Source organism: Rhinopithecus roxellana, chromosome 11, assembly GCF_007565055.1.
Source record: "Rhinopithecus roxellana isolate Shanxi Qingling chromosome 11, ASM756505v1, whole genome shotgun sequence".
Taxonomy (NCBI): domain Eukaryota; kingdom Metazoa; phylum Chordata; class Mammalia; order Primates; family Cercopithecidae; genus Rhinopithecus; species Rhinopithecus roxellana.
The window spans coordinates 108,830,925-109,086,963 of NC_044559.1; the positions used below are offsets into that span (position 1 = coordinate 108,830,925).

The 256,039-nt window shown below is 40.4% G+C and overlaps 2 protein-coding genes and 1 pseudogene across 10 annotated transcripts; 2 read left to right on the plus strand and 1 right to left on the minus strand.

Annotated features, from left to right (window-relative positions):
* Positions 1-85,242: 85,242 nt before the first annotated feature.
* On the minus strand, positions 85,243-85,502 carry LOC115900321 (protein GVQW1-like; the record flags this gene model as incomplete). The annotated part of the gene is given in 2 exon segments (XM_030940170.1): positions 85,243-85,380; positions 85,383-85,502. Coding segments are annotated over 2 exon segments (258 nt in total), but the record flags the coding sequence as incomplete, so codon positions are not given.
* Positions 85,503-90,465: 4,963 nt separating this feature from the next.
* Positions 90,466-229,684, plus strand: ARHGAP21 (Rho GTPase activating protein 21). 9 transcript variants are annotated; one of them, XM_030940868.1, is made up of 27 exons: positions 90,466-90,786; positions 92,088-92,530; positions 145,978-146,157; positions 149,350-149,374; positions 177,786-177,878; positions 179,411-179,489; positions 182,853-182,907; positions 189,905-189,934; positions 191,295-193,191; positions 203,535-203,693; positions 203,837-203,939; positions 209,106-209,142; positions 211,360-211,485; positions 212,433-212,717; positions 215,348-215,412; positions 215,774-215,910; positions 216,471-216,613; positions 217,297-217,452; positions 217,543-217,621; positions 218,142-218,215; positions 218,293-218,382; positions 221,356-221,481; positions 221,662-221,703; positions 222,020-222,125; positions 222,425-222,448; positions 224,145-224,176; positions 227,196-227,230. In XM_030940868.1, the coding sequence occupies exons 2-25, from the start codon at positions 92,468-92,470 to the stop codon at positions 222,433-222,435; spliced, it is 4,161 nt and encodes a 1,386-aa protein (XP_030796728.1). In that variant the 5' UTR covers positions 90,466-90,786; positions 92,088-92,467; the 3' UTR covers positions 222,436-222,448; positions 224,145-224,176; positions 227,196-227,230. The 9 variants fall into 9 exon arrangements, with proteins under 9 accessions (XP_030796728.1, XP_030796727.1, XP_030796724.1 ...); XM_030940864.1 differs by lacking the exon at positions 222,425-222,448 and having other exon boundaries at positions 90,476-90,786; positions 91,997-92,530; positions 227,196-229,684; XM_030940863.1 differs by lacking the exon at positions 222,425-222,448 and having other exon boundaries at positions 90,476-90,786; positions 227,196-229,684.
* On the plus strand, positions 154,390-155,880 carry LOC115900412 (annotated as a pseudogene).
* Positions 229,685-256,039: the final 26,355 nt, after the last annotated feature.

The following is a 256,039-nucleotide window of genomic DNA, read 5'->3' on the forward strand; positions in this document are numbered from 1 at the left end:
TGACTCACTGTAATCTCCACTTCCAGGGTTCGAGCAATTCTCCCACCTCAGCCTCTCAAGTAGCTGGGACAACAGGCATGCGCCACAGTCCCCAGCTCATTGTTTTTTAGTAGAGACGGGGTCTCACTGTGTTGCCCAGGCTGGTCTCAAACTCCTAGGCTCAAGCAATCCTACCTTGGCCTCCCAAAGAGGACAAGATTTTGGGTGTGAGCCACGAAACCCAGCCAGAAGTTCCAGTTTTTAATCTGGAAGCCAGAATAACTTGGTAAATCATTTCTACACTGAAGGAAGAAACCATCAAAGATGTATTTGTTTAGTGTCCCAAGTTCATGAACACTTTATATAGTATCTTTCAAGTCAGGCACCAGTAAAGAAAGTGTGCCCACAGACAGGGGAACAGAGAGAGTTTTAATCTCATCATAATGTCAACAATTAAGGCCTACCATGTTCCACCTTATTTTCCAATTAGAGACAAAGAAGTAAAAGATTGAAGCCAATACTGAGAACTCAAGTAATTCTGATGGCTACAACATTGAGCTATAATTCCAGGCTCAGTGGATCCTTTCCAGGCCTGGCTCTATTCATCTAAGAAACTAAGAGAGACAAACAGGCCTCCTCCTCAGCATAACTATGATGAATAATTAATTAGCTAATACTACAAAGATAAATGTATCATCAATAGCAAATGAGATGCTTATAATTAACTTGGGACAAAGAAGTAGAAATCAAGAAATAGCCTGAATCTGGCCATGGTGGCTCATGCCTATAATCCCAGTGCTTTTGGAGACCAAGACAGGAGGATTAGCCGTTGTCTCTACTCACAGGGTGTTCAGAGTATAGTGGGAAAAAAAAAAAAAAAAAAAAAAAGACAGGAGGATTGCTTGAAGCCAGGGGTTCGAGACCAGCCTGGGCAACATAGTGAGAATCTGTCTCTACAAAAAAATTAAAAAATAAATTTAAAAAATTAGCTGGGCATGGTGGTACACACCTGTAATCCCAGCTGCTCAGGAAGCTGAGATGGGAGGATCACTTGAGCCCAGGAGTTCAAGGCTGCAGTGAGCTATGATCACGCCACTGCGCTCCAGCCTGGGTGACAGAGCAGATTCTGTCTCTTAAAAAAAAAAAAAAAAAAAAATAGCCTGAGATGGTTATTTTCATCACAAACTGCCTTTTTCTCTGAGGCAAGGCTGTTAAAATGCTAGCATTTAGAAAGGCCTATTGCCAAGTCAAATGTCCTTGGAATTTACATAAGGTCCAGGGCAGACTTGTTCAGCATGAGACAAACTGGACAAGGTCAGGTGGTGAACAGAGGCTCTGGAAGGCCATGCTTGTGTGCAGCACATCATTCATTCACTCCTTCTGTGGTGATGATATTGTGGCTCCCCAAAGGCTTCCACATCCTCATCCTTAGAATCTGTGACTATGTTGCCTAACCTGGCAAAATGAACTTTCCAGATGTACAATTAAGTTAAGGATCTTGAGATGGAGAGATTATCCTTGATTAGCTGGGTGACTCCAGTGTAACCTCCTTATAAGAGAAGGAGGAAGCTGGGTGTGGTGGCACATTCCTGTAATCCCAGCTACACAGGAGGCTGAGGCAGGAGAATCGCTTCAACCCAGGAAGGCAGAGGTTGCAGTGAGCCGAGATCGTGCCATTGCACTCCAGCCTGGGCAACAAGAATGAAACTCCATCTCAAATAAATAAATAAATAAATAAATAAATAGAGAGAAGGAGGAGAGTTAGACTCAGAGAAGGAGATGGGATGGCAGAAGTGAGGTCAGAGTCACAGACAGAAATTTGAAGATGCTTCACTGCTGGCTGTGAAGACGGAGGAAGAGGACACGAGCCAACAAGTGCAAGAAGTCTCTGGAACCTGGAAAAAGCAGGGAAAGGGTCTCCCCTGCAACCTCTAAAAGGAAAGCAGTTCTGCTGACACTTCGACTTTAGCCTAATGAAGGCTGTTTTGGATTTCTGACTTACAGAGCTATCATAATAAATTTGTGTTGTTTTCAGTGACTAAATGTGTGCTATTTTGTTACACTGGCAATAAGAAATCAATACTTCTAAGTGGCAGAGAGTCAAAGATGAAAAGACACGTTTCTCCTGTGGGCATTTGTTTAACAAATATTTATCGGGTTGCTCCAAGTCGCATGATAGCTAATGCTTATCAGCCACCCATTGTGTGTCAGGCAGGATGTTAAGTGCTTTGCATCCATTTCTCCAATCCTCAGACCCATCCTAGTATACACATTGCTGACATTCATTAAACACTGTGAACCAGACACAGTCTTAAACACTTAACATGTATTATCATATTTCATTCTTGTAGCTCTGAGATAGATCATAATCACTCTCATTTTATACAAGTGGAAACAGGTGAAGGGAAGCTGAAAGTAGTTTCTCAGGGTCAAATTGCTAAAGGTGATGAAAATTTTAGCTTGTCTGCCTCCAGAGCCTGCTCTGTATTTTCCCCATATTCCAGATAAGTAAACTGAGGCTCAGAAAGGTTAAATAACTCGGCAAAACCAAAATTGATTAATCATCCACTGACCAGAACCAAACCGACTTTCTCCTGACTCTCCCTGTACACCCTCTCCACTTGCCCAGAGCCCTCTGATTCTAGTCTGAACCTTGTTCGGAAAACCTTGTGTTCAGCCTGTACAATGTAGCAAGGCCCCATATCTAAACAACAACAACAACAGCAAAAATCCTGGTATGGTGGCATGCATCTGTAGTCTCAGCTACTTGGGAAGCTGAGGCAGGAGGGTCACATGAGCTCAGGAGTTTGTGGCCACAATGAACCATGATTGCACCACTGTACTCCAGCCTGGGCTATAAAACAAGACCCTGTCTCAAAAAAAGAAAAAAGAAAGAAAGAAGGAAAGAAAGAAAGAGAGAGAGAGAGAGAAAGAAAGAAAGAAAGAAAGAAAGAAAGAAAGAAAGAAAGAAAGAAAGAAAGAAAGAAAGAAAGAAAGAAAGAGAGAGAGAGAGAGAGAGAAAGAAAGAAAGAAAGAGAGAGAGAAAGAAAAGAAAGAGAGAGAAAGAAAGAAAGACGGAGGAAGGGAGGGAGGGAGGGTGGGAGGGAGGGAGAGAAGGAAGGAAATCTTGTGTGTTGTAATGACTAGGTCTCTCACAGACTGATTCTCAAGTTGACCAGCTCTTGGTACAGAAATGTGGAGGCAGAGTATCCCAGGCTGGATGGCCTGAGTCCTCCCTGCTGTCTTCAGCTCCCTCTAAGCTGTGGTTAAGATGCCCATTTCACTGCATGAGTCAGTGACGGAACAGAACGGAACAGAACGAGGGCAGCAATTTTATTCACTCATTTAAACAGCCATGAAACACGTATTGATTATTTACTGCTCCTGAGAACTGCTACACTTCCCTACTTTTCAATGACATAAAGAGAGCTGATTTCTTGCTGGAACTGTTATGATAAAATGCACCTATAAAGAACACACACTCAGGGCAGGACTGGGTCCATCTTTTTCATCCTATACCGGAGCCCAGCACCGCACCTGGACTACAGTACAAAGCTCCATCACTGTTCTTGACTGATTTATGTAGCTCCGTTAACACTGTTGAGATCACTAATGGTTGCTAATGTGGCCTGCTGGGAAACCACGCAGGTAATTTCACTGTTTTGCCTATAACTGGGTTTGTCCTTTAGCCATCAAACTATGGCAGTCTTCAGTGTCTCAAATGTCGATGGTTTTTGTTGTTGTTGTTTTGAGAGCATCTCACTCTGTCACCCAGGCTGGAGTGCAATGGCGCAATCTCTGCTCACTGCAATCTCCGCCTCCCAGGTTCAAGTGATTCTCCTGCCTCAGCCTCCCAAGTAGCTGGAACTACAGGTGTGTGCCACCACACCCAGCTAATTTTTGTATTTTTAGTAGAGACGCGGTTTCACCAAGTTGACCAGGCTGATCTTGAACTCCTGTGATCCTTGACTCCTTGAACTTGACCTCAAGTGATCCACCTGTCTCTGCCTCCCAAAGTGCTGAGATTACAGGTGTGATCCACACCCAGGCTTTTTGTTTTTCTGTGACACGGTCTCACTCTGCCACCCAAACTGGAGTGCAGTGGCATAATCATAGCTAATTACAGCCTTGACTTCCTAGGTTCAGGCAATCCTCCCACCTCAGCCCCCCAAGTAGCTGGGACTACAGGTGTATGCCACCACGCCTGGCTAATTTGGTTTATTTTTAGTAAAGATGGGGTCTCGCTATGTTGTTCAGGCTGTTTGCAAACTCCTGGACTCAGGACACTCCCACCTCAGCCTCCCAAAAAGCTGAGATCACAGGCGCGAGCCAGCGTGCCCTGCCTCTGTGTCTCAAATGTCAAACAGCTAGCTACCTCAAGGTATGACAGGAATATTTTTAAAGTTGGTTGCTGTTTATGGAGTCCTTTCTCATGACTTGATACGTCGTCTCTGTGCCAGCCAAACAAACCTGTTTGCTACTGTGCTCCTGGCTTTCACCCATGGCTTCTTTGTCCTTCTACACAAATGGTATTTCCACATTGAATGTGTGGACAAAAAAAAAAAAAAAAAACAAGTTTTTAATGAATTAAAGTTAGTTTAATTCGGAAGTCTTACTGAGGACTATAGTCTGAGGCCTATAGCTCGGGAGGAGTCTTTCAGAGAGGAGATTTTGTCAGAAATCTCCCAGCCAGTGTTTTTATATACAGGTGGGGGAGGTTTATGATGACAGATCATATCCAACATACTCAAAAGTTATTATATTGGTGCAAAAATCATTGCGGTTTTTGCTAATAGAAGTAGTTACTTTGAAGCAGAATCACATCAAGGTTGCGGCATGAGTCCATCTAGTTATAGATTACAAAATATGCATGGTCACTAACCTCATCAGAAGTCATCTTATGTTGGCTGGTCACAGTGGCCTGTAATCCCAGCACTTTGGGAGGCTGAGGTGGGTGGAACACTTGAGGTCAGGAGTTCGAGACCAGGCTGGCCAACATGGTGACACCCCTGTCTCTATTAAAATACCAAAAAAATTAGCTGGGTGTGGTGACATGTGCCTATAATCCCAGGTACTCAGGAGGCTGAGGCAGAAGAATCGCTTGAACCCAGGAGGCAGAGGTTGCAGTGAGCCGAGATCACACTACTGTACTCCAGCCTGGGCGACAGAGCAAGACTCTGTCTCAAAATGAAAAAAAAAAAAAAAAAAAGAAAGTTATCTTATGTTTAAGGGAAGACAAGAACAAGGGTCATTTATCTTTTAAGGAATATGGTGACTCAAGTAAGAGACACAGAGCGCCACATGCTCTGTCCTGTTTCGTCTTCAAAGCATCCCTCCAGAGATCTGCACGTCACCACAGAGCCAGGTGCTTGGTGAAATTATGCTGGCAAGCAGAAATGAGCAGATATGGCTTCCGTTTGCTACTTCGTCTCACAAATGCTTTTTACTTTCTCTGCACCAACTCATACCCCTCCCGTTTATCTCCTCCTGAGTTATCACCATCCTAACCAGGTGATCCCGGAAGTCACATTCCCTCTGTTTTTGCATATGTGCTGGATTGCCGAGGTAAGATTCTGTCCATCAAGGCTTGTATTTATGCATCTTGTGTGTCCTCAGAAAAATCACAAGTCTTGGGATGGTAGAAATCATAAAATCATATCTTCTATTTCTTTCCTATCAAATCCCTGCCAGGATACTTATTAGTACAGATATTAATTCAGTTTTCAGTAAGTATGTAATACGTGGCTCTAACTGTGTTTGTTCTTTTATACAGGTAGAAAGAGCAGATTTTCATTTTAGTCCTGGCTCTGTCTTGAACTACCTGAGTGGTATTAGCTGGAACACTTCACTCCTGCCCACGTGCCTCTCAATTCTAAAATGAGGAGAAAGACCAAGCACAGAAACTCATGCCTATAATCCCAGCACTTCGGGAGGCCAAGACAAGAAGATCACTTGAGTAAGGAGTTCGAGACCAGCCTGAGCAACATAGCAAGACCCACATCTCTACAAAAAATTTAAAAATTAGCTGGGCATGGTGGTACACAATTGTGGTCCAGTTGAATACTAAGTAGATGTTAGCTATCATCATCGTCTGTACTATTATTAGGCCTTTATTAATTATTATTACTATTGGCTCTTAAACCAACATGATTTTTGCCACATTGCCCAGGCTGGTCTCAAACTCCTGACCTCAGGCAATCCACCCACCTTGGCCCCGCAAAGTGCTGAGACTACACGTGTGAGTCATTGCGCCCGCCCCCTGGGTATATATTGAAAAGGATGAATAGCTGTGAGCTTGGGCAAGTTGCTTAATCTCTCAGTGCCTTGGTTTCTCACCTGAGATGAATAATGGTCCACATCTCATACGGTTCTTGTGAGGATTCAGGCAATTAGACCCAGACTGGCTACTTAGTAAGCACTCAGTAGATGTTAGCTATCATCATCATCTTGATTATTATTAGGGCTTTATTAATTATTATTTTTTATGAGAAAGTCTTGCTCTGTTGCCCAGGCTGGAGTGCAATGGCGCAAACTTGGCTCACTGCAACCTCCGCCTCCCAGGTTCAGTTAATTCTCCTGGCTTAGCCTCCCAAGTAGCTGGGATTACAAGCGCCCACCACAATGCCGGGTGAATTTTTTGTATTTTTAATTGAGACAGGGTTTCACCATGTTGGCCAAGCTGGTCTCGAACACCTGACCTCAGGTGATCTGCCCACCTTGGCCTCCCAAAATGCTGGGATTACAGGCATGAGCCACCGCATCTGGCCAATTATTATTACTATTATAGGCTCTCAAGCCAATTCCCAGTAGGACTTTTACCCACATGAGGATGGAAGCTCTGGCAGGACAGGAAGCCAGTCTACCTGCTGGCAAGCAGAGAAGCCCAGGGTGCCGCCTGCCAGTATTTTTAGCAGCAATGGTGAATCACGAGCAGTTAGTGTCAGAAAGACTTAAAATTGAAATAGCTTCTAACACTTCGACAGTATTTTTACCACACTGTTTTATCTGGGCATTAAAAATATATATGGTTTTAATTATATCTTGCTTTGCAGGAGGGGGGAAAAAAAAACCCTCAACCGCTTGCCATCTCTCTCCTTTTTATATGTGTCTTTCTCCATGAACAGCAGGCCTCTAAAAATGATGGCATGAAGCGGAGTGTCTCTCGGTCAGGTGGAACTGGCCTCCCAGGCCGCATTTAGCCCAATGTTATTACAGGAAATGAATGCATTGTATTGAAGGCCGTTTGTCGCTCATTGTTCCTCAGGCTCAGGCCTGTGTGGGACTGTTTGTCCTCCTGCACACACAGCAGCCATTGTGTCCCCTGCAACATCCTACATGCAGCTGTGAACAGTTGTGCCTGAGCCAGTTTATCGGCCGTGGAATTCACTCAGAAAGGAATTGGGAGAAACATATCAAGTCAGAGCCCTCATTTTCTCTGGGAATGTTCTGAGCTCTCCGGCATTCCTCCTCCCACTTGGCCAAGAAAAACAAACAAACAGTGGCCTCCTTTGATGTACGCGCCTCTGGGCTATTCAGAGGTGGGATTTTTGGGTAATAATTTCCAATTTCTACAGGGAATCTCCATTCACAACTTTCTGCACCCAGAGACCGAAGGTAACAGAATCTAATAGCTACAAAGGCTATCCCTGCCACCGACCTCTGCGGCCAAATGGTGTCCCCTATAGTAAACGAAGTCAAGGGGGTGTCCTACCCCGTCATTTCACACCATGACAGCTGTGAGGCTAATTTGCAGAATGACTCTATGAACACTGTGTGGTCCTTTCGGGTTTCATATGGCCCACCTCCCATAGGACACATCAGAACATGATGTGTCCTATAATGATCAGAACATGAAACACTTGGCTGGGCACAGTGGCTCACCCCTGTAATTCCACACTTTTGGAGGCCGAGATGAGAGCATTGCTTGAGGCCAGGAGTTCGAGACTAGCCTAGGCAATATGGAAAGACCCTATCTTTATTAAAAAAAGAATGAAAAATAAAAAACAGGAGGCCGGGCATGATGGCCCATGCCTGTAATCCCAACACTTTGGGAGGCCAAGGCGGGTGGATCACCTGGGGTCAAGAGTTCGAGACCAACCTGGCTAACATGGCAAAACACTGTCTCTACTAAAAATGCAAAAATTAGCCAGGCATGGTGCTGGGCACCTGTAGTCCCAGCTACTTGGGAAGCGGAGGCAGGAGGATCACTTGAACCCAGGAGGCGAAGGTTTCAGTGAGCCGAGATCATGCACTCGAGTCAGACTGCACTGCAGCCTGGGAAACAGAGTGAGACTCTGTCTTAAAAAATGATAATTATGAAAAAAAAAAAATACAAGAAATATCCGCTCCCAGGCTAGAAAGGGGAGTCAAGGAAGACTGAGGCAGGGTTCATAGGTGTACAATCATATCAAGTCTTGGCAACTGTTTAGGTGGGACAGTTGAGGCTTGGGTTGACTTAGAAACATTGATCACTCTTTCTTAAGCACAGTGCCTACAATTTTGGTTGGTAAATGGTAGGGTTTTAGGCTTGGTTGTGTAAAGTGAACCAACCATCTGTTTTTTTCCTTGGACTGCAGTGGTGCTCAACAGAACATTTTGCATGAGGAGCCATAAGCTAAACATTTGCTCTAAAACATGTACGTGTATCTATATGTCTATGTACGTGTAATTATAAAACCATGTGTATACACTTATCAGAATAAATCTCTAATGCTGGGTATGGTGGCTGACGCCTGTAATCCCAACACTTTGGGAGGTCAAGGCAGGTGGATCACTTAAGCCCAGGAGTTCGAGCAACACAGTGAAACCCTGTTTCTACAAAAAAATACACAAATTATCTGGGTGTGGTGGTGCATGCCTGTAGTCCCAGTTACTAGGGAGGCTGAGGTAGAAGGATTGCTTGAGTCTGGGAGGTCAAGGCTGCAGTAAGCCATGAGCATGCCATTGCTTGGGTAACAGAGCAAGACACTGTCTCAAAAGAAAAAAAAAAGAATAAATCTCTAACAAACACAATACATCAATAGTTGCCAATAAAGTTTAGATTAAATAGAATTTAGAAGAACATGACTTCACTAAGTCCAAATAAATACATAGATGTAACTTTTCCTGACTGGCCAAATTTCCAGTTTTCACTATTAAGTGTGACTCTGATGTTCATAAACAGGGCAAAGGAGGAAACAAAGTTAATTCACTCAACTTGTTCTTCAGAGTCTAAAAGTCTTCTGGGGCTTATGCTCAACTTTTACACAATGGCTTTGGCATTAAAAGTCTTTGCACAGGCTGCCTATAATCCCTGCACTTTGGAGGCCAAAGAAGGAGGATTGCCCTGAGCCCAAGAGTTTGAGACCAGTGTGGGCAGCATGACGAGATCCTGTCTCTACAGAAAATTTTAAAAACTAGCTGGGCATGGTGGTGCACGCCTGTAATCCCAGCTACTGGAGAGGCTGAGGCAGGAGCGTCGCTTGAGCCCAGCAGGTCGAGGCTGCAGTGAGCTGTGAGTATGCCACTGCACCCAAGCCTGGGTGACCCTGTCTCAAAAAAAAATAAAAATAAAAAAATTTTAAAGCCATTGCACAGTTTTCTCGGCTGCTGGAATAAATGCATCTTCTGCTAGCTCTAATTGCCCTAGTAAAAGAATATTATCTTTGACCACTGATCCTGAGAACCCAAATTCCCTGCAATTCCTTTACTAAAGGAAATCCCTGTCTTCTCTCCATTTCCAGCCCCTGAACGCTGTTTTTCTTACAACCAACAAAGAAGAGTATAAAGGTGTTTACAGAAAGAGCATCCCTGGGAGCCCCCTTTTCCTGGGACAGTTATTCTTCTTCCAAACAGAGAAGGGTTCTTTTAATAATCAAGTTACCAATTTATTCTAAACTCTCCCCTCCCAACCGATAGTTGAAGCTTGGAATGGCCATAAAAATAATATCACATCAAAAGCTAATTATGTTCCCCTTCCCACCCATCCTTCTTGCCAAGTAATCTTGGGTTTTGGCACCTTGTTTTATTGTTTTTTGAACATTAAAAAACAGCAGAAGGCAAGGGAGGCAGCAGAGAATGGGAACAGATTAAGCTTTAAAATAGAGGTGTCAAGGTGGTTCCCCGCAGGCTCTGTTCTGATCTAGCAATTGGTAATTTCAGATCCACTTGCTTTCATAAGCATCTGGATAGCAGTAGATTGAGCAGCAATTCAGGGATAGAGCCTTAAGCTGAATGAACTTACTTCTCTAGCATAACTATTGTTTTTCATGGTTTCCAGTGCAAAATAAATTTAAACAAACTTATAAAATATTTAAGTGAATAAACAACATGTGAAAAAAACAAATTCATAGAAATTGGCCAGTTGTTCAGAGCACATTTGCAAAACACTCTAAATTGGAGATCCTCAAACATTTTACTCACAACTCCCCACCTCCACTCAAAAAAAAAAGAAGTTTGAAAAACTGTGCAGCACTTTCTCACCTGTTTGAAGGATAACATCTAAAATTTTTCAACATAAGTTTAAATAGTTGCCAGGGATGCAATTTCCAGTGGATTGTAAATGTTAATATTGTAAACTAAACCCACAGATCACTTTTAAATGTGTCTGATGGAATCTAAATATCTGGGCAATTTAATACTCATTTTCATTCACTAAACAGATTACGAGGCCAGACATGGTGGCTCATGCCTGTAATCCCAGCACTTTGGGAGGCCAAAGTGGGTGGATCACCTGAGGTTAGGAGTTTGAGACCAGCCTGGCCAACATGGTGAAACCCCGTCTCTACTAAAACTACAAAAAAATCACTGGATGTGGTGGCACACTCCGAAATCCCAGCTACTCGGGAGGCTGAGGCAAGAGAAACTCTTGACCCTGGGAGGCGAAAGTTGCAGTGAGATGAGATTGTGCCACTGCACTCCAGTCTGGGCACAACAGAGCGAGACTGTCTGAAAAAAAAGAAAGAATATGAAAGTCGTTGTTTAATATTTGAAAATAAAACATCTTTTTTTCTTTTTATATCCATTCTACTTCTCCATATAATTTTATCCTAATGAAATTGATTCTTATCTCTGATTTTTTCTTTTTTTTTTAGACAAGGTCTTACCCTGCCACCCAGGCTGGAGTGCAGTGGCATGATCATGGCTCACTGCAACCTCAATCTTCTGGGCTCAAGGGATCCTCGTGCCTCAGCCTCCCTAGTAGGGGTGACTACAGGCACCCACTACTATGCCCAGAGACTTTTATTCTTTTTGTAGACATGGAGTCTTGCTATGTTGCCTGGACTGTCTCAAACTCCTGGCTTCAAGCAATCCTCCCACCTTGGCTTCTCAAAGCGCTGTGATTGCAGGCATAAGCCACAGCACCAGGAATTGTTTTGCTTTGTTTTTGAGATAGGGTCTCACTTTGTTGTCCAGGCTGGAGTGCAGTAAGGAGATCACAGCTCACCGTAGCCTTGAACTCTGGGCTCAAGGTATCCTCCTATCTCAGCCTCCCAAGTAGCAAGGACTTCAGATGCATACCGTCACACTCAGCTAATTTTTAAATTTTTAAAAATGTTTTGTAGACATAGAGTTTTGCTACGGCTGGGGTCACCCAGAATGGTCTTAAACTCCTGGGCCTAAGTGATCCCCCCACCTCAGCCTCCCAAAATGCTGGGATTACAGGTGTGAGCTACTGCACCCAGAAAAAAATTGTTTTATTAATCATACTGTCATACTTCTCTGTCACAAAATAGATTTAAAAGCTGCATCTATGACTGGAATTTGGAAGGAGAGTTGGAGGTAGGTTTATGATTTGAGGGACTGGAGCAAGCCTGAGAAACACTCAACAGTTTGCTTCAACATCATGCTCAGTGTGCTAGGAGCAAACAGCATGGCGTCTGGAACATAGATGTTTCCACCAGTTTCTCCCAGCAAACAAGCATCAGAATCTTGATGCGAGAAAGAGGGAGGCAAGTGTGAAAGTACTTTCTTAGCTAGGCATGGTGGCTCATACCTGTAATACCATCACTTTGGGAGGCCAAGGTGGGCGGATCACTTGAGGTCAGGAGTTCGAGGCCAGCCTGGCCAACATGGTAAAACCCTATCTCTGCTAAAAATAGAAGCCGGGCATGGTGGTGTGTGCCTACAATTCTAGCTTGGGAGGCTGAAGCAGGAGAATCACTTGAAACCGGGAGGTGAAGGTTGCAATGAGCCAAGATCACGCCACTGCTCTCCAACCTAGGTGATGGAGACTTCATCTCAAAAAAAAAAAAAAAAAAAAAAAAAAAGCGCTTTCTGTTTTTGTTTTTGTTTGTTTGTTTGTTTGTTTTTTTTTTTTTGAGACGGAGTCTTGCTCTGTCGCCCAGGCTGGAGTGCAGTGGCGCAATCTCGGCTCACTGCAACCTCCACCTCCTGGGTTCATGCCATTCTCCTGCCTCAGCCTCCCGAGTAGCTGGGACTATAGGCGCTTGCCACTACACCCGGCTAATTTTTTTGTATTCTTTAGTAGAGACTGGGTTTCCCTGTGTTAGCCAGGATGGCCTCGATCTCCTAACCTCGTAATCCGCCCGCCTCGGCCTCCTAAAGTGCTGGGATTACAGGCGTGAGCCACCGTGCCCGGTCAAAAAGTGCTTTCTCATGCAAAACTCTGTGAGACTTTGGGAGCATACAACAGGACTGCTTTGGTCTGAGGTAGAAGAACATGCCCGAAAAGTGATGGGGAAGGTTCATCTCTACTTCTGTAGGGCCACCTCTGCATAGGGAGCCATGGATGCTCTAAGGCTGCAGCCCTGGGAAGCAGCACACAGTATCACTATTTGCAGCCCCCAGGCCAGCACCTGCTCTGGTGGTGCCTGCCCCACAAGCGGTTGCAGACCCCAGCCCAGAACAAGAACTAGGGCTGTATCTGTGGGCAAGTCCATCATAATGGCACCAGCAGTCTCAGCACAGTGTTGCCAGAGACACCCCAACATCAGCCCCAGCATCCCTAGAGCAACATGTCTTCAGTGGTTGTGGTGACATCAGCCACAGCTGATGAGAGCAAAGTATCAGAACTGTGTTGTTCAGATGAGGGGCTGAGCAGCAACTTCAGGGGTGGCATTTCCTACATGAGCCAAAGAAAATGGCCAACACTCAAAAGACATATTTGCAAACCCACGTAAAACATTAACTAGGACCCCTCAAAAAGATTGGTATGGACTTGGGTGGGTTCCAGAGATACTGCAGTAGCAGAGGAAAGCCAGAACCAAGAAAGCATTGCTATTCTGCATGGATCTGCCTTTACTTATTTGCAGGACAAAAACTAGGAATTTTCCAGTCCTGCAGAGCACACAATTGAATTAAGAGAAAAGAATATTACTGTCGATCAAATCAGAATGAAGGGTAGAAGTAGCAAAGAAAAGAAGAAAAGCAGAAGTTAGCATGGCAAGACCGACCTTCCAATTCTTCTACAAGAGGAGAGAGAGGAAAAAACAGAGGCATTTGCCGATAATCAATATCTAGTTCCAATAAATAGAACCTTAACTGAAGGTCACTAAGTGGCTGATTTTAGTTGTGGTTTTTGTTTTGTTTTGTTTTTTTGAGACGGAGTCTCACTCTGTCACCCAGGCTGGAGTGCAGTAGCGCAATCTTGGCTCACTGCAACCTCTGCCTCCTAGGTTCAAGCCATTCTCCTGCCTCAGCCTCTGAGTAGCTGGGATTACAGGCGCCCGCCACCACACCTGCCTAATTTTTCTATTTTTTGTAGAGACAGGCTTTCACCTTGTTGACCAGGCTGGTCTCGATCTCCCAACCTCAAGTGATCTGCCAGCCTCGGCCTCCCAAAGTGCTGGGATTACAGGTGTGAGCCACCACACCTGGCCCATTTTTAGTTGTCTTTTCAGAGGGTTTGAAGATCTATAAATGAGAAGTAATGTAGATATATGCCAAGTATATCGTGGATGCCTGAAACAGAGAAAAATGGAGGGATGCAGGCAGGAGAAGAATCTGTACTCTAGAGAAGACAGCAATTTTTAAAAATGAGGCCCTACATCTGGCAAATCACCAAAAAATTAAAAATCGGTAGGCAGCTGAGCCTGGCACAGAACATGTTCTGAAAAGAACTCGCTGTATCCACTAGCATTCTCCCTTTGGGTTTTTTCTTTTTCCCAGAAAGATGAGAAAACAACCCTGTACTAAAACAGCTCTGAGCAGAGAAAGCATTTTGGCTCCTGAAGACAAGTCAGCATGTGCACACATTCCCAGAATCCCCCAGACCCCACCCCACATTAGCATGAAACTCCCTAAATCCCAGTTAGCTCTGCAGAGGTGAAGATGGACGCTAGGCTCTATTGCACAGCTGGGTGAAGAAAGCCATCAAGGTCTCTCCCACTTTGAAATGCAACAAGTCTCCAGGCTTTTGCCCATAGTCCACTACTTGATTTAGTTCTAGATGGCTTATCTAGTTGTTTGGTTTCTTTCACAAAATTGTAAGCTCTTTTCTTCTTCCTCTATATCCTCCATATTACCCAGGACATTGGACTGGGCTTAATAAATGCTGTTTAAGTGATTAAATACAACATTATTTAATTGCTGAGCAAAACAAGTCATTATCAGAGAGAATTTCGGATAGTCCCGAAAAATTCAGCCTCTGCAGATCCTTTAAAAGTGAATGTCCTATAGTAATACAGTAATTGCAGTGGAGCGGTGTAATTGCATTCCGCTGTTGCCTGGGCCGGATCCTGTCTTGCTGTGGGAATCTAGGAGTTGTATTTTGGACTGATAATTATGTACAGTGGGAAAAGGAGCAAAAAATGGGAGCAAAGGGAGTTCTAGGATATGCCAGACAACTTTTACATATGCAAACTCATCCATTTACGTGACAACACTGAGAAGTATTCATTTTACAGATGAAAAAAGCAAAGTTCATAAAGCTGTGAGAAATTGAATCAGGGATAAAACTGGAACTCAGATCAAACGGACTCTGAATTCGGGCTCTTTCCGGCACACCAGAGGTCCTCCTTTGGGATGGAAGAAGTCAGGGTTAGGGCATCCGGATGTCTGCTTGAGCTTGCTGACCTCCGGCTCCTGTGTGAGTCCCAGTCCCTGCCAGCCCCTTTCTTTTCCCATAACAGGCAAGGGTTTAAAATTACAGATCCACCAGAGCAAAGTGTCCCACTTCCCACAAAAAATTCTCATCCAAATCCTGAGTTCATCGTACCCTTCGAGGAACACGGCAGCTATTTACTGAAAGGAATCAAGTAAGAAAGGGGCTTTCCCAAGCCGGGCGTGGTGGCTCACGCCTGTAATCCCAGCACTTTGGCAGGCCAAGGTGGGCGGATCACTTGAGGTAGGAGTTCGAGACCAGCCTGCCAACACGGTGAAACCCCGTCTCTACCAAAAATACAAAAATTAGCCAGGCATGGTGGTAGGTGTCTGTAATTCCAGGTACTCAGGAGGCTGAGACAGGAAATTTGCTTGAACCCAGGAGGCAGAGTGTGCAGTGATCTGAGATCATGCCACTGCACTCCAGCCTGGGTGAAAAGGGCAAGACTTCATCTCAAAAAATAAAAATAATAAATAATAAATAAAGGGGCTTTCCTGAAGAGAAGGGAAGAAGACATCTAGGGATGCCACATGAGCCCACACGGAGTATCCCCGACCCCCTCCGCGCACATGTGGCTTTATTAGGCAAACTTTAACATTCACCTTGGAAATACCAACAACTCATACGGCAAAGGAATCCAGTGGGTCTTCCTAAAGCAGTCCTTTGCATGTCATTTGAGGCTTAGTTCCTACAGAATGAGCTCCACATCTTGTATTTGATCAACAGCTGCAGACTATTCTGTTCTGGTTTTCTTCTAATGATTTTCTTAAAAAAACAAAGCAACACCTGTCATTTGAAATAACAGCAATAATCATAGCAAACACATATAAAATACTTATAAGGTGTGAGGCATTATTATTATTATTTTCTCTCTCTTTTTTTTTTTTTTTTTTTTTTTTTTTGAGACAGAGTCTTGCTCTGTCGCCCAGCCTGGAGTACAGCGGTGTGATCTCCACTCACTGCAACCTCCACCTCCCGGGTTCAAGCGATGCTCCTGCCTCAGCCTCCCGAGTAGCTGGGATTACAGGTACCCATCACCATGCTCAGTTAATTTTTGTATTTTTAGTAGAGATGAAGTTTCACCATGTTGGCCAGGCTGGTTTCGAACCCCTGACCTCAAGTGATCCACCCGCCTCGGCCTCTCAAAGTGCTAGGATTACAGGTGTGAGCAATTGCACCCAGCCCCCACAGTTTCCTCTTACAATCTCTGTATTTACATCAGATTTGCAGACTGCCACTCAAAATGACTCCTAGCTCCATATTCATTGGTCAGCCCAGGAAAGAGAAACAATAAATCCTTGAATTGTTAGCAACCAAGGAGACTAGCTGGCAAGAGGGAAAGGCTAGAGTCACCTGATGCCATTTGTATCATTTGCTACCAGGAGGCAAGAAGTTAGGTTTGCCAAATAAAACAGAGGGCCGGGCAAGGTGGCTCAAGCCTGTAATCCCAGCACTTTGGCAGGCCGACGTGGGCAGATCATGTGAGATCAGGAGTTCGAGACCAGCCTGGTCAAAATGGTGAAACCCTGTCTCTACTAAAAATACAAAAACTAGCTGGGTGTGGTGGTGTGCACCTGTAATCCCAGCTACTTGGGAGGCTGAGGCAGGAGAATCGCTTGAACCCAGGAGGCGGAGGTTGCAATGAGCCAAAATCAGGCCACTGCACTCCAGCCTGGGTGACAGAGTGAGACTCTGTTTCAAAAAAAAAAAAACAAGAACAAAACAAAACAAGACACCGAGACACAGTATATCCCTATTTATTCATTTATTTAGGGACAGAGTCTCACTCTGTCACCAGGTTGGAGTGCAGTGGCGCGATCTTGGCTCGCTGCAACCTCTGCCTCCTGGGTTCAAGCGATTTTCCTGCCTCAGCCTCCTGAGTAGCTGGGACTACAGGTGTGTGCCATGGTGCCCAGTTAAATTTTGTATTTTTAGTAGAGGTGGGGTTTTACCATGTTGACCAGGATGGTCTCAATCTCTTGACCTCATGATCCACCTGCCTTGGCCTCCCAAAGTGCTGGAATTACAGACGTGAGCCACTGCGTCCGGCCATCCCTATTCTTTGTCCTGTTCAGAAACATATCCCCAGTTATTCCATGGACAGCAAACTATGGTCATTTCTGGCTTCAAAGACTCACTCTAACAACTCCTTAGACTTTTGATTAAATATGGCGGGTTTAACAAACACCTAATAAATCTATCAAAATGTTAATAACAAAGTGTCAGGGATAGAAAGGTAAAATGTTGGAAAGACCAATGAATGATATGTTAATATCTCTTTAGAAGAATTTAAAAAATGGATGGATGAGATATTATGCAGAATTGAGAACCCAACCATCTAAATGCCTGCAGAAAAAAAACGTTATTTTCCCCACTTACCCCCACCAGAGCCCCAGAGAGCATCATGTTTTGGAATCACCAACTAATATGGAAGATTGTATTAGGCACAGAACTGAAAAGATGGATATTGGATGAAAAGACTACATACACAGGCCAGGCATGGTGACTCATGCCTGTAATCCCAGCACTTTGAGAGGGCGAGGTAGGAAAATCATTTAAGTCCAGGAGTTCGAGACCAGCCTGGGCAATATTACAAGACCCCATCTTTACAAAAAAAATTTTAAACATTAGCCAGGCCTGGTGGCACACACTTGTAGTCCCAGCTATTTGGGAAGCTAAGGTGGGAGGGTTACATGAGACTGGGAGGTCCCCATTGCAGTGAGTGATGATCACATCACTGCACTCCAGCCTGGGCAACAGAGCAAGATCCTATCTCAAAAAAAAAAAAAAAAGACTACATACACAATATAGGTTGTCTCCTTTTCCTTATATATCCAGACATGCTACCTACCCACCCACCCACCCTAACTCCATCCCACACACATAGGAAACAAAAAATTATTGTCAATCTGAGTCTCTAGATTTAAAAGGGCCTGTTGTATACCTACCACAGAGGACCCAAACCACAAACATTACTGGGAAATTTCAGAACCTAAAAAAATAAAGAGAAGATCCTAAAATTTTCTAGAGAGGAAAAAAATACACAACAGTTTACATAAAAAGTATCAAAAATCAAAATGGCTTTGAATCTCTTCATAACAATAGCAGAAGCTATAGATCAATGGTTTAGTTTTTGATCTTCAAAAAACCCAAGGCGACTTTGTTTTTTGACTTCAAATTCTATATCCAGCCAAATTATGAACAAAGTATAAAGATAGAAAAAAAAAAAGATCTTTTCATGTGCTGGGCGTGGTGGCTCACACTTGTAATCCCAGCAGTTTGGGAGGCTGAGGCGGGTGGATCACTTGAGGTCAGGAGTTTGAGACCAGTCTGGCCAACATGGTGAAACCCTGTCTCTACCAAAAGTACAAAATTTAGCCGGGTGTGGTGGCACGTGCCTGTAGTCCCAGCTACTCCGGAGGCTGAGGTAGGAGGATCACTTGAACCCAGGAGATGACGGAGGTTGCAGTGAGTCGAGATTGCACCACTGCATGCCAGCCTGGGTGACAGAGTAAGACTCTGTCTCAAAAAAAAAAAAAAAAAAGATATTTTCACATATTTAAACCCACAAGTATTTTACCTTTCATACACAAGTGTGTATGACATACAGAATGATGTTCTTTGGAAAAATAAGAGAGAAAGCAAGAAACAGAAATTATAGAAACCGGAGAACGCAACACAGGATGACGGCTATATGGGAGCCATAGTGAACAACCAATTCAGGTTAGACTATGAGGAGAGGAGTCTCCAAGAAGACGATCTCCTGGATAAAACAAAACAAAACAAAACCGATGTACTTGTGTGAAAAATAGAATCAAGAGGCATATTACAGAGCTATTGGAGTATTTAGAATTAATGATTGCACAAATTTAAAAAAAAATATTGAGTCAATAACTCTAGGAATATTTAGGGACTTTGCATGATGATATCTTGTAATACAAAAAGCCAAGTTAAAAAAAATAAAATTCCAGGAACATTTTAAAATTTTAAATAAGAAAAGGAACATATGCTCTTCTACTTACCTCAGCCAAAAAATAAAAAACATTTACATAGTCATAATAATGTGAATTCCAAATATTGATTTACCCAAAACTTATGATATAAGTTAGGAAGAATGAGAAGTCGGGACAACAGTGGGGTAAGAAAGCCAAATCCTCATCTACGATAACAGATGATTACATTTCAAAATGGATTCAGTGAAACATGGTGCTATAAACACATTACTAAGAATGACGGAGGAAAATGCCATAGGGGATAGTTTTGAAGTAGATATCATTAGAAAGCAGGATTCCAGCTGGGAAGGCCTGGGAGACGGGTCTTAAAGGTTTTTTTTTATTTGTTTGTTTCTTTTTCTTTGAGATGAAGCCTCACTCTGTGGCCTAGGCTGAAATGCAATGGTGCAATCTCGGTTCACTGCAACCTCCACCTCCTGGGTTCAAGCAATTCTCCTGCCTCAGCCTCCCAAGTAGCTGGGATTACAAGTGTGAGCCACCACGCTTGGCTAATTTTTGTATTTTTAGTAGAGACGGGGCTTTGTCGTGTTGTCCAGGCTGGTCTCAAACTCCTGATCTCAAGTGATCTGCCCTCCTCAACTTCCCAAAGTGATTGGATTACAGGCATGAGCCACCGCGCCTGGCCAAGGGACTTAAAGCTCTAAACTACATTGATGAGTTACTTTGATACAAATTTAAATTAATTCACTTTAAATCATAGCTAGACTTTCCAGGTGTCTAGGGTGGCAGATGACATGTTTTTGCGTTTGCTAAGACTTGCAGAGGTCACTACCCGTAGTAATGGGTAGTAGATCACTACCTATCTAATTGTTGATGTAATTAGGAAAAAAAAAACCACAGCTTTAAAATGAGCTATTTTTGTAGTAACTGTATTTTTTGTTTACTTTCCCCTTTGCATTTATAAAATTATAACATTTAGAATTGGAAGAGACGGGAGATTGAATTAAGATGGTTAACTGAGCACAGATGCCTAAAAATGACAGAAAAGAGATTACAAGTTTAAAATAATAAACCCATAATAGGGCTGGAGAACAGGAAGGGGTATTCTTGGAGGACCAGAAATAAGAAGGAATATCTAAATAAGGGAAGGCAAGCAGGGTTGTTTCATAGAGGAGGCTGTTTTTCTGAAAGCAAACGACTGTTATAGAAGGAGAAAGTCATTCTGGAATGCTCCAAGCCTCCAACCCCAAGCTGGAAGTACAGATTGTGAGAAGTAAGAGGGGAGCCTGGAGGCAAACCTGGAGTTAACTGGCTTGGGACATGCATTAGGAGCAGCCAGATGAGATAAGCTCTGACCTCTCCTTGCCAAGTAGAGGTGTCTGCCCTTGGGTAGGAACAATGAATGTGAGCTTTGGAAGAAGACTTGCAAACACTCAGAAATAATAGGGAGTCCTCATATCCAGGAGACTGACTATGGGTATAGCTCACTTGACAGTAGGTATAGCTCACCCCTTCTTGAGAATGCTGGGAAGCAGAGAAAGCACTCTAGACAGGCTATAAGGACATGCCAGCCATCATATGAGTTCACACCTAAGAATGGGCAATCATTTTTTACAAAACCAATATCCTGAAGAGTGATATCAAACTCAATAAGCAGAAGCTCATTTTTTCTGAGGACACATAATTAATATCCTCAGAGAGATAAAAGAGGATATTGCATCCCTGAAACTGAACAGGAATTTTTTTTTTTTTTTTTAAATAGAGTCTCACTCCATCATCCAGGCTGGAGTACAGTATCATGATCATAGCTCACTGCAGCCTTGAACTCTTGGACTCAACCGCCCACCTCAGCCTCTCAAGTAGCTGGAAGGACTGAAGACAAGTGCCACTATGCCCAGCTAATTTTTTTTATTTTTTATTTTGTAGAGAGAAGATCTTACTATTTTACCCAGGCTGGTCTCAAACTTCTGGTCTCAAGTGATCCTCTCACCTTGGCCTCCCAAAGTACTGGGATTGCAGGCATAAGCCACCATGCCTTGGCCATTTTTTTTTTTCCTAAGGAAATGATTAGAGACATAGAAATCAAAACCACGGCCGGGCGCAATGATTGATGCCTGTAATCCCAGCACTTTGGGAGGCCGAGTGGGTGGATTATTTGAGGTCAGGAGTTCAAGACCAGCCTGGCCAACATGGTGAAATCCTCTTTCTACTAAAAATACAAAAATTAGCCAGGTGTGGTGGCACATGCCTGCAGTCCCAGCTACTCTGGAGACTGAGGCAGGAGCATCGCTTGAACCCGGGATGCAGCAGTGAGCTGAGATTGTGCCAACTGCGCTCCAGCCTGGGCAACAATGGTCAGAACGAGGATCTTTCAGATCCCATTTGTATTTTCCTTCCTACTGCATTATTGACCATCTCTGTGTTGACAGGGAGCTCACAATCTTATCAGTCTACTCTATTGTTGGAGAGCTCTAATTTAAAAGTTTAACAGTTCTCTTGTATTTTGAATTTTGTCTCCTTGCTCTTAAACCCACTGGTCCTGGCTCTACCTCTACAGCAAAACTAAGTCTGCTTCCTCTTCTATAGGAAAGCTTTTCAGATATTTGCAAACACTTTTGATGTCTGTCTCCTTAGTCTTCTTGTCTCTGACCCAAATAGTCAATTCATTGAACTGTTTTTCACCTGACAGCTTCCAGATGCTTTATTCTTCTGACAACCTTTCCCCTGAGTTCTTTTTAGATTATCCCCAGTACCTGGGATAGAAACAACTTGTGGCAGATCTGGAAGTGCACATATTTTGGGTGTGGCCTAAATTTTCCACAGTGGTATTATTATTATATAATTATAATTATTATTATATTATTATTACTGAACCACTGTTAATAATAACTTCTAAGCAGACATGAGTGGTGGTGCTTTCCTTGAAGAAACCCAGGGAATGAGTAGACTGTTTCTTCAATGTTTAATGTTAGGTTCATCTATTTAGTAAATAGTTATTACCCACGAGCTACAATCCAGAGATGGTGCTGGGTGCTATTGGAGCTTCCAAAATGAATGAGGTATAATTGCTGCCCTGAGGAAGTTTATAGTTTAGCAGGAAACTTAACAGACACATATAAATAAACCTCCAATGTAGAAAGTAGTACAGATGGTAGAAGAGTACAGATATAGAGCTATGGGATCCAAAGGAGATGCGTCATCTAAAAGCAGAAATGCTTCCTGATAAACAATATCTCAAAGGCCGGAGACAGGCTGGGCACAGTGGCTCATGCCTGTAATCCCAGCACTTTGGGAGGCTGAGGCGGGCAGATTGCTTGAGATCAGGAGTTTGAGACCAGCGTGGCCAACATGGTGAAACCCCGTCTCTAATAAAAATACAAAAATTAACAGGGTGTGGTGGTGCACACCTGTAGTCCCAGCTACTTGGGAGGCTGAGGTGGTTGGATCGCTTGAACCCGGGACATGGAGGTTGCAGCGAGCTAAGATCATGCCACTGCACTCCAGCCTAGGTGACAGAGCAAGACCCTCTCTCAAAAAAAAGGAAGGCTGGGGATGGAGTTCCTGCTGCCCAGACTCCTTGCTTGGACTTGGGTTATCTCTTTGCCCAGCTTTCTCTTCCCATCTTCTCCTCGGTTCGAGAGCTCTGTGCATGTCTCTGTTTGGTCTTATTGTTCCCTTCTGAGCTTAAAGATGGGCTGAGATGCCTAGCTGGAAGAACCAGCTTAGGGCTGGGCACAATCGCTTATGCCTGTAATCCCAGTACCGAGGCAGGAAGATCTCTTGGACCCAGGAGTTCAAGATCAGCCTGAGTAACACAGCAAGACCCCATCTCTACAGAAAGTTTTACAAAAGTACTTGAGTGGGTGGTGCTTCCTTATAGTCCTAGCTGCTTTGGAGGCTAGGGTAGGAAGATTGCTTCAGCTCAGAAGTTTGATTCCAGCCTGGACAACATAGCAAGACCCTGTTTCAAATTAAATAAATAAATAAAAGGTTAAATGGTAAATTTTATATTATGTATATTTCACCTCAATTAAAAAAAAAAAGAATCAGCCCATTCTTGGCCCTTAGATATTACAGAATTCAATTTCTCACCTCTTTTCCTGGCTTTGACCCACAGCTTCACTCCTCCTTCTAAGGACTGGGTTGAATTGGAGCTACTCCTGACGTGGGCCTGTCTCATGGCTGCAGTGATGATGATGAAAGAAAACTATGTTCCCAGAGCTGGGACTTGTCTTCAGCAGACACAGTCAACAGACTAAAGCTAGAACCCTCCAGGGCGAGGCTCACATTCTAGTCAGGGCTCATCTTCCCATAAACTTGTATGTAGCAGGCTCATTAATTAACCAGGAGGTTTGTTTGGTTCTAGTCTGGACTGGGGCTGACATGAAAAATCCTTATCCCCATCCCTGCCAATCTCGCCACTGTCACAAAAGCACTTTTTTTTAGACGGGGTCCCACTATGTTCCCCAGGCTGGTCTTGAACTTCTGGGCTCAAGGGATCCTCCTGCCTCAGCCTCCCAAAGTTCTGGGATTATAGGAGTGAGCCATTGCACCTGGCCAGAAGCACTTCTTATTTTTTATTTATTTTTTTTAACTCTAGAGACAAGGTCTCACTCTGTCACCCAGGCTGGAGAGCAGTGGTGTGATCATACCTCATTGTAGCCACTAACTCCTGGGCTGAAGCCATCCTTCACCTCAGCCTCCTGAGTATATAGAACTATAGGCACACATCACCATGCCCAGCTCATTTCTTATTGTTTGTAGAGACAGGGTCTTACTATGTTGCCCAGGCCAATCTCGAACCCCAAGAACTCAGGTGATCCTCCTGCCTGGGCCTTCCAAAGTGTTGGGATTACAGGTGTGAACCACTGTGCCCCAATCTGGAAGCTCATTTAGAAGGAGGCTCTTTCCTGGGTATTTCTTCCTCCATTGCCAGGACAGGACCTCATACTTAGGGTGGGCAGCCTCAGGACCTGGTGCTAGAGTTTTCAAATTGGTGACCAAGCCAACAGACTGAAATATTGTGTCATAAAGAGTGCTCTGGCCAGGCGCGGTGGCTCAAGCCTGTAATCCCAGCACTTTGGGAGGCCGAGACGGGTGGATCACGAGGTCAAGAGATCGAGACCATCCTGGCTAACACGGTGAAACCCCGTCTCTACTAAAAAATACAAAAAAACTAGCCGGGCGAGGTGGTGGGCGCCTGTAGTCCCAGCTACTCCGGAGGCTGAGGCAGGAGAATAGCGTGAACCTGGGAGGCGGAGCTTGCAGTGAGCTGAGATCCGGCCACTGCACTCCAGCCTGGGCGACAGAGCGAGACTCCGTCTCAAAAAAAAAAAAAAAAAAAAAAAAAAAAAAAGTACTCTATTCATTGATTTTGACAAGCGTTGTTTAATTTTAATTATTCATGATGCTTTATAGTCCACTAGAGACTGCCCACAAGTCCTTCAATAGGAAGCAATCCAGAAGAGTAACCGGAGACCACCTTGGTCTGCCTCTCAACTATCAGATCCTTTTTTGTTTGACTTTGTAGAGACAGGGTCTTATTCTGTCCCCCAAGCTGCAGTGCAGTGGCACAGTTATAGTTCACTGCAGCCTCAAATTCCTGGACTCAAAGGATCCTCCCACTTCAGCCTCCTGAGTAGCTGGGACTTCAGTCTTGTGCCACTATATCCTGCTAACTTTTAAATTCTTTTGTAAAGATGGGGTCTTGCTATGTTGTCCAGGCTGGTCTTGAACCCCTGACCTCAAGCAATCTTCCCACCTTGGCCTCCCAAAATGCTGGGATTACAGATGTGAGCCATGGCACCCAGCATCAAATCCCTCTTACAAAGAAAGAAGAGTCTTTCTGAGAAAGAAGAGTTATTTGTTCACTCATAAACATTTATTGATATTGACATGATAATTATATGTGTCTGATAACAGGTTTATGACAATAAATGGATCTGTGATTGATTAAATGAAAATTCACTCCTTACAGGTCCATAAGTATTCTGTTTTTATATGAAGACTCTTCCACCACAGTCTTGTAGAATCTAAAACAGCTGTATCTCTGGGTATTCATGGGGGCCAGTAGTGGCACATGTGTAATTGGTTGAATTATGTCCTGTTCCCTCCCAAATTCATTTGTTGAAGTCCTCAGTACCTCAGAATATGACAGTATTTTTGGAGATAGACTCTTCAAAGAGATAAGAAAGTGTCCTACTCTGTTTGGACAGCAATAACCAAATACTATAGACCAGGTGGCTTATAAACAACAGAACGCTATTTCTCATGGTTCTGGAGGCTGGGAAGTCAAGGTGCTGGCAGATTTGGTGTCTGGCGAGACACCTGCTTCCTGGTTCATGAGGACCACTGTGTTCTCACACGGTGGAAGGAAGAAGTGTGCTCTCTGGGCTTTCTTTCCTAAGGGCACTAATCCCAATCATGAAGGCTCCACCCTTATGGCCTAATTACCTCCTAAAGTCTCCACTCCCTATAGCATCACACTGGAGACTAGGATGCCAACATATACATTCTGGGGATGGGTTGCACACAAACATTCAGTCTCTAGCATTAAGTTTAAATGAGGTCATTAGGGTGGGCCCTGATCCAACATGAATGGTGTCCTTATAAGAAGAAAAGATTAGGACACAGACACAGAGAGAAAGAAGAGTACGTGAAGGAAGACACAAAGAGAAGATGATCGTCTACAAGCCAAGAAGAGATGCATCAGAAGAAATCTACCCTAGCCAGGCGCCGTGGCTCATGCCTGTAATCCCAGCACTTTGGGAGGGTGAATCACTTGAGGTCAGGAGTTCGAGACCAGCCTGGCCAACGTGATGAAATCCCGTCTCTATTAGAAACACAAAAATTAGCCAGGCGTGGTGGCACACACCTGTAATCTCAGCTACTCTGGAGCCTGAGGCAGGAGGATTGCTTGAACCTGGGAGGCAGAGGTCACAGTGAGCCAAGAGTATGCCACTGCACTCCAGCCTGGGCAACAGAGCAAGACTCCATCTCAAAAAAAAAAAAAAAAAGGAGAAGGAGAAACCAACCCTGCTGACACATTCATCTTGGGTTTCTAGCCTCCAGAATTGTGAGACAATCAATTTCTGTTGTTTAAGCCCCCCAGCATGTGGTACTTCGTTATGACAACCCTAGCAAACGAACACACTCTATCATTGCCCAGGCTACTTCTCTTGCAATTTAATAATCCCATTCCCTTCAGGGACATTTTGAGACAGAAATCATATCCAAGGCATTAGGACAGAACCGTTTCGATTCATGAAAGAATTGAAGAAATACACAGCTAATAAGTATTCCTAGCAACACAGTGTGCTTTAGGAAAAGAAAAAAATATGGTGGGGAAGGGGTTGGAATGTACCATGTCCCAGCTCAGCAAGCTGTTGATCTGCTAAAAAAGCATATTTGTTATTACTCATATTTCCTTCCAGTGTGGGAAGGCTCCTGGGAGCTGGCATTGCTGCATCAATGCTCAACACCCAGGCATGTGTTTACCACAGTCACCAGCACTTCAGTCAAATTGTGCAGTCTTTTAACAAGGACCCAGATTATAATTTATATGAATATGAAAACTCTCCAACTTTAATCTCCAAAGAAGGAAGCCATTTCCAACAGTCAGTGAATATAGGTGATTAGTGCCTTAGCTTTGTGCTCCTAAATGTCTGCCTTGTACTTCCCCTCCCTTTGAACCCTCTCCCCGCCACGCCCAACACACTCCACTGGAGCCATGGGTTCACACCACATTCCCAGCTTGGCCATGTCAAGATCCACTTTTGCTTCTCCAGGGAACATTTCTGGCTATGGTCTCCTCCTGTTGCCCTAATTTCTTGCCAGCATTTTGAACTATTTTCCCAGCTTTCCCCCTAATCTCATGAGCCTTGTGCCCAGTATGTTTCTTTTCCTTTTTCTTTTTTTTTTTTTCAAGACACAGTCTCATTCACTCACCCAGGCTGGAGTGCAGTGGCAGAATCACAGCGCACTGCAGCCTCAACCTCCCAGTGTCAAGCAATCCTCCCACTTCAGCCTCACCAGTAGCTGGGACTATAGGCACTTACAACCATGCTCAGCTGAATTTTTTTTTTTTTGTATTTTTTGTAAAGACAGAGTTTTACCAGATTACCACCCTCCTCCACCTCCCAGAGTGCTAGGACTACAAGCATGAGCTACAACACCTGGCCCCTGTGTGCTTCTTATAACAACCCCTCCATTCCCAATGTGACCATGACTGAGCTGCCTGGCTTGTAGATTCAGTTATTCCTCTGGAGAGCATCATCTGAATCTGACCTGCTCACCTGAACCAGGCCCATCAGTTCTCCTAGTTGATGGTTATGGTCCTGCCCATGTTCTCCTGACCTAATACACTATCTTTCCAGACCTAGTAAGAAGTCCCTAGGCAAAACAAGCTTTTTGCACAAATCACCTTATTACTGCCCAAAGTATGGCCAACATTTACATATTTCTCCCTTCTTCGAATCTTGTGGAAAGAATCTTTGTGCCCAACTCAATGGCAAAACAAATTCCATATTTACTGAAAGCTGGGCACAAGATTCTTCCCTGATGCTCTCTTCTATCAATATTACTAGTAGCAAGCCTACTTGGCAAACCTAAGGACCCAGTTTCCTTTCACATTGGAATTTATGTTAGATGCACGAGAAAATATCATTCACAAAATGCTCAACATCACTAATCATCAGAGAAATGCAAATTAAAACCACAATGAGGGATTATCTTACATCAGTCAGAATGGCTACTGTTAATAAGTCAAAAAAGCAACAGATGTTGGTGTGGATTCAGAGAAAAGGGAACCTGATTTGGTTTGGCTGTGTCCCCACCCAAATTACATCTTGAATTGTAATCCATAATCCCCACATGTGGTGGAAGGGATCTCATGGAAGGCAACTGAATCATCGGGGCAGTTTCCCCCATGCTATTCTCGTGATAGTAAGTTTTCACAATATCTGATGGTTTTATAAGGGGCTTCTCCCTTCATTTGGCTCTCATTCTCTCTCCTGCTGCCATGTAAAGAAGGTGTTTGCTCCGCCTTCTGCCATGATTTTAAGTTTCCTGAGGCATCCCCAGCTATGCAAAACTGTGAATCAATTAAACCTCTTTGCTTTATACATTACCCATACTCGTGTATGTCTTTATTAGCAGCATGAGAACGAATGAATACAGAACCCTTGTATACTATTGGTGGGAGGATAATTTATTACAACCTCTATGGAAAACAGTATGGGGATTTCACAGAGAACTCAAAATAGAACTACCGTTTGACCCAGCAATCCCACTGCTGTGTATCTATCCAAAAGAAAAGAAATCCTTATATAAAAAAGACACCTGCACTCGTATGTTTATTGCAGCACCAGTCACAATAGGAAAGACACAGAATCAACTCAGATGCCCATCAATGGTGGGCTGTATTTTAAAAATGTGGTGCATATAATACCATGGTATACTATGCAGCCATAAAAAAAATAATGAGATCATATCCTTGCGGCAACATGCCCGGAGCTGAAGGCCTTTATCCTAAGCAAATTAATGCAAAAACATCACACCACATCCCCAGCTTGGCCATGTCAAGATCCACTTTTGCTTCTCACTTATAAGTGGGAGCTATAATTCTCTATAAGTGAGAAGCAAAAGTTATGTTTAATTAAGATAACTTATTCCACATGTTCTCACTTATAAGTGGGAGTGAAACAATGGGTACACATGGGCATAAAGATGGAAACAATAGACAATGGGGACTCCAAAAGGTGGGGTGTTGGCAAAGGGATGAGGATTGAAAAACTACCCATTGAATACAATATTCACTATTTAGGTGATGGATACACTACAAGCCCAAACCTCACCATTATGCAATACATCCTTGCAACAAACCTACACGTGTACCCCCGAATCTAAAATTTAAAAAAAAAAACTTCACGAAATGTAAACTAAGATTTATAATGCTGCCCCCAACCTCTGTGAGAGCTCTCATTACAATCACCCTTTCAGTTTTGGGGTGTCATCCACTGAGCCAGCTCAATGACCTTACTCTGAAATGAACCTTCTCCCAACCCCTCACCCACTGTTAGGCTAGATGACAGATTAGTTTCTATCATCTTGCACCCCATTTCCTTTCTCTTCCACTTAACCACAGGCATGCTGTGTCACCTTGGATTCTGGGGTGCATTTCCATGCTCTTCCATTTCTTCTCTCTGCACTTTCTTTTCACACTATTTCTGCTTGTTCAAAACCAGAGCATTGTGTGTGCAGAGCTGTTTATGCCCGAGGCAACGCCAGGCCAGTATATGTTGGGAATAGCTAGGACCCTGCAGCGCATATTATTGCCCTATGGAATACTAATTGCCTTGCTGATAAATTGAGAAGGAAGAAAAGCCTCAAAGACAATGCCAGGCTCATTTTAGAAGAGAACCCTTAAAGCACATCTACAGAAACATCAGTCATTTAAAGAAACAATCCTTTTCTCTCTCCTAAATTTGTACTTCCTTGGGCTTCATCCTCTGCTCCTCTCTTAGCCATTTAAGGATCGTCCTTTAAAGGGCCTGAACAAGGCATACCCAGACAAAAATAAAATAAAATACAGAGCCTAGAATCAAGGTCTCTGCTGTTGTCAAGTTCAGGATTAGCTGAAAAAGCCCAGCCTTTCTGGTCTTGTCCCGTTATCATGAAACACCATTTTCCCAAGACATTCTTGTAATACGTCATCATTCACCAATCAGAGAGCCCAGTGGGGTGATATTTAATTCATGCCTGTCAATCACGACACAAAGAAAAGGCCTTCAGCTGGCCACCGAGAGAATCCTCTGCTGACCGAACAAAGAGTCCGCAGGGATCTGGTCCCAGCCACGAACTGCTCTCAGGAGCCAGCTCTGCCTCGCTACCAGGCCCTTGCGTGGTTTCAAAATAATTGAGGCTTTGGAGGCAGCAAGGCAGATTAAAGTGATTAAGCCGACAGAGCATCTCTGCAGCATGGTCAGGAGAGAATAAGATGGGGACTTTCATGTTTTAGCTCTTCAGTCGCAGATCAGCATGGCCTTGGCATTCGGCCTCTGCATCAAATCCAAATATTTGAATTTTAGAGTAAATTGCCATAGCTTAACCTTCTCAACTGGAGTGTGCATCAGCTCTGTGAGTTTTAAATGGATGTGTCAGCAAAACCAGTGAAACCAAGTAGTTGAGATATGAATCTGGTGTACGAAAACTCAAAAAGCTTCATTTCCATGCCTTGCATTTCTCTTTGGAAGCTGGAGGGATACGAATAATAAATAATTGAAATTAAACACTTCCGTTGCAATTGTTGGTAATGCAAACACAGGATTCAAAGGCAGCAGCTGGACAATAAAGGAACAGTTAGCTCACCAAGGAGTTTTTTTCTCCCCAAAACAGTCACTGGAGAGTATAGTGTTTTTATTCTCCCCGCCTCTCCTGTGCTAGTAATAGAATCAAAATGGATTTGTATTATATGTTGATACTAAGTAGGGGAACTTCAGTTTATGCATCTCAGTGATGCAAAATCTAATCCCATCTTTCTTTCTATCCCAAGAACCCTTTACATTTATCCTATCCTTTTTCCTCCAACACATTTTCATATTTGTTCATTCCACCTTAAGGAAGGTAAAAATTGTTTTACTAACTCTTTGTAGCCCCCTTTTCACACATGAAAAAACAATGAAGGAATCTGGCATAAAAATTAATCAGTGGTGGGGTGGAAGAACAAAAACAAAAGTAAATGGGGTTTGGAGACAGGAAAAGCCCAGTGTTGAATCTCAGCCCTCCAATTTCTAGCTCTCTGACTTTGGCAAGATGCTTAAACTCTTTGAGTGTTTTTTTTGTTTGTTTGTTTGTTTTTGTTTTTGTTTTTGTTTTGAGACAGAGTCCCCCAGGCTGGAGTGCAATGGCACGATCTCCCTGCAACCTCTGCCTCTCCAGTTCAAGTGATTCTCCTGCCTCAGCCTCCCAAGTAGCTGGAATTACAGGCGCCTGCCATCATGCCCGGCTAATTTTTGTATTTTTAGTAGAGACAGGATTTCGCCATGTTGGCCAGGCTTGTCTCGAACTCCTGACCTCAAGTGATCTACCCACCTCAGCCTCCCAAAGTGATGGGATTAGAGGCATGAGCAACCATGCCAGGCTAGATGCTTAAATTCTTTGATCATCAGTTTCGTCTCCTATGAAGTGGTAATAATATCTGTCTCACAGTAGTCTCACTGCAATTAAGTCAGATTACACAGGTGAGGGTTCCTGGCACATACTAGAAATACTTGGAAATACAGTCGTGTGTTGCTTAACAACAGGGATACCTTCTGAGACATGCATTGTTAGATGATTTCATTGTATTTTGTACAGTGTACTTACACAAGCCTAAATGGCATAGCCTATTACATAGCTAGGCTATCTGGTATAGCCTACTGCTACAAATCTGCACTGCATGTGACTGCACTGAATATTGTAGGCAGCTTTAACACAATGGTAAGCATTTATGTATCTAAACATAGCAAATGTACAGTAAAATATGGTATAAAGGATAAAAGTGGTATACCTACCGGGCATGGTGGCTCACACCTGTAATCCCAGCCCTTTGGGAGGCTGAGGTAGGAGGATCACCTGAGGTCAGGAGTTCAAGACCGGCCTGACCAACATGGTGAAACACCATCTCTACAAAAATACAAAAATTAGCTGGGCTTGATGGTGGGTGCCTGTAATCCCAGCTACTCCCAGCAATCCTGTAATCCCAGCTAATCCCAGGAGGCTGAGTGGGGAGAATCACTTGAACCCAGGAGGCTGAGGTTGCAGTGAGCCGAGATGGTGCCACTGCACTCCTGTCTGGACAACAGAGAAAGAATCATTCTCAAATAAATAAATAAATAAATAAAGTGGTATACCTGTACAGGGCAGCAAGCAGGAATGGCGCTTGCAAGACTGCAAGTTGCTCTGGGTGAGTCAGTGAGTTGTGGGTCAATGTGAAGGCCTAGGACATTACTATGCATTACCGTAGACTTACTTTATAAACATTGTACACTTAGGCAACACTACATTTATTTAAAATTTTTTTGTTCTTCAATAATAAATTACTCTTAGCTCACTATAACTTTTTTATTTTATAAACCAGACTTTTTAAAACTTTCAGACTCTTTTGCAATAATGCTGCTTAAAAGAAATACATTGTACAGCTGTACAAAAGTACCTTTCTTTTTGTTGTTGTTGTGACAGACTCGTGCTCTGTTGCCCAGGCTGGAGTGCAGTGGTGCCATCTCAGCTCACTGCAACCACTGCCTCCCACGTTCAAGCAATTCTTGTGCATCAGCCTCCCAAGTAGCTGGGACTACAGGCGCCCACCACCACGATCGGCTAATTTTTGTATTGTTCGTAGAGACAGGGTTTCACCCTGTTGGCCAGGCCAGTCTCAAACTCCTGGCCTCAAGTGATCTGCCCACCTCGGCCTCCCAAGCTGCTGGGATTATAGGCATGAGCCACCGTGCCTGGCCTATTTTCTTTCTTTATATCCTTATTCTATAAGCTTTTCTCTATTTTTACATTTTTTAATTTTTATTGTTTTACTTTTTAAATTTTTTTTGTTAAAAACTAAGACACAGATGTCAGCCTAGGCCTACACAGGGTCAGGATTACCAACATCACTGTCTTCCACCTCCATATTTTGTCCCACTGGTAGGTCTTCAGGGGCAGTAACATACACAGAGCTCTCATGCCCTGTGATGACAAGGTCTTCTCCTGGAATACTTCCTGAAGGCCCTTCCCGAGGCTGTTTTATGGTTAACTTTTTAAAAATAAGTAGGAGTACAAGCTCAAATAACAATAAAAAGTATAGTATAGTAAGTACATAACCCAGTAACATAAGTATCTATTAGCAAGTATTATGTACTGTACATAATTATATGCACTGAACTTTCGTATGACAGGCAGTACAACAGGTTTGTTGACACCAGCATCACCACAAACACGTGAGTAATGTAGTGTGCTACAATGTTAGGATAGTGACGATGCTACTAGGGATGTCTTGACAGAAGCATCATTATGTGGTGCATGACTGTAGTAGATTCCTCCTTATGCCAGGAGAAGGTTTGCAGTACAGCTGGAACTTCTGCCTCTAGCCAGGATGCCCCTGGACCACTGGCTGGCTCGGCTGATTCTCACATCTCACTGGGTTGCTGGCATCATTCTTAAACTAGATGCTCTTGGGTTCCCTTTCTGTCCCAGCAGCAACAGCAGCAGCAGCAGACCTTCCAGAAATTTCTCTCTTTCCTTTTATTTGCTGACCCTCGTATGGAAGCCCGGGACTGGAGAAATTTCAGGAAGAGATTAACCCTGTTAGACCCAGGGCCTTTTGTGCCCTGCATGCTCCTATAGTCTTAGGCTACAGTTAAGATTCCAAAAGTGGAATATCTGCAGGAAATTTGCCTTTCAAATATGACTGCCTTGGCCAGGCATGGTGGCTCAGACCTATAATCCCAGCACTCTGGGAGGCCGAGATGGGTCGATCACTTGAGGTCGGAAGTTCAAGACCAGCCTGGCCAACGTGGCGAAACCCTGTCTCTGCTAAAAATATAAAAATTAGCCAGCTGTGGTTGTGGGTGTCTATAATCCCAGCTACTCAGGAGGCTGAGGCAAGAAAATTGCTTGAATCTGGGAGGCAAAGGGTGCAGTGAGCCTAGATCACACCACTGCACTACAGCCTGGGTGATAGAGTGAGACTCCATCCTCAAAAAATAATAATAATTTTAGGCTGGGCACAGTGGCTCATGCCTGTAATCCCAGCACTTTGGGAAGCCGAGGTGAGCGGATCACAAGGTCAGGAGATTGAGACCATCCTGGCTAACACGGTGAAACCACGTCTCTACAAAAAAAAAAAAAAAAATAGCCAGGGGTGGTGGCAGGCGCCTGTAGTCCCAGCTACTCAGGAGGCTGAGGCAGGAGAACGGTATAAACCCAGGGGGCAGAGCTTGTAGTGATCTGAGATCGTGCCACTGCACTCCAGCCTGGGCTACAGAGTGAGACTCCATCTCAAAATAATAATAATAATAATAATAATAATAATAATAATAATAATTTAAAAAAATTTTTTAAGTGCTTGCTTGGCCTGGTGCGGTGGCTCACGCCTGTAATCCCAACACTTTGGGAGACTGAGGCGGGCAGATCACTTAAGGTCAGGAGTTCAAGACCAGCCTGACCAACATAGTGAAACCCTGTCTCTACTTAAATAAAAAATACAAAAATCAGCCGTGCCTGGTGGTGGGTGCCTGAAATCCCAGCTACTCGGGAGGCTGAGATGGGAGAATCACTTGAACCCAGCAGGCAGAGGTTGCAGTGAGCTGAGATCATGCCATTGCACTCCAGCTTGAGCAACAGAGTGAGACTGTCTCAAAAAAAATGTATCTGCCTTATAAGGTGGGAAGCAATAATGATAGCATTAAAGTTTAAAAATGCAAGTTGAGGCCAGGCTTGGATTACAGGCATATATATATATATACATATAATATTCTAGCATCTGAGAGGTTAAGTAAATATCCTAGCATGCCAGAGGATTAGGGCTAAGAGAATATGTGATTTTTAAAATTTTATATATATATGTATGTATATACATATATATGTATACATACATATGTCATTTCGCCTGGAGAAAAAATTATATATACACATATATAAATAATTTTTAAGATCACATATTCTCTGAGCCCTAACCCTCTGGGATTCTAGGGTATTTAACTTTAGATCTTCTTAGGGTTTTCTCACCCACATCCCGGGACACAGTTCCTGAGCCTTACACAGCACTGGGTCGTTGTTGGGGATAGAAGGTGGGGGATTCAAGCTTATCTTTGAGATGTCTACATGGGCCACGGGCCCCCAGTCCACACGGACCCTTCAGTCATGGCCTCACCACACTCGGAATAAAGGAATCTTCTATTAGGCTGGGAAGTCCAGTGTGCGTGGTCTTTTTCCGTCTCTGAATTCTTGCCTCTCCCTCTTCCTAGGCCACTCCCAGGAGGTAGCTCTTATTCCCCATGGCAGGAAAGTTCCTCCCAGTCTGGTTTTCGCCTACTTCTCAGCCCGCCTCTGTCCTGCTTTCACAGACATCCTCCACGGCTGCTATACCACGAAGCCACCTGCAGCTCGCCAATCTGCCATGATCCCTCATGCCTTCTTGCGTTGCATTCCTGGGCCCTCTACCTGGAATATCTTTCCACGCCCTCCTCCCAACATATGTCAGTTGTTATTCATTCCTAAGTGAAAGCTGACTTGTCACCTCCTGCAATGAGTCATCTTTCGTGCCGTCTACAGGTTCTACATTGGCTCCTCCTCCATGCTACTTGCATAGCACATAAGCCCCCTGGCACCCATTCCATTTTATTGTAATGGCCTGGGTGCATGTCTGTTTTCACTACTCATCTAAACACAATCTGAGCTTCATCTTTCTTTCTCCAGCCACTGCCTGACATACAGCAAGTGCTCGGTTTAGGCTTGTTAAGGCAATTTTCCTAACAGCATCCCTACCCCTTAGCCTTCTCTCCTAATCACCCTTGCCCTCTGTGCTTGAATTGATGGCAGTGCTGTCCACATTTGAGCCATTTCACTATTAATGTGACCACCAGGGGACCACAGGTTTGAATGAATGAATTACATGTTATCTCTACTAACCTCCTAATTACAGGGATCTTAGTGGTCAGCCAGTCCAACCTCCTGTTTAGCACAGAACTCACCTTATGAATAGTCACTCCATCTCTGCTTAAATAATTCCTAATGCTCTTACATCAAGTGGATATGAGCTTGTCACAGAAAACACTAGCATGTGGGGTAAACATTAGCAAGAAAACATCTTGGTAGAAAGAGGAATCATCACTCTGTTGATGAGGACAGAGCAGTCCAGAATGATGCTGGGAAAAAAAAAGGACATTCTGTTTTCAGGGGAGTTTATTTTTCTTCCAGATTGCAGGCCAGGTGAAAAGGAAGCTTGACTACCCTAATCTTGTGAGCTGTGTTCTGTGGGCTGGTTTTGGCTGAAATTCTCCAGGTGAAATGACTGGAGCCCTCTGCTCTGTCTTCGAGGAGCCTTTGTTATCTCCACAGTGAGTTTTGGACTCTAACAGTTTTTGGAGAAGAAAAAAAGAGGCGAAGACAGTGGCTCTTTGTGTCTCTCAAAGGAGGCACTGTTTCCTTGGGTTGGCACGGCCCACCGGCAACGTGCTGCCCTTCATGCCTGATGGTTTTCATGCCCGGACACACAGACTGTGTGGTACCAGCCTTCTCGCAGGACAGAAAGGATGGTTGTCTCCTGTGTTGCAAGAGTAACTTCCAAAGCAGCAAATGGAGATAACCATCTGATCACAATGGTCAATAATTCATCATCCCCTCTTTTTATGTCTCCATGATGCAGGTTTAGGAGAGCACTAACAGCACTAGCATTTGCAGCCAACAGGGGTCTTGAGCTTAGAAGAACTGGAGTTTCTAAGAATCTCTCTCATATTTCCTTTATTTAGATTCATTATCCAAAGTTGAAAGTCAATGACACCTTAATCTTTATAAATAGCTGTCTGTTTGGTGCAACCTGAACTTGCAGAGTGATATGATTTGGATTTGTGTTCCCACCCAAATCTCATGTCAAATTGTAATCCCCAGTATTGGAGGAGAGGCCTGGTGGGAGGTGACTGGATCAGGGGGGCGGACTTACCCATTGCTGTTCTCACGATAGTGAGTTCTCACGAGATCTGGTTGTTTGAAAGCGTGTAGCACCTCCCCCTTCTCTCTCTTCCTCCTCGTATGGTCTTGGCCTTCTGCCATGACTGTAAGTTTCCTGAGGCCTCTCCAGCCATGCTTCCTGAACAGCTCCTGAACTGTGAGTCAATTAAACCTGTTTTCTTCATAAATTACCCAGTCTCAAGTAAATTACCCATTCTCTTTATAGCAATGTGAGAATGGAGTGATTTTGTATCATTCATTCTTTTTTCTTTCTGTAGACATGGGGTCTTGCTATGTTGCCCAGGCTGCTCTCAAACTTCTGGCCTCAAGAGATCTTCTCGCCTCTGCCTCCCAAAGCACTGGGATTACAAATGTCAGCTACCGTGTTCAACCTCATTCATTAATATAGTTAAACTTTTGGTGAGGACCAGCTCTGTGCCCCTGCTGTGCCTGGTAATGAGGATAAGGATTAGACAGTAACTATTCATGGAGTGTCTTGAAAACCCAGAGGAAGAGCTCCTGAAACATGGCCAGTGGGAATCATGGAAGGCCTCTCAGTGTAGGTGGTGATGGAGCTGTCATGTGAATAAAGAGGAGTCAGCGAGGGGCTGAGTGGGGAAGGGGCGTGCAGGATTGTGCAGGTATAAAGGAAACTAGGCACACACAGAGCATGGAAATTAATTCTTAATGGCTGGAGTGTGGGGTGTATATTAGGAGAATGGCAGGAGATATTGATGAAAGTAAAGAGAGATTTTGAAAACAAACCTTGAGTGCCATTTGATTTTTTTAAAAAATTTTTTATGCTGGGCAAGGTGACTCATGCCTATAATCCCAGCACTTTGGGAGGCCCAAGCGGGCAGATTACCTGAGGTCAGAAGTTTGAGACCAGCCTGGCCAACATGGTGAGATCCTATCTTTATCAAAAAATACAAAAATTATCTGGATGTGGTGGCACACGCCTATAGTCCTAGCCACTTGAGAGACTGAGGCAGAAGAATCACTTGAACTTGGGAGACAGAGGTTGCAGTGGGCCAAGATGGTGCCACTGCACTCCAGCCTGGGCCACAGGGCAAGTCTCCATCTCTAAATATATATATATGTATATTTTGAGATGGGGTCTTGCCCTGTCACCCAGTGTGGAGTGCAATGGTGCAATCATAGCTCACTGCAGCCTCAACCTCCTGGCCAAGAGATCTGGCTTCAGCCTCCCAAGTAACTGGGACTATAGGTGTGCACCACCATGCCCAGCTAATTTTTAAATTTTTTGTAGAGTCAGAATCTTGGTATGTTGCCCAGGCTTGTCTCAAACTCCTGGGCTCAAACCATCCTCCTGTCTTGGCATCTCAAATCATTGGGATTATAGGCATGAGCCACCATGCCTGGCTGGATTTTAGATTTTATCCTGAAGGTATCTGGGGGCTTCTGAAAGATTTTCTTTCACTGGATAGTGACATGATTGGACAAAGCAGACAGATTATAGGTCAAAACAATCACACATGGAAGGCCACACATCCTCAGTGGCTCATGTTGGCCCAAAGAAACAGTGTTGCCACAAAAGATACCAACACAAGTTTCAGAAAACTGGATACTGTCCTTCATTCCTACTGAATTGCATTCTTAGGGGCAGGGAGAGTTGCTTTTGTACTCTGTACTATGAAGAGATACCTGGTCTAAGAGATATGTGGTAAGTGCTCAACAGATGTTTGTTGGATGAATAAATAAAGGAAGGAATAGGAATAAATGAGTGCTTCTGCACTCTGGGAGAAGAGGGAACAGGTATAATCCCTCTGTGATGGGATTTCATATTCGACTTTCTGATACTTGAAGATCAGTATTTCTTTTATTTATTTATTTAATTTTTTTGTAGAGACAGGGTCTGGCCATGTTGCCAAGGCTGTTCTTGAATGCCTGGCCTCAAGCGACCCTCCTTGCCTTAGCCCCCAAAGCCCTGGGATTATAGCCATGAGCCACTGCACCCTGCGTAAGACTGTTATTTCTCTTTTTTCTTTTTTTTTTTTTTTGAGACGGAGTCTCACTCTGTCACCCAGGCTGGAGTGCAATGGTGCAATTTCAGCTCACTGCAAGCTCCACCTCCCAGGTTCACACCATTCTCCTGCCTCAGGCTCCCAAGTAGCTGGGACTACAGGCACCCGCCACCATGTCAGGCTAATTTTTTGTATTTTTAGCAGAGATGAGATTTCACCGTGTTAGCCAGGATGGTCTCGATCTCCTGACCTCATGATCTGCCCGCCTCAGCCTCCCAAAGTGCTGGGATTACAGGCATGAGCCACCGCACCCGGCCAACTGCTATTTCTTTAGCCTGATATTTTCAGATTCTGCATCCTTAGCTCTTTCAACTATTCCTATGTAATGTCATTTTTCCCTACCATCCTTATTGAATTCGTTCTCATCTGTCATTTTCCCCCTGATTAAAATGTGGTCCCAAGAAAAAAACGAAGGCTGAGTGTGGTGGTTCATCCCTATAATCCCGGCACTTTGGGAGGCTGAGGCGGGGGATTGCTTGAGCTCAGGAGTTCCAGACCAGACAGGGCGACATAGTAAAACCCTGTCTCTGCAAAACAAAACAAAAAAAATACAAAAATTAACCCAGCATGGTGGTAAGCACCAGTAGTGTCAGCTACTCAGGAGGCTGAGGCAGGAGGATCACTGGAGCCCAGGAAGTCAAGGCTGCAGTGAGCCGTGATCACACCACTGCACTCCAGCCTGGTGACAGAGCAAGACCATGTTTAAAAAAAAAAAAAGGAAACAAAAGGCTCCAGGGATAAAAAGAAAAAGAGAGAGACAAAAGCCTCCAGGTGAGGCTGGGCATGCGATGGCTCACGCTTGTTGTAATCCCAGCACTTTGGGAGGCCAAGGTGGGCAGATTACTTGGGCCCAGGAGTTCAAGACCAGCTTGACTAACACGATGAAACTCTGTCTCTACTAAAAATACAAATAATTAGCCAGGTGTGGTGGTGGGCACCGGTAGTCCCAGCTACTCAGGAGGCTGAGGCAGCAGAATCACCTGTACCCGGGAGGCAGCGGTTGCAATGAGCCGAGGTCACACCATCGCACTCCAGCCTGGGCAACAGAGTTAAGATTCTTTCTCAAAAAAAATAAATTAATTAATTTAAAAAAGGGTCCAGGTGAGCTCTGGCCTCAGAGAAGGCTCTCAGGACTCTATCTGATTGATTTTCATCTCAGTTTTACCTGGCAAACACTTAACACTGGTGACTTATAGTGTGCCTCCAGTAAATTAAAATCCTGAAATATTTTCCATATATTTGACTTTTATGCCATATCTCCTTCCACAAAACTAAACTAAAATTTTACCTGGGTGTGGTGGCTCACACCTACATCCCAATACTGAGGCAGGAGGATTAACTGAGGCCAGGAGTTCAAGACCAGCCTGGGCAACAAAGCGAAATCCTGTCTCTACGGAAAAATTAAAAATTAGCCAGGTGTGGTGGCGTGCACCTGTAGACCCAGCTCCTCAGGAGGCTGAGGTGGAAGGATCATTTGTGCCAAAGAGTTTGAAGTTGTAGTGAGCTAAGATTGTGACATTGCACTCAGCTTGGGTGACAGGGCATGAATGACCCTGTCTCAAAAAATAAATAAATAAGTAAATAACATTTAAATATGTCCCCTATTTGGTATATATGGTTTACATCTTTTAGATACAAGTGTAGAGTTCTGCATTTAGTTCTTTTTAACCTCAAGTCACTTTCTTGGGCACATTATTGCAGCCTATTAAGGTCATATTAGCTACATCTTCCAGCTTCATGTCATCTGCAGACATGAGCAACGTGCAATCAAAGTCCTAATTCAAACCACCAGTAGAAATGTTTAGCAGGCTAGATCCCTGTGGTTTAGCAACTAGAAACTTCTCTCAGGCTGGGCTTTTTCAAACTGTGGTGGTAATCCTTCATTGGGTAGTGAAATAATTTTGTTGACTAAAAATAGCATTTTTAACAAATAGCATAGAATAGAAGAGAGTATGTCAGAATTTATTGCATATAGTAAGTGCAGGTTTTATTTTGTGAAACTTTTCTTTCACTCATACACCACACACACACATTACTAAGGTCTGTGTAACACAAACACAGATACAAATAATATTATCACATGAATCACATAATTAATTTGGAGAATAAATATTGTACTACTTCTTTAAAACATAGTACATTTTTTTAAAACATAAAAGACAAATAGGTTAACATATAAATGAACAAAGAGCCTTGTTATTACACTTCTACTTCTTGACTTTTTTTTTCTCTTCTTTTCTTTTCTTTTCTTTTTTTTTTTTTTTTTTTTTTTTTTTGAAACAGAGTTTTACTCTGTAACTCAGGCTGGAGCGCAGTGGTGCAATCATAGCTCACCTCAGCCTTGAGCTCCTGGGCTCAAGAGATCTCCCACCTCAGTCTCCTGAGTAGCGGGGACTGCAGATGCATGCCACCCCACCACATACAGCTAATTTTTAAAATGATTTAATTTTTGTAAAGACAAAAATTACTTATGACGTTGCCCAGGCTGATCTCGAACTCCTAGCCTCAAGTAATCCTCCCACCTTAGCCTCCTGAGTCACTGGGTTTATATATTCATGAGCCACCACCTGGCCCTTAATTCTTGAAAACTAAAGCTCTGATAGTTTAACAGAGAACACTCTTCTATTGACAAGTGTTTTGTAAAACTGTATTCTAGAATATTCCAGGGTATTCCAGTGTCTCAGAACCACTGTGGGGCCTCTGGGCCTCCAATCCCAGTTTAAGTAGCTCTACTCCTACTCTGTTTTTGTATCTATGGTGCTACATAAGATTTTATTTGGGGGCGCAATTCAGGTGGGGGGTGGGGGAGGAATTTCTCCTGGCTTGAAAAAACATAAAAGGCCAGGTTCAGTGGTTCACACCCGTAATCCTAACACTTTGGGAGGCCAAGGAGGGTGAATTGCTTGAACCCAGGAGTTCAAGGTCAGCCTGGGCACCATGGTGAGACCCCATATCTCTACAAAGACTACAAAATTTGGTTGGGCATGGTGGTGCACACCTGTAGTCCCAGCCACCTGGGAGTCTGAGATGGGAAGATCACTTGAACCAGGGAAGCTGAGGCTGCAGGGAGCTCTGATTGTGCCACTGCACTCCAGCCTGGGCGACAGAGTGACACTCTGTCTCAAAAAATAAATAAATAGGCCGGGCGCGGTGGCTCAAGCCTGTAATCCCAGCACTTTGGGAGGCCGAGACGGGCGGATCACGAGGTCAGGAGATCGAGACCATCCTGGCTAACACGGTGAAACCCCCGTCTCTACTAAAAAAATACAAAAATCTAGCCGGGCGAGGTGGCGGGCGCCTGTAGTCCCAGCTACTGCGGAGGCTGAGGCAGGAGAATGGCGTAAACCCGGGAGGCGGAGCTTGCAGTGAGCTGAGATCCGGCCACTGCACTCCAGCCTGGGTGACAGAGCGAGACTCCGTCTCAAAAATAAATAAATAAATAAATAAATAAATAAAAGATTGAAGGCTACTAACAAAGACCAGCCTTCCTAATAAAACTAGTTAGAAAACATCCTTGACTTGCTGAATTCAGCAAATATATTGTCATCAATAAAGTTTTTTTGTTGTTTAGTTGGTTGGTTTTTTTTGAGACAGAGTTTCACTCTTGTTGTGCAGACTGGAGTGCAATGGCGTGATCTCAACTCGCTGCAACCAACCTTCGCCTCCCAGGTTCAAGCAATTCTCCTGCCTCAGCCTCCCAAGTATCTAGGATTACAGGTGCCCACCACCACAGCCAGCTAATTTTGTATTTTTAATAAAGACGGAGTTTCACCATATTGGTCAGGCTTGTCTTGACCTCCCAAACTCAGGTGATCCACCTGCCTCCGCCTCTCAAAGTGCTGGGATTACAGATATGAGACACCTCGCCTGGCCGGACCAATCAAGTTTGGCCTGAAATTTATGTTAGGACCATTACTCATGATGACGTGTGTCCTTCTTTTCAACCTAAGCAATACGTTTTCTAGGTCCTGATGTTCATGTATTGATTAGTAGTAAATTTGACAGGTTTTGGGTTTTTTTTTTTTTTGCAGTCAACAACTACCTTGTAGTGGTTGATAATAATAGTTCCTGTAGACTCTCTTTGCATGTAGTGGTCCTTGGGCTATAACTAGTTTTTCTTTTGTAAGTGTGTCAAACAGCTGTTCTCAGATATTCTAATTTGCTTTCTTCTAGGCTTATGGTAGAACTGAACTTTGTCCTACTGAAATTGCTCATGGCCATGTGATGTGCTTTGGCCAATGAAATGAAACTGAAGGTGATCTGTGGACTCTTCTTGGGGGAGGCATTTCATTGCCAGTGGCAGGTGCCTTACTGCTCCCTTCCATGTCCCACGTTGATTAAGAAAATAACAGAGCAAAGCATGCTTGCAAACCCATGCTAAACATGTAGCATAATGAAAAATAAGCCTTTGCTGTCTTAAGCACCTGAGATTTGGGATTTCTTTGTAATTAAAATATAAACTAGTCCACGTTAATATGTGGTTTATCATACATTTCTTTTCCTGTACATTAAGCTGTATTTCTTTGTTGTACTTTGTGTCTTTGTTTCTATAGTGATAAATGTTGATTATTCTTCTTACAGCTCCATACTATTTATTGAGCTATAATAATTTTCTCTTCTGATTTTCCAGTGAGTTTTTTTTTTTTTTTTTTTTTCTGTGAAAGAGTCACATTGCAAGAATCTTTCTTGAATGACTATCAATAGTGGGAGAGTTGGAAGAAATACTTTTTTCATGATATTTGGCAAAGAAAAAATATACTTCTTTTTAGAGGAGCTCCACCCTTCAGCTGCAACTCATTACTGTCTACCTAAATGCACTAAACTAGCCAGAAAGCAAATGTTTCCCATTACAAATGACATTTATCAGCTAGTCTCAGGAATCAGTTTCCTTCGAAATTGATCTAGTTTGGAAGTCACAGTTATGACTCACTACTGGATCTTTTAGTGCTTTCAAAGTATAAAAGTACAATGGGTGATATGATTAACATTGATCCATTGCATCTTTTGTACATATATATCAACCATAACATTTATTTCTCCAAGAAGACATATTTTTGGCTACCAGCATCAGAATGCCTTCCTTAATATGTCTGGTAGTCTTTCATTTGCATTAATGCTTTACATTTTGAAGTTTTTCATATAACGTATTCATTAGTATATTTTTAGAATCTGTTATTTGAGTTTGCACTGTTGCCCATACATCAAATTATATTGTTAAGACAATGGTTGAGTAAATGCCATCCAGACTTGAAACCTGATTGAAGTATAAGAAGTCCCCAACTTCCATATGGGTTATGTTCTGAAGATTGATAGTCTGCATTTTGGGGCATGGGTGACATTTCCCAGAAATAAAAATTCTGAGATTCATCGTTAGTTCCCATCCCAGTCATCCATAGCTGAGTTAACCCCTAAAGTAATTGACATACTTCTTTTGTGTGGTTATCTTAGAAGTCTAATCACCATTTACAGCAATGTTTGAAAAAAACAATCTGTTGGCATTGACAAAAGGCATACATTGATTTGGAGAAAATGTTTGTACCCTTAATCTATCTTAGAAGAAGGGAAGAAATGTAAAGCCCTAGGAACACATTGTATTTATTTATTTTTTTAGAGATGAAGTCTCACTATATTGTCCGGGCTGGTTTCGAACTCTTAGACTTAAGCAATCCTCCCACCTCAGCCTCCCAAAGTGTCAGGAACACACTTCTTATCTCTTTTACAGCCGTGGAAACAATGAACCGCTGGCATGTGTTTTTAGAAAGAATGTGGAAGTATAGGAACTTTTTCCTTTTTGTGGTAATTGAGGTGAGTATCTTAGAACATCTGGTATGGCTTAGGATGGATGGTAAGATAAAAAGATCTTTGTACATCAGAGATTTCTCATTTCAAACTCAATTTCACACAGTGACATAAATGATACTTGAAACAGATCCATGTAAAAGCAACATAATGTAAAATTAACTCCAATGGGGTCTCACCTTCTCACTCTGACTTTCTAGTTGTAAAGTATTGATCATAATCTAATAGGACTGCAGTCTAACAATAATTTTTAATGAGATGATGCAGCTATAAAACCCACATTCCAACCAGTCTATCCCTACAGTGCTACGTGAAGAAGGAATGAAATGACTTTGAAACTCCAAAATTTGTCAATGTAAAACAAACAGTATCTGCTTATGCAGTCATAAATTATAGGTGCCCTGGTATCCTGCCATCTTAACTCAAAGTCGTTCAGTATTGAATCAATAGGAACTTAGTTTTTAGGTATTGTTGGCTCCAGTTTGAAAGCTATAAAATGGTGGCCTATGGACAAGAGAAGAAACTAAGAAGAAAATACATAACTCATTGAGGAACTTACCCAATTCTGCCTTTGACCATTATGATACAGTGCTATAAACTCAAGAAAAAGGGTTTTTTTTTCCCCTGCTAAGAAAATTTTTTCAAAGGAAATAGAGAATGAGATGAAAACAGTGCTTGAACTTTTGAAATCTTTTAGGCACAGCTATGATTCAGTCATTCAATAACACTGACAGCAAAATCCTTCCCACCACGTCTTGAAGAGTGAAACTAGAGTCAACCATGAGGTTAAATGGTCTTGAGAAGATTATCTTGTTATTGTAAAACTGCCTAGAAGATGAATGGAATTTTCTCTAAGTCACTAGTATTAACCTGTTTGCTAAGTTGAATAGAGAATGCCAGGCCCTTTGAAAAATCTGGGAGAAGCTGAAGCAAAAATAAAAAGTAGGAGATCTTGGTTGTAATTTTGTCTTGGCTGTAATGTCTCTTCTGTGCTCTACTAATTGCCTGGTCATTTTGACAACTGAGAGTTAATTTACCTTCTGCACTGATATCTTCTTGAATTACTTGCTTTTTAACTCTCTTCCAACTTTGATACGTTCATGTCTCAGTGACTTATTACTGTAAGATATAGGCATTTCTAGGTACTAAAAGGTGGACAGTCATTTATATTATGTCAGTGGTAAGTAGCAGTGGTAACAGCAGGCTACCGTTCATTGAATATTTACTACAGGCAAGATTCCATGCTGAGTCCTTTATATGGATCATCTCATTTAATCTTTGAAATATCATCAGAGATTTGATATAATTTGCCCAAGTCCTCCTAGCTATAAAATACCAGATGTAAAAAGAGTAGGCTAGGCACGGTGGCTCACACCTGTAATCCCAGCACTTTGGGAGGCCAAGGTGGGTGGATCACGATGTCTGGGCCCGGTGGCTCACGCCTGTTATCCTAGCACTTTGGAAGGCCAAGGTGGGTGGATCACAAGATCAGGAGATGGAGACCATCCTGGCCAACACGGTGAAACCCCGTCTCTACTAAAAATACAAAAATTAGCTGGACACAGTGCCGGGCACCTGTAATCCCAGCTACTTGGGAGACTGAGGCGGAAGAATTGCTTGAACCCAGGAGGTGGAGGTTGCAGTGAGTTGAGTTCACACCATTGCTCTCCAGCCTGGACGACAAGAGCGAGACTCTGTCTGGAAAAAAAAAAAAAAAAAAAAAGAGTAGTGGATATTGATCTTCTAGTCACTTGCTTAAAAGTTAGCTGTCATAACAGCTTTGGATGAAAACATAAATCTAATATAGCCATTCTGTCTGAAAATCAGATGTATGTGTTGGCAACAGATTTTTGTTTAGGTGACATATGGATCTATTCATAAGTATTATGTGTACCATCTCGTGATTCACTGTTCGATATAGCAGCCACCAGCCATATGTGGCTATTTAAATTTAAATTTTCATTATCTAACTTAAAAACTTAATTCCTCTGTCACTAGCCACAACTCAATGCTCAGTAGCCACATATGGCTAGTGGTTACCATATTGGGCAGTGCAGATACAGAAAATTTCCAGCAACACAGAAATTTCTACTGGACAGTGTGTCTCTAGTGACTACATTCTAATTCTCTCTTCCCTGCTCTTCCCAATGCCTCAGTTTTGTCTTAAAGTCAGCTCCACTCACAGTAGCAACAATGGCTATAGAAGTAAAAACCTTCCCATTCCATCTAGAGGAAGAATTTTCTTTTGGGGTTGTTAGAAGTGTGAGGGAACTTTTTTCCCAGAAGTTTCACTATAATATTGTTATGCCTTATTGTTCCAAATGTGATCATATCCATCTCCGAGTAATCCTTATGGCTAGAGAGATAGGATGTTCTGATCAGTTTAAGCCAATCAGGTTCACGCCTGGGGCAATTTCACTGTAATGACTACAATTTCATGGCTACTATCCAATGGGTTGGCAAAAAGATTCCTCCAAAACAAGTTGGAGTACTTTAAACAGAAGAATGGAAGATAAATTTTTGTAAGCACCATAAAAATATCCACCATACCTTTCATTTTTGCTTTTTCTCTAAATCAAGATCTAAGGATATATTAAAATGCCAGGCTGAATGTCTCAGGACTCAGGCAATAATAATGTAGCCTGAGTTGTTTCCATAGTCCCAACAGCACATTTTCCACTCTATACAATGGCTCTGCAAACTAACTGTTCTGTTTCAATATGGCCAAAGTCCTTAAAATCATTTTGAATATAGGCTATATTAAAAGATACGTATCTAAAAATTAGCTGGGCATGGTGGCAGGTGCCTGTGATCCTAGCTACTCAGTAGGCTGAGACAGGAGAGTCGCTTGAAGCCAGGAGGTGGAGGTTGCGGTGAGCTGAGGTCACACCACTGCACTCCAGCCTGGTCAAAAGAGTGAGACTCTGTCTCAAAAAAAAAAAAAAAAAAAAAAAAAAAAAGGAAAAGAAAGAAGAAGAAAAGATATGTATCTTTGGGTAAGTATCATAAGAATTATTGAATGCACCATAATAATGATGTTCAAGTTCAAGGGTTTTGCCCAGACCCAAGGAAGAGAGACACAGTAAATGGGCAACCTCCCAGCTATACTTGTGCATAAACTGGGGTAACTAAATTAACCTCCACTAGATAGGGTTTTGTGCCACATTTCTACCTCTGATACCTACAATGTAAGTCAATACAATAGCCACCATAGATACCCCAGGTCTCTGAGTCTAAATTAATGTTTTCTAAAGCTCGTTGGCACTCTAGACTAGAGAATATTTCTTAAGGTGAAAGATATTGTTATCCATTTTCCCCTAATGGGAAGGAAATGGTGTCATTAGTCAGTAAATACATTTCTTTCAAGTCTTTGCTTTCAGTTTTAATACATATGAAACCTGGGACTTCTTTTTCTGAAACAGAGTGTCTCTCTGTTGCCCAGGCTAGAGTGCAGTGGCGAGATCTCAGCTCACTGCAACCTCTACTTCCTGGGTTCAAGCGATTTTCATGCCTCATCCTCCCTAGTAGCTGGAACTACAGGTGCACTTCACCACGTCTAGCTAATTTTTTTATATTATTAGCAGAGACGAGGTTTCACCACCAGGCTGGTCTCATACTCCTGACCTCAAGTGATCTGCCAGGCTCAGCCTCCCAAAGTGCTGGGATTACAGGCGTGAGCCACCGTGCCTGGCCTTATTTTGTTTTTAAAAGTTATATAAATGTATACCCAAAGAGGAATTTTCCAATCTGGTCCTTCCTTAAATATAAATATACAGAAAAAGAATCCACACTAGTCTGTTTACAATGTAGAACAAGAAAAAAAAATTGAAAAAGTCATGGTGATGAGTCCAGAATGTCCAAGCCAGTTTTAAGTCAGCTGGCCTTTGAGTTGCTAAGGGTGTTTATTTTTTCCATTCTCTTCTGAAACCATAGCTGCTACAAAATCCCAGGAACAGAACTGCAGTGAATCTACAGAACGACTTTATTCCATCAAACCCCAGTCAGCAAACTGTGATTAAATGGGTGTGAAGAGTAAAACAGCCCAAGATTCCTAAAATGTCACATATTTGCAATTTGACCAAAATGGAACTGAGCCTGTAGGCTTGTCTCATTACTTTTTGGCAAGGCAAAAGGGAATATCCATGGAAATGCTCTTAAAATTGTCCTTGTTTTCTTCTGAAAAAAAAAAAAGCATCAATTACAAAATAATTTTTTATTTTTATTAATTATTATTATTATTATTTTTTAGAGACAGAGTCTCCGTCTGTCACCCAGACTGGAATGCAGTGATACAATCATAGCTCACTGGAGCCTTGAACTTCTGGGCTCAAGCAATACTTTCACCCCAGCCTCCTGAGTAGTTAGGCCTATAGGAGCAAACCCCCATGCCTGGCTAAATTATTTTTTATTTTTTGTAGGACAGGGTCTTGCTATGTTGCCCAAACTGATCTCAAACTCCTGGCGTCAAGCAAATCCTCCTGCCTTGACCCTCCAAAGCACTGCAATTACAGGTGTCAGCCACCATGCCTGTCCCCTATAACAATAAATTTTAAACCTAGAAAAGGGTGTTAACATACGCACAGAACAGAGGCTCTCAAAGAAGAATCAACCTACTCGAAACTTCAGTGTTTGCTGGATGTGGTGGCTTATGCCTATAATCCCAGCACTTTGGGAGGCCAAGGTGGGAGGAGGACAGCTTGAGCCCAGGAGTGCAAGACCAGCCTGGACAACATAGTGAGACCCAGCTGTATTTAAAATATATATATATATATATATATATATATATATATATATATATATGTATTTTTTGTTTGTTTGTTTGTTTGTTTGTTTGTTTTTTGTTTTTTGTTTTTTGTTTTTTGAGACAGAGTCTCCCTCTGTCTCCCAGGCCGGAGTGCAGTGGTGCAATCTCGGCTCACTGCAACTTCCGCCTCCTGGGTTCACGCCATTCTCCTGCCTCAGCCTCCTGAGTAGCTGGGACTATAGGCGCTGGCCACTACGCCCGGCTAATTTTTTGTATTCTTTTGTAGCGACGGGGTTTCACTGTGTTAGCCAGGATGGTCTCGATCTCCTGACCTCGTGATCCACCCACCTGGGCCTCCCAAAGTGCTGGATTACAGGCGTGAGCCACCGCACCCGGCCAAAATGTTTTTTAAAAAAACTTTGGCATTAGAATTATGCTAGGAGCAGTAGTGAGACAACTAAGCTTACATTTTAGAACATGTCTTCACCTTTATTGACTGCATTATAAAGAGATCTCTTGCCCTTAAAGTGGCTACCCTCTTTTCGAGCTCTACACACTAGCTCTTTCAGGACAATAATTACAATTCTTCTCTGAACTAAATTAACTCACGAGCTTCTCTAGACTAATAGAAACCATTTCAATGACCCTTGATTATGATGGGGTCAGTTCTTCCTATGTAGAAATGCCCATTACAGAAATAAGCAGACTCAATATTCTTCTCACAGATTCTAACAATGGATTCTGCGGATAGAACAGTTATCTTCTTGTTTGTTTGTCTGTTTATTTGTTCTAGTTTTTGAAAATGACAATAGCACACATGAGTGTCCCATATTAGCTCCTTATTTAAGGCAGAAACCAAGCCCATCAGCTTAACTATCTCCAATGTCTTTCTTCTTTCTTAAGGTTAAAAAAAAAAGAAATGGAAATCAGAAAGTCAGAATTCTCTGCACTCCTCATTGCATACTTTTGCCTTTCAGGATGCATATTTGACAGTCTTGGAACAAAAGACATGCTGTTCCAGGTCTTATAGTACTATATAGTGTACTTATAGAATGTTACTCACCTTCAATTAGTCTTGTATGACTTTCAGATAATAACAATAAATCACTAATTAGATGAAGAAAGAAAATACATGTATGAGTCTTAATCGAGTTTAAACCTAAACAAATATAGAGCATGTTTAATTTACTTAAAGAATTGGTGAGGAAAAGTTGATGTACTTGTTAGTTGTGTCTGCTGCTCTAATAGAAAGAGAAAGCTCCTAAAAATATTTATTAACCTATATTATTTTAACCACCACCACTCTATAATGATGAGCAGATTCAGAGTCTTTACCCTTTCTAAGTCACTGACAAGAGCCGGCAGCATCCAAGATAAATGTTTCCACAGGTTTCCTAGCAAGACAGACAAGAATGACATGAATGAAAACAGAATATAGGCCTGAGAACAGATCTATTTTTCTGAAGAATGTTAGAAAGAATAGGATGTAGTGTGGTGTTAGGGGACATTGTCAGGGATGTCATTGGAGTGGAGACCTAGTTCTGGCACTCCAGACGCCGACCTGGTGTTAGGGGACATTGTCAGGGATGTCATTGGAGTGGAGACCTAGTTCTGGCACTCCAGACGCCGACCTTTTTACTTTCAGAATGCTGTCCTTTCCTTTCCTTTACACTCTCTAGAGTCTACTCCCGACTCTGGAAAACTTTACTAATCCACATCCTTTGTTGATATCCTTCTGCCTCCTAAAGCTTATGCCCCCAAACTGTCTATTTGGGATTCTCCACTTGTGTCTACATCTCTCTCTCTCTCTCTTTCTCTCTCTCACTAACCTCATCAGTATCCTAGGACTAAATATCCCCTTTAGGGGAATGATTCTCACATCAGTGTCTCTAAACCACAACTCAGTTCTGAGATCCCGAACTATGTTTCCAATTGCCTGATCAACAGATTCACCTACAAAACGCACAGGTAAATGACACTCAAGATTGATAACCACCTCCCCAAAGCAGCTCTTCCTGTTAGATTCCTATTTCTATGAATGGCATCATTTTTCTCCTAATTCTCTACTCCCAAAATGTCAATCAGGTATGTCATTGATTTCTCTATTTCTTCTCATCTCCGATTTCTGTTTTACTGGTTTTCCCTCTACAGAATCTTTTGTATCCATTTCCATCCCATTTTTAGGTCACTGCCATGGTTCAGTTTCACCTTGCCTCCTGTCCAAACTATTACAGAATATATTAAATCATCACATGTACACTTTAAATATATATAATTTTTATTTGTCAGCTATACCTTAATAAAACTGGAAGATAAAATAAACAATTAAAGTAGCCTACTAATTGCTGTCCTCATGCCTGGTCTCTTCTCATTTATTCACCATATGCTGCCAGAAAAATCTTCCTAAGGCATAACTCTGAGTATATCATCCCCGTAAAACAAACACTTTTATTTATTTTATTTATTTATGTATTTATTTATGTAATTTTTTTTTTTTGAAACAGAGTCTCCCTTGGTTGCCCAGGCTGCTGGGCCGCAGTAACACTATCACGACTCACTGCATCCTCACCCTCCCAGGCTCAAGTGATTCTCCCACCTCAGCCTCCTGAGTAGCTGGGACTATAGGTGTATGCCACCACGCCCAGCTAATTTCTGTATTTTTTTTGTAGAGATGGGGTTTCACCATGTTGCCCAGGCTGGTCTCGAACCCCTGGGTTCAAGTGACCCACCCACCTCAGCCTCCCAGAGTGTTGCGATTACAGGCGTGAGACACTATGCCCAGCCAATAAACACATTTGAAGACTCCCATATGCACATAAAATTTAAGTCATACTTCAGCTTATCCTGGTTTCATTTTGTTTATTTACTTATTTATTTATTTTTTGAGATGGAGTCTCACTCTGTCGCCCAGGCTGGAATGCAATGGTGTGATCTCAGCTCACTGCAACCTTCACCTCTTGGGTTCAAGCAATTCTCCTGCCTCAGCCTCCCAAGTAGCTGGGATTACAGGTGCCCACTACCACAACCAGCTAATGTTTTTTGTATTTTTAGTAGGGACGGGGTTTTACCATGTTTGTCAGGCTGGTCTTGAACTCTTGATCTCAGATGATCCACCCACCTCGGCTTCCCAAAGTGCTGAGATTATAGGCGTTAGCCACTGCGTCCAGCCTCATTTATTTATTAATTCAATGAATATTTATTTTTAAATGCCACAAACACAACAAAAAGCAAAACAAGAGTGATTCCTACTCTCGTTGAATTTTCAGTCTCTTGTGGAAGATAAACGTTACAGAAATAAGCTTTAAAAAAGTTAATTCAAACTGTGAGCACTTTACGAAAGAAAATAAAACTTATTTTGAAAGATTTAACCTGGTCTGAGAAGACTCTCTTATCGCAGTTATATATACATATACATAATATACATGTAGCAATGTATATTTGGTTTTCTGAAATCTTCTGCTCAAAACTGACCTTTAATTCAAATTGAACTTTTCACTCCCTGATTAGGCCTCCTTCTGTGCTTTGTTCATGCTGCAACTTTTCTTTATAACATATCCTATATATCCTTCAAATCCCACCTTTTCCTTGCAGCCCTTTCAGTAATTTCTTCTATATATTGTGAGTTCTTGCTCCTTAATCTCCCAATCACTTTATATTTACCTCTCTTCAGATGTGTGTATGTGAATGATCCAATAATCTTGTTAAAACCGTACTATTTGGAGAATACAAGGTCAATATAAAAAAAATCAATTGTATTTCTAGAAGTAAGTAATTAGAAAATGAATGTTACAAAATCCACTTAAAATAGCATTAAAAAAAAAAAAAACAAACAAAAAAAAAAACAAAAAAAAAAAACAGAGACTTCTGCTTCCAGTCCAGATAGAGAACTAGAGGTTGATTTACTCTAACACATGAAGCAGCCAAACAACAACAAAACAGATGAAATATATGAAATAACAGCTTTGAAGGCACTAAGTATAGGCAATGAAGGACAGTGATCCCCGAGAAACAGTCAATGAACAAGGGGAGTGCTACAAATGCCCCAGTTTTACCACCATGAGAGAGTTTAAGAGTTTCTAGGCTGCAACATACAGAGAAACCAGGCAAAACCCAGTGAACTCCTTGAATTGAGGAGATGGAATTGAGAGTCCACAAAGACAATGGAAGCTAGAGTGTTGAGGACAGAGTAATGGAGAGTAGAGTATTTCATAAAAAGAGAAATCCAGGCTAGACACAGTGGCTCATGCCTGTTAATCCCAGCACTTTGGGAGGTCGAGGCAGGAGGATCGCTTGAACCCAGGAGTTTGAGGTCAGCCTGGGCAACATGGTGAGGCCCCATCTCTACAAAAAATACAAAAATTAGTCAGGTGTGGTGGTGCACGTCTGTAGTCCCAGCTACTTGGGAGTCTGAGGTGGGAGAATTGCTTGAGCCTGGAAGGTCAAGGCTGCAGTGAGCTACAGTTGTGCCACTGCACTCCAGCCTGGGTGAAAGAGTGAGACCCTGAGAAAGAAAAGAAAAGAAGAGAAAAGAGGGGAAGGGAAGGGAAGGGAAGGGAAGGGAAGGGAAGGGAAGGGAAGGGAAGGGAAGGGAAGGGGAAGGGAAGGGAAGGGAAGGGAGGGGAAGGGAAGGGAAGGGAAGGGAAAGGAAGAGAAAGAAAGGGAAGGGAAGGGAAGAAAGGGGAAAAGAAAAGAAGGAAGGGAGAGAGAGAAAGAAAGAAGGGAAGAGAGAAAGAAAGAAGGAAAGAAAGAAGAAAGAAAGAAAAGGAAGGAGGGAGAGAAGAAAAGAGGGAAGGAATGAAGGAAGGAAGGGAGGGAGGGAGGGAAGGAAGGAAGGAAGGAAGGAAGGAAGGAAGAAGGAAGGAAGGAAGGAAGGAAGGAAGGACCCAGATATTTGCAGAAGGTCCCCCTTAAGTATGCGGCAGAACATTGAGCAGTGGATGTATGTGAGGAAACTACTTGATACTGGGAAAAGCACCATTCAAAAGGATTAAAGAAACAGCACCCATTCCACACAGAGAGCAGGAATAGTGCCTGCTTCCACTGGACAGACTGGAAAAATACTGTAATTCCCTGGGCACTGGGTTGAGTATACAGAAGGCTCTTGCCTCAGTATTGTGGACAATTAGCCTTAGGCTGAGCACTCTGCTGGTCCCACCTAAGAAAACGCAAAGCAAGACCCAAACAAACCATACTGCTTCCAAGTAATATAACTGCACCCCAGAACAAAACTTAAGAATATTTACAGGAATATAAAATATCCAGCACCTAACAAAGTAAAGTTTACTATGTCTGACATCCAGGCAAAAGTTATCAGACATAAAACAAGCAGAAAATAGGACCCCTAATGAGGAGAAATATTTGAGACAGTTCAAACTGACTCCAAACTGACAAAGATATTAGAATTAATAGATAAGAACTTTAAAAGATGTTATTATAACTGCATTCCATATGTTCAGAAATTTACATAGAGACATGGAAGATGTTTTTAGAAGACCCAAATTGAACTTTTGGACATAAAATGTAGAATGTATGAGATGAAAAATCTCTAGATGGGGTTAATGGCAGATTAAACATTGAAGAAGTAAATATTAATAAACTTGAAGATAGACCAATAGAAACTACTTTAGTGAAAGACAAGAGAAAAAAGAATTTTTTAATGAAAAGAGCATCAGTGAATTGTGGGATAACTTCAAATGACCTAATGTATGTGTAACTGGAATCTGCAAAGGAGATGAGAGAGAGCAGAAAAATATTTAATGGCCTTAAATTTTCCACATATGACAGAAACTATTAACCCACAGATCCACCAAGCTAAGTGAACCCTCAAGCATGAAACACAAGTTTGTGCACCAAATTACAGATCTTTTAATTACATGAGGCAAAAATCTAATAGATTTGCAAGGAGGAGTAAAAAAAAATGAGAAAATATAGCCAGAGAACATTATAGAAAAGTATTCCCCATGAACATAAATTCTAAACAAAATTTTATCAAAGTTAAATCCAACAACATATTAAAAGCATCATGGCCAAGTGAGGTTTATTCTAGAAATGCAAGGTTGGTTTATCATTCAAAAATCAATAAATGTAATTCACTATATTAATAAACCAAAAAAAGAAAAATTATGTGATCATCTCAATGGACACAGCAGATGCATTTGGCAAAACACAACATCCATTCCTGATGAAAATTCTCAACAAAAATTCTACAGATAACATTATACCTAATTTTGAAACACAGAATAATTTCCCTCTAAAATTAGCCTGGCCAACATGGTGAAACCCTATGATATGGTTTGGCTTTATCCCCACCCAAATCTCAACTTGAATTGTATCTCCAAGAATTCATGTGTGTTATGGGAGGGACCCAGGAGGAGGTAATTGAATCATGGGGGCCTGTCTTTCCCATGCTATTCTCATGATAGTGAATAAGTCTCACAAGATCTGATGGGTTTATCAGGGCTTTCCACTTTTGCTTCTTCCTCATTTTCTCTTGCCGCCACCATGTAAGAAGTGCCTTTCACCTCCCGCCATGATTCTGAGGCCTCCCCGGCCATGTGGAACTGTAAGTCCAACTAAACCTCTTTTTCTTCCCAGTCTGGGATATGTCTGTATCAGCAGCATGAAAACAGACTAATACAGTACATTGGTACCGGTAGAGTGGGGCATTGCTGAAAAGAAACCTGAAAATGTGGAAGCAACTTTGGAACTCAGTGTCAGGCAGAAGTTGGAAGCTTAGAGGGCTCAGAAGAAGAGAGGAAAATGTGGGAAAGTTTGGAACCTCCTAGAGACTTGTTGAATGGCTTTGACAAAAATGCTAATAGCGATATGAGCAATACGGTCCAGGCTGAGGTGGTCTCAGATGGAGATAAGGAACTTGTTGGGAACTGGAGCAAAGGTGATTCTCATTATGTTTTGGCAAAGAGACTGAAGCATTTTGCTTCTGTCCTAGAGATCTGTGGAACTTTGAACTTGAGAGAGATAATTTAGGGTATCTGCCAGAAGAAATTTCTAAGCAGCAAAGCATTCAAAAGGTGACTTGGGTGGTGTTAAAACCATTCTGTTTTAAAAGAGAAACACAGCATAAAAGTTCAGAAAATTTTCAGCCTGATGATGCAGTAGAAAAGAAAAACCCATTTTCTGAGGAGAAATTCAAGCCAGCTGCAGAAATTTGCATAAGTAGTAAGGAGCCTAATGTTAATCCCCAAGACCATGCAGGAAGTGTCTCCAGGTCAGTGTCAGAGACCTTCATAGCAGCCCCTCCCATCACAGGCCTGGAGGCCCAGGAGGAAAATATGGTTTTGTAGGCCAGGCCGAGGGTCCCCATGCTGTGTGCAGCCTGGGGACTTGGGGCCCTGTGTCCCAGCTACTCCAGCCGTGGCTGAAAGGGGCCAGTGTACAGCTCTGGCTGTGGCTTCAGAGAATGGAAGTCCCAAGCCTTGGCAGCTTCCATGTGGTGTAGAGCCAGTGCATGCACAAAAGTCAAGAACTGAGGTTTTGGAACCTCCACCTAGACTTCAGAAGATATATGGAAACCCCTGGATGCCCAGGCAGAAGTTTGCTGCAGGGGTGGGGCCTTCATGAAGAACCTCTGCTAGGGAAGTGTAGAAGGGAAATGTGGGGTCAGAGCCCCCACATAGACTCCCTACTGGGGCATTGCCTAGTGGAGCTATGAGAAGAGGGCCACTGTCCTCCAGACCCCAGAATGGTAAATTGGTACCATTTACCATTATTCACTGACAGTTTGCATCATGCACCTTGAAAAGCCACAGACACTCAATGCCAGCCCATGAAAGCAGCCAGGAGGGAGGCTGTACCCTGCAAAGCCACAGGGGTGGGGCAGCCCAAGACCATGGGAACCCACCTCTTACATCAGTGTGACCTGGATGTGAGACTTGGAGTCAAAGGAGATCATTTTTGGAGCTTTAAAATTTGACTCTCCCACTGGATTTTGGACTTGCATGAGGCCTGTAACCCTTTTGTTTTGGCCAATTTCTCCCACTTGGAACAGCTGTATTTACCCAATACCTGTACCCCCATTGTATCCAGAAAGTAACTAGCTTGCTTTTGATTTTACAGACTCATAGGCAGAAGGGACTTGCCTTGTCTCAGAGGAGACTTTGAACTGTGAACTTTGGGTTAATGCTGAAATGAGTTAAGACTTTGGCAGACTGTTGGAAAGCCGTGACTGGTTTTGAAACGTGAGGACATGAGATTTGGAGGGGCCAGGGTGGAATGAGATGGTTTGGCTGTGACCCTACCCAAATCTCAACTTGAATTTATCCCCCAGAGTTCCCCTGTGTTATGGGAGGGACCCAAGGGAAGGTAATTGAATCGTGACGGCCGGTCTTTCCCATGCTATTCTCATGATAGTGAATAAGTCTCACAAGATCTGATGGGTTTATCAAGGGTTTCCGCTTTTGCTTCTTCCTCATTTTCTCCTGCCACCACCATGTAAGAAGTGCCTTTCACCTCCTGCCGTGATACTGAGGCCTTACCAGCCATGTGGAAGTATAAGTCCAATTAAACCTCTTTTTCTTCCCAGTCTGGGGTATGTCTTCATCAGCAGTATGAAAACAGACCAATACACCCGTCTCTGCAAAAATACAAAACTTAGCCAGGTGTGATGGTGCATGCCTGTAGTCCCAGCTACTTGGGAGGCTGAGGTGGGAGGATCAGTCGAGCCCAGGAGGTGGAGGTTGCAGTCAACCAAGATCATGGCACTGCACTCCAGCCTGGGCAACAGAGCAAAACCTTGTCAAAAAAGAAAGAAAGAAAGAAAGAAAGAAAGAAAGAAAGAAAGAAAGAAAGAAAGAAAGAAAGAAAGAAAGAAAGAAAGAAAGAAAGAAAGAAAGAAAGAAGAAAAGAAAAGAAAGTTAGATAAATATTAGCCTTGTCAGGTGATAGATCATGATTAATAGTTTATACAGCTTGTTTATAAGCTATAAACAAGTACTTAATTTTGTAAAAGTAATCTTCAAATTTTCACTCTGTAAAATATCAAATACACATAATCTATTTAGACTTAAAATGTAGGTGTTTATAAAAATCATATATAGTTCTGAGCCTTTATTTCATCCAACAGATAAAAGTTTTAAGAAATATAAGAATTGCTGAGCTATGTGTAAAGACTGAGAAAACAGAAAACAAACGCTCCTGAACTAGCATTTGGATGAGATCAAATGGACTTCGAGACTGAAATGAAATTCCACAATATCAAAGACAGAGAATGATGAAGAAAGGGAAGAACAAATGAAAATTACAGGAATAATTAAACACCCTAGGACTGATCTAATAGAAGTAATGAATGTAATAACTAACAAGCAATGATCCATGTGGAAGAATATAACTCACGAAATATGCCTTACAACTGTGAGCTCTGCAATGACCCTGGGTCCTGTTCTCATACCATGCATACCTCTCATTCCACGGGACACAAATATGCCTTTCACATTAGAATGAAGACTATTTCCTATATGCTCAGCCTTTTCAGTGGCCATCAGCAAGGCACAGGGACAGGTCACTTGTATTTTCCAAAACCTTCCCTTCTTCTTAGACAACAATATATTATTCTCTGAAAGCTTGTTCATTGGCCTCATTAAATGCTGTATTTGAGAACAAGATTTTCACATATATTTAGAATAAAATATACAAGATTTTCACATGTGTTTAGAAACAAGATCTGTAAATGTAATTGATTATGAATAATTATCAAAATCTGCTAAAATGGGGAATGTCACGAGGATGATGGCCACATTTTTGTGGTGTGCTGTATGTTAGAGTCATTTGCCTGCTCTTTTTCTCTGTTGAGCAAGAAGCTCCATGAGGGTAGAGGCTTGTTTTACCTACTTGTGTCTCTTCTGCAGAGCCTTCAGCATGACAGGACTTCCATAATTATTAACCTTAATGCCTCACTTAGAGGCATTTGTGTCTCTCTGGTGCAAATGCCTCTAATCAATCACTCTCATTACTCTCTTTGGTGTGTTTTGAAGATGGATTTTTAAAAAGATTCACTCATGCATCTCTTAACTGATTTCTTTCTTCTTTCCCCGAGGAGTTCAACAGCTAAACAGATAAACTGTTTCCGTTTGTGGTTTGAGTCCTGTTTTCTCTATGATTTCCTCCAAAAGAAAGAGTAATAAGTAAAACAGGGCAAACATGAGCTGTGTCAACATAGCAAAACACCTGCAGAACAACAACTCCAAGCTGACAAAGACTTATGCAACTGTTTAATGGTTTGTCCTGGATCCAACAGTAAGATTTTCCTGACAGTAACTCTCTCCCTGCCAAAGAGGCCATAACCCTTGAATCTGGTAGAGAAATTGGAGAGTATAATACTGTACTGTTGCTTCTGGCAGTAACAGAGTGAAATATGTGGTTGGAGTCTTTAAAAAAAAAAAGATGTATATAGATTCGCATACAAAGCAGAAAACAATAAAGATAACAACCAAAACATAGGCTTTTGATCAGGCGCGGTGGCTCATGCCTGTAATCCCAACACTTTGGGAGGCCAAGGGGCCAAGGTGGGTGGATTGCTTGAGAACAGGAGTTTGACACTACTGTGGCCAACATGGTGAAACCCCATCTCTATTAAAAATGCAAAAATTAGCTGGGTGTGATGGTATGTGCCTGTAATCCCAGCTTCTTGGGAGGCTGAGGCTTGAGAATCACTTGAACTCAGGAGGCAGAGGTTGCAGTGAGCTGAGATCACACCACTGCAGGCCAGCCTGGGCAACAGAGCAAGACTTTGTCTCAAAAAGTAAAATTTTTTAAAAAGTGGGTTCAGTGTTCTGCAATAACAGCCAAGATTTTTGTTTTCCCTATTATTAATTTGGTCTAATAGCGTGTTGTTAAGAGATACAAAGAAAACACAGCATCGTAGATAAATACAAAATTTGGCACCATCATTTATTTCTTTTTTTTTAATATAAAATTATTTTTTAAATTGAGACAGGGTCTCACTCTCATCCAGGCTGCAGTGTAGTGGCATGATCTCGGCTCACTACAACCTCCACCCCCAGGCTCAAGTGATCTTCCCACCTCAGCCTCCCAGGTAGCTGGAACTACAGGTGCATCCCACCACATCCAGCTAATTTTTGTATTTTCTGTAGAGACAGGGTCTTGCCATGTTGCCTAGGCTGATCTCGAACTCTTGAGCTCAAGCGATCTGCCCACCGCAGCCTCCCAAAGTGCTGGGATTATAGGAGGGAGCCACTGCACCCAGCCAACCAACACATTTCTATATTCAGGTAGATCCTAACATCCATATATCAATATTTTCTCTTTTTTTGACAGGAATAGGCTGGACATAACAGGAATAGGCTGGGCATAGTGGCTCACACCTGTAATCCCAGCACTTTGGGAGGCCAAGGCAGGTGGATCACCTGAGGTCAGGAGTTCGAGACCAGCCTGGCCAACATGGTGAAACGCAGTCTCTACTAAAAATACAAAAAATTAGCTGGGCATGATCACACATGCCTGTAATCCCAGCTACTTGGGAGATTGAGGCAGGAGAATCGCTTGAGCCTGGGAGGCGGAGGTTGCAATGAGCCGAGATCACATCACTGCATTTCAGCCTGGGCGACAGAATAAGACCCTGCCTCAAAACAACAACTATTGTTTTTATACTGTGCAATGTTAAAATTTTTCAAATAATAGGGAAAGTTTTAAAATAAGTCTATGGTCTATCACATAGTACTTAGTCCTACAAACTTCAGAGTTTGTTTATCATTTCTGGCAAATAAATACCTTTCCATAAATATTTTTGAATATATACATTATACATACACATGTATAATCTATGTTTTCATACAATTCTGTATCTACTACTACCTTGCATATCAGTGCACATATCTAACTTATTTTAACAACCACATATTTAATTTCAGATATGTACCATAATTTATTTACCAATCTATATGTACAGCCATTAAGCCAAATGTTCATTACCTATGGGGACAGCTTTCTGCATGTAATCAAACTCATTTTAGAATTCTGCATTTTATTTGTTGTACAATAAATATGAAAAACTATGAAGATGCTTCTCACATAATTTGTAGATATCTTTTAAGGATTAGGACATGGTTGGGAAGTGGTTTAAAATTATTATTTTACCAGTGACTTGACTGTCTCTTCCTTGCCACTTGGAAAAGAAGTTTTTTCAGCCTTATACTTCAAAGATGTATATTATACTTTAAAATATATAGACATTTTTGGCCAGGCATGGTTGCTTACGCCTGTAATCCCAGCATTTTGGGAAGCCAAGGTGGGTGGGTTGCCTGAGGTCATGAGTTCAAGACCAATCTGGCCAACACAATGAAACCCCATCTCTACTAAAAATACAAAAATTAGCTGGGCCTGGCACCTGCCTGTAATCCCAGCTACTTGGGAGGCTAAGGCAGGAGAATAGCTTGAACCCAGGAGGTGGAGGTTGCAGTGAGCTGAGATCACGGCCACTGTACTCCAGCATGGGTGACAGAGCCAGACTCTCAAATAATAATAATATGTAAATTTTTAAATGTTCAATGTATTATTTCACTATGAACCATAGAGTAAATGCTGGTAAGCCTTGCTTATGAATCTTTGGTTTTGAATAGAATAATCAGGTTTCAAATGCTCTTCCTTTCTGTATACCCATCTCCTCCCAATTTCAGAAGTGATTAAAAGAACTGAACATTAGGTAAAGAAATGTGGCTTCATCGTGCTTAGAAATTCAGGGAATCTGAACCATATCTATTCATGATTCTGTGAGTTGCAGAAGCACTTGCAATTTGAGATTGAAAGAGCTTATCAAGTATTTATCAGGCATGAAGAGACGCTTCCTCATACATAGGCTGATGACAGCTAGGAATTGCAAAGAAAAACAAAAATCCCGCAAGCTATACTGACACACCCAGAAAAGGTTACTTTAAAAAGGCAAAAATAAGTTGGCATCAAAATTGTTTTCTGTAATATTAAATATCAGAAGGGAGTGAAGCAAATTTTAAAATGTTGTGAAACTATTATCAATTTTACCAAATGCCTATGAATTCTGTATAATAACTAAAAATAATTGGACATATTGTTTGAAGTGTTTTGCATGGCTTAGCTCACTAAATCCTCAAAACAAGGTAGGTGTTACCCCCATGTTGCAGATTGGAAAACTGAAGAAAGAGAGGTTGCCCAAGGTTTGCAAGTTTACCCATGCAAAGCTAGACATGGGTAAGCCAGCATTTGGACCTTGGCCATGTGAGAACAGAACTTGATCTCTTAACCACGACTCTATTTTGACCCATCATAAGAGACAATGTGGTACTTTCCCCAACCTGCTGCTTCAAAATACAGTTAAAAACCTAAAACATTAGGCCGAGGGCAATGGCTCATGCCTGTAATCCCAATATTTTGGGAGGCCGAGGCGGCCAGATCATCTAATGTCAGGAGTTCGAGACCAGCCCGGCCAACATGATGAAACCTAGTCTACTAAAAATATAAAAATTAGCTGGGCATGGTGGCAGGCTCCTGTAATCCCAGCTACTCAGAAGGCTGAGGCAAATCGCTTGAACCCGGGAGACGGAGGTTGCTGTGAGTTGAGATTGCGCCACTGCACTCCAGCCTGGGTGACAGAGCGAGACTCCATCTCATAAATAAATAAATGAATAAATAAATAAATAAATAATAAAACCCCCAGATGTTATATATAAAACAAACATAAGAAGAGCACATGAAAAGATGTGCTACATGAATAGCCATTAGGGAAATGCAAATTAAAATCATAATGAGATATCACCATATACCTATCAGAATGACTACAAGAAAAAATTATAACACCAAATGCTGGCAAGGATGCAGAGAAAGTGGATCACAATACACTGTTGGGGGAGTATAAAATGATGCAATCACTCTGGAAAACACTTTGCCAGTTTCTTTAAAAACATGTCACTACTATATGACCCAGCAATTGTACTTCCGGGTATTTATCCCAGAGAAATGAAAATTTATATTCATGGAATATAAATTTGTACACACACGTTCTTACAGCAGCTTTATTTATAACAACCAAAAGCTGGAAACAACCTAGATGACCTTCAATGGGTGAATGGTTAAGCAAACTGTGATACATCCATACCATGGAATACTGTTTAGCAATAGAAAGGAATAAATTATTGATACATGCAATATTATAGATGACTCTCCAGATAATTATGCTGAGTGAAAAAAGACAATCCCCAAAAGTTATAGACTGTATGATTCCATTTGTAAAACATTCTGGAAATGACAAAGGTATAGGAAAAAAACAAGTTAATGGTTGTCAAGTTAAGGGGTGATTGGGGGAGGGGCTGGGAGAGAAGTAGGAGTGGCTAAAAAAAGATAGGGCAACCTGAGGGATTTTTTGTTGTTGTTTTGTTTTGAGACGGAGTTTCGCTCTTGTTGCCCAGGCTGGAATGCAGTGGCGCAATCTCAGCTCGCTGCAACCTCCACTTCCCAGGTTCAAATGATTCTCCTGCCTCAGCCTCCGGAGTAGCTGGGATTACAGGTGCCCGCCCGCACGCCCGGTTAATTTTTGTATTTTTGTATTTTTAGTAGAGACGGGGTTTCGCCATGTTGGGCAGACTGGTCTTGAATGCCTGACCCCAGGCAATCTGTCCGCCTCGGCCCCCCAAATTGCTGAGATTACAGGCGTGAGCCACCGCGCACGGCCAACCTGAGGGATTACTGAAATGACGGAAGTGTTGTGTATCTTGACTATACCAATATCCATATCCTGGCTATTTTATAGTCTTGCAAGATTTTACCATTGGGGGAAACTGGGTATTTCTTATAACTGCACGTGAATCTCCAATTTTCCCAAAATAAGAAGTTTAATTAAGAAATAAAAACATGGGCCAGACGCAGTGACTCAAGCCTGTAATCCCAGCACTTTGGGAGACTGAGGCAGGCGGATCACCTGAGGTCAGGAGTTGGAAACCAGCCTGGCCAACATGGCGAAACCCTATCTCTACTAAAAATACAAAAATGAGCCAGGCGTGGTGGTGAGCGCCTGTAATCCCAGCTACCAGGTAGGCTGAGGCAGGAGAATCACTTGAAACTGGGAGGCAGAGGTTGCAGTGAGCCAAGATGAGGCCACTGCACTCCAGTCTGGGTGACAGAGTGAGACTCTGTCTCAAAAAAAAAAAAAAAAAAAAAAAAGCAGGAAATAAAAAGAAAACTATGGCCAGGCATGGTGGCTCATGCCTGTAATCCTAGCATTTTGAGAGGCCAAGGCAGGCAGATCACCTGAGGTCCACAGTTTGAGACAAGCCTGGTCAACATGACAAAACCCTGTCTGTGCTGAAAATACAAAAATTATGGCCAGGCGCGGTGGCTCATGCCTGTAATCCCAGCCCTTTGGGAGGCCGAGGAGGGCAGATCACCCGAGGTCAACAGTTCAAGACCAGCCTGACCAACATGGAGAAACCCCATCTCTACCAAAAATACAAAATTAGCCAGGTGTGGTGGTGCATGCCTGTAATCCCAGCTACTAGGGAGGCTGAGGCAGGAGAATTGCTTGAACCTGGTAGGTGGAGGTTGTGGTGAGCTGAGATCGTGCCATTGCACTCCAGCCTGGGCAACAAGAGTGAAACTCCATCTCAAAAGAAAAAAAAAAAATAGAAAAATTAGCCAGCCGTGGTGGTGCATGTCTGTAATCCCAAATACTCGGGAGGCTGAGGCAGGAGAATCGCTTGAATCCGAGAGGTGGAGGTTGCAGTGAGTTGAGCTAGCACCACTGCATTCCAGCCTTTGAGACAGAGTGAGACTTGTTCTCAAAAAAAAAAAAAAAAAAAAAAAAAAGAACAACAATAAGATGCTAAGATATACCACACTATTCAAACTATTACCCTTTAGGGATGGGGGAGAAAAAGAGGGTGGCATTGGTGCTCAAAGAAGTTCTTCAAAATGAGAGGTTGAAAGGCCGGGCGTGGTGGCTCACTCCTGGAATCCTAGCACTTTAGAAGGTCAAGGTGGGCAGATCACTTGAAGTCAGGAGTTCAAAACCAGCCTGACCAACATGGCGAAACCTTGTCTCTACTAAGAATACAAAAGTTAGCCAGGCATGGTGGTGAACACATGTAGTCCCAGCTACTCCAGAGCTAAGGTCAGAGAATAATTGCTTGAGCCCAGGAGATGGAGGTTGCCGTGAGCCGAGATTACACCACTGCCCTCCAACCTGGGCAACAGAGTAAAACTCCATCTAAAGAAACAAAAAGAAAAGAAAAGAAAAGAAAAATAGTAGAACTTGAGAAGATGAAGAGCACAGGGAGAGAGAACCACACTGAAGTGGCGAGTTTTCACGTCAAGCTGTTATCTTCCTAAAACACTACTGGTAAGAGATTTAGTCTATAGACAGTGATTCTGTAAGGGAGAACTAATTACAGTTGGAGGTTAGCAGGTAAAGAGGATCAACTTGGATCTAATAAAGTAATTTTCCTTCAAAACTGTTATTTGTGGTTTTCTCAGTTGTAGAAAAATACACATATCCCAAAATTTACCATTTTTAATTTTTTTTTTTTTTTGAGATAGAGTCTCTCTCTATGCATCTCATAAGTGAAATTATAGAGTATTTGTCCTTCTGTGTCTGGCGTATTTCACTTAACATAATGCCTTCTAGTTTGTCCATGTTGTAGCATGTGTCAAAATTTCCTCTTTTTGAGAGAGGGTCTCTCTCTGTTGCCCTGGCTGGAGTTCAGTGACATGATCATGGCTCACTACAATCTTTGTTTCCCTGGCTCAAGTGATTCTAGCTGGGACAGCAGGTGCATGCCACCATGCCTGGCTAATTTTTTCTTTTTTTTAGAAACAGAGTCTCACTATGTGGCCCAGGCTGGTCTCACACTCCTGGCCTCACGCAGTCCTTTCACCTTGGTCCCCCAAAGTGCTGGGATTACAGGCATAAGCCACTGCATCTGGCCAAAATTTCCTTTTTTTTAAGAATTGATAGACTGGGCGCGGTGGCTCACGCCTATAATCCCAGCACTTTGGGAGGCCAAGGTGGGCAGATCACCTGTGATCAGGAGTTCGAGACCAGCCTGGCCAATATGGTGAAACCTCATCTCTACTAAAAATACAAAAATTAGCTGGGTGTGGTAGCGGGGGTCTGTAATCCCAGATACTCGGGAGGCTGAAGCAGGAGAATCGCTTGAACCTGGGAAGCAGAGGTTGCAGTGAGCCGAGATCACACCACTGTACTCCAGCTTGGGTGACGGACTGAGATTCCATCTCAAAAAAAAAAAAAAGAATTCATAATATATCTTTCCTCTTTCCCTTCCTCCCTCAGAGTTTCCTTCTTTAAAAAGAAAACAAAATAATTAATAATATTATGTGCATGACTGTAATCGAGCACTTTGGGAGAGGCCAAAGTGGGTGGATCACTTCAGCCCAGGAGTTCAAGACCACCCTGAGCAACATGGCGAAACCCTGTCTCTACAAAAGAATTCAAAAATTAGCAGGGTGTGGTGGTGTGCGCCTGTAGTACCAGCTACTCATGAGGCTGAGGTGGGAGGAGCACTTGAGCTTGGGAGGTCGAGGCTCCAGTGAGCTGTGATGGTGCCACTGCACTCCAGCCTGGGTGACAGAGTAAGACCCTGTCTCTCTCTCTCTCTGTCTCTCTCTCTCTCTCTCTCTATATATATATATATATACACACACACATATATATTACATTTCAGTGTGTTTGTGTATCAGCCACAAGTTTTATCCATTCATTCACAGCTGGACACTTGAGTTGCTTCTATCTTTTGGCTATTGTAAATAATGCTGGTATGAACATGGGTATACAATTATGTTCTAACCTCTGTTTTAAAATCTTTTGGGTATATACCCAGAAGCAGGATTGCTGGATCATATGGTGATTCTATTTTTCTATTTTTAATTTTCTGAGGAGCCACCATACTGTATTCCTTAGTGATGGTACCACTTTACCTTCCCACCAACAATGCACAAGGATTCCAGTTTCTCCATTTCCAGGCAACACGTGTTATTTTCTGGGTTTTGTTTTTGTTTTGTTTTGTTTTGTTTTTGCTAGTAACCATCCAAATGCATGTGAATTTTTGTTGTTGTTGCTTTGTTTTGTTTACAGATTGTGATTGTATATTTTTATACATTGCTATAATCAAGAATTATATTTATACTGAAAAAGAATATCTGTTTGCAAAAGACTGAGATGTATCATCTACAGCTGGCTATGCTCAGTGCTGTTTGTCTCATGCTGTTAGCAAGGCTGCAGACATGGATTTTAGGAGGAATTAGTCTTTCCGGGGTTACCTCAAAATCCCATACCTACTAAGTGATGGTAACGGCATGTTATAGAGGCTATTCTCCCCCTCACCTCATCTGCCTAATGCTCCCAAGTTTCTCCTATACCAGCCACTTCCTACGTACATTTTTTAATTTTCAGGTTTTTTTTCTTTCTTTTTAGAGACGGATGTCTTGCTATGTTGCCCAGCCTAGCCTTGAACCCCTGGGTTCAGGCAATCGCCCATCTTAGCCTCCCAAAGTGCTGGGATTACAGGCATGAGTGACCATGCTCAGGCCTGTTTCAGTTTTTTTTTTTTTTTTTTTTTTTTTTGAGACGGAGTCTTGCTCTGTCACCCAGGCTGGAGTGCAGTGGCACGATCTCGGCTCACTGCAAGCTCCGCCTCCTGGGTTTACACCATTCTCCTGCCTCAGCCTCCCGAGTAGCTGGGACTACAGGCGCCCGCCATCTCGCCCAGCTAGTTTTTTGTATTTTTAGTAGAGACGGGGTTTCACCGTGTTAGCCAGGATGGTCTCGATCTCCTGACCTCGTGATCCGCCCGCCTCGGCCTCCCAAAGTGCTGGGATTACAGGCTTGAGCCACCGCGCCTGGCCGCCCTGTTTCAGTTTTAATAGCGCTTCAATATTCATTTTAGGGGAAGAGGAGGAGGAGTGGAAAAAAATATTCATTTGAAATGCCCATTACTTGGAGGTATACATTCTTCTCCATGAAAATAAGAAGTTAGGCCGGGTGCAGTGGCTCATGCCTGTGATCCCAGCACTTTGGGAGGCTGAGGTGGGTGGATCACATGAGGTCAGGAGTTCAAGACCAGCCTGACCAACATGGTGAACCCCATTTCTACTAAAAATACAAAAATCGGCTGGGCGTGGTGGCACATGCCTGTAACCCCAACTACTAAGTAGGCTGAGGCAGGAGAATTGCTTGAACCCAGGAGACAGAGGTTGCAGTGAGCTGAGAACATACCGCTGCACTCCAGCCTGGGCCACAGAGCAAAAATCCGTCTCAAAAAAAAAAAAAAAAAAGTTGAGCTTTATGTTTTTACTAAAACCTTTGAAGTGTATGTATTTATTAATATAAAAGTCATAATTCAATCAAATTAAATATTCGCTTTAGGAATATTTTCTATAGAAATAAAAGAGAAGGAAAAGAATCCCCTGGGAGAAATGAAGTTCATTCTATACCCCTCAGAAAATCAGTGCTATAATGGGTAAGTTTTCATTGCTGCCTCACCCTACTTGTTCCGTTTTATACAAAACTAGAATAGCTTCCTGTTGCACTGCCAGATGGTTGAAGTGATTTCACGGGGACATCGCCCACACGTGCTTTAATGAAGTCCAAACAGAATAGTTTACATTTCTGGACTAAGAACTCCTAAAATGCCTTCTGCTCCAGAATAAGAGAAAGCAACATACAAATTCTTGCACATGTTCTGAAGTGTCAAGCTTCTGATGGCTTCTGTGAAGTAAGCATTTCCTTTTCCACTAATTGCCTCTTTAGCAGGTGGTTCCCATCCCTGGTGGCAGATTGGGATCACCTGAGGGGAGTATTAAACTCCCAATGTGTGGGTCCCACCTCCAGAGAGCTTGAATTCATCTATCTCCATGGTGGCCTGAGCCTCAGGAGTTTTTATTGTGTGTGTGTGTGGATATATATATATATATATATATATATATATATATATGTATGTATATGTGCGGATATATATGTGTGTGTGTATATAAAATATACACAATAAAATATAGTGTGTATATGTGTATATATATATATATAAAGCATAGTGTGTGTATGCATGTATATATATAGTAGAGATGGGGGTCTCACTATGTTGCCCAGGCTGGTCTTGAACTCCCAAAATGTTAGGATGACAGGTGTGAAACACTGTACCCAACAGGAGTTTTTAAACTCTCAGAAGAATTCGAGTGTGTAGCCCAGGTTGAGAAGCCAGGTACTACTTAATTTGCCGCTTTTATCAACTCAATTTCTAGCCTGATATTCCCCACCCCCTCCTTTTTTTTTTTTTTTTTTTTTTTTTGAGACAGAGTCTGCTCTTTCACCCAGGCTGGAGTGCAGTGGTGTGATTAAAGCTCACTGCAACCTCCACCTCCTGGGTTCAAGCGATTCTCCTGCCTCTGCCTCCTGAGTAGCTGGGGTTACAGGCATGTGCCACCACACCTCACTGATTTTTGTATTTTTAGTAGAGACGGAGTTTCACCATGTTGGCCAGGCTGATCTCAAACCCCTGACCTCAAGTGAACCATTCGCCTCGGCCTCCAAAGTGGTGGGATTACAGGCATGAGCCACCATACCTGACCCCTGCATTTTCAGACATGTAACCCCGAATTCTAAATCAGACTTTGCATCAGGGTTCTAAGTTCCCCACCTTCAGCTATGAGAGAGCACAATTTAAAATGAGTGAGCTAGATTTTACTGCCTGGACTCCCACAGACAACCTGGAGTTCTCTGACGTGTAGCCAGTCTGTAATTGGGCAGAAGCACAAATTCGAGTGACAGGAGCATCCACATCTCTATTCAGTGTTGCAGTAACTACTTCCTGTAGGTGGGCTTACTGCATAACACCTTTGTCTTCTGGTTAAAAATTACCTCCAAGTAAGAAAGCAAATGTCGGTGAAAATGAAAAGAGCAGACTGGGTGTGGCGGCTCATACCTGTAATCCCAGCGCTTTGGGAGGCTGAGGTGGGAGGATGGATTTAGCCCAGGAGTTTGAGACCATCATTAGCAACATGGCAAGACTGTCTTGCTACAAAAAAAAATACAAAAATGAGTCAGGCATGATAGCACATGCCTGTAGTCCCAGCTACTATGGAGGCTGAGGTGGGAGAATGGCTTGAGCTTGAGAGGCAGATGTTGCAGAGAGCAGAGATCATGCCACTGCCCTCCAGCCTGAGTGACAGAGCAAGACCCTGTCTCAAAAAAATAAAATAAAATAACAGTTACCTTGTTTTATAAAGATATACATAAAAAACACTAAAAAACGTTCAGTTGTAGGCTGGGAGCAGTAGCTCATACTGGTAATCTCAGCACCTTGGGAGGCCGAAGTGTGTGGATGACTTGAGGTCAGGAGTTTGAGACCAGCCTGGCCAACATGGTGAAACACCTGTCTCTACTAAAAATTCAAAAATCAGTTGGGTGTGGTGGCACATGCCTGTAGTCTCAGCTGCTTGGGAGGCTGAGGCTTGAGAATCACTGGAACCTGGGAGGCAGAAGTTGCAGTGAGCCGAGATGGTGCTACTATACTCCATCCCGAGTGACAAAGCAGACTCTTCTTACAAAAAAAAGAAAAGAAAAAGAAAAACATTCAATTGTAGAGTATTTCCATGCTTATATAGCGCATGTGTTTTCCATCCTTCTCAGGAATGCTTATATTCTTCACCTCTTTCAAGAATCAGTCACTTAACAAAATGCCATAAACTAGAAAAAAAAGTCAGCCACCTTTCTATAGCACATGTGGGGAGAAAGAAATAGCAAATCAATTTCATGTCTGTTCCTGGCTCATGCAGCTGCATAGCTGTATCTCTGTTATCCCCTGTTCCCTCTCATGACTGCTAGCTTTTGTGTTAGGCCTCTGTTCAATCTGTAGCTAGTTGATGCTGAAAACCTTGTACTACTTTATTTATTTATTTATTTATTTATTTAAATATTTATTTATTTATTTTGAGATGGAGTTTCACGCGTTGCCCAGGCTTGGTGCAATGGCGTGATCTTGACTCACTGCAACCTCCACCTCCTGGGTTCAAGCAATTCTCATGCCTCAGCCTCCTGAGTAGCTAGGATTACAGGTGCCCACCACCATGCCCAGATAGTTTTTGTATTTTTAGTAGAGACGGGGTTTCACCATGTTGGCCATGTTGGTCTTAAACTCCTGATCTCAAGTGATCCACGCGCCTCGACCTCCAAAGTGCTGGTTTTACAGGTGTGAGTCATTGTGCCCAGTCCAAAAAACTTGTCCTACTCACCTTCCTTGACACAAGGTTCTACGGCCATGCTGAGTGGAGGGATGATTTAGGGAAGGCCAAATTTCCATTTACTGCCCAATCCTTTGGTTTTTGACCACACTCTACCTGAGTACATAAGGTTTGCTGAAGTTATGCAACTAACTAAAGAGAACTACAGCCAGGCTCAGTGGCTCATGCCTATAATGCCAGAACTTTGTGAGGCTAAGGTGGGAGAATTGCTTGAGGCCAGGAGTTCAAGACCAGCCTGGGCAACACAGCAAGACCCCCCCTCCCCCCATTCATGAAAAATTAAAAAATTAGTCCGGGTGTGGTGGCTGATGCCTGTAATCCCAGCACTTTGGGAGGCCAAGGCAGGCAGATTGTTTGAGCTCAGGAGTTCGAGACCAGCCTGGGCAACATGGTGAAACCCATCTTTACAAAAAAATACAAAAATTAGCTGACTGTGGTGGCGCATGCCTACAGTTCCCACTACTCAGGAGGCTGAGGTGAGAGGATCACTTGAGCCTGGGAAGTGGAGGTTGCAGTGAGCCGAGATCACGGCACTGCATTCCAGCCTAAGTGATAGAGTGAGATCCTGTCTCAAAAAAAAAAAAAAAAAAAAATCAGCCAAGTGTGATGGTGTTCACCTGTAGTCACAGCATCTCAGGAGGCTAAGGTGGGAAGATCCCTTGAGCCCAGGCATTGAAGACTGCCATGAGCTATGATCATGCCACTGCACTCCAGCCCGGGTGACAGAGCAAGACCTTGTCCCATAAAAAGAGAATTACAGGCCAGGCACGGTGGCTCATGCCTATAATCTCAGCACTTTGGGAGGCCAAGACAGGTGGATCATTTGAGGTCAGGAGTTCAAGACCAGCCTGACCAACATGGTGAAACCTTGTCTCTATGAAAAATACAAAAATCAGTGGGATGTGATGGTGCATGCCTGTAATCCCAGCTACTTGGGAGGCTGAGGCAGGAAAATTGCTTGAACCCGGGATGCAGAGGTTGCAGTGAGCTGAGATCACACCATTGCACTCCAGCTTAGGCAACAACAGCAAAACTCCATCTCAAAAAAAAAAAAAAAAAAAAGAGAGAGAGAGAGAATTACAATGTAGGCAGAGGAAATTTTAAACAGGAGGCAAAATATGGCTATTTTCAGAACCTAAGGCAAAAGTAGAAGAAATCAAGCACTCCTCACAAGGCCCTCTCTGGCACAGTCCAGTTCCTGGACTGTCTTTTCTGTCTCAAGATCCACCTTTCTATATATTTCTGCAGAAAGGCCTTTCTTCAATTATTGTTTTAGTTTTTTGAAACAGTCTCACTCTGTTGCCCAGGCTGGAGTGTAATGGCATGATCTTGGTTTATTGCAACCTCTGCTTCCTGGATTCAAGCAATTATCCTGCCTCAGCCTCCTGAGTGGCTGGCATTACAGGCACCTGCCACCACGCCTAATTTTTGTATTTTTAGTAGAGACAGGGTTTCACCATGTTGACCAGGCTGGTCTCCAACTCCTGATCTCAGGTGATCTGCCTGCCTCAGCATCCCAAAGTGCTAGGATTACAGGTCCAATTCTTTATATTACTGGAAAAACTCCTTCCCTCCCTCTGAAATAGCTTCCTTCCCTAATCGAGGTAATACATAGCACTCAAAAGTTTCAGAGTACATGTCCCAAAATGGAGTTGCAGCATGCATTCACTTAATTTACTCAAATTCAACTGCAATACACCCCTCTTTAAATAATAGAGAATAATAACAATTTGTGTAGTGTAGGTGACACTGCTTTCTTCAAAAGCTTTCAACCGAAAGTGAAAATGAGATGGGAGACATGAGTCTACATATCCTTCCTTGGTAGCAGTCTGGGAAGCATCTCATCTGCCTGTCCTAAGGTTAATCCTGCTATTAGATATCCATTTTATTCAGCATGCAATTGAAGAAACAATGACTCTCTTGCTGGGAGAAACACTAGTAGGGGACTATTGGGTAACATTGTATCCATCTTCACTTCCTAAAGGATTTTCAAGGGTAATGTTGATTACGTAAGATTTTCTCTTTGGAAATACTGACTGGGATTACAGGCATGAGCCACCGTGCCCCCCTCAAAAAGTGTTTACAACACTTTGTAGAAGGTTTTCTTCATGCATCATACAGAAAGAACACTCCAATCTTCTTGAGACAGTCTCACCCCTACTGTTTTGCCTTTATGGAAACATGCTGAAAATACAGCCCCTCTCTCAGCCATACATCTCTTTACCACTATTCTGCCTTTTCAATGTCTTCTCTCTGGTCACTCCATCACCCATGTCACACAGCCTTCAAGTGGAAATGGTCAACTGGTTACTGAGACTCCCATCCCCCTTTTTTTTTTTGAGACAGAGTCTCGCTCTGTTGCCCAGACTGGAGTGCAGTGGTATGATCTTGGCTCACTGCAACCTCTGCCTCCCAGGTTCAAGTAATTCTCCTGCCTCAGCCTCCCGAGTAGCTAGGATTATAGACGTGTGCTACCACGCTCAAATAATTTTTATATTTTTAGTAGAGATAGTTTCACCATGTTGGTCAGGCTGGTCTCAAACCTGACCTCGTGATCCACTCACCTCAGCCTCTCAAAGTGCTGGGATTACAAGCGTGAGTTACTGCGCCCAGCCGAGACTCCATTCTTACCTGATGGCAGAGCCATGCCACTCTAGAATGGCCAGAAGACCTGGCAGCTCCATATGCCCAGAAGACCTGGTAGTTCCATATGCCCAATGGCCCCTACCTTCCCTTTCTCTACACAGAGGAAAGTCCACAGGAATCTTCTAGGAACTACCATTGCTCTTTCAGTTTTTCGTTCTGGTGAATATAATCCTCCAAACTATTGCATAGGTGATGATGTGCTGCAGTTTGTTCATGTTCAGTCATTTTCTTTCCGACGAGGTTTGGGTTTCATGATAGCCTGTATACACACAGCACCTCTCACCTAATCATTTGTCCTTTCGATTCAAGTAAGATTCATTTTAAAAAGTTACACATTTATTTATCATTAGTCTATGAATAGTCACAGCATATTTTCCATGACCAATAATGACAAAGAGAAAATGCATGTATTTCCAGCAAAGCCAAAAAGATTGATTAGATTTTTATCTTTTTCATCTCTAGCATTAAATATTATATTTAAATATTAAACATTATAAATATTAAATAAATATTATTATTTTAATTTAAAGTTAAGGCTAATCTAGGTACAGTGTACTCGTACCTGTAATCCCAGCACATTGGGAGGCTGAGGTGGGAGCCCAGAAGTTTTTTTGTCTGTTTTTGAGACAGGGTCTCACTCTGTCACCCAGGCTGGAGTGCAAGGGCACTATCTTGGCCTCACTGCAACCTCCACCTCCTGGACTTGGGCGATCCTCCCACCTCAGCCTCCCAAGTAGCTGGGACCACGGGCACATGCCACCACGTCCAGCTGAGCCCAGAAGTTTGAGATCAGCCTGGGCAACATGGTGAAATCCCATCTCTACAAAAAATAAAAGAATGAGCCAGGTGTGGCAGCATGTGCCTGTAGTCCCAGCTACTTGGGAGGCTGAGGTGGGAGGATCACTTGAGTCTAGTAGGTCGAAGCCCCATTGTGCCACTGCACTCCATCCAGGGAAACAGAATGAGGCCCTGTCTATAATTAAATTAAAAATAGAAAGACTAAAAAGTGTATACATAAATTAAAGTTAATATGTAATACACATTCCTTACAAAATCCTGTAATATTACAAAAATACAACAAACAGAAACTAATAGTCATTGCCATCTTTTGGTCCTATCCACCCTATCAAAAAAATCACTATTCATAGTGAATATTCTTCCCAATAATGTAACCTCTTTTATTTTGTTTTTATTTAATAATATATCATGGCCAGGCATAGTGGCTCATGCCTGTAATCCTAGCACTTTGGGAGGCTGAGGCGGGAGGATCACCCGAGATTGGGAGTTTGAGACCAGCCTGACCAACATGGAAAAACCCCATCTCTACTAAAAAAAAAAAAACAAAAACAAAAAAAAACAAAAATTAGCCAGGCATGATGGCGCATGCCTGTAATTCCAGCTACTTGGGAGGCTGAGGCAGGAGAATCTCTTGAAACCTGGATTCGGAGGTTGTGGTGAGCCAAGATCATGCCATTGCACTCCAGCCTGGGCAACAAGAGCAAAACACTGTCTCAAAAATATATATACATATATATTTTATAAATTTATATATTTTATACATATATATCATCACTGGGCAGGCTCACTGGCTCACACTTGTAATCCCAGCACGTTGCGGGGCTGAGGCGACTGCATCACTTGAGGTTAGGAGTTTGTAACAAGCCTGGCCTAGTGGTGAAACCCCGTCTCTACTAAAAACACAAAAGCTTAGCTGGGCGTTGTGGCAGGTGCCTGTAGTCCCAGCTACTCTGAGGGCTGAGGCAGGACATTTGCTTGAACCCAGGAGGCAGAGGTTGCAGTGAGCCGAGATCATACCACTGCACTCCAGCCTGGGTGATTGAGTGAGACTCTGTCTCCAAAATAATAATAATAATAATAATAATAATAACAACAACAACAACAACGACAACAATAATATATCGTTACTATTACGTTGGTGCAAAAGTAATTGTGGTCTTTGCCATTAGTTTTTGAGAGAGTCTTGCCCTGTCACCAAGGCTGGAGTACACTGGCATCATTTCAGCTCACTGCAACCTCTGCCTCCCAGGTTCAAGCAATTCTCCTGTCTCAGCCTCCCGAGTAGCTGGAATTACAGGCTGAAGCCTCCAGAGTAGCTGGGTTTATAAGCACCTACCACAATGCCCAGGTAAGTTTTTGTATTTTTAGTAGAGACAGGGTTTCACCATGTTGGCCAGGCTGGTCTCGAACTCCTGTCCTCAAGTGATCTGCCCACCTCAACCTCCCAAAGTGCTGGGATTACAGGTGTGAGCCACTGTGCCCAGCCTTTTCCCATTCTTTTTTTTTTTTTTTTTTTTTTTTGTGACAGAGTCTCACTCTGTTGCTAGGCTGGAGTTCAGTGGCCCTATCTTGGCTCACTGCAACCTTCGCCTCCCGGATTCAAGCAATTCTCCTGCCTCAGCCTCCTAAGTAGCTGGGACTACAGGCCTGTGCCTCCAAGCCCAGCTAATTTTTGTATTCTTAGTAGAGACAGGGTTTCACCATGTTGGCCAGGATGGCCTCAATCTCTTGACCTCGTGATCTGCTCACCTCGGCCTCCCAAAGTGCTGGTATTACAGGTGTGAGCCACCGTGCCCGGCCTTCCCGTTACTTTTAATGCCAGAGAAGAAGGCTTTAATTGGGTACTGCAGAGGAGGAGAATGGGAGAAAGTCTCAAATCCATCTCCCTAATCTACTAAAATTGGAGAGCTTATATAGCAGGGAAGATGGGAAAGCAAGAATCAGGGAGGGGTAAGGAAGCAATCATGTTGGATGAGGGGTCTTCTAAGTCTGGATGCAGTGATCTGAAGAGTTTCAATTCCTTGCCTGAGGGTTGATTTCCTAAGAAAAGAACTCGGATAAGGCAAATGGGTTTCAAATTTCAAGACTGGGAGGGTTAACTTTTATGTTTATTTTTAAAAAACTTGTAAATATCAGTTCTGTGGGACAACTGGGACAGTTTCAGAAGTAGGGGTACCACCTCCTGTGGTTCAGTTGGGCCCAAGACAGCTGGAGTCTTTGTAATTTAGGGGGAGGATTACTAAACCTAACTGGCTCACATGGAAAGCCGGGTTTTCCTATCAGCTTCATCAATAATAAAACCGACTTTTTTTTTAATGGAGCAATGTCCTAATTTCAAACAATAGTTTCATTTATTTAATCCAGAGTACATTTAATATATTATTTAAGGTTAATAGTAATATTTTAATTGGGATTTAAATAATCATTCTCATGTGAAATTGTCTTCTGGTATTTTTTTTTTTTTCTGTTATGTATTTATCTTGAACTCCTGGCCTCAAGCAATACTCCCTTCTTAGCCTCCCAAAGTGCTGGGATTACAGGCATGAGCTGAGATTACAGGCATGAGCTACCACACCTGGTCATTTCTATCATATATTTATCATTCATGCTTTAGATAAAAGATTTTAGATAATTTATTTATTTATGCCCCAGAAACATTTAAATTGCATAAGAGTTAAAGATCTAGAAAAAAAATTCCCATCTCCCAGGAAGCCTCTGGGTTTATGGCACATTCTTCTTTCTTTTCCTTCTTTTCTTTTTTCCTTTCTTCTCTTTCTTTCTTTTTTTTCTTTTCTTTTCCTCTGCTCTTCTTTTCTCTTTCTTCAGAGACAGGTCTTACTCTTATCACCACGGTTGGAGTGCATCCGTGCAATCATAGCTCACAGTAACCTGAAACTCCTGGGCTCTAGCAATCCTCCCACCTGGGTCTCCCAAAGCGCTCAGATTACAGGCATGAGCTGCTGTGCCCAAACTCTTCAATTCATATTCTATGGGATGTCTAGTATATGTCAGGATTTGTTCTAGGCACTAGGGATACAGCAATAAATAAAATAGACTTGTTTCCTGTTCTTTGGAGATTTACATTCTAGGCTGAGAAGAGAGGCAATAAATAAAATATAAAACAATATGTGGCAATAAGTGCTTTTTGAAAAATTAAATAAGGTATGTATAAGGGGTGGAGGTGGAGAGAAAGGGTAATTGGGGTGGGGTGGAGTCAGGTAGGTGACTATGGTGCTATTTTAAGTAGGAGGGTTAGGGAAGACCTGTTTGAGCAAAAGCCTGAATCAAATGAGGAGAGTGGATATCTGGCAGGGAGAAGCATAGTCTAGCCTTGGGGAATAACAGGTGCAAACAGTAGGTGAGTGACAGGTGTGGTGGGGGAAAGTCTGGGTGCCTGATGAACTTTAAGCAGACTAGTATAGCCCGGAGGTGGATCAGTAGGATGAAGTAAACTACTGTAAAGATTTTGGCTTTTTATCTGAGTGAAATGGGAAGCCATCAGAGAGTTTGAAGCAAAGAAGAGACAAGACCTGATTTAGGCTCTAAAAGGGTTGCGCTGGCTCCTGGGTTGAGAGTCGACACTAGTAAAGACAGGGCAGAAGACTAGCTGAAGGCTGTCACCTCATCCAGGTGATCGATGACTTTGCTTGGATTTGGGTGATCGCTGTGGAGGTGATCAGATTCTAGATATAATATGATGGTGTTGCTGACAGAGTTTACTGATGTGGGGATGTAGGGTGGGAGAGAATGCGGGGTCAAGGCTGTTTTGAAGTTCTTGATCTGGAGCAACAGTACGAACAGAATTGACACTTAATGTGGCAAGGGCAGATTAGGGTGTCTTTAATTTGAGACCTCTTGAATTTTGAAGTGGAGCTAGTCATTTCCGATTATTCGGGGTTTGGGGCCTGAGCAACTTGAGTTGCCATTTACTGGTTTTATTTTGTTTTGAGACAGAGTCTCGCTCTGTTACCCAGGCTAGAGTGCAATGGCGTGATCTCAGCTCACTGCCACCTACGCCTCCCAGGTTCAAGTGATTCTCCTGCCTCAGCCTCCTGAGAGTAGCTGGGATTACAGGCGCCCACCACCATGCCCAGCTAATTTTTGTATTTTTAGTAGAGATGAGGTTTCACTACGTTGGCCAGGCTGGTCTTGAACTCCTGATCTCAGGTGATCTGCCTGCCTTGGCCTCCCAAAGTGCTGGGATTACAGGCTTGAGCCACTATACCCCGCCTATTTACTGGTTTCGTATTTCCCACCTGAAGAGTTTCTGTTTTCGTCAACAGTTCAGCTTTTGCTGTTTTCAGACTGATTTTTGCCAGTCTGGTGGGTTTGAAATTGGTCTCATTATCATTTTAATTTGCATTATCCTGATTTCAGTGATACTGAGCATCTTTTATTATGTTTGGTGAAAACATGTATTTTCTCTTTCATAAATTGCCTATTCATCTTTTCTATTTTACTTAATGGTTTATGGAGGCTCAGGTTACAAATACTTGATGGGAGGCCAGGCGCGGTGGCTCACGCCTGTGATCCCAGCACTTTGGGAAGTCGAGGCGGGTGGATCAGGAGGTCAGGAGTTCAAGACTAGCCTGGCCAAGACGGTGAAACCCCGTCTCTACTAAAAACACAAAAGATTAGCTGGGCGTCATGGCATGCGCCTGTAATCCCAGCTACTCCAGAGGCTGAGGCAGAGAACTACCTAAACCTGGAGGGGCAGAGGTTGCAGTGAGCCGAGATCGTACCACTGCACTCCAGCCTGGGCGACAGAGCGAGACTCCATCGCAAATAAATAAATAAATCCTTGGTGGGTCGTATCAGTTGCATATATCTTCTGATAGACTGTAGCTTGTTTTTTCATTTTTTTACTAATTATTTCGTCACTCAAACCATTATTTAAGGCAGATTAAATAACATACAACCAGCTTGGGCAACATAGCAAGACCCTGTCTCTACAAAAAAATTAAAAAGATATTAGCCAGGCATGGTAGTGCATGTCTGTGGTCCCTGAGCTACTTGGGAGGCTCAGGTAGGAGGACTGATTGAGTCCAGAAGGTCAAGACTGCAGTGAGCTGTGATGGCATCACTGTATTCCAGCCTGGGCAACAGAGCAAGACCCTGTCTCAAAAACAACAACAACAAAATTTATCCTAAAAATGTATTTGTCATTTATCTACAATTTGAGTTGAGGGGCTGGCCATGGTGGCTCACACCTATAATCCCAGCACTTTGGGAGGCCGAGGTGAGCGGATCACGAGGTCAGGAGTTCGAGACCAGCCTGACCAACATGGTGAAACTCTGTCTTTACTAAAACAACAGAAAAAAAAAATTAGCTGGGCGTGGTGGTGTGCACCTGTAATCCCAGGTACTCAGGACATTGAGGTGGGAGAGTCGCTTGAACCCAGGAGGCGGAGATTGCAGTAAGCCGAGATTGTGTCACTGCACTTCAGCCTGGGCAATACAGGGAGACTCCATATCAAATAAATAAATAAATAAAATTCAAGTTGAACTGGGTATCCTATATTTTATTTGAGAACCCTACAGGAGATAGAACTGGAGCATCTGCCTTTGACCCAGAGATGAAATCACCTATGGAAGACAATGGAGCTATTGTAGCAGGCCTGAAGAGCATACTTTGGGATCATTACCTGAAAAAGACATAACTTTCTTTGTAGTCACTTCTATACACAAGTACTGTGGTATTTAAAAAATATTTTTGGTGCAAGAGCTTAGCCTTTGTCCTAACCAATATGTGAAAACTTTCTTGCAATTCCAAGGATTGAAAGGATTGACCAGGTGCAGTGGCTCATGCCTGTAACCTTGGCACTTTGGGAAACCCAGGCAGGGAGATCACTTGAACCCAGGAGTTCAATACCAGCCTGGCCAATATAGTGAGACACTGTCTCTATTAAAAAACTTCTTTTTAATTAAAAAAAAATTTACCATGTTTCAGGGATTATGAAAACGGAATAGTGACTTGGGGGAAGTTACTAAACTTTGGTATAAGAAAAGAAATCTGGCCAGGCACGGTGGCTCCAGCCTGTAACTCCAGCCTGTAACAGTGACTGACACCTGTAATCCCAGCACTCTGGGAGGCCGAGGCAGATGGATGACTTGAGGTCAGGAGTTCGAAACCAGCCTGACCAATATGGTGAAACCCCATCTCTACTAAAAATACAAAAATTAGCCAGCTGTGGTGGCAGGCGCCTGTAGTCTCAGCTCCTCAGGAGGCTGAGGCGGGAGTACTGCTTGAACCTGGGAGGTGGAGGTTGCAGTGAGCTGAGATCACGCCACTGCCCTAACGTCTGAGTGACAGAGTGAGACTGTCTCAAAAGAGAAAAGAAATCCTGCAAGCAAATCAAAGTGAATTACCTAATGCAGGGGTTGGCCGACTGTGGCACGTCTACCAAATCCAGTCTTCTATCTGTTATAAAGTTTTACAGAAAACAGCCACATTCATTCATTTATATGTTGTCCATCCCTGCTTTAGCACTGTAATAACACAGTTGAGTAGTTGCCACAGAGGTTCATGTGGCACTGCAAAGCCTAAAATGTTTTCTATCTGGCCCTTTACAGAAAAAGTTTGCTGATCCCTGACCCAAAGCAAAACCATTATTCACCTAAAAATTTTTCTGAGCATTAATTGATATGAAAAATTTTGAAGAAAACAAATAATGTGACTTAAAGATTGAACCATGTGGTCATTCACATTTAAAAGCAGCTGAAAGACTGGGTGCAGAGGCTCATGCCTATAATCCCAGAACTTTGGGAGACTAAGGTGTGAGGCTTGCTTGAGGCTGGGAGTTCAAGAATAGCCTGGGCTAAAAATTAGCTACCACACCCAGGTAATTTTTACATGTTTTTGTAGAGATGGGTCTAATTATGTTGACCAGGCTGGTCTTGAATTCCCAGGCTCAAGGAATCCTCATGCCTCAGCCTCCCAAAGCATTGGGATTATAGGTGTCAGTCACTGTGCCCAACAGTATTTTTTTTTTAATGACACACACACTAAAATCTGATTTGTTTATTGCCTGCAACATTTTTCTTTTCTTTTCTTTTCTTTTTTTTGTTTCAAACACCAATTTGAACCAGGCTTTTTTATGCCAAAAAGTTATCTGTTATTTATCTGATGTCCAAATTGAACTGTGTGCTCATTGTTTTTATTTGCTAAACTTAGCAACCCTGTCTCCAGTCACTGTGAATCGGGGAAGGGTCTAGGAAGGCACCGAACTAAGCCTTTCAAGGGAAGGCTTCCAGAGTGACACACAATCATTCCTGCCCACATTTCATTGCCTAGAACTTAATCATGGCCACACCCAGACACACCTAGATCGAAAGTCTAGCTTGTTAACCAGGTGCCTAAAATGCTACTATTACAGGAGAAGGAGAGAATACATTTGGGGGAACATTTAGCAGGCTACCATAGTATATATACCTTTGAAAAAAAAATTTTTTAGTTTCATTAGTTGTAAGTTCTTTCAGAGACATCATTTCTCTAAATCAGATTTCTGTTGTCTTCTATGTTTTTCATCTCCTGTCTAATCACTTTAATCTTTATCCTTTTCCTTTGTATTTGATGTGCTTTTAAAAAAAATCTGTCATCCATCCTGCAATTTTCTGCTAGATATTTCTTATTTTTATTTTTTAAAACTAGAGATGAGATCTCACTGTGTTGCCCAGGCTGGTCTTGAATTCCCGGGCTCAAGTGATCCTCCCACCTTGGCCTCCCAAAGTGCTGGCATTACAGGCATGAGCCACTGTGCCCGGCCAGACATTTCTTATTTCTTCTTATTTCTAATTCATGTATTATTTCTGCAACGGTATGACTTTTCCCTCTCAATACCTTCTCTTAGCCCTTCTAACATCTTTTATGTTTCATTCATTCTCTTGTGATTTCTCTTTTGATATATTTTATTTTCTTCAGGGTATGAAACATTTGTCTCTATATTTCTTCTGTTTACTGGGGTTAATCTTCCTCCATAACGTATCTTTTCTTTTTAGAATATATTCCTTTATTTCATCTCTTCCCCAATATCATAATTTAAAATGTTTATATCAGTCTTATTTCCTTTTCATTCATCTTTGATGAATATTTACTATTTAAAATTTCTATTTATATTGAAATAAACAGGGTGGATGTATTATCTTTGAGGACCCCATGTGTCTTGTTGAATTCAATCAATGAGGAGCCACAGAAGAAAGCTGGAAGGAGGCATGAGAATGGGTTCATACAATGTGGTATGAGATTGGGCCCCTTCATAGTTTGTGTTTTTTTTTTTCTTTTTTACATTGCAATTTTTAAAAATTAAAATATAATTGAAAAAATCTTTGAGGAGAAAGGTTATGTAAGCCTGCCATCTATCCTACTTAAGCCCAGATGTGAATTACCACACATTGTCCTGCAATCTTCTCCTATCTGGGGGAAGAAGCCTTGGTTAGTTGACTTTGGGATTAATAAGGAATGCAGGCAATTATAGGAATAGAGGAATGGAATCTACAGTGCTAGACAATATTGAAAGATACTCAGAGGTTCTTGAATCAAGGAATAGAGAAGTCTTTAGGTGTCTTTCCTAATTCTGCTCAATGACGATGAAAGGGAAGGCTGGAACTTTTTATTTTTTTGTGATGAAAAGATTTGGTTACTTTGGATTAGGCCTATGATATTAAAAATCCACTGCTAGCACAGTTTCCTAGTTAAAATGGTTGGAATTTAGCATTCCATTCCAAAATGATAAAAACATACTTCAATTCTCCAGTTGTAATATGGGTTTCTCCAGATTGCATGGTATTTTCACAATGTTCCAACTCATATTTAGTTGGGTGGGTGGAAACATTTTAAAAACTGGTCTCATATTTTTAAGGAAAGTTGGAATACTTATAAATGAAAGTCACGATTCTTAGGATAAAATAAAAAGTTGCACATGGATTTTTTTATTCATATTTTTTCTTAAAACATAAATAAACTTAACAATGTTGATGACTATCACTAGCATGCCACTAAATTTTAATTATGGAAATTCTAATGCTGAATAATAATTTGGATCTAAAGAAAACTTTTGATAATATGATTATGGATAAGCTTTGGGGTGAAATTTTATAGTTTCTGCCAAAATGCAAGTGGTATTATTTTTTAGGATGGCCTTATGGCTGAAAAACAGCTAAATCGCTGGCGGTAAAGTTTATTTATTTGTTTATTTATTTGAGATGGAGTCTCACTCTGTCAACCAGGCTGGGCCCTGCCTCCCGGGTTCAAGCAATTCTCCTGTCTCAGCCTTTCGAGTAAGCTGGGATTGCAGGCTCCTGGCACCGTGTCCAGCTAATTTTTGTAGTTTTAGTAGAGATGGGGTTTCACCATGTTGTCCAGGCTGGTCTTAAACGTCTGACCTCAAGTGATCCGCCCACCTGGGCCTCCCAAAGTACTGGGATTACAGGCTTGAGCCACTGCACCCAGCCAGAGAAGTTTCGATAAGGAGATAAAATGTGGCGTTTCTGAAAGTTGAGGCCCATACCAAGTATTCTCTTTGTGGACACCTCTTATAATTTACACTCTTTGTTTTAGGCATATTCACATAGGCCTATACATATATCTTCCTGTGACCTGTACCGTTATTGGTCAGCCAGGAATTTCTTGAGGTATAAATATTTATCAATAATAGTGACACAACCATCTTTTATTTCTTGAATAATTCTGTAGTAATTTCTATGTGTAAAAGATGTGGTAGATATTATGGGGATGTGAAAGTAGTAAAAGCTCCAGGAATCTCCTCAAGAGAAGTGTATAATCTAGATAAAAAAGGAGATAATATTTAGCTAAATAAGATTTGTTATTTTTTCCCACAATATATCCATGTAACAAAAGAAGACTATTTATAATCAAGAAATGGCAACAAAGAAACAAACAAACAAACAAAAAACCCAAAATAAACACTAATACTATAGTCCAGAGAAGGAAAAGATGACAATACACTGAGGGCACAGAAATTATTCAAGGATATTTATTGTGTGTGGCACTTTACTAGGCATCATATATAATGAATTAAATAATGTCATTGCCTTCTAGAAATTAATCATCAAAGATAGTAATCATGTGGAGAGAAATAATAAGATATAAATTTAGCAAATGCAGAACAATAAATTAGTAAATCATTTACGTTATTTATTTAAAAGAGATGAAGGAAGAATCTTAGAAATTGTTGACGGTGGAGAATCATTCCCTTCTCTCAATTACAACAGTTAAATCCCTTGCAAGTGTGGTGGGATTTCTGTAGCTATTCAGTTCAACATGAAAATCTTTCACTTTTTTGTCCAGGCATGGTGGCTCATGCCTGTAATCCCAGCACTTTGGGAGGCCCGAGTGGGTGGATCACCTGAGGTCAGGAGTTCAAGACCAGCCTGGCCAACATGGTAAAATTCTGTCTCTACTAAAAAATACAAAAATTAGCTGGGTGTGGTGGTGCATGCCTGTAGTCCCAGCTACTGGGGAGGCTGAGGCATGAGAATCGCTTGAACCCAGGAGGCGGAGGTTGCAGTGAGCCAAGATCACACCACTGTACTCCAGCCTGGATGACAAAGTGAGACTCTGTCTCAAAAAAAAAACTTTTGCTTTTTCAAAGTAATATTAGTAGGTAATGTGTCTTTCGGTAATGTGTGAATAAGAAATAAAATCCAAAAGCATTTTCCTAAAACCAACAAAAGAAAACCCTTTACTCCTCTGAGGGCCACTAGTCTTACCATAGTTTTGCAAATGCTTCACCCAAATTGCAAATTTCATTTGTGGATTCACTAGGAAACACTTGTGCTTCTCAGAATTGCCAGCTTCTGTTAACATATTCAGAGTAGAAATCATTCATAGATTATGGTAGAATGACCTTTCACATCAGGGACTGGGATACTTTGACTCTATTTCTGGCTTTGACATTTTTTCCCTTGATAATGGTTCACCAAAAACGATATTATGTGGTTAGCAAAGCCAACACTTACCTTTCAAGGATACAGTTCCCATCTTCAAAAATGTCTTGCTTAGTTTTTAGTGTATAAAACTTTCTTGTTTTTATTAATATAGCTATGGTAATTTCAGAGGCTATTTCAAAGGATACTCCAAGAAGTTTGATTATATGAAACCCACACATTTATTAGCTATAACCTAAGGAGGAAAATAGCCTTTCAAAGCAAACAAAGCTAGAATTACTGTTAGCTCTTGCTTATCCATGATATTTGAGGATAAAGAAAACTATCAAGATAGCAACCAGTTAGTTTCAATCTCCTTTCAATTACAATGGCCCCAAAACCTATTGTTTCACCAAATCTCTCACTGAAACTAACACATAGCCACATGACTGAAGTTTGGCCCCCTTTCCTTTCCCTTGCCCTCCCTCTGGTGGAGGTGTTCACAAGTGAGATGTCCACCATGGGCAGCTAAAGAGAATTCCAAAGGCTTGCACCCTCCAGCAATTAAGCCGATTAGCCTTTGGAATGGAGAAAAACCAGCTGCGGGCTTCCTCTTTCCTGATGCATAGGGGTGCCACACTCACTTTTTGGTCTGGTCAGAGAGCATCCAAATGACCAAGCGCGGTGGCTCACGCCTGTAAACCCAGCACTTTCGGAGGTTGAGGTGTCAGTTGCTGGAGATCTGTCTGGGTAATGTGGCGAAACCCTGTCTGTACGGGGCGGCGGGGGGTGGGGAGGGGTAAAAGAAAAAGAAAGAAAAATTATCCTGATGTGGTGGCATGTGCCTGTAGTTCCAGCTACTCAGGAAGCTGAGGCACCAGAATCCCTTGAGCCCAGGAGGCAGAGGTTGCAGTGAGCCGAGATTGTGCCACTGCACTCCAGCCTGGTGACAGAGTGAGACACCGTCTCAAAAACAACAAAAACAAACAAAACAAACAAGCAAAAGCGTCCAAATGAGAGCTGATATTAAAATATTCTTGTTCATGGCTTCAGAAAGGAATAGACCTAATTTTTAACTGGGTTCATATTTTCCTAAACAGTAACAACAAAATGTTATAAACAGTAGGGTTGCTGTTGAGGAACTAGTACAAACTTCTGCTTCATAATAATATTTTATTTTATTTTTTGGGCCAGAGTCCTCGCTCTGTCGTCCAGGCTGGAGTGCAGTGGTGCAATCTCAGCTCATTCCAACCTCTGCCTCCCTGGCTCAAGAGATTCTCATGCCTCAGCCTCTCATGCAGCTGAGATTCCAGGCTCGTGCTACCACGCCAGGCTAATTTTTGTATTGTCAGTAGAGACAGGGTTTCACCATGTTGCCCAGGTTGGTCTCGAACTCCCGGCCTTAAGTGATCCGCATGCCTTGGCCTCCCAAAGAGCAGGGATTACAGACATAAGCCACCACGCTCAGTCCATAATATTTTAATTGAATTTTTTTTTTTACATTTTAAAAGTGTCTTCTGTTGCCCCGGCTGGAGTGCGCTGGTGTGATCACTGCAGCTTTGATCTCCTGGGCTCAAGCGATCCTCACACCTGAGCCTTCCAAGTAGCTGGGACCACAGGCATTGACCACCACACCTGGCTAATTTAACAAAAATTTTTTAACAGAGATAGGACCCCGTTATGTTGCCCAGGCTTGTCGAACTCATGGGCTCAAGCGGTCCTCCTGCCTGGGCCTGCCAAAGTGCTGAGATTACAGGCATAAGCCACTGCACCTGGCCTTAAATTTTCTTCACATCTGTTATCTCATTTGATTCTCTTCAACAGTCCAGCAAGATAGGGAGGGTGCTGTTACAACCCAGAGGCCCAGTGGAAGCCCAGTTAAATTTTTCAAATTTTAACTATGTGCCTTTTGCACTCTCCATCCAGATAGCCTAATACACGTAAGACACCTAAGAGAGTAACTTATAACAGTTCTTAAAAACATTCCCAAATTTTGGAACATCATGGTTATATTTGTCCCAGGAGTAGAGTTACATTGGCACTCAAAGACCACAATAGTTAACACATAGTAAGTTAAGTGTTAGCTGTTATTATTAAAAACCCATATTAAGAGGTAGTATACTGTTGTTTTATCTTTTTTTTTTTTTTTTTTGAGACACAGTCTGGCTCTGTTGCCCTGGCTGGAGTGCCACTCTTGGACATAACTCACTGCAGCCTTGAACTCCTGGGCTCAAGCGATCCTCCTGCCTCACAGCCTCCTGATCAGCTGGGACTACAGGCGCATGCCACCACACCCAGCTAATATTTTGTTTGTACAGACGGGTCTCCCTATGTTGCCCACGCTGGTCTCAAACTCCTGGACTCAAGCGATCCTCCCACCTCAGCCTCCCAAAGTGTTGGGATTACAGGCGTGAGCCACTGAGCCCAGCCTAGTATAGTATTGTGAATAAAAGAATGGACTGGAGCCAGATCCCCTGGGCTTGAAACCTTCCTTCACCACCCACCTATCTCGTTGTGTAAAGCTTTTAGAGGAATACCTAGCAGGAGGTGTTGAATTTGATAGCTCTAGTACTTAGACACATAAGTAATAATTTGCCCTAAGTTATGTGGTAAATGATGGAGTTGGATTGTAATCTTGATCCTTACATCTTATTACCTCTTATAGAAATATTGCCTCTCTAGGTTATGTTATTTTTCCATAATTCCTAGAATGTGTTTTCCTTCCTTTACCTTCTCCTTTCATGGCCCACATTTTACTCTCCTTTATCAAACTGCAAATTTCACAATCAACATTTACAAAAATTTCTAGTGCAAAAATTTTAACCCAAATGTCTTTAGCTGTTAGGTACTCCGTTTATGCCGTGCATGCACATTTGCATGTGTAAGGAGTTGTTTTGTGCTGTAAATTGTTTTTCCTTTCTGGACATATTCTATAAACCCACAAGCGGTGAGCTACTTGAACCCTGAATTTCTATTCACTTCTTGTTAATTTACTCAATAGTATCTAGCACTGGATACTGCTACAGCCAGTGGGCTATTTAGTAAATTACCATCTGACTGGCAATCCCTCCTTGTATTTTATTCTATTTTTCTTTTCTTGATTGTTAGCTGACTTGTTTGGTGACGGGCTGTCAAGAACATGCAAATTTCGTGGCCATATAAAAATGATCTCGTCAACGTCTTTCCTGGAATTGAAGCGGAGGATTTAGCTGTAGATTTGGTTTGGCACCATCCACTTTAAGGAAGATGTAAAAACTAAGGCGCAGGTGCTCCAGCTGCAGGGAGTGCTTTTTATCCCCGCTCTTCCGTCCCCCATAAAGAAACAGGACCTCAGGTGGTGGGCGGGCGGGGGAATACTCTAAGTCTACAGGGGAGAGTAGCAAGAAAGAAGGAAAAGGTAAGCGGACTCCATAGCTTCTAGGTTTTGTTCCTCTTTTTTTCCCTCTGGACGGCGGTGGCAGCTGATCAGACACAATAGCTGGCAGTCCCCCGCCGCAGTGAGGATAAAAATGACCCTCAACAGCACCAGCAGGAGCACTGAAAAGGAGAGGGGAGTGTGTATGGGAAGGGGACGAGGATGAGGGTGACAAGGTGACAAACGCTGCCTCCGACTGCGAGCAACTCCCCTCCAGACCCGCGAGGTTCGGAGCCGGGGAGCCACCTCCCCGGCTCCGGGCGGGGTGGGAAGGGGAGGCCGAGGGGGCGGTGGCCTTCACCTGGGGGCGGGGAAGAGGGCGGAGGGAAGCCTGACTAACCAGTCCCTGATTGGCTCGCTTTCTCTCATCGTGTCTCCCGATTGGACAATTTGCAGCGGGAGATGTTGTGAAGAGCAGTGGGGCGGAGCGAGCTGCCGGGGTCTGTGACAAGGCCCGGGAGCTGGGTGGGGAGGGAGGCGGTTGTGCCGCGGCTACGTAGCCGCTGTGACCTGGAGTGTGGCGGACAGAGAAGCGCAGCAGCCTCTTCACAGTTCCGCTAGCCGCGCCAAATTCGCTCAGTCGCTCTGCAGAATTTATAAAAGGGAAATAACTGAATGAGCAACGCTTGGCTAACTTTCCCCTTCCCACCACAGGAAGAGATTTTGCTGTGAGGCGTGAAGGGACACTCCCTTATCTGCAAGTCCCACGTCTTGTCGCAGCTTCATTGCCTGCCCGCTGCAAAAAAGGGGGGGGGGGGCACAATTTGCCAATCCCCGTCCCCCGGTCTAGGACCTTTGATCCCTCGAGTCTGCAGATGTCGCTGTTATAGTCTTGTCCCCCTCTCCACCCCAGACGCCTACCACCAGGTCTCCTTCCCCGGGAGCAAGCCCATCCCTGGACGCTGCCACTCAGCGCTTGGGAGACTGCAGGGGCGGGGAGGGTTGTGTGTGCCTGGTTTTGGGGTGCTGGGGGGCGAGGACTTGTAGGTCCCGCGACCCACGGGGAGGGGGCAGGCGACCTCCCCCCTCCGGCCTCCGGGTAATCCCCCTTCTCCAGCGTCGGTTACCCGGGCCCGTGTTATTCAAGACAGAAAATATTCAGCCCCAGAGCCTCCCCTGGGGAGGGGAGGGGAAGGAGGTGGAGTGGGAGGAGGTGGATCCAGGGAGGAAGAAGCGAGAAATCCGCCCCCGGGAAACAGCTCCGCTCGGTCGCGGAGCTAGGCGCTTCTGTCACTTGGCGTTCGCGGGCGCCGTAGCGGGGCCCCGGCCCGGCCCGGCGAGGCGAGGGGAGAGTCCGGCGGCCGCCGCCCCGCCCCACGCCCTCCCGCGGCGGCCGAGAGCCCGGGGCCGGCCGGGGCAGGTCGCGGCGGTGCCTGGGAGCGGCCGGCCGGGGGCGGCGGCCTCGGAGTGCGGCGGCGGCGGCGGCGGCGGGCAGCGCGGGATCGTCCTGCTGCGGGGTCCGGCTCACGCCGGGCGGGGCGCGCTGTCCCGGAGCCGGCCAGCCCAGTGCGGATCCACTCGTCCCGCTTCCTCTGGTGCGTGTCTGGTTTCTCTTCCGTCTCAGCCGGGAGGGCGCCGCGCTCGCGGGCCAGGGAGAGCCCGGCTCGCCGCAGGCTCTCTCCCTTCCCGCCACCTCAGGCCACCCGGCCTGGCGCTGGCTTGGGGCGTGAGGGAGCCCGCGGCGGGCGCCCGGCGGGGGCGGAGGGGCCGCGCCCGCGTGTGCAGTGCGAGGGCGGGCGGTGGGGCGGAGGGAAGGGCACAAAGGCCGGCGGCGGGCGCCGGGGTCCGGCCGGCCGGCCTTGGAGGAGGGGCGCCCGGGGCCGCTCATGAATATTAACCGAGCCTGCGGCCTAGCGCGTCCCGGCCGGGCCCGGCGCCCGGCCCGCGTCCCCGCTCCAGCTCGCCGCTGCGCTTTGGCCGCCGGGCCCGAGCGGGCGGGAAGGGTAAGGCCCCCGGTTTTGTCTCGCCCAGGGGCTCCTAGCACCTTTGAGAAAGCCCATATTGGGGCCGCTCTCCTCGGGAGCTGGAGGTCCCCGACCCGCCTCAGGAAGGGGCGGGGGAATCGTGGGGGAGGTGGGTGGTGGTTTGCTTTTTCTTAGTTTTTTCCCCCCTAGGTGGCCACAGGGGAAGGAAAGCCGTGTCGAGTTGTAGTTGGGGGAAAACCCGCGACTTCAGAGTTGCTCGAGTGTGGCTTCGGAATCATGCCCCGGAGCGGGAGCGGCGCCCGCGTCCCACCCGCGGCCGCGCACGCCTCCCCGGCCGTCCCCGGCCGTCCCCACCCAGCCCCGCCGCGGGCCAAGGAAAACAGCCGCCTCCTCGGGGACGCCGGCCGGGGCGGAGGGGCGGCGCCCGAGTCACCCGGAGACGCCGTCGAGCCCACGCCGGCCCCAGCCAGGCTGGCTTTGTGCTTGAGTTTTTGGGGGGCGGAGGGGAACGAGGAGGGGGCTTGAAAAGTGTGATCCCATTTCAACCTCGTGGGGGAGAGAACTTCCCCGAAGTGTCCCTGTCTGGGTGATGCAGAAAAGAACATGCACAGCCCTCTGCTCTGCCCAGGAAAGACATGAATTAAAATGCACTTGAATGGGGAACGTTTTTTCTTGAAGGCTGCATAACAGCCAGGTGTGTTTGATGTGTTTGACGCAACCGCTGGGCAGTTTTGAGATTTTTCTGTTTTAAACACCCCCTCGAATTTATAGGCGTTTTGTTTGTTTACGTTAAAAATTTTTTTTTGTTTTGTTTTGTTAGGGAGGAAACGCGAACTTGGTGTGGACATGTGGGCAAGACAGTGATAGGCGCCTGGAGAAAGTTCACGCCCTTTAACTTCTCCTTTTCCTAGGATCTCTCTGGGAGCTGACACTCGAGCCTTCACGACCCATTCGGATTTTTCCGGGACTCAGGAGTGGCACTGGGAAGAAGGGGACCGCTTTCTGCAATTGGCCTCGACACTGGCTTCCAAGAAGACCTGTCGCCTTTGTTTTTAAGTCTCCAGAAATGGAAGAAGAAGGCGAAGTCAGTTGAAGTCGCGAGAAATCAGCGAGGCATTTGAAGGCGCTTCCTGAAAACCTTCATTCCCTGGCACGTTGTCTGTTTCACCAGCCCTGCCCCTCCTCGGAGCTTGCTTGCGGAATCCTTCCCCTTCGGGTGTGTGGTGGCATTCCCCCCCACCTCCAATGTGGATTCCAAAGGATTTGTCCCTTCTTTGTCATTTGAAATGAAATGATGGCCACGCGTCGGACTGGTCTGCCTGAGGGAGATGGTGACAAGCTCAAGGCCTGCGAGGTAAGCGCGGAGCCAGCGTTCCTGGCCGGCAGGGCGGTGGCCTGTGTCTTGAGTGTCATACGAGTTGGGGGTCACTGGCCACTGGGCCTCACTAGGGGCTTCCCGGGGCTTTGAGCTGGTTGGTGGGAGCGACCCAGATTAACCAGTAGCGAGGTGAAGCCTGGCCCACGTCTGTTTCCAGGGACTCCCGTGTTTCTTTTGCAAGAACACGTCCCGCATTTTGGAATGTCCTCATCTTGGTCACTCCTCAGAGCCAGGAATTCTCCCATCTCTGTGGCTGTAGATACTACAAGCCTGAGAATGGGCACCTGAGTATCCTTTTTCCTTCAGTCCTCTTCCAAGATACTTGGAATTGAGCTGGTTGGGGGTGATTTGGAGCGTTTTGTGTGTCTGTGTCCAGGATTTGCCCTCCCGGGTGCAGAGAGAGCAGCTAAGTATGCTTGTTGCACCTGGAACTTAGTCTTTCTTTGGTTCTGACGGTGGGCGCCTGGCTGCTGTTGCTGCAGATCTCTGCTTTAGGTAGAAAAAGACGTTTTTTTCCGTGAACAATTCAAGCACAGCCTTGGAAAACGTTGTAATTCCAACTCCCGGAAAAAAATCTCGTGCCTTTACTGTTCTCTTATTTATACCCTCCCTTTCACAACTCTGGAGTTCTGTGAGCTGCTCTGGGGTATCAGGTGGGTTGCGTTGTTGGTTAGGGTAGCATCTAGCATCTTCCCAAGGGCCCAGAGATTTTACTCCAGACTTCCTAAAAATTTTTGAGTAGGCAGGACAGAAATCATAGAAAATACATTGATTTATGACACCCATATACCCTGTTGCCTCTCACCTTTTTTTTTTTTTCTCCTCGTGTTTGGAGATTGAAGTATTTGTAATTTACTTCCATTATGAATACACTATGTTTATTATTGGCGGTTTCTGTAGTTTGTTCATATAAATAGACTGAATATTGTTATCCTTTAAATTTTACTTTTGAGATGCCTATGTTTTCATTGAAGCGTTGGGGATTACTTTAGACAATAACATACCCAAGTGAACCCTCATTCACTGTCTCACGTTCTTTTGCACCGGATGTTAAATTTTAACTTCATAGTCCTTGAAACAAGGTCTGGCTGTAAGTGTGTGAGTTTTGGCATTTTAATAAAAATGAATCAAGTTAAATTTTGGCTCATAAAGCATGCAGAGAAACTTGCTTCATGCAGCTTACTTCATGTCGGATTAAAAGGTTTATGCAGAAAATGCTGTGAGGTACAGCATGCTATTACTGTACAATTTATTAGAACTATAGGTTTACATTTAGAATCAGTGTTTTACTTTTTGACATCTGTAAACACCTGCTTGCAGGCAAAAGCATGATTAAATAGAACACCACAATCCTCTGATCACGGTAAACCATAATAACTCCTTTTGGAAGGCCTACCTGCAACCTGGTGATTGCTTAATGTGTATTGCAGTTACATAATAATATGTATTGTGGTCCTGAAGCCTTATTTGTCATTGTCTTGTGAATACTTTAATTAGCATTGTATTTGCATTCCGTTTGCAAGAACTAATGTTATTTGGTTATTATTATTTTTTGGTCATTTAAGAGATGTCCTGAAACCAAGAATTTAGACACATCTTGTCCTTGGCTAGCAAGCAGTATTTCCAGTTTGTTGCACACTTGGCTTTTATTAACAATGACAGTTATGTATTTTTTAACGGCTGTGAAATTTGTTTTCATTTGGACCTTACTGCTGGCGGCATGGCTATCTTGTTTCTAGTTTGGGAATGAAGAAAACACAGTATCCACCTGTATTTTGCTCATGTGAAATATATATACAGTATTTAGGTTTGGTATTAAACTACAGTATTATTTGACTTTCTAAAGAATAGGTATTTTGCCTAGATTCTATGTGAAAGTGGAAATAAAGGGGTATATGCTGTCAGAAAACATTTTAAAACCTCAGGGTTGGGAGTGAAGAGAACTTGTGTGATTATTACCTGTATTTAGTTGTGTTGTGTTTTTATCTGTGATTGATGCTTCTGATACACATTAAATCTTGTGAATATTTTTTAGTAGTAGGGAGTTGCCAATAAAATACTTCGGGCTGATATTTAGGTTTTTGAACACTGCCCTTAATTTTTGTCCTCAATTTTATTAGAAGCACTACATTCCACAGTGGTACTATCATTCTTTAAAAAATGTTAAAAATTCATAGTGCGTTTGGGTACTACATTTATTATTGTGTTTTTAATTAACAAAGAGATGAGTATGTATGTCTTAATAGTAATGCTGTCAGTCTGCCAAGAAAACCTAACTTTGTAGGACAGAAGAAATCAATGTAATGAATTAATAGGAGTCTCTGTTTCATGCTTTAATTAGCCAACTCCACCTTCTCTGGATAAGGTCTTGCACTGTTGAAAAACAGCAAAATACTCGTTCATCTTAAGCATTACCATTTTATTGTGTTGACATATGAATACATTTAGGCCTCCCCACCCCCAGGATATATTGGAAAATATATCAAATCAACAGCCCTCTTCAAATCAACAAATCAACAGCCCTCTTCAAATAAGAAATTAGGACAGTTCAGTAGAATATGTCTTGGCATTATACAGTAAGGATGGTCCAGATGGTACTCACATGAATTTATTTACTTTATACATCTCAAGGTGTATTTTTAAAACTTGAAATCACTCACTCTGAACCTCTTAAGTGATTTTTGGTGTGTGTGTGTGTAGTCTGTGAAGTCTTCTGACACCAATCCTTGAGTAACTTTGCTCACAAAATCACTTTATATAGATTCTTCTGTGATATTATCACCCCTTTTCATATCCATATAGCTTCATCTTTCAAGGTTTAACTTTTGTTTTTAAGCCAAAGAAGAGAAAACTTTCCCTCAGCTTTCTAAACCACATGATTTTTTTTTCCATTTCTAACATTTAACTTTTTATCTGTAGTCCATACTCTTGTCCAGTAGTAGAATTTTCGACACTTTGTTTATTATTAAACTTTTTACTAATGCAAATGAACTTATTTTTGTTTTGCTTCTTGACCTAGGCTAAGATTATTCTATGATTGAAATGTATTATGGCTGATGAAATACACTTGTTGGTTGATTTTGAAATACTGTAAACAATACAATAAGACATTGTTCTGGGTACAAGTTTGTATGAATCCATGCGTTGACTCTTCCTTCTGGAATGCTGGACAGTTGCTTTTGCTTTCATCCCAGACTCCCTGGTTCCTTCTCAGTCACTCTTCCCCTCCTTTCTGACTCCCTATCTGCCTCTTTTGTAGGGTTTTTCTTCCTCCTCTTGCCTCATTGTTGGTTTCATCCAGAGCCAAGGCCATTCCATTCCTTTATTCTCTTTCTCACTCGCTGGGTTTTATTTTGCACTCTCCTGTGTGCTGGTGACTCCATAGCTACACCTGTATCTCAGGCTTTATGGTTGACCTCTAGACCTTTTCAGCCAGTTGCCTATTTACTGAATGAACACTTTTGGGGGATATTCCCCAGGCATTGCAAACTCATCAAATTTCACCGCTACCACTGACCCTTCCTCTTCCTGTGCACCTTCTTTCGCTGAGTAGCACTACCATCTATTTATTGGTCCAAGTCAAAAACTAGGTCAGCATCCTCACTCTTCCGTCTCGTCATTCCTCATATGCAAAGTCCTGTGGAGTCCACATTCCCAATACCCACTACCCCCACCTGAGTTCAGGTCAGCTGCATCTCACTGATGAACCACAGAAACAGACTCCCTGTGGAGTATCCCAATAACTTAGCCTTGTCCCCTTCCACAGCTCTGCCCCTACCATAATCAGAATGATCCTCCTGATGGGCAGATCACCTGAGGTCAGGAATTCTCCGCCAGCCTGAGCAACATGGTGAAACCCCGTACCTACTAAAAATACAAAAATTAGCTGGGCGTGGTGGTGCACACCTGTAGTCCCAGCTGTTTGGAGACTGAGGTATGAGAATCCTTGAACCCAGGAAGCAGAGGTTGCAGTGAGCCAGAATCGCACCACTATACTCCAGCTGATCATTACATTACCTCCTATGAGACAATTTTCTGTCTTCCCATTTCCTTTGAAATAAAATTCAGACTTCTGGAAAGTCTGAAAGGACTTCGGTAATTTGGTCTGCCCTTCTGTCTCACCTGTTACTTCTTTTTGTTCTTCCTAGATTGAACTCCAGTCAGGTCCTTTCTTCCACCCTTCCCTGTACTCTCCCCTGCTCCTCCTCCCTCTGCTCCGTGGCTGAGTTTTACTGTCTTTTCTTCAATACTGCTTCCTCAGGGAAGCCTTTCCTGACCCGCAAGACTGTTTTAGCTGCCCCTGGTGTATTCTCTCAAAACATCCTCATTTTCAGGAATACCAGTTACAAGTTTATTTATCTATATCCCCCTTGGATTGCAGTCCCCATAAGAGCAGGGACCATGTTTGTTTCCACAGTGACTGACACACAGTAAGTGTCAGGTGATATTTTTTGAATGAAGAAATGAATATGCAGGAAAGGCTCTACATTTTATTCAGTGTTCATGTAGATTCCCAGACATTATACTCTCTTAATTATCTTCCTTCCTCATTGTCACCTCCTTCTGTCTCCTTGAAGTTTCCTCAACATCCTGGTCTGCTAAACCTTCCTACACCTCAAGCCTCAGTTAATCCTCTTTTCTTCTCCCAATACTGTTTCATGGTTTTAAATATCAAGTATATGCAGATAATTGACATACACACACTCACTTATATTTCTTTATGTGTACGTGTGTGTATCTCTATTGCTGACCTGCTGCTCTGTCTCTCAGATTCAGATTCCTATATCCAACTGACCCGACTGCCTAGAATCTCCATTTGGATAGTAAATAGGCGTATCTAAAACCACAATCCTGACTCTACCTCCATTCCCCTAGCTCACCTTCCCAAGTCTGCTCCTTCCAGTCTTCCTCATCTCAAGCAATAGCAATCCCATCCTTCCAGGCCAGGCATCTTGGAGCGATCTTTGATGTCTCTCTCTTTTCTCATACATGACATGTGGATCCGGTTGACTGATTTCTCCACTTCAGTCCTTGCCAGCCTGAAGTCTGTTCTCCACACAGCAATCAGGACAGACAATTTATAAATCAAATTGTGTCATTCCTTTGCTCAGATTCCTCAAATGGCTTCTCATTTCTCTGAAGATTGAAGGCCAAAGTTCTTGCAGTGACCTGCAAAGCCCTGTATAATTGGTCCTCCCCTTCCCTGAGCGTACCTCCTGTGCCTCTTCCCTCCTCACTCTGTGTTAGCCATTCTGGTCTCTTGCTTTTCTGCATGTACACAAACATGGGAGTCCCCAGAGCCTTCCCACTCGCTGAACTCTCCCTCTTAGAACACTCTTCACTCAGTCTCTGCACGGCTTGCTTCCTTGGCTCCTTCGGGCTTTTGCTTAGAGGTCACCTTCTGAGTGAAGCTTTGCCAACCACTCCCTTTATTGAATGCCCCTCCCCTGCTCCCTGTGCCATGCTCTGCCTTCCTTCTTTGCTTTGTCTCTGTATCACTTAGTCTCCACCTGTCATGATTATGCATTTGATTTTGCTTGTGTATTCGAGACAGGTAATATATCTAGAATGCAGGCGTTAAGAGTGCAGTTTGTCTGTTTCGTTCGTATTGTATTTCTTGTGCCTAGAAGAGTGCCTAGCACATAATAGGTTCTCAATAAATTTTTTTTGAGTGAATAATAAAGACTTAGAAAAACTCCAAAATGTTACTGAGTTTGCATTTGCACGTGTAGTATGTGAATTCTTATTTTATTTATTTTATTTCTTTTTGAGGCAGAGCCTTGCATTGTCACCCAGGCTGGAGTGCAATGGCGCAATCTCCGCTCACAACAACCGCTGCCTCCTAGGCTCAAGTGATTCTCCTGCCTCAGCCTCCTGAGTAGCTGGGATTACAGCTGTGTACCAGCACGCCTGGTTAATTTTTGTATGTTTAGTAGAGATGGGGTTTCGCCATGTTACCCAGGCTGGTCTCGAACTCCTGATCTCAAAGTGATCCGCCCACCTTAGCCTCCCAGAGTGCTGGAATTACAGGCATGAGCCACTGCGCCCAGCTGAATACTTAGTTTATACAAAATATGTACATTATGAAGTATGTTTTTCCTTAGACCTCGTGCCCACCTTGAATTCCATTTCATTTCCGTTAGAACTGCTGTCAAAATTTTTGGTGCCTTTTTTCTTTGCACCTTTTTTACCTTTGGGAAGCTGGGTAACCAAGTAACAGTAACCAAGACAATGTGTAGTACAAATTTATGAAACAATTTCCACTAAGAGATGAGATCATGATAATTAACAGACAAGTGAAAGGGCAATCAGTCTGGTCGATAAGAGAAACTATAAAAAGATAATCTGTCTGTATGGATGACGTTTTATTTCTTAAAACGAATGGCTAGTATGTGAAGGTTCCTTATTACATATTTTTATTTTTTCGTATCACAAATATTTCATAACCAGTTAAAAAAAAGATCACAAACATTGACTGTGATGAAAGGTTAACAGTTTATTCTGAATGATGAGAATATCAGGATTATTTTATTTTTATGTTTTCTCTTTTTTATTACCGAAACGACAATAAAAGAACGCTATGTACAGACTTTTAAAATAGGTAATATGTAATCAGTCTTGTGAAAATTTGGTTTGTAGCAAACTACACCGCTTAAAACAATACTTAAAAAGCATACACACTGCTCAAAACAATACTTAAAAACAATTTTTTTCTTTTGTTTTTTTTTTTTTGAGACAGACTCTCGCTCTGTCGCCCAGGCTGGAGTGCAGTGGCGTGATCTCAGCTCACTGCAAGCTCCACTTTGCGGGCTCACGTCATTCTCCTCCCTCAGCCTCCCGAGTAGCTGGGACTACAGGTGCCCGCCACCACACCTGGCTAATTTTTTGTATTTTTAGTAGAGACGGGATTTCACCGTGTTAGGATGGTCTTGATCTCCTGACCTTGTGATCTGCCCACCTCAGCCTCCCAACGTGCTAGGATTACAGGCATGAGCCACCGCACCTGGCCAAAAAACAATTTTTAAAAAGCATATTTCTTCATTGGAGGCATAGGATCTTCATTCTAGGCTAATTATAGTACCGTATAACTCTATTATTTAATTGTAATTGTGTGTTTCTTCACATACCTGAATGTAAGTGTCAGAATACTGTTCCATGCCAAAAGTTTTATGCTGCAAGGTCGGGTTAAAGCTAAAACCTGTTAGAATTGATAATGATGGCAGTAGCAGCAGCAGGGATCATTAAGTGGCATTTCGGCAGAAGCCTGGGTTTGAATGTATTGAGTGGGGCCTATCACTAGATAAGAGCCGTCAGCAAAGTGAGTACCCAGATCTAAATAATTTCTCCATAAATTGTTAGTGTTCCTTCCCATTCATTTCTTCCAGGTTAAGCATTTTATGAAGTTCATTGTGCCTTGATGTTCTTCATTTCTTTAGTTACTACCAGATCAAGTAATCTAGCACAAAAGTAATACTTAGTTTCTTTTGTTCTTTGCTTTGGGAAGGGTCCTGTCATCTTATTATAGTTAACAATATGCTGATTTAAGTATGGGCAATGCTAGTGTTGATAAGATGCACAGATGCTGTTATTCAATGCAGCTATTTTCTGTTACAGAACGACCATATGGTAGGCACTTGTTTTTCTGTCTGGTTGATGTGATTAGATTACTAAAATGAAAGGTTATTGGACTTAAAGATGTCCTACTATTTTATCTAATTTTAATTGACTGTAAGTGATTAAATGTGTTAAATATTATAAGCCTTCCAAAGGGAAGATATTTAAATGCAAAAAACTCAATTTTTGGATTGCTTTCACCGAAATAGTTTTATGGTTTAAGTTGCCATATTCTTATAAAATTGGGTACTGTGCAAATAGTTTATTTCACAATATAATCTGAATGATGGCATTTTGTGCTTCTCAAATAATCCAAAAGACAAATGGATATACTATACTATAGGTTTAAGAAACTTGATGCGGGCTGGGCATGGTGGCTCAAGCCTGTCATCCCAGCACTTTGGGAGGTTGAGGCAGGAGGATTGCTTGAGCCCAGGAGTTCGAGACCAGCCTGGACAAAATAGGGAGGCCCCCATCTCTTAAAGAAAAAAAAGAAAAGAAAAGAAAAAAAGAAACTTGATGTGATGGAAATGTTTTATAAGTCCTCTTACTTCTAGTTATCTATTTAATATGCAAGAATTTCCACTGTGCAGATTTGTGAATGAAAGAATAGATTGATAACCCAAATTTGGTATTTCTGACTATTCATCTGTTTTGGGGAAAGTAGACAGATCAGAAGAAACTGTTTATTATCCTAAAAAAAAAAAAAATAAAGAAACAAGGAAGTTAAAGACTTTATTTACTTTTCCCTGGTGACTAGCTGCTGTTGAGTTTTCTATTTGATATTGGGCGTGTTTTTGATTCAGAATTGGTTACTTATTCCTTTCCCCCTGTTGCTTATCTCTGTTGTGAAAAAGGCTCTGGCATAGTCAGGAGTGGTGCTATGTATGCAGCACTGTTGATAATCCCACAACTTCTTTGCCCATCGTACAACCTAAGGAAGATACTCTCTTGAGTTCTATATTTTGTTCATTGCAATACTCATTAATATATTGAGAAGACTTATATTCTTAAGTATATGTCCTGATTTTCTCATTACTCACAATGTAGAGAGTGTCCTTAAATATCAGTAGATACAAAGCTGCATTTATGATTATATTTAGACATTCTTCTAGATGTGGCATAGCTAGTGTGATCTTGGGGATTCATCAGCACCTTTTTTTTTTTTTTTTTTTTTTTTTACCTTGAGGTAATACGTCTGTAATAACCCAGTATTTTCCTAGTAAATACAGATTGTATATTTAAAAGAATTTGTATAAGCCAGATCAGTGAGACCTACTTTCTTCTCTGGGTTCTGGATATTGGTTTCTGGAAACATTATGTGCTAGTGGATGTGAGGGAAAGGAAAGGCTCTGGATGCCCCATTCATATCAGATTGTTATTCTTATCCTTTTAGGAAATTGTTTTTGTTTACTTGTTTTTTCACTTAATCATATAGATGCCCTTCTCTGTCCATAGATTGTATAAACAGTCAGCCCTCTGTATCCATGGGGTTGCACATCCGTAGATTCAGCTAACTGTGGATCAAAAATATTTGGGAAAAAAATTGTGTCTGTGCTGAAAAAGTACAGACTTTTTGTTCTTGATATCATTCCCTAAACCACAGTATAACAACCATTTATGTGGTATTCACATTGTATTAGGTATTGTAAGTAATTTAGAGATGATTTACTGCAGGGGGCGTGTTAGGTTGTATGCAAATATTGCTTCATTTGATATTAGGAACTTGAGCATGCATAGATTTTGGTATCCGCAGGAGGTCTTGGAACCAGTCTCCCAAGAATATTGAAGGACCACTGCATAGATCATATCTATTTTGTGGCAACATAGGTCCACTCTCTGCCTGTCCGTACATGGCCTTCTCTACTGCATGCCCAAGTCTCCGTCTGCCTTTCTTTTGTAAGGTTATATGTCATTGGATTTAGGTAATTCTAAAGATCCTTAACTTGGCCAGGTGCAGTGATTCACGCCTGTAATCCCAGTACTTTGGGAAGCCGAGGCAGGCCGATCACTTGAGGTCAGGAATTTGAGACCACTTTGGCCAATATGGCATGAGAATCGCTTGAATCCAAGTGGCAGAGGTTGCAGTGAGCCCAGATGGAGCCACTGCACTCCATCCTGGGTGACTGAGTGAAACTCTGTCTCAAAAAAAAAAAAAAAAAAAAAAAAAAAAGTTCTTAATTACATCTGCAAAGACCCTTTTTCAAAATAAGGTCACGCCCACAGGTGCTAGGTGGACATATCCTTTCAGGGGGATTACTGTTCAAACCCCTACACTGGGGTTTCTTCTGTTTGGTCACATGCTCAGATGTCTCTCTTTGCCCCTTTCTTTCCAGATGCTGATGTTGTGTACAACTTAAAAGTGTTGTTAGTGATTTGCCTCTTCTCGTGTCTGTTTTGGGGTTCATAGGGATGCCTTGATACCTAGTTTTGTTGTAAATATTGCCCACGTGTTTTTGTTGTTGCTGTTGGCTTGCTGTCTGGCTGCACTATTGTTTTTTGAGGGGAGAAGGGAATTCAGGGAGATTTCCTTGTTGATTCTTAAATAAGGAAAAGATAGTTCCATGAATATTATCCTTCATGGGAAACTGGTGGAGTTTTCTAAAGGGTTTTACAGATGAAGATGTTCTGACATGGGGACTGAAGACAGGAAAAGTAGACTATGTTTAGGAATGATTTATAAAAGCTTGATTATAGTTGGGCCTTTAGTCTCTGAGTTTTTTTTTTTTGTTTGTTTTTTGTTTTTTTCTTTTTTGGTATGAACTTTTGTTTACTGGTTCCCCGGGAACTTTTGAAAATCAGATGCCTGAGACCCTTCTTTTCTTTCTCCCAGAATTTTTCAGCATCTTAGAGGATGGAATAGTATCAGTTATTAGATATGCAGCGATTTTGCTAGAAGCCAAAGTGCTCCAACTACTTTCTTTCTCTCTCTCTCTTTCTTCTTTCTTTTCTTTCTCTCTCTCTTTCTTTCTTTCTTTCTTTCTTTCTTTCTTTCTTTCTTTCTTTCTTTCTTTCTTTCTTTCTTTCTTTCTTTCTTTCTTTCTTTCTTTCTTTCTTTCCTCCCTCCCTCCCTCCCTCCCTCCCTCCCTCCCTCCCTCTCTCTTTCTTTCTTTCTTTCTTTTTCCCTTCCTCCTTCCTTCCTTTTTTTTTTTGAGGTGGAGTCTCACTCTGTCGCCCAGGCTGGAGTGCAGTGGTGCAGTCTCAGCTCATGGCAACCTCTGCCTCTCAGGTTTAAATGATTGACCTGCCTCGGCCTCCCAAGTAGCTGGGACTATAGGCACCTGCCACCATGCCCAGCCAGTTTTTGTTTTTTTAGTAGAGATGGGGTTTCGCCGCGTTGGCCATGTTGTTCTCGAACTCCTGACCTTGGATGATACACCTGCCTCAGTCTCCCAAAGTGCTGGGATTAAAGGCTGGAGTCACTGCACCAACTACTTTCTTAGTGAGACTGAGGAAGGAAGCAACTTGTGTTTTGCCTACAACTGGTGATAATGACCCTTTTGTTCCCAAGATAAGTTAATCAAAAATGATTCAAATTTGATCTAGTGCCAAACTTTCCTGTTATATTTAGAAGTGTTCTTCCACATTTATTAATAAATTCAGCAAACATTGAGCACCTTCTAAGTGCCAGACACTGAGGGTGCAGCAGCATAAAAATACAGACATAGTCTGGCTCCTACCTTCATGGATATACATGGGCAATGGGAAGTGCAGACAATTGAACAAGTACTTATAGTGGAGTTACAATGAATAGGATTTTAGGAGAAGAGTAAGGAGCTATGAAAACATATAGCAGGCCGACCTCACCTATTGTAGAGATGAGGGAAAATCTTCCTGGGAAGATTGTGTCTTAGCTAACTCAGGAAGGAGTTAACTAAGTAGAAGAATGTTGTGGCAGAGGGAACAACTTTAGTTTCTGAATATGCTACAGCTAGGTAGAATATCTGTTATTCTACTAGGGAGAATAACAGATATTAATACTAGGGAGAATATCTAGTGTCTCGCCAGATACTCTCTATTTAGAAATTCTACATGTAGTATATCTAGAATATCTATATCTGGAGATACTGGATATTTTCCCTAGCTGTAGCATATTCAGCTACAAGACCAGGAAGGAAAAAATACAGAGGTGAGCAACAGCCTTTATTGAGTCTTTTCAGTGTACCTCAAGTTAATTTTCATAGAAAGAGCAACTCTTGTTTTTACCTGTATTTCATCAGTTTCCATACCATCTACATTACATTATTACCATAACACAAATAAAACAGACATAAAGAGATTTGTGCAAAAATACAACTGACTTATGTTAAGCTTGAATGTCACTTTTTGGGAGCAGAATTGAGTGTCTAGATTATCTTCCCAGACATAAGGGTTGAGCTTGCAGTACTGTTGGATTCAGTTTGCAGGTATTTTGTTGAGGATTTTTGTGGCTGTGTGCGTCAGGGATGTTGGTCCATCGGGTTTCGTTGTTGTTTTTGTTGTGTCCTTGTCTGGATTTTTTTTTTTTTTTTTTTTAGAGATAAGGTTTTGCTCTGTCACCCAGACTGCAGTGCAGTGACATGAACATGGCTTACTGTAGCCTCGACCTGCTGGCCTCAAGCAATCTTTCTTCCCAGTCTCCTGAGTAGCTGGGACTACATGCATGCACCATCACACCTGGCTAATTTTTAATTCTTTTTTGGAGAGATGAGGTCTGTTTTGCCCTAGCTGGTCTTGAACTCCTGAGCTCAAGCAATCCTGTTGTCTTAGCCTCCCAAAGTGTGGGGATTACTGGCATGAGACACTGTGCCTGGCCCCTCTTCCAGTTTTGGTATCAGGGTAATACTGGCCTCATAGAAGGAGTTAGGGAGAATTCCTTATTCCTTGATTTCTTACAACAGTTTCAGGAGGACTGGTAGTAGTTCTTTTTAGTTCTTTGTATGTTTGATATAATTTGGCTCTGAATCCATCTGGTCCTGAGCTTTCTTTGTTGGGAGATTTTTTAAAATTACTGATTGAGCCTTGCTACTTGTTATTGATGTGTTCAGGTTTTCTGTTTCTTCTTAGTTCAACCTTGAGTGGCTGTATATTTCTAGGAATTTATCCATTTCCTCTAGGTTTTCTAGTTTGTGAGCATAATTGCTATTTATAATAGTTTTTGATGATCGTTTGTATTTCTGTGGTATCAGTTGTAATGTCTCCTTTTTCATATCTGATTTTGTTTATTTGGATCTTCTTCCTTTTCTTTGTTACCAACCTCTATGGGAAACTGTGTGGAGATTTCTTAAAGAAGTGAAAATAGAACTACCATTTGACCTAAGAATCTACTCAAAGGAAAAGAAATCCATTTATCAAAAAGTTACCTGCTGTTGTATGTTTGTTGTAGCACTGTTCACAGTAGCAAAGATATGGAATCAACCTAAGTGTCCATCAGTGGAGGAATAGACAAAGACAATCTGGTATTTTTGAGATGGAAGGTTATTCATGGAATACTATTTGGCCATAAAAAAGAATGAAATCATGTCTTTTGGAGCAATATGGATATAACTGGAGGACATTATCTTAAGTGAAACAAACTAAGCACACAAAGTTGAATATTGCATGTTCTCACTCATAAGTGGGTGCTAAACATGTGTACACATGGATGTAGAGAGTGGAAGGATAGACAGTGGAGACTTAGAAGGGTGACAGGGTGGGAGCGGGTGAATGACGAGAAATTAGTTAATGCGTACAGTGTGTGTTGTTTGGTTGATAAATATACTAAAAGCCGACCTGACCACTACACAATCTATCTATGCAAATAACAAAATTGCATATGATACCCCATAAATTTATACAAATAATTATAATAGAGTTGAGCTTGCCATGGGATCAGCCAGTATTGAAGAATTAGCCAGGAAATGAAGAATTTTGGTTGGTCTAGCAAGTCAGTTAGGCAGAGTTCAATTAAGCCAGCATCTATGGTAATTATAGTTTTGGGAGTTGATGAGGTCATTGAGGGAGGGAAGGGGGTCAAAGTCCAGAACCTGAGGGAACACCATCAGTTAAGGGATGGACAGAGGCAGACAAACCAGCCACCAAGATGAACTAGTTAGAAACAAGCTTTTCAGTAGCCTCAGTTTTCAGATTTTGAGGACTTTGAATTTGAGCTTTATATTTAGCCTTTGGCAAGCTTCCAGCAGCAGCGTTGTTTAACCTTGCTTCTCTCAAACTTCTTTTGCTATTGAGGACTTTTTTTACTTAACTGTGGTTTATATTCTGCATCCTATAAAACAAGTAGTAACATACTTTGGGAAACACTGCTGTATACAGGCAGAAAGGAGCAACAGAAGGAATTTACAGGGTAGTCATATGATTAGCTTTTGGTTTAAAAGATGCTTTTGTTAGTCTTGCACAGACAAGATTCCAGAGAGGAGTGACAGGATGTTTGGGAGACCAACTAGATGTCCTGTGATAATCCAGGAGAAAGTTGATGGGAGTCTGAATTTAGGCAGTGCCAGTGGAATGGAAAAAGGACAGTTTAGTATATGTTTTAGGAGAAGTGACAGGATTTGGTAGCTGGATATGAGAGGTAAGGAAGGAGTCTAAGATGACTCTGGTTTCTGTTTGGGTGACTAGGGGGATGAGTTGTATAGTCACTATGCAGATTAGGGAATAGAGGAGGTAGTGCAAGTTTGGAGGGAAGGTGGTGAATTCAGTTTTGGATATGTAGTATGTAGGTGTATGTGCTTAGCAAGTGTTTAGTCATGCAGATTTGGAGCTTGGGAGAAAGGGTGGCGTTGAAGAGGGCTTTAGAAGTAATTCATAGTTACAATCACGGGTTGAGATGACAATACCTATGGAAGTGTAAGAAATTAGAGGGAGGTCAAGTATAGAATTCTGATTTAGACAGAAAGAGGTGATAATCTTGAAACTATTAATCATTTATTAGATATCTGTTGGACACTGTTTTAAGCATGTTACAGATGTTATTTCAGGTTAAACCTCATGTATGTGTTACTGTCTCCATTTTACAAATGGATGATTTGAAGCTTAAAGGATAAGTCTTTAGCCTCCTTGGTCATACATCTGTCTTACTAAGATCTAGGCTTTTCTCACATTGCTACATTGCCTTTTGCAAAGAAGTAATAGTTAAAGAAGTTGTAAGAGAACAAAGAGAGTGGAACTGTGGTACCCAGGATGAGAGTCATTGAAGGAGTTGTTAGCTCTGTGTGGTGCTACTGAGAGGTTAAGAAAGGATGGAGTACCCTTTGGTACCCTTGGGATCAAGTCATTGTGAGCGTCATTGATGATGATGGCACAGCCTGATGTTGGAATTTGTTTGCTGTGGACTGGAGCCAGCATAGTTGATTGATTTATATATTACCTCCCCAAGTTGTGTTTTCATTGAATGACTAAACATGCCAGAAAAGAAGGAAAAGCAATAACCTTTTAAAAATTAAATAATGTTAAATACTCAGTAAGAATTTTATGAAAACTTTCTTTCATGATCTAATAATTTAAATGTACTGGTGGGAACTGCATTTGGGAGGATGATGTCGTTCTGCCAGTTAGCTATTGCTGCTTAGACAGGAAAGGGAGGGGAAGATCTTATTTGTGGACCACATCACTGCAGAGCTCTCGTAACCCGCTGCTGTGCTGACAGAAGCTGAGTCAGAGAAGAGATGCAGACTGCGCTATAGGCAGTCATGGCCCAGTTCAGGATTTTAGACTGCATGATCAACCACAATTGGAGTTTGTTATGCAATCTGTATTGTGCATGGGGTGGTCAGGTTTGTTTCATAAGTGTGTATGTATATATTTGCTTTTTAATTCAAAATTGCTATGATGTATAAAGCAAAAGTAAATCAGGATATGAAAACACTGTCTTCCTGTAAGAGTAGGAAAGTAATCTTTTAGAATGTATTTTTTGTCAAAATACTTTTTTAATGTGACAAATCTAATGATCTGAATTTAAAAGAATTAAGTTAATTCTTAAGTAGCATAGATGAGACTATTTGCAGAGATTTAAGTGGTGGAGGAGGGGCAGTTAGAATGAATTACTTAAAACTGGCAAAAAAATTAAAGCAATATAATTGTAACATAAGTAAATGTTACATATTTTTGAAGGCATCTGACATTGTATTTATTAGAAAGTAGGAAAGATTTTGGAATGAGTTGCTTTTTAGCTAGTTTTTCAGTTTTAGTGAAATATGATTCTTGAGTTCTTTCACAGTGGGATTAAATGGAAGTACTTTTTAAAACTTTTTCGATTACTAGTCTGTTTAGAAAATGGTTATTTTGCAGTAGAGAAAATCTACGATAGCTATCGTCTGCTTTTGAGTGTTCTTCCCTAAGAAGCAAAAGCTCTTATTTTTCCCTTTATCCCTTGATCAACACTGTTATTATCAGACTGTTGTTGTTAATCATAGATAATATTGTACATATTCAGCATAATGGCTTCTTTTACAGAATAGAAAGTAACCTGGATGATAGCTTTTGTTCCAGTTATCAGTGAATCTTTAAAAACTATGAATTATTTACCTAGTAGGTTATTCATCACTTTGTGGGTATTTGTCTTCCTTACTAAATACAACTTATTTAATATTGTTTGAAATTTGAAAGGAAAACAGTTGAAAATGTTATTGAAAGCAATGAATAATAAATAAATCATGCTGACCATGCTTGTCCCAGCCCCAACCATTTCTCAGTTCTTCCATAGCTGTGATGTGAGCTTCTTCGTTTATGATATGGAATTAGTTCCCAGTGGGACTTCAGGGTCTCCAATACTTTTCTTTATGTCCTGTTTTCTCTGTTCTGGAATGGTGAAGAAATATTTTCATAGTTTAGGCTGGGCATAATAGACTAATGTATCAGAGAAATCAGAGGTGGAGAAGGTCATTTAGTCTCTGTTTATTTCAGTGTAAGATTGATCCCTCAATGCACTTTCTAATTCTGTCCCCAATGGATTTACATTACTGTAAAAAATATGGATTTTGGATGGCTGCTAAGAGGATAAAAGAAGATAGATACTGCAATTATCTTAACATGTAAAATTCATAATATCAGGAGCCTAACAAAGCTGAAACTTAACATTTTTTAGTGTTTAGTGACTCGTTTACAGCTATTACTAAACTCATTAGTCTCATCATCAGAAAACTTTCTAGTTTGAGGTTTGAGACCTTTTTAAGACTTCTTCATTCTGGGTAATCCCAAAGGAATTTTATTTGAGTTGCAATAGAATCTAGGGATGCACTGATCCAGTAAGCCAGTGACACCAAGTGCTTGTGGATGTTCCTTGGCCTGGGGTTTTTTGCTGGGATTGTTGTTGCTACCATCCTTGTGGTTAAGGTCTGATCATTGGCCATTTAGTTGCCAAGGTCTCTGAGAAGAAGAATTTGTAGACCGGGCACAATGGCTCATGCCTGTAATACCAGCACCTTGGGAGGATCACTTGAGCCCAGGAATTTGAGACCGGCCTGGCCAACATGGAGAAGCCCTGTCTCTACCAAAAATAGAAAAATTACCACCAGGAGCGGTGGCTCACATTTGTAGTCTTAGCACTTTGGGAGGCCAAGGTGGGAGGGTTGTCCGATCTCAGGAGTTCGAGACCAGCCTGGGCAACATGGCAAAACCCTGTCTCTACTAAAAATGCAAAAAAAAAAAAAAAACAAGTATCCAGGTGTGGTGGCGCATGCCTAATAATCCCAGCTACTTGGGAGGCTGAGGCACGAAAATCGCTTGAACCCGGGAGGCAGAGGTTGCAGTGAGCCGACATTGTGCCACTGCAGTCTGGCCTGGCAATGGAGTGAGACTCTGTCTCAAGAAAGAAAAAAAAAATAGAAGAATAAGTTAGGCATGGTGATGTGCACCTATAGTCCCAGCTACTCAGGAGGCTGAGGTGGGAGGATCGCCTGAGCCTGGGATGTGGAGGTTGCAGTGAGATGAGAATGGGCCACTGCACTGCATCCTGGGCCACAGAGTGAACCCTGTCTCAAAAAAAAAAAAAAAAAAAAGTAAAAGAAAAAAAACGTAGAACTTAGCATAAAGTAAAAATGGCATATGACAACATCTCATGTGGCTTCTATGCCACAACTTAAAGTATTTGGTGGAGGTCACAAAATCAGTGCTTTGGGAGCCAGGCACTTGAAGAGTAAAGAAAGTGAGTGGGTAACAGTCAGGAATTAGACAGTAGAGGCTGGTGGAGACTGGATTACTAGAGATTTGGCTTTAGGAGATTGTTGTCATGTTGTACCTACTGTTGTCAGATCATTTAGATTTCAAGAGAAGCTGAAAATTTGAATTTTCATGTGAACTTACCCTAATTTTTTTTTTTTTTTTTTGAGACGGAGTCTTGCTCTGTCGCCCAGGCTAGGGTGCAGTGGCAGGATCTCAGCTCACTGCAAGCTCCACCTCCCGGGTTCACGCCATTCTTCTGCCTCAGCCTCCTGAGTAGCTGGGACTACAGGTGCCCGCCACCACACCCGGCTAATTTTATTTTTGTGTTTTTAGTAGAGTCGGGGTTTCACCGTGTTAGCCAGGATGGTCTCAATGTCCTGACCTCATGATCCACCCGCCTCGGCCTCCCAAAGTAATGAGATTACAGGCATGAGCCACCGTGCCCGGCCAACTTGTCCTGATTTTTAAATGTTGATGACTAATTCAAGGTTTTCAAAATAGTGAGATCTAAGCAAAATACATCTGCTGGCCAGATGTGGCGCTAGGTTTTTAGTGTGTAACTTCTTGTTTGTAGGAATACTTAGGGCAGCACTTGGTTTCTTTGAGTTTCACTGTTGAAGCTAAGCAGTTACTAAGGATGCTGCTGGATAGCCTTGGGAAGCTTATGGTATAGGTTGGGAAGAAGTATGGGTGAGAGGAAACAAGTCACAGAAAAGGCAGGATGGGAAGGAAGAAGAACAGCTGAAGGAGACAGAGAAAAGAAATGATATCATGGGAAGTGGGAGAGTGGCCATCATGTTTCTCAGGTGGCATACTGAGAATTCTGCAAGGTAACATTACTTATTAAATATTACCACTGTTGTATGGAGGCAGTATAGTGTTATAGTTGAAAGTGCAGAGTTTAGTGCCCAAGAACTGAATTCAAGGCCTGGAGTTGTTCCTGGCTCTGTGGCAGTGGTATGGCTTGAGTGTTACTTACCTTCTCCCCTCTAACAGTACCTACATCAGGGATTGTTGTGAAGATTAAAATGAGGTAACCTGGATATAGCATTTAACATAGTGCTGGTGTGTTGAGTGCTTAACACATGCTTACAATTATTTTTTAATGTATTCTAGGTTGGTGTAGGTGATGTTATATGAGATTTACATTAAAACTAAAGAGATGGTAGTAAAAAGATCCATTACTTTTTTTTTTTTTTTTTTTTTTTTTTTTTTTTTTGAGACGGAGTCTTGCTCTGCCACCCAGGCTGGAGTGCTGTGGCCGGATCTCAGCTCACTGCAAGCTCCGCCTCCCGGGTTCATGCCATTCTCCTGCCTCAGCCTCCCGAGTAGCTGGGACTACAGGCGCCCACCACCTTGCCCGGCTAATTTTTTTGTATGTTTTTAGTAGAGACGGGGTTTCACCGTGTTAGCCAGGATGGTCTCGATCTCCTGACCCCATGATCCGCCCGTCTCGGCCTCCCAAAGTGCTGGGATTACAGGCTTGAGCCACCGCGCCCGGCCCCATTACTTTTAAAAATTACAAATAAAATGCATGGTTACTTGTAAAAACTGGAAAATATATAAATTAAAATTGGTTTACATAATTAAATCTTTCAAATTCAACTCCTGTTAATATGTTGATACTGCTGTTTTTTTTCACCCAGTGCATCTAGTTGGTGTGTGTGTGTTTTACAAGTTGAAATCATGTTATGTACATTTTTCCATTTAGGACATTATTTTCAATGCCTATATAATATATGGTGTATAATACAGTGTATATTATAATTCAATGCCTATATAATATATAGTACATAGTACAGTGTATAATATATGTTACAGTATATTATACACTGTACTATACACTATATATTATGTGTGCGTATATGTATTGAAACCATTTATCTGTTGAACATTTAAATTGCTTCTAGTGTTTTGCTGTTATAATGTATGGTGAATATCTTTGTGTTCTAAACTGTTTCCTGTTCAGGATTATTTTCATACGATACTCTTAGAACTGAAATTAGTGGGTCATAGTGATACTATCTTTAGCGAGACCTCATCTTTACAAAAAAATTAGCTGAGCATAGTAGCACACGCCTGTAGTCCCAGATATTTGGGAGACTGAGGTGGGGCGATTGCTTGAGCTGGGGAAGTGGAGGTTGCAGTGAACGAAGATTGTGTCACTGCGCTCCAGCCTGGGCAACAGAGCAAGACCTTGTCTCAGAAAAACAACAACAACAACAACAACAAATTTTTATATTCTGAAGCTCTTAGAGAGGTGATTGTTCTTGGGCTTCTTGACAGATGAGTGAACTAAAAAAAGTTATAGATTACAATACTGGTTATTCCCACACCACCATTAAGAATGGAGGTATTGGCTGGGCACGGTGGCTCATGCTTGTAATCACAGCGCTTTGGGAGGCCGAGGCGGACGGATCACTAGGTCAGGAGATCGAGACCATCCTGGCTAACATGGTGAAACCCTGTCTCTACTAAAAATACAAAAAAAATTAGCTGAGTGTGGTGGGGGGTGCGTGTAGTCCCAGCTACTCAGGAGGCTGAGGCAGGAGAATGGCGTGAGCCCGGGAGGCGGAACTTGCAGTGAGCTGAGATCGCACCACTGCACCCAGCCTGGGCCACAGAGCGAGACTCAGTCTCAAAGAAAAAAAAGAACAGGAGGTATTTTCTTCCCCCCACCAAGGTGTGTGATAAATTTCAAATGTTCTAATCAGTGTTTAGAAATAGGGGTTGAATGTTTGGTGATACTGGAGCCAGATAGAAGAAGTTGTGCATTAAGGTTTCATATATATGGCATATCCCATAATCCCAGTTCTTGGTTTCCTTCGAGTCCAGTGACAGCTGTTTTTACACAGCCATATACATAGGGAACTCAGAAGGAATACTGGGGAGCATCAAGCATGGGAGATCCTGGCATTATCATTTCTGTAGATATTTGTATACAGCCTGCGGTCTCTTTTCAGCTCAGCATCGAGTATGATCGTTTTAAACATGAACATGAACATGGTATTCTACCAGAGCCCACCAGAGACTGCCCATATTAGCATAAAAGCCAAGGGCCTTCAGAAATTTTGTTCCCTCCTTTCATTATCTCCAGTACCCTGTTTCCACTTACTTTTCAAACCCTAGTCATTCTTCTCTAACCACTCGGGGTTCCTTTGGTGTTCATGTCAGGGCCTTTGCACTCACCGTTCCCACTGCCTGAAATGCTTTCATTTCAGATCTCTGCGTAGGCTGCTGCTTTGCTTTCTTTAGGGTTCTGGTCACATGTTCCCTTCTCAGAGAGATGTTCGTGCCAATTTAGATGTTACAAAGGGGAAAACAATCATGCCATTAAAGAAGGCACTTTTTTTTTTATTTGAAAGAAGGTTGTAAAATGATTGGAAATTTTTATTATTTAATGGAAATCTCATTTTTGTATAAGTCCATTTCAGTAAAGAAGAGCCGGAGGAATCCTGGATTGGATCCTTCGAACTGGAAACAACAAGGAGATAGGTACATCAAAGAGACCCCACGCGTAGTGAAGTTTCCTCTCTCCCTGGGGAAACCAAGTGGAAGAGGGAAAGAGAGGCTGCATAGAGCATTTTTTTTTTAATTGCTTTCTCCCTGAAGCTCCTTCCTCTTCTCTCCCTCCCCCACTCCTCCTTTTTTGTTAAGAAGTGGTATCCTAGGTCTCTGTTCCTTAAAGCTGTTAAAATCAGCAGCTGCTTGTAACACCAGTAGAAGGAGGCTTTACATTGATAAGCTAGGAAATTGGAAATAGGCCTTTTGACATTTAAGGTACCTTAAATTCTTGCTACTTTAAGTGTGGTCTATGAACTGACCAGCAGTATCTGCACTCCTGGAAGCTTGTAAGAAATGCAGACGTTCAGGTCTCACTCTAGACTCTAGGGAATCAGAATTTGTATTTTAACAAGATGGTCAGGTGATTCTTCCGCACATTAAAGCTCTGCCTTCAATGGCCAAAAGAGAGTTAAAGGTTGTTTTTGAGAGGTACTTAATTTGTTTTTCTTTAAATATTACTTTACATTGTATCATCCTTTTAAAAATTAGGACAAATGCAAAGTGTTACGGTGTTACCACTTACCATATTATTTAAATAATTATGTAGAAAATTTCTAAGTGGCTAAATGGTACCTCTTTTTTGCAACCACTGGATAAGATCCTAAATTAATCCAGAATACCTAATCATAAAGAAAAATCTCAATTTTTCATGTTTTATATTTCATTGTTAACATAAATGGAAAAATTGAAACCATGTTTAATTCTTATTATTTTAATCAATTAGGGAGCCTGAAAATTGGACTTCAGGCTGAGAACTCCGAGGGTTTTGCCTTGCCTAGGTGTAATACTTTAAATTGGCTTTTTTCCTGGCTTGACCTCGAGGCCAGCCTCTCTAGCGTTGTGGGTGTGCTGTGTGTGAGCGTTCTCTCTGCACATGCTTGCGGCGCACTTCCGCACTCATCACCTTGTGTAGGAGACATCAGCTGGAAGTGGCACAGGGAAACCTTGCTGGTGGGCAGGGTGCCTACAGGATGAGCAGAGGAACTAATATGTGCGGGGACACAGCTGGCATTGCCAGAATGCCCAGATGGCTGGTTTTCCACAGGTGGAGCTTGCAGGTGAGAGCAAGGGGTCGGGAATTAAAGGACAGAGGCCTATTAACCATTGTTAGGAGAAATCCAGCCAGACCACTTCTGTCTTTCACCAGCAGTATTGGAGAACCATTGACCTAATCTTCAGAATTGTAGCTATCACAGCTGTTGGCCTTAAGCAGGAGAGGAAAAAAACACCTCTCTCTGCCCCTCACAGCAAACCTCTAAAATGGTGAAAAATGCCACAGGAACTTCAGTTCAATATTTTGTGAGTAATGAAGAATAGATAATATTTAGTGAGTACTTAACTATGTGTCAGACTATTTAACCAACTCTACAGAGATGCTGTGAATATCACATTACCATTTTACAGACGAAGAAACTGATAAAGGCCACATAGCTAAGAAGCTGCAGAGCAGGATGCAAGCCCAGGAAGTGAGACTCCAAAGTCTGGGGGCGTGATGCCTTCTCTTTACTGAAGGATATAATGTAGTGTTCTAGTCATCAGCTTTTAAAACTAGTAATTCTAGGCTGGGCATGGTGGCTCACGCCTGTAATCCCAGCACTTTGGGAGGCCAAGGTGAGCGGATCACCTGAGGTCAGGATTTCAAGACCAGCCTGGCCAACATGGTGAAACCCCATCTCTCTACTAAAAATACAAAAATTAGCTGAGCATGGTGGCAGGCACCTGCAATCCCAGCTACTCGGGAGGCTGAGGCAGGAGAATCGCTTGAATCCGGGAGGCGGAGGTTGCAATGAGTCGAGGTCGCGCCATTGCACGCCAGCCTGGGGGACAAGAGTGAGACTCCATCTCAAAAAAAGAAAAAGTAATTCTAAAGCTGTATCAGACATCTAGAGTAAATAATAAAATTACATGGATATAATATGCAAATATATGTATAAATTATATATCTCCCTCCCATTCCCAGTTGCTGACCAATATAGGGAGTAGTGGCGAGAAGTAGACTGAAAAAGAGATGATAGGAGCCAGAAAGGGGAAGAAAAGATAAAAGGAATGTCTGGAATGATAGATACACAGTACTGAAGAGCTAAAGCTCTGCTCTACAACAGAGCAAAGCTAAGGTAGGAAAACCCTTTGGAAGGGCAAATCAGGTGTTGCAGTAACTATTAGTGACTGTGAGCCTTAGGCGCCTTTTGTAGTGTTGATTAGTTGATGTTCTTCCTCTGCTCTGTTACTAAAACCTTTAGCATTGCTGATATATGTGTACAAATATATTGTGAGTTGGTGAACGTGTTATATAAGCAATATAATTATAAACATTGAGCCTATGTGAGCAGGATTCAATGTTAAAATTCTAAAAAGTGGCATCATTACTGTCATTTAACAATATGCATAATTACTTTTAGTTGGAAAGTGGTTATATTTGGATTGTAAGCAATTTGCTTTAATTCTGGTTCACATGATGGTCAGTAGTAAGCCAGGTGCTTCTAGATCTATAACTTAGAGGACCTAGTAGGTACTTGGCCAAAATACCCTAGTAGGGTATTCTGCCTGGGAGCTCTGGTTGATGGGTGAAATCAGATTTAAATGAGTAAGAAAGAGAAAATGGAAATCTCTGAAGAGTCTAAATGGTGTGTGGATGAATGGATGGCAGACCCATCTGTCTTGGCTTCTTGATGATAGCTGGACTTGATTGCAAAAAGAAAAGCACTTAAAAATTCTACCTTCTCCCCAACTTTGGGGGAGACAGTTTGCTTGAGAGTAGAGGCACGTACTCACTAGTCACTTTGCTGCTGCTTGGTTGTGTGACTGAGCAAGTGTGTTAATGCTCTGGATTTTAGTTTTCCTATCTTATAAACTGATTAGATGATTTCCTGAGCTTCTTAATTCCAGTTCTAACAAAAAGTGATTCTTAGAAAAGCAGGATATGTTTTTACATAGTACTGTATATTTAAGAAATGCAATTTTGACTCCCGTGTTGTACCACGTTTAATTCATGATTGATGGGGAAAGTTTCTTGTGTAGGGTCCCGTTCATAGTCTTTCAATTTAGAGGATGAATGGGACAATCCTTCATTTAATACAAACTGTACAATAGGTCCATTAAAGAATGTAGCACTTAATTTTTCTAAGGGTGGTCATAGATAATAAGCAAATGTGGGAGCTACTGAATTTACTAGCTTTGTCAACAAAATGACTTAGAATTTCCCCCCCAAATGTGGTACATATGACTCTGACACTACTGCCTCTTAGTTGAAGATAGTGTTCAGCTCATTGGGTTGTTATGTTTTGTTGTTTTTTGAGACAGAGTTTTGCTCTTGTCGCCCAAGCTGGACTGCAGTGGTGCGATCTGGGCTCACTGCAACCTCTGCCTCTCAGGTTCAAGCGATTCTCCTGCCTTAGCCTCCTAGTAGCTGGGATTACAGCTGCACACCACCATGCACAGCTAATTTTTTGTATTTTTTCAGTAGAGATAGGGTTTCACCGTGTTGGCCAGGCTGGTCTCGAACTCCTGACCTCAAGTGATCCACCCACTTTGGCCTCCCAAAGTTCTGAGATTAGAGGTATGAGCCACTGTGCCCGGCCAGCTCATCAGGTTTTAAATTAGAAATTATAAAGCTCTGTACAAAATATAAGAAAGAAGCATCCTTTAAATTGATGGCTCATTTAGGGAGTAGTGGAGAAAATGTGAAATGAAAGGGAACAAGGGGAACCTGGAGAAGAAGAAAAGATGGGATAGGAAAATGGGAGAGGGAACATACTAGACCAAAAGGTGTCTCTTTTCTTTTTTGCTTTCTCTTTGTCTCTTTCTTTTTCTGTTGCTGAAATTCATCCCTTTATTTGTCATATTGTCCTCATACCCCTCACCCCTTCACCCAGACCCCTTTATAAGGCCATTTCACCCATTTCTCAGCAGCAAATACCTCCAGCTGCCCTTTTCCTCTGTATGGTTTCCCTTGGCTTAATAAGTTTTGCCCCATCTGGGACATCACTTTCACCTTTCCCAGGGAGGGATGAGAGCCAGTGAAGGGCCACCCCTAGGAACATGTTTTATTCCCCATCTCTAGAGATTCTGGGTCTGGCCTCTGGATGTCATCTTGATTTTGATACTCATTCCTACGTTTCACTTTGAATGTTAAATGCTGCTACCTGACCTCTGCTGTTCTGTGATCCTAAAATCCTCCCTGGTCCTTAAGAAGCCCAGAGCTATAGCAATATCTTCTCCTGTCAGTGCTGGCCAGAAGGGGACAGAGAACTGGCACCGCCTCCATCAGCACATTCAGTATTGCCGTTGTACACGGAGTGTCCTGTGGGCCCTCCCCAGGGTCTCTGTTAGCTGGTTGGTTTTCTGATGTAATACATAGCACATAGACCTGTTTAGCAGGCCCGATTCTCTGAGCCTGCAGATCCCTTCTGCCATGGTCTGTCTGGCATCTCTACTTCATTTAATGTGGGCCATCATTTTTTCCAGACTTCCTAGAGCCATCCCAGTAGTATATTTGAGACTCCACTGAGTCTGTGCCTCAGCATTAATCCTATGTTGGGTCATAGTGCCTCATTTCAGCCTTCATCCAGCGTCACATTTTACTCCCTTGAGTTAACATTCTCAGAACCACTCTGCCCCACTACAGAGGCACTGTACGCTTCTGAGTACTTTACCCACTGCCCCTGAATGCTGAGGTTTTTCCCACTCATTGGCGAAAACGGGCTCTCTTCGTCCTGTGTGAGTTTCGTGGATTGGTGCCTGTAATTTCTTCAGGAGATTCTTTTCCCTTGTCATTGCTCAGCTGAAGACTGGGGTCGCGGAGGACCCCCTGCAGATTCTCAGTGCTTTCTGTCTCTCTGGGCCACTTTCTTCTCCAGGACTCTGTGCTGTGAACTTGAGCCACCCTCCCTGGTTCCCCTGCCCTGTGCCAAGGCCCTGAAACTTTCTGTGCAGTAAGCTAGGGTGCCCATAGGGCCCACTGTTTGTGTCATCTTTTTGAGGGATCACTGTCCCTTGTGGCCTAGTGTCCAATGCCCGGAAACCATTATTTCACATATGTTGTCTGGATTTTTAGTTGTTTTTGGTGGTAGAGTGTGTCAGTTCAGTTATCTATTGCTGAGTAATAGATTACCCTTACAGTTTAGTGACTAAAAGAACATTTATTATCTCTGTTTCTCTGGGGGTCAGGAATCCAGGTGTGGCTTACCTGGGTCCTCCAGCTCAGGGTGTCTTTCGAGACTGTCATCATGACGTCAGCCAGAACTGCAGTCATCTTGAGGCTTGCCTGGGGAAGGGTCTGCTTTCAGGCTCACTCATGGGTTGCTGGTGGGATTTAGCTCCCCTCAGGTGCTTGGGCTGAGGGCCTCAGTTCTTAAGCTGGCTGTTGGCTGAGGCTGCCCTCAGAGGTTTCTTGACACATGGGTCTCTTCAGAGGGCAGGTGGCTTCATGAGAAGAAATGATGGAAGAGAGCCAGAGACAGTAAAGGCAAGACAGGTCACAGTCCTTCGTAACCTAATCTTGGAAGTGATATCCCATCACATTTGCTAAATTCTATTCTTTTTCTTTTCTTCCTCTTCTTTTTTTTTTTTTTTTTGACACAGAGTCTGACTCCATTACCCAGGCTGGAATGCAGTTGGGCAATCTCAGCTTACTGCAACCTCTGCCTCCAGGGTTCAAGTGATTCTCATGCCTCAGCCTCCGGAGTAGCTGGAATTACAGGCGCCCACCACCACGCCCAGCTAATTTTTGTAATTTTAGTAGAGATGGGGTTTTGCCACGTTGGCCAGGCTGGTCTTGAACTCATGATTTCAAGTGATCCACCTGCCTCAGCCTCCCAAAATGCTGGGATTACAGGCGTGAGCCACCGTACCCACCCTAGATTCTATTTATTAGAAGCAAATCACTAGGTCTAGCCCACACTCAAGGGTAGGGGATGACACATAGCATGAATATTACAAGGTGGGGATCACGGTTTTTTTTCTATCACTGTGATTGATGATAATCCAGTTAGGAATGGGGAGATAATGTTCAGGGAGTTTCATTTCTTTCTTTTTTTTTTTTTTTTTTTTTTTCTTTTAATTTGAGATGGAGTTTTGCTCTGTCACCCAGGCTGGAGTACAGTGGCGCCATCTCGGCTCACTGCAACCTCCGCCTCCCAGGTTCAAGCGATTCTCCTGCCCCAGCCTCCCAAGTAGCTGAGATTACAGGCACGTGCCAGCACGCCCAGCTAATTTTTGTATTTTTAGTAGAGACGAGGTTTCATCATTTGGCCAGGCTGGTCTCGAACTCCTGAGCTCAGGTGATATGTTTGCCTCAGCCTCCCAAAGTGCTGGGATTATAGGCATGAGCCACCGTGCCTGGACATGGTTCGTTTCTTTTCTGGGAGGACTTACAGGATTCAGCATACAGTAGTGCGCAGGCAGCTATGATGTATTATAGTGAAAGAATACAAAAGCAAAGTGAAAAAGTGGATGGGGCAAAGTTCAGAGGACACGACCCACAAGCTTCTAAGAGTCCCCTGCCAGTGGACCCACACAGGATGTACTCAATTTTCCAGCAACAATTGTTAAAATATGTGTGAAATGTTGCTTACCAGGGAAGCTCATTCAAGACAAGATGTTTATTGGGGACAGGTTATGTAGGTACCTTCAGCCTAGTGTATATTAACATTCTAGACTCCCAGAAGGAAAGGAAGTATTCAGCATAAACCACATTGTTTGCACAGCCTAGGCACTGGGGAGCCACTATCATTAAGGAATGATGGGAACCCTCTTGAAATCCAAGTTACCAAACACCAGCGGAGGGCCACCTCGCAAGCTGGCCTTTCTAAGGATAGCAGTCAGGCCTCCTGTGTTATTTCTTGTACAATAGGGAATGGGAATTTATGTTCAGCGTACCACAAACAATAGTGACCAGTCAAAATATTTTATTAAATTTGATGATTGTGGGCCTAGGCATAAGGGGGTATGGGTGAGCTGAATGGTACTTTCTGGGGCTTAGCGATCAAAGGAACGTAATTCGGGCAATAATCCTAACATTTAGATCCCAGCTTGGTGTTACAATGTATACTTGTGAATTGAGAAAAAAATGAAGTTTCAGTGGGCCATTGGTGTATGTCTTTTGCACCAGATTTTGTCCTGACCACTGTGCTGGGTATAGGCTGTAAAATGGTGAACATGTATGTCTGTGTTCCTGAAGATTATAGCCTAGTGGAGGAGACAGATATTAAACGAATAAACACAGAAATAAAAATATAATTACAAAAATAAAACTCTCTTACAGGAAAAGAAAACATTCATTTTCTACTCAATACAGTTTCTTTACATACCTGGTTTATGGTGGTAAAGCCCCTAAGATGAGACAGCACTTGCGTAGTGAGCTTTGATGCAGCCAGGAGATTTGTGTGGCAGGAGCCAGTGAATGGGGGAGAGGGATGAGAGTATTAGGTTAGAGTCAATCCCTCTGCAAGAGAAGGTTTTAGGGGCCAGGCGCAGTGGCTCACGCCTGTAATCTCAGCACTTTGGGAGGCCGAGGCAGGCTGATCACCTGAGGAGTTCAAGACCAACCTGGCCAACATGGTGAAACCCCGTCTCTACTAAAAATAGAAAAAAATTAGCCGGGCGTGGTGGCGAGCGCCTGTAATCCCAGCTACTCAGGAGGCTGAGGCAGGAGAATTGCTTGTACCCGGGAGGCAGAGGTTGCACTGAGCCGAGGTAGTGCCACTGCACTCCAGCCTGGGCAAGAAGAGCAAAACTCCGTCTCAAAAAAAAAAAAAAGAGGTTTCAGATTTCCTTCCAAGTGTGATGGGAATTCTGTTGTTGGCTTTTTAGCATGACAATGACAATCAGGTTCATGTTTGTTTTTGTAAATGTTTTAAATAGAAATATAGCAGTACATAAAATGCATAAATCATAAATACATAGCTTGGTGAATTCTGCAAAGTGAACATGCCTGTGTCGTCGTTGGCCACCCAGATATAGAACATGAACAGCGCCTCAGAAGCCTCTGTTATGCCCTTGGCAGTCATTGTTTTCTCCTCCAAAGATCATCCCTCTCCAGACTTCATCACCATCTAGTGGTTTTGCCTGTTTGAACTTTCGTGTGAATATTATCACCCTGTATGCGCCTGTTGTGTTAGACTTTTTTCACTCAGCATTATCTTTGAAATGTATCCATGTTGTTGCATTAGCTGTAAATTGTCTAAAAATGTATTGATGGTAGTTCATTGTATGATGAATACACCACAGTTTATCCTACTCTTTCTTTCTTTTTTTTTTTTTTTTTGAGACAGAGTTTCATTCTTGTTGCCCAGGCTGGAGTGCAGTGGTGCAATCTCTGCTCACTGCAACCTCCACCTTTTGGGTACAAGCGATTCTCCTGCCTCAGCCTCTTGAGTAGCTGGGATTATAGGTACCTGCCACCATGCCCAGCTAATTTTTGTATTTTTAGTAGAGATGGGGTTTCACCATGTTGGCCAGGCTGGTCTCGAACTCCTGACCTCAGGTGATCCGCCCGCCTTAGTCTTCCAAAGTGCTGGGATTATATGCGTGAGCCATGGCGCCTGGCCTATCCATTCTACTCTTTATGGACATTTGGGTTGTTTCTAGCTTTTGGCTGTTACAGTTTCCAAAATATAGAGCTGGTTTATAAGAAGACAAACTCGTAGAAATGGTTTCTTCTTGTAAAAATTAAAATTACTTAAAATTTGTATTAAATATTTTATATAGTTTGGTGAGAACAATTGTACCAGTTTTTCCCCCATAGCCTGTAATTTCCATGGATGTTTTCATCGACTCCATGCCTATAGATATCATATGATAGACTGATGATTTCCAAATCTCAGATCACTTTCTTTTTTTTTTTTTTTTTTTTTTTTAAATGTTTTCTCATTTATTTGACAATTATTTTTGCAGGCTATTTCTGGTGTTTACAATGTTTAAAATAAATGGTATAATCAAATTTTTTTTTTTATCTTCTTTTTTTTTTTTTTTATTATACTTTAAGTTCTAGGGTACATGTGCATAACGTGCAGGTTTGTTACATATGTATACTTATGCCATGTTGGTGTGCTGCACCCATCAACTCGTCAGCACCCATCAATTCATCATTTATATCATGTATAACTCCCCCATGCAATCCCTCCCTCCTCCCCCCCTCCCCCCTCCCCATGATAGGCCCCAGTGCGTGATGTTCCCCTTCCCGAGTCCAAGTGATCTCATTGTTCAGTTCCCACCTATGAGTGAGAACATGCGGTGTTTGGTTTTCTGTTCTTGTGATAGTTTGCTAAGAATGATGGTTTCCAGCTGCATCCATGTCCCTACAAAGGACGCAAACTCATCCTTTTTTATGGCTGCATAGTATTCCATGGTGTATATGTGCCACATTTTCTTAATCCAGTCTGTCACAGATGGACATTTGGGTTGATTCCAAGTCTTTGCTATTGTGAATAGTGCCGCAATAAACATACGTGTACATGTGTCTTTGTAGTAGAATAATTTATAATCCTTTGGGTATATACCCAGTAGTGGGATTGCTGGGTCATATGGTACATCTAGTTCTAGATCCTTGAGGAATTGCCATACTGTTTTCCATAATGGTTGAACTAGTTTACAATCCCACCAACAGTGTAAAAGTGTTCCTATTTCTCCACATCCTCTCCAACACCTGTTGTTTCCTGACTTCTTAATGATTGCCATTCTAACTGGTGTGAGATGGTATCTCATTGTGGTTTTGATTTGCATTTCTCTGATGGCGAGTGATGATGAGCATTTTTTCATGTGTCTGTTGGCTGTATGAATATCTTCTTTTGGGAAATGTCTGTTCATATCCTTTCCCCACTTTTTGATGGGGTTGTTTGTTTTTTTCTCGTATATTTGTTTGAGTTCTTTGTAGATTCTGGATATTAGCCCTTTGTCAGATGAGTAGGTTGCAAAAATTTTCTCCCATTCTGTAGGTTGCCTGTTCACTCTGATGGTAGTTTCTTTTGCTGTGCAAAAGCTCTTTAGTTTAATTAGATCCCATTTGTCAATTTTTGCTTTTGCTGCCGTTGCTTTTGGTGTTTTAGACATGAAGTCCTTGCCCATGCCTATGTCCTGAATGGTACTACCTAGATTTTCTTCTAGGGTTTTTATGGTATTAGGTCTAACATTTAAGTCTCTAATCCATCTTGAATTAATCTTCGTATAATGGGTAAGGAAAGGATCCAGTTTCAGCTTTCTACTTATGGCTAGCCAATTTTCCCAGCACCATTTATTAAATAGGGAATCCTTTCCCCATTTCTTGTTTCTCTCAGGTTTGTCAAAGATCAGATGGCTGTAGATGTGTGGTATTATTTCTGAGGACTCTGTTCTGTTCCATTGGTCTATATCTCTGTTTTGGTACCAGTACCATGCTGTTTTGGTTACTGTAGCCTTGTAGTATAGTTTGAAGTCAGGTAGTGTGACGCCTCCAGCTTTGTCCTTTTGACTTAGGATTGTCTTGGCAATGTGGGCTCTTTTTTGGTTCCATATGAACTTTAAAGCAGTTTTTTCCAATTCTGTGAAGAAACTCATTGGTAGCTTGATGGGGATGGCATTGAATCTATAAATAACCTTGGGGAGTATGGCCATTTTCACGATATTGATTCTTCCTATCCATGAGCATGGTATGTTCTTCCATTTGTTTGTGTCCTCTTTCTCAGATCACTTTCTTGAGCTTAGATTCATTTGTTTAACTACTAAGTATCTCCACTGGCACCTTACAGGTGTTTTAAACTCATATTACAGACTAAACTTATGTTCTTCCCTCCCAACACCATTCCTCTCCATCTACTAGACTTCAGTAATAACAACAATATCAACATCATCAGCAACAATCCAAGAATTGATTTTGGAAATGGTCTAGCCAGCTAGTGCTTAAACACATGCCCTGGGGCATCGAATGGAGCCGTGAACACCTGCACCATTAGTAAAGCAGTGTTACTACCCTTCTTGTAACAGAGAATTCCATTTTGTCTCTTCAGGCTGATCTGAGTGATTCATGTTTCTTATTTCTAGGTTATACATTTTTAGTAAAATTTATGGTATTTTGGATTTCTATTTTTTGTGAGTATTGTATGCACTTCATAATACTTGAAGATTCTCTTTGTAAAATATACATCTTATGTATTTATGCTTACTTAAAAATCATAACAGTTTGCCCTTGTAAAAGGTTTTAGAGGTTTCTGATTGTTCAACCTTCTCTGGTATTATTGGGCTTCTCTGGTATTATTGGGTCATTTCTGTATTTTAGCCAGTTAAAGCATTTATTCTGTGTAGAAATATTGCCCATTAAAATAATCCATTTCATAATGTTTCCAGAAATACATTGTGTTGAAAGGCAGTTGTATTTATAAGACATAAATTATGAAGTGATTAAAATAATTTATTGCTTTCTAAAAGGCCTTCCTCCAGGGTTTTAAATAGTAAGTTCCACCAGTGCCTCTAAAATGCGTCTAAAATACTTTTTGATGTTTAATCATAACTTTTCATGAACAAGATATGAAACAAATACCTTCTACATTTAGAATTTTTTACTTAGTTGGGTTTTTGAAATAAGACACAATTCAGTGTGACCTCAGCAATGTGTTTGAAAGAACATGAGTGTACTGTGTGTTAGTACCACGTTAGAAGTTGGATGATAGCCTCATTGCTCCATGTCTAAGCCCTGTCTTTCCCCAGGGAACTGTGGATGCTGTTAGCTCAGCTTCATGCCATTTGCCTTGCTGGACCCAAGAACTCAAAGCTGGACCAACTCTGATGTTTCCACCTAAAGTTAGGGTACATACCAGTGCTCACACTAATCAGAATGTAAGACAGCTTGATCCTCTTACCCTGAAAGGCTTGTTATCTCGTCTCTAAGGGGTCTGCTACCCCAGCTGATGAACTCTCAGCTTCTGTGTATTTTAAGCTTCCTTTCCAGTCCCCAGGGATTTTGCTTTGGTTTCTACTACATTTTAAGACATTCTTGTTAACCCCAATTTATAATTTTATATGGCAGCTGTGTTCTGAACACCAGTGACACCATGTACTTTTCTAATTTAATCTTAAAGATGCTGGAGACTATATTGTATCTGCCTTTCTATGTTTGTGTGTGTGTTTTTTTTTTTTGGAGACAGAGCCTCCCTCTGTCGCCCAGGCTGGAGTGCAGTGGTGCAATCTCGGCTCACTGCAACCTCTGCCTCCCGGGTTCAAGCAATTCTCTTGCCTCAGCCTCCTGAGTAGCTGGAACTACAGGGTCATGCTACCACGCTGGCTAATTTTGGTGTTTTTAGTAGAGACAGGGTTTCACCACATTGATCAGGCTGGTCTCAAACTCGTGATCTCAGGTGATCCACCTGTCTTGGCCTCCCAAAGCGTTGGGATTGCAGGAGTGAGCCACCACGCCCATCCTGCGTTTCTATGTTATTTATATTATGGGGCACTTAGAATAACATGTTATATGCCGAGATGTCTAGCCTCACTAGTAATGAACGAATAAAAAAATTAAAACATTAAGAACCATTTTCTAAAATATTTACAAAGATGAAAAAAATACCCAGTGTTGGCTGGAATACGGATATAGCAATCTCATGCTGTCAGTGGATTTGGTTCCGTGTTTTTCTGGATGGCACTTAAAAATATTGTATCTAAAACTAAAAACAAAAAGTAAACATTTGAGCCAGCAGCTCCATTCTTACGAATTTATCCTAATGTAATTCTCAATGGTTTTTCATAGACACTGGTCTACAAGGCAGTTGTAGTTATAGTACTAGTGGTAGTAATGTAGTGTAAAAAATAATGAACAAAGAGAAGAGTGAACAAATAAAATGTGATTTATGTAACGAAATACCATGTGGTCTTTAAAAATAATGATGTAGGTATATGTCGTTGACATAGAAAGACATTTATAAAATATTGAATAAAAAGAAATAGATTAGAAGCAGATTTTCCTAAAGCATGTATTTGTGTGTGTGTGTGTGTGTGTGTGTATATATATATATATATATATATATATATATACACACACACAATACATATACATATATTTATTTTTGAGACAAGAGACCTTGACTCTGATGTCCAGGCTGGAGTGCAGTGGCATGATCACGGCTCACTGCAGCCTCAACCTTCTGGGCTCAGATGATCCTTCCACCTCAGCCTCCCGGGTAGCTGAGACTACAGGCATATGCCACCATGCTGGGCTAATTTTTTGTATTTTTTGTAGCGATGGGGTTTTGGCCATATTGCCCAGGGTGGTCTTGAACTCCTGGGCTCAGGTGATACACCCACCTTGGCCTCCCAAAGTATTGAAATTATAGGTGTGAGCCACTGCTTCCAGCTGGTGTATATTTATGTATGAAAAAGTCTGGAAGAATATGTATATGTCTCAAAGTATTGGCATAATTTTCTCCAGATGGGGAATGACAGGTAAGTTAAATTATTTCCTTTTTGCTTAGATTTATTTTCTGGTTTATCCGAAGTGAACATACGTTATGTTTTCATAAATATAAATTAGAAAAAAAAGAATGGTATATTAGCCAGTAGCTATTATCTTCAGATTGTTAAAACAATTTGTTAGTGGTGTGGTGGAAAAGTTCCAAGATCAGAAGATTGGAAACTTAGGTTCTAGTCCAAGCTGTGTCACTAATTAGCTATGAGGCCACCAGTGAGTCTTTCAGGGCCTTGGTGTCTGTATTTGTAAAATGAATTGGCTGAACTAGATCTATGATTTTAAAAGTCCCTATCAGACCGTTAGTGTTTCCAAGGAATTAGTAGAGTAGGTTTCTGTAAAAACGCCCTTGCCTCTCTCTCCCAGCAGAGCAGCTGTGTGTACAGTATTCAATATTTGTATATTGAGTTTCTGTTCTAAGCAAAAGGTCTCAGAGAATTGAAATGAGAGGAAGGGAAAGAAAAAGGAAACCCCATCTCTGAGATTCAGTAATTCTAGGTATGTTTGATGCTACTCCCTTTAAGCTTCTGTCTTTCTTCCTATTCATGGGGCATGGGTTCTTTTAGGACAGAGCTTAACTCCTGTGTCAGGATGCCCTTGGTCTTCTGGAAATAGCACACTATGACAGTCTACCTTCTTTGAGAACTAATGAGTAAATGAATGATTCATGTCTGATATGAGAGTGCCTTCACCCTAGCCGATACATAGAGACCCTATATTTTTACACACGTGAAAAACCGTTTCAGCATCTTCTATGAGTTGTTTCCATGTCTAGTCTTGGCCCACTGGAGTAGTACTCTCTTACTGGTCTGTCCTGCCTTAATTTGGACCCTAATGAATAGCTTGGGTCACCAATATTTGTGTAACATTTGTCAAATCATTTAACCTCTTGGAGTGTCAGTGTTCTGTTCTATAAAATGGTGAATAACTACATTGAATTTTTTTTTTTGAAACGGAGTCTTTCTCTGTTACCCAGGCTAGAGTGCAGTGGCGCCATCTCGGCACTTCAACCTACCTCCACCTACCTTGGTTCAAGGGATTCTCCTGCCTCAGCCTCCAGAGTAGCTGGGATTACAGACAGCACACCACCACACTCAGCTAATTTTTGTATTTTTAGTAGAGACGGGGTTTTGCCATGTTGGCCAGGCTGGCCTTGAACTTCTGACCTCAGGTGATCCACCTGCCTAGGCCTACCAAAGTGCTGGGATTACAGGCGTGAGCCACTGCACCCGGCCACCAAATTGAATTCTATTATCTCTAAGTTTCCTTCTAGCTGTAAAATTCTTTGAAATTGTGTAGTCTCTCAAGTGTTGCCAATGAAAATGAGTCCACCATTAACATTGGTTGCTGATATAGTATTACTGATAGCTCAAAATTAACTTATATTATAAAAACTTATTTATACATTCATTTAATAAGATGAGTCTCTGATAATCATAGTCAAGATAATCATAGCTCTTCAAACAAAATAGTGAAACCCCATGATATGTGTCTAACCGTCTGTACCTATATCTTCAGTAGCCTATATACATGCTTGGTATTGCTTATATCTGCTCAGAGGGGACTACATTATTTCCTTGGTAGCTAGGATGAACTGAAATTGAAGCTTGACTTTTAATTTGGTGATTCCTGTCTACCCAAAGGGAAGGGAAGTAATTGTTTTTAACCATAAAAATGCAATCTGTTCTTTGAGTCATAGAAAACAAGATTTTATTCATAGCATAAAGTAAGTAGCTTTTGAAAATATCTCTATTATAGTTGGTAAAACTTCTTTACAAGAAAATATGTGTAAAAAATAGACGTATCTGTATTTGAGTTTATGTCTGTTTCTCTGGTTTTGTCTAGTTGTTGTGAAATGTGCTGTATGCACTCACTGCCTCAAATGGGGAAAATGGAGAAATAAGGAAATAAGAACAATTCCCCAACAATGTTTTAAAGTCTTCATTTTCTGTTATCCTTGTTTTATGTAAACTTTACTTATTTCATATAAAGTTCGTTCATTTTTGAGGTCCTACTTTCTGTCAGGTTTTGTGTTGGGCACTAGAGTAAGACTGGGGCATCTTGTCAGGAAGCTGCTCTGTGATTAAAAAGATAGATGCATGAATAAGCAACTATAATATGGTCAGTAAGTCCTACAGTAAAGGCACTCTCTACAGTGGAGGGCCTGGGGAACTGCCTTTTTTTTTTTTTTTTTTTTGAGACAGGATCTCTCTCTCTCTGTCACCCAGACCTCATGGGCTCAAGTGATCCTCCCACCTCAGCCTCTTGAGTAGCTTGTACTACAGCCATGCACTACCACGCCTGGCTAAATTTTGTGTTTTTTGTAGAAAATGGGATTTCACCATGTTGCCCAGGTTGGTATCAGGTTGCCCTTGCTCTCCTGGAAATAGCAGGTGAACTTCTGGGCTCAAACCATTGCCTGCTTCAGTCTCCCAAAGTGCTGGGATTATGGATGTGAGTCACCTCACCTGGCTTAGAAACTGCTTTTAAGTAGTAAAGTACACTGATGGGGAAATTCTGCTGTAAGGCACTTTGGTGCTGAGAAAGGAATAGTTTATTCAGTTAGTACACAGGAAACATGTGAAAACAGTCGTAACTCATCTGCAGGGATGTGCCACCCAATATTGCAACTGGATGTGAAAGGTAACAACTGCTTGTGTGCACGTTCATTATAGAAAATCCATGAATCGTTTAGGAAAAAATTTAAACAGCTCCTAATTCCAGAAAGTGTGTATGTGATTAAAATAATTTTGATCATATTGGGGAGTTTTATATGTTATATTTTTGCTTAACATTATATTTTGGGCATTTTCTCATGGCATTGAAAAATGTTCACAGTCATGACTTTAGGAGCTATATCGTAATTTACTTACTATTCTTTTTTGTTGCTGTTAGACATTAACACAGTTTCCAGTTTGAGTTTATTTATCTTTATTTTTATTTATTTATTTTTTTGAGATAGGGTCTCTGTCGCCCAGGCTAGAGTGTGTGGCACTATCTCGGCTCACTGCAGCCTTGACCTCCTGGGCTCAAGGGATCCACCTGCCTTAGCCTCCCACGTAGCTTGGACCACAGATGCATGCTACTATGCCTGGCTGATTTTTTAATTTTTTTGTAGAGACAGGGCTTCATGATGTTACACAGGCTGGTTTCAACTCCTGGGCTCAAGCAGTCCTCTTGCCTTGGCTTCCCAAAGTGCTGGGATTACAGGCATGACTCACCATGTCCGGCCTAAGTAGTTTCCAATTTGAGTTATTATACCTTGGAATGAATAGCTTGTAATATGACTTTTTGCCCTTATCTCTTATTTCATTATTTACTAGCTTAACAAGTATAAAATTGAAGTTTCTTAGTAGATATTGCCAAGTAGGTTTACAGGAAGATTGTACTTCCAGTGAAGTATATGTGAATTCCCATTTGATTTCGTCTTAACACTGTGGTACCATGTTTTTCTTGATTTGTTTTAGCGTAGTATCTTTTCTTCAGTGTCCTCTGCTTGTTAAAAATAATGTTAGTGAGTGGGTTAACTAAACTGGAGTGCAGTGGTGCGATCTTGGCTCGTTGCAACCTCCACTTCCCAGGTTCAAGCGATTCTCCTGCCTCAGCCTCCTGAGTAGCTGGGATTTCAGGCATCTGCCGCCATGCCTGACAAATTTTTTTTATTTCTAGTAGACGTGGGGTTTTATCATGTTGGCCAGGCTCTTCTCAAACTCCTGACCTCAAGTGATCCTCCCTCCTCAGCCTCCCAAAGTGCTGGGATTACAGGTGTGAGCCACCGCAACCAACCGAGAAGACGATTCTATCAATAAAGTATTATACTTAGAAAAGAAAGAGGTTTGTTGTACTAAATGATAATCTCATTGTATCTTTATGATTGGTAGATACTCTTTGGGAAGTTACCAGCAAATCAGGAATGCAAATAAAATCGTGATCTTTGATTTTGGTATACATGCTTAAAAGGTAACTGATTATAAATGCTTAATAGAGCTAGTTAGGCTTTGAGAGTAGGGGCCAAATGCTTGTGCCACTATAAACTGCTAATATGTATATTGATTGGATGCTGTCTTGTTGTTTTGGGCCTATACTAAATGTGATTGACTGCCACTAAACTCTTTTGAATATATATATATTCAGCAAATTATTTCTTTCTATCATTTGGCTCTCTTTCTGCCTTTAGGAAGTTGCATGTTTCTAAAATACAGGAATGGAAAAAACAAGCAGAAATTTGAGTACTTACTACTGTAGTATTGCTACATGATTTGTTGAGGAAGAAATACATGAATGGCCAAAATTACATTTTTAGACCACAGCCCCCCGATTTTAAATATATTGATTTATCCTTCTGTTTCTTTACAAAAAAAAAAAAAAGTAAGCGAATATGTATATAAAGCAGATTTAAATGATTATAGCAATCTGAATATCAGTCGATATTTGTTAAAAACCCATTCCTAGGCCAGGCACGGTGGCTCACACCTATAATCCCAGCACTTTGGGAGGCTGAGGATGGGGGTGGGGATCACCTGAGATCAGGAGTTTGAGACTAGCCTGGCTAACATGGTGAAACCCTGTCTCTACTAAAAATACAAAAATTAGCCGGGCAAGGTGGCGGGCGCCTGTAATCCCAGCCACTTAGGAGGCTAAGGCCGGAGAATTGCTTGAACTCAGGAGGCGAAGGTTACAGCGAGCTGAAATCATGCCACTGCACTCCTGCCTGGGTGAGAGAGTAAGACCCTGTCTCATAAAACAGAAATTAAAACATAAATAAAAAACCCGTTCCTAGTTTGTTCAGTTGTTCAGTAATCAAACTGATAAACTCATGGGAAGTTTTGTTTTTGACAGGAGTTTTTGTTTCAGCAAGATCTAAGTTTTTTAAGATTTCATTTAAAAAGAAAATGCTTGAAGTATGCATTTCTCTGAGTCTCATTTTACAAAATGTAAATACTGTATATGCCTCTCAAAGTTGTAGTAATAGTTAAATGTGGCAGTTGTAAGTTAAATTTTGGGGATCATGTATTATCATTTAATTATGGTTAATATTTGAAGAGTGTTTTATAGTGTTGTATCTTCAAGGTTTTTTGTTTGTTTGTTTTTTGTTTTTTCTCATTCTGCAAGCCAGGCTGGAGTGCAGTGGCACGATCTTGGCTTACTGCAAGCTCTGCTTCCCTTGTTCAAGTGATTCTTGTACCTCAGCCTCCTGAGTTCCTGGGATTACAGGCGTGTACCACCACATCTGGCTAATTTTTGTATTTTCAGTAGAGATGATATTTCGATACGTTGGCCAGGCTGGTCTTGAACTCCTGACCTGAAGCGATCTGCCCACCTTGGCCTCCCAATGTGCTAGGATTACAGGTGTGAGCCACCATTCCTGGCCTAGGCTTTCTGTTTCTTTTTTAGGAAACAATCCTGCAGTGTATGTAGCATATGCAAATTACTTTATAAAGTATTTTTATTTTTATTTGTTTTTCTCTAAAACTGAAGCCATAACTGTTTCTGAAAAATGAGAAGAAGATGGTTTTTAATTTTCCTGAGGATAGCACTGAGGAGTACAATTGAAACTTTGAAGATAAAATGTTGACCGAGATCTGTGCATGTCCAAAGGGAAGGTGGTTTCCTAAGCATGTGCCCGTCTAGGTTGAGAGGCTGACAGGGATAGAGTATGATAGCAGCTGCTTATGGACATAGCCTAGACCAGGTTTCTGAGTTATTCTTTTACAATTTATATTAACAAGCCATCTTCTGGCATTATACTATAAAGACATACCTTAGGCTGAGGTGGGAGGATTGCTTGAGCATGGGTGGTGGAGATTGCAGTGAGCCAAGATCACGCCACTGCACTCCAGCCTGGGCAACAGGGCGAGACTCTCTCTCAAAAAAAAAAAAAAAAAAAAAAAAAAAAAAGGAAAAACTTGCTTTTGAAAATAAAGTAAATCAGAGAAAGACAGAGAAAAGTGCTATCCAGGTGAACATTAAGTTAAAAAAACAGAACCCTGAATAGAGAAATAAATATAGTGAAATATCAGTGATTCAAAAATAATCCACACATGAAACCATACAGAAACAGCAAAAAGGACTCATGTCAACAGTTTATTAAAGCCAGCTATATGAAAAGTATTGTTATAAATGAATGTCCAAGTAAATAATGAACTTGAACATTGAGAGCTACATTTAAAAAAATTAAGCCCAAATGTTTAATCAGAAGTATTATGGACTAAAGGCACTTAGATTCAACTTCATGTTGTGAGAGTATTACAGTCTCATTAGTCATTTTTTTTTTTTTTTTTTTTTTTTTTTGAGGTGGACTCTCGCTGTGTCACCCAGGCTGGAGTGCAGTGGCACGATCTCCACTCACTGCAAGCTCCGCCTCCCGGGTTCACGCCATTCTGCCTCAGCCTCCCGAGTAGCTGGGACTACAGGCGCCCCCCACCACGCTGGGCTAATTTTTTGTATTTTTAGTGGAGATGGGGTTTCACCGTGTTAGCCAGGATGGTCTTGGTCTCCTGAGCAGTCATCATCTTTTATCCCTTAAATGTTCAATACCCACTGAAAAACAGAGTTACTTTTTGGGTAAAAGCATCTAGATACAATCTAGATATTTATTATCAAAGCATTTCCCATTGTTGTCGACCTTTATTGACCAAAAAAAGAGAAAGAAATCTTTAAAATTAGAAAGAAACTCCGTAAACAAGCTGCTTGTGAAGTTATCAAACATACTTATCATGTAAAAAATTGTATTCAAGAGTCTTCTGTCTCAGTTGGAATTTAAACAACCCTTTAGTTCACTATATCAGATTTCCACATATTGATAAATTTTGCAGAGAAATGCCCTGTCAAAGAATCCTAGTACGTGAGGAATAGTGTAAAGTAAGATTGATTTCTGTGGCGTCAGGACTATGGATAGAGTAGTTTAAAAATAAGCAATATTTAAATGTTGAAAAACATTTTATTCCCTTCCTATTCATGGCATATAAAGAAAAGCATGGGGTAGCTCCATCACCTACCATCAGCTGTGTATTTTGGACAAATTCATCACAGCAAGCCTGTTTTTCCATCACACTTGTGATATCTGCAAAAATATGCTAAAAGTTTTATGGATATTCAAGAGTTTGTTTTTCCTTTCCTACAAAACAATATTTTACGTACTGGTTTCCCAAGTATCTCAAAAGTGGTATCACAATACGTTTTTGAAATAAGCCTTTTTGTATCAGTGACCCCTATGTTTTTTTTAGGTAGTTAAATAGTGCGTGTACTATGTGCCTGGTCCTGTTTTCATCCCTTTACAAACTCGTTTAATCTTCTTAACAAGAATATGAAGTGCACTGTCATTATCATCCTCATGTTAAAGACAAGGAACTGCGGCACAGTTGTGTTAAGGAACTTGCCCACGAGCCACGACTTAAGAAAGAATCCAGACCCAGGCATTCTAGCTCCAGAGTCCATGTCCTTCTCCTCAAGCGTGCCATCTTCCAGTGGTACAAAAGAAAAAACGAGCCAGGTGACGGCCATACTATACTAGTTCCAACAGTTTATATACAAGAATAAAAAGCCATGTGGCTGCACACGTTCAAATCCTGTCTTGTATTTTCTCAACTAATGACATCATAAAAAGGTGTTGTGTCACCATGAAACGGGCCCTAAAGTAAGGAACGAAATTTTACTTTAAGTAACTGGCATTATTAATATTGATGGTAAGATGGGGGAAAAAAAGACAAAATGCTTTCCAAGAGTCCATAGGAGTTAGGCTTATAATCTTAGATACATGATGGAATTAATATCAGTATCTTTTAAGAGGAACACAGTATAAAATACTTTCTTTGGTCTTATTATGAATGATTCCTGGAATATACTAGGACCCTGTTCTACTTAAAATACAAATAATTACAAGAGATAGATTAGGACTTATATATTGTTTATACAGGCATTCTTTTATAATTCTCTTGCATTTACGTTTGTGACAGCCCTATCTCTTTCACCTCTGGTAAACATTTAGACTTTGTACTTTTTATCTGTGGAAACCAGGTATAACACATCTACCTAAATAACATTTTTATTTAAATATAACTTACTAACTATAAGATCCATCCATTGTAAGCATACATTGCAATGATTTTTAGCAACTTTATGCAGTTGTGAAACTTTCATTGCAGTCTTTTGGAACGTTTCCATTGTTCCAGTTTGGAATGCCGGTTCGCATTCCCTTATGTGAGGTTTTTATCACCTTTATTTGCTTTATGATTAGTGATTTCCCCTTATACTCTCTCTCACCCTCTTTGAGTTGCTTTGTCTACTTGTTATATCTAATTTTTATGGAATTAGTTTTTAATCTTTATTTTGGTTTCTTTTAACCTTGAGTTATTATTCAATCAAATGACCTTGTTATGAAGTCTTTTAAGGGAGTCAAATGACAGTTCTTAGTCCACAGGAATTTGCTGCTATTATTCCAGTCACTTCTTGGCTTCTTGCACTCTGATGTTACATGAATTGGCACTCACATTAGGGAAGTAAGATGTGTAGAGGGATATTTCTTAGGTGGAGAAACCCGTGACTGCTGGCTCCTTCACTGTGTGTGCCTATAGCTTGCCCTTGTTGTAAGATCTAAAAGATCAGCGGCAATGTGGGTGAGTAAGAGTGAAGAGGGCACATATATGTCACATATATGTATTTCTTTTCATCTTCTCCTTCTGTGACGACCCATAGATATGTAACCCTGTAGGAGACTAGGGGAACTTCAATGTTACGTTCTGTGTGGGTGGAATGACTGAGACACCTGAGCTATGTCACATTCAGAAATCTTAATTAGTTTGCAGAGAGCAAGAAAGAAATTGACTACTCTGCATCCCATCTTCTCTGTTTGTGTAAAGAGCCCAGTAAAACAAGACATAGCAGGCTCAATTCAGAAATGTGAAGCATGTAACCGTGATCCAAGAGTTACCTATATGATTTTTTAAAAAAAGAAAACTTGGGAGCTGTGAGGCCAAGTCATAATAATACATTAGAAATAAATTTAATACTGTATAGTTTTTAAAGTGTTCAAATATGAGTCCCACAGGAAAGGGAAATTGTAAAAGATAATAAATTAGATCAAAAAGCTGTTAAAGGGAAGAATCTATGTAGATTATGAAATAAAAGAGATGACGAAAAACAATGTAACATAGAGAAAATATTCTAGCATCGAATTCAGGAGACCATTATTTTAATTCTTACTGTGATGTAAACCAGCTACAATCTTGGATAAATCACTCTGCAAATCTGGACCTTGTGTAAAGGGTTCACTTATTTAGATTAAATCTTAAAAGATTCTTTTGTGCTCTAAAATTATATAATGGGATGGCAGCTAAGCACATGAAAAGATACTCATCATCATTGGCCATAAGGGAAGTACAAATTAAAATCACAATGAGATATCACTATACACTTGTCACAATGGCTAAAATAAACAATAGTGGCAATACCAAGTCCTGTCAAGGATGTGGAGAGATGGATCACTTACACACTGCTGGTGGGCATGTAAAATGGTGCAACCAGTCTGAAAAACAGTTTGGCAGTTTCTTACAAAAGTAGACCTGCAATTATCATATGCTATGGTCTGAATGTCCTCCCAAAATTCATATGTTGACACCCAATTAGGCCTTTGGGAGATTATTGAGGTTCTGAGGGTGGAGCCCCGTGAATGGGATTCATGCCCCTAAAAAAGAAGCCCCGGGAAAGAACCTTGCCCTTCCACTATGTAAGCAAGAATGTGTGGCCTATTTAGGAAGTAGGTCCTCACCAAACACTGGTGCCTTGATCCTGGGCTTCCTGGGCCTCTAGAACCATGAGAAATTTCAGTTGTTTATAAGCAACCTAGCCCATGGTATTCTGTTATAATAGCCTAGACGTACTAAGATGACATATGACCTAACAGTAGCATTCTTGGACATTTATTCCAGGGAAATGTAAACTGTGTTCATACAAAAACCTGTACATGAGTGTTCATAGCGTATTTATTCATAGTAACCCAAAACTTGAAACAGCTGAGATGTCTTTTAACAGATAAATGGTTAAACAAAATGTGGCATATCCATTCCATGGAATACAACTCAGCAATGAAAAGGAATGAACTATGGATACATGCAGCAACCTGGGTGAATCTCTAGAGAATTATTCAGAGTGAAAAAAACCAGTCCCAAAAGGTTACTGACTATGATTCTAGTTGGATAACATTCTTGAAATGACAAAATGATGGAAATATAGAACAGATTAATTTGGGAGGGTAAGGCAGGAGGATAACATCAGCCCAGGAGTTTGAGGTCAGCCTGGGCAACATAGTGAGACCCTGTCTCTAAAAAACAAAAACAAACAAACAAACAAAAAAAACAAACAAGCAAAAAAAAACATCCTCAAAACAAACCGGGCAACCAGGCATGATAGTGGTGCGTGTCTGTAGACCCAGCTACTTGGGAGGCTGAGGTGGGAGGATTGCTTGATCATTGGAGGTTGAGGCTGCAGTGAGCCAGATTGTACCACTGCATTCCAGTTTGGGCCACAGAGCAAGACTCTGTCTCAAACAAAACAACAACAGCAATAAAACAGAAACAAACAAAAAGAAAAACAGATTAGTGGTTGCCAAGGGTCAGGGGCCAGGTAGGAGGTGGAGGGAGAGAGGAGGTATAGGTATAGTTACTAAAGGGCAACAAGAGAGATCCTTGTGGGGATGCAACACTGCTGTATCTTGATTGGTGTGGTGGGTATACACACTCACATAAAGTGATAACACTGCATAGAACTAAACACACAATGAATACAAGTAAAACTGGAGAAATAAGAATAGCACGAGTGGATTGTATCTGGGTCAGTAACCTGGTTGTGATATTGTACTGTGGTTTTCTAAGAAGTTAATTGTTGAAGGAAATTGCATAAAGATTACATAGGATCTCTCTGTATCTTTCTTTCCCTCTTTTTTTTTTTTTTTTTTTTTTTTCTTTTTCCTTTTTGTGGAGAGTGAGGTCTCACTGTGTTGTCCAGGCTGGTCTCGAACTCCTGAGCTCAAACTGTGCCCCACCTCTGCCTCCCTATGTGCTGGGATTACAGGCATGAGCCACCATGCCTGACTGTGTATTATTTCTTAAAACTGCCTGTGAATCTGTAGTTGTCTCAAAATGAGAGGCTTAATTAAAAAAAGAACTAAAATTTTAATGACTATTTTATTCATCTGTGTATCTACTCTGTGGAACAAGGTTGGGTAAATAGTAGGTCCTCAATAAATATTTATTTACTGAATGAGTGAAGAAAGAGTGTGTCAGTGAGTGAGACCGTGATCTACATGTATACAATGAACTCTTATTTGGATCTCAAAAGGAGGATCCAGTCATTACTTACAGCTTAACTAGACTATTTGGGAAACTAAGCCTAGAATAACTCTTACCCTACAAACCCTACCTCATCATATGCTTGCTTTTGCAGTTGCTTGGGACTTAGCTTGGGTCTCTCATGTTATACCCTGCTAAATCCTAGAAGTGGGGGATAAACTACAATGGATTTATGATAAATATGATAAATAGTTTCAAATATATATAGCCTCATAGATGACTTCAGAGACTTCATTCACACAAATAGCTAAAAATAAGGAGGAAAAAGTTAGCAGTTCATCCAAGATTCAGTTACTTCTTATTTTCTTATTTCTTACTTACACTATCTATTGCTAACCCAGTTTTTTCCAGTGCTCCATTATTTGCTTTGATGCATCTTTCCAGTTGCATTTTACACACAGGTATGTTAAAGTGTTGTGAGAGATTGTGATTTAAAGAGCCATCAGGAAAAATAGATTTGAACAGACAGTGGAGCTTACAGAGAAAGAATGAGGAGTTAATATTTATTTATTTAGAGTCGGAGTCTCACTGTGTCGCTTAGGCTGGAGTGCAATGGTGCGATCTTGGCTCACTGCAACCTCCGCCTCCCGGGTTCAAGCAGTTCTCCTGCCTTAGCCGCCCAAATAGCTGGGATTACAGATGCCCACCACCACGCCCAGCTAATTTTTGTATTTTTAGTAGAGACGGGTCTTCACCATGTTGTCCAGGCTGGTCTCTTTGGCCAGGCTGATCTCGAACTTCTGACCTCGTGATCTGCCTGCCTCAGCCTCCCAAATTGCTGAGATTACAGGTGTGAGCCACCGTGCCTGGCCTGGAGTTAATATTTATTGAATGTTTATGTACTCAGCTCTTCATATGCATTTTGCATTTAATTCACATTCATTCTTTGGGAGAAGTGCTTTTATTCTTCTTTTAATGATGAGAAAACTGAGGGTTTGAGAGGTTAAATAATTCCAACTAGCAAACTGCAAATGGCAGAGCCAGAGTTAGTGCCCGATTGAGCTGACTCAAAATCTCCAAATCCTATGTTCTTTTTTTCAAATTAGGTTTATAGATTTAGGGGGTACAAGTGCAGTTTTGTTACATGGGTATATTGCATAGTGGTGAAGTCTGGGCTTTTAGCATAACCGTCACCTGAATAGTGAACATTGTACAGATAATTTTCCTGCTCATCCCCTTCCACCTTCCCCGCTTTTGGAGTCTCCAGTATCTATTATTCCCTTCTGTATGTCCATGTGTACCCATTGTTGAACTCCCACTTATGAGTGAGAATGTGAGCCTATGTTCTGAACCATAATGCTAAACTGAAAATTAAAATTCTGGGTCAGATAAAAAGAGAGAATCACATTCCTATGCCAGTCCTCAGCAGCATGCAGCAATGCAATATACCTTTGTAACAAAACTGCACATGTACACTCAGAACCTGCAATAAAAGTTGGAAAAAAAGAGATAGAATCAAAGTAGAATCTTGTGTTCTTAAAGAATGATGGGAGATAGGAAACAATGAGTAATTATTTTTTCCGATGTTAAATTCTAGAATAATTTTTACTTTTTATTTTTATTTTATTTTTTTTTTGACACAGAGTCTCTCGCTGTGTCGTCCAGGCTGGAGTACAGTGGCGCCATCTTGGCTCACTGCAGCCTCCGCCTCCCGGGTTCCAGTGATTCTCCTGCCTCATCCTCCCAAGTATCTGGGATTACAGGCACGTGCCGTCACACTCAGCTAATTTTTGTATTTTTAGTAAAGACGGGGTTTCACCATGTTGGCCAGGCTAGTCTCAAACTCCTGACCACAGGTGATCCGCCCGCCTCAGCCTTCCAAAGTGCTGTGATTACAGGTGTGAGCCACTGAACCCATTCTATTTTTTATGTTTATATTTACTATGTACAAAAAGAAGCACACATATATATCATTTTGTATATCATATTGACTTAATATGGTATAATAAAATGACCCCTTAGGAACTCCCCACAGATCTTAACTTACAAATTACCCATGCTGTTGGAGTAATGTATGTGTTTTCCCCAAATCTCAGCCCCATGCTTCCTCATTCACACACTCCTATCCCCCCAGGATAACCACTTTCTTGAGTTTCATGATAAGCATCCTGTTGCTGCTTCTTTTGTTTAAATGTCTTTACTGAGATATGTTTGGTATATAGTCAACTGTACATGTGTAAACTGTATAGTTCAGTAAGTTTATACGCAAGTATGCACCAGTGAAAACATCACCACAGTCAAGATTATTCACCGCCCTCCACATTTCCTCATGCGCCTTTGTAATCTCCATCCTCACACCCACCCAGAGCAACTGCTAATCTGCTTTCAGTCAGTATAGACTAGTATTTAGAATTTTTCTAGGATTTATATAAATGGAGCGTACAGTGTATACTCCTTCTCCTCCTCCTCCTCTTTTGTCTAGGTTCTTTAACTCAGCCTAATTAACATATTGCTACATATATCAGTAGTTGATTTCATTTTATTGCCAATTGCATTCTATTGTTTGGCTGTGTCACAGTTTATCCATTTATCTGTTGTTGAAATATTTCAGTTGTTTCCTATTGGTGGCTATAACAAGTTGCTATGCACATTTATGTACAAGTCTTTATGTTGACATATGCTTTCAGTTTCTCTCTGAGTAGAATGGCTGTGTCATATGTTAGGTGTATGTTTAAGAAACTGTCAGACTGTTTTCCACCATTTTACATTCTCACTAGCAGTGTCTAAGAGTTCTAGTTGCTTCATATCCTGACCAACACTCGGTATGGTTAATTTTTATATAGCACATCTATTATGTGTGCAGTGGTATTTCATTATGGTTTTTAGTTTGCATTTCCATTATTGAATTTTGAGAGTTCCTTATGTATTCTAGATACAAGTCCTTTATCAGACACATTATTTGCAAATATATTCTCCCATTCTATGGCTTGCCTTTTCGTTTTCATAAAAGTGTAAGTGTGTATATATATGTGTGTGTATATATGTGTGTGTGTATATACTTTTCATAAAATATATATATTTTTTGAGACAAGATTTCATTCTGTAACCCAGGCTGGAGTGGTGTGATCACAGCTCACTGTAGCTTCAACCTCCTGGGCTCAGGTGATTCTCGTGCCTTAGCCTCTTGGTAGCTGGGACAACAGGCATGCACCACCACACCTGGCTAATTTGTTTGTTTGTTTGTTTGTTTTGAGACAATCTGGCTCTGTTGTCCAGGCTAGAGTGCAGTGGCATGATCTCGGCTTGCTGCAGCCTCCACCTCCCTGGTTCAAGCGATTCTCCTGCCTCAGCCACCTGAGTAGCTGGGATTACAGGTGCATGCCACCACACCTGGCTAATTTTTGTATTTTTAGTAGAGATGGGGTTTCACCATGTTGGCCAGACTGGCCTTGAACTCCTAACCTCAGATGATCCACCCACTTTAGCCTCCCAAAGTGCTGGGATTATAGGCATGAGCCACCGTGCCCATCTGCCTGGTTAATTTTTAAATTTTGTGTAGAGACAGGGTCTCCCTGTGTTGCTCAGGCAGGTCCTGGCTGAGATCCTTCTGCCTCAGACTCCCAAAGTGCTGGGATTACAGGTGTGAGCCACCGTGGCTGGCCAAGAAGTGTCTTTCAAAGAGCAGAGGGTCTTAATTTTGATGAAGTTTCATTTATCTTTTATAAAATATTCATTGTATATTCTTCCAGTGAATATTTTATTGTTGTTTCTGTTAATGGATTATGTTCCTTGGGGTTATAGCTAAGAAATCTTAACCTGAGTTCGTAAAGATTTTCCCCTGTTTTCTTCCAGAAGTTTCATAGTTTTAAGTGTTACATTTAGGTTTATGATCATTTATTTTATTTGACTTTTTTGAGACAGAGTCTCACTCCCCATTCAGGCGGGAGTGCAGTGGTGCAATCTCGGCTCACTACAACCTCCGCCTTCTGAGTTCAAGCAATTCTCCTGCCTCAGCCTCTCAAGTAGTGGAAATTATAGGTTTGTGCCACCACACCCAGCTAATTTTTATGTTTTTAGTAGAGACAGGATTTCACCATGTTGGCCAGGCTGGTCTTGAACTCCTGGCCTCGAGTGATCCACCTGCCTCGGCCTCCCAAAGTGCTGGGATTACAGGTGTGAGCCACTGTGGCCCGCCTAGGTGTATGATCATTTGAGTTAATTTTTGTTTGTGATACGAGTTATGGATCAAAGTTCTTTTCTTTTCTTGCACACAGCCTCCACACAGTCGTTCCAGGGCGATTTGTGTTTTCAAGTATTTGTATTATACTTGTACAATATTGACATGGGTTCATGCTTCTTTTGGATAAATACCTAGGAGTAGAATGGCAGCATCATGTGGTTATGGTTCTAGAGCAGGACTCCATATTCTGTTCTGTGAATCTGTGTATCTTGATGCCAATACTGTACTGTTGATTACTGTAGCTTTGTAAGTCTTGAAGATTTGTAGTCTGAGTGTTCCAACTTTGTTCTTTTTTGAAGTTGTTTTGGCTATTTTAGGTTCTTTGCATATAAAGTAGATTTTAGAAATACCATAGCAGCTTCCACACAAAAATCTCCTGAGATTTTGATTGGGATTGCGCTGGATTTATAGATCAATTTGGGGAGAGTTCACATTGTAACAATGCTGAGTCTTCTAAATCATGGACATGGTATATCTCTCTTTATTTATGCTTTAATATCTCTTAATGTTTTCGAGTTTCAGTCTGTAGATCTTACAAACCTTTTGTCAGATTTATCCCTAAATATTTCATATTTTTAATGTAGTTATAAATAGTATTTTAAAAAGCTTTAAATTTCTAGTTGCTTATTGCTAGTATATGGAAATGCTTTTTTTTTTTTTTTTTTTTTTTTTTTTTGGTGTACTGTATTACTACTTTCATTAACATTCCATTTACTAGAATTCAATCATATGGCCACCCCTCCTACCGCAAGTTGGGAGTTTGGCTGGGCAATGTTACCACCTAGTTACCTTTTCACCTTTGTATCAGGCTAATTATTGTGGCACAGTAGATAGACTCACTGGTGGAAGATCATAAAAAATATAATAGAAGCAAGACTATTCAAGTATTTGCAATTCAATAAAGGTGACCTTTTCAAAATGCTGGGATTAACTTGGAGTTGTAATTTAAAACAAAATCTTAGTAGCTATGCAGACATGTTAAGTGTAAGATAGATACCTATCAGGTTGGGGAGAGGCTTGGGCTAGAAATACAAATTTGGGAGTCATTTGCATATAGTCGGTGTTTAATGTAGTAAATGGAATGAAATCACTAAAAGACAGAGTACAGCTAGAGAAGTCCATAGACTGAGCCCTGGGTGCCTCCAGGTTCAGAAACTTAGCAGATGAAAACAAAGGACCCTGAGACAAAGTCGCCTGTGAGTTGGAAGAAAAATCAGTGTGAGAAGTCAAGTGGAGAAAATTCTTCAAGAAGGAAGAAGTGATCCCTGTGCCAATAAGGTGCACATAAGATGGGAACTGAGAATTGGTCATTCAGTTTAAAATGTGGAAGTCATGGGTGACCCTGACAAGAGCAGTTTCTGGGAGTTAGGCGGATAAAAACCTGATTTAAAGGGATTTCAGAGAAATGGAAGGAAAAGAACTGGGAACAGCAAGTACAGATAACTTTTAAGGAGTTTTGCTCCAAAGAGAAGCAGACAAACGAGGTAGTAGCTGGAGAGGGTTGTGTGTGATCAAGAGAGGATTTTGGCCAGGTGCGGTGGCTCGCACCTGTAATCTCACCACTTACGGAAGCTGAGGCAGGAGGATCACTTGAGCACATGAGCTCAAGACCAGCCTGAGCAACACAGTGAGACCTTGTCTCTACAAAAAAAAAAAAAAAAAAAAAAATTAGCGTGCTGACATTCACCTGTAGTCCCACCTACCTGGGAGGGTGAGGCGGGAGTTATCTCCTGAGTCCCCGTGATCCAGTCTGCAATGAACCACGATCATGCCACTGCATTCCAGCCCAGGCCACAGAGCAAGACCCTGTCTCAAAAAAAAAAAAAAAAAAGATTTTGTTAAGCTTAAAGAAATTACAAAATACGTGTATGCAAATGGGAATGCTGTATATAGTAAAGAGAGAATAAGTGATGCAAAAGAGAGAGGGGAGAATTGTTGGACCTGTATCTTTGAATAGTAAGAGGGGAGGATCTCGTCTCAACTGCTGGCGCCTTGGGAGAATGGACAGCTCATCCATCATAGCAGAAGGGAAGGCAAGGGAACATGGGCACGGTTGCAGGTTGGTGGGGTGATCATGGCAGGCGATTCAGTTCTCATTGTATTGCTTCTGTTTTCTGAGTGTAATAGAAAGCAGGACCATCTGCTGCAGGTGAGGGTGGGGAAAAGGGATGAAATAGTCATCTAGGATGAATGACCAGGGAGAAATGTGTCACTATTGACAGACAACACTAGAGGCTCTCTTGAGGTTGGTAGTCATGAACTTAGAGTGAAATAGCTTAGTTTTTGTTTTTCTCCACCCATGTTCACCTGCATAAGTGCAGCAGGCCGGGAGTAGGCTGTGTTGATTTATCCAGGGTTAGGTTTTGTCAGGCAACTTGGAAGAAGTGGGAGAGGGTAAAGGAGTGAATTGAAGCTAGCTTAAGAGGAAAGTGAGAACATGGGGTGATGAGGGACAGGGAAAGGGTGGTAGGGTCAGCTCCAGATTGAAGAATTGTAAGGACTGGGAAATGAGAGGGAATGAACTAAATAGTGAACTAATAATAGGTGGTGGTTCTAGCAGGGATTCTTGATTTGGGCTTGTAAGGGGGTTTCAGTCATGCCCAAGTGAAAGCAGAGTGGAGGAGAGGAGGTCAAAGAACAAGAAGGCCAGGATATCAGAAGGATTATCTATGTGGATGTTGAATTCGTGCTCAGAACCTGAAGACCTTTTCTATTATTTTCTAATGTCCTTTGTTGCTGTTGGACTATCTGATAAGGTTTAGGTTTCTTTCTTGGTTGGAGTTTTGTATCTCTTCTTTCATGCTTTCTGTTTCTTAATCCATAGTGCTCTTTAAAATTTCTTTGGTATTATCTTTCATTCTTTCTACTGCATTTCTAATTTTAGCAATTGTATTTCTATTTTCTGAGAGTTCTTTCTTCTGACTAATTTTGTATAGCATGATTTTCTAGAAAAAAATTCTAAGTTTTGATAATTGCATGCTTTGTTATAATAATATAATAAATTTTAGTGTTTGATAATTGCATGTTTTGTGTAATTTATACATCCAAAAATGGTTCATATCAGTGCTTAGGTATTAACATGTTTACATAGAATTTTTTTTAGGTGAGGAAGTTTATTGTGTTATGTAATTAACTTTTACATATCTTTTCACTTTAGGTCTCAAAAAATAAAGATGGAAAAGAACAAAGTGAAACTGTATCACTGTCCGAAGATGAAACATTCTCCTGGCCAGGTCCCAAAACAGTTATGTTGAAAAGAACATCTCAAGGCTTTGGGTTTACATTAAGACATTTTATTGTTTATCCCCCAGAGTCTGCAATTCAATTTTCATATAAGGTAAGAGAAATAGTTACAGCAACTTGAAAAAAAAACCACAAGGCCATTCCTATCCCCTTCTAGTCTTCCTCTTCCTTCCCTCTGGCCTTTTTTCTGTCTTAAAAGAATTAAGCATTACATTTGAATTTTTATTATATTATTTTTCTCCTTTTAGGTATTTTCCCACCTTCAAGAACAAAACAAAACTTTAGTCTTCTCTGAAAGATCATTTTGATTCTAAACTCCAAATCTGTATTTTTTTAAGGACTTCTAATTCCAGACTTCATTCTACTTTTTCTAGTATGTAACTGTTTGTTATCTAAAAAAGTAGTGAGTTTTCTGGGCAGACTATTCAGAGGAAATGGTTCACTAAAATAGTCCAGCAGTTATAGAAAATTAGTAGAATTAGAACAATGCTTAACTTTCAGATATGTAATATGATGGCATGTTAGAATTTAGAAACACAGCTTCTCATCAGAATAAATTACATTGACAGGCTTCAGTGGACAGTAACACAACCTGAAAAGGACAGCCTGAGATAATTATAAGTGCAGTTGACACACTGAGTACTTGCCCTGTGTTCCTTACCATTTGTTATAAGCGTTATCTTACTTTATCCACACCAGAATCCTGTGGAGCAGGTGGTATTATTGGCCCCATATGACAGATGTGGAAACTGATCTGGGTCATAAAACAGATAAGTAGTTGATCTGGGATTTGAATTTGACCAATATGCATGCTTGATGCCGAACTGTTACACAATAGCATAATGGAAATAATGATATTCAGAAGAGTTATGAGACCCTGGCCAGACCACTTCTTTTGACCTCTAGATTTCCATTTTCATTTGTAGGAATTGAACTAGGGTATGAGAAAGTCTTTTCTAATTCTAAATATCTATGACTGCTAAACTGCCTTTTAAAAAGTAGTGTCTATATTTGTATCTAGAGACCACAGTTTTAAATTATTTTTTTGTTAAATATGTCTTTCTAGTAATGTCCTCAGGATATGCTTTTTTGAAATACGGAATAGCTTATTTTTTCTTTTCTTTTTTCAATTAATTTTTTATATTTGGTTACTTTAACACTGAGATAAAAGGAAACAACTGAGTATCTTTTAAGGATTGTATATAATTGGTACCTTTGGAATGAAATTTATCTGTTTGGGTTTTCTCAAATGTGTATAAAACAACTGGACTAGATCTCTTAAGAATCTAGTTGATATTAAAAAGTCTCAGATAGTGTTACTTATGCATTAAGTCACATATGAGAGCCCTTGATAATTACATTAGGATTGTGTATTTTTTTGTCTTTGTTTTGGTTTGGTTTTGAATAAGAACTTTGGGTCATGATGAACATATAGGTAGTACAATGTTTTATAAGATAATTTTACCAAACTTATATAAACATGTATTATTATTATTGGAAAATATTTCTAGAAATTTTAGTAGCATACTACAATAAATCCTCACTTAACATTGTCAGTTGATTTTTGGAAACTACAACTTTAAGTGAAATGTATTTAAGTGATAACTGATCTTATGTTGGCTAGAGTTTACTTGGCATATTTCTGATCAAAAAAAAAAATCACCAAACTTGTAAATAAAGATGAAAACATTTCCAGTATTAAACATTGAAGTAAATGTGAGGTGTTCATACACTTAAGAAAGAGTTATAAAAACAAGTCCAGATTTGAGGGTGGCTGGAGCCTATCCCGGCAGTTCATGCAGCTCAGAGCACGAGTTGGGACCTAACCCTGGACAGGATGCTGTCCATCCCATTGCAGAGCACACACACAGCTGCACTCATTCAGACAGGGACAATGTGGGCACACCTGTGAATCGAACAGGCACAGTTTTGGCATGTGGGAGGGAACCACAGTACGTAGAGAAAACCCACACAGTGGGGACAATGTGGAAACTTCACACATACAGAACCCCAGTGGGGAATTAATTTTTCTCGTGAACGTTACAACAAAACAACTTTGCATGAAATGATGGTATTCCAGGACATGCTTACACTTGTTAACAGCATGGTCATTGGTGTCAAAAGAGCCTGGGTTTGAATTCCATTTCTGCCTCCTGTTAGATCTGTGACCTTGGATAAGCCAACTAACAGACAATAGTAGTACCTTCTTTACAGGCTGTGTAATGATTAAATGATACAGTACTTGTAACACCCTTAACATAGAAATTGACACTGTTATTGCTCAATAAATTTTAGCTATTAATGCTATTAAATACAGATGTTCTTGCAAATAGGGCTCTGTCTTGTAAATTTTACATGGAAAATATGTATTGTAATCTTTTCCATTTTAATTATGAAATTTTGTCAGTTCACTTCAAATGAATTAAAAATTTTAATATTGTATAGCTTTTAGAAAATGTGTAATTAATATAAGTGTTGTTATTTTGTCACGTAGCTGGCAACCTCAGTCTCAGACCAGATCTTATAATCAGAAGAAGAAAAAAAAAAAACATTGGGCAGCCTAAATAAAGGTCAAAAAATTATGTCATAAATTATCAGCCCTTCACCCGATGTCTGTTTTTCTTTCTGAGGTACATGGTAGCTCCAGTATGGTAGAGGCTCAGCAAATATTTGAAAAAATGTATTTTTAGACTAGTTTTTAAAGGTTCCTTTTCTAGTTTTCCAGCTAGAGGTAGATAACATGGCAGCAAGACAGCTTGGTAGCAATGAAAGAGACAAAGTAGATAAACTTCAAAATTGAATACAATAATTTAAATATGTAGCAATTTGGGACCAGTCCATTTATATAGACAGCTCTGGGTCCTGTAATATCCCCTAAAGGCACATTTAAGTGTGGTACAGTAAGCGATGACCTGGCCTTTCCTTCTATCCAGCTGCCTACTTGACAAGTTCACTCCATTAGAAAGCTCACCCTCAAATGCCAAAAACTGAACTGATGTCCTGTCCCTAAGCTGGCTTCACGCACAGCCTTGTTATCGCTCTCTGTGAAAACTCTTACCTTTCCAGGAAAAGGTACTTCCTATACTATTATTGAAGATGGGCTATACATTTGCTTTTGAGCTTGCAGTGGCTGTAGAAGAGAATATGACCAATTAAGAATATTGTAGGTGAGATCGTAATTGGCACAATTTGGGGAGGTCAATTTGAATTAAAATGAGCCTTGCTGTGATTAACAAGAGTTTATAAATGTATACTCATGTATGTATATATATATTTTTATTTGTAGGATGAAGAAAATGGAAACAGAGGAGGTATGCTATAAACCTTTTAATTTGTCTCTGAATGTTTTTCTACCCATTTCTTTATGTTCTTTAAGTGATACTAAATGAGATGATATAATTTTTAGTGTTCAAATGTATAATAATTCTTAGGTGTGAGAGTCATAGAATTAAATTTTTTTTTACTGTGGACTTCAAAGTTTTATGAATTCCGTTGTCTCAATTTGAACGTGTAATGCTTTTATTGTTAATTGTATGTGTTTTTGTAGAGGAATGTATCATTATAATTCCAAGGAGAGTACTTAAGATTTTTATTTCAATTAGTAATCTTTCTAAATGAGGTGATTATTTTAGGTAAGGAATGCTATGTGTTTTATCAATTAGGCTTATTGAGTCAAATATTGAAAAGAGGGTTTGAGTTATTCTTGTAGTTAATGTTACTGTTGATTTAAACATTAATGAATGTGAAAGGACAGTCAGGCTGGAGATAAAATTATTTCTTAATAACTGGTTTTAAATCAACTTGAACGAGTTAAAATTCACACTCAACAAAATGCACCCATTAAAAACTTTTATTTCTAGATAATTTTCAACAACAAAGTTGCAAAAATAGTACAGAGAATTTTCATGTATCCTTTATTTTACTTTCTCTAGTGTTAAAAACTTACAATACCATGGGGGGCCGGGCGTGGTGGCTCACACCTGTAATCCCAGCACTTTGGGAGGCTGAGGCGGGCGGATCATTAGGTCAGGAGATCCAGACCATCCTGGCTAACAGGGTGAAAATCCTCTCTCTACTAAAAATACTAAAAACTAGCTGGGCGTGGTGGCTGGTGCCTGTAGTCCCAGCTACTCGGGAGGCTGAGGCAGGAGAATGGCGTGAACTCGGGAGGTGGAGCTTGCAGTGAACCGAGATCACACCACTGCACTCCAGCCTGGGTGACAGAGTGAGACTCCATCTCAAAAAAAAAAAAAAAAAAAAATTTACAGTACTGTGGTACAATCAACAAAACTAAGCAATTAGCATTGATACAGGACTACTATATGAACTACAGACTTCATTTGGATGTCACCAGTTTTTCTGCTAGTATCCTTGTTCTCTTCCAGAATCCCACGTTGTATTCACTTGTCATGTCCCTTTAGTCTTTCCTTGTATTTTATTACTAGTACTGATCAGTTATTGTATAGAATGTCCTTCATTTTCAGTTTATCTGATGTTTTCTCGTTAGTTCAAGGTCATACATGTTTAGCAAGAATACCACATTTGCATCTATTGTAAGTGTACAGTTTGGTAAGTTTTGATGAATATATAACCGTGAAATCACTACCCCGATTAAGATGTGATATCAAAAACAACCTTTCTATTATTCCATAAAGTTCCCTTGTGCTCCTTTTTATTCTGCTGTCTTCAGACAATCACTGATCTGATTTTTATCACTATATAGGTTAATTTTTGTCTCTTCTAGATTTTTTTTTTTTAATAAATGAAATAATACAGCATGTACTCTTGTCAGGCACAATATTTTTTACCTTCACTGTATTATGTGTATGGGCACTGATAGTACTACTTTTTTTTCATTTGCATGAATATACCACAAATTGTTTAACCACTCAACCTGTTGATGGACCTTTGTAACAACCGTTTGAGATCTTGAAAAGGTTATGGGTTAAAATGAGAAGGAAATGGCTTTTTTTTTTTTTTTTTTTTTTTGCACTATCAAAAGTAATCTGAGGGTGTAGGGCCAGGCAGGACTCTTCATAGTTGTCACTGGTACAAGATGAGCCACTCCGGCATCACCATCTGTCATGTACCAGGGTTTAGGATGAATTCCAAATGCTACTTGGCATGGGTTAGAAGTAAGCCTTAGTGGGGAAAGGGAAAACTCACAAAGCTGGCATCAGCAAGAGAAAAGAGGATATAGGTACTCCATCTTCCCGTCATCCTAAAGGCTGATGTCCTGATGCCTGGACAATCTACTGGACACACAGCGTCTAGAATTCATGCCTCTTATGAGGGGAGTATACTTCGAATAAATGTAGAAAGACATTGTTATAAAACTTCATGCAGATCATCATGTGTCTGACATAGCTCACTGAAGTGAATGGATTTAGTTTGTGCTTTGGCTAGGGAGAATAAACTTGAATATTTATAAGGGAAAACTAGAAAATCTATTGTAGATTCAGCAGAAGGTGATTTGAAGAGGAATAATAGAGTGAGCCTGAAGGGTATGATCTGCTGGAGAAGATAACAGTTTGCTTATTTTAATTATTAATATATGCTTAATTTCACTCAGAGAAAGGGTTTATGGCCACATGAAGAAATAACTTATAGCAAGATAAAATGTAAGGTCAAGAGTTTACAATAAAAAATGAATTAAATTCACATTCAGAAGATTTAGTACATGTAAGTTCATGCTTTAGGTCCTAGACTGTTATTGTTGTTATTATTATTTTTTGAGACAGAGTCTCACTCTGTCGCCAGGCTGGATTGCAGTGGCATGATATCAGCCCAATGCAACCTTCTCCTTCTGGGTTCAAGTGATTCTCCTGCCTCACTGCCCCCCCGCCGCCACCCCGAGTAGCTGGGACTAAAAGTGCGCGCCACCACTCCCACTTTGTATTTTTAGTAGAAACGAGGTTTCACCATGTTGGCCTGGATGGTCTCTATCTCTTGACCTCGTGATCTGCCAGCCTCGGCCTCCCAAAGTGCTGGGGTTACAGGCATGAGCCACTGCACCTGGCTGGTCCTATACTGTTATTAAAGATGGGCTGTAAGTTTGCTTTTGAGCTTGCCAGTGGCCATAGAAAAGATGAGAATATGATCAGTTAAGGATACACATTATTCCTAAGAAAAAACAGTCTGTTTGCACTGAGGTCTGAGACAGGTTTCTCCCTTGGAAAACAAACAGTGATACAGTAGATGATATTTTCAACACCATTTCTTCTTACGGCTGTTTTTAAAGTGGTTCCTCAGTGTAAGCTGACTGCAAACCCGAAGGTCTCATTCAGCTTAAAGCGCTTCTCAGCTGGGGATGATATTTCTCCCTGGAGGGCATATGGTAATGTACCCTCTTTATACGCATCTTTATCACAATTGGGAGAGGGGGAGTGTGTACTGGCATCTGGTGGATAGAGGCCAGAGGTGCTGTTGAAACAGTGCACAGGGCAGCCCCCCACAACAAAGAATTATCTGGGTCAGGCACAGTGGCTCACGCCTGTAACCCCAGCACTTTCGAAGGCTGAGGTGGGCGGATCACTGGAGGTCAGGAGTTTGAGACCAGCCTGGCCAACATGGTGAAACCTCTTCTCTACTACAAATACAAAAAATTATCCAGGGGTTGGGGTGCACGCTTCTAATCCCAGCTACTCACGAGGCTGAGGCAGGAGAATCACTTGAACCTGGGAGACGGAGGTTGCAGTGAGCCAAGATCACACCGCTGCACTCTAATGTGGATGACAGAGCAAGAGTCTGTCTCAAAATAAAAATAATAATAATAATAGTTATTACTATTACCTGGTCCCAAATATTAATAGTGCGAGGGCAAGAAGCCCTGGTTTAAAGTGATGGGCACCAAAGCATTGTGGTCCAAGTGTATAGGTCCCCATGAGTCTGGCTTGATCCAGTGACAGCATTCAAAGTGTTCAGAAGAATGGATATTCAAGGCTGCATATCCATTGATCTTTTGTGATTATTATCCCTTACAGCTGAACTTGACTTCTGAATTGAGTTACTGCTATAGTCTGAGGTTAAATTATCTGGTTGCTTTACTGACATTGTATGATGTTGATTAAGGGATAATCCTAAGTAAGAAAAGTTACATCGTAAGAAAATATAGAGTTAATATAATAACTAGAAGATAAAATGGCTAAAAGAAAAAGTCCATGAAGAATGTAAATAGAGTCATCCCTTGATGTACCCAGGGGATTGCTTCCAGGACCACCCACATATGTACTGATCTGCACACACTCATGTCCTGTAATAGACCCTGTGGAACCCATGTATTGGAAACACGGCTTTTGCATCCTTGTGTTACTGTGAATACCATATTTTTACTGAAAAAAAAAAAAAAATCCGCAGATCTGCAGAGTTCAATGAAACCCATTGTTCATGTGACAACTGTAATTGAAATGTAGTAAAAGTTTACCATCAGAGGTCTGACAGATTGAGGGAGAAAATAATAATAAGTGAGGTTAACAAAAAGGTAAATCAATTAGCTAGTTAAAAGACTAATAAGATAATTTTAAAAATCACAAAACTAAGGCTTTAAAATGGGAGAAATAGAAATTCAATTACCTTACCTCTTCTGAAGCAAAGTTCAACAAAGTTGGATATTTATTAAGTCCAGATCTGTAGTTTTCTTCCTAAGCAAAGAAGAATATGAAAAGGTATGAGAGTATTTGGAGAAAGCGATTTATAATATAATTGTACTATATTTGGAAGAACTGCTTGATTTGGGGGAGTGGATTGGGAGAGTGGTGGAAATTAGCACATGACTGAGAACTTAATCTGTTTCAGGCATCATAATATATATTTTTATCGTCTTTAATCCTCAGTCTAACCCTGTAAGATGTGAGATATTCCTATATCCCTCACTCTCACCCTGGTGTGAGATTTCCTGTATTCCTACAAAATAATATTTCTATTTTGTAGATGAGGGAACTGAGGCTGAGAAATAACTTGCCCTACAATCACATAGCTAGTAAGTGATAGTAACTGGATTTCCAAATCAGTTGTGTCTAACTCTTAGGTCCATCTTATAATTCTGCCATCTTACTTCTGTTAACATCTTTTTAAGTCCCCTTCCTCATTTCTTTAATTTTATTTTAAAAATAATTCTAGTCTTAAAAAAGGGTTTGACTTATATAGTGTTAAGAATTAGAAGATAAATGTAGGGTATATTTAGTATGTTATGAAATTAATTCTGTGAATCCTGCATGGAGAAAGGTCAAGGAGATCCCAAGTTTAGAGGCTGTGAACACTTTGCAGGAGCAACCATCACTTGTTACTCAGTTTCAGTGCTTGGCTAGCTGTGGACCTGCAAAGCTTAATGAGGTTATGGAGTCCTAGTGCTCCACCTACCTTGATTGCACCTTTGCTTTCCAAGTGTGAGTTTGATCTTGGCATCCCAATTGATAGTTGGGGTCACAGGCTATTTCACAAAGGCCTGTTTAGCCCTAAGTATAATAGTCATGATATCATTGCAAATAACCTGATCAACAGTTATACCATATTGTATGTGAAAAAAAATTTCTTCTAACTTCTAGACAATTATTTACAAGTCAGTTTTTAGAATGCAGTCTATTCAGAGACAAGCTATATATAATTTAGTATTTTAATTCAACAGAATGTTATGATTTTTATCTCACTGTCTCATTTCTTTTGAAAATTTATTTTCAAGCATATTGAGATCACGAAATCCTTTTATGTAGAATTTTGTGTTAGTTTAGTTGAATTGGAGCCTCCAGTGTAATGATCACAGTCAAAGCCTAGAATCACTGGAGAGAAAATAATTGCCAGGATTTTATTCAAACTCCTAAGAGATGCTGTTATAATGCCAAAATTCTGTTAAACAGTTGAACGATTTTGTTTTGGTCTTCTTCCCTTTTGGCAATTTAGTGAAATCTCTTTTGCCACTAAATTTTCTTATTTCTTTCTTATCAACCAAGAAATGCTGAGCCATTTAATTTTCTGATTATTTTACTTACCCAGTGTTTGCATTTTGTTATGTTTCTCATATCCTTTATGTGTGCATTCATATTTTAAAGGTATTTATTCTTCTTCTTGGTTAGTTTTCTGTACTATGATGCAGATGTTTTATAAGAAAAAGGTTAAGTAAAATAATATTTTTTGGTAGTAATAGTTGCTTGTGGATAATTAATATCTTGCTGACATCCTGTATTCCCTTAAATCTCTGGAGAATATAAATAATAATGTATAATATAATATAACAATGTAGTATAACATTATGTTCTAATATAATATAATTGTAATATAAATAATATTTTACAGAATTTATGAATATTAAGAATAGTGGGATGGTGGCAGCCAGCTTCTGTGAGTCTTTCGGCAGCTCGAACCGGTCAGATGGCCTTGAGAGAAGGGTGGTCTCGGGATGCCATCCAAAGTTGATGACAGTGGTCGGAGCCCTGGCTCCAGCACGGGGGCCTGAGCAGAACATCAGATATTTAGTTTACTGTGGTATACTGATGAGCAGAGCTCTTCCGCTACATACATCAATTTTGATTAAGGAGATATGTGCAGTAACTTTCTTCAAAATCGCTGCATCATTGATAAACAAAAGAAAATATTCAGAGAGGAGGATTTTAGGCTATTTAATGCAGAAAATGTATGATGTTGTATTGGGAATGGAGGATTATAAGCATTTCATTCCTTGGTGCAAAAAATCAGATATAAAATATCAAAGAGATCTGGATATTATAAAACACTATTAGAAACTAGGTTTCCACCAGTGTTGGATTGATATTCAGCAATAACCTTGGAAAAACCTCATTTGGTAAAGGTATCCTGTACTGATGGGAGACTTTTCTTTTTTTTTTTTTTTTTAATTTTTTTTTTTTTATTATACTTTAAGTTCTAGGGTACATGTGCATAACGTGCAGGTTTGTTACATATGTATACTTGTGCCATGTTGGTGTGCTGCACCCATCATCTCGTCAGCACCCATCAATTCATCATTTATATCAGGTATAACTCCCAATGCAATCCCTCCCCCCTCTCCCCTCCCCATGATAGGCCCTGGTGTGTGATGTTCCCCTTCCCGAGTCCAAGTGATGTCATTGTTCAGTTCCCACCTATGAGTGAGAACATGTGGTGTTTGGTTTTCTGTTCTTGTGATAGTTTGCTAAGAATGATGGTTTCCAGCTGCATCCATGTCCCTACAAAGGATGCAAACACATCCTTTTTTATGGCTGCATAGTATTCCATGGTGTATATGTGCCACATTTTCTTAATCCAGTCTGTCACAGATGGACATTTGGGTTGATTCCAAGTCTTTGCTATTGTGAATAGTGCCGCAATAAACATACGTGTGCATGTGTCTTTATAGCAGCATGATTTATAATCCTTTGGGTATATACCCAGTAGTGGGATGGCTGGGTCATATGGTACATCTAGTTCTAGATCCTTGAGGAATCGCCATACTGTTTTCCATAATGGTTGAACTAGTTTACAATCCCACCAACAGTGTAAAAGTGTTCCTATTTCTCCACATCCTCTCCAGCACCTGTTGTTTCCTGACTTTTTAATGATTGCCATTCTAACTGGTGTGAGATGGTATCTCATTGTGGTTTTGATTTGCATTTCTCTGATGGCGAGTGATGATGAGCATTTTTTCATGTGTCTGTTGGCTGTATGAATGTCTTCTTTTGAGAAATGTCTGTTTATACCCTTTGCCCACTTTTTGATGGGGTTGTTTGTTTTTTTCTTGTATATTTGTTTGAGTTCTTTGTAGATTCTGGATAATAGCCCTTTGTCAGATGAGTAGATTGCAAAAATTTTCTAATGGGAGACTTTTCAAGCATGGTCCATGATCTAAGGCTTTGGGTGGGGTATCAGAGGCATGTTTAGAATTGCTTTCAAAATGTGTAGCAGCATTACATGGATCTCTTCTGAAGGCTTTGGGAAGGAGCATTCACTGAACCCTCTAGCAATTTTTTTTTTTTTTTTTTTAGCGAGTAAGAGGGTGTTGTTCTGTGCCCGGGCTGGAGTGTAGTGGCATGATGATAGCTCACTGCAGCCTCAAATTCATGAGCTCAAGCCGTCTTCCTGCCTCAGCTTCCTAAGTAGCCGGGGCTATAGGTGTGCTCCACTGCCTCCCAGAGTCATTTTTAACTATATTGGCCATTCAAACTAAGTTTCTCTGGCAGTTAGGTAAACATACTAATTAGGTATGTTTTTTTTTTTTTTTTTTTTGAGACAGAGTCTCGCTTTGTCGCCCAGGCTGTAGTGCAGTGGCCGGATCTCAGCTCACTGCAAGCTCTGCCTCCCGGTTTTGCGCCATTCTCCTGCCTCAGCCTCCCGAGTAGCTGGGACTACAGGCGCCCGCCACCTCGCCCGGCTAGTTTTTTGTATTTTTTTAGTAGAGACGGGGTTTCACCGTGTTAGCCAGGATGGTGTCGATCTCCTGACCTCGTGATCCGCCCGTCTTGGCCTCCCAAAGTGCTGGGATTACAGGCTTGAGCCACCGCACCTGGCCAGGTATGTTTTTTATGAACTTTTAATGCTAGTCATTAGAACAATCACAGGTGTCTTAAATATTCTTGAGGATATTTTAGGAAGTAGGAAGAATAATGATGATGATGATAACAATAATGATGATGGTAGTGGTGGTGGTGGAAGCTAATTTAACAGCATACTTGCTGCATTCCAAGACTTTGCACGGATTAACTCATTTAACCCTCTCAACAGCTTTCTAAGGTGGATGTTATTATCACCGCCATATTTCAGATGATGAAACTAAGATGCAGAGTATTTAAGTTACTAGCAGATGGCAGAGCTGGACTACAACTCAGGAAGTCTCTAAGTTTCTACCACAGCTTCTCAATAAAGTTCTTTACTCTTGGCTGGGTATAGTGGCTCAGGCCTGTAATACCAGCATTTTGGGAGGCCAAGGCCAGGAGGTTGAGAACAGCCTGTGCAACATAGCAAGATCTCTGTATCTATAACACAAAAAAAGGAAGTTCTTTACTCTCGCATAATTCATTCTTGAAAATGTGTAAGAACGAGTATTCTGGGCCGGGCACGGTGGCTCATGCCTGTAATCCCAGCACTTTGGGAGACCGAGGTGGGCAGATCACCTGAGGTTGGGAGTTTGAAACCAGCCTGACTAACATGGAGAAACCCCATCTCTACTAAAAATACAAAATTAGCCGGGTATAGTGGCGCATGCCTATAATCCCAGCTACTCAGGAGGCTGAGGCAGGAGAATCGTTTGAACCTGGGAGGCGGAGGTTGCAGTGAGCCAGGATCACGCCATCACACTCCAGCCTGGGCAACAAGAGTGAAATTCCGTCTCAAAAAAAAATAAAGAAAGGATTCTGTTCGCTTGAAAGGTAGATAATAATAAAAGATCCATTTGTATATCTTCTTTGGACAATAGTGCTGATGTGAACATGCATGTACAAGTGTTTGTCTGAATTCTTGTTTTCAATTTTTGGGGGTTATACCTAGGAGTAGAGTTGCTGGGTCACATGGTAATCCTATGTGTCATATTTTGAGGAACTGCCAAACCTTTTCCATAGTGGCTACACCATTTCTATGTCTCCACCAGCCATGAATGAGGGTCCTAATTTCTGTACATCCTCACCAACATGTGTTATTTTCCATTTTTTGTATTATAGCCAACCGAGTGGGTGTGAAGTGGTATCTCATTGTAGTTTTGATCCGTATTTCCTTAATGCCTAATGATTTTGAGCATCTTTTTGTGTGCTTGTCACCATTTGTGTATCTTATGTGGAGAAATGTCTGTTCAAATCCATTGCCCATTTTTAAATGGGGTTGTCTTTTTGTTGTTGAGCTATAAGTATTCCTTATATATTCTGGTTACCAGGTCCTTATCAGATATATGATTTGCATATATTTTCCTCCATTATGTAGGTCGTCTTTTCACCTTTTTTTTCACTTTCTTAATATCCTTTGCTGCACAACAGTTTTTAATTTTGATAAAATATAATTTGTCTACTTTTTATTATTTTGCTCATGTTCTTGTTGTTAAAAACATTTTGATGAGTGGAAGAAACCAAGCACAAAAGCGTAGTACCTGGTTCCATTTATATAAAATCCTAGGAAAGAGTAATCTAAACAGGTTTGTGAGTTGGCATGATGGTTTTGCACCTGTAGACCTAGTTACTGGGAAGGCTGAGGATGGAAAGATTGCTTGAACCCAGGAATTCAAGGCCATCTTGGGCAGCATAGCAAATAGCGAGACCTTGTCTCTTTTTTTTTTAATTTTGTTTTTTGAGACAGTGCAGCTGTGTCGTCCAGGCTGGAGTACAGTGGCGTGATCTTGGCTCACTGCAAGCTCCACTTCCCAGGTTCACACCATTCTACTGCCTCAGCCTCCCAAGTAGCTAGGACTACAGGCGCTCCCCACCACACCCGGCTAATTTTTTTATATTTTTAGTAGAGATGGGGTTTCACTGTGTTAGCCAGGATGGCCTTGATCTCCTGACCTCGTGATCTGCCTGCTTTGGCCCGCCACAGTGCTGAGATAACAGGCATGAGCCACCATGCCCGGCCAACACCTTGTCTCTTAAACAAAACAAAACAAAACAAAATCCTCTTCTGAACAGTTCTGTGGTCGCCTGAATTGACTGGTAAAGGGTACCAGGGAACTTGTTAGCATAATAGAAATGTTCCATATCATGTTTATGGTAGTGGTTACATGGGTGTTTGCAGTTGTCTAAACTTATTGAACCCTGCACTTAAAATGGGTATTTTTTATCTTGTGTATGTTATAGTTCAATAAAGCTGATATTTTAAAAAAAAGAATATGTAAAACTTATCCAATCTACTGTTAATTGACATTGAATTTGTTTCAGTGTTTAGCTACTTCAAACAATGCAGCTATGAGTAATCTCATATGTGTACTTTTGTACACACATGTACTCATTTCTAGAGGGTATGTATATGTAGGCATTGCTGGGTCGTGGGTATGCATATGGTTACATTTAGTAGATGCTGCTAAACAGTTTTCTGAGGGGACCGTACCCATTTACACACTCAGCAACAGTGTATGAGAGTTCTACTTGCTCTGGATCCTCACTGACACTTGCTATTGTCAGTCTTTGTAATTCTAGTCATTCTAGTGGTTGTACAGTGGTGTGGACTATGGCTTTAATTTAGATTTCCTGAAGACTAATGAGGTTGATTACCTTTTATTTGGATTTTACTGTCAGTTCTTTTTTATTATTGACTTGCAGGCATTCTTTAAATATTGTGGATGAGGACTTTGTTAGTGATACACGATTGGCAGGTGATTCAACCTGTGACTTGCCTTTCAGTTTCTTATTAGTAATTTTTATAAAGGGAAGTTTGTAATTTTAATGTCATGTGAATTTTCAGTCTTTTGTGGTTAATAGTTCATGAGTTCTAATTAAGAATTTTTTTCTACTCCGTGGTCATGAAGATATCCTCCTGTGTTATCTTCAAGATGTGTTATTCACAATTAAGCCTACAATTCACCTAAAATTGATTATTTTTGCATATGGTGTGAGGTCAGGATGAATTTTTTTCCTATGTAGATATTGATTTGATCCCAGACGATTTTGTGGAAAGTCCATACTTTCTCTCGAGCTCTGTAATACCACCTTGATCATAAAGTGTATGTGTGTAGGTCTGTTTCTAGACTTGCTTCTATTCCAGGGATTGACCCATGGCTCATTTTTGTACAGCTTCCAAGCTAAGAATAGATCTGTATTTTTATAGGGTTGTTAAAAAAAGAAGAATATGCGACGGAGATTGTATGTGTCCCAGAAAGCCTAAAATATTTACTGTCTGGCTCTTTACAGAAAAAGTTTGCCAACCTTTGTTCAACCATTGATCATTTTCTTTGCACCAAGACAACACTATCTTAATTAATGTGGCTTTATGATAAGTGTTGCTATTGGGTAGAATAAGTCTTCTTAGAATTGAATTTTCAGTTTCTATACCCACAAGAAAAAAATTCTGTTGGAATTTTGATTTATTTTATATTGTTTATAATACTGGAATATTTGAAATACTGAATGTTTTGATCCATGAATGTGGTATATCTCTCTCACGAATCCTTTGATTTTTCTTCCTTAATCACTTAATGTAGTAGATCATGTTGATACAGTTTTCAAATGTGAAACCAGCCGCACATTACTGGACTAAACCAAACTTGTTCACAATGTGTGACGCTTTTTATGTATCACCAGATTTGGTTTTCTGTTTTATTTATAATTTTTGCATCTCTGCTCGAGGATTGCCTTCACCGAAAGGCGGGCCTTGGTCTGATAATTGATATTTAGTAGCAGACATCAAGATGGAAGCAGATGCTAAACCAGGATGAGATATGCAGAAGACTTATTGGGGGCCATGCCTATAAAGGATAAAGAAGAAAGCAAGAGAGGACAGGAGAAAACTTCAGACCATGAGACAGGCCTGACCTCTGTGAAAGAAGAGAGGAAAGGAAAGAATTGGAAGGAAGGGCCCCAGACTGCAGCACAGATCTGAGAACTCCTCTGCTAGGCCAGTGGAGAGTCCCCAGGCAAACACTTGTCTTTTAGAAGAATCCTACTTTGGGCAGAAATGGGGAAATGTGGCATCTACATGAACATGGTGATGGATCCAAAGGGCGGCAGCTGGGGCTGTCAGTCACAGTCTTCCCTGCGGCATGTTCTTTGGAAGGAAGGCAGAAGAGCACACCTCCATGCTTGACATGGTTGGGCTTTTTCTTTTCACCCCTCCTCACAAGTTGTATTCTTTTGGGGACTCCAACCGAAAACATGGTGTTTTCTAGAGCTCTTTTCCTTGGCTGGCCCCGAAGTTCCTTTTTTTTTTTTTTTTTTTTGGTCTCCTCAGCCTTTTGAGATTGATGGACGTTCTGTGTAGCTGGTCAGTCTCTCAGCCATTCAGCCATTAGTTTGGAAACAGGAAACGCCTCAAGGTGAACAGTTGTACAAAGCACTGGACTCACCTCTCTGGATTTCCATGTATTTGGAAGCTTGTCCCATTAGGCCATCTCTGCCTTGGTAGCTTTCTGGTGCCTTCACACAAATGTGATTATACATCATCTAGCTTTTCTGGCTGTTGTTCATGGGGGCAAGAGTTGATTCTGTAACCAGCTAGTTCACCGTAGGTAGATTTAGAAATTGTCACCTATGTATTTAATGTAATTAATTATGTATTTATTGTTTAATCTTCACTTTTATTTTGAACTTCCTCTTGGTTCATTCTTACATTTTTCTCTTTTCTGAGATTAAAAAATAATTTCTCTTTTATACTTTCTACTTGAAAGGCTAGATAACATTATTACCCTTCTTTTAGTGGTTATCCTGGAAACAATATGCAAACTCATCAAAGTCTAATGCTACTTAATTCTGTTCTACTCTTATACAATATAAGGACCTTAGAACATTTTAACTCCACTGTCTCCTTCCTATCTACATGTTGCTTTTTTTTTTTTTAAAGAGATGTGGTCTCACTGTGTTTCCCATGTTGATCTTGAACTCCTGGCCTCAGGCAGTCCCCACTTAGGCACTACTCAGAGCCTCAGCCTCCTGAGTAGTTGGGATTATAGGCATGAGCCACTGCGCCTGGCTCCAACATGTTACTTCCATGTGATGTAATTCTCTCTTCTTTTTTCCCTGAAATATCTGTGTTCTTCCCTCATTTTTGGAAGGTATTTTTGCTGGGTACACAATTATTCAGTAATGTTGAAGATATTATTTCATTCTTACTCCATCTCCCATGGCTACTAAATTCTCTAGTTTCTCTTTTTCTTCTTCTTTTTTGTCTTTCTGGTCTGCATTCTGGATAATTTCTTCCAATATATGTTCAGTAAATTTCTTTTTAGTTAAGTTTTAAAGTTTGATTATGAAAAGTTTTTTAGGGTACTACAGCAAATATGCTTGATCACTTCTTATAGTTTCGTCACCTGGGCCACTTTTATGTTTATCTTTTTATTTCTTCAGACATGATAAGCGGAATTTTTTTATAATCTGTGCCTGGTGATTCCTTTATCAGAAGTCTTTGTGAGTCTGTTTCTCTTGTTTGTTTTCTCTGGTAGCTTTAGCTTAGAATATTGTTGTTTTCCATGGTGGGTTTTTTGTTTTTTGTTTTTAAACTGCTTTGTGTTTCTTGACCTTCAAAAATTATTACTTGGGGATTCTTTGAGATCTAAGATGAAAAATCTCTTCTCCAAGTTGATTGGTGTTTGCTTTTGACAAGGAGCAGGCTGTTACCTGAGTTAGCCTACAAATCCATGTCCGTGTGCAGTTTAGCCCATGGCCACTTCTTAGAGCTATCTTTTTCCTTCCTTTTTTTTTCTTTTTCCTACTTTGTAGCCCCAAAGTAGCCTCTGGGTTGGTGGGGAATTATATGTAGTTGCCCTTCCTCTTAAGTGTGGGTGAGCCTCCAGATAGATTCCTAACTGGACTTGGGGCTTTTTCTTCTATTTGCTGGGTAGAAAAGTCCTTAAAATGGATGCTTATGTTCAGTGGCCTGGGCATGTACTGTTTCACTGGTATCAATAGTATTTTGGGTTGTAATTTTCTAACAGCTAGGCTTTACATGTATATATACTATGGTTCAGATATAAATTACCCATCTCTCTATATTAGCCCAATTAGCTAGTACATTGATAAGTCATTAGATAATTTGCTGTCCATGTATTTGTCCTATGAAGATGTAGTTATAATAAAATTACCAAGTTATTTGTAGTTTGCTATTATGGGTAATATTTCCTAATGTAAAATGTATAAACTCACTTACAGTCATATATGGACACATACACATATGCATACATAAACACACACAAAGGTAATAAGTGATTCTATATGTTGCTAGTAACAAGTTAATTTCAAAATATTTATTTGTTCTTCTCTAGTGGACAGGTGGGAATATATGGGAAAGGAGGTCTCCAGGGTTGTCTTCTGACTAACTAGGACATGATTAAAACACTTGGGAGCCTCAGATATAAAGGGGCAGTGATGGTAAGAATACATATACATTTTGACCCTATGATTTTTTTTTTTTTTTTTTTTTTTTTGGAGACAGAGTTTCGCTCTTGTTGCGTAGGCTGGAGTGCAGTGGTGCAATCTCAACTCACTACACTCTCCGCCTCCGGGTTCAAGCAATTCTCTTGTCTCAGCTTCCCAAGTAGCTGGGATTACAGGCACTTACCACCACACCTGGCTAATTTTTGTATTTTTAGTTGAGACAGGGTTTTACCATGTTGGCCCAGCTGTCTCGAACTCCTGACCTCAAGGTGATCCACCTACCTCGGCCTCCCAAAGTGCTGGGATTACAGGCGTGAGCCACTGCACCCGGCTGACCTATGATATGTATTTTTAAAAAGAAGATGGAGAAAACTTGAAACTTTGCTTGAAAGAGAATTGCTTAGAGAGAAAGTGATAGCTGCTTTCAGATGTTTGAAGGGATAAATGGAGTAGATTGATGTTTCACAATTTTTAAAAGCTATAGATGGACCTTTCCCCTAATTCTCTACCGGAAAATTCCTGCTTATGTTTTGGAGACAGTCTGAGTGATCGTTCATGCTATGTGGTAAACAAGTAGGGAATTTCTTCCTCTTGACCTACCTGTTCTAGGGAGGTGGTGGCAGCAGCACGAACCTAATGAAGGCAAATAGAGAAATGAGAGGCAAAGGCTGGGTATTAGAATATGCAGGCTGGGCACTGTGGCTCATGCCTGTAATCCTAGCACTTTGGGAGGCCGAGGTGGGTGGATCACCTGAGGTCAGGAGTTGAGACCAGTCTGGCCAACACAGTGAAACCCTCGTCTCTACTAAAAATAGAAAAATTAGCCAGGTGTGGTGGCACATGCCTGTAATCCCAGCTACTTGGGAGGCTGAGGCAGGAAAATCACTTGAACCCAAGAGGCAGAGGTTGCAGTGAGCCAAGATCATGTCACTGCCCTCCAGCCTGGGGAACAGAGTGAGACTCTGGAAAAACAAAAAAAAGCAAAGTAAACTTTTCTTACATACTTTGACTTTTCAGTATTTTTATGGACAAGAATTTTTTTTATGTATTACTTTCAGAGCAAAGATCATTAAGAATAGAAATTGTCTTTTATTGCTGAGTTTTCAGTGCCTAGTAAGTACCTGGTACCTATATATATAGTAGGAGCTCAGATGTTTGCTGAGTAAATGTGTTGAATAAAGGGAGGTGCACTGGGGTATTTCGAACGATGACTACCATCTTGAATTGGCACAAGCTTCTAAAATGACTGTTCTCGAAGCTGCAAAATTTAGTATGTTAGTGTCTAACCTCTGCTGTTGAAGAAGAAAAGCAGATTTCCAACCGCCCTCCTACTTTTCTTTTATCTTTTCCCATCAACCTCTCTAATACAGAGTGCCAATGACACTCTTTTGATTTAGAAATCAGTTTCACATAGCTGCTATGTGTGTAAGCTAGAACAGTAATAACAAAAATATGGTAATCCTGGATTTACATAACAACTTGGACTTCTTCTTTGTAAAATAAACTGGTAAAATAAGGTGGTCAAGTTAGATGAAAGGTTAAAAAAAAAAATCTTTTACTTCAAGTCCCAAGAAACCTTGTTTATAGTGATCTAAAATGCAAGGAATTCAATTGGATTAAAGTAGCATTGTCAGAAAATTCCATTTCTAGGAGTAGATTTTAAGAGTTTGAAAAACAGTGCATGAAGTTAATTTGGCAGCAAAGAAAATAAATGAAATTTTAAAAATCTCTTTAAGGATTCTAAAACACTTCACATGGAATTTAGGATTTCAGAGAACTAATTGGAGACACTGAACAGATAGGGCGATACAGGTAAAAAAGAAGAAAGTGCATGGCAGAGTATTAATGTTCTCCAGGATGTTAATTTCTCCTCTGGAAATAACTTCTTTATAGAAATGTTATTTTAGAGGTAACTCTGTAATTAGGTAATTTTGAGCTTTTTTTAAATTAATTTTTAAATTTGTAATTGACAAATAATTGTACATATTTATGAGATACAGTGTGATATTTTAATGCATGTATACATTATATAATGATCAAATCATTGTATAATGGTTTCTTTTTATTATTATTTTTTGTTGTTGTTGTTGTTGTTGAGACAGAGTCTCGCTCTGTCGCCCAGGCTGGAGTGCAGTGGCCGGATCTCAGCTCACTGCAAGCTCCGCCTCCTGGGTTGATGCCATTCTCCTGCCTCAGCCTCCCTAGTAGCTGGGACTACAGGCGCCCGCCACCTCGCCCGGCTAGTTTTTTGTATTTTTTTTTTTTAGTAGAGACGGGGTTTCACCGTCTTCGCCAGGATGGTCTCGATCTCCTGACCTCGTGATCCGCCCGTCTCGGCCTCCCAAAGTGCTGGGATTACAGGCTTGAGCCACCGCGCCTGGCCTCTTTTTATTATTAAAGTTTTTTTAGAGACAGGTTCTCACTGTGTTGCTCAGGCTGGTCTTGAACTCCTGAACTCAAGTGATCCTCCCACCTTGGCCTCCCAAAGTGCTAGGATTACAGGACCAAGCTACCATGCCGAGCCATTTTTTTTTCCCCTTAAATTCAGGGTCTCATTCTATCTCCCGGGCTGGAGTGCAGTGGCACAATCTCAGCTCACTGCAACCTCCACCTCAGCCCCTGGAATAGCTGGGACCACAGGCTTGCACCACCGTGCTTGACTAATTTTTCTATTTTTTGTGGTGACAGGGTTTTGCCATGTTGCCTAGGCTGGTCTTGAATTCCTAGGCTCCTGGCTCTGCCTCCCAAAGTGCTAGAATTACAGGTATGAGCCACCACACCTGGCCAAGTTGATTTCATAGAAGTTGAACTGTCTTTTTTTTCAGCTGCTCTGTAACTTAAGACCTTAATCATAGACACCCCCTTGTTGGGTAGTCCCATTTTCCTTCCTGATTGTTGTCCAGCTAGTTGGCCTGCATTGAAAGTACTTGATTCATAAATCCATTTAGTAAAGATTTAATTATAAGAGTTATAGTTCCTGTTTTGATATTTAACAGATAGTTTTTCATCTTTGCTATAAAAACACAACAGAAATATTTACATGTAAATGCCAAATACATTAAATCAAGAAATATAATTTTTGTTTGTTTATTCCCTTAGCAAACATCTGTTGAGTCAGTCCTGTGAGCCGCTCACTAAACTAATTACTGGGAAGGAAGTGATATGGCCTCTCACCTCACTTCCTTCAGATAGCTGTGCACATGTCACCTGTAGGCCTTCCCTGACTGCTTCAGAGAAACAGCCCTGCCTTTCCCTCTTCCTTTCCTTCTCACTCTGCTTATTGTTCTTCACAGCAGTTATTACCATTTCTCATATTACTTATTTCTTCCTAAGCATTTTTCTCTGTCAGTTGGAATGTAGAGCAGATACTTTATTTTCTTACTTTATTTTTTAAAGCCCAGAACATTTCCTGGCACGTCTATATCTAATGAATATATATAGAATGCAGACTCTGATTCCTTGGGCCATGATCCTGCAACAATTGCATATACCTTTATTTTTGCACTTATGTAATTATTTTATATCCTCCACCAAACTAGAAACTCCTTTGTCTTTTTTTTCCCTGAGACAGAGCCTCGCTCTATGGCTCAGTCTGGAGTGTAGCAGCACGATGTTGGCTCACTGGAGCCTACACCTTCTGAGTTCAAGCGATTATCCTGCCTTAGCCTCCCTAGTAGCTGGGACTACAGGCACTCACCACCACATCTTGCTAATTTTTGTATTTTTTAAGTAGAGATGGAGTTTCACCATGTTGGCCAGGCTGGTCTTGATCTTCTGACTGCAGGTGATCCACCCACCTCAGCCTCCCAAAGTGCTGGGAATATGGGTGTGAGCCACCACACCTGGCCGGAACTTCTTGAAGCCAGAGTTTTAACCACCAGGCAGGGGGATCTCAGGTGGGGTGTCCATTGGGTTGTTAACAGATGAATAAGAGTTTATCAGGAGGAAGGAAAAATGGCATTCCAGAACAAATTTAGAGACATTTAGAAGTTACATTTGCCCAGATTTGGTGGAAGGATTTGAGGATGAAGTGTATGTCTCCAGTTAAAGATGACTTTTGGAGCATTATGCTTTTCTGGCTTGAGTGACTGGATAGATGGGGGTGTCATTAAATTAAGGATCGAAGGATATTGAAGTGAAATATATCTCTCCTTCCTCTGGAGAAATGAGTTTAGTTTGGGATAAGTTGAATTTCTGATGCCTGTAGAGAGTTCAGTATCTAGCTGAAGATTTGTTTCTGGAGTTCTCAAGAGAGAGGTTAGGGGTTGAAAATAGATTTGACAGTCATTTTGTATGTTATTATTAAGTCTTAAGCATACGTGAAACCATACACAGAGAGGATAAAGACACGTAGAATAAAGGCAGGACTGTAAGAGATGGTCAGAGAAAGAAGAATCAGAAAGGAAATTTGAGAGTAAGTAGTGGAAAACTCTGAGGACAACCAGGAGGAGTTGGTAATTTGCTTATTAGGAGTTGATAATTTTAAGTGGGGTAGGGGGAGTGGAAAATTTGTCCTTTGTCATAGAGAATTCATTAGGATTTGGACTAAAGAGCTGGACTAGACCTGACAAATGGCAGTTTGGTAAAGTTACTGAGAATAGTTTCAGTGCAGTGGACGGAAGGGAGGAGGAAGACAAATAGGAGTGGGCAGCAAACTGTGACAAGGTCAGGGTGGGGTAATTGGCAGTTTTGCCCCCCAGGAGATACTTGTTAATTTCTGAGAAACCCTGAATTAGAAGTAACTGAAGGTAAGTGATATATACACTGCATTTTTAAGAAGTGTGAAAAACGATGGGATAGAGAGCATAGCTATATGGAAAGGTGGAGAGAACTTTTGTTGTCTTAAGTTTGGGAAGCTTTTGTATATCCATGAGATTTGGAGAGAAGACCAGGGATTTTATCACATAAAGTTTTACATGTGAGAAGAGATAATTATGGGGGCAAGGTCCTGAAGAGGGCTGATGACTAAATCCCACCTGAAATAAGACAAAGAACATGAGGACAGGCAAAGAAAAAAAAAGTTGAGGATATAGCAATTGAGTGAACTGGGAGACAAGGTTATCGAACTAGCGTGAGGAAATCAGCATGGAACAGCAAGTTAAAGAGGGTTATTATGGCCAGCTGTGGTGACTCATGCCTGTAATCCCAGCACTTTGGGTGGGAGGCCGAGGCAGGAGGATCACTTGAAGTCAGTTCGAGATCAGCGTGGTCAACATAGCAAGACCTTATCTCTATAAAAATAAATTTAAAAAAAGAAGGTTACTAGAAGTTTGAAACAGCAACCTTGAGGGGGCAGGAATTAAAATGCAAGCAAGAGACTTTTCTGAGCAGTGTCAAGAACGTAGCTGAACTGGGAAATTGTAAATCAGTGGTTGTTATGCAGTCTTATTCAGCTATAGTAGCAGGCCAAGAAGAACAGAGCAGGCGTATTTTGGAATTCTCCATAGTCAGAGTTGGCAAATCAAATGCTTTGAAAGGTTAAGGGGAAAGGAAGTTGAGGGTGCTGGTGAATTTTGTTGAAATACTGATCCATGGGTAATCTTAGTAAGAAAGAAAGTAACTTCTGTTCCAATGTTAGTATATGTGTTGCCGAAGTGAGCATGAAAATAATTTCTGGAGGGAGACTGATAGTTTAGAAGAATGGAGAAGACTAAAGGGAATGGAAGGTCTTGATAAAGTCAAGCAAGTTTAATTGGTTGAAGGATTGAGAGTGATAAAGTCAGATAGAAAGGTAGTTGGTTAGAGCACCATAACAAGTTTTTCTGAGTTTGCAGAGAAATTAAATTCTAGCATAACAGAAATAATAGGGTTATGAATCTAGATATGATAATACCGTTTGTGAAATGTGTGAAATGTTAGGGGGGAAAAACCCAATGCTACATGAACTTCAAATACTTCAGAAAGCAGATGCCAGGATTTTTTGTTCATTGTAGGGTAATCAATGCCTGGCACATTTGTAAGAGCTTGGTAAATATTTGTGGAATGAATAACACCCATCTACAGGCTTTCTTGCCTAGATACTTCATAATGCCAGAGAATTTTGGTTCACATCTGACATCTAGTGGTATTGTACTTAAACTGCTGTTGAGTGGCAGCATTTGCCTTACACTATTTGAGGGAAATAGTACAGATTAGTTGTAGCACAGTTGCTTTGTTCCTAAACAACTCTCCAAGTTGGTTTTGGGAATTTTTACTATTGACATTTTCCAGGGCTCTAATTTTAATTAGTCAGCAAACATTGAGCATCTACTACGTGCCAGGCACTGTTCTGTGTGCTGGAGATTTTCAGGTACTATATATTCTCGTGCATATATGAACTAAATGAACTTGAATACATAGGTAGAGCAGTTGCATTGGGAATGGGCTACTTGGTAAGACACTTAACTTAGGATTCTATTATGATTTTTACATGTGAAACCTTTCTAAATTTATTTCATAGCCTTTGGGGCTATCGTTTCTGTCATGACATACTGCTTTTTATTAATGTTAAGTAGGTATTTAGGAAGATGAAAATAGAGTGGGTTTGTTTGTCAGCTTACAGTAGAAATCACATAGTGCAGAAAGCTACATACTGTGAAGAACTATTGAAGGGTTTTGTTATCTTGCCTTTAAGAAAATGTCAAGTTCTTATCTGTTAGTGGTGTATATGTATATGGATATATTTAAAGTATCTATGAATGACATCATATCTGGGATTTGCATTAAAATGTTTTAAAGTGGGTAGGTTTCAATGAAGCAAGACAAGATTGACAGATTTTTTAATAATGATTTAAGCTGCATTCATGGGGCTTTGTTGTCCTTTCTACTTTTGTGTATGCTGGACATTTCCACAGTAAAGCTGTTTTTTGTTGTTGTTGTTTTGTTTTTTGTTTTTTTTGGAGATGGGAGTGCAGTGGCGCAGTCTTGGCTCACTGCAACCTCCGCCTCCCATGTTTAAGCAATTATCTGCCTCAGCCTCCCAGGTAGCTGGGATTACAAGCATGTGCCACAATGCCTGGCTAATTTTTTTGTATTTTTAGTAGATACAAGGTTTCACCATCTTGGCCAGGCTGGTCTTGAACTCCCGACCTCGTGATCCACCTGCCTCTGCCTCCCAAAGTGCTGGGATTACAGGCGTGAGCCACCATGCCTGGCCAGCAAAACCTTTTAAAAACTAGAGAGGTGTGAGTTGAAAGAAAGGTTAGCATGATTCAGTTAGAACATGGTTTGCTTTTTTATATTGAACAGATTTTCTTATTTTGTTCTGTTTGTTATTACTTGAAGATCAGGTTAAGTAGAAAGATAGTATGTTTTTACTAGTAATAGATATAATGTGATTGAGACCTGACAGGTGACATTCTACTGACAGTATCCAGAGATTATTGGAATTTGGGCTTGGGAGCTCATGGTAATTGCTGGATCTATAGATTGGAAACTTGGAGATATAAGTTCAAAGTACTAGCTCTCACTCTGCAAGTGAGAGCATTTTGAGTGAGAATTTGGAGAACACCTAGATTTAATAAGTTGGCGCATCTTTCTTAGTACTTCTCTCCTTACCAAAAAACAAACAAATACACTAAGAAAGGACTAATAATCTGTCATAGCAGTCTTCTTCTTAAATTGGATTCTGCTTCATGACTTATATAGTATGTATTTATCATATGATACATACGGATTTTTAATGTTGGACATTGTGTCTCTGTTAGACTCTTAAGATAACTGTGTGATACCAGTAAACCGTATCCCCATAATAAAAGTTAGAAGCCTGTTGTCAACATTAAGAAATAATAGTTATAAAATATTTTAGGCAAACAAAGTATAGGAAAAAATGTTACTTCTAAATGCTTGCCACCCATCTTTGTCATCTTAACATTTCAGCTTCACCTCCACCCCTCATAACCTTTCCGTTTCCTCCTTTCTCTCTCCTGAGGACATAAATGACTGCAAATATAATAAGGCCCTTTTATGCCACTCCTTTCCTATTCCCTTCCTTCAGAGGTAATTACTAGCCTGAATTTGGTGTATATTACTCCTTATTTTTGTTTTTTTCCTTAATAGATCCACAGTTCCTGTCACTCAATAAATTCTTCTACATCCTGTTTTTTTCTGTGGCAGTCTGTTCTCCATCAAAGAGAAATAAGGATCCCTTTTCATCACTCAGATATAACTTTGCTATGTATTTCAGTCTGTGTTGGGGTTTCAGTTTTTTTTTATCTGAAACGTAGATATTAATTTCAGTATGCTATTTATTTCCCTTAAATAACTGATGCTTGGTGCCTTCATATTCCATTATGTGATAAACCTCTTTAGCTTTCCACCTTTCTGGAGGATATACTTCTTCCCAGGCTTATCTAACTTTCAGATTGGAGCACAGTCTTATTTCAACGGCCTTTTGTTGTGTAGAGATAAGACATTTTTCTTTGGCAACAAAGAAGCCAATGGAAAAAATACCATTTTTTGAAATAAGTCTCATAAAAGCAGAGATTTGGTTCGACTAAAAAAATTCTCCAAGTGTGAGAACTTTGAGAGGGAAGAAACAAAAGCTCAATCTCAGTGATAACCATTATTTTCTTTCTTTTATATTTTATTATTTTTTAAAGCCAATGGCACCTGGTATTCCCAGGCAGTCTCCCATCCAACTATTAACCAGCCCCAGTCCTGCTAAACTTCTGACATCAGACAAGATTGGGCACATTTAAGGTGGTATGGCCATGGACGAGAGCCATTATTTTCTATTGCTTTGCTCTTGATTAAAATGTAGGATAGTTTCTCTTTGTATAAACTATATATTTTTCCAGTCTGTTAAGAAATATGTTTCTCTTGTCCTCAGAACTGTAGGATTTTCTTACGATCATGATCTGTTTCTCTGTGATCTTCATTATAGAGTCCTTTTTGTAACTGGCATAGTTCAAATTTTGTTGCTTCTTAAAAGTAATCTATTAGCTTAGTCTGTTTTTTTTTTTTTGTATAGTTAATATTTAAAAATTTCAAATAATTTAAATGTTGCAAGTGATTTTTGTCTTAGGCATTCTCCAAAGAAGGAGGTCACTAGCAATTTAACTCATCCTTTTTGACTGACAAAGCCCCCAGACCTACAGATGTAGCACTTAGGTTTTAGACACCATCTCTTTGAAGACAAGTCTATAGTTTGTGTCAGAGTTATTGGAAATTTTTTTAGTATAATCTCTTCTTACCTTTTCACTTTCTTTTCTTTCATGTTTCCCGTCCCATCCCCTCCCCCGGCAATAGTCCTTGACTTCCCTGTAATATGACAGTTGAGTTTTATGGGTGTCCTTTCAACCAGTATTTATTGCTCACTTGCGATGTGACAGGCTCTGTGTACCCAAGATCGTCTCTGATCTGTTTGTAAACCTCAAAAGTTTATAATCAGGACTGTCATAATAATAAGTAATTTAAATACCTGTGTGCACTAAATATTACATAAATGCTTTACTGGATTATCTTTTTTAATCCTCACAACAACCTTGCGAGGTAGGAATAATTATTATCATCCCCACTTTTCAGATCAGTAAACTGGGGGCACATACAAATCATTCATCTAAAATCACTTGGATATGGGGTTGTCCGTATGAAATAAAAAATGCCTAATTAAACTTGAATTTCAGATAGACTACTACTGTTTTTTAGTTTAAATATATATCAAATATTGCACAATCTGATGACCCCACTTGGAAAATGAATGACAGAGGTGGGATTTTAAACCATGTAATATGGTTATAGGGCCCAAGGTCTTAACTGTTGCACTCTAATGAATAGAGAGAATAGGAATCACATCCACCTGAACATTCAGTATTTAGATGGCAGCTACTACCTATGTATAATTAATTTTTTTACTCAAGTTATTTTTCCCCCAACTGATCACATTTACTTTATTGTAGACGTATGTGTATTCTTTCTGATTTCAAGTGTACTGTTCAAGTTCAGGTAAATTTACATGTGCTTTTTAAGTCTTTTTAAGTCAGTACTAATTACATATTATAACATAAAATGGTACTTTTTCTGAACCTGGTTACTTTAGCCATTCTCATCCATGTAAGATAATTGTCTTTTTACCTTCTTTTCTGCAAATATAGGAAGATTTCACTGCATGTATGTGCCAAAAAGACATACTCTCTTTTGATAAGGTTAGGAAATGGTATTTGAATAAGGTATTTAACAGTTCTTTGAAACATGTCCCATGTGTTCTCAAAAAATCGAGAAGTTATAAAATACAGATGTGGAATTGAAAGATGCTTTTACTAAGAATTGCCAGGGAAGCCATCTGGGTCTGCTAAGTAATCATACAGCGAAGTAAGGAGTCATTTTTCCTGGTGAATTACCACAGTTCGGGATCAGGCTTTTAGTTTTGCATATCTAGAAATTTACTTATAAAAGCTATAGACCTGAGAGAGCTTGTGAATGACACACGTGTTAAATGTGATACTTTTGATTTCCAGTTCTGGCAAAATTGCGGAGCACGTATCTTAAAAAGAACACACTCTTAAAATTCATGAGTCAAGTGTTTAACTCAGGACATAGAGCCAGGGTGCATAGAAATTGAAGAAAAGTATATTTCTTAGCGAAATCTGCTTATCTTTAAGGGCTACTTACGGGAAATATTTTTCTCTCTCTGGGAGGAATTGGATGATATCTAGGTAGCAAGTCAGATTTTTGGAGAAAGTTCAGAAAGGAAAGTGAGCAAGAGGCCAGGCACGGTGGCTCACACCTGTAATCCCAGCACTTTGGGAAGCCAAGGAGGGCGGATCACAGGGTCAGGAGATCGAGACCAGCCTGGTCAACATAGTGAAACCCCGTCTCTACTAAAAATACAAAAAAATTAGCCAGGCATGGTGGCGGGCACTTGTAATCCCAGCTACTCGGGAGGCTGAGGCAGGAGAATCGGTTGAACCTGGGAGGCGGAGGTTAAAGTGAGCCAAGATCATGCCACCACACTCCAGCCTGGGCAACAGTGTGAGACTCTGTCTCAAAAAAAAAAAAAAAAAAAAAAGTGAGCAAGAATTAAAAGTGCAACTCTCAGCAGATGTAACAGTGCTTGCTATAGGATTGGACTCTATTTTAATCTGTTCCATCTTCATATGTTTTCAGGCATAGTGTATTGAAAGATTTGTCAATGACAAAGTGTGTCTGACTTTACAACGGCAGTTATTTCAAAATTAGTATTTCTTTTATAGAATTAACACCACATTATTTTGGAACACCTCTATTCTGTGTAAGTGAAATTTTCTATCAGAATTTTCTGAAGTCACCGCATTGCTACCCAACCAACTTTTTATTATTTTGTAGAATTCATTAATGGTCATTTACATTTTGTATTTTTAAGTATGATATAATCACCTTTGAGACACAGTGGACTAGAAGACATTAATAGGAAAAATGTCTCTTTTCTTTTATTATATAAATCTTTCCATGAAAGCAGTGACTCGATGCAACAAAACTTACTAAGCCTTTAGATCTCTAGCCAAGAATATAGATCTTTTTTCTTTAATGCCAACTATTATAAATATTGGATTGACCACAGAGTGACCTAACCCCATCACCAACTTGATCGGAATTCAGCGTTTGCATTTTAAGTGACTTGAATTGATAAGAAAGCATTTTTTTCCTTTTAAATTAATTGCAGATGGACTGTCTACTTGAATACAGTAGAGCTTGAGAAATGAATCACTTTCAGTTACTTTTGAGGCAGCATGGAATTGCCGCACTTGAATTCAGACCTGGGTTCAAATCCCTACGCTGCCTCTTAGCAACTTACTGAGTCTCTTTTTCCTCTTCACTCAAATGGCAATTTTAGGATCATAATGCCCATCTTAAGGGCTTGTGTGAATTTAAACTAAATAATAAATGTATTAATTCATTGAATAATTATTTATTGAATGCCTGCTCTGTGCTATGGATATTAGTGAGCATTGCAAAAATTCCTGCTCTTTATGTTAGAGAGATATACAACAAACATGTAAGCAAATAAAAATTTAATTTTAGGTAGTGAGTTGTAAGTTTTATGAAGAAAAAGTGCAGCACACACAGAAAATTTCAAGTGGCAAAGGAAGGGATTTGGACTGATGTCTACTGGCTTCTAAAACAAGCAATTTCTACTATGCCCCATTGCCTTTGAAATTTAGCCATTCATTGCTTTAGAGGGCATCTTTCAGAATAAATAGCTAAGTATTTAAGGGGAGCTAGTGACAGATATTCCTTTATTAAGTAACTTCTTTTGAGCCATCTTGGTGCATACACTATGGTAACAATTCAGTTTTATATGGCAATAATTATGAACTCTTTATATTTGACACTTAATCATTTTTTGCTCAGTATTACTGTTTAACAGGTAGTATCATGTTACTCAACACATGTATATGCCTTATTTTCTCTATTACATTCTTCTTTAAGGGTCAGGACTGTGTCTTCTACTTCAGTGATTCTCAAACTTAAGTGCATTGCAATCACCTCAGAGTTTCTGATTCAGGAGATCTAGGGCGGGGTCCACAAATTTGCATTTCTAACATATTCCCAGGTGATACTGATGCTGCTGGTCCTGGGACCACACTTTGAGAACTACCGTGTACCTCCTTCTTCCCCCACAATACTTATGCTATTTATCACTTAACTTAAATGTCCTCTCATCTGCAAATTTGTCCTTGACTTCTATTTCACTGAAACAACTAGTTGTTCTCAAAATTTAATGTGTATTAGGATCACCTGGGAAACTTGTTGACAAAGCAGATTTCTGGTCAGACTCCAAAACATCCATTTTTAGGAAGCACCTTGGATGTTAATGCCAATGATCCATGGAAAACAGCTTGTGAAATTCCAACTTACAGGGTTGATCATGCTCTCCTCATTGCCATGACTGTATTTTGTATTTGTCTCTGATTGTTTTTTATATTACACTGTTATTTGTTTGTATGTCTTTCTCCTACCAGACTCCCTGAAGGGAAAGGAATATGTCTTATTCATTGTTGCATTTTAAGGCTTACTAGCACAATGCAGTATTAAAAAGCAGTAGAGGCCAAGCGCAGTGGCTCACACCTGTAATTCCAGCACTTTGGGAGGCCGAGGCAGGCGAATCACAGGGTCAGGAGTTTGAGACCAGCGTGGCCAATATGGTGAAACCCCATCTCTACTAAAACGTACAAAAATTAGCCAGGCATGGTGGCGTGCACCTGTAGTCCCAGCTACTCAGGAGGCTGAGGCAGGAGAATCACTTGAACCCGGGATGTGGAGGTTGCAGTGAGCCAAGATTGCACCAGTGCACTCCAGCCTGGGCAACAGAGTGAGACTCCATCTCAAAAAAAAAACAAGCAAAACAAAAAACAAAAGCAGTAGAGTGAGTACTGCCTGTGTAATCAGCTTTGGCACTTGTTAGCTATGTGACCTTGGAGACTTTATTTATTCCCTCTAAGCTTCAGTTTCCTCTTTTATGAATGGTAGTAGTAGCACTTACTTGCTATGGAAATTAGCTCTGAGGTATGTACAGTATTTAGTGTGGCAACTGACATACGGAATGTAGCAAGTAAATGGAAAGCATTACAGTGTTGTGGCTGTCATTATATTATGGAAGAAGCAAAATAAATGTTTGAATTAATGAAAACCCCCGCATTATAATTTTAGCATCCAAATTCAGGATATATATTTAATACTTTTTAAAAAATATTTGCTTAATTGTCTCAAATACTATTTTATATTTTGGTATTTTAGTAAAGTATTGTGAAGTAAAATCATGCTTTGGGCTTCTCTGCAACAGGAAAACAAAGAAACCGCTTGGAACCAATGGATACCATATTTGTTAAACAAGTTAAACAAGGAGGACCTGCTTTTGAAGCTGGATTATGTACAGGTGCTGATGCTCTTCTTCAAACAATACCTTTTAATTTCTTTTTCACTTTATTTCTTCCATATTTCAGGTTCGGTATTTTTTCCTTTTGTATCTTTCTGTATGCTTTTTCCTTTTCCTTCACATCTGTTGTTACTAATTTTGAGAACTAATTATGTTTCTTGATGCCCATATGGATGGGTTTGAACAGAAATAACAATATAAATTGATACACTGTGAGCACTTTTAATTACCACACAGATAATAGACTCTTAGAAGCTCTTTTAAGGAACATATTTTTCATGCATTGAATTTTGACAAAGGATTACAAAGTAGCAAAATGATGAAGGTATTTATCTGATATATGTGAAATGATCTTGGATTTTTAAATTCTGGAAGTGCCTGATCTGCCAGAATTGAGTTAATTAATTTGCAGCACAAAGAGTGGCTTAAGTCTCCAATGCAATGTAAGCCTGGCTTCATCTGAAGGTGTCAGTATATGTGGCCTAATTGGCTGGATATAGTATCTGTTTGTTCTAAAATGTTTTGTGATTTGTGATTTTAATAAAACCTAAGTAGAGATTTCATTTATATTAGTGCACACTCTAAAGTAGTTGCTTTCTTTTGTTTTTTAAATATCAAACAATTTAAAATGGGAATTATTGAAAAATTGTATTTCACTGCCTGTCAAATAAAATGCTATATTTTCACCTACAAATATTAGAAAGTAGTGGACATCATTGCTAAGATTTGTAAGGATGTACTGTTAATGTATTACCCACCTTAGTTATTTTTTTATTACACTTAAAGTAAGCCTGATTTAAATATCATTAATATGTATAATATGCATATTAGTGTGCATATGGGATTTCTTTAGAATGTATCATCTGTCATATTTTAAGCCCCACATGATTGGGAAGATGAAGTGGAGATATGCTGTGATAAGCACACAGAAAGTGCATTTTTGTCTATTTTCTTCTTTGCTCTGTTCTTTCTGTCCTCTGTTTCTGTCTTTTCCTTTCTACTCAGAGTAGAAAGAGAATCACTTGAACCTGGGAGGCAGAGGTTGCACCACTGCACTCCAGCCTGGGCGACAAGAGTGAGACTCTGTCTCAACAAAAAAAAAAAAAAAAAAAAAAAAAAAAAAGACAGGGTAAGTGGAGAGATAATTAGTTCTGCAACTCAGGAAACAGCTGATAGGAGCACAAGTAGTATAGCACCAGTCCCCTGGTGACTAGACCTTTTGAAATTTCTAAATTCAGTAATGACTGGAACTCTTACTTAGAACATGGCTAGTTTCACAAAAAGCTGGATATATTAAATGTATTTAAAAGATACTTTAAAAGTAATAAGATACTTTAAAAGTAATAAGCTAGGATATTCATATAATTATTTTGTAATATAATTATGCTAATAATTTTCTCACAATTCTGTGTTTTTTTATTTTAATATATACCACATTAAAAATAAGGACATTATTCAAGAAATATTTCAAAAGTGTTCAAAAGTGACTTTCTGCAGGATTTCTCATGTGTTTTTTAACTTTCTCTTTGAAGGTGACCGAATTATAAAAGTCAATGGAGAAAGTGTTATTGGCAAAACCTATTCCCAAGTAATTGCTTTAATTCAAAACAGGTAAGACTCTTAAAACGTTAATTTTGGCCAAAGGTGGGTTTTACAAATCAATAGAGCACATAGATTTAATACAATCTTCTATTCTTATAAGGAACTGTGGTGACAAGGAGATGTGGAACTTTCCCTCAGATATAATGCATTTGAGAGTTGCCAAGGACCAGCTATCTGAGGATAGCTTAGTTGGTGGCTTTGGTTTGACAGATGTATCAGATCTATGATTAAAATCCCATAGAGGCTGAGAGGCACACATTTTTAGATTTACTGTGTTTACCCCTTTTATTTGAAGTGACAAATGTATAATTTGTTTATAATATATAAATAAATGCATACATAATTTATTTTAAAACCTCTTACTGGGGTATGTTACTTTTAAGTATCCTTTTGGATAATCTTCCTAAATTAATTCATTTGTTCTAACCAAGACAACAAGACATTCCCTTTTAATCCATTTGTCTGCCTGCATTTTACAGAATAATAGGATTTTGAGCTCTGAAGTTAGATACGTATTTATAGAGTGACTGTCTGTGAGACCTTGAAGATCATTTAGTCCTACTGTCTTTCACCCACACAACCAGAAAATTTTTCCAAATTACAAATAAATAGGTTAGAAACCAAAGAGGTTATTACCATATTGAATTTCTGTCAAGGTTAGGCCATGGATCTGAGCCCAGTCAGGTCGTCACTCTGTTGTAAGAGGTTCTTCTCAGATTCAAATACAGGAACTTCTGGATTATTTAATGCTTTCTATTGGCCAAACTCACCTGTCTGTAATTGAAGTGCAGTTCTTCATTTTCTGAAGATTTTTATCAAGCTCTCCTAACCATATCTAGAGTGGCTCATGCTGCAATCTAAATTATTTACAATGCCCTAATACATTGCCATTTCTTACAATTAAATGACATGGTCATGATTAATTGATCTCAAAGTATTTTCTTTAACGTTTTAATATTTAATGGGATTTTAACAGAAAACAACTCTTGATTATTGCCTCTAATGTTGATAATGAATTCAAAGCCTCTCCAAGAGATAACAGATTTTGCCAAAATTTTTTTCCTCAAAATAATTTAGATCATCACAAATACAACAGTATGTTTTGTTAGCCCATAACTTAAAAGATTTTTAGTGTATTTGTTAATATCTCTTCTTTAAAAACCAACTTAATCATTGTTTTGTTCAAAATCTACATTAATTCTTCTATTCCTGGTGCAGTTCATTTTTCGGAATAATAACACTTCAACCACTAAAATCAATTTGAATATTAGAGAAATATTTTTTCATGATTTTATTTCCATTAAAAAAGTTGTGTTTCTTCTATCTGCAGTTGGTAGCAAATGGGTAATGCAGCACAAAGCCCTAGAGATTCTGCAGTGTATTAATGTAACATGTGTCCCTGCAGGCTGGGTGCAGTGGCTCATGCCTGTAATCCCAGAACTTTGGGAATCTGAGGTGGGCTGATCACTTGAGCTCAGGAATTTGATACCAGCCTGGGCAACATGGTGAAACCCTGTCTCTATAAAAAATACAAAAAATTAGCTGGGCGTGGTGGTGTGCGTCTGTTGTCCCAGCTACTTGGGAGGCTGAGGTGGGAGGATCACCTGAGTCCAGGAGGTCAATCACGTGAGCCTTGATAGAGCCACTGCATTCTAGCCTGGGTGACAGAGTGAGACCCTGTCTCAGAACAAAAACAAACAGATGTGTCCTTGTGCAGGAGTTTATCGAAACATCAGTTTCTGCCAACGCTAAATATTGAAATAAAAGTACCTACATATTTTACTAGTTAAATTTATTTGAACCTGTGGTTCTCATGGGTTTAGCATAATCTGAGCATTTATGAAACGAAACATAATGATTCAAATCTGTCAAGAAGAGACACCAATAGGTTATTTTGTTTTTTTGTTGTTCTTTGATTGTTTCTTAATCTCTTGACTGTATTGGGGGAAAATCTATCTGATACTGTTAGTTTAGCTGTTGAAGCATTTGGTGGAAGTAGTAGCACTGCCTTTGCCATAACTTTTTATTTTATTTTATTTTATTATTTTTTTGAAAGGGAGTTTCATTCTTGTTGCCCAGGCTGGAATGCAATGACGCGATCTCAGCTCACTGCAGTGTCCACCCCCCAGGTTCAAGCAATTCTCCTGCCTCAGCCTCCTGAGTAGCAGGGATTACAGGCACCTGCCACCATGCCCAGCTAATTTTTGTATTTTTAGTAGAGACGAGGTTTCGCTATGTTGGCCAGGCTGGTCTTGAACTCCTGACCTCAAGTGATCCGCCCACCTCGGCCTGGGATTACAGGTGTAAGCCACTTCGCCCGGTGCCTTTGCCATATCTGTATGTAACTCCAGATCACAGGATTCAGTTGTGTTTACCCCTTTGAACTTTCGAAACCTAAGGAAATTTCTCTATCATTTTCAACAGGAAATTTACCGAACCAAAATAAAATTAGACTTTGAGCTATCCCTGCAAAGGCACTAAAAGTAAATCATAGGCAAGAAAGTAAATAGTTGAAATGTTATATAGTTATTAAAAATGAGTCATCTCAGTCGTTGTGATGGTAAACGATTTCCTTCACTTCCGAGGCCAGAAGGGAATATTGCACAATTAAGATGTTTAATATTAGTTGGCTGGGCGCAGTGGCTCACGCCTGTAATCCCAGCACTTTGGGAGGCCAAAGTGGGCAGGTCCCTTGAGGTCAGGAATTCGAGATCAGCCTGGCAAACGTTGTGAGCCTTCCTCTCTACTAAAAAATAGAAAAATTAGCTGGGTATGGTGGCGCGTGCCTGTAGTCCCAGCTACTCGGGAAGCTGAGGCATGAGAATTGCTTGAACCCAGGAGGCAGAGGTTGCAGTGAGCCAAGATTGCACCACTGCACTCCTGCCTGGGTGACAGAGAGAGACTCAGTCTCAAAAAAAAAAAAAAAAAAAGAAATTACTTAAAATATTAAATTTGAGGGTTCTTTGATGTTAATGAATTTTAACTTGATGAACAGAATATATGACAATCTATAATTTGTTTTGTGACTTGAATAAAACAAATAATTGTATACTGATATTGTTAAGAGTTTTGTCTTGGGACTATTTAATGTAAGCAACATACTTTATATTTCTAAGTTAGAAACATGAAGAAGACTTTGCTGATGATGAATAGCACAGACATGCCAGGGCTCCGTCCCTCTTTTGTATATAGTTATATATACAAAGGTGACTTCTTTTCATTCTAATGATTTGATTTTAAAAATAAAGATATAAGAATACGAAAAATAAACTCTTAAACAATTTAAAAAATACTTCTGAGTTAACTGTTTTTCTCTTAAGTCTTTTGATACACTTCTACCTCTCCTAAAATAGTATATATATTCAATTTCAGTGATACAACATTGGAACTTAGTGTTATGCCAAAAGATGAAGACATTCTCCAAGTGGTAAGTTTTATTTATTCATATATGAGTTGTTTTACAGTCATGAATGTTAGGAAAATATTTTTGGGATGGAAGTATTAAAGATTGAATTTAAAAAAAGTTCTAGAATTTAAAAACCCTCTAGTTCCTTTTACAGAATCTGGAATTCTCTGCATTTTACAAAAATCAGACCAAAAATACCATTGTCAAGTTTTTGCAATTAAGTGACATGGAAATGTTATGTTGATTCTACAGTGAACTCTTACTGCCGTCATTTAGAACGAGATTCCTAAAGCGTTTGTCCTAGTGTTGCCTTCTAGTTCATCCTTGTACCAAAGGAAGAGTTCAGAGTGCAAGTGCATATCCCCAGGAATTAGAATCTTTTTTTTTTCCCCTTCTCACTAAGTAAAGAGAAAAAAAAATTAGAATCTTCTTTTTTTATATGAGGACAAATTTTGTGATTGCCATTTTCTGATTTTCCAGTAGATATTACTGTTTGTAAATTCACCAAGCAGTATTGTAAGTAGTATCAATTCATTCCTAAAATGTTCACAATGGACAGAGTCTGCACCTTAAGGGGAAAATATGTTACAGTCTTGAAATGAAACTTGAAAACTTTAGTATTTAGTCTAAAATAGTTTTCTGATGTTTATAAAGAAATGAATTAAATGGAATACTTCTTTATTAAGCTTAAATATTACTGAAAGTAAGAAGATGATAAAAATATAAATTTCGACTGGGCACGGTGGCTCACGCTTGTAATCCCAGCACTTTGGGAGGCCGAAGTGGGCGGATCATGAGGTCAGGAGTTCAAGGTTAGCCTGGCCAACATGGTGCAACCCCATCTCTACTAAAAATACAAAAATTAGCTGGGCTTTGTGGTGGGCACCTGTAATCCCAGCTACTTGGGAGGCTGAGGCAGGAGAATTGCTTGAAACCGGAAGGCAGAGGTTGCAGTGAGCCGAAATCGTGCCACTGCACTCCAGCATGGAGTAACGAGTGAAACTTCATCTCAAAAAAAAAAAAAAAAAAAATCTATCTATATATATGTATATATACACACACATACATATATAAACATATATATACACACATATATTTCATTCAATAAAATACTTTCCTTCCATTGATTTTATATAGTAGAATAAAATAGAAAAACTCTTTAGGTAACATACTGACAACTAACAGTTAGATCTAGGAAATGGCAGTGGCCACTGAAGTATTTATTTTTAATTCTTTTTGGTGAATAATTGGATTTTTTTCTTATTACCTATAGCTAAATTCAAGAAAAGCAGGGAGCTTATCCACTCTTTGTCATGGTAATAGAAATGGTATAGTAATGTTCTTCATTTGTAAAGCAGTAGTTTGAACTTAGCTCATCAAAGGCCCTAAATAATCTGTAAACATGTTTCACAAAAAAAAAATCACTAAAGCTGATCCTAAAGAGTCATTCACTGACATGTAAACTATAATGAAGTAAAACTCATGGGGATTAACCCTATGTTTTCAAGGCATGTAGATTTTATTTAGGAATGGCTTAGTACTGAAAACAATTACTCTTCTGAAGTACACAGTTCAGTTGGAGTTGGGAGGCTCAGGAAGGCAGGTACAGTTAGCTGCAATAATTTTCCTGGGCATGCAAAAGTGGTTGTAGAGTTCCTACCCTGACAATTCAGCATAGTGATCATGTAGCAGACATAACCACAGACACCAATGGCTGTGAAAATCGCTAGACTAGAAATAAACAGGGAATTCTTCTCTAGTGCTCTTCTTATAAAGAAGATGATGTATAATGGTAGCGAAGGATTTACCTGGCTTCCTCCTTGCAATCTGAAGGCTTGAAGACAGAATCAGCTTCCCAAACTGAACTGTTTTCTGATCTTCAGTAGACCCTTTCCTTGCCAAGGTGAAGGCACTGGTTGGATGGCTCTTGGAACAGTGCTCGTTTCACAGAATGGCTGGCAAGGAAGCAGTTAAATGCAGAATCGCCATGATATCCTGCAGTGTGATTGATGAAGAGCAGCAAACCACTTCATGCAATGGAAGGAATAATTTTGTAATGATATGATTAATCGAAAAATAGGTTACTTAAAGAAAAATTAGGTTTTTTCTGTTACTTATTCATGTTCTAGAATAATCTGTCTTGTTATATTTTATTTAAGTAAATCTAAAGTAAAAGTAAAATATAAAGTATCCCAGAAACAGAGAAAAACCAGTTTAGTAAATAACATGAGCATACAGATCTTCAAGGCTCAGCAGTAAAGAGTTCTGGTATACTGTAACATAAAATGTATTTTAAAACATGGTATTTGAATTACTTTAATCATTAAGAAATAAAAGCACACGCCTTTAATCATAAAAGCAAACCCTACTTTTAAACCTATCCTTAATTCATTGACATTTGAATGTAGTGTAATTCATTAAGAAATCAAAGGAGTGTATAATTCTCTGTCTCTGACATATATTCCAGAGTTAAAATGTTCTTTAAGCGGTCTTCAGAAGTACTTATGCAGATCTTAAATTTGTTATTCAAAATATATGCTTTTAAAGATGTATTTGTTCCCATGAGGTTGAAAATTTATCGTAAAGAAAAGCAATGGGTAATGTGAACATTTTTACAGCCACCGTAAAAATCATTTGCCCATGGAAACACTTGTAGGTTGTATGTGTTTGCCTGGGCAACAGGATTGGGTAGTGCATGGAGGTTTTTTTTCTTTTCCTGAAGTGATACACAGACCAAATTATTTTAGAAGCGTTCTGCTTGCCTGTGAGAGGTGGCCTAGAAAATTTAATTTGGCTTAAAACTTGACTCATGTAAGGACAGGTATATGATTATAGGTTTCGTAATTCATGGATGACAATGACAGAATGTTGAAAACCATGAAGTAAAATTAAGAATAATTCATTTCCATTTTTAAACTACTGCTAGTAATAGTAATCCTGTGCTTGGCAACCTCATATTCTAAACCAGCATATATTTTCTAGCTTAACAATATGAATAGTATTACATTCATTTTAATCATTTTGACAGTATTTTGTTGTAATATATTAGACTCCGGTATCTTAGGCAGGTTCGTATTTATTGCAAAATAAAAAGGTTTTTTATTTTATTTTCAAAAACCAAAATGGTTTTGTTTCCCCATTAAATGTTATCTATACATGAATGAAATAGCCACACCAATCCAGTCGCCTAAACAGTGATCCTGACTCTCAGTCTATTTGGGCTGCTGCTATAACAAAATACCTTAGACTGGATGGACTATAAACAAAGAAACTTATTTCTCACATTCTGAAGGCTGGGAAGTCCAAGGTCAAGGCTCAGGTAGACTTGGTGTCTGATGAGGGCCCATTTTCTCATAGATAGTACCTTTTCACTGTGTCTTCACTTGGTGGAAGGGCTGACACAGCTCTCTGTGGTCTCTTTTATGAGGTGACTAATTTCATACATGAGGTCTACCCTCATGACCTAATCATCTCCCAGAGGCCCCATCTCCTAACTCATTCACATTGGTGATTAGGTGTCAACATACGAATTGGGGGAGGGGAACACACAAACATTCAGACCACAGCACTGACCAAAGAGAATACTTCCCTGAGTGAAATAGTGATAGGAGAACTAGATCAGGGCATTCCTCTTGGTTCATCACCCAAGACATTTTGTTAAGCATTTGACTCCATTGACTCAAAAATTAAATTTTAAGTTAATAGGTTTTTGTAACTCTGGAGATTCTTGGGTATGTCTAATATTTGGCCAGGACATTTTAAACCTGCTTTATGCTGTTCTATGTTAAACACAGCAAAGTTAAACAGCATGTCTGGTATAATAAGGAAGAAAGCAAATGGTATAAGGATTTGAACTTGGGCAGGTCTGAGATGAAAGCCTGTACTCTAAACCACAGTCCTATACTGCTGTTGAGTAGAGATGAATTGTTTAGGTGGCTTTACCATAAATCACCCTGCCAGTTGGTATTGGAACTGTTATTCTAATGTGAACCTTGGGGCTCTGAGTCCAGTTTTCTTTTTTGCTGCTCTGTGGATATGTGGTATAAGTTGAAAAATGTAATTTAAACTAAGTATTTCTTGAGGTTTATTAGAATTACTTTTAAAATAAGCATTTCATGTGTTTTATAATCAGTATAATATCCTATTTAATATTAAGTAGCCATTTGTCAAGTGTACATCTAGGTGGTCCGGCCTAGTAGTAAGGGAAGCAAGAGTATGATTCTGGAGGGTTCTTTCATATTTTGCAAGTTAGCAGCAGTTTACTTTGTAATTTTTTAAAATCTATTTTTAAATAATTACAAGAATAGCATGTGCTGGTTGAAGATATTTGAAATAACGCAGAAAGGTATAATAAAAAGAAGTCCTTCTCCATCTACACCATCCCCTTCTCCCATTCCCTACGCTGGCATGGTTGGCATCTACCAACAAACATGAAGTTATTCTTGCTTTTATCATAGGTAATGGCATTAAATTAATAACCTGTTAAAGATGAACTGAAAGGCAGGAATTTTAATCTCACCACCATTTTTATTCTTCAGGGTTTTTTTTTTTTTTTTTTTTTTGCTCTGTTTTGTTTACCATTTAATACACAGTATCATAGGTATGGTCATGGTGATTTTGATGTGACTGTATAAAAAATGAACTAGAAGATTATTTTAGGATTATTTAGTTACTATTAGGCATTGTACCTATAATCAAGATCCAGGCTGTTAGTATTAAGTTGTATTTAACATACCCTTTAGAGTTCTAATTCCAAAGGAAGAATTCTTTGGGTCATCTTTCTTATTTCCTTCCTCTTCCTCCTCCCCCCCCTTTTTAGAGCTTTTTGTATCTAGTAGGCAAAACAGGGCTGCCACTATTCTGTAAAGAAAGCTCAAGAAGGAATGTGAAGTGATATACAAAAAAGCTGAATAGAAAAAATGGCTAAAAATGTTTTGTCATATTCTGTTGAATTCGCAAGAGCTGGTCAGTTGGGAAAAAATTAAATGCCTATTTCTATCAAAACACCTACATATGTTGTAAAGTATCCTAACTTAAAACCTAACTAAAATTCAAAATTGTTAATACTGAATATGTAATTCTTATGACATTGGTTTAAAAAATAATATTCCTCCTCAAATTTAAATAAAGGACATATCTTTAAAACATTAGTTCTACCCGGGCATGGTGGCTCACACCTGTAATCCTGGCACTTTGGGAGTCCGAGGCAGGTGGATCACTTGAGATCAGGAGTTTGAGACCAACCTGGCCAACCTGGTGAAACCCCACCTCCACTAAAAATGCAAAAATTAGCTGGGCATAGTGGCTTATGCCTGTAATCCCAGCTACTTGGGAGGCTGAGGCAGGAGAATCGCTTGAACCCGGGAGGCACAGGTTGCAGTGAGCCAAGATTGTGCCACTGCACTCCAGCCTGGACAGCAGAGTGAAACTCAGTCTCAAAAAAAAAAAAAAGTTTTAGAACAGCATTTCTCAGGCAGATATTCTAATTATTTTTCCTCTGGGGAAAAAAAATAGGTTCCCTAGTGAATAAGTTTGTACTTTGAAGTTTCACAATGTACATTTTGTGAAAAATGTTCTTGAATGAATCCATATTTTATTATCTCAACCATATTGCTTACATTAGATAATAGTACTGCATGTGTGAGATGTTCACGGTTAATGCATGCATGTGTATGGATTTCAGGACCCCTTGCGATAACTCAGAAGCGGGGACCTGTGACTGTATTGCACACTATTTAGCATTTAGAATTGCCATACAGAAATGTTAGAGATGTCTGACGTATGTAAAATATTCCCAAGTTTTAATAGTTCCAGCCGTATACTTCTATTACTAACCAATATTTCTTCCCAAATTCGATTAAAGGAGTTATTTTTAAAATACTAGTTCTAGAATAGCATTACACAAGTAGATACTCTAGTTTTGTTAAAACCTCTGGGAAAAAAATGGCCTCCATAGTGAATAAGTTTGTATTTTCTCTTCGATTTTCACAATGTACGTTAATGTCGTAGTGGTTTTGAGAAATCAAAAAGCTTGCCAAGTGACTCTACATCATTGACCGTGGGGACCTCCTCTCCCCCATCCTCCTTTTCAGGTGGCATATAATAAAATTACACAAGGACACTGTGGGAAATGCTGTACCGGATAGCACAGTATTCTCTCATCCAAACACAATTTTCCTATTGCAGAAAAGTATTGGTATAGATTCTAATCAGCATGGAAAAGATAGACTTGGTGTGTCAACGCACATACCCAAACTGCATGTTTGGATTAACTGTATTCATGCCATAAAAATATTATGTAGACATGTTTTCTTTTATATGCCTAGTTTTAATTTCTCACTGCATTCTAGTCTGTGTTCTATAATATTTATTATAGGTTAACAAGAATTATTCTGGAAGTAATATTTTTATGTGTATCCAGTAGTTATTTTTGCAAACTAATACAATAGTACAAAAGGCACAGTGTTGAAAGATCTTAATTTTTGAGTGAAACTTACTTAATAAAAGTCATTTTCCCCCTGAATCTTAGTGTAAAGGCAGCTGCAGTCTGCTGACAGCTTGTGGTTATGCTCTGATTTACTGGGGAAGGAGGAGGTTGTACTATTTTAAATGCATAATAGAGCATTCGTTTCGTCATCTGGAAGCAGAGATGGAAGAAGCTCGGGGGAAATGAGAGACATCACTGTTGCTCTCGTGGAGGGAAGCTTTGTAGCATGTTATCAGACAGCAGTGCATATTGAAGAAAATATTTGTTAGGAATGCATGTCACCAGATGTATTTTGCTTTCAAGAATGGTAGACACATCAAACAAGAATCAGATAAAAGCTTGAGAAAAAGATGTTCAGAAGAATACTGGAGTTATTCTTTATGCTTCACTGCCCTTTACCTCTCTTGGTACCTTCCAGAGAAACAAGTATAGATGTATTTTTAGCTTGCCGTTTCCAGCATCAATATGACAACATGATTTTGTCTTTATATCAGTAAGCAGCTTCTACTATGTTTTCCTATTTTCTGCTAGCTACAATTTACAAAGGATGTCACAGCACTGGTAAGAAATGCACAGTAGCCATTTCTTTGCTTTTTAAGTCATGTTTTGTAGAGATTTGTAATAAGTCAATCTATTAAAAACTGTTCAGTTTGCTTAGAGAAGTCCCTCTATCATGTTAATCTTACTAATTTGCAGAATGTGTTTGTGATAGATGGTTTTCCATCCTTATTTTTTATTTTTATGTTTGGTTTTTTATTTGTATCCTGCACATAACTGATGCTACAGCGTAATATTTACCTGCATCAGCGTATGTGTGTGTGAAATATATATATATATATATATATATATTTCTTTTTTTTTTTTAAGTATCTCATCCTCTTCCTGTCCCTACTACTTTGCTGTTATGTTTGTGGCTGCACTTGAGCTTTGCAAGCTGTCGAATGCAAAGACAGGATATGCTGATAGTCTTGAGTTAAGCTTGTTTTGATTAGGGGAAGATGTGTTACCACACCTGTCTCAGATGCTGAACATAGCCCCTGTGTTGCACTGATGAGCCCTGTTTTGTAAAGTCTCTATAGTTAATTTCTGTTATTCTTAAGGCTTTAAAAAATTGCTGAATAATTTTACAAATAGTTGATAAAAAACAATTTGACCTGCATGCCTGCCTGTTAGTAATAGAGAAATGTCTCCTCATAATAAGTAAAAGAGACCAAATAAATTTGTACGATATACTTTTGCATTAGCTTAAAATAAAAGTATAAATTATATACAGAACGATGAGTTACCTTTTTTCATATTTTTGTGCCTTTATCGTGTGTGCTTTATTTCTTAAACTTGCATATTCTCTTACTTTAAATATTAAAATACTTAGCATGGCTGCTGATGGGCTGTTTATCAAAATGGATTGTTCTCAGGGACTCTGAAATGGTTAATTGACAAGATGCTTCAAATAAATTAGATTTAATTTATGATAGTAGTAGTACTTAAAATGCATTTAAGATTTTTAGTATTTTCACCTTTTCTCTTGCAAAATACATGAATCTTCCTTTGCTGGGATTTATTTGGCAGCCATTTAACCTGTCGACTGCTGAAAAATCAGAAGGCTTGAATGGGGAGAATTTTAGAAGCAATATGGGTACATCTAATTGGTTGGGTAGAAATTTATGAGTTTCACATGTTTTGAGCAAAGAGGTGATTGTAATTTGTATGTGTTGCAGATTCTACAATGTATTTGATTTCTGAGAGACTAGCTCTTTCTAGATTTGTAGAGTACCCTTATGTTGTGTTTGCATGCATGCTATAGTGAACGTCACTCAGGAACGAGGTAGGGCATAGTCAGATAAAATGGTGAACTATAAAAATCGAAATTATTACTCTTTTTGTGAATTTCCATTGACACCTTTCTCTCATTTCTATACAGGCATATTCTCAAGATGCCTACCTGAAAGGCAACGAAGCTTATAGTGGCAATGCCCGCAATATACCTGAACCTCCACCAATCTGCTATCCCTGGCTGCCATCTGCCCCGTCAGCCATGGCACAGCCAGTTGAAATATCTCCTCCTAACTCATCATTGAGCAAACAGCAAACCAGTACACCAGTACTGACACAACCTGGCAGGGCCTATAGAATGGAAATACAAGTGCCTCCATCACCAACAGATGTTGCAAAATCAAACACAGCAGTGTGTGTTTGCAATGAAAGTGTAAGGACTGTCATTGTGCCTTCTGAGAAGGTTGTAGATTTGTTATCCAATAGAAACAACCATGCAGGTCCTTCACATAGAACTGAAGAAGTGAGGTATGGTGTGAATGAGCAGACCTCTTTAAAAACAGTGTCAAGAACCACATCACCACCATTATCAATTCCCACCACTCATCTAATTCATCAGACTGCAGGCTCCAGATCATTGGAACCTTCTGGAATTTTACTTAAATCTGGAAATTACAGTGGACATTCTGAAGGAATCTCAAGCAGCAGATCTCAAGCTGTGGAGGCTCCCTCTGTATCTGTTAATCACTATTCACCAAATTCCCATCAGCACATAGACTGGAAAAACTATAAAACTTACAAAGAGTATATTGATAACAGACGATTGCACATAGGTTGTCGGACAATACAAGAAAGATTAGATAGTTTAAGAGCAGCATCTCAAAGCACGACGGATTATAACCAGGTCGTCCCCAACCGCACTACTTTGCAGGGACGACGTCGAAGCACCTCTCATGATCGAGTGCCCCAGTCTGTCCAGATACGGCAACGCAGTGTGTCCCAAGAAAGACTGGAAGATTCTGTGCTAATGAAGTATTGTCCAAGAAGTGCATCTCAAGGAGCACTGACGTCTCCATCTGTTAGTTTTAGTAATCATAGAACTCGTTCATGGGATTATATTGAGGGACAGGATGAAACCTTAGAAAATGTCAGTTCTGGAACTCCAATACCTGATTCCAATGGAGAGAAAAAACAGACTTACAAGTGGAGTGGGTTTACTGAACAGGATGATAGACGAGGTATTTATGAAAGACCTAGGCAGCAAGAAATTCATAAATCTTTTCGAGGTTCCAATTTTACTGTGGCTCCAAGCATTGTTAATTCTGATAACAGGCGATTGAGTGGTAGAGGAGTGGGATCTGTGTCACAGTTTAAAAAAATTCCACCAGATCTAAAAGCACTGCAGTCAAACAGAAATTTTCAGACTACTTGTGGAATGTCACTGCCTCGGGGTATTTCACCAGACAGGTCACCTCTTGTGAAAGTCCGAAGTAATTCTCTGAAAGCTCCTTCGACGCATGTCACAAAACCATCATTTAGCCAGAAATCATTTGTTTCTATCAAAGACCAAAGACCAGTAAATCACTTGCATCAGAATAGTCTGTTGAATCAGCAGACATGGGTAAGGACTGACAGCACCCCTGATCAGCAAGTGGAGACTGGGAAATCCCCCTCTTTATCTGGAGCCTCTGCTAAGCCTGCCCCTCAGTCGAGTGAAAACGCCTGTACTTCAGATTTAGAACTACCCGTCAGTCAAAGGAATCAAGATTTAAGTTTACAAGAGGCTGAAATTGAGCAATCAGATACTTTAGATAATAAAGAAGCTGTCATCCTAAGGGAAAAACCTCCATCTGGACGCCAGACACCACAGCCTTTAAGGCATCAGTCTTACATCTTGGCAGTAAATGACCAGGAGACTGGGTCAGACACTACCTGCTGGCTGCCCAATGATGCACGTCGAGAGGTCCACATAAAAAGAATGGAGGAAAGAAAAGCCTCAAGTACCAGTCCACCTGGCGATTCCTTGGCTTCCATCCCATTTATAGGTGAGCTTATTTAGAGTCATTGGCTAATAAGCCAAATGTAGAAGAAATCTTTCCAGAAAAGTGTTATTTCTAGTTCAATAGGCACAGAAATCTTAACAGTGTGATTTTAAAATGTTGGTAGGGAATCTCATAAGCTGTGCTTCAACTAGAGCTTTTATCCTCTTTAAAGGTTATTTCTAGTACCAATTTTCCTTTTTTTAAAAAAAAAATTTCATGTGCCTAGTATGCATTTCAAGTTTTTATTTTGATGAAACAAATTCCTGAGATTAAGGAAGTCAGCAAAGCAAATTGTACCTAATTGTTGATTCATGTGAATCAAAAACCAAGTGGAACAATTTTGATAATTAGTTACCAACCTTTCATTTAAACGGTGCTTTTACTTTCTAAACCATATTTCTTTGTAAATTTAACGTGTACTGAGAGAAAAGACCTCTTCATTGTCAAGTTAGTTTGCCATACTATAAATCCTGGAATAGATTTGGAGAAGTTACTTAAATTATAAGTGTGTGCCACAGTTGCTGGCACCCGTCCTGTTGAGTCTTCTGTCTCCTCCCTCCCACCCCAGATCTGTTCTCCATACAGCAGCCAGTGTGATGTTTTTATAAATGTCAATTAGATCACACCACTCCTCTGTGCAGAACCCTCTGTTTTCTTCCCATCCATCTCACCCAAAATAGCATGCAAAATCCTGTGGTCTGAAAGGCCCTCCATGGTGTGCCTCACAGCTCCCTCTCTCATGGGGTCAGAGAGGTCCTGCCTCGTGGTCTCTTATCACAGTCTTCCATGTGCATCCCATCTACAGCCTCGCCAGCCTCCTTGCTGTCAGGCGTGCCTTGCTACAGGGACAGGTACAGCTGGTTTCCAACCCTGGAACACGTTCCACAGATAGTCACAAGCCTCTGACTTCCTCATAACATTTGGGTCTCTGCTCAAAGATCTTATCCAAGCATCCTTTGTGACTCACCTATCTAAAACAGGTATCCCACGCACAGACACAGAAACTGACATTCTCTTCTCAAGCTTTTTTATTTATCTTTGTATTACTGTTTCCACTTGACATGTTTTGTTTTTGTTTTTTGTTACATGTTTCTCAGTAGAACTAAAACATAAACCACATGAGAGCAGAAATTTTAAATCTTTGGTTCACTTTTGTGTCCCTCATGCCTAGAACACTGTGTGGCATAAAGAATGCACTCAGTAAGTATTTGTTGAGATAATGGCTGAAAGAATTTTGAAATGCTGGTTAAATGTATAGCAAAATAACAAGACAGTTATAATGACTGTGCAGCTCTAAAACATCTGCTAACGGGTGATGACTTACGTCCTTAATATTATCTTCATTTTATAAGTGAGAAATTTAAGGAATAGAGAGGCTAAATAACTTCTTTAAAATCACACAGTAAGTAATAGAGACAGGGTGTCTAGGTTTGCCTCATTCAGCCTCATCCCAGAGCACAGCTCCAGGGAGGGTGCCATTTATATAGAACGCCTGTGAAGAGTGCCCCCTGGAGGCGTACGATGCAGGGGCTTTTTTCCTTCTCTTTTTGCCACCAGCCAAGGCCCATACTTCTATTCCCCTGGTGCCCAGTGGGTTTATGAAAAGAGTTCTCTATCATTTTACAGTATAATATGCTTCTCTTTGAGTACCAGTTGAGTTTTTCTTTTCTATGGGAACATTTTTAAAGCTGTTGAGGACTGTTGTTTCTTTTCTATGGAAACATTTTTAAAGCTATCAATTGTAAAGCTATTGATAGCTTTAAAAATATTTCTTAAGAAAACACTTAATTGGATAGGTGACACTAAAAGCTTTTTAAAGAAGTTCCACACAGCTTATGTTTTTTTAATAAATAGGATATATTCAAGTTGTCAATGTTGTAGGGAATCTCAACCTAAATTGTACCCATATTCATATGTATACCCCTAAGGCCAAACTCAGCAAATAGTAGACTCCTGTCATAGATGGAATCTTATACATCATCTAGAATAGATATTTTATAGAAAGCAACTGATGGCGAATGATTGTTTTATGAGGTTTTAAAATGTAAAAAATCCTACAACCTGTAGCTGTGTTTCACTGGCCTGTGCGATCTTATCAGAACACTGGCATCATATTTTCTTCCTACGTAATAACAACAGTATAATTAGATTACATTGGAGTAGTAACAAAGTGCTGGATATATCTGTTAATATTTCTTCCTAGTTATGAAGTATAGAAATAAAACAAAGAGTTAATTATGTTATTAAAGAGGGGACTTTGGCTAAAATGGAAAATAAAGATCTGTATAATTCTGTATACATATAGATTGATGAAAATAAATAATTTTATTTACTAAGAATAAAAGTACTCTCTAGTTCCTATCTTATTTGACTTTTGTCTCCCTCCCGCAACTGCTCACCTCCTGCTGTACAGCTCTGTTACTAATGGGCCATGGACCAGTACCAGTCTGCAGTGCAGGAGTTGGGGACCCCTCCTATATACTAAGGTTCTAGGAGGCATACAGGCCTACAAAACAAAATGAATACATTTTGTTTTTAAATTTGGAATATTACTCATTAACAGTATTTTGTTTACTGTTCCCACCCCCCTACTTTATACAGCTACATAGTAAGTCCTGAAAATAAATTTCAACTTCTTTTATAAGTAAACACAAACCGCAATAATGTGAGCTGTTCATGAGTAATCTCATGGTGAGTAGCAGATATTGCAATGTGTTCTAAAATCCTGACTTCCTACACTTCTCTAATTTATACTCCTCATTACTAGTAATACAAAAATACTGTGACTGTTACCCACACCCAGGGTTTCATCTTAACTTTCTTTCTCCATGCTTTTGTCGTATCTCTAAGACTCCTCCATCTTACCCCAACATTGGCTGTGTGTGTGCTCAGTGAGGGTTAGCCTAGGTTAAATTGAATTTGATGGTCACAGCCTTATTGGCACTGCCATATCAAGATGATTTAGAAGTGTTAAGTTGGTTAACAAAAATGTTCCACCAGTAAATAATTTTATATGCTTTTATCTTTTCTTTGGTAGTACCATTAGTTTTTTGTTTGTTTGTTTTTGAGATGGAATTTCACTTTCATTGCCTGAACTGGAGTACAATGACACGCTCTCGGCTCACTGCAACCTCCACCTCCCAGGTTCAAGTGATTCTCCTGCCTCAGCCTCCCAAGTAGCTGGGATTACAGGCATGCGCCGCTATGCCCAGCTAATTTTGTTTATTTTTAGTAGAAATGGGGTTTCACCATGTTAGCCAGGTTGGTCTCAAACTCCTGACCTCAGGTGGTCCGCCCGCCTCAGCCTCCCAAAGTGCTGGGATTACAGGCATGAGCCACCACACCCGGCCACATTAGCTTTTATTCTGAAACACTTTAAATTTCTTTGTAGCACACTTTATAGATTGCTATGCTTATTTATTTAGGGAGATACGTTTTTTTTAAACCTAGCTCTTTTTTTTTTTTTGAGATGGAGTCTCACTCTGTCACCCAGCCTGGAGTGCAGTGGCATGATCTTGGCTCACTGCAACCTCTGCCTTCCACGTTCAAGCGATTCCCCCCACCTCAGTCTCCCAAGTAGCTGGGATTACAGGCGTGTGCCACCACACCCGGCTAATTTTTGTATTTTTAGTGGAAACGGGGTTTCACCGTGTTGACCAAGCTGGTGTCGAACTCCTGATCTCAGGTGATCTGCCTGCCTCAGCCTCCCAAAGTGCTGGGATTACAGGCATGAGCCACTGTGCCCTCCCAAAACCTAGCTCTTACAAACTGTAAAATTGTTTCACTAAAATAGACTTTGGAGCCTTTTCACCTAGTTCCTTTAATGTTGAAAATAGACCCAAATCTCAGAAGCCCTCTAACAAATGCCTGGTTTATAAAAACCTAAAAATATTTTATATGTTTACGTAAATTAAATAGATAATTCTAGCCGTTTAGTGGATTTGTAACTGTTGGCCATTTGAACTAGAATTGGCCCTTCTCACCATCCAAGTCCAACTTCTTTGCTTTATAGGTGGTAAATGTAATACCCAAAAAAGTTAAGTGGCTTTTGCAAAGTCAAACACAACAGGTCTCTTGACTTCCCTACTCAGTCATCCACATTTCTACTCTGTTGCTGCTTTTCTGTGTACTAGAATTGAGAATAATTTTCAAGATAGATTAGTGAAATTGGTGACCTGATATTTATAAATTTCTAAGTAAATGTTGAATTTGTTGAAATTGTTGCAGCATGTCAGCTGGCAAGCTGGATCATTTTTCATACACACACGCTTGTGCATGGGCCCATGGACACACACCCTCACCCCCAGATCTTAAAGGTTTAGTTATCTTTGGTCTATGGGACTGCAAAACTTCAGCCAAGTAATTGTAACCTGTTAACCGTGGCAAATCTAGATGTGATCCTTCCACTTGCCCTTTGTAAATTTAGAGCCGTTGCTCTGCTGACTGGTGCATGCTTTCTTGTAGATGAGTTGACCATGATATCACACACATCCCTGCTTTTGCTCTGATTTTGTCACCTCCCTTTCAAATACCTACTTCACAGTAGTTCCTCCTGGATTTATAACTCCACTCCCTCATCGTCAGCACTGACTGCCATCTTGCTATGGCAAACATGAATAGGGAATTTATTCAAAATACTCCCCTTCCTAACCATTGTAAAATCATTTCTATCTAATAGGGAGATACAGCATTGACCTTTTGGTTATTAAGATTGCCAAATCTCCAGATGACTTTCAAAAAGCCAAATGTTAATTTAAATCCATGTTCACAGAACTGACCATTAAAGAAACTTGGTCTTAATTAGAAAACTGAATTCCAGTTATGATAATGAGCTTAATTATTGTAAAAATTGGGAATATTTGAACTAGGTGATGGGCACCCCTCACCAGTTCATATAAAACAGGACTTATTGCTTCAAAAATTTTATTTATAATTAGTGAAAAATGTTTAGTGAGCCTACTCAAGGTCTGTTGCTGGATCAAAGATGAGAAGGCCATGTGAATATATTAGCATCATTTTTAAACATTCTTTCTCCAGGCCTTTTAAATGTAATGTAAATGGAGTTCCAGCTCCAGCATGCCATTTTTATCAGCTCTTTTACCTGATGTTCAGTAATTGGTATTAATGGGGCTAATTTAAATTTGCCTAAGGAGTTTGATTTTTTAGGATGTCTTTATTTCATTGGGCTTAACTCTGATTTAAAAAAAAAATACCACAAAAGTGGCATTACCAAAGATTAATACGTTGTTACTTGAAAGAAGGAGCTTATGCTTGACTGTTAATAAGATCATTTAACTTTAGCCATTCACCTCCTTTGATTTAAATTGAGTGTTTATCTCAGAAGGCAAGTAAAAAGAAAGGATATTTGTCACATCTGAATTTATGTATGTATGTATGTATGTATGTATGTATGTATGTATGTATGTATTTTTGAAACGGAGTCTCGTTCTGTTGCCCAGGCTGGAGTGCAGTGACGCGATCTCGGCTCACTGCAAGCTCCACCTCCCAGGTTCACGCCATTCTCCTACCTCAGCCTCCTGAGTAGCTGGGACTACAGGCGCCTGCCACCACGCCTGGCTAATTTTTTGTATTTTTAGTAGAGACGAGGTTTCACCATGTTAGCCAGGGTGGTCCCGATCTTCTGACCTCGTGATCTGCCTGCCTCGGCCTCCCAAAGTGCTGGGATTACAGGCGTGAGCCACTGCACCCAGCCTGAATTTATTTTTAAGACACAGGATCCATTAGCTGTATTTCCTCTCCTTTTCCCTAAGGATGAGGAAAAATCAAGATTTTAAGTGTATTTTGCTTGAGGTGTGTCCCTTCTGGTAAGAGTTGGAACAGAAACAGTTTATTCAATTTCCATATTTTAGTAAAAAAGATATATACATGCTGTTGCTATTTTGGAACCGCATATATAATTTTAGGTTAGTTGCCATTTCTTTCAACTTATACAAATTTACCCCTCTCTTTGCAATATACAGTTGACTCTGTCATTGAAATAAGTAATAGTGTTAATATTCCTTAAATTATTATGCTGTAATTTGGGGAGAGGGTAGGAATACTACTTCGTAGCAGAGGTGAAATAAAATAGCAGAAGTATGTCAGGGAACTGATTATTCTGCCATGGTCTATGCTGAAAATTCTGATAATTTCACTGAGTTACATAAAACTATTGTCAACTATAATTATAAAACATAAAGTACATTGGTTATATGCTTCTTTGTAATTATGATAAGCTGTGAGAAACATTCCTCATAACTCAGCTCATCTTAGAAGGTACTTTTTTTTTGCTCTGTGCCCTAACCTGTAACAGTGGACACTGGGTGTTCTGAGAAGACATGCACATTTGTCAGGGTGGTAGAAACGCATTGCCCTCCACATTTATGTTCATCATAATTCTCTTGGTTCCAGGGACAGGGCAATTATTTCAAATTAGCTCATGCCAAGAAGTAATGTTAGCTCACAGAGAAGAACTTCTGTGGTAGACCTGGTTCCATGCATGGCTGGATCTAAATACCCAAGTGATGACATCAAGAGTGAGGTTTTTTTTCCTTTTCTTTTTTTCTTTTTTGACATGGAGTCTCGCTCTGTTGCCCAGGTTGGAGTGCAGTGGCATAATCTCGGTTCATGCAGCCTCCACCTCCCAGGTTCAAGCGATTCTCTTGCGTCAGCCTCCTGAGTAGCTGGGATTACCAGCATGCACCACCATGTCTGGCTAATTTTTGTATTTTTAGTAGAGGTGGAGCTTCACCATGTTGGCCATGCTGGTTTCGAACTCCTAACCTCAAGTGATCCTCCTGTCTTGGCCTCCCAAAGTGCTGGGATTACAGGCATGAGCCACCACTGTGAGTCTTTTTTTGTTTTGCTTTCTTCTTTCTAATTTTTCTCCACATAGTAGAAAAGGTGGCCATTGGTGACAACTCAACAGTTCACTGATTTCTACAGTTGTTGTTCTTCAAGGAAAAGAAGAGAAAGTCCATAGTTTTCTCACTGTCCATGTATTGAATCCTGGAGATACTATTAATATCAGGGGCTCTGACTGCGTGGTTCTCACCCCTTGGCCAGTCTCTGTGGATTGAGAGGGACAGGCCTAGATCATGCCCACCCACAGGAGGGCCAGCCACTCCTGTGAAATCCTGTTGAATCTCTGGGATAGACAGGCATAGACACATTCTCTGTAGTTATGTTGCAGAATACGAAGAGGATCAAGTAGGATGAGAACATCTTAAAGTGAAAATACCTGTCAGTTTATGAGATGAAAAAACAGTTATAAATCACTGTTTCATCTTGCTTTTATTTGATCATTTCAGTAATAGGTTTTTACAAATATTTTTTGCATTTTTATCAGGCTTTTGTATTTCTTCTATGAGTTGTCTTTTCATGTGTTTTGCTCTTTCCGCTGTGATTTTAGTGGTTCTTACTTATAAGAGCTCTTCACATAGGAGGGCTTCCCTTCTTTCATGCTTTGATATCTGAAAAATAATTATGTAACAGTTATGCATGAAGTTTCACAATATGAAATCTTTAAGGTGTTTTTTCTAAAATATTGATAAGCAATAAACAGTGAAAATTTCCTATTCAGATATGAATATTATCAATAGAAACATAATTTGAAATATTTTCCATTTGGAAAAAATCCAAATTGAATAATGGAGAAGATATTATCTGTGAGGATTATTTACTTTTGGAAAACATTGTTTTCCAAAGCAAAATTTTGGGATATATAGGCCTGTATTTTTTTACATGTTAAGAAACAGTAACCACATTGGATTTTGATGTGTAGCAACTTATGTATTCTTCACCATTCTTTTTATTAAAAAGAGCTCTGGGTCTTTTGGTGAAGAAAGTAAATGAAGACCTCATTTTCTTTTTTTTTTTTTCTTCTTTTGAGACAGAGTCCTGCTCTGTCGTCCAGGCTAGAGTGCAGTAGCATGATCTCAGCTCACTGCAACTCCGCCTCCCGGGTTCAAGTGATTCTCCTGCCTCAGCTTCCCAAGTAGCTGGGACTACAGGCACACACCACCATGCCCGGCTAATTTTTGTATTTTTAGTAGAGACAGGGTTTTGCCATGTTGGCCAGGCTGGTCTGGAACTCCTGACCTCAGGTGATCCGCCCGTCTTGGCCTCCCAAAGGGCTGAGATTACAGGCGTGAGCCACTGCATCCGGCCAAGACTTCATTTCTTAAGTCAGTTCTTTGATTATGTAATTTAGTTTAACACGAATGTTTATGCCACTTAATAACAAATCTGTAACCCCAGTAGTTCATAAATATGTTTTGAATGCATTAATGTCTTAATGTAGTATGTGATATGCCTAGGATAAAGATGATTGGTTTTCATCTAACAGAAAATTTTAGTTGAAAATTTAGAAGTCGTTTGAAAGTGTGACATCATGATGCTTTTGAATATATTTGTATATGAAATGAAAAATTTTTGTTTTCCCTTTGGTCAACTAATGTCTATTTTTCTACATTGGAAAATAAGATAAATTGGAATTGTTTTTACGTAATCTGCATATTGGTAATAATTAAAGTGTATGTAAAAATTAGAGTTTTTGAATTTGGATTATTCCTAACACAGTATTTTTAAACCGGTAGAAACATTTTTATATTTTTCAAAGGGAATAAAAAATGGGATTAGTATAGTCTAAATGTGAGGTAATATAATTGTGTTTATTTTAAAAATATGTTTAGCTTTTCCTTTTCTCCTTTTAACATACCAGTAAAAGGCATTTATTATAAAGAATGCAACAATACTGAAATGAGTAAGCCCAATGTTAGTCTCTTCTCCCACGCCTTCTCCATTCAGTCCAACTTTAGAACAGGTGAGTATCTATCCTCCCACCTATTTTTGCAGACATATCTAAAACTGATTATTTTAATTCAGTGTGTTTCAGAAATTTTCTCCAAAATATAGTAAGTCAGAAGGGATTGAATGAATACCATCAGGAAATCCAGGGACACAAAATTTGAAAATTGTATTTAATGCTTTGCAATAATGCTTAATCCATGTACAATTTGAATTTCATGTTCGTTACTTTTGCAAGGCATAAAATCATTCTCCTCCAAGATTTATCCCAGTATAAAGATTTATTAATACTGCATGAGTCAGATACTTTTTGAAGAATACAGTATATTCCTGTTCACATCAGTATTCATTAATCTATAACAGAATTATGCATCAGCAGACTCTATAAAACTAGCCTGCTTTATATCATGTATCATTTAAAGAAATTTTGTTACGTGTGTTAATTTAAATATCAAAATCAGTTTTAAATACTACAAGCTTTAGTGAAATTAAATTGTTATCCTCATTGGATTTTTAAAACTTCAGTTATCTTCTTGCTTTTGGAAAAAGAATTACTGTATTCTTACTGACATGATAGTAAACTGTCATTTACTTAGTAAAAAGTGGTGCATAGAGAAATTTCCAAAATGTCTTCTCTTGCTAAAATGTAAAGAGCTGCTTTTAAAGAAAGTTGTAAAAATAGAAAATAAGCTAAACATAGTTAGAATTAACTGATTTTGGCCATAAGATGGAAATGTTATATTTTTGTAACATTATCGGTCTTTTTGATTAAAATCCTGATAATATGGTACAGCATTCTTAGAATTTAGTCAAAATTAACATAGCTGGACCTTTTAAATCAAGGCATCAAAACCCTGGTTTATCATTGTAGTACATTCTTTAACAGGTTTTATTCTGGGGCATTTAATTTTAAGGATTATAGTTCCAGCATCCTATTGAATTACATTTCTTGGCCTCAAGTATTAGAATTTAAATCATTGATGTTTTTATAAGAGTAAGAATTTTGTACAGATGTCTCTGGAAACTTATTTTGGAAGCTAGAGAAAAGACTTTGTCTTTCTACAGAAATTGAGATACACTTGTGTGGGGATGAGGGGGGAGATACGGTTTTAGGAATTAATGCTTTGAAAACTGAGCCTCAACCAATCACCTTGCTTAATTTCCTGAAGTGATAATCTGTGATACATTTAAAATTTGAAAAGTAATTCTTTCGGGTGGTATATGATTATTGCTCTGGTTTGATAGGTTTAGGTTTGAGGTACCTATAAACTTTAGTACCTTGACAATTAGTGAAGGCATTAATTGGTTGGCAGAGCAGCTCATTTAATTTCTTATACCATATTCTCAGAATTATGTAGAATTACTAGAGTAATAATTGTAAATCAATTTTTAGCAGACTGAATAGGTCATTTAGTGATGTGCTTTGGTGGTGAAGTATTAAAATCTTTGTCTGACCCCCTTAATAATGATTATTGACTATGAGTTTTATTAATAACAATTAGGTCATTGAACATTCTGATTTTCCTTTTTTCTTACAGATGAACCAACTAGCCCTAGCATTGATCATGATATTGCACATATTCCTGCTTCTGCTGTTATATCAGCCTCTACCTCTCAGGTCCCCTCCATAGCAACAGTTCCTCCCAGCCTCACAACTTCCGCTCCCATAATTCGCCGTCAGCTCTCACATGACCACGGTACGTCTAAAGGGTGGTTTTGTAAACCATATCTCATGCTCTGTTTTCCACTTAGAACAGTATGATAAACTGATCTTTCCACCATTAAAAGAATCTGGGAACCACTTGTGAATGTCTAAATACTGAATTTTAATTAATTACAGAATCTGTTGGCCCTCCTAGCCTGGATGCTCAGCCCAACTCAAAGACAGAAAGATCAAAATCATATGATGAGGGTCTGGATGATTACAGAGAAGATGCAAAATTGTAAGTCTCAGGTGTATTATTTTAAATATTTGTATGTGGATGGGTATTCAGCATGACCTTGACACATAAGTTCAGAATTTAATGGTGGTCTTATGTTTTCTAACTTTGACATTAGGAATGCAAATAAAGTTGTTAATGGTAACATTAAATTGAATTTTAAAAATCAATAACACACAAACATGGTAGAAAAATATGTTAAATACTCTCACCCTAAGAACTGCAGCCATTCAGTACTATTCAGACATAATACGTTACTGTTTTCTTTTGTGTAATTCTAGAGCTATTCTGTACATAAAATCATATGTACACTACCTAAATATGCATATATGTGTATTGTATTCTAATTATTTTTACAAACAAATGATACATGGTATAGACACTGATCTTAGAGATCATTAAATGCATATAGTCCTGGCTCATGCTGTTTCATGATTTTTTAATTTTCCATTGAATAGTTTATACCATGATATACTTAACCAATACTCTGTATTAATAGACATTTATAGTGATCAAATCTTATGCTATCACAAATACTTTATTGACTATATTTGTTCATAGTGCAGTTAGCACATGTGTGAATAAATATAATTGAAAACAGGATTCTTACATCAAAGGTGTATTTTTATTTATTTTAAACATTTATTTATTTTTGAGACAGTTTTGCTCTTGTTGCCCAGGCTGGAGTGCAATGGCGTGATCTCGGCTCACTGCAACCTCCACCTCCCGGGTTCAAGCGATTCTTCTGCGTCAGCTTCCTAAGTAGCTGGGATTACAGACATGCACCACCACGCCTGGCTAAGTTTGTGTTTTTAGTAGAGACGGGGTTTCACCATGTTGGTCAGGCTGGTCTTGAACTCCTGATCTCAGGTGATCCACCCACCTTGGCCTCCCACAGTCCTGGGATTACAGGCATGAGCCACCGTGCCCGGCCATATTTTTAATATCTATTGTTAATAGCTCTCCATAAAAATTATACCGAACCACATTCCCACCAGCAATATGCAAAAGCCTCTGCTGTTATATTCTAACACAGTGTATTGTTTAGACTTTGATACATATCTTTTGAATTATCATAATAGCATTTTGCAGTTTTAATTTGACGCTTTCTTACCAGTTCAACATCATTTCATATATTTAAGATATTTATATTTTTCTGTGAACTGATTTTTTATATTTTTTGACTATTTTCTATGGATTCTTCTGACTTCTGCATCCTTTTTATATAAAGGAAGCTAACATTTTTCTGTGATGTGTTGCAAGTCTTTCCTAATTCAGTATTTTTCATTTTTTTTAAACCATGCAAAAATATTTAAAATTTTTTCTGTGGCTAAATTTAGGAAATATTTTTGTGGCCTTTGAATTTTGAGTCGTATCGTATCGAAAAATTCTGTCTCTACTCCAGAATTATAACAAAAGTTATGTTTACTTTTTTTTTTTGTAAACTTACAACTTTGACTCACCTGGAATTAATTTATTCTAATTAGTGAGATAAACAGACAACTTTACATTTTCTAATATCTCTGTTGTCCCAAAAGCACCTGTTGAATGTCATCCTTTTCTCACCAATACATTATCTTTATTATATACTAAGTCATATGTATTTAATTTTATTTTGGGGCTCTATTCTGTTCAGTTGATTTATCTGTATATTAATGTATAACAGGTTCTATTAATTATGGTAGTTTTATGTCTTTCTTATCTCGTAAGACTATTATCCATCATTATTTTTTCAGAATTCTCCTATTTTTTAGTATTTGAACCTTAATTAGATTTTCTAGTTCTTGAATTCTTATGTACATTTTCATTGATAAAATGATTAATTTATAAATTGGGGAATACTGACATCTATGATATTGAACCTTGTGTTAAAGAGCTATTTGTCTTTTTTATTTTTGCATACAGTCCTCTGAGGGTTCCATTTGGTTATTTATATTCCTTTATATAAAAGAATATATATTCTCTATATAGAATATAGAGAATATATATATTCTATATATTCTTTTATATGAAGAATCTATATATTATTTATATAAAATTAATTCTTTCTGGACCAGCTACTTGAGGGAGGTTTGTGTGTGGCTAGCAGGGCTTGCTTCCAGGCTAGCAGGAATTTTCCTAAAGATACAGGGTTGGATTTGTGAGCTATTTTAGCTTTTATTTCTTCCTCATTATAAGATATCAAAAACTGCCATTATTTCAGAGTCTACTGCACCCTACACCAGCTACACACTGTTTCCTGCAGTGATGGCAGGACTGTATGTTTCCTCATTCTCCTCTGATACTCCGTGGTAACAAACGAGGCTCCCGTCGCCAGCTTCAGCACGCTATTTTCCATTGTTCCAAACAATGGATGGTTTCAATCTCTCAGAAATCAATGTACTGCAGTTTTCAGATCTGCAAGTAACGGTGCCCTCTTCTTTCTTCCTGTATCCATTGTTTACTTCACTGCAGTTAGCCGCCTTTCTTTGTTTGTATGGCTTAGTTCTGAGTTACAGTGTCTTCTGATATGGTAAAGATTGAGTTTAATTAGATCCCATTTGTCAATTATGGCTTTTGCTGCCGTTGCTTTTGGTGTTTTAGACATGAAGTCCTTGCCCATGCCTATGTCCTGAATGGTACTACCTAGATTTTCTTCTAGGGTTTTTATGGTATTAGGTCTAACATTTAAGTCTCTAATCCATCTTGAATTAATCTTCGTATAAGGGGTAAGGAAAGGATCCAGTTTCAGCTTTCTACTTATGGCTAGCCAATTTTCCCAGCACCATTTATTAAATAGGGAATCCTTTCCCCATTTCTTGTTTCTCTCAGGTTTGTCAAAGATCAGATGGCTGTAGATGTGCGGTATTATTTCTGAGGACTCTGTTCTGTTCCATTGGTCTATATCTCTGTTTTGGTACCAGTACCATGCTGTTTTGGTTACTGTAGCCTTGTAGTATAGTTTGAAGTCAGGTAGCGTGACGCCTCCAGCTTTGTCCTTTTGACTTAGGATTGTCTTGGCAATGCGGGCTCTTTTTTGGTTCCATATGAACTTTAAAGCAGTTTTTTCCAATTCCGTGAAGAAAGTCATTGGTAGCTTGATGGGGATGGCATTGAATCTATAAATAACCTTGGGGAGTATGGCCATTTTCACGATATTGATTCTTCCTATCCATGAGCATGGTATGTTCTTCCATTTGCTTGTGTCCTCTTTTATTTCACTGAGCAGTGGTTTGTAGTTCTCCTTGAAGAGGTCCTTTACATCCCTTGTAAGCTGGATTCCTAGGTATTTTATTCTCTTTGAAGCAATTGTGAATGGAAGTTCATTCCTGATTTGGCTCTCTGCTTGTCTGTTGCTGGTGTTAAACTAAAGAGCTTTTGCACAGCAAAAGAAACTACCATCAGAGTGAACAGGCAACCTACAGAATGGGAGAAAATTTTTGCAACCTACTCATCTGACAAAGGGCTAATATCCAGAATCTACAAAGAACTCAAACAAATATACGAGAAAAAAACAAACAACCCCATCAAAAAGTGGGGAAAGGATATGAACAGACATTTCTCAAAAGAAGATATTCATACAGCCAACAGACACATGAAAAAATGCTCATCATCACTGGCCATCAGAGAAATGCAAATCAAAACCACAATGAGATACCATCTCACACCAGTTAGAATGGCAATCATTAAGAAGTCAGGAAACAACAGGTGTTGGAGAGGATGTGGAGAAATAGGAACACTTTTACACTGTTGGTGGGATTGTAAACTAGTTCAACCATTATGGAAAACAGTATGGCAATTCCTCAAGGATCTAGAACTAGATGTACCATATGACCCAGCCATCCCACTACTGGGTATATACCCAAAGGATTATAAATTAGTCTACTACAAAGACACATGTACACGTATGTTTATTGCGGCACTATTCACAATAGCAAAGACTTGGAATCAACCCAAATGTCCGTCTGTGACAGACTGGATTAAGAAAATGTGGCACATATACACCATGGAATACTATGCAGCCATAAAAAAGGATGAGTTTGCGTCCTTTGTAGGGACATGGATGCAGCTGGAAACCATCATTCTTAGCAAACTATCACAAGAAGAGAAAACCAAACACCGCATGTTCTCACTCATAGGTGGGAACTGAACAATGAGATCACTTGGACTCGGGAAGGGGAACATCACACACTGGGGTCTATCATGGGGAGGGGGGAGGGGGGAGGAGGGAGGGATTGCATTGGGGAGTTATACATGATATAAATGATGAATTGATGGGTGCTGACGAGTTGATGGGTGCAGCACACCAACATGGCATAAGTATACATATGTAACAAACCTGCACGTTATGCACATGTACCCTAGAACTTAAAGTATAATAAAAAAAAAAAAAAAGAAAAAAAAAAAAAAAAAAAAAAAAAGATTGAGTTTGCATATCTGTTTCTGATTACGTTGTTTGTGGCGTGGTGGGGGCGTTTCTGAGAGGAGAGAACAGTGACACCTTTAGTAACATCTTTAAGAAACTCTAAGTTTCTTAAATGAATTTTGAGTTTTAAAAAGTTTATTGTCCCTTAATAAAAGTTAAGTTATTTTCGATTACTTTAACATGAACCTATCTCCTGAAGCACTAAGCCTTTTCAGTGGCAACAGTTGTCCTCCTTTTTGAAAGCAGTCAGAATGTGGTTGGAGTAGAAGAGTGAAGGGCCGGGACTGTCCCTAACTGCGCCTTCCCTGCCACATTTCCAGTTCAGGGTATCCACCAGCAAGATGAGTGGAGATGACAGGAAGCATCTCCCTGAAGATGGCTGCTGATGGCAACTGCTTACTGATCATAATTAACATCATGGAAATCCTTAATATAGCATTGCAGCTATGGTTAACTAATAACATAAAACCCAGTGTACAGCCTGAGTAGCTTTTTCTTTGATTAAAAAAAAAAAATAGAAAATCCCACACTTTAAGCAGAAACAATTTTAATTTACCAGATCAATTAAGAAAGTTTTAATTACTGAGTGGGAAGTTTTTTATAAAATTAGCTTTTTTTTCACTTCCACTGAATAGGGGACATTTAACATATTAATGATGAAATGTCAGATTATTATTGAAAGATTAATGGTAATAAAATTATTCTTACATCTTTAAGTTTTTTTTGCACTTATTGAAAATATTTTTGTATTTTTTTCCCAACAGGTCCTTTAAGCACGTATCTAGTCTGAAGGGAATCAAGGTTAGTATTAGAGTTTCTCCTTACCTTAGTTTCTCTCTTCATAGAGAAGTACTTCTTTTACCCAGTAGACATTTAATATTTAAATATTGTAATCTTTTATTCTGTAAGTATTGAGTACATTTGGAAAATATTATGTATAAAATGTTCTCTTCTAATTTCTATACATATTCAAGTATGTAATACTTGATGCACGTTGTGCTGATTTTTCTGACTTTATCAGTTCAAGGCCAGAAATCTAACTGCCCAGCAGTCCTTTTTGTATTTTGTTGTACGTTTTTCTATCCTGGAAATTATTTCGTGCCTTCCCCTAACACCCCCCACTCCACCCCTGTTCTCTCTCTTCTCCCTCCCCTCGTACTTCCCTGAAAACATAGAAACTATTAGACAGGAATTCAGTTTCCTGCCTTTCTCAACCTCCACTTCCCGGGTTCAAGTGATTCTCCTGCCTCAGCTTCCCAAGTAGCTGAGATTACAGGCGCCTGCCACGCCTGGCTAATTTTTGTATTTTTAGTAGAGATGGGGTTTTGCCATGTTGATAGGCTCAAACTCCTGACCTCAGGTGATCCGTCCGCCTTGGCCTCCCAAAGTGCTGGGATTACAGGCGTGAGCCACCATCCCCAGCCAGTCCCCTGCCTTTATACCCACACTTGCTGTCTTCCTTATTCTTACCATAAATATTGCTGTGCTTGTACCATTATCCTCTTAAAAACCAACCCCCACACTTCTTTGGATTCTCTTGCCTCTAAGTTTCTCGGTCCCCTTCTGCACAGTCACCATTTTTCCAGTGACTTATTCACTGTTGTATGCACCCATGTTCTATATCCTACATTAAAATAGAAACCTTCCTGGAATCCACATCTCGCTTTATTTGTTACTCCTTTTCACAGCAGAACCCCTTGAAAAAACTATAGTTTCTACTTCTTCTCAGCTCACACACATCAGAATAACACTGACATTCAGATTCCAAAACTAATGGTTTACGTCGGTTTTTTAACTTGAACCCTTGCTGGTATTCAGTGCAATTTCCGGCTCCCTTCTTGAAACACTTTCTTCTGCTGGCTTCCATCTTGCCACACTTTCCTGTTCTTCGTTCTAACTGAAAGGCTGCTTCTCCATCCCCTCTGCTCCACCTAATACCTAAATGTTGGAATGCCCAGAATTGTTCTGACCCTTCTTTATCTACCCTGATTTCCTCAGTGATCTTATGCAGAGGTTTCCCAAAGTTTACATGGCTATCCTTGACCTCCTTCCTGAACTGCAGCTCATGTCAGCTGCTGTCATCTGGATGTTTAATCAACAACTCAAGGTTTACATGATGATTAGACCCGTTACCCCCAGACCTCGTTATCCCTTAAGTTTTCCCCATCTCAGCAAGTTCACTTCCATTCACCTTCTTGATGAAGCCAAATATCTCAGAACTAGCCATGTTTCTTTTTCATTCTCCCCCATATCAATTCCAGACTACCCTGAATCTTCCTGTCTTCACCTATGCTACGTAAATGCAAGCTGACATCATCTCTCACCTGGATTCCTATAGTCGCAGCTCTTTTCATGCTTGTCCCTTTAGAATCCACTCTCAACAGAGTACTCAGAGTGAGCTTTGGACTGGGTGTTCAGTTACTCCCCTGATTCGTCACTTAATGCTTCTTTCACACTTCCTACCATGGCCTAAAAGACCCTTAATGATCTAGAATTAGCTGTTTGTTGATCACATTAATCAGTGAACATTTTAAGTGATAATGATGATATACAGTCATTAGCTATACATTCTCACCAAACTTCTCTTCCCTCTGACCTTTTATGGCTGGTTCCTTATTTTTTCTTCAGATTTCAACAAAATATTATTTCTTTAGAGAAGCCCTGCCACAGCATCACCAGTTTCTAGCTGCTTCTCCGCCATTCGTTATTGCATCTTGCTGTTTTCATTCTTCAAATGACATAAATCACAAAACGATCATTTTCTCATTTTTCACTAAAATGTGAACTGATGAGAACAGGAAAATTATACCATTTGTTATTTTTAATGGTTAAAAAATGATGGTCATTTCACATTTTTTAAATGAGACTAGAAATTTTTTAAAATATAAAGTTAGGATTTTTCAAAAATAGCCCTTCACTTGAAACATTAAATAAGAGTTTTCCACAAAGCAGTTTCAATGTGCAAATATTTATAAAGGAAAATGCTGTTTTCCCTTGTTTTCTTGGTCCTTTCTATAGATCGCAGACAGCCAAAAGTCATCGGAAGACTCTGGGTCCAGAAAAGATTCTTCCTCAGAGGTCTTCAGTGATGCTGCCAAGGAAGGGTGGCTCCATTTCCGACCCCTTGTCACCGATAAGGGCAAGGTAGTGTGTTTTCTAAGCCACCCTGAATGTCAGAAATGCAGACTCTGACAAATAAACCATATAACCTGTATACATAAAATGGCATGATACCCAGATTAAAGAGTGAAAAAAAAATTTATAAATGTATTTTTCTACATTAAAAAAGTATTCCTTAAAAAAATTCTAATTATTGCTTTAATTTAGTACTTTTTGTCCTGTGCGTCAGCTGCATGTAGAATATATTGTCTTACGTTTTGGCAATGTAAAAAAGAAATCAAAGTATTTAAGAAGGAACTCTGCTTTTCTTATTAGTTTATTAGCAATGGGTTATTTCCATTGTCCTTTAGGAAGTGGCAGTTTTAAATTTTTATATCTCTTTTCTCAGTTTAAGTTACCTTTATAAGTTTCATTTTTATTTTAAAAATTAAACAAGCATAAAAATATCAATATATGCATCCAGTAGATTTCAATAGAAAAAAAGTTTGCCGCAAAAATGTTCTATAATATTTGGACAGCTTACATGTAAGAATATTTTAATGCTGTCAGAAGAGTTTAAAATTTTTAAGTATACAATTGAGAACTTCTGCAGTTTCTGTCATTTGTGTGCTCTAAGTCGTAAGTCTTTCACTCAAAAGGTTTTTTGGACTGATTTTTAAATTTTCTCTTCCGTTACTGTTTTTGATATATTTTGCTACATTTGTTTTCTTTGATTTGCTTTGTTCATTTTGCCTTCCCAACTGAAGTTGGAATTTCACTGTCCTTGACTTTGATATGAATACACTGCCTAACTCAGTTTACAGTCCACAATTTTTATCTTCCTCTCCTCACAAATAGGTACTGAGCTAAATCAGTCACCTGCTACGCTAGTTATGTGTAAGCGCAGAGGAAGGGTGTTGCTTAATGTGCTTATCCTGTCACAAAGATTTAGCCAAATACTGACTGTGCATGCACTGTCGCATGTTTTCTAGCGAGTTGGTGGAAGTATTCGGCCATGGAAACAGATGTATGTTGTCCTTCGGGGTCATTCACTTTATCTGTACAAAGATAAAAGAGAGCAGACGACTCCGTCTGAGGAAGAGCAGCCCATCAGTGTTAATGCTTGCTTGATAGACATCTCTTACAGTGAGACCAAGAGGAAAAATGTGTTTCGACTCACCACATCCGACTGCGAATGCCTATTTCAGGCTGAAGACAGAGATGATATGTTAGCTTGGATCAAGACGATCCAGGACAGCAGCAACCTAAACGAAGAGGTGGGTGGGTGTTCAAAGGAATACTGGAGAAATCTGACCCTTTCACGACACTTTCTTACAAAGATCTAAGGAATATGATACATCATTTTTATAAAAAATTATAATATGCTATTTTCATGTAAAACAGTTGATGGAAAACTCAAACATACCTGTTTTATATTATTTTCACATATTGGAAAATCACCATCACTGAACTAGAAACATAGGTTATTTATATATTCTGCATACCTTCTTAGAAGCAGTGAACTACATTCCTAGTCCTGGTCGTTTGTCACCAAGTTATTCCAGATCCATATCCATCTTTCAAAGACAGGATTGTTATAGTGCTTAAGTTACAGTAAACATACTTACCAGTATAAATAACCATATAAATGCAGAGTGATACTGATGATTTTTGTTAATAGAATTATATAGTCAAGAATATGATATAGCCTACTGTCATACAATAATTAGTTTCTAAGAAAGCTTGCATTTTCAAAAATCGTAAATCAGCTTTCTTTTTTTTTTTTTTCCTTTTTTTTTTTTGAGACGGAGTCTTCCTCTGTTGCCCAGGCTGGAGTGCAGTGGCACGATCTCAGCTCACTGCAAGCCCCGCCTCCCGGGTTCAGGCCATTCACCTGCCTCAGCTTCCCGAGTAGCTTGGACGACAGGCACCCACCACCACGCCCAGCTAATTTTTTGTATTTTTAGTAGTGATGGGGTTTCACCATGTTAGCCAAGATGGTCTCTATCTCCTGACCTCGTGATCTGCCCACCTCGGCCTCCCAAAGTGCTGGGATTACAGGCGTGAGCCACCGCGCCCAGCCCAGCTTTTCTTTTTCATGTAGAACAGTGTTTAGGGATTTGAGAATTATGATCATCAAGATATTTTTGCAGTAGGAATTTCAACAGGAAAGATAGTTTTTAAAGTACGTATAACTATAAATTTTATCAAGCAAATTTAGCAATGATTAAGTCAGCATTTGCTCAAGTATTTTCTTATCATTAACAATTTTTTCTTCACTGTGTTTTCACTTTTCATGCCCATTTATTATAACCAAAAAAGGGGCACAGATTTCTCTTATAGTACTCAGGAATGCCCACATTAAATGTAAACTTATGCAGATTATGTTCTAATTTAGTCATTTCCGTTATATCCAATTCAAAGTATTAAAACATATACCATAGGAAAAGTGTGCTTTTTTCCTTTGGTAGTTTACACTCTGCCTTGTTTGTGGTTAAAAAGTAACACCAGATCTTTATCAGTGCAACCTATACAACTACCCGCTATATAGATAGCATCAGACCTGAATTTTTGCAAAATAAACAGGGAGAATGAGAACTTAGATGTGAATTTTGGCTTTAAGTAATAGTTCAGAGGAGTTCTGTGTAACAGGCACCTACTATGTGTCAGGCATTCTCTCAGGCAGTAGACTGTCATTGTTAAAACTCCTTCAGATGACTTGTTCTGTGACACATAGTAGCCGTTTGGATGATTGAATGAGGTGATGCATATAAAGAATGCCTGCCAGGTAATAAACATTTACTCGGTGTGAGCTATTATCATCACCATCTAATCTTAAGACACAGGTACACAAGTCTTTTCCCCAGTTTCATAGATGAGAAAACAGTAATTCACTGAGCACATAGCATATGGCAGATACTATTTTAAACATTTTACATGCATTAATCTCAGCAACCATATGAATGTGTCCTATTATCATCACCATTCTACAAGTAAGGAAACTGCGGCAAAGAGAGGCTAAATCATTTCCCTAAGGTCACACAGCGACTTAAGCATCAGGGGTGGTATTTAAATCCAGGCAGTCTTATTCTAGATCTTAATCATATGATCTCTCAGCTGATAAGTTGGAATGGTCTATTTAAATTCAAGATAACTTACTCCTGTATTTAAAGACTCTATTCTTTGTAAACTATCAATCAAAACGAGGCAAGTTAAAAAAAAATTGAGAACCCCACTCAATATCAATGTGTAATTGGAATGAGTAGGAAAAAAAGGATCACATTATGGTCAACTCTGGGTTTACCATATAGCATTTTATACAAGTTAACTCACAGAGGTAAAAAAAAAAAATCAAGCCAACTTTAAGCTTTTCTCTTTTTTTCTTTTCTGGTAATGTAACTGCCACTTTTGATACTAGTTGATCCTTGGTTTCACTGTCCTTACAAATTAGTCACTAACACATTCTGGCAGTCTGTTTCCATCTTTTATCCACCTATATTTCTTTTTCTTTTTGAAGAAAAAATCACTTACACGTATATTTTTTAAATGCTGATCATTCTTTCTGGTATTAGAGAAAACACTGGCTGCTTCGTAGTCATTGATTTTTAAATGGACAGATCAGTTCAATGAGTATGGAACACTTGTTACTTGCTGGTACTATCCTAGGTATTGCATGGATACAGAAAAGAAACAAAACCCTTTGGCAATGTTGGGAGGCACTTGGAACATTTGTCACATGGTGATATTGAATAGAAGCTTTGAAACAGCTCCACTGAGAACACATGATAGTAATGTTTTTGTTAAATAAGCAAAGCAGTACAATACAAAGCCTCAAAAGAGTAAGGATCATCACTTACTTATTGATATTTAGAATTGATTTTCTAATTTTACTTTATTTATTCTGTAGGATACTGGAGTCACTAACAGGGATCTAATTAGTCGAAGAATAAAAGAATATAACAGTCTGATGAGGTGAGAATCCCACCTTGCCTGCAGTTAATTTGGATATAAAATCAGTACAGTCATCCCCCTTATTTGCAAGGATACATTCCAAGACCCCAAGTGGATGCTTGAAACTGCAGATAGTACCAAATCCTCTCTACACTATATTTCTTCCCATATAGTAATGGGCGGGTAGCGTATACAGTGTGGCTACTCTGGATGAAGGGATGTCTTATTCTGGGCAGGACTGTACAAAATTGAAAGCTTATGAATTGTTTATTCCAAGAAGTTTCCAGTTAATATTTTCAGACCATGGCTCACCACAGGTAACTGAAACCACAGATAGAGGGGGATTACTGTAATAGTTAACAAATGTCATTTCCTTCAACAGCAAAGCAGAGCAGTTGCCAAAAACACCTCGCCAGAGTCTCAGCATCAGGCAAACTTTGCTTGGTGCTAAATCAGAGCCAAAGACTCAAAGCCCACACTCTCCAAAGGAAGAGTCAGAAAGGAAACTTCTCAGTAAAGGTATTGATGTTAGCTTTCTAACAAATAAATAAGATGATTTAAAATTGGCATCAGAGAGGTACGTTTATGTTTTCTGTACCATTTCTACTGACCTACTGACCAGGCCCCATGTCAACTAGCTCAAAATTCACAGTAGGCCTGGTCTGGGCTCATTGGGCCTTTCCCTTTGTGAGGCCCAAAACACCAGCTTCATTATAAAGAGAAAGTGAGGGAAAATACAAACAATACTTAAATCAGAGACATTATAAATTTAAATGACTCGGAGGATTCAGGTCCTATCATTTATGAAATAAAACTATTATTTTTCCCTTTGTTGAAGTCTCACTATAAAGATGACACACTGATTTTTTTGCTGTTTTAAAGAAAATTATAGCACACATTATAAAAGAATGAAGAAGTATAAGTTATATGGAAGAGAACATATTTTTGTTAAATATGATGTATTATTTATATTACAGGACTTGGATTTATGTAAACATTGATAAAATGTTTTTAAAGTCATGATTTAAACACTCATTTCTGTTTTATTATGTTGTTTTATTTTGACTGGCAATCAAAAGATGATACCAGTCCCCCAAAAGACAAAGGCACATGGAGAAAAGGCATTCCAAGTATCATGAGAAAGACATTTGAGAAAAAGCCAACTGCTACAGGAACGTTTGGCGTCCGACTAGATGACTGCCCACCAGCTCATACTAATCGGGTAGGAGACACCAGCCCATCGGATTTCCTAAAGTCATTAATTCGGTTGTGATTATAATGGGATCTGAATATACAGCCTTTCAGACAACAGAGACTGTCAGTCTATTTTCCTCTTCATAGCAGACCTTAGTTTCCCTATTTCTGACCTGTAATGCTTTTTTTCTAATGTATTGACTCTGAAATTGAATAATTATTCAACCATTAGCAATGTGTCTAAAATGGTTGGTAACAATTCATCTTCAAATCATGTGTGTTTCTGCTTTTAGCATCTTAAAACAAGGATGAGAACAAGGACCTAATTAAGAAAGTATAATACATGTAAATGTGTGTGTATATATTTATGCTAGGATTCATATCATGAATTGATGTTACTCTCACCTCCTCCTTTTCTTGACTGTCTCTTTATTCACCTGAATGGTTTCCACATTCTCCTTACCTGTTCTTACTTTTCAGAATGTTATCTCTCTGGGGGTCCCCCTCTTTCTCTCGGTCTATTTGTCTTCTTACTGTCTCAAATATCTCTTGCAGGTTTTTTCCATTCCCAGATCTGTAATGTCTCTATTTTTTATATTACGTAACAGCAATTTATATTTCCTTTTGGACGAAAGGGGCATTTTAACTGTGATATACAACTACTAAACATTTGTGCTGCATTAAATAAAATGTTTATTTCTTGTTTTTCAGTATATTCCATTAATAGTTGACATATGTTGCAAATTAGTTGAAGAAAGAGGTCTTGAATATACAGGTATTTATAGAGTTCCTGGAAATAATGCAGCCATCTCAAGTATGCAAGAAGAACTCAACAAGGGAATGGCCGATATTGATATACAAGATGATGTAAGTTTGCTTATTTGAATAACTGATCCTTTTTTTTCCCTTTGGTGATATTGGATATGAAAATACTGTATTTCTATTTTGTACACCTAGAAATGGCGAGATTTGAATGTGATAAGCAGTTTACTAAAATCCTTCTTCAGAAAACTCCCTGAGCCTCTCTTCACAAATGGTGAGTTAACTCCCATGAAAGATAGATACCAGATGAAATGGTTCAAGTTACAGTTGGAAAACCATAGAATATTAAATTGAACCAGGACAAAATGTCTTGGTCAAAGGAAACAGAAGGCTTTGTTGAGTTCTCCCTCATATATTAAAAACATAAAAGTTGTTTAGGTTCATTGACATATGTATTATCTTGTTCATACATGTTTGCAGCCAAATTGTTACCATTCAAATGGCTTCTAACGTAATAAGGTACAAGGAGTAGAAAAATGTTTTTTCGGTCAAGCCAAGTATTTAAATGCCAAGTAAGACACTTTTTACTAGATGTTGTTGGAGGGTGGGGGATGAATGGACAGGCTGTGTAAATATAGGATGGTTCCTGCAGGGAACTTAATTTTAGAGATTTACATTTCAAAGACTATGTAGAAATCTTATGTTGTGGTTTAAAATTAATCCTTAAAGGGAAACTAGATTACAATTCACCTAAGCAATTTAAAATAAATTTGTTTTATTGTTCTTGTCGTCAGATAAATATGCTGATTTTATTGAAGCCAATCGTAAAGAAGACCCTCTAGATCGTCTGAAAACATTAAAAAGACTAGTAGGTATTATTTTATATTTTGGGGGATACAACTAAAATTCAGCCTCTAAATCCGTCATGAAAATAATCTGTTTCAGATTCACGATTTGCCTGAACATCATTATGAAACACTTAAGTTCCTTTCAGCTCATCTGAAGACAGTGGCAGAAAATTCAGAAAAAAATAAGGTATGTTAAAGGCTTATTGGAGAAATGTACTTTTAGTGGCTTTAGTTTAAAAGATATGCTTCATTACTTCATGCCAAATAGTCAATAAAAGGTTTATAAATTCAACATCAAACTGGGTAAGTCCTTCTTAAAATTGTTTTTAAAAGCAAAAGATCCCAAAATACCAGTTGTCACCATTTTAAAAGGATATTTTAAAAGATTTCTTGTATGATTATTCAGTAAGAAAAATGAAAAAGTCAGAAATTTTACTTCTCTGATTTTTCAGTTGTATATCAGTATTTTGAAGAGGTAATATACGCATACGCTACAACAGTCAAAAGGCCAAATAGAATACAGGGAAAACAGACATAAACAGATAAGTCATTTTCATCCCTTTTAACACCGCCACATTTTCTTTGTCAGACACCACAAAATATGTTCTTTATATTGTCTAATACTCAGTTCACATTCAGTTTTTCTTTTTTTAAAAGTTATGTTAGAGACAGGGTCTCACCATGTTGCCCAGGCTGGTCTCAAACTTCTGGCCTCAAGCAATCCACTTGCCTCTCAAAGTGCTGGGATCATAGGCATGAGCCACCATGCCCAACCCCATTCGTTTTTTTTTTTTTTTTAATTGTAAAAGTGTCTTTGTAGGGTTATTTGCTTAAGTCAGTGTCCAAACAAGGTCTACACATGGTATTTTGGTTGACAGGTTGTAGTCTTAACTTAGTTTTTTGATGATTATTGCCTAAATCCATTATCATCAGAGATGGTAAAATGATGATTTTTAACTCATCAAGGGCATTACTTCTTAAAGTACTGAAACAGTCATTTTAATTTCTGGAGAAGAAAATGAAAGAATACCACAAGCTCAGGAATATTGCTGACACTCTTTTCTGAGTGATTTAGATAGATCAGTTTAGTGGTTGTACATGTTCTGGAAGTTGTAGTAAGGATTGATATGAGAAGAGTGTCAACTTCTATTACCTGCAAATCAAGAAGCTTACTTCCTTTAGATGCTCAATTTCCTCCGTAGTGATAGGGCTACAAAATGGTTAGGGAAAAAAAAAAAAAAAAGGAAATGAAAGCCTAGACTGTTTCCAGAAGTTCATACTGTAGGAGCCAAAAAGTTTTCAATATAATTATAGCTGAAGTAGTCGCTAATTAATTTCAGTGTTTCCTGAAATCTATTACATCATTCATCAGTACAGAGAAGAGTGTTGGTCTAGTTAGTTTAGAAAGTACTGAATTAATCTTTAGCATAGGTCTTTACTGCAGAATTTTTTGTGTTTTTAATGTAATTACACTGAATCTTGAAGGGGTATGGTATTTTATGGAATATTAAAAATAGAATTTTTAAATTTATGAATAAACTGTACACTATTTTATCAGTTTTTACCCAGATAAAATATTACTGTGTATACATATAAATATTAATGCATGTTATCATTAGTCTAAAAACATAAATCATAATCAAGAATCCAGTAAAAATCTTACATAAGGCATTTGAGATGGTAGACTTGTGTTTTTTGAGCCACCAACACCAGCACAGATTGAAGAGTAGGGTGAGTACATATTCTAAGAGGGAGACCAGAAACATTTCTGCGTGCCCAGTTTTAAGTACACCTTTCCCACACATAGTTTCTATCAAGCCAACTCTCTAGAAAAATCCTGACTTCAACACAATTCCTCTGCAGTGATGGTGTCGTTATATATGTGCTACACTAGTTAACATGTTAGGTGTGCAGCAATTGCTTTTCTCTTTTTTCCAGTTTGGCTTTTTGAGTTCGGTGGTGATTTTTAGCCCCCTGATATGTTATTAGGGTTGATTAAAGTTATTTTAATCAAATAATGAATTCAAAATATATCAGACACCGTAAGATTTAATGAAGGAAAGCAAAAGATCCATACCTTTGACGATCTGATAATTAAACAAAGAATACCATATATGGAAATGAATGCATAAACAGAGAAGTATACAAAAGAGTGAGGCATTCAGAGCAAAGCAAACCTAACCAAAGAGCTTCAGAAGATTCGTTTCAGGTAAAAATGGGTCAAAAGTAATATTTCCAACCATTGGGTGTTTACACATTAGTGATTTTGATGTACTAGAGGGAAAATCTGTAACGTTTCATACTTCTTCCACTTTTCATTTCTCAAGGGGAGGGGATTTTGTTTTTTTTTTTCCTTTTTTCTTCAGACAGGGTCTCACTGTGTTGCCCAGGCTGCAACCTCTACCTCCTTCCACCTTAGCCTCAGAGTAGCTGGGACTACAGGCACACACCATCACACCTGGCTATTTTTAGTAGAGATGAGGTCTTGAACTCCTGGGCTCAAGCAATCCACCTGACTCAGTCCCCCAAAGTGCTGGGACTGCAAGTGTGCCTGTAATCTTTTGCAAGCTTTTTTTCCTTTGATTTTAACATTTTTATCAGTTAATCCAGCTTTGGTAACCCTCGTTTTGAACCAAATCAGTTTTTTCAATCAAAGACTTCTTGAAAAAAAATGAATGCTAATTATGCATTGCACATAATCATTAATGCAGAAGAAACATTTTGTACACATTTGCTTTGAAAATCCTAACTAGGCCACTTGTGGTGGCTGACACAGGGAATCGCAGCACTTTGGGAAGCTGAGGCCAGGATTTCAAGACCTGCCTTGGCAACGTTATAAGATTCTATCTTTACAAAAAAAAATTTAAAAAACAGTCAGGCATGGTGGTACATACCTATAGTCCTAGCTGCTCAGGAAGCTGCGGCAAGAGGATCACTTGAGCTCAAGAGGTCGAGAATGCAGTCAGCAATGATCATGCTGCTGCACTGCAGCCTGGGTGACAGTGAGACCCTGTCTCAAAAAAAAAAAAAAATCTTTCTAGAAAGCATTTTTTAAATCTACATCAAAGCCATTTTCTGTTTATATTCTTTTTCATCAAAAATCCTACAATGGGAATTTCAGCCTACTTCTTTAAGAAAAATTCTGGTATTTCCCATTCAGATGGAACCAAGAAACCTAGCAATAGTGTTTGGTCCAACCCTTGTTCGAACATCAGAAGACAACATGACCCACATGGTCACCCACATGCCTGACCAGTACAAGATCGTAGAAACGCTCATCCAGCACGTAAGTTCATGCTTCATCCCTACAAGAAAATTCATTTTCATGGGCAGCCACTATTTGGTCAGAGAGGTTGGTTGTAATATTTTTCCCTAAGAAAATTACCCTTTTTCTATACTATCCTCCAAGATCTCAATATATTTAAAGGCTTGTTTAATTTCTCTTCTTACCTTTTTTAAATTTTAGCATGACTGGTTTTTCACAGAAGAAGGTGCTGATGAGCCTCTTGTAAGTATTGTCCGTCAGCATTTGTACTCAGTTAGTTTCATTTGGGACACAAGATCCTGGCGCGCCAACAATGTCAACTTCCTGCTTTGTATGCTATTGTCCGCTTTGCGCCCCGGAAGCAGGTCTCTAGCTCAGTTTCTGATCTAATGAATATACCAGTACGGTGCTTATTTTGCAGTTAATTATGCGTAAACAATGTAAAAACATTAAGCACAGGTGCTTTACTTAGTAATGTGTCTTTTACTAAATGTTGTTTAAATTTTAAAGAAAGTATCTTTGAAGAGATGATGAAGAGATCTTTGTTTATTAACCATAGACAACAGTGCAGGAGGAAAGCACAGTAGACTCCCAGCCAGTGCCAAACATAGATCATTTACTCACCAACATTGGAAGGACAGGAGTCTCCCCAGGAGATGTATCAGGTAACTCTTGCCTGGGCAGTCTTGACCGCTAGGCTGAAAGCTACATTCTTACAATATGAAAGAGCAAATCAACCATAGTGAATTGTTACTTATGATTTTTTTCTTTTTCTCTTCCTTTCTACTAATAAAAAACCTTAATCTTCCTTTTCCGATTGATCTGAATTATCTTCCAGTGACTCTAATGCCATTGGCAGTGCATGCAATTGTAATGTAATGTTTGTCAGAATGGAACTATGAGGGAAATGAGCATGCAAACCACTGTTTTGTTCTTTTTTTTTTTTTTTTTTTTTAATTCACAGTTTCCATGTAATAGTCATCACAAGGTAAAACAGATATATGCTACTGAGTATGTGGTTGCTGTGATGGCAGAAAGTATGATCTGGGCTGTATAAGTAGTTCTTATTCTTGAGCCAGGAGTTCTGGTAAAACAGATATATGCTACTGAGTATGTGGTTGCTGTGATGGCAGAAAGTATGATCTGGGCTGTATAAGTAGTTCTTATTCTTGAGCCAGGAGTTCTGTTTAAAAGCAGCAAGTTAAATCTGTTGAACTGGTAATGGGCTCCATTTTCATAAATAACAGTGTTTTATTTGTCACAGTAAAAAGCCAGCCTATTTGAGATTTATTTTCTTCCGTTTCCTGTTGCCACCCTAATGCTTGGTTAAGTATTAGTTCTTCTAGGCTCTTTTGAATGAAAACTTTCTCCTGCCAAACTGTTGCACTAATCTAGCATGTTGTTTTACACAATGTTCTCCCTTTGTCTCTAGTTCTTGTTTTAGTCCTAAAGGGTTTTTTCAGCTCTTACTGACACAGGCAAATCTATACTGATGTTGAACAGGCGAAGTGGGAGGAGTCTATCACACGGTAATGTCACTAGTGGATTCTGTGATGTCCCTGATGGACAGCTGGAACTGTAGGAAGAAGGAGGACTGTTGTCCACACTGTAGCTGCCTTGTCTGCAGAAACCCCCGATTCTTGTAAATGCAAACATAGTTGATCTGTGGTGTAAAGTTTCTCTTAAGATTATTGTAAACAGATCAATACTACTTTCTTAAAAGTTTTTCTGCTGTTTCTTGTTATTTCTGAAGCAGACCCTGAGGAGAAATAGCATGGTATGGTCTACCAGTTCTTAAAGTCATAAAGCATTTAGCCATGTGTTAAAAGGGGCGTGGCATGGGGCTCAGCTCATTATTCTGAAAACCAATTTCCCTAATGTTGAAAGATGAAACTGCAAAATTGGTATTATCCTGAATATTGCTAGCCCCTTCCTACCCTCTTTATTATTGTATAATCTGAGTTTTTGCCAGACAGTAAAATTATGGTCTCCATTTTTCCATTTCCATAATAGCATTTGTTAATAGATAATTGCAAAACTGGTAGCAAGTTAGTCAAAAGGATCCCTCACTGCACTGCTATGGAACTGGGGTCTGAAGCACAAAGATAAACATTATTTAATATAAAACCAAAGTGACCTGGAAGCAAGATTATCTTAATGCCTCTTTTGCATCCATACATGTACAGCATAATGCTTAGAAAATTTAAGTCTGACAAAAATCAACATAAACATACCAGTATGAGTGTCTCAATTGTAGCTAGGGCGGCCAACACTCTTAACAGTTCTACATTGTGTATCAGTCTCAGATACAGGATGTGGTACATTAAAAAACCAAACAAACAAAAAAAACGTTGTTACACTGTCCTCAAGCTTCTTTATTGCTAGATTTAATATTTAGAAAATCTAATAAACACGAGTATTTCTGTTTTTGTTTAGTACAGGGCTCCTTTGCCATTTCTATCATTGAGCTGGTTCTGCCTACAATTCACAGCATCCTTTCATGGCGGTGGCTTTCTGTGGTGCAGCTTGCATCTTTGTGAGCTCTGACTATCCACTGTGTTCTATTGTTTTGAGTTTTGCTTTCACATTTTGTTCTGTGCCTGTCTTTCCATAAGTTTTGCATTGTTTGTGGAAAGCAGTAAAGATTGGCTAATACTGACCATGTTTTATTTAACTTTTCACAGATTCAGCTACTAGTGACTCAACAAAATCTAAGGTAAATTGTTTCATACAATTTGAAATATTTTAGAGGGTAATTGTTGATTGTTATGGTTGATATTCAAATGAATTCCTCTGTGTCTAATGACACAGAGCAACAAAATATAATAAAAAATGAATTCCTAAAACAATATATAATAGAAGAATACTGAATTTTGACTTGGAATACAAACTCAAAAGTTCATATTCTTCTCATTGTGCAGTTTTAGCATAATACAAAGATCTAGGCCATTCTTTAATGTGAAAATTAGGTCCTGACATATACAGAAGTGAATAATAAAACGAGAAGCCTCCCTGCACCCATCTCCAGTAATTATCAGCACTCGGCCAACTCTGTTTCCTCTGCATGCCACCTGCTTCCCTCCCTCTAGGACCATCTACACAAATCCCAAACATCATATCATCTGTAAATATTTCAGAAGTACTATCAATTTTTTGTTATGCATTTTTACACTATAGTCTTGCCTTTTCAGTGAAATCACTAATTTTTTAATAATAAATATTTTTACACAATCTGTGTTCCCTCAATTATACAACTTTTTGAGTAGTTTGTGGGATGTTTATAGTTCTTAGAAAGTTTTTTGTCAAGCCAGTGGATCTAAATTTTGCTCTGTTGAGGCAGTAGCAACTAGAATTGTCAGACTTCTTAAAACATTGTTATATTTTGTAATGAGACATGAATTTTACGTATCATGTTTAAATATCATAATAGGACTCCATATGATTAAATTATAATTCTTACAAAAATATTTTATCATGTCTCTGTTGCTTGTGATGTTCATCTTTTCGCCCAGCTTTTTATCTTGAAAAATGTTAAACCTACAGAAAAACTGCTAAAATGATAGCACCCAAATCCTTTACCCTAGATTCATCAGTTGTAAATTCACACTTTTTTTCTGAATCATTTGATAGTTACTTGTAGAGATTTTTCTGAATCATTCGATAGTTACTTGTAGAGATAACACTATGCCTAAATACTTCAGCATGTATCACCAGAGAATTGGGGCATTCTCCTATATAATTACAGAGTAATTTTCATACTCAGGAAACTAAGGTAAGTACAACACATTATTATCTAATGTGCAGTGTTTATACAGATTGTCCCAGTAATATTCTTTACTTCCTTATACAGAATGCAGTCAAGGATCATTCCTTGCATTTCATTGTCAAATCTCTTTAGACTTCTTTAATCTAGAACAGTTTTGTTAACTCTATTGAAATCCCTGCTTTTCCTTTCTCTAGGTGCATTTTTCTTAATCTGTTATTACAATAGCCTTTTCATCTTATCCATAGTGGTGTTATATCATGCCTGTGATATAGTGGATATCCCAATGATATGCATAACTACTTCTAACAGTCTCTGTAGAAAAGTAGAGTAATTTGCCCCAACACGTATATGATCATAGAATTGTAAAGAGAACCTTAAGGAAATCTTAAAGACAGTATAATCTAATTGCTTCTCGCCATGGAATTGAGATGTTTAAAAGTGAATCACTTGCTCGTACCCTGCAAGCTAGAGAGGATGGACATCAAGGTCTCCCAGTTCAGAGCCCAGTCACAACTATTAGTCTTTAGCAAAATGTGGGGAAATGTGCTGGATAATTACGGAAGTCTTCATAACAAAAATAAAATTATATTCATCTGTGATTTCATCTTGGTGAATTCTTTGATAGAACAGCCTCAATTTTTACTTTAAATAGAGCAGTTTTAACTTGTCTAAGATTTTTAGGCAATAGAGAAATATACTGTCTGCATCTATTACTCAGCATACCTCCTGCCTAGCTGCTTGTCTCAAAAAAGTGTGTGGTTAAACCAGCAGATATTTAGGAACGAATTAATAGTTGTAATCAAGAACCTATTATATCTAGATGCAGTGGCTCATGCCTATAATCCTGGCACTTTGGGAGGCTGAGGTGGGAGGATAGCTTGAGACTAAGGCTTCTAGACCAGCCTGGACAACATGGTGAAACTCCATCTTAGAAAAAAATTTTTTAGAGAACCCATTATACATAGCAAATAACTTTCCCAATAACAGTGCACTAAAGTGTTTCTGTGGTAAGGATTTATTTGTACTTGTGTTAATTGATCTTTCCTTCCTGCCTTCCTGAGATGGGTTCTCACTCTGTCACCCAGGCTGGAGTGCAATTGTACCCTCATGCCTCACTGCAGCCTTGACTTCCCCAGGCTCAGGTGACCCTCTGACCTCGGCCTCCCAAGTAGCCAGGACCACAGGTGCGTGCCACCATGCCCAGTTAATTTTTTGTAGAAACAGGGCTTCACCATGTTCTCTAGGCTGGTCTCAAACTTCTGGGCTCGAACAATCTGCCCGCCTCGGCCTCCCGAAGTGCTGGGATTACAGGCATGAGCCACCACACCTGACCTGTTTTTTGAATATTCTAATTCCGTTGTTACCTTGAGATAAATGAAGACATTACCAACCTGATTTACTTAAGGCAGATCCTTGAAGATCCCTCCTGGATGAACTAATGGAAGACCAGAGTTCCCTTATCTCAATGAGCTTATCTGATACAGTATCTATATCATGTGATACCTGTAATTAGAAAATTAAAGTCAGTCATAAACATTTAATAACCTATATCAGACTGTGATGTTTCACCATATCACAATATTGTCTAACCTATCTCATGCCTGTGTTCCAAATGAAGGAAGTGAAGAAGGCCTGGGCACTGTGGAAGGAGGGAAGGTCAGGTGTTTGGGGGATATTGACAGGAATTGGCACTAAGCAGAGACTATTTGCCGGAAAGGCAGATGTGTATGAGCTGTGGCTTGGCAGTTAAATACCACCAGGCAAGAAGTTGGACTCATTAAATAAAAATTTGGCTTTGGTGCAAGGTAAAAAGAGGTATTAAAAAAAAAAAAAGCTAATTGCACTGTTGATGCTTCCAGAGCTTTAGTAGATAATAATTTGATAAGAAATATTTGGGAGACAAGCTTGTCGGAAAATGAACTCAGCTGCATTCTCATGCTCAGAGTCTTTCTTCTCTCTCGCTTCCCAGGGTTCTTGGGGATCTGGCAAGGATCAATATAGCAGGGAACTGCTTGTGTCCTCCATCTTTGCAGCCGCTAGTCGTAAGAGGAAGAAGCCAAAAGAGAAAGCACAGCCTAGCAGCTCAGAAGATGAACTGGACAATGTATTTTTTAAGAAAGAAAATGTGGAACAGTGTCACAATGATACTAAAGAAGAATCCAAAAAAGAAGGTGAGACACTGGGCAGAAAACAGAAGATCATCATTGCCAAAGAAAACAGCACTAGGAAAGACCCGAGCATGACAAAAGATGAAAAGATATCACTAGGAAAAGAGAGCACGCCTTCCGAAGAACCCTCACCGCCACACAACTCGAAACATAACAAGTCACCAACTCTCAGCTGTCGCTTTGCCATCCTGAAAGAAAGCCCCAGGTCACTTCTGGCACAGAAGTCCTCCCACCTTGAAGAGACAGGCTCTGACTCTGGTACTTTGCTTAGCACGTCTTCCCAGGCCTCCCTGGCAAGGTTTTCCATGAAGAAATCAACCAGTCCAGAAATGAAACATAGCGAGTTTTTGGCCAACATCAGCACCATCACCTCAGATTATTCCACCACATCATCTGCTACATACTTGACTAGCCTGGACTCCAGTCGACTGAGCCCTGAGGTGCAATCCGTGGCAGAGAGCAAGGGGGACGAGGCAGACGACGAGAGAAGCGAACTCATCAGTGAAGGGCGGCCTGTGGAAACCGACAGCGAGAGCGAGTTTCCCGTTTTCCCCACAGCCTTGACTTCAGAGAGGCTTTTCCGAGGAAAACTGCAAGAAGTGACTAAGAACAGCCGGAGAAATTCTGAAGGAAGTGAAGTAAGTTGCACCGAGGGAAGTTTAACATCAAGTTTAGATAGCCGGAGACAGCTCTTCAGTTCCCATAAACTCATCGAATGTGATACTCTCTCCAGGAAAAAATCAGCTAGGTTCAAGTCAGATAGTGGAAGTCTAGGAGATGCCAAGAATGAGAAAGAAGCACCTTCATTAACTAAAGTGTTTGATGTTATGAAAAAAGGAAAGTCAACTGGGAGTTTACTGACCCCCCCCAGAGGCGAATCTGAAAAACAGGAACCCACATGGAAAACGAAGATAGCAGATCGGTTAAAACTGAGACCCAGAGCCCCTGCGGATGACATGTTTGGAGTAGGGAATCACAAAGCGAATGCCGAGACTAAAAGGAAAAGCATCCGGCGCAGACATACGCTAGGAGGGCACAGAGATGCTACTGAAATCAGTGTTTTGAATTTTTGGAAAGTGCATGAGCAGAGCGGGGAGAGAGAATCTGAACTTTCAGCTGTGAACCGGTTAAAACCAAAATGCTCAGCCCAGGACCTTTCCATCTCAGACTGGCTGGCCAGGGAACGCCTACGCACCAGTACCTCTGACCTTAGCAGAGGAGAAATCGGAGATCCCCAGACAGAGAACCCAAGCACACGAGAAACAGCCACGACTGACACACCTTTGTCTTTTCAGTGCGACACAGGCAGTTCTTCCAGCACCTTGGCTTCAACCAACAGGCCCCTTCTTTCCATACCACCACAGTCATCTGACCAAATAAACGGAGAAAGCTTCCAGAACGTGAGCAAAAATGCTAGTTCTGCAGCGAATGCCCAGCCTCGTAAACTGTCCGAAACCCCAGGCAATAAAGCAGAGTTTCATCCCTGTCTTTAAACTGGGGGCATGTCCACTCTAGCAAGTAAAAAAACTACTGTTACATGTTCCAGTAACTCTGTCAATATTTTCTTGTATCAGAATTGTTATTATGCAGCCTTCATTTGGGCTGGTTTCATCATTTTTGCACTGTGAAATAGCTTTACAGTGCATTACTACAGCCAGAAGAACATATATATATATATATTTAAAAATATATCGGATAGTTGCATACAAATGAGCAAGGTATTTGTTGCAACTTACTACATAGCATATACCCAAAATCACTGAAGAAAATCGCTGGCATCAGTGTGCAGCAAATTTGTTCTTTTGGTTTCATCACTAACAAAAGTGCCTCATCATAAAAATACAGTTGGTTTTTAGGGTGCCATATTGTTAAAATTAGATAACTTACATTGAATAAATGAATGCGTTTTATCGGTAACAAATTTCATTACATTTACCAGTTTTAACACAGGTGGATACAGAACTTCCATTCTTTAGTCATTCCAGGTGGATCTGAGTTTTATATTCAAACTTTTAATACAGTTTTTGAGTTTTGTGTGACTTGAATTTTTAATCTTTCTGTAAAATACGTAACTTAAATGAACATATTAAATGTGTATCTTTTCTTCAGATACCAGATTTGATATAAATGTTGTAACATAGGTGTGTAGATAGTGGATCCTGGATGGAACTGGCTTCTTTATCGAGAAGAATATAATTCTGCATGAGGACTTAATGAATCCAAACCTGTGTCATGCCTGTGTGCATACCCAATTAAACACTGGAAATAAACATTGTTTTGGTGAACTTTGCATGGCTTGAAACTTATTCTGATATATTTTGAGATGTCATCCATTTGTAACTACCTTACATGATTAAAAAGGTACCTGACTTTCAAAAGGCACCTACTATATTTGTACATTCCATCTTCTCCTCTTTCTTGCTGTGGTGGGCAGAGACTCTTACAGATGCTTACATTAGCCTGAGCTCACTTGTCGACAGATAGTATTTAATTCTTCTAGGGAAAGTAATGTATGTTAATGACCTTTTCGTGAGTGAAACGAACATGAGTTTGGAGTCACTCCAACTCTATACTTCTAGATATGTGAACTTGAACACATTATTTAACTTCTCTGAATTTGTTTTCTCATATAAACAGTGACAGTATTACTACGTATTATAAGGGTGCTTAGATTTAAATGAGATTCTGTTCCACTTACAGTGCCTGCCACACACTAGTTTCAAAATAGAACAAAGCTGTTGTTGGTAGTAATGGTTACAAAAAAATCTCAAACTGTTAAGGCTGAGAAGGACCTTAATCATCAAATCCAGAGATTCTCAACTGTCAAACCTGATACTTTCTTAAAAGTATTTTGAAATTTCCCCTTTACCATCATGAAATGAAATTCATAATATATCTAAACATAACTTTATATTCAGTATGTTATGATATAGACTATAATTCCCTATTACAGTAGAAAAGAAAAAAGTGATTTATAATAAATTTTTCAATATGCAAATGCTCAGGTACAACTACAGCACAAAAATAACTCAATGCAATAGTCAGATGTTTGCTCCAGTATATAGAATCACAATGGTAACTACACATGGAGATGGTACCATGAATAGTTTGCTGCTGCTGGTAAGATTTTACCAAGAGTCATGCCCTGCTTTTGAAGTTTTGAACAAAATAAAGCACACACTTCCCTTAGTTTACATGAAGGGGAGTTCTTAGAAAAGTCAGAGGAGTATTATTAAAACTGTCAAAAACACTTTTTACTTACATGTTTTAAAAGTTACTTTCAAGGCTGAAATAGTTTTATACTATTCATTCTTGCTCCTAAGTTTATTTTTTCTATTTTTTTTTTTTTCTTTTGAGACAGAGTCTCACTCTCAGTCTGTTGCCCAGGCTGGAGTGCAGTGGTATGACCATCACAGTTCACTGCAGAGCTGCGACTATAGGCACGTGCCACCATGCCCAGCTAACTTTTGGGTTTTTTTGTATTATTTGTAGAGATGGGCTTTCTCCATGTTGCCCAGGCTCATCTCAAACTCCCAGGCTCAAGTGATCTGCCTGCCCTGTCCTCCCAAAGTACTGGGATTACCGGCATGAGCCACCACGCTCAGCCTTTCTTTGGCTTTAATTTGCTGGATTTTTTAACTTGCGACGATTGCTTAGAAAATTGATTTTTAGTTGTTTTCTAATATCTGCATTTTAAGGCTATATGCTGTATTTTTATTATTCATTTCAAAATGTTTTCTAGTTTCCATTCTGATTTTTTTCTTTAACCTGTGAATTACTTAGCAATGTACTGCTTAATTTCCAAACGTTTGAAACCTTTCTAGTTAATGTTGACTCCAGTATAATGTTACATTATCATTAAACATATATTCGAAATTGAGACATCCATTTTGACCCAGTATATGGTCAATTTTGAGAAATACATGACTACTTGAAAAGAGTATGTATTCTATTCTTACTGGATGCTTTCTGTTTGGTTTATCAGGTCAAATTTAATCATGTTTTACAGATCTAGATTATTACAGATTTCTTACTTCGCTCTTACCAGTTCCTGAGAAGTGATAGAATATTATGATATGAATGTAGATTTGCGTATCTTTTGTGTCAATCTTTTATTTTAAAGTTAGTTTACTAAGTGAACATAAATTTAGAATTGTTATGTCTTTTTGGTAGATTGACCCTTCTATTATGAAATGTCCTTCATAATCAGTCTTAACCAAAGCTTTATTGCCTTGAAAAGTATTTTATATATTAATGTAGCTATATTACTTTCGTTTAGTGTTTGCATAATACATCGTTTTTATCTGTTTTAATCCTTTTGTATTTTTCTCATAACAGCATATAGATTTTCTTTAAACATAGTCTAATCTCTTAGTTGGAATACGTGACCCAGTTACATTTAATATAATTATTTATGTGTTTGGATTCACATCTGCATCTGAACCATTATGTTTTCTCCATGACCAGGGCATTTTACATACCCTTTTCTTTTGTTTCTTGCTTCTTTTGGGTTAATATTTTTATTATAGCATTTCACCCTTCTATTAGCATATTTATATGTTCTTTTAGTGACATCCTTGACTTAACCAAATATAAATTGGATTCTACTTCTCTGCGTATTTTTTTGTAGAGACCGGGTTTCGCCATGTTGCCCAGGCTGGTCTCAAACGCCTGGGCTCAAGCGATTTGCCTGCCTTGGCCTCCCAAAGTGCTAGGATGACAGGTGTGAGCCACTGCACCAACATGGCACATTTTCAGCTTTACTAGGTTTTGTCAAATTAATCTCCAGAGTTCACCAGCCATGTATGAGGATTCTCATCTCTTCACTTCAAGGACACTAGGTACTGTGTTTAAAAATTTTGTTTTTAAAACAAAGTCAATGGGTGTGAGGTCTCTCACTGGTTTACATTTCCTTTCCTGCATTATTAGGGAAGAGACCATGTTTCAGATGTTCATTGGCTATTCTGGTTTCCAACTGAATTAACTTTTTTATTTTTATTTTTATTTTTTTGGAGACAGTCTCGCTGTGTCCCCAGGGTGGAGTGAAGTGGCATGATCTCAGCTCACTGCAACCTCCATCTCCCGGATTCAAGCGATTCTCCTGCCTGTCTTCCGCGTAGCTGAGATTACAGCTGCGTGCCATCACACCTGGCTAATTTTTTGTATTTTCAGTAGAGACAGGGTTTCACCATGTTGGACAGGCTGGTCTTGAACTCCTTAGCTCATACAGTCCTCCCGCCTCAGCCTCCCAAAGTGCTGGGATTATAGGCATGAGCCACTGCGTCCAGCTATGTGAGCCTTTGACCATATTTCTGTTGTCTTTTTCTCACAGATCTTCACAAGATCTGGATACTAATCTTAATTTCAGATCCCCTCTTTCAGTCTGTAGTTTTAAAACTTGGTTTCAGGTGTTCCTTTGCATAAAGTTTTATTTATCCTGATTTATCAGCTTTTATATGTGTATTTTGAGAACCACTAAGACGTACTCCCCTATCCACAGACATATGGTATATATTTGCTTGGCTTAAAGTTGGTTTTCATGTGCTGGAATTTGTTTTGTGACTGATACTAGGTAGAATGGCAGGATTATCTTTTCCTGTGGTCGTTTTTGATGAGCTTTTTGCTATAAAATGTCAGATTCCCAGATTCATATGCAAGACAATCAAATGTCCCTACTTGCCATGTCACTGTAGCAAGGTTAAACTGTAGGACACCAGCAGGGCTGCTTCAGCTGACTGATTTGTGCAACAGAGAGCAGTAGGAGCCAACTGTAACACAGTAACACATCTCAGCTGGCTGCCCAGGAAGGAAGGAAGGAGGGGAGCTGTATTAGGAGAAAAGCATCTGTTACACAGACCTTCCAGCATCCCTGCTGTGAAAGCTAAATACCACGAGAGCTGGAACAGCATCTTAGGAGAGTAGAAGGAAATACAAAGCAAAGGAAACTTAGTTTTTGTCCAGCCAAGGAGAAGGTTGAGACAGTGTAAGATAGGCTCAAACCTTCCAATGAAGCAGCTACAAAAGGAAAATACTGGGAATTGGAGATAAAGATTTACTGATTGTCAAATTTGTTGACCATGGGGTCTTGAAGATGCTGTCTTACAGACACAATACAAAACAGATGTCTTGACACCTTTACTTTCTGAGAGCAGAATCAAGATGGCAGTTGTAAAAATCTACCAACAGAACAAAGCAAAAAACTAGGTGCTCATGTATGACATCGTCCGAATTTCACCTAGTCAGCATTAGATTTTAAGGCATGGATAAGCTTCCCCAGAAGGTGGAATCACTGTACCTCATTTTTTTTTTTTTTTTTTTTTTTGCTTTGTTTTGCTTTTTTGAGACAGAGTCTCACTCTATCGCCCAGTGCAGTCTGGGCTCACTGCAAGCTTCGCCTCCCGGGTTCACGCCATTCTCCTGCCTCAGCCTCCCAAGTAGCTAGGACTACAGGCGCCCACCACAGTGCCCGGCTAATTTTTTTTGGTATTTTTAGTAGAGACGGGGTTTCACTGTGTTAGCCAGGATGGTCTCGATCTCCTGACCTGGTGATCCATCCGCCTCGGCCTCCTAAAGTGCTGGGATTATGGGCTTGAGCCACCGTGCCCGGCCTATTTTTTTGTTTTTTGAGACAGGGCCTCCCTCCCTCACCCAGGCTAGAGCACAGTGGTGCCATCTCTGCACCACTCAGGCTTTTTCATCTGAACCACACAACACAGAAAATGATTGAATAGCTATTCTCAAAATTCTTCCAAGGATGGATGGTACCTATCCAGTACATTAGATTTGTGAAAGAAAAGTCAATTCATTACACGTAACAATGTATTTGGATCATCACATACAAGTTTAAGCAAAGCATTGCATGGCACATTCTTCACCAAGGTAATAAGGAAGGCAGTAGATGTAATACAGTAGTTAGCTGGGATTCTGAGAGCTGGCAGGCTAACTTCAGATCCTAGCTCTGGCACTTACAGATAGTAGTATCTAGCAAGTATTTAATGATTATGTCAGGGCCAATAAAGTGCCTGGTACATAATAACTGCCATATATGTCAATTATCCACAAAACTGTAAATCCCACCAAGGTAGAGGTCTTTGGTTTACTGGTGTATTCCATGCCTGGAACAATTGGCAGGAAGATGGTTGGCACACACAATATTTGTTGGATGAAGAGGGATTTTGTTCAAAGCCTAGACTGAGAAAAAGAATTACATGATTAGGAGCAGGGCCATTGTATAATTTGTGTAACACTGGACACCTGAAAATAAAGGACCTTGATCTACATTGCATTGATTGTTGTGTGTGATAGGAAGTGGGGATCTGTATTTTTTATCCTGTAGTCCCAATACCATGTGCTGAAAGTACCCTGCTTCCCCTCCGGGGTGCAACGCCAGCTCTGCCATGTCACTTCCCATATATGTGTTGGACTGTGTGGGGCTCACTGTTCCATTGGCCAGTTCTAGTCCACTGGTCCTAATACACACCTTATAAATCTTGATAGGAAAGCTTCCCTGCCTGTTTCTTCTTATCCAGGCCATTCTGGATCCTATGAGCTTCCACATGAATTTCTTTTATAACTCAGTATGACGTTGTCTTTACTTTTATTGAGAAGATTCTTCTGTTCTCTTTAATTTCTCAAGTTGAATGCTTAGGCCAAGTATCAGTTATTTAAGATTATACATTTCCTTGTAAATAGTATAAACTGTGTCAAACAAGATGTAATGCTAAGCATTTTTGTATTTCCTGTCACGATTTTGTCTTGACACATGGGTGGTTAGAAGTATGTTTTAAATTTTCCAAAGAGATGGGACTTTTCTAGTTTTTCTTCTTGTAGTTTTCTAAACTGCATTGTGGCAGAGTATGTGGTCTATGTGACCCCTAGCTCTTTGAAATTTGTTGAGGGTAGTATACAATCAGTCCTAACTAATGTATGTGCGTTTGAGAAAGATCTGTACTCTGCAGTTGAAAGGCACACATCATTGAGTGTATGTCTGTTGTCATTTCAAATCCATACTTGATCTGATGCATCAAAATTCATCTGATTTTGGGGGGGTCTATCAGTTACTGAGTATGGCTGCCTCCTGAGGTGGATGATGAATTTGTCACTTTGTCCTTACTGGTTTTTCTTTTTGTTATTTTTTGTTGTTTTAGAATGGCTATAACTTCCTGTTTCTTCTAGGACACTTGTGATTACATAATAATTAAACTATTATTTTCTAGTGATTCTTTTCATTTCCACTTTTAAAGTTTATTTTGTATTTTTCCATGTATTAATTTAGTTACACTAGCTTTGTTTCGGTTTGTATGTTTTTCATTCTTGTTGTATTTTTTCCATTCCATTTCAGTCAGTTCTAACTAATGTCGTAGGTGTGTTTGAAAAAGATATGTACTCTCCAGTTGAAAGGCACACACCATTGAGGAAATACAATCTTTAATATCTTTTGTCTATATATTAAATGCCACAGAGCTGCATTTCCTTTCCTTTCCCTTGTTTTTAAATTAGTCTTACAAACCGTATCATTTAACTTCCCCAGTTAGTCATTTTCCATTGATAGTACTTAACTGATCTGTTTTCATCACCTAGTTGAATTGCATTTTGGGTTTTGTTTTGTTTTTTTCCTGTGACCCCTTTTTAATGACATGTTTTTCATTCTTTAATTTAGATGGATTTTTTCCTTCACTTTTCGTTTCCTCCCTAATTTCTATCTTTTTAGTGCATACCCTAGGAAATTTAATATGCATATGAAACAAATTTAATCAATAGCTGTACCTTTCTCACACGCAACACAAAGATCTAAGCCTACGTTAAGTCCAGTCATCCTCTCCCAATTTATATACTACCATTGTTGTTTTATAGAATCAATGCCAATGGTTAGATTTACTTATATTTTTACCATTTTCAATAATCACTGTTCCTTCTTGAACTGCAGACCTACCTTCTAGGATAATTTTCCTTCTACCTAAATTGTGTCTTTCAGAAGTTTTAGTGAGAGTCATTAGGGATAAACATTCTCAGCTTTGGTTTATCTTTAAATGTAATTATTTTGCTTTCACACTTGAAAGACCATTTTGCTGGATACACAAATAGGTACACAGCAGTCTTTTTCCCTCAACATTTTGGAGATACTAGTCCCTTTTACTTGGCTTCTGGTGTTGCAGTTATGAATCAGTTTTCAGTCGAGGTCTGTGTATTTTTATTTTCAGACTGCTTTAAGATCGTTTCTTTGTCTTGGGTGTCTGAGGCTTTGCTGCAATGTGTCAAGATGTGGGTTTCTTTTTATTCTGCTTAGGATTTGTTTGGCTTGCTGAAGCTGAGGATTGGTATCTTTTGTCGATTCTGTAAAATGTCTCAGTCACTTTTAATATTGGCTCTTCCCGCTTTCGTCTATTATCTCCTTTGGGAGCTCCTCCTGTTAAACGTATGTTGAATGAACTTACTATATCCCTCCGTATTTTTTACCTTATTGTTTATATTTTACTTCTCATTTGCTCTCTGTGCTGCATTCTGGGTAAGTTCTTCAGAACTATATTCCAATTTATTATTTTACTTTCAGCCATGTCTTATTAATCTGTTCAGTGAGTTTTAAATTTCACTAATCTCACTTCTAGAAAGTTCTCTTTAGCTGTTTTTTAAAACAGCCTAGTCAGTTTTCAGATCTCTTTTGCTTGCATCACATTTTATCCCTTTATTTCTGTAAAATATAAAACATTTTATAAGAATTATAGGACCAAACTGCCTGACTTCAAATCTAGACCTTGCCATTTACAAAGTGGATGAGTTTGGACAAGCTACCCAACTTATATGTTAGTTTTTGTGATATGTAAAATGAGAGAAATAATACTCCTCCTCTCAGTTACTGTGTTTTCTGTTATTTTATATCTGGATCCAATAGCTATCATACCTTCAGTTTTAGCAGGTTTGATTATTTGATATTTCTACTGACTCGTGCCTATGGTGATCTGCTTTCTCATATAGTAAAGCATGAGTTCACAGTTTATAGAAATCAGGATAATAGACTTATTTTATCGTTATCTTTGAGCCACAAAAGTAAACATTTGTCATGGTGTACATAGTTCAATATACCCAAATGAATTTTATCTTTTTTTAATCTTTGAGAATACCCAAAGAGTGCTTTTTAAAGACTAAGGGGGAGGAGAAATCATACAATCATATTGATAAATGCACATTTACACAGTGAATTTGGAAGACAGCATAAGATTCCTAGTAGCTCAGACTCAAACAGGAGTCTCAGGAAGGTTTTCTTTTTTTTTTTTTTTTTTTTTTTTTTTTTTGAGACGGAGTCTCACTCTGTCACCCAGGCTGGAGTGCAGTGGCCAGATCTCAGCTCACTGCAAGCTGCGCCTCCCGGGTTTAAGCCATTCTCCTGCCTCAGCCTCCCGAGTAGCTGCGATTACAGGCACCCGCCACCTCGCCTGGCTAGTTTTTTGTATTTTTTTAGTAGAGACGGGGTTTCACCGTGTTCGCCAGGATGGTCTCGATCTCCTGACCTCGTGATCTGCCCGTCTTGGCCTCCCAAAGTGCTGGGATTACAGGCTTGAGCCACCGCGCCCGGCCTCAGGAAGGTTTTCTTAGAGGATTCCTTATCTTAAGAATCTGAGAATAAAAGTCTATTGATAAGTGAAACCAATGAGAGCCACCATGAAGCCAGGTGACTTTATAATAATACACTCCCCTGTGGCTAACCTCAGATACCAAGAAATCAAAAACCATTAACCTGGGCAATAAGCCTTGACATTTTTAGACTATACTGTTGACAAAACAAAAACAAAAACAAAAAGTCTCCTTTATTTCATGTTTCAAGCAGCCAGAGAGCCTTGCATCTTTATCATTCTCTTTGTTTTGGCTCAAGTGACTGACTTGAAAAGCCTGTTAAAGTTTCCCTTAGGCCATGTTGACTTTCTTATAACATTAACATATTTTTCCTTTTCATGAATTCCCACAAGGAGAAATACCAATTATTCCCTTTCCATTTTCCATGAGTGACCTCTTCTGCATACCTACATATGGTCCCACAGGATGCTTGGGCTGTAGGATAATGAGGGGAACCAGAGCTTTGTTTACAGACCCTCGTGGTTCTTGGTGGTTCATTATTGATTAGCAGACACTTCCCATCCCTGCTCTGAGAAAACATCATTCAAACAGAAGGATTTATCCTCAAAGAAGAGATGAGCAAAATAATCTCATGCTTGGAGATTTCTCATGGAAGGGTTGGAGAAAACAGAACGAAAACTTAAATCATGTAGTCAACCACAAAAACAGAAATGTGGCTTTTTCTTGTGTAAAAGAGTACTGTATTACAGTTCTAGTATTGACAGCATTTTAAATATTAGAAAATAGTCATCATCCCATTCCTCCAGCCTATTTTAGCAGAAATCATGCAAAAAGTCATAAAACTGTAGCTTTAGCATTTCTTCCTTCCTTGGGTTTCTTACCCAGCTGAGAAGGGGCTGAAAACTGAAGCTCCACCCATGATGTCCTTTCTTATGTAACCTTGTCCCAGAGTTTGTCATGATCATGCCCTCCAGCTGCAGCTCCTGATAGCTTTTTCCAGCCTGTCCCTCACCTAATTATTTTCTTTTCTTTTTTTTTTTTTTTTTTTTGAGACAGAGTCTCGCTCTGTCGCCCAGGCTGGAGTGCAGTGGCCGGATCTCAGCTCACTGCAAGCTCCGCCTCCCGGGTTCCCGCCATTCTCCTGCCTCAGCCTCCTGAGTAGCTGGGACTACAGGCGCCCGCCACCGCGCCCGGCTAGTTTTTTGTATTTTTTTAGTAAAGACGGGGTTTCACCGTATTAGCCAGGATGGTCTCGATCTCCTGACCTCGTGATCCGCCCGTCTCGGCCTCCCAAAGTGCTGGGATTACAGGCTTGAGCCACCGCGCCCGGCCACCTAATTATTTTCATCTCATGTGGTCTTACTGAACTGATTGCTTGCCTGTGGCCATAAGACAGTGTTCAAGGTGAACAAAAAGATGTCACATAAAAATCCAGACTTTTTAAAAACTAGGTCTAGTAGCGCCAGTCCTACTACAGGGTAGTGGCAGGTGGCATTCGCCCCTTAGAGAGTACATGTGTGCTCCCCACTTTTCTCAGCCCCACCAGGCTGCTTCCCCTACCCGCCTGCACCCGCTGCACAACAGTTTGGCAATCACTGCTTTAAACCCCAAACGACTACCCTCACTCCTGGCATGAATGAGATGTCCTTGAATTAAAAATATAACAACCCTTTGGCCTCTCTACCCAGAGCCAATACATTCTACCAAATTGACTCGACGTCTCCACCCGATCCCAGCGATTCATCTAGGATAAGAATAGGAAAGGACAATTGAGAAGCAGTTCTCCTTTGGACATACGCATTTCCGTAATGCCAAACTGCCTGCCTCCACCGCTTCCTGTATAACAGCCAGCATTCACTGAGCACATACTATGTGCCAGGCCCTGTCCCAAGTATTTGATATGCATCAATACACAGGTCTCACAACTGCCCAGTAAAACAGATTGTGATGCAGAGTCCCGGTTATTTCCCAGTACTGCTTGGAAACCACACTTCTCAGCCTCTTCTGCAGCTAGGTGTGGCCACAGGACTGAGTTCGTGCCCATTGTCTAGAAGAAGTGGCTTAACGCAAACTCCAGCCACTGCCTTGAAACACGTGGGAATCTCAAAACAAGAGCCTTGCACAGTGGATCCCAAGTAGATGACACTGTGGGCCGCCTATCTCTGGGCTGCTTGAACATGAGAAATCAACTTCTCTCGCTTCAGCCATTATTACTTTGGGTTTTCTGTCATGTGCAGCTGAACCTAGCCCCAGATGATGCAGAAGTATAATATCCCTGTCTTACGATGAAGAAACTCAGGCACAGAGAGATTCAGCCGTTTGTCCAAGGTTAGCTCAAGACAGTCTTAAGAATGGAAAAACTGAGATCTCCACCTAGATCAAATCCCACCCTGTCCCCGGCATGTTCTAATGGTTAGTGATAGTGTTAGGATCAGATCCACTCCCTACCCCCAGCATGTTCTAATGATTAATGATGGTGTTAGAATCAGATCCCCCCTTATCCCCGGCATGTTCTAATGGTTAGTGTTGGTGTTAGGATCAGATCCCTCCACCCCCGGCATGTTCTAATAGTTAGTGGTGGTGTAGGATCAGATCCCCCGACCCCCCACATGTTCTAATGGTTAGTGATGGTGTTAGAATCTGTCAGATTGACTTCAGTGGCTCCATTTTTCATTTTGATAACATAGAATTCCAGAACTTATAAAAATTTGAGAGATTTCTACCCCTTTGTAATATACTAAGAACACAAAAGTAAATGGAAACCTCAGGTTAGTATTGTGTATTTGAATAAAATCTAGCCCACCTGAGGATTTTATTTTGTTTTTGAGACAGTCTCACTGTCGTCCAGACTGGAGTGCAGTGGCGAGATCTCGGCTCACTGCAACCTCCGCCTCCTGGGTTCAAGCGATTCTCATGCTTCAGCCTCCCGAGTAACTGGGATTACAGGTGTGTGCCACCATGCCCGGCTAATTTTTTCTACTCTTAGTAGAGATGGGGTTTCACTGTGTTGACCAGGCTGGTCTCAAACTTCTGGCCTCAAGTGGTCCACCCACCTCAGCCTCCCAAAGTGCTGGGATTACAGGCATAAGCCACCGCACCTGGCCCACTTGAGGATTTTTAGATGTTGGTGTATTATTTATGCCACTTAGAAACGAAGTTTTTTTTTTTTTTTTTTTTCATGCCCCAACATTACAAGACATAAGGCTTTTCTGAAACAATAGAATTTACTGGGTGAAATATATAAAAAAATAAAACAGAACACATAGAACACAGAAGTTTGTTTAAATGCATTTAACTTCTCTTACATACGTAATTTAAACATGCTTTTAATTGCTAACTCAGTCATTTTCATAAGCAATCTCAGTTTTTCACAGGAAAATGAAACTTGCTAACTCAGTCATTTTCATAAGCAATCTCAGTTTTTCACAGGAAAATGAAACTTTCTTTAAAGTTATTTCATTTTCTGCTACCAAAAGTCATTTCGGAGAGAGGTAAAATACTTATTTGCCATGAGTCAAGCTGAACATACTACACAGCTCAATTCCTACTTGAAATTCCAATAACAGCTTTGTGCACACAAATTCTTTTCTTAAAAGCAAAACAAAATATGTCAGGTCTGCAAAGATTCCGTTGCCACATTCTAGGATGACTGCCCTCATTTTGTTCCCCAGAGCTTTTCCACTGACGACACTGGCTTTGCAGACGTTGCCTGGATTCTTCCCCGACTCAGCCTCTGTTGCGTTTTTGGAGGTTCTTGGCTTCTGGAAGCTGCTCACATATCGTGGCCACTCTCCCTGACTTCAGAGCCACACTTGTCACCATCACATTACTCACAATGTGTCACTGTCTCCTCAGCCACCTTCTCCTATCCCTCATGATCTTCTCTCCCTCCTTCTTTCCTTTGTTCCAGGCAACAACAATTGCTACCTCCAATCAGGTGCCATTTTCCAGCCCTGTTTCCCATTGGGGAAGCCCTGAGCAGAGTTCTTGGGAGAAAGAAACTGATTGGGTCACTTCACTTCCTCAAAGCCATGCTCGAGTCTTTTCTAGTTCTGAAGCAGGAAGACAACCTAGCAGAAAGCCATTTTTCTTTCCTGGGGCACCAGAGGCTGGCACTGAGGTGTGAAAGGTAGCCAGAACCTCAGGCAGGCCTGGAGCTGATGCCCAGGTGTGGAACTCTCTCAGCTAGGCCACGTGCCACTCAGGTCCATCTGAGGGACTGCAATCTTCCCAGATGGGAAGAGGGTGCTGTCACCACCTCAGGGGATACCAGAAGTGGGGTGGCATTTTCTCTGGCAGCAAAGGGGGCCGTTAAAGCCCAGGGGTGGCAGATGGTATGGCTGCATGCAGGATGGGGGTGTTTTGGGGAAGCATTTTTTGGGAGGTCAGCCCTTTAGACTATGGTGTGACTGACCTTGAGACAGCAATTGAGCTAATTTTTCAAAACCTTGGTCTCCAGTTAAAAAAGCAAAAACGTAAAGATCTTGTTCATTTTTCTCAATGCCTCCACCTAGACGGAAGCACCTGATATTGCCATAGCTAAAGAATATGGGAAATGTGCCCAACTGCCTGGACAGTGACTGACATGATGGAATCCAGAGATGTCCCCCAAGTGTCGCCCATGGGCAAGCAGTGCGTTTTAATGCTGCAGAAGGTGGAGGTGGAAGGAAGGGGTGGGGAAGTGAGGCCTTGGACCAGTTGGGAGCAAGTTGCCCCACTCGGCTCGACAGGCATCGGGTGGGGTCACCCACTTTGTCAGGCTCTGCCACCCGTCCCCTGAGCTTCTGCACAGCCACTAATCAGACTCAGGAACCCCCTCTGCCTTCTTTTCTTTTTCTATTTTCTTTCCTTCCTTCCTTTATTTAGAGACAGGGTCTTGCTCTGTCTCCCAGGCTAGAGTGCAGTGGCATGATCATGGCTCACTACAACCTCGACCTCCCAGTCTTAAGCGATCCTCCCACCTCAGCCTCCCAGTAACTGGAACTACAGGTACAAACCACCACACCTGGCCATTAATAATTTTTTTTAAAGACAGGGTCTCACTATGTTGCCCAGTCTGGTCTCAAGCTCCTGGGTTCCAGCAGTCCTCCTGCCTGGGCCTCCCAAAGTGCTGAGATTACAGGTGCCCAGCCCCCCTCAGCTCTTTCTGAGCCTCCAGCTCCCTTTCGTCATTCCCCTCACTGCTTTCACAATGCTTTTCAAAACAGTTTTCTGCTGAAAATCCACGAATACTTTGCTTTTGCCTACAAAGCAAGTGACTAAAACTTGGTTGCCTAGCATAGGAAGCCCTTATTTTAGTTCTAACTACTCCTACACCAACACACTCTGCCCTCCAGCCTAATGACTTGTGTCGTTGGCTTGCGTTAAAGTGGGCCCTCTCTTCTCTGCACTTGCACCTACCCGGAACCTTCACACTGGCGGCACCATGACTGTGTGTCCATTTTCTGCCTTTCCTCCCGGATTTTGAGATCCTTGAGGAGAGGGGTGGAGTGTTACCCACATTGCTGACTAAGGAGGCACACAGGAGACCTGGTGGTATTGCAGGGTTTGTGCCCTTAGGCAGGTGAGCAGTGGGGGAGACCAACTCTCTAAGGCATGCAGGGCCAGCGCCTCTCCAGGGAAGAGGGCCAGAGTGACCAGGGCCTGGTTGAGGTGGAGCAAGTCTTTAGCAAACTCCTCCACCACACGGTGGGCCTGCTCCTCCTGCACCCCACTGACAGCTCCCGAGTCCTGGTGACCAGATGGCTCAGCGTCCTTCTCCTGCATCCCACCTCTGCCTGCCCACTCCTTGCCTCTTCTCCCTGCCCATCAAGCTTCTGCTCAGTGACAGCTCTTCTGGGAGGCTTTCCTTTCTGCCCAGAGCACGGCTTCTCTACCTCGAGCTGCCAACGTTTCTCATGCCCTATCTGCTTGGAAGAGGAGAGATTTCAAGACCCCAGGTCACTCCTTCTAGGTCACAGTCTAGCTTTTCCAGGAACAGGATCTCTGAGAAGTCATGAGCACATCAGACAAGATCTCTGATGGGGCTCTTAGAGCATTGGGATGTGCCATGTTCTTTTCAGAAGCAAGAGCCCTGGATTCTCTTGAGAACAAAGCTGAGGGTGCCTCAGACCTGGCCCTGGGCCTCAAAGCTACCAGAGATGGAGCAGCACCAGGTGTATCTGTCTCTGCCTCTCTCCTGCCCCCCTAACCCCTAACCCCCAGGTTCTTCAGCTTATCGGGCATACCTGCCTTCTTCCTCTCCCTTCCTTCTGGTCCCTTCCTAACTGCAGCTGGCTCCAGGCCAACTAGGGGCCTAACTGCCAGTTTTGAATGAAACTGAGTTTATCAGCTTAGCTGGCAGCCCCTGTCCCCAGCAGCCAACAGAGGCCCGGACAGAAGAGCACAGCTGGAGATCCACCTGTCTGCCCTTGGGGCAGCCTCACTATCAGGGGTTGGATTGTTGGCAGGGCTACAATGGCACAAACACAATGCAAAAATTTAAGAGTTTTTAGTACTTACAGACCCTGGTGGAGGTACTTGGCACACCTGGAGGTTGCGTGCACACACACACACACATACAAGCACATGCATACACATGGAAGTTGGGGGATGCAAACAGGGAATGAGAAGGGATCCCCTTGTTTGAGCAGGGCCTTTATTGGGTCCAGGGCATTATCCAAACAGGTTTCCCACAGGGACCATTTCTTGGTGGGTTTCAGGCAAGCAAGCAAGAGTCCCAGGAGGCCACACTGTGACCTCACAAGCAGGGCACCCCACCTGCTAGGTGGGAGAGGCGCCTCCAAGTTCTTATCTCTGGCCACCGGCTGGAGCCATTTGGGTGGGGCAGAGTACTTACTGGAAACCCCATCAAGGGAACTAAGCCCTGCTCCTGGTATGTGAAAGGTAAACTTATATTAATAACTGGAAGCTGAGGCCACATAAAATTAGAAGCACTCCCTGTGCTCCCATTTCTCAATGCTGCCTTCAGCTTCTGCCCTGCTGCTAAGAGTGTTTTTGAGATGGAGCCTCGCTCTGTCGCCCAGGCTGGAGTACAGTGGCGCAATCTCGGCTCACTGCAAGCTCCACCTCCCAGGTTCATGCCATTCTCCTGCCTCAGCCTCCCGAGTAGCTGGGACTACAGGTGCTCGCCACCATGCCCGGTTAATTTTTTTGTATTTAGTAGAGACGGGGTTTCATTGTGTTAGCCAGGATGGTCTCGATCTCCTGACCTCGTGATCCGCCCGCCTCGGCCTCCCAAAGTGCTGGGATTACAGGCGTGAGCACCGCACCTGGCCTGAGGGAAGATTCTTAGGTCAGCTGCCCCTCAGTTCTCAGCCATATAGAACTCAGAAGGGTGGGTCACAGGGCCCTGAGTTGGCGAAGGTGGCTGTGGAGGGTCTGCGTGATGCTGTTACCCCAATCCCTTTCGGCCTTGCACTCCTTAAAGATAATCCCTTTTTTTTTTTTTTTTTTTTTTTTTGAGACAAATCTTGGCCCACTGCAACATTAGGTTCAAGCAATTCTCCTGCCTCAGCCTTCCGAGTAGCTGGGATTACAGGCGCCCACTGCCACACCTGGCTCATTTTTGTGTTTTTAGTAGAGATGGGGTTTTGCCATGTTAACCAGCTGGTCTTGAACTCCTGACCTCGGGTGATTCATCTGCCTCAGCTTCCCAACGTGCTGGGATTACAGGCGTGAGCCACCGTGCACTGCCAATGCTCCTTTTCCTAATCTGGCCTATGTTGATCCTTGGAGGGTGCAGTCTACGTCCTGCCAATGCTTGACCCCCATGCCTGCAAGAGGGCTACAGACTGGCAGACATGGGGAGCTCTGGCCAGGAGAGTGGCTTCTTCTCTGTTGCAGAGCCAATCGAAGCCTCCCTGACAGCCCTGCTCTTCAACGGGCCCTCACAGCTGTCTCTAGGAAGACCCTCTTCCCAGAACCACTCTCAACCCTTTCCTCCTGCTTCCCGAACAATAAATCTACACATCTGGGGACATCAGGGCTTTGACCTGGAGATAAGCATGTGTGCTTCACACTCCCAGGCCAAGAGAAGGCTGCAGGTTGGCCTCTCCAAATTAAGATGACCTGGTATGCCAGTGTGGCTGAGAACCGACTATTGGCAGGGCTCAGGACAATGGTACAAGTGGATGTGTACATACCATATGTGTACATGTAGAAAAGTAATACATCAAGCTGATGAACTGCTAAATAAATCTGTTTTATGCTTCTGACTGGATAAGCCTGTTTTCATAAATTCCATCAACATCCTACTGTAAACAGCCATCCCTTGGAGACCTCTCTGGCCTTGAATTCTGTACCCCAAAGCTCTCTACCATCTGGATGTTGGACCTAGAGTAGAACTTCTTGAGTCCCAGAGGGCAGGCTTGGGGCATTTGGGCAGAGTTCCAGGGTCCCTGCACTTGGAGCATGGCCAGTGTAAGTGGACATGTGTCTGGATCAGGTGTCTCTCCTCACACTTGGATCATGTCTGCTTACGTTGGCCATGTTCCAAGTGCGGGGAGACCCTCTTGCAGGCATCAGGCCCTGAAGATGCCTCCTCTGCAGGGACAGTGTCACCTGAGCAGGGCCACCATAGAGCCCTCTGAAGTAGAGGCCTGGGTCCTTCTTGCTCAGATCTCAGGGCAGTTCTTTTTGCTGTCAGATTTTAATAATCTAGGCCAGTATCTAATAATAAAAATAGCGAACATTATTGAGCACTACTAAGTCACAGATGTTTTAAGCTCTTTGCACATGTGACCCGATTTATTCTCACAACAATTTCATGAGATGGACTATGATTTATATTCCTTCTAGAGAGGGGGGACCTTAGGAACAGAGAGTTTAAGAAAGTACCCAAGGCTTCGAAGCTGGTAGGTGGTGTAACCGTGTTAATATCCAGGCAGCCTGTCACTGGAGCTCTGTTCTTAACCACTATAATATATACTGCTTTGTCAGTGTACCATATTAATAACTATGCCTAATCAATGTCGTTAATCACATTAACAGAATAAAGGGGAAAATATCAGGTGGTCATCTCAATAGATGTGGAAAAATCATTTAATACTATTTCATATTCCTTCATAAGGTGGAAGAAAAAACTGAGCAAATTGGGAAAAGAATATAATCTGATAAAAGCATATAATCTTATGAAGATTATATTCATAAGAACCTATAGCAAACTTTATACTTAATGCTATAAAGTAAGTATAAAGATAATGGTGATACCACCATTACCTGAAATGATACCAAAACCAGAAAAAGATACAAGAAAACTACAGACCATTCCTCATGAACTTATACCCCCAAGTTTCTAACAAAATAATACAATTTAAATCAAGCAGTATATTAAAAAAGAAATTATATGACATGATCTAGTGAGGTTTATTCCAAAAATGCAAGGTGGGTTGAGCATTAAAAAAAAAATCAATATAATTTACTGTATTAACAAATTAAAAAGAGAAAAACCGTAAGATCATTTCAAGAGACATCTATTGAAAAGTTATTTGGAAGAATCTAAATTCTTGAAAGCTACTGAAAGCTGTAAAGCCCTGAGAGCAGGAACAAAAGAGGCGTAACTGCTAATGCCAATTCTACCTAGCAAAAAAGAGAGAGGAGACAAATTAGCATCAGGAATGAGAGAGTTGATATTGCTACATATTCCACAGGTATTAAAAGGAAATAAGGGAATATTATGAGCAACTTTATGTCAATAAATTTGACAAATTAAGGGAAGTGAAAAAATTCCTTGAAAAACAATCAACTGAAGATTACTCAAGAGGCCAGGCATGGTGGCTCACGCCTATAATCCCAGCACTTTGGAGCCCAAGGTGGGTAGATCATTTGAGGTCAGGAGTTTGAGACCAGCCTGGCCAACATGGTGAAATCCCATCTCTACTGAAAATACAAAATGTAGCTAGGTGTGGTGGTGGGCACCTGTAATCACAGCTACTTGGGAGGCTGAGGATTTCTTGAACCCGGGAGTCAGAGATTGCAGTGAGCTGAGATCGCACCACTGTACTCCAACCTAGGTGACAGAGTGTGACTCAGTCTCAAAAATAAATAAATAAAGTAACATAAAATAGGCTGGGCATGGTGGTTCATGCCTGTAATCCCAGCACTTTGGGAGGCCAAGACGGGCAGATCATGAGGTCAGGAGATTGAGACCATCCTGGCTAACATAGTAAAACCCTGTCTCCACTAAAAATACAAAAAATTAGCCCGGTGTGGTGGCGTCTGCCTGTAGTCCCAGCTACTCAGGGGGCTGAGGCAGGAGAATGGCTTGAACCCGGGAGATGGAGCTTGCAGTGAGCTGAGATGGCGCCACTGCACTCCAACCCGGGCGAGAGCGCAAGACTCCATAAAATAAATAAATAAATAAAAAATAAAAAAAGATTACTCAAGAAATGGACAGCTTGAATAGCCCTGGGTCTACACAGAAATTGAAGCTGTAATTTAAAACCATTACACAAAGAAAAGCCTAGGTTCAGATAGTTTCACTGATGAATTTTACCAAACATTTAAGAAAATGAAACCATTTGATCCAAATTCTTCCCAGAGTAGGAAAAAGCTGGGATACTTCCCAGTGCATTCTATAGGCCACTGTTACCCTGAAATGATACCAAACCCAGAAAAAATATATAATAAGAAAACTACAGACCATTCCTCATGAACTTATACCCCAAGGTGTCCGACAAAATAATAGCTAATTGAATCAAGCAATATGTATATGAAGAATTATATGCCCTGTTCAAGTGAGGTTTATCCCAAAAACACAAGGTTGGTTTAACATTAAAAAATATAATTTACTGTATTAACAAATTAAAGAAAAACCATATGATTATTTCAAGAGATATTAAAAAGTTATTTGGAAGAATTCAACATCCATTCCTGTAAAATATCTCAGCAAACTAGAAATATAAGGAAGTATCTTCAACCTGATAAAGAACATTATGAAAAAACTTACAGTCAACATCATATTTAATGATGAAACACTGAATACCTTCTCCCTTCGATCAGGAACAAGAGAGGAATGCTCACTTGTACCACTTCTACTTTCCAACGTGTTGAGGGCTCTAATCATTACAATGAGATAAGAGAAAAAACACCATGTGGATTGGAAAGGAAGAGGTAAAAAGAGCCTTTATTTGAAAACATACTTGACTATGTAGAAAATGTAACAGATCTACAAAATGTTATTAGAACTAATAAATGTGATTAGCATGGTTGCAGGATAAAAAGTTGATATACAAACATAGATTGTGTTTATTTTATTTTATTTATTTATTTTGAGATGGAGTCTTGCTCTGTTGCCAGGCTGGAATGCAGTGGTGTGATCTCAGCTCACTGGAATCTCTGCCTCCTAGGTTCAAATGATTCTCCTGCCTCAGCCTCCCAAGTAGCTAGGATTACAGGCATGCACCGCCAAGCCCGGCTAATTTTTCTATTTTTAGTAGAGACAGGGTTTCATCATTGTTTGCTGGCTGGTCTCAAGCTCCTGACCTCAAATGGTCTGCCTGCCTCGGCCTTCCAAAGTGCTGGGATTATAGGCATGAGCCACCGTGCCCAGCCATAGATTGTATTTCTAAATACAATTAGAAATTAGTTGAACTTTTAGAAATACCATTTATAACAGCATCAGTACATATGAAATACTTAGGGATAAATCTGATGAAAACTATGAAAGTCCTATACACTAAAAACTATGAAAACATTGCTAAGAGAAATTAAAGAGCGTTTAAATAAATGGAGATACACCTCTTGTTTATGAGTCAAGAGACCTAAGAGGTTAAGATGTCAACTCACCCCAAACTCATCTATAGATTCAACATAATCCCAATAAAAATCTCAGCAGACTTTATCAGATAAATTGACACATTCTAAAAATTCATATTGAGATTCAAAAGACCTAGAATTGACAAACCAACTTTTATTGCAAAGCTACAGGAAACAAGAGTGTAGCACTGATGTAAAGACAGACAAATAGAGCAATGGGACAGAAAGAAATCCAGGATAGAACCACAGATCTGTCTTCAATTGATTTGACAAAGACCAAAGGCAATTCAATGGAGAAAAGACAGCCTTTTCAACAAACAATCCTGGAACAATTGGATATCCACATGCAAAAAATGGACTTTCATTCATACCTCACACCATATTCAAAAAATGCAGAATTGATCATAGACCTACATGTAAAACCTAAAACAACAAATCTCACAGAAGAAAATATAGGCATAATTAATTTTGATCAGGAATTAATCATTTCTTATGACATCAAAAACACAATGTATAAGCGTTGATAAACTGAACTTGATTAAAATTTAGAACTTCTGGGGGACACACCCAAGATGGCCGAATAGGAACAGCTCCAGCCGCCAGCTCCCAGTGTGAGTGACACAGAAGACGGGTGCCTTCTGCATTTTCAACTGAGGTGCTGGGTTCATCTCACTGGGGCATGTCAGACAGTTGGTGCTGGTCCACGGATGCAACCCGACCAGCCAGAGCTGAAGCAGGGTGAGACATCACCTCACGTGGGAAGTGCAAGGGGGAAGGGAATTCCTTTTCCTAGCCAAAGGAAATTGAGACACACAACACATGGAAAATTGGGTAACTCCCACCCTAATACTGCGCTTTACCAAGGGCCTTAGCAAATGCCACACCAGATTATATCCCACACCTGGCCCAGAGGGTCCCACACCCATGGAGCCTCCCTCATTGCTAGCATAGCAGTCTGAGTTCTAACTGCAAGGCGGCAGCGAGGCTTGAGGAGGGGTGCCCACCATTGCTGAGGCTTAAGTAGGTAAACAAAGCTACCGGGAAGCTCCAATTGGGTGGAGCCCACCACAGTTCAAGGACGCCTGCCTGCCTCTGTAGACTCCACCTCTGGGGACACGGCATACCTAAACAAAAAGTAACAGAAACCTCTGCAGATGTAAAAGTCCCTGTCTGACAGCTTTGAAGAGAGCAGTGGTTCTCCCAGCACGGAGGTTGAAATCTGAGAACAGACAGACTGCCTGCTCAAGTGGGTCCCTGACCCCTGAGTAGCCTAACTGGGAGACATCCCCCACTAGGTGCAGACTGACACCTCATGCCTCACACGGCTGGGTACACCCCTGAGACAAAGCTTCCAGAGCAAGAATCAGACAGCAACATTCGCTGTTCAGCAATATTCTATCTTCTGCAGCCTTCGCTGCTGATACCCAGGCAAACAGGGTCTGCAGTGGACCTCAAGCAAACTCCAACAGACCTGCAGCTGAGGGTCCTGACTGTTAGAAGGAAAACTAACAAACAGAAAGGACACCCACACCAAAATCCCATCAGTACGTCACCAGCATCAAAGACCACAAAGAAAACCACAAAGATGTGGAAAAAGCAGTGCAGAAAAGCTGGAAATTCAAAAAATCAGAGTGCATCTCCCCCTTCAAAGGAATGCAGCTCATCGCCAGCAACGGAACAAAGTGAGTTGAGAGAAGAAGGCTTCAGTCGATCAAACTTCTCAGAGCTAAAGGAGGAACTACGTAACCAGGGCAAAGAAACTAAAAACCTTGAAAAAAGATGTGACGAATGGCTAATTAGAATAACTAATGTAGAGAAGTCCTTAAAAGAACTGATAGAGATGAAAACCATAACACGAGAACTATATGACAAATGCACAAGCTTCAGTAACCGATGAGATCAAGTGGAAGAAAGAGTATCAGTGATTGAAGATCAAATGAATGAAATGGAATGAGAAGAGAAGTGTAGAGAAAAAAGAGTAAAAAGAAATGAACAAAGCCTCCAAGAAATATGGGATTATGTGAAAAGACCAAATCTACTTCTGATTGGTGTGCCTGAAAGTGATGGGGAAAATGGAACCAAGTTGGAAAACACTCTGCAGGATATCATCCAGGAGAACTTCCCCCAACCCAGTAAGGCAGGCCAACATTCAAATTCAGGAAATACAGAGAACACCACAAAGACACTCCTCAAGAAGGGTAACTCCAAGACACATAATTTTCAGATTCACCAAAGTTGAAATGAAGAAAAAAATGTTAAGGGCAGTCAGAGAGAAAGGTTGGGTTACCCACAAAGGGAAGCTCATCAGACTTAAAGCAGATCTCTCGGCAGAAACTCTACAAGTCAGAAGACAGTGGGGGCCAATACTCAACATTCTTAAAGAAAATAATTTTCAACCCAGAATTTCATATCCAGCCAAACTAAGTTTCATAAGTGAAGGAGAAATAAAATCCTTTACAGACAAGCAAATGCTTAGAGATTTTGTCACCACCAGGCCTGCCCTACAAGAGATCCTGAAGGAAGCACTAAACATGGAAAGGAACAACAGGTAACAACCATTGCAAAAACATGCCAAAATGTAAAGTCCATAGATGCTAGGAAGAAACTGCATCAACTAACAAGCAAAATAACCAGCTAATATCATAATGACAGTATCAAGTTCACACATAACAATATTAACCTTAAATGTAAGTGGACTAAATGGTCCAATTAAAATACACAGACTGGCAAATTGGATAAAGAGGCAAGACCCATCAGTTTGCTGTATTCAGGAGACCCATCTCACATGCAGAGACACACATAAGTTCAAAATAAAGGGATGGAAGAAGATCTACCAAGCAAATGGAGAACAAAACAAAACAAAAAGCAGGGGTTGCAATCCTAGTCTCTGATAAAACAGACTTTAAACCATCAAAGATCAAAAGAGACAAAGAGGGCCATTACATAATGGTAAAGGGATTAATTCATCAGAATTAATAGTTAGAAGAGCTAACTATCCTAAATATATACGCACCAAATACAGGAGCACCTAGATTCATAAAGCATGTCCTTAGAGACTTGCAAAGAGACTTAGACTCCCATACAATAAAAATGGGAGACTTTAACACCCCACTGTCAACATTAGACAGATCAACGAGACAGAAAGTCAACAAGGATATCCAGGAATTGAACGCAGCTCTGCACCAAGCAGACCTAATAGACATCTACAGAACTCTCCACCCCAAAATCAACAGAATATACATTCTTCTCAGCACATCACACTTATTCCAAAATTGACCACATAGTTGGAAGTAAAGTACTCCTCAGCAAATGTAAAAGAACAGAAATTACAACAAACTGTCTCTCAGACCACAGTGCAATCAAAGTAGAACTCAGGACTAAGAAACTCACTCAAAACCACTCGACTACATGGAAAATGAACAACCTGCTCCTAAAGGACTACTGGGTACATAACGTAATGAAGGCAGAAATAAAGATGTTCTTTGACACCAATAAGAACAAAGATACAACATACCAGAATCTCTGGGACACATTTAAAGCAGTGTGTAGAGGGAAATTTATAGCACTAAATGCCCACAAGAGAAAGCAGGAAAGATCTAAAATTGACACCCTAACATCACAACTAAAAGAACTGGAGAAGCAAGAGCAAAGAGATTCAAAAGCTAGCAGAAAGCAAGAAATAACTAAGATCAGAGCAGAACTGAAGGAGATAGAGACACAAAAAACCCTCCAAAAAAAATCAATGAATCCAGGAGCTGGTTTTTTGAAAAGATCAACAAAATTGATAGACCGCTAGCAAGACTAATAAAGAAGAAAAGAGAGAAGAGTCAAATAGACGAAATAAAAACTGATAAAGTGGATATTACCACCAAACCCACAGAAATACAAACTACCATCAGAGAATACTATAAATTCTTCTATCCAAATAAACTAGAAAACCTAGAAGAAATGGATAATTTCCTGGACACCTACACTCTCCCAAGACTAAACCAGGAAGAAGTTGAATCCCTGAATAGACCAATAGCAGGCTCTGAAATTGAGGCAATAATTAATAGCCTACCAACCAAAAAATGTCCAAGACCAGACGGAATCACAGCCCAATTCCACCAGAGGTAGAAGGAGGAGTTGGTACCATTCTTTAACTATTCCAATCAATAGAAAAAGAGGGAATCCTCCCTAACTCATTTTATGAGGCCAACATCATCCTGATACCAAAGCCTGACAAGAGATACAACAAAAAAAGAGAATTTTAGACCAAGATCCCTGATGAACATCGATGCAAAAATCCTCAATAAAATACTGGCAAACTGGATCCAGCAGCACATCAAAAAGCTTATCCACCATGATCAAGTGGGCTTCATCCCTGGGATGCAAGGCTGGTTCAACATATGCAAATCAATAAACGTAATCCAGCGTATAAACAGAACCAAAGACAAAAACCACATGATTATCTCAATAGATGCAGAAAAGGCCTTTGACAAAATTCAACAGCCTTTCATGATAAAAACTCTCAATAAATTCGGTATTGATGGAACGTATCTCAAAATAATAAGAGCTATTTATGACAAACCCACAGCCAATATCATACTGAGTGGGCAAAAACTGGAAAAATTCCCTTTGAAAACTGCCACAAGACAGGGATGCCCTCTCTCACCACTCCTATTCAACATAGTGTTGGAAGTTCTGGCCAGGGCAATCAGGCAAGAGAAAGAAATCAAGGGTATTCAGTTAGGAAAAGAAGAAGTCAAATTGTCCCTCTTTGCAGATGACATGATTGTATATTTAGAAAACTCCAGTGTCTCAGCCCAAAATCTCCTTAAGCTGATAGGCAACTTCAGCAAAGTCTCAGGATACAAAATCAATGTGGAAAAATCACAAGCATTCTTATACACCAGTAACAGACAAGCAGAGAGCCAAATCAGGAATGAACTGCCATCCACAATAGCTTCAAAGAGAATAAAATACCTAGGAATCCAACTTACAAGGGATGTAAAGGACCTCTTCAAGGAGAACTACAAACCACTGCTCAGTGAAATAAAAGAGGACACAAACAAATGGAAGAACATACCATGCTCATGGATAGGAAGAACCAATACTGTGAAAAAGGCCATACTGCCCAAGGTAATTTATAGATTCAATGCCATCCCCATTAAGCTTCCAATGACTTCACAGAATTGGAAAAAACTGCTTTAAAGTTAATATGGAACCAAAAAAGAGCCTGCATTGCCAAGACAATCCTAAGCCAAAAGAACAAAGCTGGAGCCATCTCGCTACCTGACTTCAAACTATCCTACAAGGCTACAGTAACCAAAACAGCATGGTACTGGCACCAAAACAGAGATATAGACCAATGGAACAGAACAGAGCCCTCAGAAATAATACCACACATCTACAGCCACCTGATCTTTGACAAACCTGAGAGAAACAAGAAATGGGGAAAGGATTCCCTATTTAATAAATGGTGCTGGGAAAATTGGCTAGCCATAAGTAGAAAGCTGAAACTGGATCCTTTCCTTACTCTTTATATGAAAATTAATTCAAGATGGATTAGAGACTTAAATGTTAGACCTAAAACCATAAAAACCCTAGAAGAAAACCTAGGTAATACCATTCAGGACATAGGCATGGGCAAGGACTTCATGTCTAAAACACCAAAAGCAATGGCAGCAAAAGCCAAAATTGACAAATGGGATCTAATTAAACTAAAGAGCTTCTGCACAGCAAAAGAAACTGCCATCAGAGTGAACAGGCAACCTACAGAATGGGAAAAAATTTTTGCAGTCTACTCATCTGACAAAGGGCTAATATCCAGAACCTACAAAGAGCTCAACCAAATTTACAAGAAAAAAAACAAACAACCCCATCAAAAAGTGGGCAAAGGATATGAACAGACACTTCTCAAACAGAAGACATTCATACAGCCAACAGACTCATTAAAAAATACTCATCATCACTCGCCATCAGAGAAATGCAAATCAAAACCACAATGAGATACCATCTCACACCAGTTAGAATGGCAATCATTAAAAAATCAGGAAACAACAGGTGCTGGAGAGGATGTGGAGAAATAGGAACACTTTTACACTGTTGGTGGGACTATAAACTAGTTCAACCATTGTGGAAAACAGTGTGGCGATTCCTCAAGGATCTAGAACTAGAAATACCATTTGACCCAGCCATCCCACTACTGGGTAATACCCAAAGGATTATAAGTCATGCTGCTATAAAGACACATGCACACATATGTTTATTGCAGCACTATTCACAATAGCAAAGACTTGGAATCAACCCAAATGTCCATCAGTGACAGACTGGATTA

Coding starts and splice junctions, on each gene's coding strand:
- ARHGAP21 (XM_030940864.1), top strand. CDS start 92,468: ATGATGGCCACGCGTCGGACTGGTCTGCCTGAGGGAGATGGTGACAAG. Junction 146,158..149,349: donor CAATTCAATTTTCATATAAG/GTAAGAGAAATA, acceptor TTTTATTTGTAG/GATGAAGAAAATGGAAACAG. Junction 189,935..191,294: donor CAAAGGATGTCACAGCACTG/GTAAGAAATGCA, acceptor ATTTCTATACAG/GCATATTCTCAAGATGCCTA.